The sequence below is a fragment of the Lagenorhynchus albirostris genome, chromosome 7 (assembly GCF_949774975.1).
Source record: "Lagenorhynchus albirostris chromosome 7, mLagAlb1.1, whole genome shotgun sequence".
NCBI lineage: Eukaryota > Metazoa > Chordata > Mammalia > Artiodactyla > Delphinidae > Lagenorhynchus > Lagenorhynchus albirostris.
The window spans coordinates 15,244,132-15,532,489 of NC_083101.1; the positions used below are offsets into that span (position 1 = coordinate 15,244,132).

The 288,358-nt window shown below is 42.1% G+C and overlaps 1 protein-coding gene across 1 annotated transcript; it reads left to right on the top strand.

The window, feature by feature from the left end:
- The first annotated feature begins 36,493 nt into the window (after positions 1–36,493).
- On the top strand, positions 36,494–161,767 carry BRINP1 (BMP/retinoic acid inducible neural specific 1). The gene is made up of 7 exons (XM_060153313.1): positions 36,494–36,711; positions 97,067–97,257; positions 105,762–105,931; positions 109,242–109,347; positions 132,401–132,637; positions 136,924–137,146; positions 160,627–161,767. Exons 1-7 carry the CDS (start codon positions 36,494–36,496, stop codon positions 161,765–161,767), a joined length of 2,286 nt encoding a protein of 761 aa, XP_060009296.1.
- Positions 161,768–288,358: the final 126,591 nt, after the last annotated feature.

The window sequence follows — 288,358 nt, forward strand, 5'->3', positions numbered from 1 at the left end:
AGGGGGTCGTGGGGACCTCTGATCTACAGCCAGTGGATCAGAAGTATAGGTAATAACCTAGGCTTGCTATTGACACCCTGAGTTAGAGGGGGTCATTGGAACCTTCAGTCGCAGCCAGTTGCTCAGAAGCACAGGTAACAACCTGGGCTTTAGCTAGACATCTGAAGTCCAAGGTCATTGGAACCTCCAGTCTATCGCTGATGGGTCAGAAACACAAGTGATGACCTGGGCTTGTGATTGGCATCTGAAGTGTGTGTGTGTGACGGCGGGGGTGGGGGGGGCACAGTGTCTGGGTAGATAGTGTCAGAACTGAGTTGAACTGTGGGACACCCAGCTGGTGTCTGAGCATTGCTTCTTGTTGTGGGAAACACTCCCTGTCCCCAAGCCCGGTCATGTGGGGTGAGGGCAGGAAGTCTGAGGCTCAATTTTTTCAGTGCTTGGGGGATCTTGGTAAGCCACAGCAGGGGCTGAGTTAAAAAAAAAAAAATCAGGCACGAGCAGAGGATGCTGAATGGATAATCTGTTTGAGGGTCCCTCTTAGTAAAACAAAGGTGTTTGCACAACTGGATGGGAACCATGGCATTTGAGGTTGACTGCATGGCCAGAAACTGGGAGGTTGGAGGGAAAGGCATAACCTCAGCACTGGGTAAGTATTTTAACTAGAGTGTCTTGGCAATCCTCCTATCCACTTACCCATTCATCTTTTGTTCCCAGAACACCAAAAGACCCAATAATAATGAAAGATGGCTTTTTACTGAACACTTCACTTCATTGAATGCTCAGAAAACTAAGATGCTAAGGACGAGGTACAATTCAACTGATATAGAAACAGGTTAAGAGAGTAGACATGACTTTCCCACATACAGAGGGCCCCACAGCTTGAGTCAAAGCCAGATCTGTCTGCCTGTGGTCTCTACTCTTGATCGCCTCACTATCCACATTGGCATTTTAGGAATACCTGGTTAGCTCTGGGAAGGAGCTGGTAAAGAGGAAGAGGCTGAACAAGTAACAAATTGTGGTTACTCCTGCGGGTAAAAAAATCCCTTAGAACTCCAAAAGGAAGTCACTCTGGTGGTGGAATTGCAGGCATAATTCCCAGCTTTTTCAGGGAGGAACTTTGAAGCAAGGAGGAAAGTCTATGTGGGCAACTTCGTGGGGCACCAAGGGGTGGAGATGGGAACAAGAGAGGATGTCGGGCCCTCTGGCTTCTATTAATTAACATCCTTCACATCAACTCTAGTGGGTTCTTAGGAAACACCTAACATTCTGGATAATGTCATGGAAGCTGCCTTCCTTGGCAATCTACCAGAGACAGAGCCCCAAAGTGAAAAGACCATAAAACAACCCATAAACTTTATTTTTTTCTCCTTCTATAATTACATTTTTATAGCATTTTAAAATTCCTTGAAGAAAGAGCCATAGAATCACAAACTCTGTGGTCTGAAATGTCTCTGAGATTTTTAGCCTCTTTCTCCATCTGTGAATGCCAACCCCCACTCCCCTCAATTCGACCTCTTTCTAATTGCTGAAATCTCTGCCTGTCGGGCTTTTCTTTCATGTATATGACTTTCTGTGCCATTCTTCTTTGGTCAAAACTTATAGGTTGATGTCTTTCAAATGCTGATCTAAAATTTGGTGTCTAGATAGGAAGGGCCATCTTTTATTTTGAGATTATGCCCTCCCTATTTTCTGTTAAAATGTACTTTCTCTTATAAAATGCTGGTAGTAGTACTTGTGATATCTGTTTAGCTAAATGTTCTTTCCTTGAACAAGAACATGTTGATAATTTCATGTTGGTCCTCAAAATTGGTTTTACAAATTTGACTCGGCCATGGAATCTGAAAGGTTGATGTTGATGCTATAGGTCACACAGAATAAGTCTGTTTCTCATTCCACATTTGACTACAGAATACTGTTATCATATCTTTGTATATTTCATCATCTCCTGTAATACCTCTGTAATGTCTTGCACTTAGTGGGTCATCTTTAAATGTGGGATAAGTACGTGAATCTTCAGGTAATCAAAAATGTATTGAGTATCTTTTCTATGTTCAGGGCTGCTTAAAGTAGAAGCATACACAATAGTATAAATAAATTTCAGTCTGATACAAAGCTTACAGGAGTTGGGTAAGCTTAGTGGTTAAGGACTCAGGTTCTGCCTGGGTGTGAGTCCACTCACTAGCTGTATAAGCTTAGGCAGTGTACTTGACAGTGTACTGTCTTAATTACCCTATCTGTAAAGTGGGTATAATAAAAGCCTCATAGAGGTGTTGTGAAGATTACATGAGTTTATCCAGGTGAAGATTTTAGAGCAGTGCCTGATACATAAGAATTGCTCAGTAGATGTTAACTCTCATCATTGAGGCTTACATTGTCAGAAATGATGGAGTAGGGAGCCCAGGTTGACCTTGATTCAGCAAACCAGGGTACATGGTCCTGCTCCATAGCTTATTAGTTGAGTAAACTTGGAAGAGTCGCTTAACCTCTTTGTATAAATCCAAATTCAGAATAGTCAGTAAGATTTTAGTTAGCTAATGAGTGTAGGTTGGAGAAGTTGCAAAAGACTCCATGAAGAGGGACCTTAAAGGATGAGCAGGATATTGCTATGAAGAAGGTAGTGAGATGGGTGGCTGAAAAGGTGAAGTAGCCTATGGAAAAGATTTGGAGCCAACTACTTTCCTCTTTCTGGAAAGTTCTTTGAAGCATTTGTAAGATTATTGTTTTTCCTTAGGGTGGGGGATATTGAAACTATTGCAGCTGACGGGACATTGTTTTTCATGGAGCCACCTTGAGGTAGAATTTCCATTCTCCTCCGCAAATTCACTACCTTGATGAAGATGCTGCTTATTACAAGGGAGTTAATGAAATGATGAAAATAAAGTTGAAAATGGAATTAAGGGCACTCAAGTTGTTAGACTGGTGTTCAGGGACTGGAATTGTTATCAAGTATACTTAAGGTGGGATCAATCTGGAAAGGTTTTCTGTGTGACGTGAGTGGAATCAGATGTGTGTTTGTGAATATTCAATGAGGCAGAGGTTGTTGGTGCTTCTGGCTCTCTGGTTTTTTTTTTTTTTTTTTACATCTTTATTGGAGTATAATTGCTTTACAATGGTATGTTAGTTTCTGCTTTATAACAAAGTGAATCAGTTATGCATATACATATGTTCCCATATCTCCTCCCTCTGGCGTCTCCCTCCCTCCCACGCTCCCTATCCCACCCCTCCAGGCGGTCGGCTCTCTGGGTTTTGCTTGTTGCCAGAGATTAGGCTGCCATCTGGGTAATACCTGCATCCAAGATGTTGCATGTGGATTCTTGCTGATTTTCAGAAGTTTGTCAACAATGCCTTTTGTTTATTTTCGTGCAGACAAAAAAAAACAAAACGCTAGAACATTAAGGTTAGGAGAAGAGACTGGTCATGTGGGGTGAGGACAGGAAGTCTGAGGCTCAGTTTTTCAGTGCTTGGGGGATCTTGGTAAGCCACAGCAGGGACTGAGTTAAAAAAAAAAATCAGGCATGAGCAGAGGATGCTGAATGGATAATCTGTTTGAGGGTCCCTCTTAGTAAAACAAAGGTGTTTGCACAACTGGATGGGAGCTGTGGCATTTGAGGTTGACTGTATGGCCAAAAACTGGGAGGTTGGAGGTAAAGGCATAACCTCAGCACTGGGTAAGCATTTTAACTAGAGCATCTTGGCAGTCCTCCTATCCACTTACCCATTCATCTATTCATGCAATGAGCATGTGTGAAAAGGCTCCTCTTTGTACTAAAGGCTGTGGTTAAAATGATAAAGTAGATATGCCTCTGCTCTGGAGGAGTTTAATCAACGGATAAACACGTACTCTGTGCTAAATATGATACAAAAATGAACTAGACAGTATGGACTTTACTTTTAAAGGGATTATAATTTAGGAGAAAGATTACTATTAAGCAAATACAGTATGATATGAGTGTGCTGGAACACGCGCGTGTGTGTGTATTCCAAATAATAATAATAACAACAACAATGTATATTTATTGAGCATTTTCTCTGTGCAAGGCACAGTACTAAAACATTTTATTATATGTACTTCTCAAATGATTTTCCCTGATAACCTCTGAAATAGGTAGAGTACAGCTACTATCCAAATTTTACCAAAAGGAAAATGGATTCAGGGATGTTACGTAAGTTGCCCAAGGAAACAAAAGAATAGCAACAGAATGGGAAACAAACTGATGTCTTTTGACCTCAGTGCCCTTCCTCTTAGCTTCTTTCCATCCGTCCCATCTTCCCTGACACATGACAGGGGCTTTGGAGGAAAAAGTAACTAACACAGTTGGGTTGGAGAGATGGGGTGGAGGCAGGAAAAACGCTTAAGCTGTGGGTCTAGTGAGAGTCCATTAGGAGGACACATTCAGGAAGAGCATCTTAGGGTGTGAGAACAAAGTGGTCTGAACCATCATGGACTGTTGAGGAAGAATAATTAGCTCTGAGTAGATGGGTTGGAGACAGCCAAGGAGTAAAAGCAGGAGAAAGACAGTCCCATCCTTCCACACGGCACAGCCTTGGGCAGGGAACAGTGTCTTGGATTTTGGTACAGCTGGCCCTCTGTATCCAAGGATGTGTAGCCCACGGGTCCAGAGGGTCGACTGTACTGTGCCATTTCACATAAGGGACTCGAGCATCCGCAGAGTTTGTTTTCCGCGGTGGTGGGGGGGGGGTGTCCTAGAACCTATCCCCCGCAGATACCAAGGGACAACGACTGTATCTGCCAAAGATCACTTACTTCTCAGGGACTGAGTGAGAGAGGAAGAATTCACTGACCTGATTAGGACCCACCCTACAGAGATAAAGAAGGAGGAAGCACGTATTAAGTGTAGAAAGATGGGCTTCCGGGTTTAAGAACTTCTCTGAGGGGCATGGGCGGCTTTCAAACCGGTTGCTGTGTAGGCAGAGTAAACATTGCAGAAAAGCCAGATCCATCGAGTTCAATGTGAATGCAGTGAATGTGTAAATGCGAGTAGATAAGTAGGGAGAAAGCCTGCCTGTTGCCAGGCGGGGAGTGGAGCGGTTGTTAAGCTCAGGGTTTATGACTTAAAGAACTGACCCATATAGACAGCTTTCTCTTACTGATGTCATTTTAATCGGATGTTCTTCCAAAATTCACCCTTCACTGACTCCATACCTTTTTCCCCAGAGGCAGTGTGGAGCAGTGTATTTACATCTGCACTTTGTACAGCTGTGGGTCCTTCTCTCGTCACATCTGGTGGGTCACACCTTGGACACAGCACAGCAGCCAAAGTACCATTTCGCTGAATGACCTGGAGGAAGCTCAGCTTGACACCGTGCCCTAATAACTGTCGGAAGCATTTAGTGCACACTTCCTATGTTCCAGACACGCTGGCTGCTAACTTCTTTACATGCATTCATTGCTTTGATCCAGGCAACAGCCCAATATATTATGTTAATCTGCCTTATAGATTTGTAAATTGAGGCAAAAGGAAATCAAGCAAGTTGCCAGAGTTATGTAGGTAATTAATGGAAAATCTAAGATTTGAACTGTCGATGTCGCAGTTCCAGAACCTTGTGCTTAATCTCTCTACTATATTGCATGCTGGCTGCTGTGCATAGATTTTCCAGCACAAGCATGGGGGCATTAGGGGGCAATGCTATAATAATAGTTACGTCTTAGGAATAGGAAGGAAAGTAATATCAGGCCATCACTAATACCATTGAGCTAACTTTGCTCACAAATCACCGGTCACCCATGGGGGATTCTTACTGGACGCATGTCTGGAGCTCTCCCAGGTGCTGAACATATGAACTCTGGGTCTAGTTCCAGGCCATGATGCAAACGCAAGTAAGGTTCCCATTTGGTGGATACATGAGTGGAGGCTTAGACAGTGATGTAATATTCCCAGGGGATTTGTAGTAGTTGGCAGATTTGGGGCTCAAGTTGAGGCTGATCCGGCACCAGAGTCCTTGTTCTTACAGGAGATTTTGTGCGGGCCATTTCCCTTCTCTTTGTTTCTGTTTCTTTGTCCTAAAACAAAGGAATTGAATTAGATCAATGTTTCAGTACCACCTTAACAATTTCTGCTCTATTTTTGTTCTGTTTATGCTACTTAGTATCTTTCCTTAAATTAACCCACTTCTTATATAAATGCATACATTCACAAAGGAAACGCCCTATCACTGTCACGAATTTCTTTTTTAAAAAGCATTACGTCCACTAAATATATGGTAACTGTACAAATAATACAATGAAAACAAAAATGGTGTAAAGATATTCTAGTTTATATTCTAGCTTACATTACATTCAGCTATGTTCTTGCCCGGCCATATCTCTAATCTTTAGGCCTGCTTTCTTTGTGTGAAAAAGAAATATTTAAAAATGTTAAGAGATTTTCTGCTGATGGCCATTCTGACCGGTGGGTGTGAGGTGATACCTCAATGTAGTTTTGATTTGCATTTCTCTAATGATGAGTGATGTTGAGCATTCTTTCATGTGTTTGTTGGCAGTCTGTATAACTTCTTTGGAGAAAAGTCTATTTAGGTCTTCTGCCCATTTTTGGATTTGGTTGTTTGTTTTTTGTTATTGAGCTGCATGAGCTGCTTGTAAATCTTGGAGATTAATCCTTTGTCAGTTGCTTCATTTGCAAATATTTTCTCCCATTCTGAGGGTTGTCTTTTCATCTTGTTTATGGTTTCCTTTGCTGTGTAAAACCTTTTAAGTTTCCTTAGGTCCCATTTGTTTATTTTTGTTTTTATTTCCAGTTCTCTAGGAGGTGGGTCAAAAAGGATCTTGCTGTGACTTATGTCACAGAGTGCTGTGCCTATGTTTTCCTCTAAGAGTCTGATAGTGTCTGGCCTTACATTTAGGTCTTTAGCTGGAGAGGGTGTGGAGAAAAGGGAACCCTCTTGCACTGTTGGTGGGAATGTAAATTGATACAGCCATTATGGAGAACAGTATGGAGGTTCCTTAAAAAAGTACAAAGAGAACGACCATACAACCCAGCAATTCCACTACTGGGCGTATACCCTGAGAAAACCATAATTCAAAAAGAGTCATGTACCAAAATGCTCATAGCAGCTCTATTTACAATAGCCAGGACATGGAAGCAACCTAAGTGTCCATCATTGGATGAATGGATAAAGAAGATGTGGCACATATATACAATGGAATATTACTCAGCCATAAAAAGAAACGAAATTGAGATATTTGTAGTGAGGTGGATGGACCTAGAGTCTGTCCATACAGAGTGAAGTAAGTCAGAAAGAGAAAAACAAATACCATATGCTAACACATATATGTGGAATCTAAAAAAAAAAAAAAAAAAGTCATGTAGAACCTAGGGGTAAGACGGAAATAAAGATGCAGACCTACTAGAGAATGGACTTGAGGATACGGGGAGTGGGAAGGGTAAGCTGTGACAAAGTGAGAGAGTGGCATGGACATATACACACTACCAAACGTAAAATAGATAGCTAGTGGGAAGCAGCCGCATAGCACAGGGAGATCAGCTCGGTGGTTTGTGACCACCTAGAGGGGTGGGATAGGGAGGGTGGGAGGGAGGGAGACGCAAGAGGGAAGAGATTTGGGAACATATGTATATGCATAACTCATTCACTTTGTTATAAAGCAGAAACTAACACACCATTGTAAAGCAATAATACTCCAAAAAGATGTTAAAAAAAAATGTTAGAGAGAAGCTAAAGACATAGTAGCACCAAAATGAGTCTTTCTCCACAACTTAACCAGGATTGAGAGAGAGTTGAAAATGGAAATTTTTTTCACTGTGTGAGTTAAAGTTACTTTATGAAAAATTGGGTCTCTACTTAAAGCCGTGTCTCTTCTGGTCAGCATGAAATGCTTTACCTGGGAATCTGTAGCATCTTTCCAGCTGTTGCATTCTTTAATTCTAAGAATGTTCAAAGGCTCCTCCAATAGTTAGAGATCCAGTTTGAGAGACTTGATTGGATGGTTAAATGGGAGGTATGAATCTAGACTGAGTTGGGGAAGAAGGAAGTAAAAAGAGAGCTGTTGTTATACTATAGTTATCCTGAAACATCTTGAAGGGAGGCAGGGATTAGAGTACATAAAAAGCTCAGTGCTGGAAACTTGTTTCCAGAGCCACATTCTAACCTTTTCCCTCATTTATTGTTTCACCTTGATGCCCATTGCTCCCTACTCTGAGGCCCTTCCCATGAGTCTCACCTACTTGCCTCTCCCTTGTTTGCCCGAGAATGGAAAGGACTGGTTTGAATGTAAAGAGTTATGTCTAATGAGGATTTGCGTTTTTTAAAAAAAATCTCCTTTTTTAATTGAAGTATAGTTGATTTATAATGTTGTTTGTTTCGGGTGTATAGCAGCGTGATTCAGTTGTATATATCTTTTCAGATTCTTTTCGCTAATAGGTTATTACAAAATATTGAGTAGAGTTCCCTGTGCTACACAGTAGGCCCTTGTTGGTTATCTGTTTTATATACAGTAGTGTGTATACGTTAATCCCAAACTCCTAAGTTATCCCTCCCTCGACTCTTAACAGTTGTGTAGGGGCAGTTAACAGGAACCGTGAATTTGCTCTGCCCTCATCAATGGTTGAGCATTTGGCAAATGTGCCTTCACTTCCCTCAAGAGCTCAGTGAAAGCAGCGAGAGTTGGCGTCTCATCTGGCACATCAGAAGGTGAGATATGGAGAATACTGGTGACTCAGTTAAGTCCCTCAGCTTCTGAGGCCTGTAGAGTCCGACTGTCTCACATCCTGTGCTTTCTTTCTGTGGTGGTGAGGTGCTGAAGGTTTTCCTGGCTTGGGGAAGAGGGGGTACTTGGATTGGGGGCCGTTTCTGGACTGTCCCTGCACCCTGGGGGTAGGGCACCCTGTCATACCTCCCCGCTCAGCCTTTCTTTATTCGCTGACAGACTGATGATGCTAATGAGACCCTACTCATGGATGTGAGCCCCTTGGGGGCCAATTAACTTCACTTCACTTCAGCTGCCAGGAACCTCAGAACTAAGTCCAGATCAATTAACTCTTCCCAGGTGCCTGGTAGCATCTCTTCCTTCACTCATTTTAACTATTCTTTGTTCCATTTTTATTTTTAATTATCCTGATTTATATCTTATTTAACTTTGTAATATTACTTTAGCTGTGTCTGGAGGTGGGTGGGGTATGAATTCTAGATAAATCAGTAAAGTCACTTTAGTGTCATCTCTGTAGAGGGAGAATGGCTCTTGGGTCCTCTTCTGGATGGAGAAGCTGAGGTTGTCTCTGAGAATGTGACTTGGAGAGGTGAACATTTTCTGGAGCACAAAGGCACTAGGGAAGGGGCCAAATCTGGCCCACTACTTGTTTTTGCCAATAAAGTTTTATTGGCACAGAGCTATGCCCATTTTTAAAATTTATTGTCTATGACAGCTTTCATACTATAATGGTAGAGTTGAGTAACTGAAGCATGGACAATATGGCCCCTAAAACTGAAATATTTACTACCTGACCCTTTAAAGAGAAAGTTTTGTATTCCCTACCTAGAGGAAAACAAGATTAGTAGAAGCCACTGTCCAGGTATAAAAAAAGAAGCTAAAGTTTTCTTTATCTCCCCCCTTCATTTAGTGCCTCATTTTTCCTTTCCTCCTTAATTTCTTCTTCCTTACCTTTCCTTTCTCTCCCTCCCTCCTTCCCTCCCTCCCTTCCTTGCTGACTGCCTGCCTACCTTCTTTCCTTCCTCTCCTCCTATTTTGAGCCAAAAGATTCCTTCTAGTCCATTCCTCTCTGTTAATGAAGAGGACACTGAACTCTAGAGACTGGAAGTGACAGCCCAGGTAAGGTGGCCAGAGAGTGGCCATGAAGGGACAACCACTTCTCAGCTGGTGTTTTTTTTCCCAGCATCCTTCACTGTGTATACAGAACATGGTTAGGAGCTAAGAGGAGACAAGAGATATAAAAATATAGAAGAAGCATTTAACACAGTGCCTGGCACATAATAAACGATCAGTGAGGCTTAGCTGATTTCAAGAAAAGCCCGGTCTAACTGCAGAGGCAAAAACCATCTGCTCACAATCCAAATGCCAGCAGCTAGTCAGAGCCTTAGAGACTGGTGTGTTTCAAGGCATCAGCAAGATCGGCCTGGAGAGCCTCCTGAACCCCACCATCCCTCCCTGCATCATGGCCACCTCTGAATCCATTTTAAAAACGGCTACCTTAAGCCAGTGTCCTTATTTCAAAAGTGGAGGAAGTTGGGTAACTCAGAGAGAAGTTAACTTGCTCAGAGCCACAGAGTAAGGTTGGGGGACAGCCAGGATTGGAACCCAGGTATCCTAGGTTCCCAGACTCTCTTTCCACTGCAGGATTTTGTTAAGTAACCATGGAATAGTGGCATATGTTTTAAAGGACAAAGAACAGTTATCTCCCCTGCAAGCTTTAGGATTTGCAAAGGGGCTGATGCAGTCAGGAAGGACTTCCTGGAGGAAGCAAGGCTTAGGTGGAACAAAATGGGCAGAGAAAATGTTGTGCACTGATAAAAAGACAGCAGGACATTTCCCAGAGTGTCCAGAAATTGGACTTACTGTGGTTTCTGGATCTATACAGTTGTATAGAAAGGGATAACAAGATTTGGGAATTAGGTTAGATCTAGTTAAGGGAGAGATTAATTAAGATATTTGGACTTGATCCTGTAAACCCAGATGCATCTGTTAGCACAGGGATGCATTGTATTTGACTCTCACAGGTAGAGGGTAGGGGAGAGATCATTTGTCAGTGCTTAAAATGGAGAGATTTCACATAAAAATCTGGATTTCCATCTGACTTCTGAGAAATCAGGTGACATGGCAGCTTAAGAATACCATTGCTACATTGGAAGCAGTCTGCTGTCCTAGACTGGGTAATGTGCTGCCATTTGTCACTATGCTTCCTTCTTAAACTTTGTACCAGACCATTTCATTCCCTCGCGTTTATGGCCTGGACTCTGTAGGCTGTTGAGTTTACATTCCCTGAAGAAGTGGTGATACACTAAAAATTCATCATCACAGATATGATGAGATCAATGTTAGAGGGTGTTTATTTGCTCATCAAACATTTAGTGAGCATCTATTTCCTGCAAGGCTCTGGAAGGGAAAGATTGAGTTCAGGAGATGAATTAGGAGGCTGATCAAGTGGTTCAGATGAGAGAATATTAAAACTACTTAGGAACAGAGCCATCCATCGTGATGGGAAAGAGGTTGGACCTTCTTCCTCAGTCTTCATAGTCCTGCTTCATAGAGAAAGCTGCCGCATCCCATTTCCATAGAGTCAGGTACCTGTCCTCTTAGACTTTTTCACCTGGTTTCTTTTATATTACATTCATCCGAGAAAAGGGATCCACCCTCTTTCCTTCTCATATTCTGTCTCCCTCCCTTTCTCATCTTGTCAAATGCACACATCTCGTCTGGTCCTGACTGCCTGCAATTCACCCCCTGCATACTGAGTAGATAGTTCTGAACCTCTGAGGGTGGGCATGAGCCTTCAGAGATCTGCCTGGCAGAGGGCAGACCAGGAAGAGCCGGGCAGGCAGCGTCAACCTCAGTGAGCTGCCTTTTCAAATCATTACAACTGCTTTGTTTCCACCTCTGCATTTGACTGCGGCATTCTTGTTTCCTCTGCTCCCCAGTACAGCATGCACGCTCTCTCTTGCATTTTGCTCCCACCCTCAGAGCCCACCCTTTCCATCACTTCCCCAGTGTGTTCCCCAAAGGTTCAAATGTCTTTCCATCCCTCACACACATTCTAGGATGATTGCTCTCAGAGTAATGAGGAGCTGAATTTGGGAAGTTGGCTTCACTGGAAATGGTCCTTATGCTGAAACAAAGCAAAACAAAACCTTGGGCTTCCCTGGTGGCGCAGTGGTCGAGAGTCCGCCTGCCGATGCAGGGGACGCGGGTTCGTGCCCCGGTCCGGGAAGATCCCACATGCCGCAGAGCGGCTGGGCCCATGAGCCATGGCCGCTGAGCCTGCGTGTCTGGAGCCTGTGCTCCGCAACGGGAGAGGCCACAACAGTGAGAGGCCCACGTATCGCAAAAACAAACAAACAAACAAAAACAAAACCTTACCAAAAAGATCAATGCCTGTAGGAATAGGAGAGGATGCTTGGAGTGGTAAAAAGTATATGCAGGAGGAGGCAAGAAGACTTGGTCTTTATTCTTGGTTTCTGCCATTAACTGGCTATGGGACCTTGGGCAAGCCTTGGTTTCCTTTTTCATAAAATGAAGCAGCTGGACTTGATTCTCTTTAAAGACCATTCAACCTAAAATAGTTAAGAGGATTAGGAGGACATTAATTTTTTTTTTTTTTTTTTGTGGTACGCGGGCCTCTCACTGTTGTGGCCTCTCCCGTTGCGGAGCACAGGCTCCGGTTGCGCAGGCTCAGCGACCATGGCTCACGGGCCCAGCCGCTCCGCGGCATGTGGGATCTTCCCGGACCGAGGCACGAACCCGCGTCCCCTGCATCGGCAGGCTGACTCTCAACCACTGCGCCACCAGGGAAGCCCTAGGAGGACATTTCTGATGGGTGTTCTTTTCAACATGTACATGACGTATTGATATGCAAACCAGGAGATTTTTACCCATATGTTTCAGCCTTAGTAAGAACTACCTTCCTGGAGGGCAGGCAAGGCACAGGTAAGACTCAGTGGAAGAACTTCCCAATTATGTGAGATCCTAGTGGGTCTTAAGGAAAGCTCTTTCCCTTCCCTGCGGATCATCATGAATAAGATGAACATCAGACCGTAAGATTCTGTACTCCCCGGAGATAGAAGGCCACATCAGATGACACATTTGGGTCCCTCCCTGCCTTAGTAGAGTGTTGATGATCTCACAGAAAGCCAGTTTTAGGTTTATGGATGTCAGTTGCCTCATCCTCAAGCATGACGCCCGGCACATGAGAAGTGTCCAGTAAGGACCTGTTGAATGAGGGAAGGTCACTGATACTTGATCATCATATGCCATAGCATGCCTGAGTCAGAAAGGCCCTTAGGGATCATTTGAAAGCCCCACTTGTTTCCTACACGGACAAACTGAGGTCCATGGTTAGGATGAGCCTTGACCCAGACCACACGATGAATCAGAAGCCAAGCTGCGATTGGAGCCCGGGCACCCTGACTCCCAAACCAGTGCTTTTGTACCGACCAACTCTCATGGCATCCGGACTGGTGACTTGGCTCAAACAATCTTAGGTTAACCATTTCCAGAGAGCTCTGTGGGTTTTGTGTAAATTATCTGAGCCTTCTGAGGGAGGCCCAGCTGGAGCTTTCCCTCCTCCTCCTGAGCTGGCTCTTCCTGTTGGTCTCTGTCCTGAGACCGTTATAATTTTCTCCCTGTTCCCCAGCAGCGCGTGACCACCCCATCAGTCACTCTAACAGACCCTGCTGAGCACCCACAGTATATCTGGAAGCCATTTTCTGTTTGGAAGTCAGTGGCGGTCAGCCAACATTTCAGTAATATTTGCTTTCCTAAGGCTTACGCAAATCAAATCCATTCACTTCGTCAGACTCCATCCCTCTTGTCTGGCATAATTTCCCCTCATCCAAGACAAGCCAGAGTTGAGCATGGTGTGCTCTTGCTCGCTCTCTCTCTCTCTCTCTATCTCTCTCCCCCTCCCCCCTCTTTCCCTCTTTTCCTTCTTCTCTCCCTCATTTCTTCCCTCCTTCCCTCTCTTTCCTCCCCTTCCTTCTCCTCCTTCTTTTTCTTCTTTCTCTCTCTCTCTAAGTTTCTTCTTCAATTCACTAGCATAGAATCATAGCCCAAGACAATATTAAATTGGGAAGAAATCTAAGAAAACACCCAAGCCAAACTTCCTGATTCTATAGGTGCAGAGACCAGATTCCAGAGACATGGGGATACCAGTTACCCTGTGTCGCCTCTGCAGTGGTACTAGGAGTGGGGCTAAAATTCAGGCATCCTGACTCAGCATAGGGTCTCAGCCAGGGTCAGTTAAACCTCATAGCATCCTCTAATTTAGCCTCCATAAATACGCCTGCTTCAGGCTTGATCTGGGCTGATGGTTCCGGGCCTGAGACTGGATCTAGGAAGGAGCGGGACACCATGTTTGGGTAATCTTAGGTTCACCGCTTCAACTCCCTGGAACCCAGTTTCCTCGTCCATGCAGTGAGGACTCAGTTCCACATCCTGCAGGTGACATGGTGGTGTTGTGAGGCTCGGATAAGGTAACGTGCCCCCTCAGTTCGAGCGTGTTAGATATGTGCCCATTCCTGCTGCTTGCTGTTGTTAGCCTCCTCCCTTGAACGGGGGCTTTCAATATGTCAAAGTTGTGCTTATTCTATAGTGAGCATTTGGGGCATCCTGGCAAGGAAGCACGTGTGGTACTTTGGGGCAAAGGATCTCTTTTAGGGGCTTTCCCATTCGACTGTCTGCCTACTGTGTGCTAGGCCCCAGGGCCAGCAGGGCAGCAGCCAGCTGTCTTCTGGGACCGCATTTAGAGCCGCCTCTGTCCGGGAGTGTGCTAGCTAGAAACAGACCGGGCGTTTCCTTTATAGAGTTCCACAAAAATGGATCCTTTGGGTCAAAGGCTCCTTAATCTGCAAAACACAAGCTGTTTGCCTGACTTGAGGCCTCAGCAGACTTCCTGGGCTTGAAGGGGCTTTGGTATGGAAAAATGGTTTGTGTTTTGAAGATTAAGGGTCCTTTCATCCAAAAGATGCAATTTTTTTTCTTCTTTCCTCAAGCTCCCAATGAAACACCTTGTTCCTTTCTGGCTTGAAATCTGCAAGCCTCCTTTCTTATGCATAGATGGATTAAGTTACACTACACATTCACAGCCTCTGAGAAGGAGGGAATCTCAGTGAATATTTAGTGCCCCCCTCTTTCAGGACTAGCGCTCCTGTCTTACTCCCTGTATGGGCCAATCATCCGTAGAAACACATTAAAATCATCTGGGTTTTTTTTAAGACTAAGGCTTTTGGGATTTCACCTTCAGAATTTATGATGAAGTCTGGAAGGGAAAGCGCGTTGTAAAAAGACTGCTTAGGACTCACCGTCTACACTAGCTTAAAGATGACTGACTTGGCCAAATTCCTCAGCCCAGTAGTTGACAGTGCAGTGTGGGGTTAAGAGCCTAGACTTTGGAGACACCTTGAATCCCATCTCAACTCTGACTCCTGCTATCCATGATGTGACTTTGAACAAGTCACTGAACTTCACTGACCTTCAGTTTCCTTCTCTACAAAATAGGAATAGTAATATTACCTAGTGTGCCTGTTAGCTACCCTCCCCTTCACCCCCCTCCCCCTACTCATCACCAATTCAGTGGCTTTAAATAACTGGCATTTATTATTAAGCTCATGCATCTACGGGGAACTGTATTCAGTATCTTGTAATAAACCATAATGGAAAAGCTCATGTATCTGTGGGTCAGCTCGGGGCCCGCTCATCTAACCCAGTCTCACTGATCTAGGCTGACCTCCTTGCTGTTGCTGTTCAGCTGGGGCTCTGCTCTAAGCTTGGCCCGGCTGAGGCATGTTGGCTGGACTGTCTTTCATCCTCCTTCTGAAACACCTGTCACATCTGTTCTGTGGCAGTAACAGAAGTCTAAGAAGTTAAGCAGAAACCCACAGGGTGTCTTGCGATACAGGCTCAGAATTAGCACAGCATCACTTCTGCCTCATTCTAATGACCAAAGGGACTTCCAAAGATGAGCCCAGATTCAAGGAATGGGGAGTAGACTCCACCCCTTTGGCAGAAGAGCTGGAAGACTCCATGAGGAAGTACCTGATTATAGGGAGGGGTGATTTGGGACCATTAAAATAATTTACCACATCTATGCCACTGGTATTGTGGATGTCAACTGAAATAATGTTTGTAAAGTTCTTGACGCAGCTCCCGTCATATACTAGATGTTTATAAATTATTTTCATCATGATCATCAGTATAGGAAGGACTCAGGAATGGTGGCTAAAATGATTAAATACAGATTTCCTAAATATAGCAACACAGATAGGAAGACAGATGCTCAGAATGGTAATGAAGCTTTCTCGAAATCACACGGATGGGACTAGTTGGGCCCTTAAAAGTCAGACAGTGCAATGGTTTTTTTTTTTTTTTTTGCGATACGCGGGCCTCTCACTGTTGTGGCCTCTCCCGTTGCGGAGCACAGGCTCCGGACGCGCAGGCTCAACGGCCATGGCTCACGGGCCCAGCCGCTCCGCGGCATGTGGGATCTTCCCGGACCGGGGCATGAACCCGTGTGCCCTGCATCGGCAGGCGGACTCTCAACCACTGCGCCACCAGGGAAGCCCGCAATGGTTTTTTTTTTTATTTGGGATTTGAAGGACAATAGGAAGAATCCTGATTCTAGCTCATGGTGATACTTGACATTCCAACAACACTAAGGCATTTCCTCGGGTTAAGCGATGGCCTCAGAGGACCCTACCTACCCCCTCCCCTGCCAACACAGTGGGTCTTTAGTATGCATACTATTCACCTGGAACATTTATTAAAAATGCATTTTGTGTTGAGAAATTGCTCTTACCTGGTAGGGCTTTGTGTATTGCTAGCGGTAGAGAACCAAACTCACTCTGGATTAAGGTTAAAAAGATAAGCAAAGAAAGCAAAACAAAATAACACACTAGCTTTGAGACCATGGGAAATTACTGGACCTTTCTGGCCTCGGTTTCCTCTCCCACTAAATGAGAATAATAATCAGGGAATAATAATCATACCTTCTTCAGAGGTTTGTTTTGAGGGCTAAGTGAATTATGTATGTTGTATTAAAATGGTTTACTGATGTTCCCTTGCTGAATGTTAATTTCTCATTCCTGGAATGGGAGGTATAAATCTCTGCCCTACATATGTTCAGAGTGCCTCTGAGATCAAAGGGAAGCTCTATCCCTTTGCAGCATGAGGTCTTGCTGGAATGCAAGGATGGAATGAGGGGTACCTTAAGAGAGAAGGTACTTACAGACTCCAAACTGACCATGCTTTTTAAAATCCGTGATCGCCAACCCAGCACCTGCTTAAACCCTCAGATGTGTGTCCCCTGCTTTCTTCTTTGGGTTCCATGATTGTCACGGACAAGCAGGAGTTGTAACAGTCCTTTTAGTTCATTCTTTTAAAAGCACCATGTACAGGAATGAAGCCATTGCACAAGAACGAGCGGAGTCCCAGGAGCTTCTATCCAAATGGATCCACCAGGAACCTTTCATCTGCTTTTATTAGTGACCTGTTGGAAACATGAAGCCAAGGGTCAGAGCTTTTGAAGAGTAAGTGCTGAAATTTAGGTTCAGATGGAAATGTGTTTTATTTATTTGCTCCACTGAGTATTCAGAATAGATTAGCCACAGGGAAGAATTCAGCCATCAACTCAGCAGAACACTATTTATTGAACAATTATATTTTGAGAACCTGTGTGGTGCCGGTTCCCATCTTTGTCATCCCTTTCTGACTCCAGGATCTTCAGTACTCCTCTGTAGGGAGAGCAACATTTTCTTACTCATCTCTGTATCCCACGCAGCATCTAGTTTAGTGATTTGCACCCAGTAGGTGGGTTTGGATGATTCCATGCCTTTTGCTCATACTAGGCCCACTACCTGAAATACCTTCTATTAAGTCCTTTTTTCTCCCTTCAGCTGGAAAATCTTGAACCATCAGACCCCAAGAAAAATCTCAGCACCCTGGGAAGTCTTCTTGAACTGGTTGTGTTTGAGTTAACTTTTCCCCTCCCTTTGTTCCAACAACCCTTTATTCAGGTGTCTGATAAAACTCGGTACACTGTTTTGCAATTTGAGGTCTGTCACCAGCATATGGCCCCCTAAAGCCATAGACACTTTTTTATTTTTATTTTTGATTCCCAATGGCCAGTGCAGAGTTTGGCATTCCACCCCAGTTCCAGCCGTCATGCTGTTCTTTCAATCAGTACTAATTTCCTTTCCCTCCCATATTTTTCTTTTCTTCTTTAATTCTGTATCTGTCCTCTGAGTTTCTAAATATAGAATGGATAAACAGCAAGGTCCTAGTGTATAGCACAGGGAACTATAGTCAATATCCTGTGATAAACCATAGTGGAAAAGAATATGAAAAAAAGAGTGTGTGTGTGTGTGTATATATATATATATATATATATATATATATATCTACACACACACATATATGTATAACTGAATCACTTTGCTGTACAGTAGAAACACAATATTGCAAATCAACTATACTTCAACAAAATAAATTTTTGAAATCCTCATCCTTTCGTTGACTGTTTGCTTCCCTCCTTGGTGGAGTGAAGGGAGAAGCATCGACTACTGCTTTTTTGATCTTTCCTCCTCTGCCAAGCACCCTACACGTCATGGCTCCATTCATGTCCCTGCATGCTTTCATCTCTTTCAAGGAATCTTCCGTTCCCATCAGGGCGATGAAAACTGCCAACCACCTCTGTATTCTGAAGTCCAAGAGGCATTTTCATTCCTTATGTTGGACCACTCTGTAGCTTTTCAAAACTTGAGACTCTTCTTAAATATTTCTGCTCCCCTGACTTTGTTGACATTATCCTCTCATGATTCTTCCCCTCCCCCCTTACCATCCCTTCTCACTGTACTTCATAGGGGCCTTCCGTCTTCAGTCCGCCTAACTGTGAGCACGGCTCCATATTTGTTTCCATATGTTGTCTCACACGTGTTCACTGGGTATTCTCAGCCAGTTCCAGAGCTCTAACTACCACTAGTTCATGTTGATTTACAAACCTCTACCTCTAGTCCTGGCCTCTCTTCTGATCTGTACTGAAGGATTCTATAGCCTACTGAAAATTCTGATTTGAATGTTCAACAGACACCTCAAACTCAACAGGTCCAACAGGAAACTTGTCATTATTCACTCAATCCATTGATTTTTCACTATCATTTATTATCATGAATGACACTGTTATCAGCCTAATCATCAAACCAGATGTAGAAGTCATCAGAGACATTGTTCCTTCTTCACCCCACTCTCCCAGATAGTCACCAAATCTTGCTAGTTTTGCCTTTCAGTTTTTTTTTTAACTTTCTGTCTCTCAAATATATCTTCTTTAGACCACATCTGGCCTAGACTATTGTAACAGCCTCCTCAATTTTATCCTTGTCCCTTCTTAAATGTATCTACTACCCCACTGAAAATGAAACTCTAACATAGAACTGTTCTGTTTAAAAGCTTTCATTGGTTCACTGTGATCCTATAGGGCTAGCCCTAGCTCTTCATTTGTTCAGTTCATTCATTCAGTAAATACTGAATTTAGTGCCTGCAATATGATTGGTTCCAGTTCCTGGGCATACATGGCGGGAGGGGAGAAGAATGTATGTCTTCAAGAAACTGGTTGTGCATAAAGATATGATTATAAAAAAAGAACATCATTTAGCTCTTCTGCTTCATCTCCTGTTATTCTGTGCTTCAAAATTGCCACTGCGTAACTTTGAAATGTTTGTAGATTTTATACTCACAACAGAATCCTTCATTCCTTTTATATGCTTCTCTCTTGGCCTGAAATGGAGGCCCCGCATTTACTCACCTCACAGATGCCCCTCTATCTTCTAAGTCCTCTCCTGGATGTCATCTCCAGGAAGCATTCTTCGAGACCCTAGCTTGGGGCTCCATGTTCCACAGAACATTGGGTATACCCTATTTTTGCCCAGTTACATTATATTTATTTATTTATTTTTAACATCTTTATTGGAGTATAATTGCTTTACAATGGTGTGTTAGTTTGTGCTGTATAACAAAGTGAATCAGCTATACATATACATATATCCCCATATCTCCTCCTTCTTGCGTCTCTCTCCCAGTCTCCCTATCCCACCCCTCTAGATGGCCACAAAGCACCGATCTCATCTCCCTGTGTTATGCGGCTGCTTTCCACTAGCTATCTATTTTACATTTGGTAGTGTATATGTGTCCATGCCACTCTCTCACTTCGTCCCAGCTTACCCTTCCCACTCCCCGTGTCCTCAAGTCCATTCTCTACGTCTGTGTCTTTATTCCTGTCCTGACCCTAGCTTCTTCAGAACCTTTTTTTTTTTTTTTTTGGATTCCATATATATGTGTTAGCATACGGTATTTGTTTTTCTCTTTCTGACTTACTTCACTCTGTATGGCAGACTCTAGGTCCATCCACCTCACTACAGATAACTCAATTTTGTTCCTATTTATGGCTGAGTAATATTCCATTGTATATATGTGTCACATCTTCTTTATCCATTCATCTGTCGATGGACACTTAGGTTGCTTCCATGTCCTGGCTATTGTAAATAGAGCTGCAATGAACATTGTGGTACATGACTGTTTTTGAATTATGGTTTTCTCAGGGTATATGCCCAGTAATGGGATTGCTGGGTTGTATGGTAGTTCTATTTATAGTTTTTTTAAGTAACCTCCATACTGTTCTCCATAGTGGCTGTATCAATTTATATTCACATCAACAGTGCAGGCGGGTTCCCTTTTCTCCATACCCTCTCCAATATTTATTGTTTGTAGATTTTTTGATGATGGCCATGCTGACTGGTGTGAGATGATACCTCATTTTAGTTTTGATTTGCATTCCTCCAGTGATTAGTGATGCTGAGCATCCTTTCATGTGTTTGTTGGCAATCTGGATATCTTCTTTGGAGAAATGTCTACTTAGGCCTTCTGCCCGTTTTTGGATTGGGTTGTTTATTTTTTCGATATTGAGCTGCATGAGCTGCTAGTAAATTTTCGAGATTAATCCTTTGTCAGTTGATTCATTTGCAAGTATTTTCTCCCATTCTGAGGGTTGTCTTTTAGTCTTGTTTATGGTTTCCTGTGCTGTGCAAAAGCTTTTAAGTTTCATTAGGTCCCATTTGTTTATTTTTGTTTTTATTTCCATTTCTGTAGGAGGTGGGTCAAAAAGGATCTTGCTGTGATTTATGTCATAGAGTGTTCTGCCTATGTTTTCCTCTAAGTTTTATAGTATCTGGCCTTACATTTAGGTCTTTAATCCATTTTGAGTTTGTTTTTTTGTATGGTGTTAGGGAGTGTTCTAATTTCATTCTTTCACACGTAGCTGTCCAGTTTTCCCAGCACCACTTATTGAAGAGGCCGTCTTTTCTCCATTGTATATTCTTGCCTCCTTTATCAAAAATAAGGTGACCATATGTGCGTGGGTTTATCTCTGGGCTTTCTATCCTGTTCCATTGATCTATATTTCTGATTTTGTGCCAGTACCACACTGTCTTAATTACTGTAGCTTTGTAGTATAGTCTGAAGTCAGGGAGCCTGATTCCTCCAGCTCCGTTTTTCTTTCTCAAGATTGCTTTGACTATTCGGGGTCTTTTATGTTTCCATACAAATTGTGAAATTTTTTGTTCTAGTTCTGTGAAAAATGCCAGTGGTAGTTTGGTAGGGATTGCATTGAATCTGTAGATTGCTTTGGGTAGTATAGTCATTTTCACAATGTTGATTCTTCCAATCCAAGAACATGGTATATCTCTCCATCTGTTTGTATCATCTTTAATTTCTTTCATCAGTGTCTTATAGTTTTCTGCATGCAGGTCTTTTGTCTCCTTAGGTAGGTTTATTCCTAGGTATTTTATTCTTTTTGTTGCAATGGTAAATGGGTGTGTTTCCTTAATTTTACTTTCAGATTTTTCATCATTAGTGGATAGGAATTCAAGAGATCTCTGTGCATTAATTTTGTATCCTGCTACTTTACCAAAATCATTGATTAGCTCTAGTAGTTTTCTGGTAGCATCTTTAGGATTCTCTATGTATAGTATCATGTCATCTGCAAACAGTGACAGCTTTACTTCTTCTTTTCCAATTTGGATTCCTTTTATTTCTTTTTCTTCTTTAATTGCTGTGGCTAAAACTTTCAAAACTGCATTGAATAAGGGTGGTGAGAGTGGGCAACCTTGTCTTGTTCCTGATCTTAGAGGAAATGGTTTCAGTTTTTCACCATTGCGAATGATGTTGGCTGTGTGTTTGTCATATATAGCCTTTATTATATTGAGGTAAGTTCCCTCTATGCGTACTGTCTGGAGAGTTTTTATCATAAATGGGTGTTGAATTTTGTCAAAAGCTTTTTCTGCATCTATTGAGATGACCATATGGATTTTCTCCTTCAGTTTGTTAATATAGTTTATCACATTGATTGATTTGCGTATATTGAAGAATCCTTGCATTCCTGGGATAAACCTCACTTGATCATGGTGTATGATCTTTTAATGTGCTGTTAGAGTCTGTTTGCTAGTGTTTTCTTGAGGATTTTTGCATCTATGTTCATCAGTGATATTGACCTGTAGTTTTCTTTCTTTGTGACATCTTTGTCTGATTTTGGTGGCCTCATAGAATGAGTTTGGGAGTGTTCCTCCCTCTGCTATATTTTGGAAGAGTTTGAGAAGGATAGGTCTGTGAAACCATCTGGTCCTGGGCTTTCGTTTGTTGGAAGATTTTTAATCACAGTCTCAATTTCAGTGCTTATGATTGGTCTGTTTATATTTTCTATTTGTTCCTGGTTCAGTCTCAGTAGTTTGTGCTTTTCTAAGAATTTGTCCATTTCTTCCAGGTTGTCCATTTTATCAGCATATAGTTGCTTGTAGTAGTCTCTCGTGATCCTTTGTATTTCTGCAGTGTCAGTTGTTACTTCTCTTTTTTCATTTCTAATTCTATTGATTTGAGTCTTCTCCCTTCGTTTCTTGATGAGTCTGGCTAATGGTTTATCAATTTTGTTTATCTTCTCAAAGAACCAGCTTTTAGTTTTATTGATCTTTGCTATCATTTCCTTCATTTCTTTTTCTTTTATTTCTGATCTGGTCTTTATGATTTCTTTCCTTCTGCTAACTTTGGGGTTTCTTTGTTCTTCTTTCTCTAATTGTTTTAGGTATAAGTTTAGGTTGTTTATTTGAGATGTTTCTTGTTTCTTGAGGTAGGATTGTATTGCTGTAAACTTCCCTCTTAGAACTGCTTTTGCTGCATCCCGTAGATTTTGGGTCGTCGTGTTTTCATTGTCATTTGTTTCTAGGTACTTTTTGATTTCCTCTTTGATTTCTTCAGTGATCACTTGGTTACTTAGTAGTGTATTGTTTAGCCCCCATGTGTTTGTATTTTTTACAGATATTTTGCTGTAATTGATATTTCGTCTCATAACGTTGTGGTCTGAAAAGATACTTGATACAATTTCACTTTTCTTAAATTTACCAAGGCTTGATTTGTGACTCAAGATATGATCTATCCTGGAGAATGTTCTATGAGTACTTGAGAAGAAAATGTATTCTGTTGTTTTTGTATGGAATGTTCTATAAGTATCAGTTCCATCTTGTTTAATGTATCATTTAAAGCTTGGGTTTCCTTATTTATTTTCATTTTGGATGATCTGTCCATTAGTGAAAGTGGAGTGTTAAAGTCCCCTACTATGATTGTGTTACTCTCGATTTCCCCTTTTATGGCTGTTAGCGTTTGCCTTATGTACTGAGGTGCTCCTGTGTTGGGTGCATAAGTATTTACAATTGTTATATCTTCTTCTTGGATTGATCCTTATGTAGTGTCCTTCTGTGTCTCTTGTAATAGTCTTTATTTTAAAGTCTATTTTGTCTGATATGAGAATTGCTACTCCAGCTTTCTTTTGATTTCCATTTGCATGGAATATTTTTTTCCATCCCCTCACTTTCAGTCTGGTTATGTCTTAGGTCTGAAATGGGTCTCTTGTAGACAGCTATAAGGGTCTTGTTTTTGTATCCATTCAGCCAGTCTGTGTCTTTTGGTTGGAGCATTTAATCCATTTCCATTTAAGATAGTTATTGATATGTGTATTCCTATCACCATTTTATTAATTGTTTTGGGTTTGTTATTATAGGTCTTTTCCTTCTCTTGTGTTTCCTGCCTAGAGAAGTTCCTTTAGCATTTGTTGTAGAGCTGGTTTGGTGGTGCTAAATTCTCTTAGCTATTGCTTGTCTGTAAAGGTTTTAATTTCTCCATCGAATCTGAATGAGATCCTTGCTGGGTAGAGTCATCTTGGTTGTAGTTTTTTACTTTCATCACTTTAAATATGTACTGCCACTCCCCTCTGGCTTGCACAGTTTCTGCTGAAAGATCAGCTGTTAACTTTACGGGGATTCCCTTGTATGTTAATGTTGCTTTTCCCTTGCTGCTTTTAATATTATTTCGTTGTATTTAATTTTTGATAGTTTGATCTAGTGTCTTGGTGTGTTTCCTCTTGGATTTATCCTGTATGGAACTCTCTGCACTTCCTCGACTTGATTGAGTCTTTCCTTTCCCATATTAGGGAAGTTTTCAACTATAACCTCTTCAAATATTTTCTCAGTCCCTTTCTTTTTCTCTTCTTCTTCTGGGACCCCTATAATTCGAATGTGGGTGTGTTTAATGTTGTCCCAGAGGTCTCTGAGACTGTCCTCAATTCTTTTCATTCTGTTTTCTTTATTCTGCTCTGTGGTAGTTATTTCCACTATTTTATCTTCCAGGTCACTCATCCGTTCTTCTGCCTCAGTTATTCTGCTATTGATTCCTTCTAGAGGAGTTTTAATTTCATTTGTTGTGTTGTTCATGATTGTTTGTTTGCTCTTTAGTTCTTCTAGGTCCTTGTGAAACGTTTCTTGTATTTTCTCCATTCTATTTCCAAGATTTTGGATCATCTTTACTATCTTTCCTCTGAATTCTTTTTCAGGTAGACTGCCTATTTCCTCTTCATTTGTTTGGTCTGATGGGTTTTTACCTTGACTCTTCATCTGCTGTGTGTTTTCTGTCTTCTGATTTTGCTTCACTTACTGTGTTTTGGGTCTCCTTTTCGCAGGCTGCAGGTTCATAGTTCCTGTTGTTTTGGTGTCTGCTCCCAGTGGCTAAGGTTGGTTCCGTGGGTTGTGTATGCTTCCTGGTGGAGGGGACTGGTGCGTGTGTTCTGGTGCATGAGGCTGGGTCTTGTCTCTCTTGGGGGCAGGACCGCATCTGGTGGTATATTTTGGGGTGCCTGTGATCTTACTATGATTTTAGGCAGCCTCTCTGCTAATGGGTGGGGTTTTGTTCCTGTCTTTCTAATTGTTTGGCATAGAGTGTCCAGCAGTGTAGCTTGCTGCTCGTTGAGTAGAGCTGGGTCTTAGTGTTGAGATGGAGATCTCTGGGAGAGCTTTCACCGTTTGATATTACGTGGAGCCGGGAGGTCTCTGGTGGACCAATGTCCTGAACTTGGCTCTCCCACCTCAGAGGCACAGGCCTAACACCCGGCTGGAGCACCAAGACCCTGTCAGCCACATGGCCAGGTTCGTGGGGAGTTTCTTGTCTTTCAGGAAGTCTGAGGTCTTCTGCCAGCGTTCAGTAGGTGTTCTGTAGGAGTTGTTCCACATTTAGATGTATTTCTGTTATATTTGTGGGGAGGAAGGTGATCTTCACATCTTACTCCTTAGCCATCTTGAAGGTCTCCCCCCAGAGGTGTTTCATGTGCTGCCAACTCTCTGGTTCCACCCATTATGTTTAATTTGTCCATTTTTGTGCCCACCTCCTACTCTGGGCTGTGAGGGCTAATTAAAATAGTAAGGACTCAACAAATATTTCTTGGATTTTTCCAAACTGGCAAAGAAAAGACATTCTAAAATGTTAATTTCACTTTCCTTTTTGAAATATCTCCTGCAGAGACTGTTGACGATTTTGAAGGAACACTTAAAAGGCAGCTTCACTGAATTTAGATCTTCACATTTCCAAATATTTCATTTGCCTCCAAATGAAATATTTATGAAGAAAAAGATGCTATATGTAACTTATATTATTAATTATGAAAAAATGGTATTAAGGATCCCCCCAAATCACAAAACTAAGTATTCCACATATTTCCATTTTCTTTCAGATTGTCATGGCCTTCCTTAGATTCAACATTTCCAGAAGTTTTATGCCTCAGTTTGACTTGTCAGCCACTCTCTTTATTAATATACTTACAGTTAATTTGTGGTTGTTCATGATTGTCAGAACAGGAAAACTACAACTAAGGAGATGAGGGTCTTTAGCTTTGTATATTAAAGCACTGAGTCATAGAACTTAGAACTGGCTAAGTTTGAAGTTCAGTTCTGCCATTTTAAATAATTTGACATTGCAAGAATAACTATATATTTTAAGAAGAGTCTCCATTTTATCATCTGCAAAATAGAAATAATGTTATCTGTCTCAAAGGATAGTTCTGTGGATTTAATGCCATGGAGCATATGAAACAGTCTGGCACATTATCTATCATATAGCAGGTGCAGGGTAGTCATCCACTCACTCTTACTCAGGCATTTAAATATAATGTAAATTATGAATAACCCATTGGAAAGGTGGGCACTGGGAATGGGCATTGTAAGAACAGAATGCGCAGAGGTAGTAAAGTATGATGATTTGTAGTGTATTCAGTCAGTGCACTTGGGGAGAGAATCTAGAGAACAGGGTGACTTGAGGGTGGGAGGTGGAAAAGTTAAGTAGAAAAGCTTAGTATACAGAGGATCCAGCTCATGAACATTGAATGCAAGACTAAGAGGCAAGGTGATCAGTAAGGAATTGTTAGATCTGTCTAACTAGGGGAGTGTCATAGTCATATCTGTATCTAGAAAGATCACTCTGGCAACTAGAGTGGTGTTTAGGATGGAGGTGGCAGAGATATTGATACATGAAACAGGAAGACCAGCAGGAAGATGACTGTGATAGTCCAAGTCAGAGCGCTATTTTTGAATGGCAGATAGCAAGAGAGAATGGATTTCTGAAGCAAAGGATATAAGGGGAGGGAGGAGAAGTAAAGGACCACACTGAGGTTTACAGGGAAGACAGGAGAAGGATAAAGTTGTCAAGAGAAGTGGATGAATATGAAAACAAAGGGAATTGACAGGATGTGGAGATGGTGGTGATGGTGGTCTTGGTGGTGGAGATGGTTGAATAGGGTAGAGGAGGAATTTGGGAAAAGTCTCAGGCTTATCACAGGCATGATTTGGGAGACTGTGTGATTCACCTGAATGTGGACCATGAGAAGAGGAAATTTGAGAGAGTGATGATGGCTTTCATTTGGGATACTTTGATTTTGAAAAGCCTATGGGATTTCCTAGAGAAATTGATTATGTGGTTGAAAATAATAATATAAACTATGCACGTTATAATGAACACTCAGTCCAGTGGTTCTAGGCTTGTTTTTAACCACACACATATACCCAGTAAAAATTTTTGACTACATACCTCCCTATTAATGTATGTACCTGGATTATTTATGCATGTTACCTTCACTAGCTAATATCACAGCTCCTCAGTGCTCAATGTTCCCTTAGAGCAAGGATCAGCATTAATAATTGTATATGTAAATCCATATTTTAATTAGTCCTCTTGATCATCTCAGATTGTTTTGGCCAAATCTTTTGGGGTTTTTTCAGTGATAATTTTAATTTGTCAATGACTTTTTAAAAATTGAAGTATAGGTAATTTACAGTGTTGTATTAGTTCCAAGTGTACAGTAAAGTGATTCAGTTATACATATATATATTCACATATATATATATTCTTTTTCAGATTTTTTTCCATTATAGGTTATTACAAGATATTGAGTGTAGTTTCCTGTGCTATACAGTAGGTCCTTGCTGTTTACCTCTTTTATGTATAATAGTGTGTATATGTTAATCCCATACTCCTAATTTATCCCTCCACCATGCTGCTATCCCCTTTGGTAACCATAAGTTTGTTTTCTGTGTCTGTGAGGTTATTTCTGTTTTGTAAGTAAGTTCATTTGTGTCATTTTTTTAGATTCCACGTATAAGTGATATCATATGATATGTATCTTTCTTCTTCTGATTTACTTAATACGATAATCTCTGTGTCCATCCATGTTACTGCAAATGGCATTATTTCATTCTTTTTTCTGGCTGAGTAATATTCCATTATATATATATGTGTGTGTGTGTCAATATATACATATATACACATATATGTGTGTGTATATACAGTGTGTGTATGTATGTATATATATACACACACATACCACATCTTCTTTATCCATTCATCTGTCAATGGACATTTGGGTTGTGTCCATGCCTTAGCTATCGTAAATAGTGCTACTGTGAACATTGGGATGCATGTATCTTTTCAAATGAGAGTTTTCTGGACAATTCTTGAAAAATATGATTTGATCCTTATTGTTTGGGTTTGGCATTGTGATGTGGCTGGTCCTCTACCGTTTTCTTGCTCACGTTGGGTTGAATTATTATCATTAACGTCATCCACAGATTCTTTTTAAGCCACTTACTTATTTTGTGAGAGTTGGTTTAGTTTTTAAGCCACTTACTTATTTTGTGAGAGTTGGTTTAGTTAAAATCAGATAACATAATTGTAAACTGCATATCACTAGGCATAGATAAATGCCAGGGCATCACAAAACACTGAAAGTGAAGGGAAGATGGAGCCCAGCTTCTTCATGCTGTAGGGCTCGCATTCTTCATTCTAGTATCATTGGTGACTTGTGACTGTCTGATATTTGGGCTGACACTGAATGTAGATAATAAACACGTGACTAGAAGTTCTGGTATTTTTTCCTGCTCCTGTGCCCTGATTAGTAAATACTAGTTGGAGTTCATTGAACTTTTACATTGAGCTGGACACTGAGTTAAGCATTTTAATACGTGAAATCTTTTCTTTGACCAAATAGGATTCAGAGTAAGATCAGGAAATAAACAAAAACAAAGACAAATAAAAAAACTTAATTCTTCTCTCACTCTGTTTAAACTTACTTTTATCGCGTTTCCTCTGGCATTTGGATGAAAGTTAAGGCAAGTCCATGATTTTTCCAAATTATGTTCAACAATTTTCTGTTCACCTCTGCTTATCACATATAATCTCAGTTCAGTAGTTAAAGTTTCCAGTTCAGTGTGTTACAAAGTAAATCAAATTTCATTTAAAGTGGAAACTTAACTTTCCTCCAGTTTCTCCTGTCTTTTCCCAATGATTTTGTCCTATCTCCTCCTTCTTGCTAACCTTCATCTTGATTTCTTCAAGGTGCGGGATTTGGTGAAGGGTGGAGAGATAGGAGGTAGCAAGAATCTTCCTTGACTAGTACTTTTTTGACAACTGTGCATCAGTTCTCTGTGGGCTTAGCAGGCGTTTAATTCCAACCTTTTTAACTTACAACATTTGGTGGGTATCTTTGGAGCTTTTGTTCTTCCCTGAGATCTCTCACTTGTGATTCTTTTGATGAAGGAAAATACACGTCTTTTCCACTGCTTTCTGACCACTCATTCCTTGGACCCTTGATCAATGTCAGGCCAATCCCACTTTCCCCTTACTGGTGTCACCTGAAAAAAAAAAAATGCACAACCTAAAAGTTGAGCATCATGTTTCATTTGGTGGACAAAACTGAGGACTTGAGCATGGGACACAGCCCCTCAGAGAGCTCTGAGAGATTGCTCCAAAGAGGTAAGGGAGGAACCAGGTTGTATAAGAATTTTTGCCACAAAGAACAGGTGGTTGGAACTTCGAAAGAGTACTGATTACCAAAGAAAACCAGATACCTCAAGTTATTGAATTTGACTTGAGGTATCTCAAGGTGCAAGAGCCTGGGCTCATTGGAATCATTCCTTTGATATGCACCTTAGCTGTCTAAGGCCAGTATCCTGTGCTCTCCCATCCTGAGTCCGTCAGGGCGCACCTTCGATTGAGGGGGCCGTAGTGGCTTGATGGCCACAACATCCTTTGTTTACTAACGTGGCAGGCAGCATTTTTCATTCACACTGGCGTGCCCTTTCCCTCCACTTTAGCTTTCTCTTGCATGTGGCCTACCTCCGATCCATGAGGGAAACATTCCTTTTACACAGGAGCTCAGCACTTACTTCCCAATTTGCAGCCTCTACTCCGCCGCCAGGTTTCAGCCCTCTGTAGAATTCCCTCTTTAGAATTCTTTTTTTAGATTTCTGCCGTGTGAGTCAGACACCAATCTGCCATATTCCTCCAAGCTTCTGGGACATTTATCATGTTCTTTGTGGGGTCTTGTTGAAGCTTGAGGTGCAGGGCTACTCCCCTGACTCTCCCCTGGAGCTGTGTGGGAGTGGGCAGGGGGATTCACAGCAGGCAGGCCGTTCTCCCTCAGACTCCACTGGAGATCCCGACATCTCACTCTGTTATCCTGTGGGTGAGAGGTTAAGAATCTCAAAAAGTGCCTTTTGGCTCCCTTTTTTATACGTCCTGTATAGTGGTCAGGCACCCCTCTTTAGAATATAATAACTATTATCTTGGTCTTGGCTCAAAACTAGACTAAAATAATTGTATTTGAAGTCCTATTTTAATTCTTATCTGAACCCTAGGAGGTACTCATCCTCCTATTACTGCCTGAATTTTACAGATGAGGAAACTGAGGCAAAGGGGGTTATTAATGTGCTCAAGGTCACCCAGCTTTGTAGCTTTGTATCTCCTGGGAGGTGTCTTATCTGGAAGCCTGGATGAGCTCCTCAGGTTGACCCAGGCTTAGGATGCAGGCACTGTGGGTGATCTCAGATTGGGTCATCAGCCTCAGGGCCCCAGGGATGGGGACAGAGCAAGCGTCCCCTTCCACTCTCTGGCCTGAATGTGAGCTACGGCCCAGCAGTCCCTGTAGGAAACTCCAGAGGGGGAGCTGGTGATACTGCTACTGGAAGGCCCTTCTCTCCTCTGTCTCCGGTGTGTGCTCCTCGGATGTAAGTAATTTACAGTGGCAAGAATTAGAGAATGTGCTCTGTGTGGGATGAACCCGTTCCCTTAATGACACTGCTGGCGTGTATATATAGCACGGTTCAGCTGACGTGCTCTCCGTGCTTCAGCCCACGTCCGCAGCTCCACGCCAACCAGAGCCCCTCACAGCAGCCGGCCTGTGACTCACGGAAGGTCACAGTCAGGTCAAGGACGGTGCTCGGAAATAGAACCAGCCTCTCTTTCACAGGCTCTAAAACTCAGTGGCAGGATGTTCCCTTTATGAATGTTGGAAAAACAACAGTTCTAAAATGCATGGTGGTGGATATCCAGAGCTGTCCCTGCGATTTGGGGATGGAGAGACGTGGCCGTGAGCATGGGAGTTTTTATTTGAAATGTATTTACTGTTTGTTTGTTGATTTTGAAGGGAGGGGGCAAGTGCTCAATCAGTCATAGTGGGGAGTGAATTGGGTTCTCCAAATGTTAATAAAAGCAAGGAGAAGGAATCTAAAAAAATGATACAAAAGAACTTATATACAAAACAGAAATAGATCCACAGACATAGAAAACAAACTTATGCTTACCAAAGAGGAAGGGGGGGGTGGGATAATTAGGAGTTTTTGATTAACATATAACACTACTATATTTAAAATAGATAACCAGCAAGGACCTCCTGTATAGCACAGGGAACGGAACTACACTCAATATTTTGTAATAACCTATAAGGGAAAAGAATCTGAAAAAAATAGATATACATGTATGTGTAACTGGATCACTTTGCTGTACACCTGAAACTAACACAACATTGTAAATCAACTATACCTGAAAAACAAGATAAAAAACAAACAAAACAAAAGGAGATGGATGAGTGACCTTTCCAGGTGGTGTCACAGAGCGGAAAAGGTTCGTTTGAGCTCTGTCTTACCCAGTGAAAATAGAATACCATCCATATGCGTAATTTTAAAGTTTTAGCAGCCACATTAAAACAATTAAAAGGAAACAGGTGAAACGAATTTTAATAACATATTGTATTTACTCCAGTACATCCAAAATAGTACTATTTCGACATGTAGCCAACATAAAATATCCGTGAGATATTTTACAGCCGGTTCCTCTAAGTGTCTGAGATCCGGTGGGTGTGTATTTCATACTCACAGCACATCTCGATTTGGATGAGCCGTATTTCAAGTGCTCAGTAGCCACACGTGGTCAGTGGCTCCCAGCGTGGACAGCACAGCCTCCAGTTCTAACTCTGCCATTTGCCAGCTCTGTGATGGTGGGCCAGTTACTTATCCTTTCCGGACCTTAGTGTCCCCTCCCCCCACATGTAAATGGGGACCATAACCTCTCCGTATTGCAACAAGGTCACATGTGTAAAGCAGCACATAGTAAGTGCTCAGTTAATGGATTGGTGATTTCCTCCTCCAACTGACCTGCATCGCAACTAAACTGTAAGGTCCCTGCAGGAGACTGAAATACAACTTGGCCTCTGACTGTATCGAAATGCAAACCGTTGCTGACCCTCTCTTTCCTCTCCTTCCACTGACATTTCTTTTTCCCCGAAGCTCTGCATCGCTCACTCCTTCACTTTCTTCAGGTCGCCTCTCAAAGGTGACTTCATCAGAGCAGCTTTTCCTCAACACCTTGTATGTAAAGCAGCAGCCTCACTCTCAATCCTGTCTTATCTGCTTTGGTTTTCTTTAGAGCACTGCTCACCGTCACACGTACATTTACTGCTCATTTGTTTACTTCTCCCAGCCCAACAGAAAAGAAGCCCTGCTCACTGTTTAATTTCCAGCTAAACCTGTTAATGGATGAATGAATGAATTTATTGAACATCTACAGTGCTTTGCCCTTGGTGGATAGCATGGAAATGAAATATACAGTCCTTGCTTGAGGGATTCAGAGGGAGATACAGGTGCTTGAAGGCCCTACCTGGGTCCTAAAATCTCACTCAAGCCTCTGCCACCTGGGTGCTACTCTGGGCACACACGCCATCACTCTGCCCTCTCCCACCCCCAAGGCTTGCTGTATGGCACTTGCTCTGCTCAAATTCCCTTTTGCTCATCTCTGCTCACCAAAAGCTTGCATGCTATGAAGGCCCCGCTCAAACACCACCTCTTGTAAGGATCCTTTCCAGGTCTCTTGGCCGGAAACATTATCTCTGGCCTCTGTTCTTCCACGGGACATTTTTCTTTGCTTATAGTATTTATGACAGCCTATTTCATACTAGAATTCCTCAGGCCTCGGTGTGACTCCTCCACAATATTTTGAATCTCTGGAGGGCAGGATCTAATTTCAGCTGGGTGGGGTGAGGGTGGGGATGTAGTGGAAACTATACCCGTAATGAGATATACACAGGTTAGATTCTTGAATACTTAGGACCTGCAAGCTTGGGAAAGTTATTTAATGTCTTCAAGTTCCAACGTGCTCATCTGTTAAATGGGAGAGCTGTACCCACCTCGGGGAAGAAACCTTTGTTAACATCTAGTCTGAATTGGATGCTTTGGCTACTGCCAAGAGAACAGACATTTTTCGATCCAAGTACGCAATAGGTGCTCCATACATGTCAGTCATGGGACCCTTATATTAACCCAAGTCTCCAGTACAGTTGGTGCTAATTTGGGCCTTTTTACAGAATGGGAATCACTGTGTCTGTCGTGATATGACAATATTTAGGTAAGATACATACTAATCCTTGCTCTTGCCCAACAAAATGTCCAGTTCTATTCAAATGCACCTCATAGAAACTTGCATGTTCATTTTTAGTGTTCTGTGGATTATTGTGATTTTCTGAGCCAAGAGAGATGTATTCAGACTTCTTCTGTGAAGCAGTCATGTGTACTTGCTGAGATGTAGATTGTATCGTAGACCCCAACTACAAAAGAGGTTCAGACACAGCTACTGACCTGTCTTGGCCCACTGCCCAGCCAAGACAATGTGGCAGCATGAAAACCAGGAGCTGGAAGACAGGAGTCTAGCCCAGTCAGCCACTTGGGTCCTGATCTTGTAAGAAGGAGTTGGATTAGAGCAGGATTTAACTTTTGCTCCACTGACATTTTAGGTCCAATAGTCTTTGTCATGGGGGGAGGGGCCATCCCGTGTGCTGTAGGATGTGCAGCAGCATCCCTGGCCTCTACCCACTAGATGCCAGTAGCATCCCCTCCGTTGGGACAAGCAAAGATGTCCCTTAGGTGGCAAAATGGCTGCCAGAATGAAAGCACTGGGTTCCATCTTTCAAATTTCAGCAAATTCTAGGGCTCGGGGCTGAGGTCTTACCCTCCGACGCGCAGACACACACACACATACGCTGATGTTCCATGTCTAGCCTTGTTTCACTTTTGAAAGCTGCAGTGTTCCGAATCCTGTTTCCTTGTGAACAGTCTAACAGCCAGGCATTCTCTCCCAGGCTCCCACCCCGCACCCACTTACAGCAGAAGCCACGCAGAAGGGCTGGATGGGTAACACGCTGTGATTTCAGTGTGCTGTAGCTCCCCGCCGGGATCTCTGAACAATCGCCTCCACCCCCTGCTTGCCGCTCAGGTGGGCTCTGGCAGACGGTTTTGGCAGCTGGAGCTGTTACAGTTCTGCACTCCACATGTACGTCTTTGTTGTAGGCTCTGAACAAAACCTGAGGCCACAGCTTCTGCCAGCCCACTCCTCTGCTCACATGCCTTTTTCCTTTGCCCCTGACAGCTGGGGTCTGCAGTGCCAAGTAGATTTTTGTAGCTACTCATAATAAAATGGTGCAGTCGGACCACGGAGAGAAATCGCCAATTGGGTCGGAAATTCACATCTCTCTCTCTTTTTTTTTTTTTTTTTTTTTTGCGGTACGCGGGCCTCTCTCACTGTTGTGGCCTCTCCCACTGTTGTGGCCTCTCCCGTTGCGGAGCACAGGCTCCGGACGCGCAGGCTCAGCGGCCATGGCTCATGGGCCCAGCCGCTCCGCGGCATGTGGGATCTTCCCAGACCGGGGCACGAACCCGTGTCCCCTGCATCGGCAGGCGGACTCTCAACCACTGCACCACCAGGGAAGCCCTCTCTTTTTTTGATTTTCTCTCTTTCTTAGCTTGACTTTCTTCCCATTTTCAGCTGGAAGAGTAGACAAGTAAGGGATCATATTTCTTCATGTTTCTATGTGGTTTTCCACTCGACAAATTGGTTTTGTCCTCGCCATGTTTTTAAATGTTAGACATAAAAATCTGAGATCTAGACAGAGGCCATGACTGTCCAGCGTCACACAGCCAGCAGTATATAGAAACAGTCTTTTAAAGATTCTTGCCAGTTAAAGACTCACGGTCCCGTGAGCAAAATGGACACAAACAAATAAGTACAATAAAAGATAGTAAGTACTAACATACAGTTATATAAAGGAGCAATGAGAGCTGAAAGAAAGGAACAACTAACAATTTTTGAGAGGAATAGAAAAAGGAAATGACCTTTGAGGACCTGACCTCAACTGGCTACTGAAAGATAAACGGGATTTGGTGGGGCAGCGGGGACTGTAGGAGCAAACACGCTCCCAGCAGGGACTGTGTGGACATCATCACCATCAAGATTTATCATTACCTGTATCCTCATCATCATTGATGCCATTTATTGAGCACTTCCTAAAAATGTCAGGTGCTTCATGGGACACTTGACATAAATGGTGTCATTTCATTCTCATGCTAGTTCTGGGTGTAGGTGCTATTGTTAACTCCATTTTACAGACAAGGAAACTGAGGCCCAGAAAGTGAAATCACTTGCCTGAAATAATACAGTTTATAATTGATGGAGCCTGCATTCCCAGCTACCTTTCAATGTAGAGTAAGATAACCTCTTCTAGACTAAGTGAGGTGGTGGACACAGCACAGTGTTAAACTAGCAAGTAGAATGATGTTGTGATGATGAAAACAAAACTTGTAAATTTTCCAAGGAGCCCCTACTTAAGCTCTCCCTTAGTCTTAAGCATTTCTCCAACATGGCACCGCTGTGCTGTGCTACCACCGAAAGAAGAGGCGGGCAAGACCCCACTAGTTCCTTGGCTTTTAGTTCCCCTTCTGAGTACGAGAGGACCTCGAGGCTCAGAGTCACTGATGGGTGGATCCTCTAGTTACATTTCCTTGGGGTGAAGGAGACAGTCCACTAAGTGTTGTAGAAGTGCGTTCAAATGAACTCCATAAACTCTCCATCTGTAAGGTATTCAACCCGGATAGTCGTGATCATGATGCATCCCAAGACTTTTTGTACTCACCTGATGATGCAAAAGCAAAGCCTGTGTTCAGTTGGTGCATGTCTGTGGAAGAGGAGGAGAGAAAGGGATTCTCCTTCACCGAGTCCCTGCTGTGAGATTCAGGTTGTTTGTGAAGATAGCGGGTGGGATGGATACTGGAGTTCTATCTCCAAGTTCCTTCCTGGCTGTAGGAGACTCTGTTTCTGCATTCATTCATTTCACTCTTTCAACACTTATGCCTTGAATACCTATGATGTGCCAGGTGCCAAGATACAGGCGCTTAAGCCCGTCCTCTGTTTTACGGATGAGGAAACTGCATCCCTAAGAGATTCAGCAGTTTGTACGTGTTCTTGCGTGTTCACAGAACATGTGAACAACAAAGCAGGAATGCAAGCCCAGATGTCCATAGATGCCACGCTCTTAACCAGAAACTGCACTGATTTTTGTAAACCCTGACACACTCTACTGATGTAAAGGATTATGATGATGTGTTAAGAGCATTTAAAAAATTTTTCCTTTGTCTCTCTCTCTCTTCCTTTTATTTTGCTTCACCCTCCCCCCTTTCCTCTCTCCCTCTTTTGTTTCCTCTTTCTTTCTCTCTCTTTTTTATTCTTTTCTTCATAGGACTCCACAGAATGGAGCAAGAATGAGAGGAAAAAGGCCGGCAGAAAAGCATGAACTGGAGGTTTGTTGAGCTCCTCTACTTCCTGTTTGTATGGGGCCGTATCTCAGTGCAGCCCTCCCACCAGGAACCAGCTGGGACAGACCAACATGTCTCCAAGGAATTTGATTGGCTTATTTCAGACAGGGGGCCTTTCCACCACTCCAGGAGCTACCTATCCTTTGTGGAAAGACACCGTCAAGGATTTACAACCAGATATAAAATATACAGGTAAGAGCTGGGCTAAGCTTGCCTTTGCTTTTCATTCACTGAGTGCTTTTGGGGGGCCACACATTGGCATGGGCCTTGCTGTATGGAGGAGTGTCTGAGCCAAGTCTGTTTTGCACTTTTTCATTATTAATTTATCTATTTATTTATTCATTTATCCATCTATTTAATTTATTACATTGTGCAAGAGATTAGCAATGGTGAGTAAGAATAGCTAGTATTTTTTGAGTACTTACTACTGTGTCTGGGCATGGTGCTTAGTACTTTGTACACTATCTCATTAAACCTTACAGTAACATCAGAGATAGCATCTATTTGTTTTCTCCACTTTATAGAAGGGGTAACTGGGCTTCTGCTAGGTGAAATAACTTGTCCAAAGTCACACAGTCTGTGAGTGGTGGGACTGGGATTCAAGCCCTGGTTTATCTGCATGCATAGTCACAGACAGTGTTTTTAGTCAGTTCCATCAGGTGTAGGCTGTGTTGTTTTGAAGATGCTATTAATAGAGCAAATATCCTACCCAGACATAGTCACATATTTGGAAACAAGTAGGGACTATCAGTGAATACCTCTTTCTTGAGCAAGTCTGAACTGGTCTTTGGCCGTTGGGAATCCTACTCATCCCAAAAGGACTTAGCCCCAGATTCTTCCTCTTTGAGAGTCTAAGAAACCATCTTGGACTCTCCCCACTCTACTTGATCACCTCTCTTTGATATTTCCACAGGTCTCTACACTTACACCTGTTTAGTTGTCAACCATTTGGAGAAATACCATTCTTGTATTTCTCTTTCACCTTACTAGAAACTCTGTGAGGCCAGGACTTATATATAATTCATTTCTGGATCCCCAGAGTGATTTTTTGTTCTGCCTTGTATCATAAGGACACGAAAAATGTGGACTTAAGTAAATTGGAGAATGCAAAAAACTCTCTAGAGCTCTCTCTAAGACAGCTTAAGCTTCGTCTTAAGGTCAAGGAACACTTCTGGGCCAACTGAAATAGGAGACGAGGAAGCATGGTGGAGGAAACAATCCTAACCTGCAGCTGGGAAGCCGTGAATTCAGGTCTTACGTCTTCTGTGTCTTTGACATGAAAATGGGCCTATCTCCTTTGCACACTGTGTGACATTGTGGACCTAGGGATGGATGATTCATGAATTTGCTACCAGCTGCAGATGCCTGTGATTCTGTGCTGAATAGTCAAATCCAAGTTTGAAAGTTGGCCCTTATACAAAAGAAAGTTTGCATCTGCTTCTGTGTTCATATTTCACCCATGCTCTTCCTGGGATTCCACTGCTAAAACAAAAGTTTGCAGTCATCCAACAAGCTGATTTGTAAGATCCTTTCTAGCTCTAAAATTAAATAGAAGATTTAACCAAGGTCACATGGTTAATTAAATGATGGAGTTTAATCCAGAAGTCAGGCCCCTGGTCATCTAGTTACTCCTTCCTTCCTTTATTTAATCCTCAAATAATTATTAAGCGCCAGCTAGAGGCCCAGCACCGTGTTTAAGGCAGATGACACGATGGCGAGTAAAACAAACATGGTCCTTGCTCTCATAGCAGTACATTAATTAAACACACACACACACACACACACACGGTATAAGTGCTACAAAGGAGAAAGTGCAGGATAGGCATAATTGGAAGATCATAAACATTGATTTGGGACCTATTGTGTGAAAGATCAGGTGTGGCTCCTGTTGTAATCTTCACCTGGACACACATGCAAATAGGTAGCCAGAGATGGGTGTGCTCATCTAGGCCAGGTTCAGACCAGAGCAAAAGCCAACAAGGATGTGCTCTCCAGGGCTGTTGTCCATTGACGTTTTCTCTTCACTACTTTGTTGAAACGCTAAAGCATGTCCACAGGTGATTCGAAGTGTGTCTTCCTGTGTGCTAACATGGACATAGCACATTAGAAACTTGACATTTGCATCATGAAAGAAAGGCTTTACTACCAGCATGCGCCATATTATCTGAGGCTACAGAGCCAGCCTTTCTGAAATGTCCTAGACCTCAAGCTTCGGCCAGTGCCCCCAACCCTAGAATCCAGGCTAGAGCCCAGGGTGATCTGGGAGCTTCAGAAACTGGGAAGAAGTCTGCTCTCCTCACTTAAGTGGGTTAAGGCCATCTCTGTCCTCATTCATATGCAGGCAGAGGCTGGCTTCAGCTCATAGAGTCGTGGTGGGGAGTTTGTGCCACTGGCAATGATGAGAACCTTTCAAATTAAATCCCAGCAGAAGTCCTCTCTCCTGTTGCTTCACATGCTGAGCAATAAACTGTGCACAAACAGTAGTCTGGGTGCACGAGGTTCGTGCTCTGTCACTCCTAAGTCTGAGCTGATGTGTGGAGGCTGGGGGAGTTTTCTCAACTTGAATCTGCCTGGGTACAGGGACAGCATCCTTGATCCTGGAGGCAGAGAACCAGGGTCCTGGCTCAGTCCGCTCACCTCCCCGCTGTGTGATTTAGGCCAAGTAGTGGGACTTCTCTGAGCTCCTGTTTTCTCATCTGCGGAAGGGGAATGTTCGCTAAGATGGTCTCCAAGGTCCTTCCCTTCTCTGAAAGTCTGTGATTCCATGAAATATTGTCATTTGGAAATACAGCATGGGATATCGGAGAGGACTCTGGACTTCGAGTCTGCAGACTCAGGTGGTGTTTATTTTGGGCTGCTTACTAGCTTCCTCATCCTGGGCAAATATATTCATGCATCATTCACTCAAGCGTACATCCAGTGCTTTAGAATTTAACACTAATCATGTACTGTAAGCCGTGCTATGATTCGGTAATATAGAGATGACCAAAAGAAAACAACAAAGCTCGCGCACACACACACACACACACACACACACACACACACCCACAACCTGCAAGGTCCATCCCCTCTTTCACCAAGCTCAGAGGTGGGGTGGAAGATGGAGGGAAAAAAGAGTGAATAAGCAAACAATTATCATTCCACAGAGAGGTATGAATAAGTAACCGCTCAGATACTCAATATTCTCTTCTCTAGAAAGGGACAGTGATGTCTGTCCCACCTACAAGGTCAAATGAGATTAACTTGGTGTGAGATGCTTTGCAAATTTAAATTTTCTTATCTCTGGAAAATTTTTTTCATTAAGGTTCGAAATCATCATTCTAATAGAATCATTTAGTTTCAATTTCTGGTAAGCCCATACACATATTAGTCGTTAGTCTGTGAGGGAGATACTAGTATTGTCCATATTACGAATGAGAAAACTCAGGCATCAAGAGGTGAAGGAGATTGTCCACATCACACATCTGGGATGTGGCAGAGCTAGGAATAAAAGCAGGCCTCTGAGATTCCACAACGTGAGCCCTTAACTCTATGTTGTCATAACCCTCTCTTAGTTCTTAGTTACCTAGTGTATGACCAAATACCCAGAGACTTCCGCTGACCACGGACAAGTTGCAACCTCTCTGTGACTTAGTTTCCTCATCTGTAAAATGGACATAATATTAAATGCCTTGTGTAGCTGTGGCAAGAAATAGTTTAGCTGTCAATCATGGAGAGCTTGGAATTTTGCAGGAGCCATTCCCTCCTTGACCTCAGACAGCTGATGGTATTGCTAGAAATGATTTCTTTTCTTCTCGTGGTATTTTAAAAGTCAGTTTGGTCCAAAGGGTGTTTCTTGTGTTCCCGCTGCCTTTTTGTGTTTTATTTTTCTGTTTCTCTTTTCCTGACTTTGAGATCATCAGTAGTTGCCGTAAATTTGGCAGTTATTTCAGAGGTAGATTTAAAAGGAGGATTGTGGTACCCTTTGTTAAGCTTTGGTTTTGGAGAGTCAGGGTGGGGGGGCGGGGCGGGCACTGATAATGGTGGTCACTGTGCCACAAGACGTGGTTTCATATTGAGTGGTTTTCCCTACAGGTTTCAGAGCAAGTGGTTTGTGGCTTATGGTGCACCTTCCTTTGAGCCTTAAATAAGTACCTAAAAGTTGAATGTAAATCAAATCTTGGTAAACCATGTCTGATTGCCTAACCATCTTGCACATTTATCAGAGTTGCATAAATCTTTGTTCTAATCCACCATCTTGATGGTTCCTTCGTGTGTTTCACAAAAATATCTTTTGTAGGTTTTGTGGCAAAGATACTTCACTAAATGAATGGGGCTGGGGCTGGGTGGATGATTCTGCTGAGATGAATGAGATGTGACCCTTGTCCAAAAATCATTCAGGAGTATATATTGGAAATGCTGGAGAGGGTGTGGAGAAAAGGGACCCCTCTTGCACTGTTGGGGCGAATGTAAATTGATACAGCCACTATGGAGAACAGTATCGAGTTTCCTTAAAAAACTAAAAACAGAACTAACATATGACTCAGCAATCCCACTACTGGGCATATACCCTGAGAAAACCGTAATTCAAAAAGAGTCATGTACCAAAATGTTCATTGCAGCACTATTTATAATAGCCAGGACATGGAAGCAACCTAAGTGTCCATCGACTGATGAATGGATAAACAAGATGTGGCACATATGTACAATGGAATATTACTCAGCCATAAAAAGAAACGAAATTGAGTTATTTGTAGTGAGGTGGATGGACCTAGAGTCTGTCATACAGAGTGAAGTAAGTCAGAAAGAGAAAAACAAATACCGTATGCTAACACGTATATATGGAATCCAAAAAAAAAAAGGGTCTGAAGAACCTAGGGGCAGGACAGGAATAAAGACACAGACGTAGAGAATGGACTTGAGGACACGGGGAGGGGGAAAGGTAAGCTGTGACGAAGTGAGAGAGTGGCATGGTCATATATACACTACCAAATGTAAAATAGATAGCTAATGGGAAGCAGCCGCATAGCACAGGGAGATCAGCTCAGTGCTTTGTGACCACCTACAGGGGTGGGATAGGGAGGGTGAGAGGGAGACGCAAGAGGGAGGGGATATGGGGACATATGTATATGTATAACTGATTCACTTTGTTATACAGCAGCAACGAACACAACAATGTAAAGCAGTTATACTCCAATAAAGATGTTAAACATAAATTAATTGATTTTTTTAAAAAAGTGTATATTGGGTGCTTAGGTTTGTTAGATGCTGTGCACTGGGGAATTGATGATATATAAGGTAGACAGGTCCCTGCTTCGAGGAGCTTACAGACTTGGGTGGTGAGGGTGAAGTCCACCATTCAGGATGCTGTGGTTGAACTTGAAAGGAGACCCCCCCCCACCTCTGGCTTCCAGATAGAATCTTGATATCACATGGTGCAAGGGTTGTATTTCTATTAGTGTGGCTCAAATCAGTCTAAATCAGCATTTCTTAAAGTATCTCACATGCAGCTGGAGTTCAGTGCGATGTTAAAAGGCATTTCTAGAAAAAAAAATCCCATAGTCAAATAAATAATAATAAAAACAGTAATAAGGATAAGTCAGTTGCTAACGTTGAAAGATTACCAAGCGTCTTGCATGGACACACAGTGTCTAAATTACTGCAGCAGATTTTGGTCCTTATAATAATCCTGTGCTTAGGTATTGTTATCATCCCCATTTACATAGCTTGCCCAAGGAAAGAGAGCTACTTCATGGTAGAGTAGAATGTATCACAAGTGAGCAGATTCCAGAGTCTGCATGTGTAACCATGCTATATTGCCTCCCAAATGACATAGATATATTTGTTTGGAAAACCAAGTAACGTTATACAGGCTTCCTTACTGCAGGGCTTTTCAGGGTCTTTCCTAGACTGTTTAACAATGTTTAAGCCAACCTCTTTGACCCTACCACCTCTTTTTCTCAGAGAGATCAGAATTCGGATGAGCAGGCTTCAGGAGGCACTGGCTCTACCTGGCTTTGGCAGCTTGAGTGTTGCTTCTTTGGATGCCAGCCTGTGTCAAAGTGATCTGAAAAGACACCGCTTCCACTTGGGGAGCTGGCCCCTGGCTGAGGAAGCCACCCTACCTGTTGGGATTTTGCTTGGAACACTTTGATCTAAATCTACTTCCTGGTTTATAATTCAAAGAAATGGAATTAACAGCTTCAGTTTTCTGTCACCAGTAATAACCTTATCTTTTTTTCCTCCTCCTTCTCATTTCTTAAATTTCTGCACTACTATTTCTTATTCCTAAATTTGGCATTTCACCCTGTGGGTGTGGGGATGAAAACTTCAACAGAGGCCAGAGCCATAGTTACAGAGGAAGGTGAAACCTTGGTTTAATATGCAAAGAAGTGGCTGCACGTCAGAATCACCTGCAAAGCTTTTAAACAATTCCGATGCCTGGGTCCTTCCTCAGATATTTGGATTTGTAGTTGGTCTAGGATAGACATGAGAACCACCAACCTAGGGGTGATTTTGCTTCCTAATGGGACATTTAGAAATGTCAGGGGGGCATTTTTGGTTGTCACAGTCGGTTGTGGGGAGGCGGTTTGCTCCTGGCATCTGGTGGATAGAAGCCAGGGATCAGGGATACAGCTGAACACCCTACAATGCAGAGACAGCCCTCTGCAGCAAGGAACTATCTGGCTCACAATGCCAGTAGCATAGAGGTTGAGCACCTTTGCTCTAAAGCAAGGATTTTAGGAAAAAAGGAAAAGGGATGGTTGGGAAGGATATTAGAAAAAATGGTTTTAGAGTTTGGTTCTCATGAGTTTGAGCTGGAATGAAGTATAGGTGCCAGTGCAGTGTCTGGGTTCCCAAAACAATCTGGCTGCAGGACCAAAGGGGAAGGGATTTTCCATCTTTTCAGACATGCCCTCAGATCAGGGTGGCAGCTGATGCGTTAAGGAAGGTGAATTGATTTTTGCTTCCTGCTGCAGAGAAGTAGCACTTAAGGGAAACTAGTTTTCTACCCCAGAAATAACCAGCCTCCGTTCCTCCAGGAGTTCTGGGAGATTTGGTGAGTTTCTCATCTGACTATAGTATTCTATAGGAGGTAAGATGTTTAGGCACCCACTGTTAGGTTCAGATACACATGGCCTGAGTCATAAAAAACCAGCTTGGGCAAAGTGCATTAAGGGATACTTTTTTTTTTTCTTTAAGTGGGCTCAAAAGAAGATGAGACTGGGACGGTGTCCCACGTTTGTCATTGTCAATTTCAGCCACATAGAGGTTGGCATCACTGGTGAGAATCAATACCCTGTGCCCTTGCCCCTACCTTATCCCTCATTCAATCCAAGTTTTGGATCAAGCTGTCCGTGAATAGAGAGGGATGGGGAGGGATAGTCAGCAAACATCTCCCGGGCCACTTGATGTCAATTCAGAGATAATCTTCTGTGTTGATTATTTAAAATTGATCTTCCACTTCTAAGCCCAATAGCTTTATTGCTGCCAAATTGGTACCTTTGCAGTACTTTACCTCTTTGCTCCCATTCCATTACCAAACTGGCTTCTGTGAGCTGCTAAGCTTAGTTTGCTGCAATCTCTGCAGAGCAATTGTTCAGCTTTAGTCAGGAGCCATGTCTGAAAATGCACTGGCTTTTGCACACCTCCCTCCAAAGGGCAGACTGACACGGGCTCTTAAAACGGACATAATAAGATATGGTGATTGTTATGACTGGGGAAATCAGGAGGAGAATGAAGACAAGCCCTTGGAGCTTCAGACTCTATGCCCCAAATCTTGGCTGAGGAAGAAAGAAAGGGACCCGATCTGTGATCTGGAGCACCTGCCACTCATTCATTCATTTGAAAAATGTTTACTGATCTCCGAATTCCTACTGACCAGTCACTACGACAGTTCCTTGGAGTTACGAGAGGAAAGACTGGATCCCTGACCTCAAGGAATTCAAAGTGTCTTGGGGAAAACCAACTGATGGGCAGATAACCACAGTGCCATAGGCTCAGTTCCCTGATTGATCAATACGCTGGGTGCTGTGTTTGTGGTGGGGATGGGAACTACCCTTGGCATTGGGATCATGAATGTGGGGAACGATGGGGGGAAAAGACAAATCTAGGGAGGCATCCTAGAGGGAGGGGTATTTGACTCAGTCTTCAAGGAGGATTAGGATTTTATGAGAAGGCAGTGGGGGAAAAAGCAGCCCAGATAAAGGGAGGTAGTGCCTGCAAAGGCAAAGAGGCAGAAGAAATCCTGGAACTCTGTGTGTGTGTGTGTGTGTGTGTGTGTGTGTGTGTGTGTGTGTATTTTGAGTAGTATAGTAGTCCCCTCTTAGCCAAGGTTTCATGTTCTGCGGTTTCAGTTACAATCAACTGCTGTCCAAAAATATTAAATGGAAAATTCCAGAAATAAACCACTCAAAAGTTTTAAATTGCACATCATTCTGAGTAGTGTGATGAAATCTTGTACTGTCCAGCTCCGCCCCTCCCAGGTCCCGAATCATCCCTTTGTCCAGTGTATCCCCTCCTGTTAATCAGTAGCCATCTCGGTTTTGGTTTTCAGATCAACTGTCGTGGGATCTCAATGCTTATGTTCAAGTAGCTCTTGTTTTACTTAGTAATAGCCCCGAAGTGCCAGAGTAGTGGTGCTGACAATTCAAATGGACCATAGAGAAACGGTGAAGCGCTTCCTTTAAGTGAAAAGGTGAAAGCTCTCAACTTAATAAGGAAGGAAAAACACTTATATGCTGAGGTTGCTAAGCTCTATGGTAAGAATGAATCTTCTGTGAGATTGTGAAGAAGGAAACAAATTCATGCTAGCTTTGCTGTCACACCTCAGACTGCAAAAGTTATGGCCAAAGTGCATGATAAGGGCTTAGTTAAGGTGGAAAAGGCATTACATTTTTATCATAAGGTATTTATAGAGAAAGAAAGGTGAGGGGGAGAGACCACATTCACATAACTTTTACAGTATATTGTTGTAATTGTTCTATTTTATTATTAGTTACTGTTGTTAAATTCTTACTATGCCTAATTTATGTATCAAACTTTATCAAAAGTATGTATATATAGGAAAAACATATGGTATACATAGTGTTCAGTACTATCCATGGTTTCAGGCATCCACTGGGCATCTTGGAATGTTTCCTCCACCAATGGGGTGGTCCTACTGCAGTGATGATAGGAAATAAGGCTGGATGGCAGCTTGGAGCCAACAGTGAAAGGAATTTAGGAAGGCAAATTGATTTCAAACAACCTTCAAACTCCAGTTAATTGTCAGGGTACTAGTACATTTCTCTTTAGAACAGTGGGGTTTTTTGTTTGTTTCATTTTTACATTTCTTGACCTCACTTATGCTAAGAAATACATTTCAGGACACTCAATAAGCCTAGAGATAAGAAGATATGTAATTGAAATGAAAACTCATGCAAAAAATACTTAACCTTACTCCATGTGATGCATCTTGATATTTTCTACTCTATACTGTTCTAATATAACCTATTCCTTTCTGATTCATTTATTTTTTAAAATACTGGTGTCTACCAACTTCATTGATTTCAGCCTCCACTAACGGGGTAGACCTTGCAGTTTGAAAAACACTGACTTTGAGGCTATGTTGTGGTTACGTTTTTGCTCAGAGGAAAATTGCGCCATGTTTGAGAAGCAGAGTTTGCTGTGGGTTCAGGTTAGAACCTGTTCCTTGTCTGATAGAGGTGACAGGAAAACAGTGAAGGGTTTGAAACGTGAGACTGGCATGGGCCGATATACATTTAGAAGTATTGCTCTGGCTGCAGCGTGAGGAATGCGTGGAAGGGAATGAGAGAGAAGGGTTAGAAAGCTGTGGCAGTAATTCAAGGGAGAGGAAGGAGACACTGGAGCCAAGACAAAGGCTATAAAGATGGAATTCATTAACTCCCGAGTACCACTCAGGTCCACCAACAAAGCTGCTTGGGACCTACCTGTCAGGCAGCTCCCTTCCTGGGCTGCATCCGGGCTTACCTGCCCTAGTTCCATTCTAGGCACCCTGTGGCAGGATGCATTCTTTTATGGAGAGTTCTACAGCCACCGGATACTTTGTGTCTCTTAAGAAAGGAACCAGAATGCCCAGGCTTCTGCCTCCAGGCTATTTCCTTATCTCTCAAGGCCTTCCTTCTGGGCATGAGAATTACTAGGTCTCATTAGCAGTGGATTCCCAGACTAGCTTGGAGGAAGGCTTTGCATCCCACCCTTTATCTGCACCTGACTTGTCTCTGCAAACCTTGATGGAAACTTCCAGCCACAAGTCAGTAGCTAAGCTGATGTGAACCCTAATAACACAGCCGCTAAAGTTTAGTGATGAAGAGCAAGTCTTTAGGCTCAGGCAGACCTTGGTTTGAATCCTGGCTCTGCCAGGTATAATCCCACTTAGCAGAGAGCAAGTGCTTGAGGACCAGTAACTAAAACAAGTTACCCATTTGTATTTGAAACACCCCTACCTGCAAATTCATCCCTAAGAACTCTGCGAAAACTTGCGGGAGACCTCCAACCACAAGAGGGGTGCTTGACCTGTGTGCACTGTAGCCCAGGTGCTCTAGGAAGGCAGTATAACTCCAGTCTCATATTAAGAGGACACTTATCTGGAGGAAAACACAGAAAGAGGACAAGAGAGAGGAAGATTGCTGATGCCCTGTGACCCATGTGGCAGGAATCCAGAGGTCTGCGCACTGGCAAAGCATCCTTAAGCAATCAGCACGCATTGATTCCTGTAAACAGTGCACGTCCCATGATTTGCAAGCGTCTAATTTATTAATCAGCCCAGGTGGCAGGAGCAGTCTGCGACCTCTCATCTCGGTGCCTGCCAGGTTGTCTTTGATGTGTGTTGCTCGGGAGACGCTGGGCCCCCAGAGATGGCTTCCCACCTCAGCCCCTTCACAGTAGTCAGCAGCATTTCAGGATGGGGTGTGTACAGTGGTGAGGGTCACTCTGCTTTTTCTCAAATTGCAGCCTTGTTGTTGACAGAAGGCCAGCAGCCTCCATCCCTGAGTGCTTGTGACAAGCTCTCTGTGACTCTAGTATGACACCCGGCTTTATACCACGTTGATGGGGGAGGGTGGTTTGTGCGAGAAAAAAGGAGGTGAATATAAATGATATGGAAGTCTCTGCACTGCTAAATGGTTTGGGATTGTCTCATTTGGTAAGGAACTGCTCACCTGTGCATGAGTTCGGCAAGGATTTGTTGAATCCCTACCATGGGCAGGGACTATGTTAGCCTCCGCTGACACCAAAGTGTTACTGATCTGTGGTCTCAAGAGCACCGAATGTAGCTGGGGAGAAACAGACAATATATAAGCAACCACATTGCTACCTCGTATGAGGAGTGCAGGGAAAGAAGTATAAAATGCAGTATTAGTGTGAAGGAAGGGTGCTGAAGCTGACCTTGCAAGATTAAGAAAGCCTTTAAAGAAGAAAAAATTTTTCTCAGATCTGGATGGTGGGAGTTAGGCAAAGGAAGTTAGCGCTGTGTGTGTGTGTGTGTGTGTGTGTGTGTGTGTGTGTGTGTGCGTGTGTTTTGAGGGGGTATCTGTAAAGGGGTAGACTTGTTCTGGGACCTGCAGATAACTCATTGTGAGTGATAGGCAGAGAAAATGTTAGCATGCAGGCCAGAGAAATCAGAAGGGGTTCAGGTCACGACGCCCTGTGAATGTTATATAAAAGCCTTTGAACTTTACTCTGAGGTGATGGCTCCCACACTTTCTCATTTCAAGATGCTCTTAAAGTCTCAGTGATTTTATTTCCCAAGGTCAGAGAAATACTAATAATTCTGTTTATTAAGTACGTAAGTACAAACAACTTAATGAAGTATTTATGTCCCCAAAAGTTTAGTAGCCATTTGGAAAATAATACATGTGAATCTAAGGAAAAACAATATCTTTATTTTATCCTTAAATAACCACAGTTACTACTGCTCAACCCTTGCAATTCGATACAGCCACCTTCCTTTCCGGTTCCTTGTTAATTTTTCTGCAGTTTTATAATTGTACCAACTGCCAAAAACCCACCTTAGCAAAGATATGCTGTTATTGAAAGAAATGTAGTGTGTTTTCACGTTGAAACTGTGAACTACCTCAGGGTAGTAGTTTTCGTGATACCCAATGAATATCAAGTATCCCTCATTTTGCTTAAACATTAAAAATATCCCACTGTGCTCCTGTGGCTTGCTATGGTACTTTGCAGCATCTCAGCACACAATTTAGGAACCAGGTTCTAAGGACAATAGGGATTTAGAGGATTTTGCCCAGTGGCAAAGCATGTTCAGGTTGTCATCTTAGAAAGATCACTTCTGCTAAAATGGAGAGAATGCACTGATGGGGGAAAGTTGGGAGAGAGTGCAAAAATGTGTGGCAAGAAAATAGAATGCTATAGCAGTGACCCACATGAGAAAGGAGAGTATCTTGGAGTAAAGTAGCATTGATGGGGATTTGAGATATGTTTTTTTTAATTTTTTAAAATTTAAAATTATTATAGATTGGCAAGAAGTTGCAGAGACAGAATAGAGAGATCCCATGTACCCTTCACCCGGTTTCCCCCAAGAGTTACATCTTATATAACTGTAGTACAATATCAAAACCAGGACACTGAGATTGGTACACTGTGTGTGTATAGTCTATGCTATGTTATCGCATGTGTAGATTCATGTAACCACCACCACAATCAAGATACAGAACAGTTTCATCACCTCAAAGATTTCCCTAGTGCTATCTGCTTAGGGTCACAAGTCTCCTTTTTCCCTATCATCCCTAAGCCCTAGCAGCCACTAATTTGTTTCCCATCTCTGTAATTGCATCATTTCAAGAATGTCATATAAACAAAATCATAACTTGAGATACTTTAAGGAGACCAAAGACTCAGTATTTGCATGTGAATGTTGAAAGAGAGGGAAGACTCAAGTTGCAAAGGACTTAGCAAGGTCATAATTTAAGTGATGAATCACTTGATCTAGGTTAAATAGGAAAAAGAATGGGGGAACATTTTTAACTTGGTCAACTGGTGGGTGGTTTTACTTTTTATTAAGACAGGGAGCCTTGGAAGGCCAGGAGGGTTTTTGGGGCATTGTTTGTGTCTGAAGATGTTGAGGCAGCTTTGGAAATGTTGAATTTAAACTACCTGGAACATCCAGTTAGAGACTTGGTAGGTAGTTGTTTTATAAATGGTTCTAACCCTCAAAAGAGAGTGCTTGAAAAAAAAAAATACAGTCATCAGTTTACCACTGGTAATTGAAAACATCCCTTGGGAGTCTTCACTTATGGAAGAGCCTGTTTAACATGTGCAGAGAAAAACATTGAGAAGTTGAGGAATGGCCAGTAGAAAGGAGCAAAATCAGGGACAGTTGGTGCCATGGAAGCTAAAATAAATGAATATTTAAGAGAGAAGGTAATCTGATATCTTACTTAAGGTAAGAACTGAAAGTAGTCTTTTATACTTAAAATCTTGACCTTGGCAAGAACTATTTAAATGGAATGTTGGGGACAGAAGCCAGATTGCAGTGGGTTGAAAAATAAGGGAGAAGCAAGAGAGTAGATATATTTTTTTAAGAAGCGTGGCTCTGAAAGGCAGCAGGGATGTGAAATAAAAAGAAGGCTTTTTTGTTGTTTTTGTTTGGTTTCTAAGAGGGAAGGTGAGGTGAAGAGAGGGAGAGACTGGTGCTGAGGGGCAGAGGGGGGTTATTTTTGATGAGGCGATTCCTGAAGGGGAAGGGAGGGAAAGGGTAAGAGCTTAGATTGAGGTAAAAGAAGGGATGCCTTTAAGCTGAAATAGGAAGAAGGAAGGGAAAGAGGTGTGGGTGCAGATAGATCTGTTGATTTCACTCCTGGTGATTTGAAGGGACTTCCAATGGCTTCTGTTCTCTTTGTGAAGTAGGATGTGCAACAAGTTGCTGAGGAAGGGGGTACTTGGGAGTGCAAAAAAAGAAAAAAAAAATGCAATGTTATGAAATAGTTAATCTGAAGAATGGTAGAAAGATCTGATTAAGGAAATATAAAAGGATCACCAGGAAGAAGTTAGGGTTCTGACCATGTTTGTGATCACATTTTATAACAGTTGTAGTCTGTGCAGCTGGGATATTATTCTCCCAAAGAACTGAAAATTTGAGGTAAGACCATGGATAGTGGATGTGGGTTCAGACAGGGTGGGCTTTGCCCAGTGGATGAGATGGAAGGACAATTGGGTAAAGGAGTTACAGGTATGGGTCAAAGGTAAATATAGGGATGGATCATTGGATCTCAGTCAATCCAAAAGGAAGTGAAGAGAGTCGATAGCGGATAAAGGGAAAGAAGATGGTCATGGGCCAAGCAGTCTTAAAGAGGTAGGGAGCAGGTGTTGTGATAGACAAGTCGGAGACTAGAAGGTTTTAACATAATGCGTCAGAGTTAGAGGAACTTTGGGAGCTGACACATTTGAGTAGTCATCATGGGGGGAAGTAGGATGCTGGAAGAGAGCAGGGGTGAAGATCATTGAGATAAAGTAGGTCAAGAGACTGAGAGGCTGAGGGTATTGGATGTTAGGGATAAAGACAGGACTTGGGGTGAAGACATAGTTTGAAAATCAGATGCTGTTCAATTAACATGAGAGAATACCTCGGAATTTAGTTATTGAACACAAGGAAGAAATGAACGCAGAGGATGGGGTGGAGGAGAAACCTGTAACAGAAGATTTGCATTCAATTCTTTGTCCCTTCTCCATTAGATCTTTGAATAATGTCTAGCCTCTCTGAGCCTCGATTTCCTCCTTCTTAAAGAGGAACTTACAATCTTTATGTCCCTGACAGAGATGTAGAGTGTGATGCCCAAAAGGGGAAGAGGAAGTAAATGTGCTTAGTAAACCCTGCACCTTCGTGTAAATGTGGGCCCTATTGTGTCTGTTTACTGGCACCGGCAGATTGGCTTTGGGTTCCTTTCACTGCTCTGATGCAAGATTGTGCTTTGGTACCTAATCAGTGCATTGGAATAGCCTGATTTCAGAATATCATTCTAGGATAACAGAGTGAATGGCAGCTGTAGTATTGGAGACGGACTGTTACGTGTACTATCTTTTAGGCGTCTCGAATAAATGCGCGAGTACAGTTGACCCAGACAAATTGACCGATGAAAGGATAACTTGTGCTTCAGCATAATGAGTTCAATATTCTTTTGATTTACAAAAAAAGCGCTGAGGCACTCAGGCCTGGGATGCTTGTCAGCAAAAGGGAAATGTAGATTGTATTGCATTTCCTTTAGACAGCACTGAGTTCTCACTAACAGCTTCGGCTCAACCTGCTTTTAGTTTCTTTTTAATTTTGATATTTAAATTTTTGGCCATGCTGCGCAGCCTGCAGGATTTTAGTCCCCCAACCAGGGATCGAACCCATGCCCGCTGCAGTGGCAGCTTGGAGTCTTAACCACTGGACCACCAGGGAAGTCCCTCAACCTGCTTTTAAATTTAATAGTAGTAGTAGTAGCAGCAGTAGTCAGGGCAAGGGAAGGGACTACTAGGGAGCAGGGGCTTCTAAAGACAGAATGTTCAGGAAGGGGCACCTCCTTACCATGTAACTCTCCCACCCTTGCTGTTTCAAGTTGAGCTGAAGTGAATAAGATAGTGGGAAGAATTCCAAAACAGAATCCAGTTGGAGTTCATTGCAGAACCAAGACAATGTTGAAAAACAAAGCACACACAAAATGGAACTAGTGAGCTAGTGTGACATGATACTGAATATATTAATAGCTGAATAACCTAACAACCTTAATAAGTAATTTGATCCTCACAACAATCCCACGTGACAGCTACTACCTTTCATCCCACGTTACAGATGAGGAAATGGAGGCTCACAGAAGTATTTTGCCCAAGGTCACACAGTTGGGAAGTCGCATAACTGTGATTCAAACCCAGACAATCTGATTCCAGACTCTGTGCTTGTAACCCCTGGCTCTACAGAGTGCTAGGCGGGGGTGAAGTGACAGCAGCTCTGGGACTCAAGGAGCCTGTGTCCTACTCCATTGTTGACATTGAATCACCTTGTGACTGGAGCAAATTTTCCTTTTCTAATACTCCACAATTTCATTTCTCCTCCTTCTTCATGTCCTTTTTTTCTTTCCTTTTCCCATTCTTCTTTTTCCTGTTGAAATATACCTTCCCTACGTAATGCTTTAGAAGTCATAAGACACTTTCCCATAACAAGTGAGTAGTAATATCCCATTTTAAAGATGAGGTAGGCAAAACTTTGAGCAGCTAACTAGTTTGTCTAGTGTGAAATACCTGGTAAATGATGGGACACTGACTTGCTTCTGAGCCTCCGACACATCTTTCAATGCTCATTTTAACTGTCCCACAGCTCCCTTTTTTAAAAAAATTAATTTATTTTTGGCTGCGTTGAGTCTTCGTTGCTGTGCGCGGGCTTTCTCTAGTTGCGGCGAGCGGGAGCTTCTCATTGCGGTGGCTTCTCTTGTTGCAAAGCATGGGCTCTAGGCCCGCGGGCTTCAGTAGTTGTTGCACGCCGGCTCAGTAGTTGTGGCGCACAGACTTAGTTGCCCCGCGGCATGTGGGATCTTCCCACACCGGGGCTCGAACCTGTGTCCCCTGAATTGGCAGGCGGATTCTTAACCACTGCACCACCAGGGAAGTCCGCCCACAGCTCCTTTTTGTTTGATAAGCCCCTTCTTATCACTGGGACTCAGTTTAGGAACATCATTCCTGTTGATGGCAATACTTTTTAAGAGAGAATGGAGAAGATTTTTGCAAACATGCAGTACTCCATCTTATACATGCATAAGGATTCCAGAGGTGATATTTGAAAGGAGAAATGGAGTATATGCAGTTCTTACATGGTGTGGTTCCGTGGGCCCCTCGGCTTCTTAAAGATTCCAGAAAATTAACTCTCATGGAGTATTATTTCCTGACTCTGGGAACAAAGTACTTTTTAAAGATTGTTTTCTTAAAATGAGCAGATTGATGCGGTATCATTAAAAAACAACCAACTCACCACACTTCAGTGTAGAGATCCTTTTGTCTTCTGCTGATGGAGGATGGTAGAGAGAAGAGACATAGCTGTACCTATTATGCTGTTCTATTTCAGTCTACTCTATAATTCACTTCCTTTTTTTGGATCTTATTCTTTTGCTAAGTACCACCCACCTACTTATGGGAGACAAGACCAGGTGAAAGACATCTTCAGATGTCTCAGCTTCCTCATCTGCTTGTCACTCACTGGGTGCTGGATTTTCAGTACTAACTTGGAAGCCTGTCTCTCAAAGAAAACTAGAGAAAGTGGCCCCTGACACTGGACAAATATCTGTTATGTGCAGGAAGCTTGTGAACTTATGCCTACAGAGGCTGCACTGGGGATCAGAAGTTCCTCATGGGTTAGCACCAGAGAGAGAATTAGTAGTGGTTACTAGAGGACAATCTTGCAGTTGAGAAGTTTCTAATGGTCAGAGTTGCTAGAAGATGGGAGGGACTACCTTGATAGAACTGAGGGGGCAGTCACTCTCCATCACCAAAGCGATCCTACTTAGCATAGTCTGACCTAAAGAGAATGTAAACACAGGTGGGACATTGGCTTCAGCGACCTTTGATACCCTTGGCAACCCAAGGTTGCATAATTACACCTACAAGGAATGCTTTCCTGACATTGGCCTGTCTGGAGAGAGCACTTTTTCTGATTTTCATGTGGAGTCTGTTGCATGAATGGAGGGGCTGAGTGTCTGATCAACAGGCTAGGGGACACCCCTACTGTGTTATGGCTCTTTCCCCTAAGCCGCTCCTCTTCCAGATGTCAATCAACTGCTGCTTTTCCTTCCACTCCTCCTGGGTAATCACACTCACTCCCCTGTCTTCCATTATCCTCCATTCCGGCAACTCCAAAATATCTGTTTTCAGCTTTCATCTCTGTTCCAGACTCAAAAATCCTTTCACGCAGCTGCCAAATGGACATTTCCTTTGGATTTTTTCATGAAATCTCAGAATCCTTACTTTTCTCCTTCTTTACCAATCTACTTCTCTTCCTGTGTTCTCTGTCTCAGATAATGGCACCAGCATCAGTCAGAGGTCCCAGTGAGAAGGAAGGTTGGACAGTATTCTCGAGTCATTTCTCTTTCTTATCCAGTAATAGTAATAGTAAAAATAAGAAAACAATAATAATATTATAGTAACTGCTAATATTTGAGTGCTTACCATGTTTCAGATTCTGTGTTATCATGGATGATATCATGTAATCCTTCTACTACCCTATGACTATTGCCTCATATCATAAATGGGGGAAATTAGTAACTTGCCCAAGGTTACAGTTAGTAGGTAGACGGGCTAGGATTCAGGACTCCAGAATCTGTGTTCTTAATCTCCTTGATATACTACTTTCATATCTAATTACTCACCATTCTCCCTCTCTCTCAACTTGTATATGTCTTCCAGTTCGTGTACTTTTTCCCTATTTGAGCTTCCTTTTTTCTATCTTATTTTCTATGTTCATTTACATATTATAAACAAGAACTATTATGTAATGTTCACTGTTATACTATTATAGACATTTAAAAAGATATGAAGGAATAAATAAGAACAGTTAAATTTTTTAAAAATTTATTTTCATTGTTACTTAACAGTGTATTATTAGCAACTGTGGATAGGTGGAAGCTTTAGTGTCAAATAGTCTTTTTAATTATTTTAAATTTGGGGAAGGAACTTGACAGACATGATAGCTTCATTATGATTTTTTTACTTTGTGCCATGATTGTTGAAGTACTTTCCCCAACGATAGGAGAAATATCAGCTCTGCCATTTTCTTTTGCTTGTGCTATTGGTCTTATCTTCAGTTGGTAATTCCTTTGCAGGAAACTTTCAAAGCTAACTGTCCATTTTAGGAGTGTTGGCTTAGTTAATACTGAGTAAAGAATTCACAGATCCCACTTGACCATGCACAGGTAAACTGCAATAGCTTGCAATGAGCTGAAAACAGAAAGATGAGCCAAGGTGTCACTGCCCACCCCTCTTGGTCAGATATGTAAGAAGAGCCTCTGAGATCTGTCTTTTCCAATATCAGATACTTATGTGTAGACCCATGGTATCTGGGATGATTCATTTCAAGTTAAATTTTGTGTATGGTGTGAGGTAAGGGGTTAATGTTTATTTTTTCCCAATATAAATATCCATTTTTTTCCATTTCTATTTGTTGAAAATACATTTCTTTTCCCATTAAATGGCACTGACATCTTTCTTAAAAATCAGTTGACCAGAAACTAACAAAACATTGTAAATCAACTATACTCCAATAAAAAATTAATTTAAAAATTTTTTAAAAATCAATTGACCATTTCTGTGTGAACACTGTATTATATTCCTTACACTAATATTACACTTTACCAATTACTGGTTGGAATTTTGATTGGGACTTTGTTGAATCTATATATAAATTTGGAGAGTACTGGCATCTTAACAACATCAAGTCTTCTAACTTATGAACATGGTTTATTGCTCCATTTATTTAGATATTTAACTTTATTCAGTAATAAATTGCAGTTACCAGTGTGCAAGTATTGTGCATAATACTTCATTAAGTGTGTCTCTTAGTATTTCATGTTTTTGAAAGATATTGCAAGTTAAAATCTAATTTTTATTTTACTTTTAAATATTTTTGTTGCTGTGTTAGAAATATAATTGAACTTTGCATATTGTTTTCTCCTTTCCACCTTCGCTGATTACTTATGGTAGCTTTTTTGTAGACTCCTCAGGTTTTTCTACATACGCTATCACATCATCTGTGAAGAGTGTTACTTCTCCTTTTCCAATCTGTGTGCCCTTTATTTCTTTGTCTTGCCTTATTGCACTGGCAAGAACCTCTGGTAAAATGTTGAGTAGGAGCGTTGAAAATGTAAATCCTTGCCTTGTTACTGATTTAGAGAAGGAAAATATTTAATCTGTGGGTTTTTGTTTTGTTTTTTTGCGGTACGCAGTCCTCTCACTGTTGTGGCCTCTCCCGTTGCGGAGCACAGGCTCCGGACACGCAGGCTCAGCGGCCATGGCTCACGGGCCCAGCCGCTCCGCGGCATGTGGGATCCTCCCAGACCGGGGCACGAACCCGTGTCCCCTGCATCGGCAGGCGGACTCTCAACCAGTGCGCCACCAGGGAAGCCCCCAGCTGTGGGGTTTTTAATTGAGGCCTTTGTTTTTATCCTGCTTGAGCTTTACCTGCTTCATGTAATTTAATGTTTTTAACCAAATTAGGGGAGTTTTCAGCTATTACTTCACTAGATATTTGTCTTCCCTATTCTTTCTCTTATTTTCTTTTGGGACTCTTGTTACATATGTGTTGGACTGCTTGTTATCAGTCATGTCTCTAAGGTGCAGTTCATTTTCTTCAGTCTTTTTTCTCTCTATTCATTTGGTTGTATAATTTCTTATGCTCTATCTTCAAATTTACTGGGGTTTTTTACTCTCTCAATTATGCTGTTGATCCTGTGTTATGAACTTTAAAATGTTAATTGTTATGTTTTTCTCCTCCAGAATTTTTCATTTTTATATATAGTTTCCACTCATCTGTTGTGTTTTCCTGTTTATTCATGTTTTCTTATTTCCTTTAATATATATACTTTATATATATATATATATATATATATATATATATAGTATTTTGAACATATTTATAGCAGCTGTTTTGTAGTTTTTGTCTGGTAAATCCTCAGAATTTATTTGAAGTCAGTTTCTATTGTCTGCCTTTTTTTCCTTTTTATGGATTTCCTTTTTTCTTTGCAAGTATAGTAATTTTTGGTTGAAAACTGGACATTGTAAATGATATGACACAGTGTCTTTGGAGTATGCTGTATTTTTTTGAATATTTATTGTTGCCGCTGTCTTAGTATGCACTTAACTTGTCTGAACTTATTGCTGCTGAATTTGTCTCAGCCATAGGATGCAGGCACTGATATCTCTACTTTGTTTTCATGACTTCCAGCTGCTGCTTTTTCAGCTTGGCCCATGCAGGTCTTTTCTGTGCCTATGCAATTTTGTGGTCAGCCAAACATTTGGGGAGAGAGTATAATTCAATTTCGAGTATCTCTTTCTTTGGTTTTCTTATGTCTAAAGATTCCCCCTACCCCTTTAACTTTCAGCTAACCTTCCTACCTTGAGTTTTGTCTTCTAAAACTTCAATCCCATAAGGATTCAACCTTTGGCACCCAAAGTATGCACGTTTAGGGTATGCAGTCAGGTTTTTTGTTGTAGTTGTTTTTATTTTGTTTTGTTTTTATTTTTGTTTTTGTTTTCTGGCTGTGCCGTGGGGCTTGCAGGATCTTAGTTCCCTGACCAGGGATCGAACCCAGGGCCTCGTCAGTGAAAGCACAGAGTCCTAATCACTGCACCGCCAGGGAATTCCCTGCACTCAGTTTTTTTAAAGTAGCAAACACAGAGCTTTTTTTCCTATGTGGTTCTATAGCTGATGGGTAGATTTTTTTCTTTCCTCTGCCTTCTCTTTGGGTAGGAAGCTTCTCCTACCCATATGTAGTTTAGCCACCAGCAAGTGATTGGGGCAGAGTTTTTTTTTTTTTTTTTTCTTTTGCTGTACACGAGTGTCTTACTGTTGTGGCCTCTCCTGTTGCGGAGCACAGGCTCCGGACGCACAGGCTCAGCGGCCATGGCTCATGGGCCCAGCCGCTCTGCGGCATGTGGGATCTTCCCGGACCGGGGCACAAACCCGTGTCCTCTGCATCGGCAGGCGGACTCTCAACCACTGCGCCACCAGGGAAGCCCTGGGCAGAGTTTTTAACTCAGGAATTTAGTTTTCACTCTTTTTGCAGTTCTCCTGCTACCAAGACTCTCCCTTATGATTTTCTTCTGTTCTTCTATTCCTGACCTCTGTTGTATGCTGCTCCAAGCCTGTGAGGTTGTAGATTTCCACCACTGTTTATTGCCTTGGGGTTGGGAAGCACCCTCAGGCTGGAAAGCTATAGACTTGTCATTCTTACATTTTTCAGCTGTAGTTTTTCATGGTTAAAGTCTCCTTTGGTCTCTTTCTGCTTTGGGGTGCTTTTCATTATTTTTAAATTGTTGTTGTTGTTGTTTTTCTTTTAAAACTTATCTGGATTTTATAATTGTTCTGATACCTTTACCAGAAGTTCGCGTTTTACTTGTTAAAGATCACTGTAGGATTGACCAGTAGGGGACACTAGAATGCAAAGCTTGGACCCATAAAGAGGCTATCAGAATTCCCCAGGCAAGAGATAGTAACAGATTGTAATGGAGTTTGTGAGAAATCATCCAGTTCAGGAGGTTGAAGATGGAAGGATTGTGCCAAGCCACGTGGTCAGTCAAGGATGGAAAACACCGTAGTCTTCTGAGTCATGTCAGTGAGTTATTGGCCAATGCATGGGTTCTCCTAGGTGTCTAAGCTGATGAGAACTTAGAATGAGTAACTGTTGGGCTCCTCAGCCCTCTTCAGACATTATCTGTAGTGGTTGGGGCTCTGGATGAGGTTAAATCCCTAAGGAGGTTTCTCAGCCAGCTTAATGGAGGATCTGAGATGTGTCTCTTCTCACTCTCCACATATCAAATGGGTCATCAAACACTACTGTTTCTGATTTATCCTTTCTGCCCTCTTATTTCCATTCCCTAATACACACCATCAGCTTCTCTCAATCCCGTAATTGAGGTTGTCTCCTAATTAGATCTCTCCCTTACAGAGAACAGCCAGACATAACTGATTTCGTAAAATAAAAATCAGACCATACTTTTTCCTCTTCTCTATCTTCAATGGCTTCCAGTACTCACAGATTTAAAATCCAGATATGTTAGCTTCTTTTTCCAGTTTTTTCCTTACTATGTATTTCTTCACAAGGGCAAAGCCACACCCAATTATTTATCAGTCCCTGCATTTCATCCACAGGGCCCTGCCTCTGTGCTTCTTCTCATCCTGGTCTTTTGCTCTCTCTCCTTCCTCTCCGTCGTCTGCCTTTTGAAACTATGTTCAGACTTCAGGATTTTGTTTCAATGACACCTCCTCTTTGATGCATTCACCTCTTTTCATTGATTCAAATATTTTTTATTGAGCACTTACTGGGTGCCAGGCACTGTCTTATATCCTGAGGCTATGAGATTGAGTAAGAAGCCTTTCCCACCCCTTACTGAAGATATCACCAACAAATGGTGTGATCCTGTTAAGATTTACCAGTTTTCTCCTCCAAACCTATTACTCCCAGCCTTTGTTTCACCCTTGACGCATAACACATAGTAGGCATTCATTGGATGTTGCTTAATTCAATGACTGCTGAAAGACATCCTTTTGCTTTCTATATTGTGTTTCTGCCACTCTTCCCCACTTTTTCTCATTACAAGGAGTCTATGGCTTGTTGAAGTCAAGGCCCAAGTTCTAGTCATGCATTCTGTCTCCAAAGCATTCAGCGCTGTATTTTGCATGCATCAGGTCACCAGTTTATGTCTGAGATACAGCAAAGTTACTCCCAAAAAAGGGAAGAAAAAGGACTGAGTGGTGACTGTTGCCTCATATATCTGGGCTCCAAGAGTCACGTACTGACAGCATCATTCACAGTGAATTATTTACAGAAAGTGACTATGAGGTTGAAGTCATTTGTCCTCCTGAAATGAGTCTCTTCAGGGGAGATGAGAAGAAAAAAGGATGGTAGGAAGAAGTCCTTGCATGCAAATAGAACAGACATTTAACAACTACCCCTACCATCTGTTCTGTGTATGGATATGTGATATATAAATCTTGGTCCAAAGACAAGACGTGCTTTTACTTGGCCTATAGTGAGTTTTTAAACAGAAGTTTGGGCCTTTGTCTTTAAAAATAAATAAACAAACAAATAAGGAAGATTTCAGAGAAAAATCCAAATATCTGTTTTTTTCTTGAAACATAGATAAGTCTGGTAAACTTTTGTCACCATTTGTATAGATCAACAGTGGGCTGGAACTGTGTCACAGCTGCTGTCGTCAGATGTGGATGCTGTTCAAACATCACCACTAAGACATTACTTCCATGACCCTGGAAACCTTTGAGATTTTGATTCCCTAGGTCATTTATATTGCCTTATTTATATGCCTGTTTCTCTGATCTGCAGGGAAAAAATTCAGTGTAGAAGGCTCAGTGTTCTGATGTATGTCACCAGTCAGATTATCGTACCTACTCCACCATAAAGATGTGACTATTCCGTTTCTACTGTGAGGTGTATGTGGTTCAGAGAAGTTAATGAATTTGCCCCAGGTAACACAGACAATGATGAGAAGAGCTGGGGTTCAAATTGAGAGTCATCTACTCCCAGAAGACTATGTGGAACAAAAGTAAAAAATGTGAGCTGTCTCTGAGTAGGGATAATGAGGAAACTCCATCTTGCAATGATGTATTAAGGATGCTATTCAAGAACTGTTCCTTGGAACCGGGTCTCTCTTATGATGGAATACTCTCAAAAGGGAGTGCTTAAAGCACCTTGTGAATTATTTAAAACTAAAGTGCTCTGTACCCCTGTAAATGAGCATTTAGAATAATCCAAGATGGGGTCCTCAGAGAGGAGAGAGAAATCAGATGAGATTTGCAAGGTAGGTTTTTTTCCCCCCATCTCAGTGTTCTCACTGCCTTCAATTTCCTCAAGGTGAAATCAACCAGACTATTTAGCTATTTGGAAAAAAAAAAAATACAGGCAACCACATGGTAGTACAGTTCAAGTGTTCAAAGAATCTTTAGGCCTAGAAAAGGGTTTGAAAATCTATCTAGCACTTGCTTCTCATTTTCTATTGAATAAACTGACGTAAGAATGATTAGTTGACTTGGTCAAAATTATGCATGTATTAATGATGGACAGAAGGCTAGAATTCCCTGCCCAGTGAGTTTCCCTTGTCCTCTTGTATGTGGCTTCTTGTAGCATGTATGACTGTCTCTGATCCTTCAAAATACCAAATGGCACTCTTTTGGCATTTAAAATCAGAGCCTTGTATTGTCAATTATCTTGTCTACCCAGCTACATCAAAAGTTCATATATGCAAAGGCTGTACCCTTTATTCTTTGTATTTCCAGTACATAGTAGGTGCACATTAAATTTGTTGCTCTTTGTTAAAAATGATGATGGTGATGACACTCTTGGTGTCTTCAGCTCTGCAGAGGGTATATAATTTATGGTGAAAAAAGTTGCTGATGTTGGCGGTGACAAAGATCAATGAGAACAATTCTGTTGGTGATAACAGTCTCTCCAGTTGGTGCCAATGCTGATGTTTTAATGATAACAAAGATATAGGGATGATGATTTTGAAGGTGCTGCTAATTGGAGGAGGAGGAGGAGAAGTATTACTCTGTTTCTAGTTTGCTCACCTTTTGCCGAAAGATGATGGATAGGAGAGGAGGAAAAGTAAAGAGAGAGAGGATGGATAAATAGAAAGAAACTAAGAAGGGCGAGGTATAAAAAGAGTCTAGGAGCCAAAAGTCTGAACTTGAAGTTTCCTGGGAGGTATTAATCCCCAAGTACAAAACTTTGGCAGGCAGATGAGTAATTAGACACAGAAAGCTCTAAATTTAGAGTCAGAAAGCTCTAAATTGAAATTGTACCTCTTCCACTTAGCTGTGTGGACCTTGGGTAAACCATTCAACTTCTGTGAGCTTCAGTGCTCCCCTGTCTATAAAATGGGGACATTCTGATTTACCTTTTCCAGCTGGTGAGGGTTAAATGCAGGTAAGTGCTTAAAGCCAAATTCCTCAGTTCCTGACACGTGCATGCACTTCCCTCATTTGCTGGATTCCCTTTGTGGTCCCTGATCTATTTTGAACATGCAGATCCGTTCAGCACCAGTCCCATGAAGACCAAGACAGCCTTTCTCACTGGTTTGTACCGTGTCCTGATTTCACTCACTCTCTAGAACTTTTTTCCCCCATGCCTGCGAGAACTTGATTAGTATGCGAAGGAGTGGCCGGTACACTCCACACTGCAGCTGGAGCCCAGCGCAGAGCAGAAGGCCTTGGGCAATGGGCGATGCATTTCTCAATGGCAGGTGAAATGAACCTGGAACAAGCTAAGCTTTGCTTGTTTCAAACACTCTGTCATAAATTAACGTAAAGATGCTCTTTTCCTCACCAGCCAGAGGACGGGAGCGTTTCAGTAGGCAATTAATCTTGGCTGATCTATATTAAATATTTATCTGCTGAAATGAGCCCAGTATTGTAGTGGTATTTTTCATTATAGGACTTTATCATTTCCAAAGAGATTTCCATGTGCCGGCTCCCTTGTACATATTAAACCCAAATTTCCTGTGGAATGACACATCTTTCTTGGCGGGGACTTTTCTCTCTGTAACAAGCTACGGATATGTTGGAATTTACAGGGTGATAAACACTTTTATTGAGAAGGAGGGGGAGGAACAATCCAGTATTTGCTTTCCTAATAAAAACCCAGGGACAGAGGATGTGGAAATTGGTGCCTGTTTTTCAGCAGCATCTGGTGAGGGGGCAAGAGTTTGAGATCTGCTCTGGGGAAAGGGGGAGGGAAAGTGTGGCTTTGGTAATCAGCATTACAGTTCCTTGCATTTGAATTGTGTCTTTTACGTTCATTTCCATGATCTCATTTGATCCTCACAAACAAACCCAAGAAAAAAGGATGAGTATCTCCATTTTAGAAACGAGGCTCCAAAGGTTAAATGTTTTTGTCAGACAGAGGTGAGCTGGGACTGGAACTCTGATCAGATGACGGCTGAGTTCAAGACCCTTGCCTGTCCCACACTGCCTCCCACAGGGAGAGAAGGAAAGTGCAGCTTCTTTAGCCATTGGCTCTGAATATGAAATTTGATGTTCAAGTGTCTGGGTAGCTGGCGATTCGTTAAACCTGATGGTCAGCCTAGGTCTAAGCCGTGCCTCTAGAAAGCAAGGGCATTTCCAAGGGTAATTAAAAGACAAAGAAGATAGATGCAAAATGAGCGAGTGGAAGCATCAAGAAAGGGAAGGGAAGGAGCGAAAGACAAGAGATCTGGTGGCAGACTTTGAAAATGTTAAGGCGCATTCAGAGCAGCTCAAGATCCTATGTAACGTACCCTCTGGATTCAGCAGGTGTGGAGTGGGACCTGGGACTGTGAATTTCTAGCAAGCTCCCAGATGTCACTGATGCTGTTGATCCAGGGACTACAGTTTAAGCAGCAAGGTGGTAAGGAACAGCCTAAGGGGGGACCAGGAAGGCTGATAGCATCACGTGTCTGTGTAGCCCTTGACCTGGGGGATCTGAAAACTAGGAAAGGGATTTTTAATTTCACCCCCCCCCTTTTTTTTTTTTTTGTGGTACGCGGGCCTCTCACTGTTGTGGCCTCTCCCGTTGCGGAGCACAGGCTCCGGACGCGCAGGCTCAGCGGCCATGGCTCACGGGCCCAGCCGCTCCGCGGCATGTGGGATCTTCCCGGACCGGGGCACGAACCCGTGTCCCCTGCATCGGCAGGCGGACTCTCAACCACTGCGCCACCAGGGAAGCCCTCACCCCCCTTTTTTTAATCCTTAGAGCTAAGCTTGTGTCCCTGAAAGTAGCAGGTACCTTTGTAATTTTTTGATTCAGTGATTCTCAAACTTAAACCTACATCATAATCACCTGGTGGGCTTGCTGAGATTGCTGGACCCCACTCAGAGTTTGTGAGTCAGTAGGTGTGAGATAGGGTCAAGAATTTTGCGTTTCTAGCAGATTCTCAGGTGATGCTGCCGGTCCGTCCAGGGACTTTGAGGACGATTGTTTCAACCTCTTCATTTTAGGAAACGTCACAGGAGGCCTAGAGAGACGAAATGACTTCATTTTCAGGTATAGAACCGTTGAGGGGCAGATTTAGGCCCAAATCTCTGTTAACCTCTAGTTCAGTTCCTTTTCTACTTCTCCATAGCTCTGCATCATGGGTCAGGTCCTAGCATCAGTTTCTGTCCTGACAAAGGTTTAAGAGGAATCTAAGAAGTGGTGGTGAGTGAGGATGATGCCTTGGGCAGTTGTGATTAATATACTATTAAAGAGAAAAGACCGTGCCTTCTTGCCAGGGGCAGAGAGCTTTTGTGTCTGTGGTGCACACGGAAACACACAACCTGAGAGTTGACATCTGTCACGTCGTTCTCTCCCCTGTGCTCTCCCTCTCACTCAACATTAAAAAAAAAAATTTCTGGACAAATTTAAATTTGGGGGTCTTGAAAATAAAAAAGCAGCATTCTTGTTCCTCACTTCCCTTTTGTAATCCCATCCTCTTTCTTCCTGGTGTTGCTAAATATTGAATTTTTAAAAGGCTTTTCTGTAACAGTGAGTGGAGATGGGCTTATTCTTCATTGCATCCTTTCTTTGGTTTCTTCCTTTTTCTTTTGTTCCCCACTTTTCTTCTTCTTCCTCATTACTTTTCTGTTCTTCCCCCTCTCCCTGTATCCTTCCTTCCCTCCATTCCTTCTTTCCTGGAATCACTGGATGTCAAAAGAGACCCTCAATCATCAAGATCAAGTTGCTTGTCTCTCAGGTGGAAAACCAAGGTCCAGAGCGCCTCAACCCTGTGTTGCTGGGTCTTATAGGAGGGGCTGTGGCCAGCGTCTGGGCACTGCTAACTGCAGGGCCACGCTGGACCCAAGTGTCATGGTGCCTCCTCTCGGGAGTGAATTTCAACCACTTTCCATCTCAACACTGCCCTCGAGTTCAGCACTCTATTCAGCAGCAGTGTCTCTGCTATGCATAATAATTCTCAGGCAAGGGATGGGGCGGGAAGGAGGCAAGGGAGCAAAAGGCTTTGACCAAACTCTTCAAACCCTTAGAGGATGTGGAGAAGCCAACACTTCCAGACCTGACTGATAGAAGCTTAAATCTGTACTCTTGAGAATTCAGTATGTCTATGCCCTATGGCTCTGTAATTCCACTTTAGCAATCATCTTCAAGAAATACAGTGTGTACAGAGGTGCATTTCAATGGCGTTTTCTGCAGCACTGTTTGTACTAGCCAAAAAAGAACCAAAAAATGGAAACAACCTTAATATCTATCAATAAGGATTGGTCAAATAAATTAGGGAACATCCTTGTAATACCACAAAGCCACTAAAAGGAATGGAGGCAATCTTTGTGTACTCATCTGGAAAAAAAATATATCATCACGTGAAAAATAAAGCAAGTTGCAGATACTCAACATGACCCAATTTTTGCCTTAAAAATTTTTTATGTGTCTATAGGCAGTGATGCTAGATTTTTATTAGCATAAGTAAAAGAAACAAAAGTACAAAGGTATATAGTAAACTAGTAGAACAATGAGTGATTTTAATATTTTTCAAAAAGGAATGCCCCTCCCCCAGTCTTCATACTCCCTGTTAATGGTGATTTATTCCCACATGGTCATAGAAAATCCCATTCATCCTTAATCTCCCTTTCTCTCTCTGTATCTCTCTGTTTCTCCCTGCCTCTTCCTTCCTTCCTTTTCTCCTCATACACACTGCTTAAGTGAGTTCTGAATGCTTACATCAACACTAAAAGACCTGCAGAGGAAGAATGCTCCTTTCCTGGTAGTTCTTCCACAAAGGCAGGCTGATTGATTGCAGATTGCAACCAGCTCCAACTTTCTGTCCCAAATGACAAATGAAGAGCTCTTAAAGACAGAATAAAACATCCCATATGAGGAGAAGTATCTCTGCCAGGCCAGGCATGAAAGGCAGTGAGCAATGAGAATTGTATGTAATTCCTGACCTATCGGTAGCCTGTCTCATTTCTACACTCAGGGAACCAGTGTAAGCAGTGCTGGCTGGGTTCCTTGGCTTGGCACTCAAGGTCTCTCCATCATCCATCCCCAAACCACAGTTTATCCCCATCACCTCCCTTTTCTGTACCTTTGTGCTGGTGGCTCTGAGTGTGTCCCCATTTCTTAGACACACATTCTGTGGCTTTACTTATGTTTCTGCCATCAGTTAAACTCCTAAGCAGTCTTCAAGACCTGGCTGAACGCTTCCCCCTCTGAAAAATCTTCTTTCATACATCGCTGCTCTTTCAGAATTAATCAACCTTCACTTACTCTGTTATTGGAAGAGTTATTAGATGTTGCATTGTACTACACTCAGTTGGGACCAATACTTTACGCCAGATTGTCCTTGAAGACAGGAATCATGTCTCCTTGGTCTCCTAAGTTTCTTCTCATACATAGTAGATGTTCAATAAATGACATAAAGAAGGACTGGGGTGAGGGAGTGATTAGGCAATAAATTGAGTAGTGAGATTCCTGATTCAGTTAGGCTTCCTAAATGATTACTGTTAAATCTCAATTGGGCGTAATTCCACTGCATCTCAAAGATGAGATATTTTACTCATGTTCTCACGATCTAAAACACTGCATCCTTCCCCTCTCTTGCTCTGTTCAACACTTGCCTGGGTCCCAAGAAGTCTCTCCCGAGATCATCTACCATTTTCCTTATGTTGGACATTTTATTTTACTGCCATCTTTTCAAAGTTATATCCAGAGCTGCTAGGATCCTCTTTGTGCACATAAAACGTTTCTTCTTTTGAATTATTTCCTTAGGATAGATTCCCAGTAGAAGGATTATTAGGTCAAAGCATATGAACATTCTTATAAGCCTCATTTATTTTGACCCCAGTAATTCAGAATTTGTGCTGATTTGAGCAGGTAGCGAGCTTTCTTTTTTTTTTTTTGGTTTATTTATTCCTCCCTTCCCACTCATGTTTTTGATTTTTTGTTTTTTTTAAGAAGATGTTGGGGGTAGGAGTTTATTAATGAATTTATTTTTTTATTTTTGCTGTGTTGGGTCTTCGTTTCTGTGCAAGGGCTTTCTCTAGTTGTGGCGAGCGGGGGCCACTCTTCATTGCGGTGCACAGGCCTCTCACTATCGCAGCCTCTCTTGTTACGGAGCACAGGCTGCAGACGCGCAGGCTCAGTAGTTGTGGCTAACGGGCCTAGTTGCTCTGTGGCATGTGGGATCCTGTAGGACCAGGGCTCGAACCTGTGTCCCCTGCATTAGCAGGCAGATTCTCAACCACTGCACCACCAGGGAAGCCCCTGTTTTTTTTTTTAACATCTTTATTGGAGTATAATTGCTTTACAATGGTGTGTTAGTTTCTGCTTTACAACAAAGTGAATGAGTTATACATACACATATGTTCCCATATCTCTTCCCTCTTGCGTCTCCCTCCCTCCCACCCTTCCTATCCCACCCCTCTAGGTGGTCACAAACCACCAAGCTGATCTCCCTGTGCCATGCAGCTGCTTCCCACTAGCTATCCACCCTACATTTGGTAGTGTATATATGTCCATGCCACTCTCTCACTTTGTCACAGCTTACCCTTCCCCCTCCCCATATCCTCAAGTCCATGCTCTAGTAGGTCTGTGTCTTTATTCCCGTCCTACCCCTAGGCTCTTCATGACATTTTTTTTTTCTTAGATTCCATATATATGTGTTAGCATACGGTATTTGTTTTTCTCTTTCTGACTTACTTCACTCTGTATGACAGACTCTAGGTCCATCCACCTCCCTACAAATAACTCAATTTCGTTTCTTTTTATGGCTGAGTAATATTCCATTGTATATATATGTGCCACATCTTCTTTATCCATTCATCTGTCGATGGACACTTAGGTTGCTTCCATGTCCTAGCTATTGTAAATAGAGCTGCAGTGAACATTTTGGTACATGACTCTTTTTGAATTATGGTTTTCTCAGGGTATATGCCCAGTAGTGGGATTGCTGGGTCATATGGTAGTTCTATTTTTAGTTTTTTAAGGAACCTCCATACTGTTCTCCATAGTGGCTGTATCAATTTACATTCCTACCAACAGTACAAGAGGGTTCCCTTTTCTCCACACCCTCTCCAGCTAAAGACCTAAATATAAGGCCAGACACTATCAAACTCTTAGAGGAAAACACAGGCAGAACACTCCATGACAAAAATCACAGGAAGAACCTTTTTGACCCACCTCCTAGAGAAATGGAAATAAAAACAAAAATCAACAAATGGGACCTAATGAAACTTAAAAGCTTTTGCACAGCAAAGGAAACCATAAACAAGACCAAAAGACAACCCTCAGAATGGGAGAAAATATTTGCAAATGAAGCAACTGACAAAGGATTAATCTCCAAAATTTACAAGCAGCTCAATAACAAAAAAACAAACAACCGAATCCAAAAATGGGGGGAAGACCTAAGCAGACATTTCTCCAAAGAAGATACACAGATTGCCAGCTTTCTTTCATTGACTTGTTGAAAGGAAATTCGCTAACTAATAAATTGGCACGAACACCATTTCCAGAGTGCTGTTGACAGTCTTCCATGCAAACATTTTAAGCATTTTTAGAGGCATCATTTTCTTGTATACAGAATTGCTATGTTAATTATAATTTATTCTCATCAGTTCATTAGCACAGGTTTCAATGATCAACACTTGTTTAACTAATTTCCACCTTTTTCTGCACAATTGATGTGAATGCGGCATTGGTTACCTGTGAAAAGTCCCCCACTAGTTTCATGTGATACATATGTGTTAATCACCTATTACTTGCTGCGTACTATTTTAGGTGCTGAAGACAATGTATACGACACAAGACCCTTCTCTCTAGGCTTTCAAGTCTCATAAGACGCAGGCAGCCCCTTGGGGGGCACCCTGCACAGCCAGGGGCCAGGGCAGAATTGCAGTGGTTTAATCATAGAGCTGAGTTCAGTTTCAAAGGAGTGGGAGTTTACCAACCCAAGACTTTAAATAAGGACAGGTGTTCTAGTTACTATATGTACTAAATGCTATTGGGTTGTTGTCAAATATAAAATTACTCAGCCTTTTCATTAAGGCAGACTGAACTTTCCCCAAGTAGCCTGAAGTTGTTGCTTTATTTGTCTTCTCTACAAAGAACATTGGAGAGTACCTAAGAAGATCAGAGATAAGCTTGGCTCTGTTATTGATTCACTTTGAGCCCTAGCAAATCAGTGTATGTATCTGAACCTCAGTTGTCTCATCAATGAAATGGAAATAAAGAGTTATATCTGTTTCCTTATTTGGGGTGTTATGAGTATATAAAAGTCAACTGACAGAAAAATGCTTTCAATTAAAAAAAAAGGGAGGTGGATGAATTTGTCTTATTTACTCAGTTCATACAGGGCCTCCCTTAGCTCTTCAGGGGTCCCTCATCCATCTCTTAGTTTGAAGCTCCCCACTGGAGCAGAGTCACGAATATAATCTGTGGAATGTGAAATGGTTCCCTAGTAAGCTTTATATGAGGCCAGGAAAAAAAAAAAATGCCAAACAAAATCACCGAACAGTCAGTCAGGGAGGCAACGCTGCCTCTAACAGTGTGGGAATAGTTCAGGAAAGTTAGGCTCTAAATACAGCCAGTGCCCTCGGTGCAGCAGGACTGCAGAAGGGGATGCAGGGAGGTCGAGAGGGGTCTGTGAAAGGAGAGGTGTGGGGATCAGAGGAGTCAGGGGTGCTGGAAGAGACGTGAGGCATCATCCAGTACAAACTCTGAATTGTGAATACAGAAGTACATCCCAGAGAAGGTGAGGAACAAGGGACAAGGTTTGTCTACCTTGCCCAAGCACTGGGGAGAGGAGCAGTAGGCAAAGGCCATGGGGTGCAGCTAGATTCCTTACAGACAAGGATCAGTCCTGAGGAGGTGGTGAGTTGCCAGCTACTGGAAGGTTCTTCCCCCGCAGCTTTATTAAGATAAAATTAACAGCAAAAATTGTATATATTTAAGGTCTACAACGTGATGTTTTGATATATGTGTACGTTATGAAATGATTACACAGTCAAGGTAATTAACATATCTGTCACCCCATATAGTTCCCATGTTTTGTTTGTTTGGCAATTAAGACTTACTGTCCTAGCAGATTTCAAGTATACAACACAGTATTATTAAATGTAGTCATCAGGCTGTAGATTAGATCTACAGAATTTATTCATCATAAATAACTGAAATTGTATACCTTTTGGCCAACATCTCCCCATTTCCCCCATCTCTCAGCCTCGGGCAACCACCATTTTACTCTCTGCTTCCATGAAAGGTCTTTAAGCAGAGGTTGGTGACCTCTTTTGAAAATACACCCAACAAGGGGATTGGGGAGTAAGGGAAGTAGGGTGAGCTGTCTTCACAATGATCTTCAAGGCCTTTATCATAGATGCCATACTTCCTGCCTTGCGAGATTCCCATGACACTTAAACTTCTAAGAACATTTCTCTTTTCCTGAAAAGTTATAACCTTTTTGTCCTAGCTCAATATGAAAGGCACCTAATTCTGACCATCAAGCACTCATCATTCATCTGTATTAAGCTGTACCATTCAGTTGGGACCTTTTATAACTGGTTTTGGGTTTTTTCTCTAGTTCTGTCATGGCGGGCTTTTCTCTTGGAATCAGTGGTACGCTGGTAGATGTTTAACAGCTGTTCCCAGTGTTTAACAACCATTAACAATGTGTACCCTTCCTGCACTACAAAAGCTCTGATGATTAGTATTTGCCATTTTCCATGGTGGAAATACTCTCCCCGTCAAGCTACCAGCTCGATGTCACTAAATGTGGCATTAAGAAGAGGACCACAGAATCAGCTTTCAGTCACTAGGAGCTGACTTTTGCAAATCAGTGTCTGGAAATGCTTTCTCGGTTTCATTTATGGAGGTTTCATTGCTTCTAGTTTGTTGCAGAAGTTAATGTATTGGGAGAAGGAAGAAGGAAGGAAAAGAGGAAGTGATACAGAAAGAAGGGAAACGTAAAGACAGGGAACAACTCAAATGTCCTTCAACAGGTGAATGGATAAGCAAACTGTGGGGCCTCCGCAGATAATTTTAAAGGAAATTAAGAAGGAAAAAATATATGTTTATACAGCTGCTTTGGAAAGCAATTGGGCTGTATCTATATCATATAAAATGTGCAAATCCTCTGATCCAGCAAAACTTCTCTTAATAGCTTCCCTAGAGAAAACATGCTCCCCCTATACTGGGAGGTATGGAGCAAGGTGTTCATTGCCAGATGATTTGTAAAATAATAGTGAAAATATTAGAAGTGGCCTAGATATCCACTAGGAGGTTAATGCATAAATACATTGCAGTTTATTGATAGTGTAGAATGCTCTGAAGCCATTAAAAAGAATAAAGCATATTTTTCATTGACATAAAAAAAGTTCTATAGGGGACTTGTGGGGACAAAAATGCAAGTTAGAGAGCTATCCACAGGGTAGCGTTCCCACATACATTAAACGCACGCACACGCACGCACACACACACAAAGCAATACTTATATTTTCCAAGAGTATATTTATACAGTTGTAAATGTAAAAAGAAAAATCAGGACGGTTTTACCCTGATAATGGTGATTATCTTTAATTAAAAAAACAAAGAAACTGCATTCACATGTTGCTTGGATAGTTAAACATAAGTGAACTGTCATTAGGAAATATTATGACGGAAACTTATGGACCTTGTTTTAGATGTGTTTAGGAAAGTACCCAATTAAGATTATTGCTGTACATATTTCAGGAAAATGAGTCCTCAAGTAAAGATGTTTTGTCTGGCTGCCAGGAGGGAGAAAACGTAGAAGAGAAGGGAAGAAGAAGAGAGTGAGGAAGAAAAGATAACCGATAAGGAAATAAAGGAGATAAGCAATAAAAGAAAAGAGAGAAGAGACAGAGAAACCAGAGGGGAGTAGGAGGGGTGAAGAGGAAAAGAGAAAAGGGTGGAAGTTTGTGAGAGGACGTCCGCATTTCCTGTGATGTGCTCTCTGTTCCTCTGAGCTGGGAAACACTTGCCACTTAGAGAACACAGCTGGTGGGTGGGAGGAGAGAGGGCAGAGGTTTCCTTGGCTGGGTGATCTGGGGGATGACTCGGGAGAAATAGAATATGATTGACTCAGTAGGGTAAGATTGCCAATGGCATTCGCTCTCCACTTGTAGCTTCCTGGCCCACTACCATCTGTATCTAGGCCAAGGCATTCGAGTTTGCATTTTGATAGTCAGCTTCAGCTCCGTGTCGGGACCTGAGAATACAGAGGTAGAGAGGTGACTTGTCCTTGTCTTCATCCAGAGGGAATATAAGCAATGGACAAATAGAATGAAATAGTGGCAAAGAGATTTGGTCTAGCTGGGCGCCCTTGGGCAAGTAACATAACCTCTCTGTGCCTGATATTTTTGCATCTTCACCTTGGCCTTTGGCTGAAACAGTTGAGTGAGACAGTATTTGAAACACGTAGTTCAGCGTAAGTGGTCAGTAATTGGTATCTATTAATGAGTACTAAGGAGGTCATTATAAAGGACCAATCCATTCAGGCAGGAGAGGCAGGGTGGATATTGGAGATCTGGAAGGTTCCTGGAGGAAGTAGTGCTGGCACTGGGTCTTGCAGGATAAGTTGGACTCAGTGGGCCAATGCTTGTGTGACCTTCCCCCCCTCCACCCTCCTTCATGCTGTTTTCAGTCCAGCCTCCCTGCCCTGCTCACAGGGCTTCTCACCCCTGGAATTCCTTTAGCCCTTTTCCTTCTCACTCAAATCCTCACCACCCCACAACCCCAGCAAAGTCCTGCCCTTCCATTTGCCCAGCTTCTCTGGCCTCATTTTGGATTCAGACTAAGAATCAGCCAGGGTTCCTATAGAAAACAGTATGGAGGTTCCTCAAAAAAGTAAAAATAGACTTGCCATATGACCCAGCAATCCCACTCCTGGGCATATATCTGGAGAAAACTCTAATTTGAAAAGATACATGCACCCCAGTGTTCATAGCAGAACTATCTACAATAACCAAGATATGAAAGCAACCTAAATGGCCATTGACAGATGAATGGATAAAGAAGATGTGGTGTATATACACGGTGGAATGCTACTCAGCCATTTAAAAAACATGAAATAATGCCATTTGCAGCAATATGGTTGGACCTAGAGATTACCATACTAAGTGAGGTAAGTTAGACAGAGAAAGACAAATATCATATGATACCACTTATATGTGGAATCTTAAAAAAATGATATAAACGAACTTATTTACAAAACAGAAATAGACTCACAGACAGAAAACAAACTTTTGGTTACCAAAGGGGAAAGCAGGTTGCGGGGGGATAAATTAGGAGTTTAGGATTAACAGATTCACACTAATATAAATAAAATAGATAACCAACAAGGACCTCCTGTATAGCACAGGGAACAACATTCAATATCTGTAATAAACTATAATGGAAAAGAATCTGAAAAAGAATATGTATATATAAGTAATCGAATCACTTTGCTGTATAGCAGAAACTAACATGACATTGTAAATCACTTTAAACACTTCAGTAAAAAAAAAAAAAAAGAAAATTAGCCAGGGTTTACACTCATTTGCCCTCTAATTGTTGCAAAGAATTATAGTATGTAATGACAAGGACCATCCAAACCTTCTGTTTTATGGATGGGGAAACTGAGGTCCAGGGAAGAGAAACAGCTTGCCCAAGTTCACAGAACTCTTTGATGATAGAGCCAGAAATAGGATCGTACATTCATTCTGTTTTCCAGAGTTCTCTGAGTTTTATCTCCTGTGTAGATTATCAATGTCTAGAGTGACCGTTATTTTCTACTCCCCAGGCAGTGGGTGCTGACAACTGCTAGAACTGTGCTCAGGAAGCCGCCCTGAAGCCCCACGCTGCTGGTGTGCTTCCAGCACCTGCATGTACGAGGGGCCCAGGGGTTCTGTACGCACTTCTCTCCCAGGTCCGCATTCTCTGACCTGACAACCACCTCTATGGACAGAGAGCTTACACAACAAGGCTTAGTTCAAACTGCTCTCACTTTTACTTATAAACATGAGTAAATACAACATAAATGCAGATTACCCTGAGTTATTCAATGAAAAAGAGAGGGCACTGGTACAGAAACAGCTGTCACAGAGAAGCGTCTGCTTGCACAGTGTGGCCGCTGAGACCCTTTTGGCCCCGAGGAAAGCTGGTCTTTGATGTTTGTTGCTAGAGCAGGAAAAGGTGTGGAAAGAAAATGCCTGGGAGTAGCAAGTTCAGCACACAAAGGGCCTGTGTCCCCTCCGGGCTGCCCCTACAACCTAGGTTGTGTCTGGGTAGCTGGCTTTCCTTATCCTGGGAGCTGGCTCGTTGGGACTTGCAGGTGGGACCCTTGAGGCATGTTCCACAGTATTCTGGGAGAGAATGCTTTCATCTGCTTCTAAGAATTCAGCATTGACACAACTCAGTTCAACATGGATGCCCCAGATCAGCACACCCAACAAGATGCCACTTTGAAGTACTCTCCCTATCTATCTACACACACACGTGCATACACATATACACATGTATACATGTATATTTAATATGTAGCAAAGTGTAATATTCTATTTGTCTTCAAAAATAACTGCCCCCCAATTTTAATATATATTTTTGAAATATTTCCAAAAAAAGTAAATTTTGAAAAATTTTTAAAATGGAAAGGAAAATCAACAGCTATATATACACTTTTTAAAATTATTTACTTTAAAATTTTTTTATTGGACAAGAGATGATTTACAATGTTGTGTCAGTTTCAGGTGTATAGCAAAGTGATTCAGTTTTATATATGTGTGTATATATATATATATATATTCTCTGTCAGACTCTTTTCCGTTATAGTTTATTACAACATATTGACTATAGTTCCCTGTGCTCTACAGTAAATCCTTGTTGTTTACCTATTTTGCATATAGTGATGTGTATCTGTTAATCCCATACTCCTAATTTATCCTTCTCTCCCTTCCCCTCTGGTAACCAGAAGTTTGTTTTCTGTGTGTGTGAATCTGTTTCTGTTTTGTATCTACTCTACCTAGATTTAAAAATCATTCATGTTGGCTGCATCTGCTTTCTCTCTCTTTGTTCTCTCTCTCCTTCTCTGAAATGACAGAAATGCACCCATCACATCCCCCCACCGCAGTATTTTGGCATCTTCTTCTAAGAATAAGCATGTGCATAAATAATAAATAAATAAATCTATTCATATAAATAATACATCCTCCTATAAATAATAAATAGATACATTTCATAGCAAATAAAGAACTATACTATTAAAACCCCGTAGAAAATTAACAATAGTTCCATAATACAATCTAATAAATAGTATATATTTATTCAAATAGTCTCAATATTCTCCAAGACTCTTTCATTGCTATTTTTTTCTTTCCTTTCTAGGATCCAATCAAAGTTCATACATTGCTTTTTTTTTTTTAATCCAAAACCATCCATCCCAGCCTTTATTTATTATTTTTTAATGACACTGACTTTGTGAAGACTCCAGAGCAATACTTATATAGAGTGTTTCCATTCTGGATTTGTCTGATTGTTTTTATGTGGTGTTCTTTAACCTACCCCCTGTCCCCTATATTTCCTGTAAACTGGAGGTTGGGTCTAGACTCTTGATTAGATACAGGATACATCCTTTTGGCCATAATACTTCATGGGTGATGCTGTGAGTGTCCAGCATGCATGGTAGGGGCTCTTCCGTTTCATCTCATGACATCACCTCTCCTACAGTGTGTGGACTTCTGGGCACAAATGCTTCAGGCATTTGGGTATCCCTCAGGCAGCTCTCAAAGAGTGAACTGAGTGATTTCAATCCCAGAACGCAAGGCACTTGAGTTCCCAGATTGTAAATAATTTTGGGCATCTCTGTGACCCTATCCACCCATCCATCCCTTTGCTCACCCACCAGTGCTACACATTCATATCTGCTGAAGGTACCATCTCCACTGCCGCCACCTCCAGAAGACACCATATGATTTTCCAATATGAATTCCCATTCACCCTTCTCCCCAGTTTAGAGTGCGCCATATTCTGTAAGTACTGATACTGAGGGTCTGCACAGGCTAAGCTCTGGGGATGATGCAGTAAATAGAGAACTCCTGGTTTTCCCTGACGTTACAGAGCTTAGAGTTTAAGTTTTCTCCACTGGATCGAATTCCTTGAAAGGGAGGGTTCATCTTGTTACGTTAGGTCCCCAGCACCCAGCAGAGAACTTGCTGGGCGAGTCACATTGGGCACCAGCTGGACCAGCCTGAGAAGAAGTTCCCACCTGTCCCCTTCCCTTCACCTAGGATGGTCAAAGTCATGGACTTTGATTGGTGTGTTCCAGGGTGGAGCCTCAGAGGAGAGATCAGCCTGTTCTGGGAAATGGCCTCTTGTGCTCCCTTCTGCTTTGCCGTGGCACGTACATCCTGTTATTGAAATGGAATGGGAAGCTCTAGACTGCGTTCAGCTGTGGAGTAGAGGTGGGGAAAGGAGGTCCTCAGATCAGCTTTGGTTCAAGGCTGTTGACGTTGATCTGGCTCAGAAACAACTTTCAACATGGGGGACCAGCTGAATTCAGTTGCGTTGAGAATAGAAGCGCCGCTGGTGACAGAGGCTGTGTCTCTGGGAAGAGATTCTGATCTAAGGCAGGGTTTGTAGACCCTTGTGTTCCTGGCAAATACTATCTTAATATCACCCACTTCATGTCACCCTCAGCAGCTGGTGTCCACAGGTTGAATGAATGGGTGAAAATCCATAAGTCTCACCTCATGATTTCTCCTGGAATCTGTCTCATTGGTGAGCAGTCCCTCTTCTCTCCCTTGCAGGTTTTCAGTGATGTGGTTCATATGGAGGTTGTCCCAGCACCCGTCCCCTCCTGCCAGACGTGAGGCTTCTGCTGGTGGCAGTCCCCAGTTCCCATTGTGCCCAATCTGCCTGCTCACGTTCTGCTCAAACCCAGGAGGCTTGGGTTTAGCTTCAGTTAATGCATAAGAAAGACTGGTCCAGAGCTTCCCACAGTAACTCCAAATCCTGGCCTTCCAGCGGGATCTCTTGTTCTCCCTCCCTCCCTCCCTCCGTTCCTCCCTTCCCTAGGTAAATGGAGTCTTGAGTAGCCATCAGAGAGCTTCTGCCAACAACTGGCATGAACAAAATCCTTTTGCTAAACATCTCACAGACTTTCCCTTTGAAGGGGAATCTGTAGCCAGAGAAAGCTCTTTCTAAATCTGCCCTCTTATTATGTGATTCTCTTCATTGTCCTTTAGATGAATCCCTTTTTAATCTGCCCATCATCCATTTTTCTAGCATCCTTTTTCACCATGTCCACCAACCCCTCCACCCTACACCTACCTGATCCCCTCTAAAGTTTTCTTATTCCTTCATATACTCCATGTTCTCTCTCACCTCTGGGCTCTTCCCTCTGCCTGAAATACTCCTCTTGTTCGTGTGCTTCGGCCTAAATATTTCTGCAGGTGTCCTCTTACTTTTCACTTCCTCCAACAAGCTTTCAGGAAAACCCCTCGATTAGGTCAGATGCCACAGCTACGTAATACCATTACTTCCTGTACTTGGCTCCGCCAAAGACCTTATCATATCGTAATGTAATTAATTATCATAATTATTTATTTCTTATACTGACTCTTCCTGATTGACTGTAAACACTGTGAGGCAGGAACTATGTCCATTTTCTCCCAGACATATGAACACCCATCTCTAGTGTGGTTCCTAGTGAATAGTGGGCACACATTGGTTAGTTGAATAAATCTTCACTCAGATTATTTCTGAAAGTGAGTGGGGCGAATCACTAATATTTCCTGCTCAACTCCCTCTCAAATGCAGATTTGTATACACAGCTGCACACTGGACCTCTCACCTGTATTTTGGGTAGATATCTCAAATATATCAGGTCCAAACCTGTACTTCTGACTGCCCCTCACCATCACTAGCCAGATCTATCCCATAGCTTTTCCCATATCAGTTCATGAAAGCTCCATAGTTCCAGCTGCCCAAGCCAAAAGCCGTTGCTCTTCCTTGATTCCCCTTGTTCTCCAACACCTCTCATCTAATTTCTCAGGAAACCCTATGTTTACTAACTTGAAAATATAAACCCAGAGCCTGACCATTGCTTGTCCCCTTTCCTGTTCCTCCCCGGTTCAAGCTACTGTTCTCTGTCTTCTGGATGATGGCAGAAGCCTCCTGTATGATCCCCCTGCTTCTCCTCTTGCTCTACCATGTTCCTATTAGCACTGAGTGAAATGTAAGTTAGATGATGCCAATTATTTAGCTCTGACCTGCAATAGCTCCCCACTTATTTCAGGATAAAACCCAACATGATCACATCACAGTACTCACCAAGGTCTTCCATGGTCAGACCCTCTGTCCCTGACATTACCTGCTGTTACGCCCTGCCCCTCACTCATTCCTCTGCAGTCACCAGCTCTCCTGGTGTCTCCTCTGCTTGGAAATCTACATAGTTCACTCCCCACCTCCTGCAGGTCTTTTATCAGTGACCTTGACCTTGACCATCCTATTTGAAACCGCCCCCCCTTCTGCCAGCACTTCCCCTCTCCCTTACCCTGTTCCACCTTACTTTTTTTTTTCCCATAGTATTTATCATTTTTTATTTTACTTGCTTAAACCATTTACATTTTTCGGTCTGTCTCCTCCTACTAGAAAAGAAGTTTCAAAGGGGAAAGATCTGTGAATGTTTTGTCCATTGATAGATCTCAAGTGCTTAGAACAGTGTCTGGGACTTAATAAATATTTGCTGAGTGAATGTATGCATGCATGAGTAAATGAAAAATTGGATGGATGAGTGGATAGTGTGGCAAAGTGTAGAGAGCAGAGCGTTCAAAGTCACGTACCTATGGAGCTTCAGGTTCAGCATTTAAAAAATGGAGCAAATAAAAATCGCAACACATAGGGTGGCCTTGAGGATTAAACTCAGGTATTTGAAAGGTACTTTGCAAACTGGAAGGCACTGTATAAATGTTAGCTTAAAAAGGGGGAGGGGAGAAAGAATTTAAAAAATTGGAAAGAAACCATGAAGTAAGAGTGTCCAGCAGGGGATTATATGGGCAAACTCCCACAATCCCAATGCAAGTACTGGACGGGATAAGACGCTAGTAAATATGAAGTGGAAGAAACTCAGGCTAAAAATGCTTCGTGCCCCTAAGGAAGGGGAGGGTGAAACATTCCGCAAGCATTTACAAGGAATCTAGAAAATGGCAAGTCACTGCATTCAGACAGAGTTGCACTGGTATTGATCATCACACGGTATTTTATGGGGACAAACCCCAAATGCAAAAGACTTGTAATTCAGGGTCATGAGAGGTTTAGGTACCTGCACTGGGAAAGCAGGGGAGGGAAGGACAATGATTATAAGATAATACTCACCATTTATGAGCCCTCTATATGGCCAACTCTTTACATCTATTATCTCCAACAGGAAACTTGGGGAAGAAGGGCCCTTATCATCCCCACTGTGCAGGAAATTAGCCCAGAGAATTTACATGATGGGTGAAAAGCCACCCAGCTGATTAGAAGCAGAGCTGGAACTTGAACCCCATTCTGACTTGATTTCCAGGCCTGTCCTCTTTCTGCTGTATGTTACCGTCTCTCACATTCTGCTTTGAGATGGAGGTGTTAGGGAAGTTTCCATAAGTGAAGTAGGATTTTATTTTGATCTTAATGGATGGCATTTGGACAGGTGAATTCTTTGGGTTTAACAAATATTTATTGAGCACCTTATAAGTGCTGGGCAGGGTTAATAGGCTCATGCAGTGAACCATCCGATGAATAAAACAATGTCTTTGTCCTCCTGGAGTTTATGTTGTAGTGGGGAAAAGGGCTGGACCTGGACAGTGTATAGAGGAAGATAACAAAGTGTAAACAAATGGATAAAATAATTGCAGATAGGGCTTCCCTGGTGGCGCAGTGGTTGAGGATCTGCCTGCTAATGCAGGGGACACGGGTTCGAGCCCTGGTCTGGGAAGATCCCACATGCCGCAGAGCAACTAGGCCTGTGAGCCACAACTACTGAGCCTGCGCGTCTGGAGCCTGTGCTCCGCAACAAGAGAGGCCACGATAGTGAGAGGCCCGCGCACCGCGGTGAAGAGTGGCCCCCGCTCGCCACAACTAGAGAAAGCCCTCGCACAGAAACGAAGACCCAACACAGCAAAAATAAACACATAAGTTAATAAACTCCTACCCCCAACATCTTCTTTAAAAAAAACCAAAATTACACTTGTCCTAAATAAATGAAAATCAGGTAATGGGATGGGGGCTAGCTTAGCTTTGGTGGTCAGAGATTGCCTCTCTGAGCTGGTGGCTAGGGCGGCACCGTGGACATCTGAGGGAAGTGTGCCCCGTGCAGGCTACAGAGGCACTGAGGGCCAAGCATCCAGGCCGATCTGAGGAAGGCCACAGAGGCCAGCGGTGCAGTTAATGGGAGAAGAACGGTAGAAGGTGAAGTTAGAGAGGTGAGCAGATCATGTGAGCAGGTCATGTGAGCTATGGTAGAGAGATTCAATTTTACGTTAATTAAATCACGGTGTTTACTCAACTTCTCTCCCATTGCTTCTCCTTATTCACTTGGATCACCTTCTCAGTGCCTTTGCGGGATCCTTCTCTTTCCGGTCTCTAGGTATTAGGGCACTTTGAGGTCTCAGCCTTTGGACCCCTTTCCTGTGTCCATGTTCTGATGATCTCATCTGTTCTTTTCTGTTCTCGAGGCTTTATAGAGTCTCTCCCGATGATTCACATTTATATTCCCAGCCTAGACCTCTCCCTGAACTCAGACTCATACGCCCAACCGTTTAATAGCCTTCTTAGATGTGTCCCATCAAAGTCAGAATTCTTGGTTTCTGTTTTCAAATGTGCTCCTCTACCAATGTTTCCATTTTTGTCTAATGACATCACTATCAACCCCATTATTTCTACTCCAAACCCAGAGCCTCCATGGTTCTTTTCTTCACACCCCTATATCAGCAAATCCTATAGACTTTACTTACAAAATACATCTCCAGTTTTATTGTATCTTGACCACTGCTACCTTCATCCAGGCCACTGTCAGCTTCCACTGGACCACTGCAGTGGCCACCTGGTGGCACCCCTGCTTCCAGCTGTGTCATTTTCCATCTTCAGCTCTCATCCACAAAGCAGCCAGAGTGATCTTTCGGAAACTTAACTCGAATCCTGTCACCCTTCTCAGACTTGTCCAGTGGCTTTTCATTACTCCTAGTGGAAAATCCATAACCCTCATCTTGGTCCACTAGGACTGACTCTATGTAGGCCCTGCCACCTGTCCCTCCCTCTCCAAACTGGCCGTCTTGTCATTTTTCAAATACTCTAAGTTCACTCTCAGCGCTGGATATTCTGCCATTGCTTTTCGCTTTGCCTGAAACAAATCTAAGTCTTCTTTACCTCATTTGGGTCTCTGGTCCTATTTCTCTTCATTAGAGGAGTTTCCAGTGCCCCCATACAAAAGTGAGCCCCCTTTACCTGTGTCATTTTCTGTCCTCTTACCTTGCTTCATTTTTCTATGAGACTTACCGTGGTCTGGCATTTTATTGCATAAGCATTGCTTCATTTATTGATTGACTCTCCTACTAGAACGTGAGCTTAATAGTTTGCCTGTTCTTTTCACTGCTTTATCTCCTGCATTTAGAAATTACATCGAACATATAGGTGCTCAAAAAATACTGGTTGAGTGAATGAATAGATGGGAATTCATGGAATCACCTCAATTATTTCAGAACTTACCATATGCCAGGTCTTAAGATAAGTGCTAAGAATAGCCTGAACAAGCTAGCTTCTTCCTGTTCTCAGGCAGAAAGCATCATGGAGCAGGGACAGAAAGAAGTAAACAGGTAATTGTAGTACAGGGTAATATATACTTTGATTGAGAAGTGCAAAGTGCTCTCTGTTGGTGAGTAAGAAGGAACCAGGTAAAGTAGGGGAATCATTTTTCCAGCAGAAAATAGTACATGAAGGTAGGAAAGCCTGGATGTAAGAGTGGGTTTGTATACTTGATGGAGCTTAATAAAAAATAAAGCTGTGTAGGGCTTCCCTGGTGGCACAGTGGTTCAGAGTCCACCTGCCGATGCAGGGGACACGGGTTCGTGCCCCGGTCCAGGAAGATCCTGCATGCTATGGAGCGGCCGGGCCCATGAGCCATGGCCGCTGAGCCTGCGCGTCCGGAGCCTGTGCTCCGCAGCGGGAGAGGCCACAGCAGTGAGAGGCCCGCGTACCGCAAAAATAAATAAATAAATAAAGCTGTGTACTGGCCAGGGCCAAGGGGAGATTAGGAATCAAGAAGAAGCTGGTGAATTAAGTAGGCATGGAAGGCATTCCACTCAGAAATAAGAGGTCTGGGCTATGTTTAGGTGGTGGCTTGTGTCTGGAATGTTCATAAAAATGTAAGGGGTGGGGAGGGATAAATTGGGAATGTGGGATTAACAGATACACGCTACTATATATAAAATAGATAGACAACAAGGATCTACTGCATAGCACAGGGAACTATACTCAGTATCTTTTAATAACCTATAATGGAAAAGAATGTGAAAAAGAGTGTATATATATGTGTGTATATATATGTATATGTATATATATATATGTGTGTATGTATAACTGAATCACTTTATCGTGCACCTAAATTGTTGTAAATGAACTATATTTCAATAAAAAATGAAAAATATTTAAAAGAAAAGAAAAATGTAAGGAAATGATATTAGGAATGGGTCCACAGAGCAGTTCAGTTTGACTGGAGTAAGGATAGGGTAATAGAAGGAGCTGAGACTTTCAGGTTTAACTCTGGTCAGGAGGACTCTTGAATAGGAATTCAGAGAGTTTCCTATTTATTTTGTAGACAGTGAGGGCTCATTGATGGCTTCCCAACAAGGTGGAGGCGGCATCATGAACCAGTCCACACTTTGAGAAGAGTTGTCGAGGTGGAAGCAGGGGAGTCAGGTGGGCGGTGTTTGCACCTCCATGTGTTTTGGCTAAGAACCTCATTTTATTTAATCCCATAAGAGTCCTTTCCTGCAGATCTCTGGACTTAGTAGATGTGCTACTGATTGGAAAAGGGAAAAATGAAACCACTAAGGTGTTGAAGATTAATTCCAAAATTCCTCACTTCTGAGGTTTAAATTGCCACCTCTGCCTACGCGTGGAACAGGGTGCAGTAAGAAATAGAAACAGGAAGTCACAGAAGACTTGGGTAATTTGGAAACAGAGTCCTAAGGTAACGTGCCAGACTCCAGGGGCTAAGCATCGGCAGTGAAACAACCTGATTGCCGAGGGTACTTCAAAAACGTGAGTTTCTTAATGCTGGAAAGGAGAGAAAATATATTCACAAACTTGTACTGCCTTGACTTATTTAAGAATTATTTATTTGGGCACTTTAAGGTTCCAGTAGAATATAGAATATAGTCCCCGCCCCATGTAGGTTACTGTCGAGAGGAGGGGATGACAATAAATCGTCACACATGTCCACGATTGCCACTTGAGTTCAGGGGTTTGGGGGACCAGAGCTGGCTGGGGAGATGGGGAACGTTTCCTGTAGAAATGACCTTCAGCTGAGACCTAGTAGGTAGGGAAAGAGTTTACTAGGAGGGAATGATGGGAAGATTGTCCAGAGAAGGGGATACATCCGAGCCCTTCAGTCCCGAGGTTCTCAATTTTGCTCTCTAGAGGGGTCCCCTGGGAGCTTGTTAGAAAGGCAGAGGCTGAGACTCTGCTAAGTTTGAGTGAGCTGTTGTTTCTGTATTTAACATGGCTTCCCACCGAATTCTGGTGCAGGTGGCTTATGGATCCCGTCTCACAAAGCACAGATAGAATCTGAGTCTGAGTTTTCAAATTGGGCTCTGAGCTTAGCCTGAAGGCGGGTGGTGGTGAGGGGAGAGGTAGGATTCTGCAATCATCCCCATTCCTGGAGAAGCTCTACTTATATCAAATTTACCTATTTTGCAGAACATTTATTGGAAAATTATTATTTGTGTTTTCCCCAGAAAAATGCAAGTTCTTTGTATTGTTCACTTCTGGAGCCCTAGCACCTAAAATAGGGACAGAATCATGGTAGATCCTCTAAAACAAACAAACAAAAACTTATTTGAAAGAATGAATTTGTGAATCAAATGTTTCATGTCTCAACAAAAGTCTGAAAGCCAGTCGTCCGACCCAACTGTCCATTTTACAGATGGGAAAAGTGAAATCCAAAGAGGAATCATGGCTTGTCTAAGGTAGCCCAGCTTATTATTGTAGAGTAGATGGTAGGTTTATGATGCCTTTGCTCGAAGGCCAGTCCTCATTCTTCTAGACCCAATGTTAGCCTTTAAGGAGGCCAAAATGTTGGCAGTCCCTCACTGAAAATGCAAGAGGTAAGTAAGAAGTACAAGCTAGTTTAAGAATAGTTCATATAAAGTCACAACAAGCAATTAGCTTGCTAGACAGAATATTGGGTTGCAAGTAATCATAAGTCACATCTGGTGTGCACATAGTGTGACAGAGTTACACCTGGTTGGGTTTTTGAATCTGAGCTTCCTCATCTGTAAAATGGGGATGATTATAACCACCTCCCAGGGTGCTTGTGCTTTAATGCAAAGCACCTGGTCCATATTCGGTGCCGAATATATATTTACGCTTAGGCATATGGATCTGAAAAATCAAGCCTGTCCAGTGTTAGAAGAGAGATATTGTTTGTGGCTGAGTCCATGGATTTAGGTGGATAAGCATCTGTGTAGGAGAGAGAGGGAGCTAGGCTCTTCTGGAAAGTAAAGTGAACTTGCAGAAGAGTGGTTGATTGGCAGTGACTTTCGTAGCCTATGGCCATTAAAATACCTTTATGCCCAAGAAAAATAACACTTGCTAGTCATTTATGGGCACACAAAAAAGAGGAACTGAAGGATCATGTGATGGAGCGGAACCCTATTTAGGTGCTTTAGGAGAAAAAATAAAATGAAAATTCAGAGTCTGGGGGTAGCCATGGGATAGAGCACGGGGCTGACGTCTCTCAGTGTGTTTTGGAGTGTCATCCAACTAACTCAGAGGTTAAAAAAAAAAAAAAAATTAAATAGGTAATCTCTTCCATAACTGTAGTTCATCTTGGTGTCTGTGTGAGACCAGTATAGCTGTCAGGGATTGCAAGGAAACATTTTCAGTTCACCTGGGCACTCAGAAGACAGCTCATGTTCTTTCCTGAAACACGTAGGGTCTCCGAGTGGGTAAAGACAGCAATAGCAACACTCTGCAGTGACCGTGTGGGTTCTGAATCCCTTCTGTAAGCATCTCTGTCAATCAGTTACTCAGACTCTGCTTTGATATCTTTAGACAAGGGCTCCCTTCTTCCCTGTTCTATCCTGATTCATTCTGACAATAAGAAAAAGCTTGCTATATTGAGTGGGACTTTATCTTGCTGTCAGTTCTTCCTGGTCATTGCAGTTCTAGCCATTGGAGCCAGGTTTTCATGGCGTTACAACTCATCACATTCCACCAACTAGGAAAATTGGCGGTATCTTCCTTCTTCGTTCAGTGCTTGGGCAATCAAATACCTCTGAGAATGCCTTAGACCCCCCCAGAAGGTATTTTTTTCATCATTGTGTTATTAAGTCAATTACCTTGTTTAATCATCAAATCATAAATTCCACTTGAAGCGTGTTTATTTTCTTAACTCAGGTGTGATCCAGGCATTTTTAAGAAAATCAGTTCCTTCTAATTTGTATGTAAATAATGACTTTGTTATTTAGGCTTTAAAGGAGATTCAAGCAGGCTGTGTGGGAAACATCCTCATTTTCTAATTTTCTTTTGCCCAATGTTTTTAAAATATTTTTAGGGCAAAGGAATTTTTAAAAACACACAGAATTTAATGATCTATCTATCTCTGTTGAGTAGCTCAATCTATAAATCTTTGATCTGGCATTTTTTATTATTTCTTAAAATACATTATTTGACTGGCCAGCTCAATGGGTTAAATCAGGATCAACCAACTTTTTCTGTATAGGACCAGATAGTACATATTTTATACTTCATGGGCCCTATGGTCTCTGTTGCAACTATTAAACCCTGAGATTATAGTGCAGAAGCAGCCATAGATAATATGTAAACAAATGAGTGAGACTGTGTTCCAATAAAAATTTATTTCCACAACAGTCAGAGGGACAAAATTGGTCTGTGGGCCATAGTTTGTCGACCCCTGAGTTAAATCATTCTTAAGAACTTTGATACATTTAAGTAAAGGATGGCTTTAGACCCCAAATTCCTGGTATAAGACCAGAAATTCAGTGAATGTGTGTTGATTGGATTGAAGAAAAAGGTATTTCTTAATGAGTTTAAAGCAGGGACAGGAAAGCTTTCTCTATAGGGAAACAAAAGAAGGACCTAGCTGGGAATGCAGATTTGGGGGAGGCTCTCAGATGACAGCATACTTGCTAATCCTAAAATATTTTAACGAGAAAAAAATTGGCAATTAAATGCAGTATTACTTTCTAGGGAAGAAGTTTGCTCGTTTTTCTCCTAGAAAGATGTGCTGTGGCAGAGGGAAATGAGCATGTGCAAGACTTGGATTTTAAAACCAGCTACTGATAGCTGTGTGTCCCTGGGAAAATGATCTCCCCTCTCAGAGTTTCCATATTTCCATCTAAAGATCGAAGGCAATACCAAGATGTTCTCTGTGGTCCCTTGGAGCTCTCAAATTTTGTGATCTGAAAAAGAAAATTCATCTAGCTGCAATGTTTAATGGGATTTATGACAATTGGAAAATAATTGCTGCTCCAAACTTTTATTAATCTATATTTAGTTATGACTCATGCTTTCACAATAGATGTTTTGGAAATAAGCAGAGAGACAAATCGAGTAAACAGAATTTTAAATATTTTATTTATATGCAGTTTGTATAATCCCTAGAGCCCATGGGCATATTAAGATCATTTAAAATATCCATTAAAAGTTATGTGTTATGAGACAAACTCCCCTTTTAGAATGCCTTGCCAAAGGATAAATAGCTCACACTTATTGAGTAGCTACTACTGCCAGATTAATTGCATTCATTATGCTTAATCCTTCCAGTAACCCTGCAAGGTGAGTACTAGGCTTCCTATTGTACTGATAAAGAAAGCTCAGAGAGGCTGAGCGATCTGCAAAGGATCACTCAGCTAATGAGTGGCTTTATGCTGGGATTCAAAGCCAGGCCTTTCTGGCTGTAAACTCTGAGCTCCTCCCGCACTGCCACAATGTCAGGAAAGGACCTGTTTTGTGCCGCTTTATCAGGTGCTCAGTGGGTCATTTGGTTTTTCTCGAAATGCCGTATTTCGTTCTTCTGCAGAGCGTCGCGGGTGCTCCCGACAAGGCAGTTTGGGACAGTTAACACCTGTCCTCCACTGGCCTGGTGACGCCAGAGTAGGCAGAGGATGAGGGGGCAGGAAGAAGCAAGGAAGAGCCCAGGCAGAGAATCATGGAAGCTGAGTTTCTGTCCCAGCTCTGACATGGATTTGTCGTGTGGTCTTCACTGCCCTGGACCTCAGTTTCCCCCACTTGTGATGGGGATGGAAATGCCCCCCACTTCCAGGTTATTGAGAGGATAATGTATATGATGACAGAGCTTTGTAAAGGAACAAGTGAAGTACAGACCCCACAGTGTTGAGATAATGGGATGGGACAGCGGATCAGGATAGAGGACACTGAACCTGAGATCAGGAACCCAGATTTTAGTCCCTCTTGCCGTCAAAGGTTCTGCGGCCTTGGGCAAGTGCATTTCTCTCTCTGAGTCTCAATTTCCTCATTTGTGAAATGACAGCAACGTCCTTGGATGGTTGTTCCAAAACCCCTTTCATCCTCATTCTGATGTTTTGGATTCTGTATGGCAGCGAGGTAGCTCAGGTGACTGAGGGTATCTAAGGAAACTCTGTCTGCTCCGAGTAAAATAAAGCAAGAACATTCTAAGCTGCTTTCCCCGTGATGAATTCCCATAACCCCCGTGGAGGTCCCTGTCCTCAGTAACAGTGCTCCACGAAGAATCCCACTTGCTTTTCTAGAGATGGTCCATTTCTATCAAACCTGGGCCATTCAAGTGTACTTGCTGTGTTGCTGTTTTTTCCTTTCCAGTTTCCACTCAACGAGAAGCATGTAGCCCAATTCCAGGATGCTTACCCTGGATTAGTTGCCCCCATTTCTCTGAACTTTATTCCCATAGGAGCCTTTAGAACTGCTACTAGGGTTAGTAGAAAAATAAAAAGGCCATTACTTAAATGAACACACTTTGGAAAATAGAAAGACTTATATACAGATTGTAAGCAAAGATTATTTTCTCTATAGTTAAGTCAGTGTCTTTACTTGTAATTAAAACAACACTATTCATAATCACATTTTCAGAGACAGCTCTTTTTGGTTGTTTGTTCGTTTATTTGTTTTCTGCTTTTCCTCTCCTTACCCTTCTAGAGCTAAATTACCCTGGAGAACCACTTGGATGCTGGGATTCCTCAGCTGCTTTCTCACTTATGTTCTGAGGCATGGAGACAGGCAGGGGATTTGTTGAGGACACCATACTTGTTAAGATGCATCATTTCCACTTCACATGTGCCCTTGCGTTCACCTTTCCCTGAGCTGGCTGGGGAACATGTGGGGAGAGGCTGGGAACAGCAGGCAAGAGAAATGCTCTCTCTCTCCTTCTCTCTCTCTCTCTCTCTCTCTCTCTCTCTCTCTCTCTCTCTCTCTCGGCTCAATGACTTCACCTCCTCAGTCCCCTCCTCTATGATTTCCCTTGTTCATCTCTGGGGATAATTTTCTGCTAACAGTAATGGAAGTGGTCCCAGATCCTCCTCAGCCCCCAGCCCCAGACATTCAGCGGCTTATTTTTATTTCACTTCCAAATAAATGCAACCAACGGAATAAGCCACCCAGGAATAAACAAATGCAAACATCCTGTAACCTTAATCAGTTATGCTTTCGGCAAACATTTATTGAGGATACAATGTCTATAAAATATTCTAAAATGTATCCTTGGATTAAGTCAGATCACTGTAGTGCTTCCTGTTTAAACAGTAATGTTTGTCTCTTATGGAGTTGCATTACCAAGTGGTGCTTCATCATATGCATTAGGCTACATTGAGCCAATCAAACATTGACAGTGAGGACATTCCCCACCGGCATCAACTACATCCATCTCTTTATGAGAAACCATAGGAGATGTTTGTATCTTATCACAGCATCCAGGAACTCTCTGTATCTCCAACAGCTTTGAACAACAGCTGCTCTGTTTTCTTCTTGATTGTGTGGTTCTTTGGTCTGTGATTCCCTTTTTCCTTTGGCTGCAAGGAAGCTCAGAGACGTTTGTTGTCCACTTCTATCAAGTGTTCAGGACTTTATAGGATTGCTTTTGCATGCTAATTTTAACTCCAAATTCATTTTGTTTTCCTCCCTTTATTTTTCCATTGTTCTATTTTTTGAAGTCTATACAATAGGTGTGTTTTTGAAAACCACCTCCAGTTGGTTCTGCTATGCAATCAGATTCAATTTTTTTAAAAAAGCTGCAAAACATGTTTCATAAAGAAGAGTAAAGCAACCCTTCACTTCCTTAGAGGTAATTAGTAACTTTGATTATCTAGGAAACAATGGAGGAAACTCACATTTATCTAGCACTTACTAAGGACCCAACACTACTGGAGATGTTCTCCTCATAACCCTGAGAAGTAGAAATTGTGATCCCCCATTTTACACATGATGAAACAAAAGCAAACATTTTAAGGAATAATAATATCGTTATAACTGTGCCCTATGCAAATAATATTAAATATCATCATAATAATATTAAATAATATATATTATTTATATATTAATATATAGATATAATAATATTAAATATAGATATAATTATAATACTAAATAATAATAATAAATAACAACTTACAATTGTCCATACCCTGTTGCAGTTTACAAAGGGGTTTTCTAGCCATTATTTCATTTAACTCTCAGAACAATCTGGGAGATGCATGTTTTTAGTCTTCATCCCATATATGAGGAGATAGAGTAGGAGGAAGTTTATAAACTGTCAGTCCATTTCTTAAGTGCAGTCAGTACTTTTATCATACTTCACGGGAATCAGGAATCAAATCCCTCCACAAAAGTTCTACCTACTGATAGCTTTAAAAAGAGCAGGATTGTTTCCTCTTGTCTTCTACCCACCATCCATCATCCACTATTCCCCACCTTCCCATTGGAGCCCCTCCTATGACCATGACAACAATGGTAATATAGATAATAAATTTAACACTACCTTTATTCAGGGTTTTTATGTTCTAAATACTGTGCTCCGTGATTTAATATAAACCTAAACCCACCCCTCTAAGGTAGATATGCTTCCCCTAGATTACATCTACATTTTTTTGGAGTATAAGCAAGCTCGTCGCGATTTCACAGCTAATTGACGGCAGCGTCAGGTTTTAACCCAAGATTTCTATCTGCCGGGGCCCTGGCTGAGCGATACAAAGCTGAAGATCATCTAATACTGTCAACTTTTTTCCCAGGAGAGTTAAACACACACCTTCACAAGGGCAGAGAGCCAGTTCTCCTGCCTGTCTCACAATCTTTTCTTCAGTGCAGCCTCATTCTCAATGTGTCATTGAGTGTGTGTGTGTGTGTGTGTGTGTGTGTGTCTCTAGGAAACAGAGGGTTAGCCAAGGGGACAAGGGAGTATTACTATAAAAGCAGTGCTCTGAAATGAGAGCGTTGGGCTTGTGGTTTTCTCTGTACCCTCATCCTAAGTCCTGTGACCCTGGATCCAGTCTCCATCCATCCTCTGCCTCTGTCTTCACCCGCCCTCCCACCCTCCGCTCCCCTAGTGGGATGAGCCTTGCTGCAGCTACCCCATGCCTTCCATCCAGGATCCTTTTTGAATCTCAGTCTAATTGGTTTGCCCGCCCTGCTGGGATGCTTAATTGGGCATAAACATATCCTATGCCATTGTGAGTTCTGCCTTCTCCTCCAAGGGGAATTTGCTTGTCCTGTGGGCTCAGAAGGAAAGATATATTTTATGGTGTGCTCAATTCACTGAGAACTTACATAAAATTGTTCCTGGGTCAGCAGAGCAGTTAGACAACATGAAAAGCAGGCTTTTTCTCTCTTTTATTTTCTTTTACTATTTTTTTAAGGTGGCATGTTGCAGTGGAAAGGGCACTGCACTTGGAGTCACAAGCCCTGGGCTCTGATTTCAGCCCTGCCAAGCATTTTGCTGTGCCATCTTGGGAAAATAAGTCAATGTCTTTGAAATTCAGTTTTGCCATCTATGAACTGAGTGGGTTGGATTGGATGACTTCTATGAAAGGAGTCATAGTGATGCTTTTAGAACAGGAGTCATACTCACCATGGGCCAAATCAGGCCTGAAACCTGCTTTTATAAACAAAGTTTTATTGGAACACAGCCACACTCATTCATTTATTGTCTGTGGCTACTCACACTACAAGGACAGAGTTGAGTAGCTGTAACAGGTACCTTATGGCTGCAAAGCCTAAAATATTATCTTTCCCTTTACAGAAAAAGATTGCCTACTCCTCTTTTAGAACATAAATCAGATGGTGTCATTACTCAAAACCTTCTTTTGACTTTCCATATTACTTAGAATTTAAAAATAAAAAGTCTTTACCAAATGTAGAATGGCCTTTTGAGATTGGTGCCAACTCCATCCCATGTTTTGATGTTATTTTTTTTCTTTTTGCCCTTCCTTTCATAACATCTCTTCTACTTATCTACTTATCTCATCCTGCATCCTCCCTCCTTGATCCTCCCCAAACCTGGCAAACATATTCTTACCTCAGGACATTTGCACCTGCTGTTCCTTCTTCCTAGATTACTCTTCCACCAGGTGGCTGCATGGTCTCTTCCTTATTTCCTTCAAGTCTCCTTAAATGTCATCAAATTAGGAGGGCATTTTCTGACCACCTATATAGAACTACGCCCTCACCCCACCCCAGGGCATCCCTACCTCCTTCCTCTGCTTTATTTATCTTCATAGCACTTCTCTCCTTCTGACATGTTACACATTTGTCCTTTTATTGTCTGTCCACTCTCATGAGAATGTAAGCCCCTTGACAGCAGGACTTTTATCTAGTTTGCTGTATACTCAGATCTGGAAAAATATAAGCATTCAAATTTTGAAAGCATAAATGAACTGTTTTAGTTCTAATGTTGTTTAAATCTACTTCTGAATAGATCTAGGTACCGTGAAGACTTTTTACTGAAGTGTATTTTGGTAAAGAGAATAAAATAGTAGAATCTTGTGGCTATTACAGTATTAACTCCAACATTCTCATGATCGTCACAGAGTCACATAGACTCATTTTTAGAACATTTTTAGTCTGGACTGTTGGCCATTAAGAACAGAGTTTATAGGGCTTCCCTGGTGGCGCAGTGGTTGAGAGTCTGCCTGCTAATGCAGGGGACACGGGTTCGAGCCCTGGTCTGGGAGGATCCCACGTGCCGCGGAGCAACTGGGCCCGTGAGCCACAGCTACTGAGCCTGCCCATCTGGAGCCTGTGCTCCGCAGCGGGAGAGGCCGCGATAGTGAGGGTCCCGCGCACCGCGATGAAGAGTGGCCCCCGCTTGCCACAACTAGAGAAAGCCCGCTCACAGAAACGAAGACCCAACACAGCAAAAATAAATAAATTAATTAATAAACTCCTACCCCCAACATCTTAAAAAAAAAAAAAAGAACAGAGTTTATAGATAGAAATCTAATAACACAGTTCAACACACAAGACCCTTCATCGTGTGGTCCCTGACAACCTCTCTGTCTTTACCTCTTATCATTTATATATCACATGCACTCAATACACATGAATACTGCACACACACACATCCCTCTCTCTCCAACTGTCTTGTTCTCTCTTATTTTTCTCCATGTTTGTACGTGGAGCTTATTCTTCCTGAAATATCCTTCCCCTATCTTTGTCTGGCCAAATGCTATGCTCTCGTCAAGATTCAACTTATATAGAAGAATTTTTTGACATCCCCGCTCCCACCCCAGCTGCTCCTCCAGACTAGGTCAGGGATCCTCCTGTCTGATTCCTCTGTGACTAAGATGACGGTTGCAAATAGCACATCATTCAGTAAGATGGAAATTCCTTAGGATCGGGAGCTGTCTGTGGTGCTGAACGGGCAGTGCCTGGCAGAGTCAGCACTTCATAATAACACCCCTCAGTTATTGAGCTTTTCCCAAGTGCCCAGCACTGTGCTCAGTGGGTCACATGCATCCCCTTACTTAGGCCTTGCATCCATCCTGTGAGGCAGGAACCAGGAACCCAGCACTGGCTTCCTCCTTAGTTTTTTCAAGGAAGCAACACAGATGGCAGGCCCTGGGTGTATAGCTAGTGAACATCAGAAAGAATGTGGAGGCTGTTTAAAAAAAACAAAAAGAAAGAAAGAAAGAAAAAGGAATTAAGTCATAGGCTTATAATTTGATGGTGGGGGTGGTATTGTTTCTTTGTGTCAGTACTGGTTTTACTATGGTTTTTATAGTCTACTTTTCAATATCTCCATTAAAAGTGTGATTTAAGAGTCAGGATACAAGTTTTCTACCCCCAGTTCTACCACTGATGAGCTGTGTGACTTTTGACATGTTACTTAACCTCTCTGAGTGTAATGCATGTCAGTTTTGAGGACTGTAGACATATTCACATGAAAAAAATAGTAACCCAAGGTTGTAAGCTATAAATAAATGTCATATATTTCTATATCTATATATCTATCTCTCTCTATATATATCCCCGTATATAACATAACTATAATTTATAACATAATAGTATAGAACGATATGTCTATTATACTGAAATATGTGTATGTTTCTATGCATATATACATATATATATTTTTCATAACTACACGTACATAGCTTTATAAATTTCAGGGATAAGCAGAAGAGAAGTATCTAATGATTCTCATTGCCTTTTATTGGTCATCTAATGCTGAGTAACAAATTACCCCACAAGTTAGTAGCTTAATATAACACTATGTATTATCTCAAAGTTTCTGTGGGTAGGGAATCTGGCTGTGGCTCAATGGGGTGCCCTTGCTCTTGCCAAGCTATTGTCATTTGAAGATTCCACTGGGAAGGGTCTGCTTCCCAGCTCATGCACATAGTTACTGTTAGAACTCAGTCCCTTGTGTGGTCTCAGTTCCTCAGAAGCTATTGGCCAGAGGCTTCCCTCAGCTCCTCCCGGTATAGATCTCTCAACAGTGCATCTCACAACATGGCAGCAAGAACAAGACAAAGACAAAGAGAGACAGAGAGAGAGACAGAGGGGAGGGGCAAAACGGAAGTTGCCATATTTGGGGGTTATGGGGTTTTTTGTTTTTCTTTTATTGAAGTATAGTTGATTTACAATGTTATGTTAATTTCTGCTGTACATCAAAGTGACTCAGTTATAGATATAGATATTCTTTTTCATATTCTTCTCCATTATGGTTTATCACAGGATATTGAATATATCAGTAGTTCCCTGTGCTATACAGTAGGACCTTGTTGTTTATCGATCCTATACATACTAGTTTGCATCTGCTCATCCCAAACTCCCAGTCCATCCCTCCCCAACACCCCCTTCTTGGCAACCACAAGTCTGTTCTCTATGTCTGTGAATCTGTTTCTGTTTCATAGACCTATTCTTTTGTGCCGTATTTTAGATTCCATATATAAGTGATATCATCTGGTATTTGTCTTTCTCTTTCTGACTTACTTTGCTTAATATGATCATCTCTAGGTCCATCCATGTTGCTGCAAATGGCATTATTTCATTCTTTTTTATGGCTGAGTGAGAAGTAAACTAATCACAAAACTATTTTGTAACCTATTCACAAAACTAACATGCTATCACCTCCAAATTCTGTCCATTAGAAGCAAATCACTGGGTCCTGTCCAGCCCATACTAAAGGGGAGGAGATTACACAGGGTGTGAACATCAGGGAGCAGTAATCTTGGGGAGTTGTGTCACCAGCTACCTCACCTATAGGATTCCCCTCAGCTGGCTCTCGCATTCCCCACTCTCATGTCTGGTCAACCCCCTTGCTTCATTTTGTCCCCTTTCACACCCTCTTCATACATTTTCCTTCCTGTTCAGCTCTTACCATAATGTGTTATGTATCCCCCTCTCACTCACTCTGCTCCTGCCCTTTCATCCATGTGGATTGTTGGGTTTTGTTTAAATGTTAAACAACATTTTTGTTTATTTAAATCACATGTGAACTTCAACACTATAGTTAAGATAAGACCTCACTGAAGCTTCCCCTAGAGACCTCAGAAGTCTGTGTTCCTTCTTCTGCATCCTGTAGTCTTTGGTTTACAATAAGCTGGACATGTCTTGCCTTTCCTGCCAGACTGTGAGCTTCTGAGACTGGGATGTGTCTACTCCCCTCCTGTACACGTGATATTCTGCATTTAGTAGGTGCCCTGCAAGGTTCACTGAGTGCAGTTGATTGACTTAATACATATCTAAGATGTGCAGAGTACTGAGATTTTATTTGGAATTCAAACTATGTTATGAATTATGGACAGAGATTTGTTAAGCAGCCACAGACTATAAGCTCTGAGGCTTGGAAGTGCATTCCAATTGGAAAGCTTTTCCTCAGACACAGTTTTCTGTGCATCAGGGGTCAGACTCCACAACTGAATTACCGAGACATATTCCAGCCCGATTCCCACCCTGTTCTGCTTCTTCTTGCTCTGTGCCCCTTCCTTTATTCATCTCTCTCATCTGTGGCAGGAGTGAGAGACCTTTTCATTAAACTCTCATTCCCATCATTTATCTGGGCTGACCTTACAGTCCTCTTGGCTAGTCTGTTTTTCTCAAGGGACCTGGAGCTTGTAACTCAGGTTGGAGAACTGGTTGTTTCAGGGGGAGCTCCATCTTTGGTAGGAGCAGAGGTCATTATTAAAGCAAAAACAACCTGAACCAAGGCCCTTTAAATGTCTACTTGTATTTGGTTTGCATTCTCCTCATTCATTACACGTGAACCTTTAATGATTTATGTATCTGTGAATGTGTGAGGAAATAAAAGTTATAAAACTCTCACATTGGATTAGTGCCTGGCATTTCCAATGGTGTTTTCACACCCTATGTTTCATGTAATCCGGGCACCAGCAATAGGAAATAGATAATATTAATTGGATTTTATAAATAAGGAATTGTAGATCCAGAGAAATGACATCCTCTGCCCAAGATCACACCACATAGTTTACAAGAGGCAGAGCGAGACCCTGGGCTTAGACTCCCAAGTTCAATGTTCTTCTGTCTTGATTTTCTCTGTCATTAGTGAAGGGAAGAGTGGAAATTCCCTTACATGGTCAGAACAAAGCTTAATTTCTTCCAAACAGTATTTGCTCAGTGAATGCATGTGAAAATTTCGAATGAAACTGAACTCTGGACTAATTATTGGGTTGTGGAATTGTCTTAGAACAGGTTTCAAGTTGTATTGTGCCTTAACGTCTTGTCCATTGGTACACAGCCTTCCTTCCTTTTATTCTTTTGCTTATTTATTTATCCAGCTAGCATACTTGTGACTCGCACCATGTAACATGTACGATGTACCTAAGAAGATCCCATCTCTCTGGTTTCATTCACAGTCTAGTGAGGGAGATGAATAAGCAACTAGATGACAATGATTTTTGTATCTCTGATGATCTGTAAGCATCGTGAGAACATGACTGCATCTGTCTGGTTCACTGCAGTATCCCAGTGATGAGAATAGCACCCAATACTTAGATCTAGACTGAGGGCTCCAGATCTAAGTATCAGTTCACAAATATTAAAAATAGTTGTGGGCACTCTCTCACCTAAGGACAGACGCCTGGATGGGATGGTTGGGTGGGCTTTGGCTTGGGGGTAGAGGTGGTAAGTGGAAAGTCTCACTCATGTCTCCTGCCCAGGGAGTTTGCCCGTTGGAAGGTGAGGAACACAGCCATTGAGAGGAGAGACCTGGTCCGTCATCCAGTGCCCCTCATGCCGGAGTTTCAAAGGAGCATCCGCCTGCTTGGCAGGAGACCCACCACTCAGCAGTTCATCGATACCATCATCAAAAAGTACGGCACCCACCTCCTCATCTCCGCTACCTTGGGAGGTAGGTCAGCAGCCACTGGGCCATAGCCTTGTCATGACTTTGAGTCTGAGATGGAGAGGACGGTGGGATGGCCTAGGATCAAAGCCGTCTTGACATCTCTGCCATCGTATGTCACTCAGAAGTATATGTTGCCAGATAAACCACGTTGTCTTGGTTGATTCCGTTCTCTGGGACAGTCTAACTTGAGAGTTTACTAACTTTTGTGGAAATATGGCTTCACCTTGGAATTCGCTCAATTCGTTGGGAATGTTTAATCGTATTATTATATTAGTTCCTTTGGAATGCAGTGTAATCTGGGGAAATAACTTCAGATGATATTTAGAGAAGTGCCTTTGTTTGTTGAAGTCTGCTTTAGGGGTTGATAACTTGAGGTTATCTTTTTACAAATGGGGTATCGTTTGTATCTTATATGGGTTTGGAGTAGAGTAGTAGGAAAGCAGCCTAATTGCTCCACCCTGCTCAGCTTTACCCATCCCTCCCCATCATGTCCAGTTCATCTTCAAGGGAGTGAAGATAAGAGGGGAGGATAAAAGGAAGGAAAGAAATGCAAAGAAAACGGGAAATGGTAGAGGCTAGTGCACTTAGATGCTATGGGTCTTGCCTGCGTGCATCATTTTATATAATGAGCTACAATCCTTTGGCCATCAGTTTTCTGCCACAAGGACTAAGTCCACTGAATTTTGAGAAAGCCCGTTCGGCAGTGGAGCACCATGCCACCTGCTCAGAGAGCTGCAAAGTTATGCATTTAGATAAGGCCCCTGTCAGCTGAACAAGATTGGTGTACTGACAGAGGCAGGTGGGTAGACTGAGGCATGCTTATAACAAGTGATCTTTTTTAGAGGAGGGTGAGTGCTACAAGCTGGTGCAGTCAGTATAAAGTTCCTGGAGGAAGTGGCAGTTCAGCTCAGTAGGAGTTGGCTGGGTAGAGGAGGGTGGTGAAGCTTTCTAGGTATGCATTTCAAGGAAGACCAATGATGTGGAGAATTTGGGTGGAGAAATTGGTTGGGCAAATTCATTCATTCATTCGTATCCACTACTTAGCTACTCCTATTACACTTTCTTGAGTATTTGCTCATAGCAGGTGTTGTACATAGTCTTTAGTCCTCAAAAATGGCAAGTTAAGTTATATTATCTCCATTTTATAGAAAAGGAAGCTGAGACTTACAAGAGGTATAGCTAAGAAGTGACAAAAATAAGTGTTGAACTTAGGGTTTTCTGTCCACAAAGCCTGTGTTATTTTTTTGACCCAACATCTGTCATCTCTTTAACCAAGTCACTCACCTGCCAACCCACCCAATCCAACAACCAACCAGCCAGCATGTATTCTTTAACATTTGAGTGTTAAATCATGTAGTATAAATTCTACTCTATTGTAAAGTGAAAATGAAATCACTTCTACACTGAGTGTGGCATTAACCTGTACCCTTTTCTTTAAATTTCCCCCATCTCCCATTTCACTTGAAAAAAACAATTATTGAGATCAATGCAGTGCTTCCATTAGGAACTGTGTTCTGTCCAAGTCCCCGGAAGTCCCAAATAACAGACTTTTCTTTTGCAGTGAAATATATTTTTAATTTCTCTGAGGCGAGGTGTTGAATTATTCACAGAGCCTTGGTCCTCTCCTGTTTTCACAGCACAATATTTTAAAATATGCAAAGCTTTGGATTGAGTTCCGGGGTTGGACAGCAAGCCCTAAATGTTCCCTGAATCCTCAGCATAGGTGACGGTGGGGGATTTACTGTTGATGGACACAGTGTGGCAGCAACCCAGCAACTGTGTGAGGTCCTTCTTACATCATCACTTCATTCACTCATTTGTGGAAAAGTATTTCTTAAGAGCCTTCCCATGCAATGGGAGAGAATGGAGGCGGTAGGTTGTAGGGCATGCAAGGGCAGGCTCTGGAGTTTGATCGCCTGTTTCTCACCAGTTTTGGGTCACCTTGGCAGGTTACTCAATACTTTCAGCCTTGGTTTCCTCTTTTATGAATAGAAATAATACTAGTACTTCATGTATATTGTGAAGATTAAATAAAATGATGCATTGAAAGTGTTTGGCACCTAACAAATCATTGCTATTGTTGTTCTAGCTATTATTATTATTATTGTTTTTATTATAACTATTGTTATCATTATCATTTAGTGAGACTAAAAAATTGGGGGACTTGGGATTAAAACCCATTCCTACCACTCACTAGATGAATGGAAGACATTGAGAAATTCACTTTCCTGTCTGGCTATCAGTTTTTCCATCTAAATATAAGGAGGTGCAGAGAATTGTATTCACTGTAATTTTCCCTAAGGAGAACACCGTATTCACTTAGAGGAAATCCTTTGATAAGCTGTTTGAGGTGTCAGGTGAGTTCCTGAGGGCACGCTCAAACAACAAAAGATGATTCTTAAACTGTCACATAGAGGACAAGTAAATGCGTTTAAGGAAGAGGAAGGAAGCGGAGTGAGAAGGAGGAAGTGGAGCTGGCAGGAGGGCTGACATCTAAGACATTTCCATGGGATCCTCACTCTTGGGGTGAAATCCGTTAAACTCAACATAATTGGTATGAGTGATTTTTTTATGGATGGTGGTAAAGGGAAAAAATTGGGGTCTGGAATGACCCACATAAATACAGGGATAGCAAGTTCCCTTAGTCCCTCTGAAGATCATATTTTGGATTAAAGGAAACACCTTGGAGGTGGGTGTCTGTGTAATATATACAGCTAAGCTTGCACACGTGCATGGGAGCGTATGTCTCCCTGCACAGATGGATGTGCACAGACGCCTGCCTGTGCTTGCGTGAAAGTTAATCTATATGCAGACATACATACATACATATGCAGTGCACACACGCATACATCTTACACCCATGTATATGAGTACAATGTACACATATATGTGTATATGTAAGCTTGCACATGTATGTGAATGTATGTATATTGCATGAATGTCTGTTGATGGGTGAACACTCACGTTTTTGTGCTTGTGTATGTTTGTGTGTATACTCGTTCCCCACCCTGTATTTTGGGAGAGCTCCCCTTGGCTAAGAGGAAGGCTAAGAATAAAGTCACAGGGTCTCAGAAGGAAAGGATGAGGGATGCCCCAGAGGCCTGAAATCCAGACATCCCCTTCCTTCTTCTGGGAACAGTGCCCCCAGGTGACTCAAAGGATAAGATGATTGACTTGCCCCCACATCCCCCATTTCCTACGTGTCCCACTTTGTTCCCTTCTGAAAGAAGTGCTACAGAGAGTGAGACAAAGCCCCCAGAGACAGAAAGATTGAGGAAAGGGCTGAAGAGGCAATTTGCAGGAATGCCCAAATGGGAAAGCGACTCTAAACAGAATGTTCTCTTAATAAACAAGAAATTAAGTCTTAATAACGCAGCAAGAAGTCTATTAACCCCTCTTGATCTAAGGTTTGCTTCTGCCCGTTCTCAGTCCGGAGGGAACTGAGCTGTTTCACCTTCTCTTTCACAGGCCCCTTGGCGAGCCTGAGCTGACACTTGTAATATTTATATCCTCTGCTTCCTGGCTCTAACTTCTAGCGTATATTCACTTATTTAATCATTTACCTCTCCACCCACCTATCTATTCACCTATTCATTTAATCATCTATCTCCCCATCCATCCATCTATCCATCAAATGATAACTGAACATTTGCTCTTTGTTTGACCTGGGAAAAGCATTGGGAGCGTTAGAAAGAAGAATCAGAGTCCTTCCTGCCCCAGGCCACCACTCACCACACCTGGAACTCAATGTTTAATTGTATATAAAGTCGTTTTTAAGCCAAGTCTATTCAGGTTACTGCAGAGTCCAAAGGGTGGACAATTGTGTCCTCCTGCATAACTGGCGAAGACTTCATGGGAAGGTGCATATATGAGTTTTTTATTCTGAACTCAACTTGAGTCTAGGCATGTGGAACCCAGAGATTAATTTTGAAAATGATGAATCTTCTTACTGGAAGATTGCAGTCAATCAACAAACACCGTAGAGTTGGACCACTTCCACATTTATCCATTTACCCACACATACCCTGATCATTTGTTAAGCACATAATATATGCCCATATTGTGCTAGGCAAAGACAGTGAAATGACGAAAGACTCCTACATACTCATTGACTTCACAGTGCTTCTCCTCTAGTAAAAGAGAGAGGCTATTAAACAAGAAATCACCAGGAAATGTGACAGGTAACATATTGGAGAAATAAAAGAGATCGTGGGAGCCCGTGGTTAGAGTTCTTACTTTAGTTTAAGTAAACAGTGGGGGATTCAGGGAAGGCTACCTAGAGGAGGTGTCTTAAGTGACACCTGAGGGATGAGTAGAAGTTAGCCAGGAGAAAAACAGAAAAGCAGAGTCCCAACCATAAGAGAAAATAGGGCACATTTGTACAGAATAGAGCACAGCTAGAGAGCAGCACGGGATGCAGCTAGAGAGACCAGATCATCAGTGTCTTGGGTCCCACATTATCTACAGGGATGCAGGCACCCTGCATCGTTTCAACATGAAACTAATAAACTATTAATGATATTTTTATTTCTTTTTTCCATTACAGTTCTGTTTTTATTTTTTTAATAGAAGTATAGTTGATTTACAATATTGTGTTAGTTTTAGGTGTACAGCAAAGTGATTCAGTTATATATACTTTTTTTCAGATTCTGAAAAATTCTGAAAAAACAGTAAATCCTTATTGCTTATCTGTTTTATGTATCTGTTAATCCCATACTCCTAATTTATCCCTCCCCTGCCTTCGCTTTGGTAACCATCAGTTTGTTTTCTGTCTGTGAGTCTGTTTTGTATATAGATTCATTTGTATTATTTTTTAGAATCCACATATAAGTGATATCATATACTATTTGTCTTTCTCTGTCTGACTTACTTCACTTAGTATGATAATCTCTAGGTCCATCAATGTTGCTGCAAATGGCACTATTTCATTCTTTTTTATGGCTTGGTTTTATGTTTGGTTTAAGAAGATCTTATACCACATCTTCTTAAACCAAACATCTGTTGATGGGTGTTGGAGTTGTTTCCGTGTCTTGGCTGTTGTGAATAATGCTGCTGTGAACATTGGGGTGTATGGGTCTTTTCGAATTAGAGATTTCTCTGGATATATGCCCAGGTGTGGGATTGCTGGATCATATGGCAACTCTATTTTTAGTTTTTTAAGGACCCTCCATTCTGTTTTCCATAGTGGCTACATCAGTTTACATTCCCAGCAACAATGTAGGAGGGTTCCATTTTCTCCAGACCCTCTCCAGCATTTGTTAATGAATTAGATATTTTACTTTGTTTTTTTACATTTTCCAGATCTTGGAACTCTGCTGTGTGTAATTTACAGGTACAGTGCATCTCAGTTTGGACCAGCTGCATTTCACATGCTCAGTAGCACACTTGGCCAGTGGTTCCTGTACTGGCCAGCATGCATGTAGTCACTGGGTGACTCTAAGAACGGGGACACTGTCTTATTCATTTGTCACCCAGTGCCTGCCAAAGTGCTCAGAACACACAGAATACCCAGTGCATGCATGCTGAGCTAAACGTAATGGACACACTAGAGCGTGATGGAGGGAGGTGATGACAGCTCTCTCGGGGGGGGGCGGGGGGGGAGGGTGTGGCTGGGGAAACCTCGCCAGTAAGGTGATGGCCAGCCCAGCAGTCTCTGAAGAGTGTATAGGAGATGCCAGGTCAAGGACACAGGGCAGTAAGAGGAAGTGATGTTTGAATTGGTCCCAAAATGCTGCATAGGATTTCAATAGTCAGCCATTTAGGGGAGGGACAGAATGGTATTCCAAACAGAATAAAAAAGAGTCTGAGGAAAGCCTGAGAGGAATTGGCAAGAATAAACCATGGAGGCAGAAGGAATGGTTTGGCTGGAACACAGGGAGGGAGACAGGGCTGAAAAGACAGGCTGGAGGCTGCACGTGGAGAACTCTGAATGACAATGAAACCACTTTCTAGAAGCAGTCATGGAGGGGTCCGAGGCAGAAGAATTAACCTAGGGATCAGGACTGTGCCCACGTCCTAGGATAACCACTGTTCTTTTGAAAGTAAATTGTGTTTTCCATTCAACTCAGAAATCATCAGCGTTCTAAAGAAATTTCAGTTATCTTAGATATCAGGCTTTTGTCCTCAGAAAGTATCGGTAATGTTTGTTCTCTGACTATCCTGTTGTAGTGGGTTGACTAGAAGTAAGGATAAGTCTCATACGATTGGTATTTTGTGGTAATCGAATAACGGTGGTTAACCCTTCCTCAGGGCTTACTATGTGCCAGGCAGGGCTCAGGTGCTTTATGTCATTAACGGATTCAATCCTATGACAACCCTAGGAGGAAAGTACAGTTAGTACTCTCAATTTTACACATGCAGAAACTGCAGTATAGAGCAGCATTCCCCAGCCTTTTGGGCACCAGGGACTGGTTTCGTTGAAGACAATTTTTCCACGGATGGGGGTGGGGGACGGTTCAGGCGGTAATGTGAGTGATGGGGAGCGATGGGGAGCGACGGGAGTGGTGGGGAGCGATGGGAGTGGTGGGGAGCGACGGGAGTGGTGGGGAGCGACGGGAGCAATGGGAGCAGTGGGGAGCGGTGGGGAGCGGTGGGGAGGGGTGGGGAACGGTGGGGAGTGATGTGAGTGGTGGGGAGCGATGTGAGCGGTGGGGAGCGATGGGAGCAATGGGGAGCGATGGGAGCAATGGGGAGTGATGGGAGCGGTGGGGAGCGGCAGGGAGCAGTGGGGAGTGGTGGGGAGCGGTGGGGAGCAGTGGGGAGTGATGGAAGCAGTGGGGAGCGGTGGGGAGCAGTGGGGAGCGGTGGGGAGTGACGGGAGCAGTGAGGAGTGGTGGGGAGCAGTGGGGAGCGGTGGGGAGTGATGGGAGCAGTGGGGAGCGGTGGGGAGTGGTGGGAGCGGTGGGGAGTGATGGGAGCGGTGGGGAGTGATGGGAGCGGTGGGGAGCGGTGGGGAACGGTGGGGAGCGGTGGGGAGTGGTGGGGAGTGATGGGAGCGGTGGGGAGCGATGGGAGCGGTGGGGAGGGGTGGGGAGTGATGGGAGTGGTGGGGAGCGATGGGGAGTGATGGGAGCGGTGGGGAGCGATGGGAGCAGTGGGGAGCACTGGGAGCGGTGGGGAGCGGTGGGGAGTGATGGGAGCGGTGGGGAGCGGTGGGGAGCGATGGAGAGCTCGTGGCCACTCACCTCCTGCTGTGTGACCTGGTTCCTAACAGGCCGCAGACCGGGGTTGGCGACCCCTGGTATAAAGAGTGCAGGTAACTTGTTCCCATAGCTAGTTCAAGTCCAGGCAGTCTAGTTCTAGAGACTGCCTTCTACTACTACTCCAAATGATTTTTGATTGCTACAACGAACAGACAATGATATAAGGACTTTACGTGTGTTAATTAATTTATTCTTCTTAATTATTCTATGCAGTAGGTGCTATTCTTCTCCTGATTTTGTTCATGAATAAACTGAGAATCAGAGAGGTTAAGAAATGTCCCCAAGTTCACAGTTAGTTGAGAGTGAAACCAGCGGTACAATGATCAGATCTATTTAGGTGGCATATCTGGAGCTTCCTTTATGAAGTTCTGGTGAAACATCTTGTTGTCCAAAATAAAATGCACCATTAGTTAGTACTGTTAGTAATCTACGCATGTATTTCTAAGGAAAACTTCATGGTAAATTATATAAGATTTTCTATTGCTCTCTCTCTCTCTCTCTCTCTGTCTGTTTCTTCCACCCTATGCCTAACTTTCATGTCATCTCCTCTCTCCCCAAGATGTAACTTAAGAAATATTTATTGAATGAATGAAAAAAATTGATGGATTAACTATTTACTATCTACCATATGCCAAGCACTGGGCTTTGTACAAGGGGTACAGCAGTGGCTAATATAGACAGTGTCTGACTTCACAGGGCTGACAGTTTCGTTTTTCCTATCTGTCTGTATCTGTGTTTGAACTATGTCTTATCTCTCTATCTCTCTCCCTCTCTCTCTGTCTATATCTCTATTTATCTATCCATCCATCCGTACATCCATCTGTCTGGGAAGGGGTAGCAGGAGAAAGAGAGAAAGGAAAGGAGGAAAGAACAAGGGAAGAAGAGAGGGGAGAAATGAGAGGAGGAATAGGTGGAATTGGATGATGAGGAGGAAACAGAGGAGAAGAAAGGAATGGGAAGGGACCATCTATGGCGAATCCATCATTTTACAGAAAAGCCTGAGCCTTGAAGAGAGGCAGTGAGTTGTGTTACGAGATGATGCTGGTGAGAACTATGACGTGGATTAGTAAGAGCTGGACTTGACGACTAAGAGGCTTTCCATGATCTTCGTCCTGATGGAGCCTGGTGCTTACAGACACCTCTGGACTGTCTTGCTTTCATTGTGCTCTTGATTTTCAGAGGCAGAAGGAAATTTGGGCAAAATTAATGAGAGGTCTGAAGCTATTTTCGGCATCCAAGCCATGAAGGCTTTCTACGCATCCCAAAGCTCAACGGGCTGCCTGGCTTCTTTCCTTTTCTGTGCAGGGGAGGAGGCCTTGACCATGTACATGGACAAAAGTCGCCTGGACAGGAAGTCAGGGAATGCCACTCAAAGTGTTGAAGCTCTGCACCAGCTGGCATCGTCCTACTTTGTCGACCGTGATGGTACCATGAGGAGGCTCCATGAGATCCAGATATCAACTGGAGCAATCAAGGTATGGCTTGAGGGTGGCTTCGGGTGGCAGGCTCTCAGACAACAGCACTGCACAAAGGTAGTCTGCGAGTCAACGGGCAGATGAAATCCCTGGCTTCTTACCCAGGGAGCTAACAGTGCCCCCCTCCAACCACTCTGCCTGAGCTTGTCAAGTGCCCCTAATATCCCGAGCATTGTCATTAAGGCGACCACATGTACTGATTTCCTGGGGCAACCCTGGCTGTAATCATGGCAGAATTAAACATAGTACTTTCTTTCACTCTTTTTTTTTTTTAACAGCTTTATTGGAGTATAATTGCTTTACAATGGTGTAAAGCATTAGCATTAGTTAGTTTCTGCTTTATAACAAAGTGAATCAGCTATACATATACATATATCCCCATATCCCCTCCCTCTTGCGTCTCCCTCCCACCCTCCCTATCCCACCCCTCTAGGTGGTCACAAAGCACCGAGCTGATCTCCCTGTGCGATGCGGCTGCTTCCCACTAGCTATCTGTTTTACATTTGGTAGTGTATATATGCCCATGCCACTCTCTCCCTTTGTCCCAGCTTACTCTCCTTCACTCTTAAAGCTCTGTGTGGATGATTTCCAGACTCCCTTTCTAGGTGAAGGAACAGGCTACAGTGGGTAAATCATTTTCGAAAGGTCACAGAGCTCTCAAGAGTCAGATTATGCCTAGGTCAGTAATTGGTCAACACCTGTGTTTTTCATCCTCCCTCCCCATTTTACAGATGGGAACACTCAGGTCCAAGGGTTAAAGACTTCTGCTCAGGGTTACACACCTAGCCAGTGCATTAACAGGGACTAGAACTCTACTCTCTAGACCAGGGATCCATGAGGATTTTTTGTAAAGGGTCAATAGTAAATATTTTAAGATTTGCAGGTCATATGATCGGTATTACTACAACTCAGCTGTGCTGCTATAGCACAAAATTAGCCATACAATCAGTGTGTAAAAAATGGGCATGGCTGTGTTCCAATAAAACTTTATAAATCAGGCAGTCTGTCATGTGCCGACCCATGCTCATCTACCCCAGCGCTGTCCAATAGACCCTTCCAAGATAATGGAGAGACTGTATCTGTGCTGGCCAAGACAGGAGCCACTAGTCATATGGGGTTATGGAGCATGTGATATGTGGCTACTTAGACACTAAATTTGTAAGGTTTTTTTTTTTTAATTTATTTAAGTTTAAATAGCCACATTGGTAAGAACAGCTGTGGAGACTTTCAGCTCAATGCCTTAGAGCATAGGTACTTAAAAAAATTCCACTTTAAATGCAGTAAATTCAAGGATTATCTTTATAAAGAGAATAAAGGAGGACATTTTTGATAAAAAAGGATTAGTTCTTTGGAGGGTTTCAATGAAGATTTTTTTGCATCTCAAAGTTTCTTAAACCAGATTATACCTGCATTTTACCTCATTCTTCAGTCTATTTTCTCTTCCTGAGCATCTTCCTTCTGAATAAAATGCAGACCTAGTCTTATATCAAGACTTTAAAAGGGATCTCTAGGGAAAAAGTGTGTGTGAAGGGGTGAGGGGTTGCCGGGGAGTGTTGGTGGAAGTCAGGCAGATGAGTCAGAAACTGACCAAGGGAAGAGAAAAAATGTGGGAGGGGAGAGACTTGCTGAGGAGGGAGGGAGGAAGGGGAGAAATAAATCAGATCAACAAAGAGCCAGTTTATCCGAGAAGAATCGCCTATATTGGGGGGATTATGGTGTTAGGGAACTCAGCACAGAGACATGGAGCTCGATGAAGCCATCGGAGTCTGAGTGAAGCAAAGGCCTGGTTTTCATTATCACCAAATGGTTCCCTCCCCGCGGGATGGGATGCGGAATTGAGATATTGAAGCTCTGTCAGAAGGTAATCCTCTTTTGTGCATCCCGGAAGTGCACTGTGCCTCCTTACGAGGAATTTCTTAGAGAAATTGCACACAGGCCACTCAAGGAGCCATTCTTGCAGTAGCACCATCCTCGACACTCAGTCTGGCACTTGGGTTTTTCTAGCCATTTCTTGACGCTACCTCAAGACCCAGCTGGCTAGAATTGGTCTCCCTGCCAGCTTTGTCCAAGATGAGCAGCTGACCCAGGTGGGGAGGTTTTGCCCGTGGTTTCTCTTCCCGAGCATCTTTAGCAAGATGGATTGGTAGTTTTGAATCTCATTGAACAGTAACGAGGTCATTATTCTGTACACAAAAAAAGAATAAATTATTTTTTAAAAGCAAAGCCTAATAACCTTCCATTTTTGTACTGTTTCCTAAGTGCTAGATACTTCAAAAATGTGGTCCCTTTACCGTTAGGGTGGGTAACAGTATTACTGACATTGTGTAGATGCAGAAATTGAGGCTTAGAAAGAGGAGTTAGTGATCCAAGGCTCTGCTGCTGGACGGGGCAGAGCTGGCATTGGGAGATCTGTGACTATATCCCAAGTCATCATTCCTGACAGCAGTCAGTGCTATGTCCTTACAGCTGGATGCAAACCTCAAAACAAGCCTACAAGTGATTGTGTTAAATAATGGAAAGTAAAGGCTAAAGACATGAAGAAACCACTTTACATACTAAACCATTCATATTTCAAGGTTATCTTTTAGAATAGCTGTTTCCCTCTTGTCCACCACCTCAATTATTCTAAGACAGTGTTTGAGAAACATACCACCAGGGGATTGGGGTGATCATTCTGCAGTGGAGCTGACTGTGCTGTTTGCTAATTTTTTTTTTTGAAAATGGGAATAATTTTATTGTTCTTGCCTAATGATAACGCATATGTACTCATCAATAATGCACGTTACAATTTATAGAGACTCTTGGTAATAAGATGTCAGTTACTGAACATATGCCATGTGTCAGGCACTCACACCCATCAGGTTTAGTCTCACCACCTTCCTGGAAGGATTTACTAGCTTCAGATTGCAGGAGCTTACAGAAGTGACTGCCTGAGGGCACACAGCAAATAAAGGGCGCAGCCAGGATCTAACACTGACTCTCCTAACTCCAAAGCCCATGCTTTTGAAATACACTATAGTGTTTCCACTTATTTTTAGTTCATATAATACTTGAAATGGCTTTGTGCAGTGAGAACCAAGGATAGAACGTGGGCGTCCTGGCTCCAGTCTGCTAGATTGCCCTGCTATCCCGTTGTCTGCTTGGCAACAGTCAGGCATGGTCCTTGACACCGGCAAGGGGCTCAAGAAGTGGCCGCTGGCTCAGGTCAGGCTTTCTCTGCTGCCTGAGCTCTGCTGGGGGCTGACTCTGCAGGATCTGTCCCAGACAAGGGCATCTGTCTCACATCTGTCGCCCTTGATGTCCACTCCAGGTCACAGAGACACGCACTGGGCCTCTGGGCTGTAACAGCTATGACAATCTGGACTCTGTGAGTTCCGTCCTTCTGCAAAGCACGGAGAGCAAACTGCACCTTCAAGGTAGGATGTCAGTGGAAATGATGGGAACAGAGAGGGGGAGGGGAGAGCAGCCTGGGGGAGGAGGGATGGGGGGTATCAGGAGGCATGATGTGGAGGGAGAATGAAAACTAAGATGAAAGGCAGAGAAACCAACAAAAAATTAAAATATGCAAATTAAGACCGTTGTGATATGATGTCTTTTTAAAAATTTTAACATATATGGGACATTAAATTCATGGTTATTAATTAGTTTTCAGATATAAAGTATGGAAATGTGAGCTTTATCTGATTATTTTGATGAAAATGTCTAAACAGTGTTATTTATAGATGTTCCAGATCTAATATATATTAAAGTTTCATATCATAGCCTCTGAATTTCCTACATTATTGTGTTTGATTCTCAATATATTTTGGCAGATATTATTTGAATTCCAAGAACTATAGGGCATTTTATAGAATTTTTGGTTCTATGTCAACTTCTTTCTCCTTATTTGTTAATCATTAGTGGTCTTCAGTATATTCATACACCCATACGTATTTGTGTATGTGTGTGTGTGCTTTTAGCAGAGTTTACAAATGAGAACATTCAGTGCTGGCTGGAATATAGAAAGACGGATCCTCTTAGGCATGGCTAGTAAAATTGCAACAATTCTAAGGATTAATTTGTTGAAATACATACATATTTGTATTTGTTTATTATCTATTATATGTCAGGTACATGTTATGTGCTCCATATATACTCAAGACCTTGAAGAAAATACACTCTTTAAAATAGTCATTTTATCCTGATTAATTCATCATAAAGAGGAGGGGAGATTGTAGGGGGAAAAATGATAAAACTTTAAGTATAGATAGTGCTGTTTTAAAAAGCATAATTTATAATAGCAAAGAAAAAAACAATGTAAAGATTTCAATTTTCCACATGAGGAGACTAAATGAATTGTGTAGCATCCATACAACATAATATTAGGCAGGTGCTGAAACGTTGTTTATAAAGAATTTTCAGGATACGTGAAAATGATTTACTGTAATGTTAATTAAAAAGTGGATGGTTTCTGACTGAATGTATGGCATGATCTTCATGTAAAAGGATAAGGAAAAATAACATTGCAAGGAATTATGCGAGATGTTAAAAGAGGTTACTTCTGGATGATTAGGTTAGAGATGATTTATTTTAGTCTTCCAACTCCTTTTCTAACTTTTCTACAATGATCGTGTATTAACTTTATAGTCATAAAAACTGTCATATGCTTTAACTTTGAGCGAACTAAGAATGTGACCTTTTAGAAAGGTATCTGATAAAGGTGATTCTGAATGTCAGTGGGAGGAAATTTGGGTTGAGATTGGCAGGTCGAGCTAAACAGAGCCTAATGTGACTTTTATATTCTGGTTCCTTGGCAACTCTTTGATTCATGCTCCTGTTATAGAAGATGGTTGGAAAGTGGTACAGAGCAAGCTTGGTAGTGTCACTTGGGAGCAATGAATGAAAATCCATCAGGAAAATTCAGGCCAAGAGAGTGGTCTAGCATTAAAACAAAAGCCAACAAAACAAAACGTCAAGTACATGAAGAATAATCCTGCACCCCTTTAGTAGACAAAAGAGTAGACAGATGAGTTTGGTAATGCCTGATAAGAAATGAATAAGGAAGACAGACCTACCTTGGGTGCACCAGGATTTTCAATATTAGCTCCTGTGATGCCTACAGTGAGCTTGTGGGATGAGAGCAGGGTTTGAATCCAGGAAGTACGGCTCCGGTCTGTGTCTGGTCACCCTGCTGTGCACGTAGGAGGTGAGTTATAATCAGAGTAAATTAGTTGGGATTAACAGGATCTCACTAGGAATTTATTAAGATCTTAGGGCCATTTAGAAGCTGATTTACAGTGAAGCTAAGGAAGCTTAAGATCCAGGGCTCCCTCACCTTCTAAGTCCCTAAATTTTCTTATTCTGCATATTCATGTTCACATGTAATTTTGAATTCCGTTTCTCAATAAGCACCTGTAGCCTAAGCCTCAGTCCTAAAACCCAGTCTGCCATTGGTTACATTATTAGCAGCATGTTATTCACACAAAAAAAGGAAATGACAGCTTTGTTCTGTTCTAGATTGGTCAGAGCACACCTGGTGGATTGGGTCCAAGTGTGGGCAGCACATTTCAAGAGGGACATCAAGAAACTGAAGGAGAGTGTCTTATAATACATAACTGATGAAGGTGGACTTAGAGCAGAAGGATGTGTCTGTGGATACCTAAAGGGCTGTCTTGCAGAAAAGTTAGTCAAATTCGATAATATGGATAAAATGGGGCAAACCTGATCTACATGTGGGAAACTACAAGGATCCCACGTTTAAACTAGATCTCAGTTTAAACTCAGTATAAAATAGATCTTCTAATGCACATTCATGTCCAAACCTGGAATGTCCTGCTGAAGCGTACAGTGACTCTCTTGTTATTAGGGTTATATGTTGGTGACGTTTGGTAGGGATGTTATAGAAACTATTTAATCATCATTCCACCGTGTTGGTGATTGAATCGATACTGATGCTTAGGAAGATGCTGAATCACAAACCTTTATCGAGACTGACTATGTGCCAAATTCAGTGCTAGATCCTGGGCCTGTGAGCACAAATCAGTTCAACTCAATTCAGCAAATATTTTTCAGGAACTCATGTTGTCATTGAGCTAGGCACAGAAAACAGTGGTGAACAAGACAGACATACTTTTTGCCCCAAGGAAATATACACTCTATCAAAAAACATGGGTTTAGACGAATAATAATGTGCAATGAGTTTGGATGGAAAAAAATCGTGACGGTTCTTTGATACCCAGTAGTATGGAGATTTCACCTACTAGAGAATCAGGGAAGTTTTCTTGATAAAAAGATGCACAGAATGAGACCTGAAGAGTGGAGAAGGGGGCAGGGACATAGCTATGGAGCAGAGTCCTCGTGAATGGCATTCAAGGAAATTGAAAAGATCTTAAGAGATTAAAGCAGAGATATCAGTGGTGAGAAAGGCAAAATAATATGTCATATTCTAGAAGGCCTCTGTAGCACATTAATGAGTTGAATATTAATTTGAGAGTAATGGGAACCATAAAAGGGTTTTAAAAAACAAAGTAGCAGGAAGAGATTATTAATGTTTTGGAAGATCAATCTGGCTACTGTGTGGTCAATTAATTAGAGAGGAGTAGTTTGGAGGTTGGTGACGGGTTAGTTAAGGGCTACTGCAGTATTGAAGATGAGATGTCACAGACTGAAACCATGGAAGCAACAGTTGGGATGGAGAGAAATAGACCAATTTTGGAGTTACTTAGGAGGTGTCACTACCAGGATTCAGTGAAAAGACCATGAAAGATTTAGGTATTTGAGTGAATGGAGAGTGGGAATAAGATAGAGCCGACAGACAGGAAAATACATATGATTCAAGGTAGTGTGTAATATAGTAGAGCTAGTAAAAGTAATGCGTACTATTACAGAGATGTGGAAAAGGAGGTAATCCATTCTGTCTGTCTAGGTAGAGGAATCATAGAAAGGAGGAAAAAATATTCTCCTGGTGGAAGGTAAAACAAAAAAACTTCTTAAATATAAGACAGAAGAATATCTCATGACTTTTGGGTAGGCTGATACTTATTCAGTAGCATCCATAAAGCACCAAGTAGAAGAAAAAGGTTGATAAATTGGACTACTTTAAAATTAAGAATTCCTGTTTATCAGAAGATGCTATTCATGGAATGAAAATGCAGGTTACAGAGTGGAAGGCAATATTGGTGATAAATGTATCTGACAAAGAACTCATGTGTAAAATATGTAAATAACCTCTAAAACCAATAAGAGAAAGGCAGGCAATCCGGAAAGACAAGAAAATGGGTAAAAGGCATGAACAGGCGCTTCGCAAACAAGAATATCAAAATGGCTAATAAATATTTGAAACGGTGATTAACTTTACTAGTCCTCAGAAGATGTAAATTAAAACAGTGTCATAACACACCGATCAGTCTGGCTCAACTGAAAAATCTGACAGTATCAAGGAGTGACAATGTTGAACACTGAGAACTTACATGCATTGCTCCTGGGAGAATAAATTAGTACAATCACTTTGGAAAACTCTTTTTGGCAGCTTCTACTGAAAACTCAGTATGTCCTCACCCTACGACCTAACAATTACAGCTCCTAGGAATATGCCCAACAGAAATGTGACCTTTGTTCACCAAAAACCATGAATATTCATAGGAGTTTTGTTCAAAATAGTCCCCCAAAGGGAAATAGCCCCAAATGCCCATCAACAAAAAAATGGGTAAATAACTTGTCATACATTCACATGATGGGCTACAATACAGAAATGAGAAAGAATCAACTACCCTTTCATGCAAAAATATAGAAGAATCTCACGAATGCAACATTAAGTAACAGAAGCCAGACACGAAAGAGGAAATGCTGTATGATTCCATTCTTACACAGCTCAGAAACAGTAAAACAAATACATTGCTTTAGAATTCCAAAGAGCATTAACCTTTGTGGAGGAGGAATGGGGAAGTGACTGAAGAGAGATGAGAGAGGTTTCTGGAAGTCTTAGTAATGTTCTTTTTGTGTGTGTGTGGTACGTGCGCCTCTCACTGTCGTGGCCTCTCCCGTTGCGGAGCACAGGCTCCGGACGCGCAGGCCCAGTGGCCATGGCTCACGGGCCCAACCGCTCCGCGGCATGTGGGATCCTCCTGGACCGGGGCACGAACCCGCGTCCCCTGCATCTTCAGGTGGACTCTCAACCACTGCGCCACCAGGGAAGCCCAATGTTCTGTTTCTTGATCACAGTAGCCACACATGGACGTGTTTACTTTGTGAAAATTCATGCAGCTGTACACACATGATTTATATGTGTACATTTCTGTGTATACAATATGCAGCTATTAAAAATTTATTTAATAATGTGCTCTATCTTGACATCCTCTGCAAAGAGAAGACCTGAATAAAGCACAGACAAATGATCAGGAGGTGATCCAGCCCAGCTAGAAGGGAAACTGCATGGACTAAGGGGTGGAGGAACCAGAAATAATAGATACTATTTATAGAACACTTCCTTGAGTGCCAGGGACTGTGTTAATTTATTTTTATTATATTTACATTTATGTATTTGTTTTTATTTTAACTCTTATTTATTTGTTTTGTATAACTGGATTTATTACATTTTTAATCTTCATAGCATTCCTATAAGGAAGGCATAAATAACATCCCCATTTTGTAGGTGAGAAAACTGAGGCCGAGAGAGGTTTCTTAATAAGTGATCAAGCCAGAATTTTAACCTGACCTGACTTCAGGGTTTCTCCTTCTCAAAACGGGTTGCTCTGTATTCCTCTATTCCCCTCCTGAAGCCTCTGAATGAGGCTGGCGTGAGATCCTGCAGAGGCTTATTTGGGTAGATTGAGGATGATATGAATGACAGCCTAATGACATTCACTTTGTGGTGTTTCATAAAAGGTTCACAAAACAGGGCAAAGATGGAGGGAAATAGGAAACAGAAAGAGGAGGATTGGAGAAGGAGACTCAAAATGAGGAAGAAAGGATCGTGGAAATGAGCAGAGGCTATTAGTAGTCAAAGCAGCAACCACCGAACTAAACTAGTTGTAATAATGCTCGTGGCATAATGATAACTTCTTATTTTTATCCTTCTTTCTCCAAGAAGCCCATTGAGTGTTCTACCCACATCGTCATGTAATTTAATCTAGTATCCATCTGGTGAGATGCATGTACAGAGAGCAGACCTCTGCCTTTGTAGCTCACTGAAGTGGAAACAGATGCAGGGAAAATCTTTTGCTGAAATCTAGGGATAATCCAGAAATGTATTCATTCACACATTCACTTATTCATTTAGCAATATTTATTGAACATCACCTATATGTCATACATTGTTTTAAGAGCGGGATGTAGAGACGTGAATAAGCTAAGTCTCAGTCATTTTGGAGTTTATATTTAGTGTGTGGGTGTTGGGGGAGCAGAAAGAAAGAAACAAGTAAAGAAAGAAATATATTTTCTTTACAATCAGAGAGATAGTGTGGGAATAGGTCATCTAGAAATTTGTAGACCATGGAACAGACTGCAGATTTTACTCTGAATGAAATGAGAAGCCACTGGAAATTCAGGCGGTGGAGTACCTGGAGCTGACTTACATTTTACGTGAATTACTATGACTGTTATGTAGAAAAGAACTGTAGAGGGCAAGACCACGTACACAGAAACCAGCTTGGAGGCTATAGTGTTTATCAAGGTGAGAGAAAATGGTGGCCTGGACCATGACAGTGGCAATGAGGGTTGTAAGAAGTGATTGGATTGTGGGTATATTTTTAAGTAGTGCTGACATTAGTTGGCAGTGGACTGAGAAAATGCTTGTGAGAAAAAGAGAGAAGCCGAGGATGTTCCCAAAGTTTTGCCTGAGTGACAGCAATGATGGCATTGCCTTACTGCTGTGGTGAATACTGTGGGAGGGATCCGTTCAGATGGGATATGAGGAATTGGGTTCGAACCTAATTGGGTTTGAACCTAGGTTTGAGAAGTCTCTTATATACACGGTTGTCAATGATGAGTGGACATTTGGAAAGTCAGGGGAGAGAACAGAGATATAAATTAGTATAGCGATGATATTTAATGATATGAGATTAGACAAGATTACCTTGGGAGAGAGTGTAGATAGAGAAAAGAAGGAATCCAGTTATTGAGCCATGGGGAATTTAATATCGAAGAGTTGGGGTAAAGGCATACTAATGAGGAACAAGGAAAGGAATCTAAGAAGTGGCCAGGGGTGCGGGTGGCAGTGTCGTGGGATGAGAGCCAAGAGAGTGTGGTATCCTGGAAACCAAGGGAAGAATGTTTTCCAAAGCAGAGGTCGTTGTCAACTGTGTCAAACGCCACTTATAGGATGAGTAAGATGAAGATGAGAACAGAGTAGTGGGCTTAGCATCATGGAGGTCATGGGTGACCCTAACAATGATGCTTCAATGGAATTATGGGAGTGGAAGCCTGAGTAGAGTGAGTTCAAGAGAAAATAAGAAGAGAGGAAGTGAAGGTAGGGGTTTAGCAAACTCTACAGAGGAATCTCGCAGTGAATGGCACAATAGCAGAAGGTGACGTGGAGCGCATGAGTTTTTCTTCTCTTTTAATATAGAAGCAACACAGAAGGTGACGTGGAGTGCGTGAATTTTTCTTCTCTTTTAATATAGAAGCAACAAAACTTCTATATGCTGATGGGAGTTATTCTTCAGAGAGGGAAACATTGATTCTATGAGTAAGAGGGATTATTTTAGGGTCATAGTTGAGCAGGGAAGAGTGAATAGTATCTTGTATATGACTGGAATTATTTGCCTTAGATAAGAGCTCCTGCAAGTTCATACAGAGTGAAGGGAAGGAGAACCTATGGACCCATAGGTGGGGTGGGTACAATTCACAGCTGTGGTAATGGGACCATTTTCTTAAACTTTACTTCTGATCACTTTTCATAGATGTGTTACAAGATTTTTCAGATTGTAGTATCTCTGAAATTAGAATGTTTCTTATAACTGATGGTATGTCATAGTTTAATTGGCAGGTTATTTATTTTCTTAGTGTATGCAAAAGAATGATACGTTTTACAAAAAATGGCATCTTAGATTCAATGACACGTAGTGTCTTCCTCAGTGAAAAAGGAGTGAAGTCACTAACCCACTCTCAGTTTCCAAAAGAGAAAATTGGACAAGAGTACAGTCAAGATCTTGAAAAGATGGGATGCTAGGCAGTGAGGGGATATGGGGTGCAAGACTCCAGGCATCATCTACACTCTGCACCTCCAGAGAGGCCACCCAAGACTCTGCTGTGTTTTGAGAGCCTCCTCCTAATATTCACGTTCAAATGGCCCATTTCACTCGTTGATCTTAAATTATTTCTCCTCCTCTTTCTCCTTCTTCTTTCATCCCTCCTTCTTCCTCCTCCTCCTTACCCCTTCTTTACTTTCCTTGTGTCTCTTCTTGAAACCTCAGCTTCTTCCAGACCAGTCTCTATCTCCTATCACTCATGAACTCAGAATCTTTTCACACCCTAAATGACTTCCCCTCTCTCTTTTATTGAGTTCAGTCCGTCTTTCCATACCCAGCACTAATATCCATCCCCTTATTAGAAGTCCTTCTTTCTTTACCCCTGTCATGGCTCACCTCCTCCCATCATCATTTCTCTCTTCCCTGGAGTGACTGTCAAACCAGCCTTCTTGATTCTGATCCCTTCTGCTGATCCATCCCCATCGAAGCAGCCAGTGTGCTCTTCTTAAAATCAAATCAAATACTGTCGCTTCCCTGCTTAAAACCCTTCACAGTCTCTGATATGGGTATAAGGAATAGACCTGGGCACCAGGCTATTCATAATCAAACTCTTGCCAATTTTCTTGGCTTTGTCGTATTCCGTCATCAATACGTACTATATCCTTACTCCAGGCCTGTGGAATTTCTTACATTTTACTACAGTCATCTTTTTTTGTTTTTTATTGCTTCAAACTTTTGTACATCATCTCTCTAGTTCCTGGACTTTCACCTCTCCCAGGAAAACTTCTGCTTAATGCTTCTGCCCTGGTTGTTAGACACCCTGCCCACCTTCTTCCCTAGGATTTGTCATGCAATAGTATAATCATCCTATTATTAATCTGACTCCCCAGTTGGAGTATAAATTCCTCACGGGTAAGAGCCGTCTCTATCTCTAGCATGATGTATAGAAGCTGGCGCATAAAGAATGATCAGAAGATATTTGTTAAATGAATTTATAAGTGAATGGATAAATAATTAAATGAATGAATCGCCCAGCCCATAGTGAGCTCCTTTCTCTGAACTCTTACGATTCTCATTCTCCAACATGCTGGATCCAGTTCAACCTAAGGACAGTGTCCTGAGGGCTTACTCTATAGCAGGAGCCTTCTTGCATGGATAGCATTCTTCAAAGTGCATGTGCCTTTTCTGTTGCGTTGGATGTGTCCATATTTCAGGCAAGAGTCATGCCCCTTTACTCCTGCAAGTGCCACCTCTTCTGAGAAGCCTCTTTAAGACCTCTTGTACAGCATTTTTTAAAACTTCATCTTGCAACAAGTTCTTTTGCATTTGGGTTTTACCTCTTCTATTAGATTTGATGATTGGCCTCGTTAAGGATGGGATTCTGCCAACTTTGTGTTTCATTGTATTCAACAGAATGCTGTGGACATTGGGACTCAGTATGTATTTGCTGAATTGAAATTTTGCATAGTATTGGCGTTACAGGGACAGGAGAAAGGGGAGAACTAGAAGGATGGGGGAAGGAGAGAAAGAGGAAGGGGAGAGGGAGAGGAAGGGAGGGAGGGGATAGAGGAGGAAATAGAGGAAAGGCAAAGGGAGGATGAGGAAGAGAAGTAGCATCAATAATCCCTTTCCTCCGTAGGCATTATAAATGGAGTGAAGATAGTGATTTTTTTTTTTTTTTTTTTTTTTTTTTTTTGCGGTAAGCGGGCCTGTCACTGCGGGGGCCTCTCCCGTTGCAGAGCACAGGCTTCGGACACGCAGGCTCAGCGGCCATGGCTCACGGGCCCAGCCGCTCCGTGGCATGTGGGATCTTCCCGGACCGGGGCACGAACCCGTGTCCCCTGCATCGGCAGGTGGACTCTCAACCACTGCGCCACCAGGGAAGCCCGAAGATAATGATTTTTAAAATCATCTTGCAACAAGTAATAGAGAAAGGGGAACAGAGTATTTGAACTGTTTAAAATGTACGTTATTTTGAGCTGTTACTCCTTTTTAGGCATATTGTGTTTATATCCATGAGCCAGTTTATCCCTCCCACCAACTAAGAGATAGGGATCATGCTCCCCATTACATAGATGAAGAAACTGAGGCCCCAAGGGGTGAAGTCACTTTCCCAAGATCCCCCGGGTTTTGGGTCCTAGCCGCCTGGGATCCATGATTACTTTTCTCAGGGAGCCTTGAGTCAGCACAACACATTCTAGATGTGGGTAGAATGGGAATAAATCCCTGCCCAACTGCAGTAGTCGAGGAAGAGGGGAAGGAACGTCATCAGGCCTTCTTTTCATGAAGCCCCGTCACCCAACGTGGCCTTGTGACCCCAGTGGAAGGCGGAGTGATTGTTGCCAGAGCCTGCTCTAGTCAGCAGCTTCGGGCTGAATCCTCATTAAGAATTAGCCCGGGGTCACCGGCAACGGCTTGCGACTAAAGGCCCTTCTTGCCGAATAGCCGGGGCCTAGGAGGCACTGATGGGAATCCGTGTTTCCGTCTTCCTGTGGCACTGTCTGTAAAGCCTGTTGAATAAAAGAGCAGCGCCTTCATGACAAATGGGATTGCTGACTTCCACCCAACTGCTTGACTCCAAGTATTGGTTTTACTTTATGAGCCAAGGGGCACCATGTTCTCTGCCTTGTGAGAAGTGAAGTTCCTCTTAAGAAGTGGATTGAAGATATCAATTAAAACTCAATCAGAGGGCTTCCCAGGTGGTGCAGTGGTTGAGAGTCCGCCTGCCGATGCAGGGGACACGGGTTGGTGCCCCGGTCCGGGAAGATCCCACATGCCGCGGAGCGGCTGGGCCTGTGAGCCATGGCTGCTGAGCCTGCGCGTCCGGAGCCTGTGCTCCGCAACGGGAGAGGCCACAACAGTGAGAGGCCCGCGTACCGCAAAAAAAAAAAAAAAAAAAAAAAAAAAAAAAAAGGCGGAAAAAAACTCAGAGGACAAATAGGGAGTGTACGAGAGCACATGTGATAGTGATAAGTCCTTGGACTAATTAATTAAGTTTCTGAGCTTCTCTAGGTTTTCTAATAAATGGGAATAAAAACACCACTGCCTCGGAGTCATGGTTCTGCATTTATTTGAAAAATGTGTTGAAAGCACCTGACCTAAAACCCAAGAGGGCGGATACAAAATCATAGCTGTGATTTCCTGGATAGTTCTCTCGTGCCAGGTATAGAGCTCATTCCTTTATATTCATCTCTCAGAAACCTCAACACAGACCCATTTTCCAGATTTGCAAATTGAGGCTCACAGAAGTTAGTAACGCTCTTGTAGCCAGCAGAGCAAGAATTTGAACACAGGTCCACTCAATGCCAGTGCTCTTAAAGTGTGTAGCATATTGTGTCTCAACCTGGAACATATAATCATGGTTTTTATTGGAGCAAGTAGTTGTATAGCGCTTTCTATGTGCTGATAGGTTCTGCTATTTACTTTAGAAAGTCTGCGATTTTCCTAAAATTACTTGCCAACTTGTGGATGTGCGTAGGTGTGCCATTTCCATAGCTATTCTCATACTCTCAAAAGAATCCAGAACCAGAAAAGATCAAATACCTTTATAACAGACGATTATGAAAGCCTCGCAACATTCCAGGTATAGATGACTATAAAAAGGGCTGCCTCTGACCGGGGGAAATCTGGAATAATTTGGTGACTCAAGACTCAGACTTGTACAGAAAGAGGTGGAAATGCTAATGGAGCATAAGCTGGTGTTGGGGGGGGAATATCAGAAGATTTATCATTTGGTATGTGGTCACGTGGGGCTATACCTTTCAATAAACTTGTGGCCGAGTGTGCAGCATGGAACTCCTGACTGATCAGTGATCAATGTGACAGTTTGACCTACTTTAACCACCACATCCCACTTGATTCCTTGTTGGTCTCTGATTGTACACAAATCAGGCGTCAGGATGGCCAAAACCTAAATAAATCACCCGTGGAAATTTTTATACATTGACTCTCTTCAAACACAGTACCTGTTTATTTTTTAAGATTATTAAGTCAATCTTTGTTTTTTTCCCTCACAATACATCTTAGGCACAATTAAGCTCTTCTTTGGCACTGCAAATATAGCACTTTCGATGCACTTCTACTGTGTTCTAGATACATTCTACCTTGTTTCATGTGCACAATTGTTCATATTTCTACTAAATTGCAATTAAATTCCCTGAAAATAGAATCATATCCTTTTTAACGTATTCATTATTCACTTCTTATTTCAGTGTTTAGTTTGTAGTATATGCTCAATAAATATTTACTGATTTAAATTTATTTGAACTGTCAAATCAGTTTGCTTTGAATCTTAATTTTTTACTGTGATAAAATATATATCATACAAAGTTTAATGTTTTAAACATTTTAAAATCCACAATTCAGGGGCATTGAGTATATTCACAGTGTTGTGCAACTGTCATCACTATCTAGTTCCAGAACTTTCTCACCATCCCAAATGGAAATTCCATATTCATTAAGCAGTAATTTCCCATTCCCCACTCCCTCCAGCCCCAGACAACTACTAATCTTCTTTCTGTCTCTATTGACTTGCCTATTCTGGACATTTCACATAATTGGAATCATACAATATGTTTTTTTGTGTGTGTTTCTGGCATCTTTGATGTAACAAAATGTTTTCAGGGTTCATCTGTGTTGTAGCACGTAACAGTACTTCATTCTTTTATGGCTGAGTTAAGATTCCATTGTGTGGATAGACCACATTTTGTTTATCCATTCATAAGTTGATGGACATTTAGTTTGTCTTCACCTTTTTGTTAATATTGCTTCTATGAACAGTGTGTTCAAGTTTTTATTTGAATACTTCTGGGCAATTCTTTTGAGTATATACCTTAAGAGTGGAGTTGCTGGATCATATGACAATTCAATTTTAAAAAATAAGCTTTGGTGGAAAAATAAGTTTATTTTGTGGTACATTGCATGATTGCATCTCTCTCTTCCCTGAGAGAATTATACATAACAGTGCATTGCGTGTGACAGGCAATGCTGTCCTGTGGGAGATGTATACACCCCACTTAGTTGACATTGCACTTGGACATATGATTTGCTTTGGCCAATGGAATGTAAGAGAATATAATGCATGCCTCATCTTAGAAGACACTTGAGGAGACATTGCCTGGCTTGGCTTTTGTTTCCCTCTGTTATGAGAATGGCATATACCAGAGAGATGCCACTCCTTCAGTATAGATCCGAAAGAAGAAGACATCTGATGCAGAGCCAAAGCCCAGCCAGCATGAAACATGAGCAAGAAATAAACCTTTGTGGTTGTAAACCACTGGGATTTGGAGGCTGTTTGTTAGGAAACAGAAATGTAGCAAAAGCCCAATAATACTGAAACACTGGATTAAATAACATAAACCACACTTATTTACTGCAGGACTTCTCAGTGCCTCACCTGGGCTAATGTGTATTAGGAGTCTCAAGAGCTGGATTAAATACACAGAGTTTCCTGAATGTATTTGATCTTGGTTACATCTGCAGATCTATGATTCTGTGTTATACAACTTGGCAAATACTGGACTGTAATTTCACTTGGGTTCAATCCTGTCCACAATAACTATTCCAAACTCCTCTACTCTTACAGAAGTAGAGGTCTTTTCTTTATTCCTTTTTGCTGAAATGTGTGTATATTTTATTTTAGTTGTACATTTATGAATTTTGTTCTCCTACCCAACTGGAGCCCCCTGAGGTCAGAAACCGTCTTATTCATTTCTGTATCTCTAACATCTAGTATGGTGCCTGCCTCAATAACATGGTGAGTGAAAGGACTTTCCTAAGAGTGACTGAATTGAACAGTTTTATTTTTACACACCTACTGTGACCTAGTATTGTGCTTGATAGCATGGAAAGAATGAAAAGGCAGTTATAGCTCTCAAGAATCATAATTTGTAGCAATGGATCACAAACAAAATATGTGCTGAAATGAGTGGTCAAGGCCTTTTAGCATCATTGTTCTCTTAGGATGTTTTTTCAATTTGTGCATTTTTTCACTCAGATGTTTCTGAGCACCTGTCCCCTTCACTACTGAGCTGAAGTTCAAGTAGCTTCAGGTTTCAAGCTATGACGTTGGGAAAGATGAAACAGGTCCTTCCTGCTCATGAGGAATGGCTCTAGGGAGGTAGGCTGTGCTACGCCCAGAACAGAGAAACACAGTCCTCTCTGAAGCACATCCTCTCTAAATTCACCTTCATTCAAACTCATTACTGGGTACACACTGCTGTGCTAGATAACAAGGAAGTGGGAGGTGAATGAGGTACTGCCTCTTGCATTCAAGGAGCTCACAGACCAGGAGGAACATGAATATAGACACACGTAGTATGATGCAATATGTGTTCTACTAGAATTTGAGTTATGTGCAAGGTGCTTTGGTTGCCCACAGAGAGAATGCCTCAGATTGTCAAAGGCTTCCAGAGAAAGCAATAAAAAACAGGGTGAGGACCGGAAATGACATTAGTTGGATAACTATCATGTACTAAGAGCTGCACATGGGTTACATAATTGATTTTGTTTTCCCATTCATGGAGATATAATTTACATCCAGAAAAATTCACCCTTTTGAGGTGAACAGTTCTATGAATATGACAGACATATCCAATCATGTAATCAAGATACCACCACAATCAAGATATAAAATTGTTCATTTAACTTTTACAAAAACCCTACACAGGAAGCTTTAATGAGGAAACTGAAAATCAGAGAAGTTAAGCCTCTTAGTTTTAACTTCCCAAGGTCATGCCGTTAATCAGAGCTGGAGCCAAAATTTGAACAAAGAGAATTTGGAGCACTTGGGGGACAGCGGTCGTAGTGGTACAGGATGTAGCAAAAAAGGGGAGTTAGGTGAGAAAAGAATCTGCAGACATCAGCTGACCTAGGGATCAGGTGACACAGAATCTTGAGGTGTCATTTGGTTTTTATCATGAATTCTATGAAGAAGCTTAGGTTTAAATTGACTCAACCTCTTCTTAAAGCTTCAAGGGCATCTTCATGTTGCAATTTTATGAAATTGAATTTTTAAATTATGTTGGAGAAAAAAAGTATTTTGGCCTCCTTATCGTTAGCGATTTCGTAGTTTAGACCATATTCTCTTTTTCAAAGTTAAAACTGTCATTTAGAAGTCTCCCTGCCCCCAATCCCTTTTGCCAGTTTAAATCCTCCTCTGATTGTCTGCCTCACTGAAAGTAAGTTCCATGAGAGCAAGGATTTTGTTTCTAGTTCCTTGCCTTTTCGCCAGTGCCTGAAAGAGTACCTGGCACCTAATAGATCCCTATTTGCTTAATAATTGAAATAAGACCAGCACAGAATAGACTCAGAAAATCAAGGTTGAAAGAATCTTCATGATCAACTAGTACACTGGCTGGCCAACTTTTTCTGTAAAGAGCCAGATGGTAAATATTTTAGGCTTTGTGGGTCACACACAGTCTCTGTTGCAACTGTCCATCTCTTCCATTGTAATGTGAAAGCAGCTGTAAACAATACTTCAATCTGTGTGGTTGCATTCCAATAGAATTAATTTGTGAAAATAGGCCCGCGGGCCCCAGTTTGCCACTTCCTGTATCCATCAGTACAGGCTAGGTTATGTTGTGCTAACAAGCAATCCCTGAATCTCAGTGGCTGGCAAATGTAAATACTCATTTCTTACTGATGCTGCATCATGGTCACAAGTCACTTGTGATTCTGCTTCACAGAATGAAGAAGGCATCTATCTGGAGAACAGCGGTGGCCTCTAGATGGAACATGGTTGTTCTTGTGGTGATGGGAAAAGAGAATCTGATGGATCCATATGTGGGTCCTCGTAGCTCCGTTTTGGAAGTTGCAAACATCACTTGCACATTTCATTAACCCAAACATGTCACGGGAACCTATCTGAGTTCAGGGGGTGGGAGTGTGTAATTTTTTCAAAGGCAGGACACTGCCGGGAGGGGCACTGAATACGCATTAATGGATGTTCTTTGGAGCATCCCTGCAGGGTCACCTTTCTATCCTGCCAGTCACCCCTCAAAACTTCTGCTGGTTTAAAAAGGTTTTCATTTTATTGTGCAGAATATCGTTTACCTGTACTTTTCCTCCAAGAGTTCCATGTCTACTCCTCAAGATCCCGCAGGGTTATTCTATCCAGAAGGGGGAGCCAGAACCCACCCACTTTTCCCCCCAGGTAGCTGCCCTTCTTCATTTCCTGGAGTGCAAATGACCCGTCATGGAGACAGGGCTGAGCTTCTGAGTGAGATCATAGCCTTTTTGCCCTTTCTGCACAGTTTCACCCTGTGAATTATCATCTTATTTCCATTCCACTCCAATGAGCTGTCAGCGATAGATACTGTAATTCACGGCAATAGAAACACAAACAGATGGGTAATTGACCTGCACGCCTTCATTACACTGAGGTTCAGAATGACTGCTGCAACCATGAAGTCCTTTATCTGCCAGTCTGAAATCCCTGGGCTTTCACAGGAAGGGGGTCAGGCTGACTTTTTGCAAAAGGTACAGTCCTTGCTGTCCTTCTCCTCGCCTCGTGCTTTTCAGAAATGGACAGAATTTGACAAGCAGAACTTAGCAGGTACAAGACAACAGGTGGGACTCCTATAGGGCTCTGAGAGATCTACAGGGGGCCACATTCTGATGCAAGAACAGGATAGAAAAATATTTATACTCAACCAAAACAGAACCTGTATTTTTCCCTCTTCCTCTTAGCACTGTAACAGATCGTACATTTAATGTTTAATGAAATAGGTCAGAAAAGAGCAAATCCATCAAAAATATTACTATATTAGGTAATTAGGATATAGAATAAAATAAAACAAAGCTGAGGGAAACCAAAGGAAGATGTAGAACTCTTGCCTTGAACAAGACTTAGATTGATACAAGGTATGCACACACTGACCCAACTTTGTGCAGCGTATGCCTTCTCCATGGAACGCTGGGGATGCCCTTCTTTATCTACTGAGACCAGGCTCGTGTCTCAAGACTCTACCCACATCCTACTCACATCACGAAGTCTTCCATAATTATCATGCCCAGGCTTATTTTCTTTCATCTTCATAATAGATCACTGGCTTATTCAATATTTGAAATATATTTATTGAACACCTACAATTTACCAGACATCATACAACTTTATGTTTTAATCATCAGTTAAGGCTTTTGTCTCTTGGATTCTGAACTTTAGTTTTGAATCTCCAGTAGCACTTCTGTGTCCTTAGAAGGTAGGAAACATCTAGTCCAGCAGTTCCTCAGGTACTGCTTGTTGGAGGAAGGAGAAAGTGGCTAAGAGGTCCTATCAGCAGAGGAGCAGGGTCAGGGTCAGGGATGAAGGTTGGATTGGCTTTTGTTGATAGTGTCCTCTTTTCCAAACATTAAGTGTTCCCTAGCTCACTGAGCACAGTCACCTGAACCAGGTGCCTGCTTTACACAGCAATATTGACAACAGCAATATTGACGATGTCCTCAAAGGTCTCCAGGGATCCAATGTAAGATTACCCTGAAAGTTCTGTTACTTTAGCGCCCCCCAGTGGTTGAAACTCAGAAGCACAGTGAGCCGCTTTCTTTTTCTGAATCTCAGGTTCACTCCCTGCCTGTAAGAGACCAGGATCCTTGACCTTTGTTGTTGTAAGAAGCACTGTTCCTCTAATGAGCTGACAGATCTCTGCTCTGTGTCATTCTTCCCTTCAGAGTTGTGATCTTCTCTGAGGTGCCGGAAGTTGTTCTTCTCTAGGGAACTTGGAAGTAAATGAACAAACAAAAAAAGATGAACCTTAATCAGAAAGAAAGGTGATGGCTAAGTTAGTTCTTAGTTGGAAAGAATAATATTTCCTGAGGCCTTTGCACATGCTGTTTCCACTTTCTAGAACACTCTTCCTGTGGATCTCCCATCCCCTAACTCCTGTTAATCCGTTGGGTCTCAGCCTAAATGCTGCTTCCTCTAGAAGAGAGTCTTTGACCACCCCTACTCCATGCTGGGCTGGGTATTCTTCCCGTGTGTTCCCCGAGCAATCTTGTGCTTCTGCTAAAGCACTGGTCTCACTGCATCCAAGCAGCTTGTTTACAGGTCTGTCTCCTTCCTTAACTGTGAGGTCAGCGAGGGCAGGGAGTTGCCTGCGTTATTCACCCTGGTATCTGTGGCACAGTGCCTGCCACCCAGTAGAGCTTAAGCAATATGTGTGGAAAGAAGGGAAGAGAGATGGAGAGAAGAAAAAGATAGATGGAAGAGAGAAGGGAAGGAAGGAAAGGAAGGAGGAGGGAGGGAAGGAAGGAAGGAAGGAAGGAAGGAAAATTCATTGAAGTACAAACAATGGAACAATAATAATGAGCACCTACAATAATTACTGTAATGCTATTAAGACAAATTGCACTCTTGGCATGTTTCCTACTAGCCCAAATGGGGCTACTCAAGAGGGATTTTTCCAAGAAGGGCTCAAGTTTGGTCCAGGTAATGGATTATGTTCTAATAGGGTGTAAATGGAGGAACCTAACATTTATTGAACACTTAATTATAACAAAATACCATAGATTGGCTGGTTTGAACAAGAGACATTATTTCTTACCATTCTGGAGGCTGGGAAGTCTAAGGTCAAGGTGCCGACAGATTCAGTGTCCGATTAAGGCACATTCCTGGCTTGTAGACAGCTGCTTTCTCACTGTGTGCTCACGTGGCCTTTTCTTAGTGTGTGCTCAGGGAGGCAAGGAGGGAAGGAGGGGGAGAGGGAGAGGGAGAGAGAGAGGGAGGAAGAGCGAGAGAGCGCAAGGGTGCATGCCTTCCTGTCTCTTCCTCTTACTATAAGGGCACTAATCCCATCGTGCAGACCCCACCTTCATGACCTCATCTAAACCTAATCATCTTCCAAAGGCCCCACCTCTTAATGCCATCACAAGGTGGGACAGGGTTAGGGTTTCAACATATGAAATTGGGGTGGGAGGGGCACAAACATTCAGCCCATAAGAGTCAGGTGTTTGCTAAAGTGCTGTTTATGCCTTTTCTCCCCTCATTTACCCTTTTCAACGGCCCTGGAAGGTGGTTATTGGAATTTTTAACTTCACAGGCAAGAAAACTGAGTTTCAGAGGGGCTAAGACATTCCCAGAGGCCACTCTGTGCCATAGGTACCACAGAGGCCCCAAGCCAGGCATTCGTCTCAGTTTCCACACTTACCCACTGGAGATGCGGAAGGACCTGCGAGTGTTTCAGAATCAGTCCGAATTCCGAGATTCAAGTCCTGAGTCTTTTACTATAGTTGTGGAGCTATGGACATGTCCTCAATTCTAATGGCCTCAAAGGTTTTAGGGACAACTTTCTCTTCAGTTGGGATGAGAAAGGGGATGCTTCTTTCATTCAACAAATGAGAGTCTGAAACCTCCACCGGGCTTGGTCTTAAGTTACACTCTGGGGGCTTGTCGTGGACAGATAAGCCTCTGTCCCCCTAAAGCCCATCTCCCCCATTAGACAGTGGGCTGTCCCCTTTAAGCCCACTGTCTAATGGGGGAGATGGAACAAAAATGAAGACAAATGAATAAGGTAATTTCATTCAGAAACTAATTCTGTGAAGCAAATAGAAGAGACATTTTAACTCGGGTGGTCTGGACAAGTCTGGATGGCAGGACAAGGGGGCCAGGCAGAGATCTGGAAAAGGAATATTCTAGGCACAGGGGAGGACAAGTGCAGAGACTGTAGAAGGAATAAGACTGGCACCAAAGAGGGACTGAAAAAGGGCAGGATGCCCGTGTGTCCTGGAAAAAAAGAAGAGGATAAGGAGAGAAGAGAAAGGACGCGGTCAGTGAAATAGAGATACCCTCTCGTGTGACAGCACAGAGACTGTATGTAAAATACAAAAGGTATTGTGCAACGTGCGTGTTGAAGTGAGGCAGGAGGGGGGACTGAGGAAGATGGGGCAGAAATCAGGAAAAGAGAAGGCAGATGACATGGGGGTTCCCACATCGACATCGTGCCCACTGTGGAACAGCAGAACATTCCATTTTAAAGTACCAGATTTTTTTTTTAAGTATAACAAGACTGGGCTGGGGGTGCAGAGTCCATATGTTTAGCTTGGGATAGTCGCTGTGCAAATGGCGCTTTCAACTCTTGCCTTCCTGGGTTTTGTGAGGCCAAATTTATATGCTTGGCACCAAGGGTGGCCTTTTTCTCTCTCTCATTTTCTCAGTTTTCCTTTCCATGTGTGTGTGTGTATATCTTTGGGAACTCTGGGGACAGAAGATTCCACCCCAGCCGGCAGCTGTATATCTTTCAAACTGTGGTTCCCCAGGCCAAATCCCCCTCCAGATTATTTATGGTTCCCATTGAAGCCGGCAGGACTCAGGCGCCCATGTAGGAGGTGCTCAGCAATGGGCCTCTTTGTTGGACACAGGTCATTGGGAGACGACACTGCCGGTGACTGCTATGTGAACCTCCGCTGCTGGAGAAATGGTTATGTAACTTTAAACAGTAATGACATTTTGCAGAAAAGTGCTTTTTAATTGCTATGTCTTCATTATTCTCTTTCAAATTTGCCCAGGAGATTCCGCCTCAGAGACAGCTTGGCAGGTTCTGGGTTTCCATTTTTAAAGAGCAACCAGTTTTGTGTTTCAGCTGTTCCCAGAAACCCCCCAATCCCAAACTTCATCTGTTTTCAGTTGCGTTACATGGGGTAGGTAATACTGCCTTTTGTATCCTTGCCAGATGGAGAAATGATTTAATGCAATTTTTGAAAAATGCTCTCCCCAGATTCCTTTTGGGCTGGGACTAAGAATAGAATATTTTATCCCCTACAAAGGGGGAGAAAGAAAATGATGAGCAAGCTAGAAAAGTAGGACTGAGAGTATAGTCTGTAGAATGTCTTTAAGCAACAGAAACTTAACCCCAATCCATAGACTTAGATGCCTGTAGGGGATTGGGATCAGCTAAAAATAAATTTTGCTTTGGAAGTGAACATGGTGATACAGATAAAGTGACTCAATAATGCATACTCCGAAAGAATTAGAGACTTGGTTTAGAAGGACTTTACTGCTTGATTTGGTTTGCTCTACCTTTTGGTATTTGCATCATACCCCTCCGTACAGGAGCCCTTCTGAGCAGTGACTCACTCATTTGGACCCTCTGCTCATTGGGGTGGCACTCACCCACCCAGCCTTGTGATGGAGCATCGCCCCGGGGCTGTTCAGCTCTGTCTGTTAGAACGTCTTCTGTGCATGTTGACAAAGGATCCACCTTTCCGAATAGCTCTCCCACCAGTGCTGGTTCAACAAACACATAATTCTAGACCCCACTTTTTTGTGGAAGCTCTCCAAATACCCAAACACTGCCTTCTAGATATTTTCTTCTTCTGATTAGATACTCACAGCTATTGTTCCTTTGTTTATCCTGAAGTTTCTGTTGAAACTTTTAAAAAAACTTTAATCAGAGAAATGGCATCCCTGTCATCATCATCATCAAAACTAGGAATAAATCACATGTGTTCGTTTGCTATGCGTCAGGGACTTGTTCTAGACAATTCTAAAGAATTATTTCACTTAGCTCTCTCAGTAACCCTCTGATGTAGGTACTAAAGTTATCTCCATTTTAGAGAAGAGAAAGTGGAGCCTTTGAGAGGTTGACTAACTAACTTGAGATGACTTAGGTAGTCAGTAGAGAAGCCTGACTCTAGTAATGCCCAGCTCTTAACTACTGTGTTATGATTTCCTACCAGAAGGCATACTAGAAGCACAGTCTTCTTTTTCACAAGGCCCCTCTGAAAATAGTCTTTTTTTAGCTGCCATATGAAGACAGGTTGAAATGATGGGCTTCGTTTTTTTTTTTAATAATCTGAAAGCAAGAGAAACAAAGATAAAAATCTAGAAACACAACTTTGAAGTCGAGAGTGAAAGAAATGCTGAGTTTATTCAGAAGATCCCTGATGAGTAGGATTAGGGATGTCCCTGAAGCACGAATGAGAAAAAAATTTAATCCAAATAGCACAGTTCTCTTTTACACAGTGGGTAGTAAAACCATTACCCCAGTATGCACTGGTGGCAAAAACTGTTGGCAGCTCCAAATGAGGTGGAGAGAAATGTCCCAGGCAAAAGTGCTTGAATTAATTAATTTAGCCCAGAGTTGTCCTTTTTTCTGGGCACCATAGGCGCTGGCCTGCTGTGCTGACATTTCATAGGTACAAGAGTAGTTAGTACTCGTGCCCAGATAAATCCTTCTCCATCATTGGCCCTCTGGCTTAGGACTTTGATTAGTCAAGTGTAGAGAAAAAATCATGAGGTGTGGTCAACAGCACTCATCTTATAACCATGAACTACTCATTTCCTCTTGGTGGGCTTTGCCTTCTTCATTTTTAAGCAAAGAAGAGATAATTAATTTAATTTGATGCCATTCTCCACTGATATTTATGTGTACGTGTGAGTGATACTGTGGTCCTGTTCAATTATATAACTCTATTTCTATCATCCTTACCCAGGAAACTACCAAAGTATTCCCATTATTCACAGGATGGAGTCCAGGTTCCTTAGCATAATAATAACGACCTTTGCACTCTGGCATCTGCCCTTTTCTAAAACCTGTTCTCCTCCAGCACTGCAACCCCACCCATCAAATTCATTTCATTCACCAGCAACTCCCAGACATGTTAAGTCTTAGTTCTTGCTACCCCTCTCTTTAGACTATGCTTCCTGTTCTTTTTTACATAATGATCTCTTATTCACTTTTCAACCAGCCCAAATATCTCCTCTGCAAACGTTTCCCTGCTATCCCAGCAATGCTATTTGCAGCCTTCTGCTGTCCAGTTACCTCATATGGCTGACTGTGCTCTGGGTCTATAAAGCTATGTTATGATGATGTGTGTCCATGTCTACCCCTGCTGATTATATTATAAACTCCCCAAGGGCAAAGGTCGTGTCTTTTTTATCTCTATAGACCTAGTGCCTAGCTCAGGGCTTGTGCTTCATAAATAGGGTTCATAAATATTAGATGAAAGGAAAAGGAAAGAAAAGAAGGAAATAAGGAAAAATAAACGGCAATCTTGTGCTTTCAGTAAGGGTTTTCTCCCAAAATGGAAAAGGTATATTAACAGATCTGGCTCTAGCTTCAGTCCTAATATCACAGAATAGAGTATGCAGTGCAGAGATGGCCAAGGTCATGACCTGAGAAGTTTAACTAGAAGCAAGGCAACTGGAGGCCTTGCCAGTTATGCCCTGTGTGGATCTAGGCAGGCCCAGAGATAGTTTGGTTACACAAAGAGAAAGCTAGCAGCTTCGGAGTCCTACGCATCACCTCTCGAAACTGTTAATGAAACACCTTTTCTAACCTTTCCTTTTCCCCTCCTTGCTATTCTCAAACAGGTCTTCAGATCATCTTCCCTCAGTATCTGCAAGAGAAATTTGTCCAGTCAGCCTTGAGCTACATCATGTGCAACGGTGAGGGGGAATACGTATGCCAGAACAGCCAGTGTAGATGCCAGTGTGCCGAGGAGTTCCCGCAGTGCAACTGCCCCATCACCGACATCCAGATCATGGAGTACACGCTGGCCAACATGGCCAAGTCTTGGGCCGAAGCTTACAAGGACCTGGAGAATTCAGGTAGAGAGCCTGATGCTACTACTGCATGAATGGTGCCCTGCCGAGTCGGGAAAACGATCTCGCTGGAATTAGTATAGCTGAGGGGAGCACTCAGTAACCCCCCAAGCCTTTCACGTTGGAGGGTCCAGAGCTGTCCTAGCAGCCATCAGAGAGTAGGCACTCAGTAAGTCTCCAGCGAGTGGAATACTGAATAACATAATCAAGTTCGTGGTCCTATGATGTATTGCTTCTGTGGTACCCAGACGACAGAGAGAATAACGCGTCATAGCACATAGGAAGCCTCTGGAGAGGGGAGTCAAAGCTAGTTGTATTGATTCCTGAGTCTGTGTGTGTGTGTGTGTGTGCACGTGTGTGTACCTGTCTCCCTAAATAAATGAACACACATATATGTGTAAGTATGGATATGTATATATCTATATATATGTACATACATAGGTAGATATTGCTATAGATATCCAACGAATTCACAGACTTTCATAGCTGGAAGTCACTTTTCAGGTAACTTAGCTATTTCCTGTTTTTGTGGTTGAGAAAAATGAATTTCAGGGGAGGAACATCAGTCACCCGAGGCCATAAAGTAGGTGAGGTGCAAAGTTGGGTTTTTGCCTCGTGGAGCTTCTAGTTAATGGGCAATCCCGGCACCGATCATGTAACTCTGCAGAGAATAGTGACATGCTAATCATATGTATGTAAGGAGCGAGGGGCTCCTGTGAGCAAATCTCGTGGCGTTGGAGGGCAGTATGGCCAGGGAGTCAGGAGAGGCCACCTCGAGGGAGAGTCTCAGAGACCAGAGGGTGAGTGCAGGTGGACCAGTGGGAGGCGCCTGGGAGAGAGGTGGTTGCCATGTGAGTTACAGGGGTTGTATAGGTAGTAAAAATGGGAAACGTGCAGAGATGCTGAGGTATTTAGAAGGAACAATTAGCAGGGCTTGATGGTAGATTGACTCTGAGAGTTCAAGGGAAGGGCATTGAGGTGAGCTCCAAGGATGTGTTTTAGGTATGCTTGCTAGACAATCTGATGGGTGCTGGTACCATTCACAGAGCTAGAACACCCTGGAAGGTTTGGAAAGAAGACTGTGTACTCAGTTTTGGACATGAAAAGCTTGGGAACCCTTGAGACTTCCAAAAAGAGATGCCAAGTAGATATTTGGCATTTAATATGTGCTCAGAGATCTGTTAAATAAATGGATGTATGTAGGGAGCGTTTCTGTTTTTAACACAACTATATATCCCTTAAATCTATGACAACGTTAATAGATTGAGTTAAAGTGAGTAGTGATATTGCTGTGTTCTAGAGGAGGGAGGGTGTCAAGACCCAGTGTCTTCCCCTGGGTTACGTAGTTAGTAAATGACAGCGCTGGTAATGGAATGCCTGATTCCAAATCCACTGCTCATAGCAGCTTTTGTAACTTATTAATTCTACTTTACCCACCCCCAGGCCTCAGTTCCCTCATCTGATAAATGAGAGGGCATGTTTGTGTTTTTAATATTTGAATTTATTTAAATCTTTAGCCAAGAAGCCCTTTGATCAAACAAAATCTCACCTTGGGGCCACTGTGTACCGCAGATAAAAGCGGAGCTGTAGAGCGCTGTGTTTGAAAACCACTGGTTTCCGTGATCTCTAGGCCTCCCACCAGTTCTGGGAGTGCAGAATGCATCCATGATTCTGCTCTCACGGGGTCATCGAGTGGAGCTGTGATGCCTTAGGAACCTGCACCCATTAGTCCATTTAAAATCCTGGGAATCCATGAAAGAGGAGAGGTTCATGATGGAAATGTATTATGATGATTATTTGGCCTCAAACAAAAGAAGCATTTGATAAAATGCTTTTGAAAAGAGATTCTACTGATTGCTAAAAAGCAGAGGGGGGTGTAGGCTGTGTGCACAAGTAGTAGGAATCCCTAGCACAGAATCCTTATTCCCAAGGAAGAGAAGCCACTTTGATTGGGTGGGTGTGGGAGGAAATTCAGAAAGCTGAGATGCTGCAGGGTAAGCTGAAAAGGCCACAGAAATGATTTCTGTGTCACGATTGTCTCTCCACAAAAGCACACCTTTCCTCTAGATATCCTGCACTCATCCATTTGAAATGTTTGTACCCATGAAAACAAAGCCATCCATCCACGCGTGTATGTGGCTCGTACATGTACACTTTCCTCCTTTTCCTTTGCAACCCATGACCTTAAGGACTCAGCCCCAAGTAATTTGGAGGAATTAACGACTGGCCAAAGGTCAAAGCCATTGATTCCTTCAAGGCTCGAGAGTTAGTGGTCACATAGGACCTAGTTTACACACATAAATGGGGGTCTATGCCTCCTTTATTGGGAGGGAACCCTTCTACTTTTAGTCAAGAAAATGAAATCATTTTCACTTTTTAATTAGGTGTTCGTATCTGACCCAAATTCTGGTTCTTTGAAAGGACTGTTCTCTCCTCCGAGGTCAACAGAGCCCTCTGCAGGATGAGCTGTGTGGCGGGGAGAGCTGGACTGGCCAGAGCAGCAGCGTCATTAGGGCCAGTCCCCTGCCCCCAGCCAGCCCACTGAGTAAATCCACCAGCACCGTCGTGTGTATCCGCCCAATCTTACACAGCCGTCCACTCAGCACCTTCTGGATATCGAAAACTATTTAGGCAGACAGCGTCTCTCAAGATTTGAATTAGATGCTCTTACTGACAGATGGGGAAACTGAGGCATTGAGAAAATAATGCTTATACAGCCATCCAAGGGTCAGGAATCAGTCTGAACTCGTGCATGTCTAACGGTCTATAACAAGGTTCCTGAGGAGTCAGAGACTCCTGTTTCAGCACCTTAACAGAAAAGATATTAATATATTAAAAAATATATAGTTTTTTTCCTCTCAATTCACTGATCCTCTTTATGTGTTGAGAGTAAGTGTAATATGCTACATAAGAGCATAAGATTCGGAGCCAGTCTAGAGTTCTAATTCTACCATTTGCTGGCTGTGTGACCTTGGCAAGTTAATTAACTTCTCTGTGTCTTACTTTCTATAAAAGGGGGCACTAAAAGCACCCACCTCGTATGTTTGCTATAAAATCACTTATATATTGTAGATGTTTAAGACTGACCCTGGTGCTTATCGAGAGCTTAGAAGGCATTTTTTAGAAAAAAAAGAATGCCTAATATACCTGAAATTCCCTTGTAGGTTTTATGGAAAGTATCAAGCTTCAGATATCTATAGATAGATGATAGCTAGATAGCTAGATAGATAGATAGATGACAGATAGATGATAGATAGATATCCCAACCATTTAGCCTGTTTTTCCTGCAAAATGATCAACCCCTTAATTTTTTAACTTTCCCAATAGTTGAGTGGGGGATTGAGTAGGAGGTATTAGATCAGAAAACAACAGCTCAGGTTTTAGTCCTGTCTCTTGTTACTCATGGACTGTTCTACCTTCAGAAAATGATATTCCCACTCGAGGCTTTAGTTTCTCCAAATGTAGAACAAGAAAGCTGACCTAGATAATTTCTTCTAAGGCTGTGTCACCTTGTAGCACATGCTGACACACTGAAACTCAGCATCACAAACTGAGGCAGAAATCTTCACCCAGGAGACCCAAGAGTTCGTCCCCATCTGGAGTTTCCCAAAATGTGACTTGATGTAAGGTGGTCCACACATGCAGCTTCTAGTGAGAGTGGGGCACACAGTGGGGAGGGTGATCGATGTCAGTTCTCTGTCGATCCTGAAGATTACATCAAAGAGAATGTCTCAGTTGCTGCTAATATCCTTTCACATCTATCACCTGCTCCTTCCCTAAATTTCAAAGTGAGAGCAGGCACAGGGGTTCAGTCATTTAGCAGGCCACAGCATTTGGCTAGAATTTATTAATATCATTTTCATTATATTTATTTTTACAGCTTTATTTTTATAGCTCCCGTTCTACCGAGGGCATCTGATAGTGATTCTCTACTTGGATTGGATAAAAATCTGTTTTAATTGATTGAAAGATAAGTACAAGTAAATATAAGTACAAGTGAATGTCATAAAGTTGGCATTCAAATGACAGAAGTTGGGGCGGCCCTGTCTGAAGCAAGGTTGTGGGATGCAGGTTCACTCCTGCGGTAGCAAAGTAAAAGACCCGTCAGTGAAAACACAGTGGCCTCTTCACTGCGTGCTGGGAGTGGAGCAGGCTAGTTCCGTGTTTGCAGGCCTCCAACAAGTTGGCTTTATCGTGCGCCTGCTTTGCTTGTGGACGGGGCTAAGCACTTGCGCCTCAGGTGGGGGCTGTGTCATGCTCAGCCCGCCTTCTTGGCCTTTGTCTCTTGCTAGATGAGTTTAAATCGTTCATGAAGCGTCTCCCTAGCAACCACTTCCTGACCATTGGGAGCATCCATCAGCACTGGGGCAACGACTGGGACCTGCAGAACCGCTACAAGCTCCTGCAGAGCGCCACGGAGGCCCAGAGGCAGAAGATCCAGCGCACTGCCCGCAAGCTCTTCGGCCTCAGCGTCCGCTGCCGCCACAATCCCAACCACCAGCTGCCTAGAGAGAGGTAAGTGCTGGCCCCCCTGCCACCTCCACAGGCTCAGACCTGGTGCGGGGGCACATGTACTACGGAAGATGTATCTGCAGCTCGTGGCCTTGCATGGTCCTGACCCACAGTTTTCTCGATTGTCTCTGGCTTCTCCCCTACTGGCTCTGGCTGCACTGGATTTCTGTTTCCTGAAAATACCCTGAACTTCCAGCCTCTATAGTCTGTCTGAGCCATCTGACAGGTGAAGGAAGTTAGCAGTAGCCCTGACTGCTACGTGACATTTTTCTGGTTGCTTAAATGTATTACCTAACTTGAAAATTACTTGGCAAAGCAGATTTTAGCATCCGCATCTTAACGGTGAAGAAACTGGGTTAACTGATGAATCAAACAATTTATTGACTGAGGGCCTTTGCTCAGGGGCTGGAGTAGAGTGAAGCAAAGGAGGCACCTACCGTGAAGGAAGCACTCCCTCCCCCGGTCATGCGAGGACAGGGTCCTCACCTGAGAGGCAGCGCCTCCTCAAATGCCTGCCTGCCTCGCTGGCCTCACCCTAGTCCCAGCCCTGCTCGCGATGTACCAGGTATTCTGAAGAATGATGGAGGGCACAGGGGTGAACAAGCCAGACAGGGCTCATGCCCTCATAGCACCTAGGGTTTATCAACTTTCTCAGGGACCCACAGAGAAGGAGCGAGAATTCAAATGCAAGTCTCTCAGACTCCACTCTCCCAGGGCATTCATGAGCTACATCTGGGGGTTTTCTGTATTTGTGTCTCCAGGGTTTCCATGAAGGCATCATGGAAGAGCAGGAAAGCAGGCTTGGGTCTGTCCACCCTGCGTCTGCCAGAGTGCTGATGCGTTCATCTGTTTCACGTTTGGGGATTCCACACTCAACTTTATTCAATGAAAATAGATCCACTCTTAAAAAGACTGAGGCTAAGTCACCTTCACTTAACAGATTCTGTGTCAGCCACATATTTTATCCACAATTGCTACCCGCATTGTACAGATTAGAAAACTGAAGCTCAGAGAGGGCAAGGAATTGGTCCAAAACAGCAGTGTAAGTCAGTAGTTCTCAGTGGAGGTGGCTTTGTCTCCAGGGAACATTTAGAAAGGTCTGAAGACATTTCTGAGTGTCATAACACATGTGAGTGCTACTGCAGTCCCCACAACAAACAGTGATCTGGCCCCAAAAGTCAACGATGCTGATATAAGAACGACAGACAAGATACCCCGACGCTTTGACTCTAAGTACTGTGTTCTTAATCACCCTGCTCCACATGCACTCAAAATTTAAAAAGCGCCAAACTCTTTAAAAAAAATCCTCCTCTGTACCAACCACCCTCACCCAAGCACTCATTTTCCTCTCGATATTCTAGACTCAGATCAAATGCTGCCTCCTTCAGGAAGTCTTTGCTGATTACACCAGCCAATATGGAGGGCCCCTTATTTTAAGTTCCCATTAACCTAAAACCCACACATTAGTCAGCAGATTTTCTTCTATTTCCCATAATAAAACCTTCTCCTTTTGCGCTCGTCCATGCTCATCTCTGTTCTCCCCATTCCCCCCAACTTGGAGCCCCTTTCTTTTCATCTAGCTTGTGATCATTGTGAAACAAATGGAATTTCGGCCGGCAGTGGCTTACTTGTTGAAATGCTGCAGAACCAGGGACTAGGAAAGGGGCCCAGTCACAAAATAGCTCCCTTGTCATCTGTGACAATTGCCCAAACTGCCACCATGAGTGAGGGTCTGAAGTGGATTCCATTTAGACCCACTGAGCATCAGTCAAGTGACCTGCATCAGGACTGGGGGAGATACGGAAGTGAACGCGGTGACAGTGCCGTGAAAGATGTCTCTTAAAGGGGGAGTGAGGAGGAATCTGTTGGCAGTCGGGAGGAACTCCCCACATATATTCGCTTGCTAGGGCTGCCACAGCTAACTACCACTGACTGAGTGGTTTAAACAACAGAAATGCATTTCTTCCCAGTTCTGGTGCCTGGAAGTCTGAGACTGGGGTATTGGTTATTCCTGAGGCCTCTCTCCTTGGCTTGTAGCTAGACATCTTCTCCCTGTGTCTTCACAGGGCCTTTTCTTTCTGTGTATCTGTGTTCTAATCCTCCTTTCTTATAAGGACACCAGTCCTATTGGGATAGGGCTCACCTCAATGACCTCATTTTAACTTAATTGCCTCTTTAAAGACCTTATCTCCAAATAGAGTCACATTCGGAGATACTGTGGGTGACGACTTGACTGTATGGATTTTGGGGGGATATAATTGAGCCTAGACACCACAAGAGGTGGCTTTTGATCAGATCCCTAAGTGGAGAAATGGTGCATCCCCAGGCTGACCACACTGGCTGTGCACCTGGGCAAAAGAGTTCACACTTAACCATTACCAGACTTTAAACAAAAGCACCTGTCAGTGTTGCTGGTTGTCACTCCAGAAAATGAAGTGGAAAGTCCAGAAGCCCAAAGACACGGGGAAAACACATTGATTAAAGGTGAGCAGAGTGCCCAGGGCACAGAGTATAGAGCACCATTGAGCACACTGCGTCTAGGGAAGGCTCAGGAGGGCTCCAGAGGAGAGAGGAGCTGGACAGGCCTTAGAAGGGAGGAAGGAGGGACAAAATTGGGTAACGGGAAGAACACGGAACAGAATCGGGGGTTGGATGAGATTGCACCCTAACCTTAGCAAGCTGTGGACCTTGAGCAGGTCGCCTCACTATTCTGCGTGCAAAACCTGTCCACATCTGTAACTTGCTCTTCCTCTGCAAGGCACAGACAGCTAGAAATACCCTGCCACCGCTGGGACCTGCAAAGAAAGAACTCGCAGTGTTGTCATCTCTCCTCCTGAGATAAGAAAACTTGCCCTAATCATTACATCCCTCCTTCACTCACCTGGAGAGGGTGCCTGGAATTCCACTTTGGCATGTCACTCAATTATATTCATTTAGTATGTATTGGATACTGGGGTGGGCAGGGGACATAGAAATGCAGCTGTGCTGATTCGTCTGAAGCCTTCCCAGGAGAACTGAACCTCCTTGCTGGCTGTGGGCTGCTTCCTGCCATCTGAACCAGAGGCTTTAATGAGCGTCTCTCACACCAGCAGGCAGGGCACCTCCCTGCCACGAAGCTGTGTCAGACAGAGGTGCTAACACTGGGGACCTTGGGCCACCTGAGCTGAGCAAGCTGGAATTTGCAAATGAACCACTTGCTCTGCTGTGGTTTGTCTGTGTCCTGGGCTCCATGGGGGCTGAGTCCACCAAGCAGATGCCATCACTTGTGTCAAGAAGGGTGGCATTGTTGGGCGGGGGTGGGAGAGGGAAAGAGCCCGGGTCTTTAGCAGCACACGGACTGGATCCAAATCCTGGCTCCGTTTGCTAGCCACGGGGCTTTATGTAGCTCATTTGCAACGTGGGATAATTGCGCTAGCCTTCAGATTAAGTATGAGGATTAAGATTTTAAAATTCAAAAAGCCTGACTCAGTTCATAGAGAGTTGTCACTTAGTGCGGGTTTCCCCCACTATCCGAAAGTAGAGCTTTTCTGTGAAACCCTTCATAAGCTGAAATGCCATAAAGCAAAGAAGCAATTACCTTTTTTTCATAAAAGCTAAAATCTTTGGATTTCTTTAGGTTAGTGAAAACATGTCTCTTGTAAGGTCTTTTGTAAAAGCGAAGTGGCATAAAGCAGACTTTTGAAAAGCAGGGGACACCTGTATATGGATTCTAAAGATCAGGCACTGTTCTAAGCATCTCATATGAACTAACTCACTTCCCCCTCACTGCAGCGTTACAGACTAGGTACTCTTACTGTCTTACTATTTCTACTCTGCAGATAAGGGAACTGAGGCACAGACAGTTTAATAATGTACCCAAGGGCAATAAATATTATTTTACTGTTACTTCAAAGACGTGTTTACCTATAAAATCTAGTGAGAAGTCAAATATAGATAATTGGTTTGAAGGCATACTGGAACTTTAATATTGAGCTGGACGGCACAAGGGGGGTTCTGCTTATCAGTTGTTGCCAAACAATTCACCCAAGATTTCTGGGCTCAAAACAACACTTATTATCAACTCTCAGGATTCTGTAGACTGACTGGGCACAGCTGGGGCTCCCTCAGGTTGGCTGGGGCTGGGGTCACAGGGGGCCTTGACTGGACATCCAAGATGGCTCACTCCCAGGGCTGGCAGGATGCTGGCTCTACACGTACCCTCTCCAGGTGGCCTGGGCTTCTTGAAACACGACAGCCTCCTGAGACTAAGAGGAAACGGTAAGGCTTCTTACAGCTTAGCTTTGGAGGTCAGAGAGTATCACTTCCACCATATTCTGTTGGCCAAAAGCCCAGCCCAGATTCAAGCAGGTGAATGCTGGGGGTTGTGGGTCACTGGGGGCAGAGGGAATCTTTTTGGAGTTTAAGCACCACAGGATAAATTGAGTATAATTGGAGGTAGAGGTGACTATCCTATATGTAGGGCAAATAAGATGAATGATAATAATAATCACAATCACAGAGCAATAACAAACACTTAACTGAGCAGCTATTATAATAGGCAATAGAGCTGGCTATGTATAAAGATTCTGGAGTCAGACTGCCTGGGTTCAAATCCCAGATTTATTGCCTGCTCACCTTATAACCCTGGGGAAGTTACTACCACCTTTGAGCCTCAATTTTCTCATCTATAAAATGAGGCTAATAACAGTGCCAATCTCATGAGGTTGTTCTGAGGATTAAATGCTTGAACCCACATAAACTGTTTAGAACAGGGCCTGGCACATAGAAAACACTCAATACGTGTTAAGCTATTTTTCTTATTTTTACGAGGCACTGATTTTGCATACAAATTGCTTAGCCCACAGTAATATTCAGTGAGTCTGAGTGTTGATGACAATGATGACGTATATTTTTTTCATCTAATCTTCACATTATCTCTATGAAGTGGATGCGATTGGATTTGTTTTATAGGTAAGGAAACTGACGAGGCAGAGATGGAATTAAATTAACTTGTCCAAGGTCACAGGGCAGATAAGCAGCAGGATTGGAAGGGTCTTGCTGACTCCATGGGTGGGTGTGGCGGTCAGGAGCCCTGTGCAGGCTCTAGGAGGCGAGCAGAAGCAGGAGAGGCGGCTGCGCTGGGTTGGGGCACCTTGGCTTGAGTGTAGGATGATGTCACAGGCAGGGTGAGCCCCTCAAGGTCATGTGGGTGATGACAGACCAGGAGTAGTGTTTTATAGACCCTAACGTAGTGTGCTGAGATTCACGAAACGGCACCAGTTGTAGAACCCGGAATCAGCTCTGGAGCCCAGGCAGACACACCAGACACAGCCCCTGTAAGTACAGAGAAGAGGTCAGGTTCAGTGCAGGTCAACTTAGCAAGGAGTTCCTGAGAACTTACTCTGTGTGGGGCTCTGGAAGCATTAAGATAAATAAGACCCATCCCACCCCCAAGGGTCAGTGCTTGTTGGGATGATGGTAGCAGGATTAATTCCAGACCACACCTGCCAATGGGGAATACAACACCCAACCAGATTGGGTTTCCATCACGTATTAGGTAATTTGGGGGTCCCAGGGATACTGTGGTGGATTGCTTTTAGCTTGTGCAGGAGCTGGCCCTAGAGTCAGACCACAGTACTTCAGTTAGACAGGTCGAGGAAAGGCGGGACCCACAGGGAAGTTTCCTGTGGATTGTTTCGCTACCAGGATGTCCTTATGTTTTGCAGTTAAAAAGGCGGAAAGACTGGGAGGTGGGCTTTGAGTTTGGTCACTATTACTAGACTTTCTGAACCTTGGTTTTCTCATCTGTGAAATAGGCAGCATAATTTCTTCTTCCTGTCTCAGAGGGTCTCTGCCTGGCTCACCTGAGATGGTATGTCTGCCAGCACTGTGTAAACTCTGAGTGCTCTGTGAAAGGGGGCTCTGCAAGCAGGGTGAACTTGGAATTAAATTCATCAGGAAGAGAATGGGGCTGAGTTTAGGTTCAAGGTAACACTCTAAGGCATTTCTCTTGCCCCGGGCACTGTCCTACACACTTTCACCTCATTTAATCATCATGACAACTCACCTGGCAGCATCAACTCATCCCATGTTATGAATGGGGAAGTTTAAGATCCAGAGATGTTAATTGACTCGCTGAAGATTATACATCAAATAAGAGGCAGGATTCAAACCCTGGCAGAGTCCTTTCCCTTAACATCTATGCTATTCTACCTGCCCCTGAGGCAGGATGATCCAAGGTGTTCAGATTACCTGCCTAAACTACAAACTGCAATGTGATGGAAATCACCTCTCATTGCAAAGGAGGGAAGGAAGCAGGGAGGGAGGGAGGAAAGAAAAGAAGAAGGGAGAGAGGGAGAGAAAAAAGAAAAGCAACACAAAATCAGCTTGAGCAAGTGAACTCTGCTGGCTTCTGTGCAATTCCATAAATGTTTACTGACTACCTGGTCTCCCGTCCTATGCCAGACACTGTAAGACACTTAAAGATACAAGCAAAGGGGTCTTTGTCTTCAAAGCATCATTATCTAGCCTCAGGATGTGCTTTTGAGAAGGACACTTGTTTGAACCAGAGTTCAAGTCCCCCTGGCTGGGCCCTGTTGTGAGCCCGACTAAGTCCACACTGGATCTGTTAGCATATATTTCAGAATGAGAACGCTGGGTGCAAAAAAGGAGCCTTGCGGGGCAGGTACAGGCTGAGCAGAGAACAGGTGCACCTCACCTTTAACCACGGCAGCTCTTTAGCCGTTTTCTTTATGAGAATTCTGCCTTAAAACTCATTTGGGAAAATAAGGTGATTTTTAAATTTTTGCTAAAACAATTTGAAAACAACTGGGCTCAGTTATCTCTGAGGTCCTTCCCAACTCCTAGGAGAAATATCACTCACAGAGAGTGACAGAGTAACTGTTCAACTCCAAAATATTGATACAAGAATGGAAATTGAATCTTTGAACCATATTGCTTTCTGATGATGCTAGTCAATTTTCATGAGTAGCCTACAGTTCAAACTCAGATCTTTTGCCCCAAATGACAGTAGCCTTTTAGCTAAGCCTCCCAAAATCTACTCAAATCACTTTCTAATCTATGTTCCAGGAGGCCGTCAGAATTATTACTTAAGAAGCAAATTTGATCTCGACAGCCTTTGGTGACTAATCCCTGCTCTTAGGAGAATGGGCGCACTCCTAAGATGACCTACAGGTCTGTCGTGATCTGGCCTCTGCCTGCCTCTTACTCTGTGTTTCACACCTCTTCTTGGCTCGCTCAGCCAACTCACTAATCTTTCAATTCACTAGGTGTGCACACTCCTCCCACCCCATAGGCTTCACACAGGCTCTTCCCTGAAGCTTTCTTCCTTCTTCCTTATCTGCAATAGTATCTATGCATCTTTCAGATCTCAGCTCAAAAGCCTGTGCTCCTTGCATTGAAAGGCTGTATCAGGACTTGTTTAATATGTTTTCCTAGTGATCTGATTTCCCAAATGAAGCCCACATCTCAGTTTACCACTGTACCTTTGTTTACCCAGTTATTAACACCTGTCTCTCCCGTGAGACCGTCAGCCCCATGTACGCATCTGGACCCATGTTTTTTATCACTTTAACAGTATAACTTCCTAGCATGGTAATTGGCACACATTTTTTAAAATGTGCTCAAAGAATGGGCAAATAAATTATTTTCTACTTGGGGTCCCCAAAACATGTTGACACAATATTTTAAAATTGTATGCATTGCCGTACAAATAATCTGCAGATTTTTCGCATACTACATTGTATGTGGTTTAAATTGTCTTTTTCATTTACAAAGGAAGGAACTAAGGCCAAAGGGAGTTGTGACGTGTTCAAGGTCACTCTGGGAATGTGTGAACAGAGCGTGATTAAAATTCAGGCCCTCTGACTGTGACAGTCCAGGCAGTAAAATGGAAACTGCAAATTGAGATTGTCTTTAATTGACCTGCATCCAAATTCTGCAAGGATCTGTTGTTAAGTCCACTACTTTGGGAAATGCGCCCTAGTGAAAAAAAAAAAGGACAAAAATAGACACTTCCAAGAGTTTACTAAATTCAGTGAGATGAAAAGAGATTCCTAGCACCAACTAGGTGCTTAAGGACAGTGTGATTTGATATTTTTCCCCACACCCTGTCCCGATTTTTGTAGAGGTTATAGTATTGTAAGACAAAGGAGATTCATGGAACTTTAACTTGAGGGCAGGCAGTATAACTATTGGCATTTTTCCAGTGACTCCTGGTCTTCGGTTTCTTTTTACTTCTCATGTTCACGTGGACTTGACCCAGCCCCCGGGCTTTAGCCAGGCACAATGTAATTATGCATTGTTCGGATGAAGATCTCTTGGGGGCATCTACCTCAGGCTTCAATCGTGGGGCCATAGCTTCTGAGCCCAGGTCAGCTTTCTACAAACTTCCTGCTCCAGACAGCGTTTAATTGGTGTCTATGGAAAGAGTCCAGCTACCAGGATAATCGTTCTATTATGAGAACCTTCAGTATCCACACTGATTTTGATTCTTCTCTCTGAACCCTATACTTACTTGCCTCTGGATTTAATCTCCACAGACTCCTGCTGGGGGGCAGAGGGGTGTGACTTCTTATCTTTTATTGAGCTGAAGTCAGTGTCAGTTTATTAGGCTGACAGTCCCTGCTCTCCCACTTATTAGATGTGTGACCTCAAAAAATCGCGAAACCTACCTGAGCCCTGTGTTTCCTCACCTGTATGATCAGGATAATAAGAAAAGCTACCCTATGGAGTTGATGTCTCCGTCAATTTGGATACTATATGTGAAAACTCTTCATAACCTGTAAAGAAATGCACAGATGCAATGTTAATATAATCAAGAGCACAGTTGTAGTAGATGCTAGATTTTTGATGAAGACACTGTTTCTGCTTCTAAGACACAGATCTTTCCATTGGAGAGAATAATTCATGAGCCCAACAAAATGTAATAACGTAGTAGAGAGGCAATGAAATTTCAGATACTTAAGGCTTTAGACTCTGGAATCTGACAGACCAAGGTGTAGACTGCCATTTACTAACAATGGAACGTTGGTACAGTATTAAGTTATCTGAACTTCATTTTTCCAATTGACATGGTGGAGATAAAAATGATACCCACCATCGGAAAAATCAATAAAAGAACATATATGCCACTTTTAGCACATAGTAAGAAGTCAAGCACAGGCTCCTTATCAGACAGATTTCGAAACCAATAATTTCTCAATTAACAGAAAAAGTTAAAATAAGGAACGCTAAAATGTATGCCATGCTGCACATATATAAACACAATTTATTTTAACTTAAAATATATAAATATATATTTCTTGGCCAGCCTTTTGAAGTAGGGCCAAAATCTTTTTTGAGGGTGTTTGTATAATATATTCCATTTGATGTTTTCCTGGCTTTCTTGCATAAACCACACCGGTAATTATAGTATAGTATACTATAGTATAGTATAGTATAGTATAGTATATATACTATATATAGTATAGTATAGTATAGTAATTATAGTATAGTATTTCCAACTTTGGTTTATTCAGAGTGGAGCAGTAGTTTACAGACTCTTAAGAAGCAACACCTAAACGTCTGTAGGTTTTTATGAACCCTCCCAGTCTTCTCCAGGTACTTCTCCTTTATTTAAGTGGGTGGCAATTCTTTCATCAACTGGTCTATATAGAATTTTCCCACAGAATTCAAATGAGTTCCCACAGAAAAAAGCTCGCATTTCATTGATTTATTTGACTTTTATTTCAAAAAGTTTAATTTTTTAATTGCTTTGGAAGAAAGGAGAGCGATAGTAAAATGGCATACTTAAAGCTAATTTGCTTACATCTTTAGTGTTTAAGCCAATACAATTTATAAGCTAATATTATTTCTCATCCTAGACATTTTTATGCTTTTGTGTAGCGTTTTACAATTATTGTCCAAACACAAAAATAGAGATCTAAACATACTTTTCATAAAGTAGAAGACACATTCCTAGAATACTTTGGTCTCAGGAACATAATAGCAAATACAACTGGCATAAGCAGGTTTGGGAACAAACAAAACGACTCTTGGTAAATGTGCTTGTTACTTGGAGGGACCAGAAGCACGTGGGCTTTGTAGGAGGGTAACCGACCCGCCATGACTATTCAGTGTGCCAAGAGCATCACACATCACTCTGATCAGATGGAAGGGAGAGTGTCAGTTGTGTGCCAAGTCACTACAGGCAGGTCAATTTCAGGAGCTTGTCCTGAGACAGCAGCTCTTATGCCTACTAACTCGCCATGACAATAATAAATAATGATAATAATAGTTAATGTATAATGACTATTTATTATGTACCAGGCACAGCTTTAAATGCCTTACATAATTTACTCACTGAATCCTTACAACCACCCTGTAAAATAGATGCTGTTACGCTTCCCATTGTATAAACATGGAATTTGAATAGCAGTAAAGGTAAGAAAGGAGAGAAACGTATTCCTGTCGGGAAGACTCTAGGAATGCCGTTTTCTCTTTGCCTGGGTTATTCTGTTCGTCCTCCCAGTTCTTAGTGATGCTTGTCCTGGCACCCTGGGCCAGGTTGCACTGTCAACAGTGTGTCTTTACTGCATCCTGCGTGGAAGTTTTTTCTACCCCCTGGCACGTTTGCAATTGTGTGTTTAATCCTAGATTTTCCCTACTTGACAACAGATTCTGTGAGGGCAGGGACTCTGTTTTTCTTGTTCACCAGTGTATCCGCCCCCCCTCCCCGCAGTAACAGGTAAAGTGCCTGGCATAGAATGACACAGCATTTGCTGAACTGAAGTGAGGGACCATTTGAGACGGAAGTTGAGGGATGATGATGCTTTGAACTTGGGGTAGAGAGAATGTCCTGTGTTGACATGAGCTTTACCACAGGTCTGTGGGTTAAGGCAGTGGTTCTCAAACTGGCGCGGGCATCACAGTCACCAGGAGGGCCTTTTGAACACAGATGGCTGGACCCCACCCCAAGGTTTCTGATTCCTTATGTAGATCTGGGTTGGGTCCCAGGTCCCAGGTGATACTGATATGGCTGGTCTGGGGACCAAACTAACCTTGGATTAGAAGCCTCTCTTCACTGCCATAAATATGTCCTCATCTCACAATATGTGCACTTGGTCAAAACCAGGCAAAAGTTAGTTCCCTTGAGGGAACTGATAGGATATTGGGAAGGGGTGAAGGGATGGGGGGGAGGGGAGGAAGTGGTGTCTTTGATTGAATAAGTTTAGGAAATGTTGAATTAAAAAAATAATTAAATAGAGAAGGGGTCATATGCATTTTTTTAAAAAACTTGTTTGGCCATAGAACCATTCTTTTTGAATTCTTTTTAAGGGATTGGGTTCCTCAGCACACAGCCTTGGAAAAGAATGATTTACTCCAGGTTAAGAGGCAATGACCCAGGTTATTTGGTGTGCTACCACAGCTTGTGATTTCCTGACAATAGAGATCCTCATCCTTCAGCCAGACTTCTTCGAGTTGAGTTTCCAACACCTCTGCTTAAACAGATGCTAATGGCTCTGTATCCCAGCATGTAGAACTGCTGCTGAGAGGTGGCAAGACTGCTAACCAGCAGCGGCCAAAATAACAGCAGGAAGGTACTCAGTCTCTGGTATAATTAGGGAATAAATTTACCTCATTTGGCTTAGATATATTCCCAATTCTAAAAAGTAAACTATTACTTAAGACAAATACCTTATGTATAAGACAGATACCTTACATATAGATTATTTTATTTTGCAAAGGGCTGATTGTTATAATAACCTGGGGGTTGGGTGGAGCTAGAACAAGGATTAGACTCCTCATGTACAGGTGAGAAAACTAAGGCTTACAGAAATTAATGACTGGTCCAACATTATGAAATAATACCCCTTCTTCTGTTGCCATCCTATATAAGCATAGCCCTTTGTTCTTGTCAAAGAATATATACCTTAATATTTATACTGAATCTTCATTTATCCATGCATTCCTTCATCCAGCAGATATTTAGTGATCACCTACTAAGTGCCAGGCATTATGCATGAGGTCTTGGTAGATGATGAGTAAGACAGGGGTGCCTCCGTTTACAGAGATCTTGAGCTCTAGCAGGTAAAAGAAAACCGGCACAGGACTGGGCCTCTGCACCTGTGCTTTACCTTAGGAATCTGAAGCTCAGGAAGGTTATATGGCCTAAAATTACAAAATCATAAAATGTCGTGGCTGTCAGGGAACCTAAAAGATCATCTAATCGATTCCTGTCATTTTATTAAAGAATAAAATAGAACAGAGTGTGTCTTGGCCAGAGTAACTATATTGGTTTTGTATTGTTCTGTAACACATTACCACACATTTAGAGGCTGAAAGCAACATGCATTTATTATCGTTCAGTTTCCATGGGTCGGGAGGCTGGGCCTGGTATAGCTGGATCTTCTGCTGATGTCTCACAAGCAGAAACGAAGATGTCGAGAACCCACTTCAAAGCTCAGTCTGGTTGTTGGCAGAATTCACTTCTTTATGGTTATAGGACTGAGGTCACTTTTTCCTTGCTGGTCATTGGCCAGAGTTCACTCTTAGCTCCTAGAGGCTATTCTCCAGTCCTGGTACATGTACCACTCCATCTTCAAACGAACAGAGGTGGAGCAAGTCTTTCTCAGGCTTTGGATCTCTCTGAATTCTCTTTCTGCCAACGGCCAGAGAAAACTCTCTGCTTTCAAAGGGACACCTCTAATTAAATTAGGTTCACCTAGATAATCTCAGTATCTTTATATCAACTGTGCCAAATAACAGGACACAGTCTTGGGAGTGATATCTCACCACATCCACAGGTCCTGGGGGTTAGAGCCTGGAATCTTGGGGAGGGAGGACATTTTTCAAGTTCTGCCTGGTACAGTTACATAGCTTGGTAGTAATGGAAGAAGGAAGAGAGATCCTGAGTTCTCTCTGGGGGCTCATGGTATATAATAGTTTGAATATCTATTGCTGTTTAACAAACTGACCCAAATTTAGGGCCTTAAAGCACCAGTCATTATATTATGCTCATGATCTATGAGTCGGGAATTTGTGCCCGAATTGGCTGGGCGATTCTTCTGTCCACATGAGGTGACGCGAAGTCACTCATTGCTATTTAGGTGGCAGCTGGGCTGAGTTGGAGGTTCTAAGAGAGCTTCACTCGCATATCTGGTTCCTTAGCAGAGGTGAGCAAAAGGCTGGGCTCAGCTGGGCAGCTCTGTCTCTTCAGGGTCACTTCATGTGGTCTCTTCAGCAGGGTGGTCAGCCTGCTTGTAAGTGGCCTCAGAGCTCTAAGGGGGGAGTTTTCCAAGAGACAAGAAGTAGAGGCTGCTGCTGAGTCCATAAACTAAGTGAATCACTTCTGCCTTAACTGTATTGGTCAAAGGAGTGGTGGAATCTGCCCAGATTCAAGGGAGGGGAACAGAGATCTCCTGTCTATGGGAGGAGTGTCAAAGGATCCGTGGCCACCCGCCGTACATTGTGGGTTTGTCATTTGTTTATTTTTCCATTGTGATACATTTTAGTACAGAGGTTCGTGCACTCTTCAGAGACCTTATGAAGAAATATCTTGTAATACAAAATTGCCCTTTTGAACCTTTGTCAATCAAGACAAAGTTTGTTTTAGCGGATTTATCGTATGGTTTATGCCCCTTGCAACATGCTTCGGCCTAGGTACGTGTTTTGTTGTTGTTCTTATTGTCTTGTTTTGTTTTCTTGGAAGCTGGTTAAAGGGAGAGAATATTCCATAATATAAGTTTTATTATTTGGTGGGGATGCCAGAAGTGGGAAGGAAGGAGTTTCCAATTATGGATTAATCTCAAGCATGCACTCTGGAATGCGGAAATAACCATCAGACCCACTGTGAGAAGAACCTGAACCAAAGTCCCATTGATCACCTGACCCCCCCATAAACACCTATGCTGATTAGTAGACTGCAGTGACGTTTTGTGTCTCCTAGAAATACTATCAGTTCAAAGCCAGTGTCCAGTAATCCTTGAAAAGTATGAATATTTCCTTTCCCCCAATGCACAGTCACCCAGGTAAAAGGCTGTCGGTCCCCTTGGGAGAGGTTGGGGAAAGATGAACGGTCTACATTTGTGGCCGTGTGCAGGGTCCTTCCTTCCTCAAGGGAAAGATTCTGCCTCTGGCTTTCCAGGTACTATTTGTGTGACCTCAGGCAAGTCACATAAGCTCTGTTTCCCGTGGACTAAGCCTTGTCTAGGCATCATTCCACTCCGGAATTCTGAAAATCTGCCACGCTAAACACACAGACAGCTCCACCTACCAGAGTTAATTGCTACTTTGACAGTCCCTGACCTACTGATGTGTGTGTGTGTGTGTGCACGTGCACACACCCTGGGAGGAGGTGGCAAATTCGTGGCAAGGACCTATTCTGAGTGTGTACTAAATTGTCCTATTGAGGAAGAGGTACAAGCCAACAGATAACCCTGGGCTAGCTCGGGGTAGCCTGCTGTCAGTCACAGAATCCTAGAAGTACCCTCCCAACCATGGGGCAATGAAGCTTTTCACTAAGAATATCTTGTGCATTTCTTTTCTATTTACGGAGGTTAAGAAAGCAGTAAGGCCTAACCCCATGGCAACCCAAGGATGCACAATCAGGGGGAGGGGCAGGGAGCTGCGTGTCGGCAGCTGAGCTTCACCATGAGTGATGTGCAGGGTTTGTTCAGCTCAGCGCTACCAGGGATGCCTCCATGCCCATCCCTGTTTGTCATTGTACATCTGTAGCAAGTAGGGAATTGACTCCCTTGGTTGACGTAAGGCAAGAAAATAAGTATCTCCAGACCCTTTTTGTTGCTTTTAGATTTTCAGGGGTTTTTTTCCTTCCCTGGGGCTCAGAAGTGGCTTCTTGTTCAGAAAAGAATCTAGAGGCTTAGAGGATTGAGTCAGAAATAGAACTAATTTCTTACAATTTCTGTAGCTCTTTATCCTCTTTAGCACCATTTCCCTATGCTCCTGCCCACCTCCACCCTCCAAATCGACCAACAAACTCACATCCGGGTGAGTTGTAATCTTAGTGACGTGACAGCTCACTGGTGACCTTCAGGAAGTCACGTCACCTCTCTGAGCCCAGTTTTTCATATCCTTAAAAATCCTTGATACCCCTCAACCCAACCTATGACACAGAAAAGTCGTGAAGATCTAAATCAGAGAACCAAACAGAAGAGCTTTAGAAAGTTTAAAAGTGATATAAAAATGTAACATATTGCTGCCTTAATAGTGTTTCTCTGGTTGTTTTAAAGGACGTTTTTTTGGGGTAAATGTTTTATGGAAGTGTTAGAGATATATAGCAAGTGAAAATATCGTTAAGTGTACAGCAAGATGAATTTTCACAGAATGAATTCCCACATGTAACCAGCGCTTAGATCAAAGAACAGGGCGTTATTAGCAGTGCAGAAACCCACTGTGTCCTCTTCTGATACCATCAGCCTTCTCTTCCAGGGAATTATGCCTCTCATGGCTCCACACACGGTAGCTCAGTTTTTCCTCTCTTTGTGCAGTGTGGCCCCTTTGGTATCTGGCTGTTTTCACCTTTCATTCTTCCGTGAGATTCCTTCATATTGTTTTGTGTGGTTTTGGCACATTCATTCTCAAGAGTATTCCGCTGTGTTTCTAGACGTCCATTGTGCTGCGGTGGTCACTTGCACAGTCTTCAGGCTGGGGCTGTGGCAGAGTGCTGCTGTCTTCCACACGCCTTTGAGTGAACGTCTATGTGCATTTTTGTTGGGTATCTACTAGGGAGGGGATCGCTCAGCTTTACAGATACTTCAGTAGTTAACTCCACTTCCCAAACTTGCTGAACGAATGATCTCTCTTGCAGGTAGCATAGAAGAGTTTTGATTGTTCCACATCCTTGCCCATACTTAGTGTTTCTCATCCTTTTTATTTTTATTTCAGCCATCCTGCTGCAGAAGTATCCCATCGCAATTTTAATTGGCGCAGTCCTGATGACTAATGACGGGGAGTTTCATGTGCTTGTTAGCCTATTGAATATCCTCTTTTATGACATGCCCGTTCATATCATCGTTATCAGTTGCCTACTTTCCTGTTTGGTCCTTTTTTTTTTTTTCTGGGACAAATCACATTTATTAAACAGTTTAGTGAGAACCTTCTGAAGAAAAATATAAATTGTGATAATTGCATCTACTCTGGTTTAAAGAGACCCAGGAAGGAGTGGCAAACTCAGGCAGCATGAAATGCCTTTGACTAGCCCAGCATCCAGCCAGTGTAAGAGTTATTTATGTACTATAAATATAGTCTTTGGGTAAAGATATTGCAAATATATTTTCTAACTAACCCTTCTAACTAAGGGTTGTCTTTTCACTCTTTGAATGGTATCTTTTGATTCATGTGTTTTAATCCTAATATATCCCTCTTAATCAACATGTTTTTTCCCTTTATGGTGAGCTGTGTTAAGAAATCTTTGACTACTCCAATGTCATAAGGATGCTCCTCTGTGTTTTCTTCTAAAAGGTGTTTTGTTGATGTTATTATTTTACTTTTCACATTTAGATCTGCAATCCATCTGTTAATGATTCTGGGGTATAGAAGAGATTAAGTATCAATGAGAGTTTTGTTGTTGTTGCTGTTTTAATATCAATATTCAATGGACCCAACAATATTTATTGAATTCTTTCCCTGGATTTTTAAATCTATACTTATTTCAAAGAGACCATTTTCTTTGGGAGCTCAAGAGGAGCACAATAGTTTGTTTTCATGAGAGACAATGTGTACCTACCTATGTTAGAAGCTCTACATACATTATCTTATCTGATCTTCAAAACAGTCCTGCAAGTAATGTATTATTATTCCATTCTGTAGTTGAGGAAACTGAAGCTTAGAAAGGACAAGCAATTAGCTCAAGGTTAAGTAATGAGCGGAGCTCTGATTCAATACCCAATCTTTTCTGACTCCAAAGCCCACATCTAGCTCTTTCTTCAAGCATCATGGTGACAGCGTTCATTAGAACTGTGGAGGGTGAGTGACAGGGAGACTAGGACATTAAGCTATAATCAACTGGGCTGTTGTAGTAACTGAGAGGAATATTTTTACCTGAGAGGAATATAAAACACAGTTTTCCTTTGCCCTCAGTGATAATTATAGTTAATGGTCAATCACAGATAGCTTCCTTTCACTGCGAACCTCCCAGGAGCTTCACGTATCTGATTCTTGTTCTGAAGATAAAGTGTAAGGTAGGTGTTACCTTTCCCATTTGACAGATAAAGAAACTGAGGATCAAAGAGGTGAAGTGATTTATCCAAGGTCAAATATCCACAACAAAATAGTGGTAGAGCAGATCCAGCATTTCCTTAACTGACTCCCATGTCTGTTAACTGGCTCACCCCCCGTCACTGCCCAGATCACTGATCTAGATGACCACCACTGTGCTTCAGGGTGAGGTCCATTACACCTGGTTAGCCCCTTCTCACTCTCTCACCTTTGGTCTGTATGTCATTCTCCTGCCTGACTTCCGCCCAGGAAGAATAAAACTCTCTGGCAGCTCTCCACCTGGGAGCTTCCTGCCGCTTTTAGCATTTCTGTCAGCCCTAAAGAAGCTTCTGGATCCTTCCTCCTTACCCTCAGCACATCCATGCCCCAAAGCAAAATGCTGAATTTGAACATGTAGCTGATGTTGCCTGTCACCTCCTTCCAGACACAGAGCTATGTAATTTGCAAAAATTGTTTCATAATCCTCCCCAGTTAAACTCCTGACAACCTAATTTTAAAGATTCCATCGGGTTTTCTCTTTGCTGCTCTTCCCCTCCCCCCTTCTACCCTCTGCCTCTGCCCTCCACCAATAAGACCTATTGCCTTCATTCCACAGTTCCAAACCAGAAAGCATCTTCATCGTGGCAAGGGACCACAAAATTCTTCTTTGGGCTTTTTCTTCCATCGCTATGAGCTGTTCCATTATGTGAAGAACTAACAGAAGGAAGGAAAACAAACTATTAAGTCAATGATAGAAACTCAAGGAGGGGAATGATTAAAGCTAAATATGAATCTGGGGAAAATGATGAACACAGACTGGGTCTGATGGCCAGTTATAATTTACCCTAGCACATCCATAAATCGAGGCTTCTTTCAGTAGAGCCCCAAGCATTCTGACACCATTGATATATTCATCTTGTATCAGCACTATTCCTGTAACACACACACAACAGAGTCATACACAGCACACCCCCTAAACAGTGCATCGTCAGAAACCTAAAAACAATTGTCTTCCCAGTCTAGCACTAGTCTCTGGTCTATAGAGTACACAATTTGTAGAGTCTTACGGAATTAATAGAAGAATGATTGATTCAGAACTCTGATTTCATTTTTTAAACTTTCCTCTCCCTTTTAAATAAACACTCCTGGTAGGCAAATGGGACTTATGGATTATAGTTTTCTATTTTAGCCTAAATCTGTTCCCCCCTTCTCCTTGGCACTCGATTCCTATGATCTTCCCTAAAATGCCACTGGCCTGGCACTGCATTCCTGTCTTGGGCAAAACCTCCAATTAAAATCAGCAGGAAGTTTGCTTGAATTAGGAATCCCAGCCTGGGCTTCCCACCAGGTGGTTCCGAAAGGGAGGCGTGCCCTGTTGAAAGCACTGATGGGAAGCCCTGGGTGGCATAGCCTCTGTCCTCCAAATGATGAGCGACTCCAGCTGTGTCACCAGGAGGCCTGTCAGGTCGCCAGAAAATCCTGGCTGAGGCAAAGACAGAGCCTGCAGGGGAGCAGCAGAGGTGTCCCCATGGCCCGGAGCCTGGCTTCTCCTCCAGCCTGGGTTTGAGAGTGTAGGAAAAGTACAGCGGGGAATGGAGGGAACACAGGGTTTGGATCCAGAAATCCTGAGCTCTGCTCTACGTCCATGCTGTGTGACCATGGGAAAGTCACAGTCCCTCTCTGGTCTTTCATGCCCTCTCCTCCTCTCAAAGGAGTCCTATCTCATGGGGCTGATGTAAGGATAAAGGCTGACTGCCATGATATAGAAAGCACTCAAGAAACATTGATCCCCCACCTAAGCAACTAAATCTCAATGTTCAGGTCTAAACATGAGGGAGATGGGCTGGATATTTCCAAGGCTTCTTCTTGAAGGTTTTCTGCTTCTGTGGTCCAAGTAGCTTCATGTATAACCTCTGTGGGAGCCTACTTACCAGGCCCCAGGGTTTTCCAGCTTTAGGAATAAAAATGCAGCTTCCTGCCCTCTCCTCACCCCTGCTCCCCCCACCCCTCCCATCATAATGAACTGAAATCCCATCCAGCAGAAAGATGCTGATTTGGATGTATTGGAGTTCAGCTTTGGCTGCAAAGAGAAGATGCTTTGGATCCCCAGGGACAGAGGAAAGCATCTGAAATCGCGGTCCTCACTGCCACACACTGAATGCCTTGCAGTGGGTCTGCGTCAGCCCTCTGTGAAAACTGCCCCCGCCCCATCTCTCTGGAGCTGGCCTATTAAGCCGCTCCTCCGTTGCCAGAGTTGAGGTGGGCTGTCACCAGCCAGCCTGGGAAATGGTATTTATAGATCGCGTTCCCTCTTACCCCTGGTCCCCAGCCTCTCCCTGAGCACTTGTCGGTGAGCTCCAATTATCTGTGAATGGAGGAAAGGGATCCTGGCAGGTCCAGGGGAAGCAAGGAATGTGATAATAGGCCCTTCACACATTCAAAGTTTCAGTATTTTTCCATTATTTCAATATATTTCTCTTCTTGTGGACTGCTTCCTCCTTCTTGCTGGCTTTGTCGTTATAATTTTACGTTGTGGTACGTCGGAAAGTGCACCGGTGCTGCAGTTAGAGAACTTGGTATTTGAATGTGGACTGACTCTGTGATGTCAGACAATTTAGCCCACTTGTCAAGGCCTCACTCTCTTCACCTGTGCTGTGGACGGTTCTCCATGCTGCTCTGGGAGAGCTCCGGCACACGCCTGGTACACAGTGAGCGCTCGGTGGTTGTGAGCCATTGATTCCTTGGCTGACTGAAGGTGCTGCATGCCTTCCAGCGTGGCAGGGTTTCTGAATAGCAGCAGTTACTCCCCAGAGCACTGGCTGGAGATGGAGAAGGTGTAGGAGATTGCCCTGATTGAGGTGGACTCCTCGTTATCAGAAGTTGCTTGTGCTAAGGACAAGCATGCAAAAAACTGGGACGAGCTTGTTTTTTCTGGTTTTGCTCTTCTCTTCAAAATGAAGGACTGAAATCTAAGGAACGTTCACTGACCTTGGGAATCGGGGCTCACCAATAACATTGCTCTCCGTCTGACCCCCACCCCCCTTTCAGAAAAGGATGGTTTGCCCTCCCGTGGCCCCGGGAGTTATGACGCATGAAGGCTTGCCTGAGTGTCTTCGTTTCCATCCTGCCCACACTAATTTCATCCCGTCACCGTTCCCCTCTCCCGCCCTCCTCGTCCACAGCCCCCGTCTGCTCACCTGGGTCGGGCTCCCTGTTTCCCCCTCCACCTCCATCACTGAGGCCGTTCCTTCTCTCCTCATGCTTCCCCAGTCCCCATCTCCCTCCTCCATTCTTTCTCCTCTCCCTGGGCCTTGCGCTCCCAGCCCCCCTCCCCGTGCCCCGCCTCTTAGTCCTCTCGCAGTATCATTAATGCCTTCTTTGATACAGCCCACAACCTCACGATTATTCTGGGGTCAGGAGATGCAGGTGCCAGGCAGTTCTCTGCTGCGCCTCAGAGGGCCTCTGTCCCCAGTCCCTCCTGCTCGACGGGGCTGGAATCCTAATTGGCCACTCGGCCCTTTGCTTGTGGCAGCCTCACCGGGAACTTGCATCTTCCTCTTTCCCTCACTGAGAATGCTGAGAGCTCAGCCACAATGAGGCATTGATTCAAGGAGTGGGGGGATGCGGTCCTGACAAAGGGTCCCAATGATGAGACACGAGAAAGGGGGCGCTCTACGGGGTTATAGAATGCCTTGCAGATGGGAACAGAGGAGCTCTAAATGGGGTACTGTCCTGTCACTTGGAGAGGGAGTGACGGGGCAAGTGTGGGCCATTTGAAAGAGGCATTTTGAAATGACGCTCTTGTCAGATGGAACCACACGCAATCAGAGACGTGTGGCGTGCCCCTGCGGCTCACAAAAATATCAGATGACTCATAGCCGATATTCAGTCAATGTTCTGGTTGGGGAGCCGGGAGCCGCACGGCTCATTATCATTCCAGCTTCGTCTCCTGAAGGCTGGGCCCGCTGCTGTTCTCCAGGCTGTAATGGGATTGGTCCCACGAAGCAGAGAGCGGGGAGGCCTGGAGCTGTGCGGGCGCAAGGTATTGAAAACTAATTCTGCAGTTCGGGAGAGAGAAGAGGAGTTTGTTTGTTTGTTTTTTAAGTGATAAATAAGAAAAATATTAATTTTTGTCTGTTCATTCATTCAGGAAACATTTATTTAGAGCCAGGCTCTGAGCTAGATGCTCAGGGAAGGAGGGGGTCCCCTCTCTCCAGCCTTAGAGCCTGGAGGGGAAACTGACCAAAAAACCAGGGGTTTCAATACAGTGTTTTGAATGTTATGAGGGAGGTTTCATTGCCAAAGCCAGGATCGTTCTGTGAAGTTAAAAGGCAGAGCTGTTTCAAAGAGCGCTCTAATTATTCCTCCGCTTTCTCTCAGCCGATAAGCACCTCCTTTAAAGCACAGCACCCTGGGAAGCCGTTTCAACAGTATCCATTTCCAAATGTCCCAAGTAACCACACGGTTTCCCTCCAACCCCAGAGGGACAGTGAAATCCCTGAGAGTGTCTCAGTGCCTTCAAAGGAAGCGCTTATTCTCTGGGATGAGAGTACTTCTTATTACCTTTTTAATAATTGGTCTATGCCAGGCTCTGTGCTCAATGCTTTAAATACACCGTCTCATTCAATCGTCTCCCTCACTGCCTAAGACGGGCTTTATTATTCTCTTTTTAGATATGGATACTGAGGTTCAAACACACGAAGTATCTTGTTCCTGGTTACAGAACTGAGCCTCGAACTCAGTTCTGCTTGGGCCAGCGCACATGCTTTTCAATATCAGGCGGTACTGCCTATCTCATGGTTCTTGGGCTTGGTGACTGTGGCTTGGCAGTGGAAATGATAGAATAGGTAGATCGCTAGCACTTCCTGCCAGATGCAGTACAATGCAAAAGGGCTTCCATTTCCAGTTTTCAAAAATGCGGATCAGGAACCACTGCCGCCACGGTCATCATCATCGTCAACATCACCACAGCACGTGAGAGCCTTAAGAAAGGCTTCCTTGACTCTTGTTTGAAGAGCTACGAGCCAGGAGATTCCTCTACTCACTCATTGTATGATTTCACCTCTGAGCTTCTCTTGCCATGTCTAGAAAGTGGAGCTGAGAGTCCCTTGGCAGGAATAACAAGAACTCACTTTTATGGAGTCCCTAATACCTACCAAGTTAGGGACAAAGACGTCACAAAACAATTCATGCCATCCTCACCACAGCCCGGTGTGGGGGGAATTCCCTGGGCTCAGGAGTGGACGTGCCAGGATTTGAAGCGATCTCGGACTGACCTCAAGTCCCAAGCTATTTTGGGGATGTGGTTGTGAAGCTTAAGTGAGGAAATGGGAGTGAATGTAGCCTGTGCAGGGTAAAAAGTGCTAGACACATGTAAGGGATTATTTGTAGCGTGGAAGAGGGGACTTGCACAGAAATGAGGAAAGATGAGAGGCCACTAAGCTGACTGTCTTACATCTTTTTACCTATTCTTCTGTTGCTTCTTGTCTGATCTAGTATGTACCTTCACTGGAATGTTTCAGAGGCTGGAATCTGCGGACAGGCTTGGGTTTGTTTATAAACGTGTTGAGGGGCTGTGGAGAGGGGGGCCTAGAGGTACATGTTGTGATGGAAATTTCATTGACCTGAGAGTTTGGAGCTCTGGAAAACATGGGGGAAATAACATCTTTCTTACCTGTTCTGAAAAGCCACTAGGAGGATCACATAAGACCATAAATATGGAAGCACTTCCTGATCTCCAGAGTAATATAAAATATAATTTGTTGTTGTTGAAGTTTTTGGATGTTATATAACCTCATGGGAGGAATCTGTGAAGAGGGTTGACACACCTGGCGCAGGTTAAAAGAATTAACCCCTAAATTCTTCTTATTGCCGCTCTTTTACAATCTGTTGTCATCCGGCAGGGGTTTTTGAGTTCATACGCTTTAATTTTCTGAATCAAACTTCTGCGGGACGAATGAGTAACACAATTATAGAGCTGCAAGGGCTTCAAAGAACATTCACTCCAACCCCTTCCCTTTACAGATGAGGACATTGAACATTAGAAGGGTAGAGTACAAGGTCGAGTAGCTGCTCTGTGGCATTACCAGGAACTGCAGTGTAGTTCTTGTGGTACTATCATAGGTGCCCTTCCTATGATAACTGTTCTACCCAGTCCTTTCATTCTTTGGGCAGCTCCACTTTGCATTAGCAGTTGGATAAGCATAGCCCCACTTTGCATTACTAGCTGGACAACCACAAGCCCACCCATGATGGTTAACATTCTCCATCTCACCTCTACCCCTCAGGACAATTCAGCAGTGGCTTGCAAGGGTCCAGTCGCTTCTCTACTGCAATGAGAACGGGTTTTGGGGAACCTTCCTGGAGAGCCAGAGGAGCTGCGTGTGCCACGGCAGCACCACGCTGTGCCAGCGCCCCATCCCCTGCATCATCGGAGGGAACAGCAGCTGTGCCATGTGCAGCCTGGCCAACATCTCGCTCTGCGGCTCCTGCAACAAGGGCTACAAGCTGTATCGAGGCCGCTGCGAACCACAGAACGTGGACTCGGAGCGGAGCGAGCAGTTCATCAGCTTCGAGACCGACCTGGACTTCCAGGACCTGGAGCTCAAGTACCTGTTGCAGAAGATGGACTCGCGCCTCTACGTCCACACCACCTTCATCAGCAACGAGATCCGTCTCGACACCTTCTTTGACCCCCGGTGGCGCAAGCGCATGTCCCTCACTCTCAAGAGCAACAAGAACCGCATGGACTTCATCCACATGGTGATCGGCATGTCCATGCGCATCTGCCAGATGCGCAACAGCAGCCTGGACCCCATGTTCTTCGTCTACATCAACCCCTTCAGCGGGAGCCACTCGGAGGGCTGGAACATGCCCTTCGGGGAGTTCGGCTACCCGCGCTGGGAGAAGATCCGTCTCCAGAACAGCCAGTGCTACAACTGGACCCTCCTGCTGGGCAATCGGTGGAAAACGTTTTTTGAGACGGTCCACATCTACCTACGTAGTCGGACTCGGCTACCTACCCTCCTACGGAATGAGACTGGCCAGGGCCCTGTGGACCTGTCCGATCCCTCCAAGAGGCAGTTCTACATCAAGATCTCGGATGTGCAGGTGTTCGGGTACAGCCTGAGGTTCAACGCCGACCTCCTCCGCAGCGCCGTGCAGCAGGTCAACCAGTCCTACACGCAGGGCGGCCAGTTCTACTCCTCTTCGTCTGTGATGCTCCTCTTGTTAGATATTCGGGACCGAATCAATCGCCTGGCCCCCCCTGTGGCCCCGGGGAAGCCCCAGCTGGACTTGTTCTCCTGTATGCTGAAACACCGCCTGAAACTGACCAACAGCGAGATCATCAGGGTGAACCACGCGCTGGACCTCTACAACACCGAGATCCTCAAACAGTCGGACCAGATGACAGCCAAGCTCTGTTAACCTGGACTCTTTGCCACGGACGTTCCCTTTTGTTGTACAAACAGAACAGAACCAAGCAAAGCAAAACAAACACAAATTTGTAAAATGTAATTAATATTCAAAGGAAAGGAGGAAAAATCTTCATTCGTTGGAAACGAAAACATTCTAGCAACTGTATAAAACCGTTGGGCATGTTTGTTATTTCTATACTCTGTTGTGAAGAAGGGTCTCAGCCTTGGGAGGGGCTTGGAGGGAGTTGCTTCTTAGGCCTCAGGTGCTGTATTGAGGGGGGAGATGAGAGAGAGCATATGCAATGAATTGTAAAGATCTCTGCTGTGCAGGTGCTAAGATTAAACACTAAAAAGAAAGATATATGTAATGTACAACCGACACTGCCATTTTTCCTTGTGGGAGGAAATGGACATAGATAAAGAAGATATTTCTTCGGTTATGATTTCTTTCCTCTTTATCCTTAATTCCTTGTGGTTCTTTTGATTCATTTGCACAGAAGGGTGGGGATGCAATGACAGTTCTGTCTCACCCAGATAGCTTCTTTCACGCTGAATAAACTGAAGCTAATCGAAGCTGGGCAATAGGTGGGACTGGGGGGGAGAGGCATTCACATAATCACAGGGTGTTCAGAACAGTAAGGAACCTTGGATATCAGCTTAGTGACCTCCTTGATTCAGTTTGGGAAATAGCCTCAGAGAGAAATGGCATGCCCTTGGCTACACATGGTTACTGCCTGAATAGCGATTTGAGCGCTGCCTTCTGACTCCGTCTAAATCATGCTGGCCACTTGTGTGTTTACTCCAACTAAACTGCCAAGGGATGAGGGTTTCCCTCATCTCAGGTTGTTTTGATAGTTCTTTTTCTTTTAATCAAGAAACCCCTTTTACCTACCATCTCCAAAAAGAAATGATGTCAGATTTCCTAGAAATGCTTTGCATATTAAACTTTACTTTGACGAAAAATCAATAACCAAAATAAAATAGGGTAGGTTTTAATATTGCATTGGTCTGCCAGGCTGACTTCGCCAGGTAGGTATCTAAAAAAGGTCCTTTAACTCAATACACACACAGACACACAGACACACAAATACACTAACACTGCCATTTCTTGGGCATCGCTGAAAACTGAGAAGCCTTGTCTGGGACTTGGGGTTTAAACTGAAAGGAGAGATGCAAGAAAGAAAACTCAAAGCACTTCTGTAGAGGATTTGGGCAAATACCATTTCTTACCAGTTCTCCAGGAACTCTGCATTTATCGTTTTGCTAGGGTGGTACTAGCTAGAGGTGCTTCGAATCTTCATTTCCAAATTGGCAGAGAAACAGGACCATACACTTCAGGGTTGGGAGAGAAAATAGGACTCTTCTGGTCTCAATGTCTGCCTAGTGCAAATCTCTTTACTGTCTTTGGGAGATACCCTTGTTTGCTAACTGGACCATTCCAGGAACAGGAAGCTCATTAGATCTATCTTCCACGTTCCTTGGATTCCCCTTTCACTGGGGGAGAGCAATAGTGCTCATTCCAGCTTGTGTTATAAAATAGAGCTAATTATTAGATGGTTCTCTGTACCTTTACCAGCTTCTGTGTACCTTCCATTCACTGGTTCCAGTCCTAGAATGTGCATTTCTTCCTCATGTCAATGCTTTTGTAGATAAAATACAAAAACTATCTCAGGGGTCACCAGAGTCTGTAATAATATGACTCAAAGAGAATACCCGCCCCCTTATAGTTTATTTTAAGATGAAAGGAGAGGGCTTCAGTGCAGAAGAAGTAAAGAATTATCTAGCTTATTTCAGTGTGTGTGCGCAGGGGGGAGTGGAGGGGAAGATATATCCTGTTTTTTGCATAGTGAAATTCCAAACGTAATGTTCCAGTTTTTAGTATGAGTTAGCATATATTTTGATACGAACTTTAACACTTAATGTGCACTTCACACCAACATAGTTGTTTGACCTCAGATTTTGAGAGGATTCTGTGTTCATTTAGGTTGGAAATTCTTCATGCCAGAGGTCACATAGCAGCTATTTATCAAGCACAAGATTTTGCAGAAAGTCAGTAAATTATTAAACATGTCTTCAACACCTAGTAGATGAATGAGGCATGCCAGAAAAAAGAGATTTGGAAGGAAATGGTCCATGCTTTTGTGCCATTCACACATTAATGAAAGAAACATATGAACCAATTAAAAAGTAAACAGTAATTACAGTGCACTACGATGAGTGCTATTGTGGGGTCACACACAGGGAGGGAGGAGACGTGAAGAAGTTATGAATTCTGTGCATGCAGTTGGTACAGGCTTTATATGGACATGTTCATCCTGAGTGTTGAAAATGAATAGGACTTGGGCGAATAACAAGGAGCAGAAGGGCCAAAGGAACAGAGAATGCAAAAGCACAAAGGAATAAATATGTATGGGTACTTGAGGGTCAGTTAAAATAGTAAAAATAATAGTGTCAAAGGGTATCCTTTTAAATGATAATCCTTCCAAGGAAAGTGAGGATTTCGACTCTAATGAGAAGTTGAAATAACCATCCATAAGCCTTATAACCTAAAGAATGAATTCAATTGTCTGTCTTCCTTTCTCTTTCATCTCTACCTTCCAAGAAGTTCCAAATACTCATAACGTAATAACCCCTTATATTTACACAGCCCTTTACAGGTAACAGGGCGATCTTCATATGCACTGTGCTACCTAATCCTCATCTGAATTCAATCATAGCATTCAACCCGAGTTCTTCCCCAGACTTCACCAACTGTGTGTGTGTGTGTGTGTGTGTGTGTGCTTGTGTGTGTGTAAGAAAGGTTTCTTCCCATTACCCTAACAATAGTAATTACATCACTTTATATTACAAAGAGAATACAGCAATATCAAATGATTGGAAAGATCAGGGAAATATACAAATTTTCAAGGACACAGAGATTCAAACACTGAAATATCTGTTCAAAGGTGAAGTGAAAATACTTTTCTATAAAAGGACACAAAGTTATGTGGATTTCCAAGTATCTCTTGCTTGGGTCCTGCTCTTTGAGCGAACAAGGTTCCCCTCCAGCTGGGAGGAAGAGAAGCCTGAAGCCCTCAAGTGGGATTTTAATTCAGTTAGTGTCTACCAGTTTGATGCAGCAACCAAGGACCTATGGTGTCTGATTAACAGGCTGATGCTAAGGTAAAAGAGTGAACAGAGTACCCATTTGGATAAGCCTGGCAGCAAAGCATGGCATTGCCATGGAAACCACAGAAGGCCATTAATTAGCTATCAAATAAAATCACTGAAAAATTCTGGACCCTGGCATATCTGCCCCCTTCAAAGAGGAGGACAAGAAGACTTCACACTAACAGCAAAGTCTCCCTTCATTGATTAAAATCATAGCTGCACAGGCACTACATGTCACAAAGTGGAAGAAAGATTAGGAAGTAAAACAAATTGACACAAAAGAGGGAAAGAGGCTTTGGGATTATCCGATTCCAAGGATATATTTTAAATGTAGAGTATCTTATTGGGTTGTCTATGTTGATAAACTTCTCTCAATGACAAACATTTTCTCCTATTCTCTGTTTGTGGAAAGAAAGTGAGAAGAATAATATGTATCCACTAGATGGTGATAAATGATTGGGGGAAGCTATCAGAGAGTCAAAGCATGAGAAGCAATTAACCCCTAAAATAATAGATGGAGAATGTGTAACTTTGAAATTAATAGGGGGAAAGTTTTTTAATTAAAAAGAAGGCAGAAAAGGAGAAACAAAAGAATCATTAAAATAGCTGAATACATAAACAGACATAATAACAAAACTTGCCACACAAATAATCACAATAAATGTACTTGGACAAAACTTGCCAGTAAAGAGACAGAGGTGGTCAGACTACAAGTTATAACTTTTAAAAGTAATGGGAAAAGGGCTTCCCTGGTGGTGCAGTGGTTGAGAGTCTACCTGCCGATGCAGGGGACGCGGGTTCGTGCCCCGGTCCGGGAAGATCCCACGTGCCGCGGAGCGGCTGGGCCCGTGAGCCATGACCGCTGAGCCTGTGCGTCCGGAGCCTGTGCTCCTCAACGGGAGAGGCCACAACAGTGAGAGGCCCGCGTACCGCAAAAAAAAAAAAAAAAAGAAAAAGAAAAAGTAATGGGAAAAATGTTTGAAAATAAAAGGATGTGTAAAGGTATCCTAGACAAATATTAGCTAAAAGGAAGCTGATGTAGTACTGTTAATAGCAAAGTGGACTTTAAGGCAAAACACATTATTAGGATTAAAGATGGTCAATTCAGTAGGGAAAGTGGAGAGAAGAGTGGACACATAGAACCATAGACTCTTTAGGCTAAAGGGGTCATTAAGAATCTGTAAAACTTCAACTTTCAGAGATGAAGAGTTATACTCGAAGTTATTCTACAAGTTTTGAACACTGATCATGATTACAGTTGTCTTTTCACTACCTCCAAGTAAAAGACTGTCCAGTCCAACCTCCTAACCAAGAATCAGTTCCATGACATTTAAACTAATAAGCTAATAATGTACAGAAACTCATATGCAAATATCCTCTCTCTCTCCTCTATCTTTTCTATGTCACCAAAATCTTCTATACAGGCATTTTTCCAATTGCAGATCAATGCAAATCTTTGGTTGGTTAGAATGAGCTCAGGCTGAGCGGAGAGTACTCTCTTCCTAAGAACAGAGTAATACCAGTGGCTCCAGCTCTGCCAACCTGAGAACCTACAGACGGAAGAGGTTACCTGAATGAACTCTCCTTTCTCAATACCCCGGTGTTTCCAAATCATTATCAGGGCCTGAAGTTACAAGTGGAAGGTCCTCCCTCACTTTTCAGTATTGGATCTAATGGTAAGCATTCGGCATTAAGGCATATGGTACATTCTCTGACTGGCTTGGAACCCCCTTTCCTCCCAATAACTCACAGATCAAGACAGATGCAGGGAATGGGATGGGACAGTTTGGAACCAATGGGGAGGAAATCAACTCAAAAGTCATAGTTACTTTTGGGGGAATTGCGGATCTTTTTGAGAAATGTGAAGGCTCTGGACTCTTTCCCGATAAAAATGTGGTCAGAAGCTTTTATTTAAAACTTTTGTCAAAGCCATTTTCTTCTTGGCATAAATGGCTCCATGTAGAAGTTTTACAGAGACTGTTTTATGGAGACTTCACATACACTTTTGAATAGTATTTCACAGATCCCTTAATGATCTTTCTTGAACATTCTAGAATACTACAAACCTTCAGTAAGTGCCTCTCATCTCGCCTAGACCCTTTATTTTACGAAATTTAACACTTCAGCTTTCAAAGATGAGGAGTTGCACCCAAAGTTGTCCTAAAAGTCTTGAACACTGAGCGTGGGTTCAGTTCCCTTTACCCTATCTCAAGCATATTTTGGCCTAGAATCTCATATCAAGGTAATGTAGTTCAGATAGCTGAATCCTGCCCTTAGGGAAGGCAGTTTTAAACATACAGGTAGGGCTTCCCTGGTGACGCAGTGGTTGAGAGTCCGCCTGCCGATGCAGGGGACACGGGTTCGTGCCCCGGTCTGGGAAGATCCCACGTGCCGCGGAGCGGCTGGGCCCGTGAGCCATGGCCACTGGGCCTGCGCGTCCGGAGCCCGTGCTCCGCAATGGGAGAGGCCTCAACAGTGAGAAGCCCGCGTACCGCAAAAAAAAAAAAAAAAAAAAAATACAGTAACATACAGGTAAACACCTTAATGGAAATGACAGTTATGGTCACGTTAATAAAACCCAAAATATACAAAATCCCAAATGTATGAAGTAGATACATTCTGTATAAGCACTAACTGAAAGGAAGAGGTCTCTAAACCAGAAAGTAATGAGCTTGGTTACAGGATGAGAAGACATGCATTGGTTAGTACTGCATCATCAGTGGAGAGAGAGTCTGGTTCACTGAGCCTGGTACAATAGTACATGAAGTTTGAAAGAGAGAGGTTTGTCCTACTCAATTCAGTCTATTCCAACAATACCATAGATGGAGTGGCTCAGATAGCAAACATTTATTTCTTACATTCTGGAGGCTGGCGATTCCAAGATCAATGCACCTGCACGTTTACTGTCTGGTGAGGATCCACTTCCTGGTCATAAAGGGCTGTGTCCCCACTGTGTCCTCACATGGCAGTAGGGGCAAGAGAGCTCTCCGGGGGTCTCTTTTATAAAGGCACAAATCCCACTAATGAGGGTTTCACCCTCATGACCTAATCACCTCCCTACCTCCTAATACCAGCACCTTGAGGGTTTAGGATTTCAATGTATCAATATTAGGACACAGATATTTACTCTATAACAGTGTGAAATCAGTTTAAGTGAAAACCTCCATTAAATAGCTTGGAATAAACAAATGAGCTTCATGAGTCACAAGTTGACTTTCATTTGAGTATCTGACCTCCACTCCCAAACTTCCTTGCTTGGTAAGTGTCCACAACCAGAACTGCACTGGCTCCACCCCAGGGCCAATATTTCCCTAAGAATCCTAAGAATGAACAAGGAGCCTGTCCACAGTCAAGATTTCACAGTCTCCATAAAACTTCTACATGGAGCCATTTATGCCAAGAAGAAAACGGCTTTGACAAAAGTTTTAAATAAAAGCTTCCGAGCTGATTGATAAGGGAAAGAAGGGATTCCCAGGCTACTGGTATAAATTTTCCTATTGATGTCCCCGGGGATGGCTGTGCTCTCCCTGTCAAGTGATCCCTGCAAACCTTAACCAGGGACCCAAGATTGGTGTGACTCTGCCACAGGCTTGCATCAGTGAGGAAACCGTAACGTTCTTACAAATTAGAGGGTGATTACAAACCTGCCAAGGGATCGTTAATTATATGGTGGTAATTGCATAATGTATAATTATAAATTAATAATAACATCACCTAGCATTTTGTTAGTGCGCAAAAGGATGCTGTGCTTAAAGCCTGGACCCAGGAGCTGGGTTTTCCTGAATTATTAGATACCTTGGATTAGAACTCAGATTAAAACTCAGATCCCCCAACTTCCAGGTGAGTGATTTAACCATTATAGTCAACATTATTCCTGACATGAGAAAATAACTAGCAGCATAGGGCTGTAGCTAAGAGTACAGCCTGGAGACAAGAGAAAGTAGAGCTCATCCACTTAACTACCTGTGCTGTTTGACTGAGATGTTTAACCTCTCTGTGCTTCAATTTCTTCTCCTGTGAAAATGAGGTTCTTAACAGGTTCTCTCTAACATGGCTGGTTATGAGAATTACATATGTTTGAGAGCCTAAAACTGTGGCTGGCATATAGGAAGCCTATCTGTTAAACAGGTGACATAAATAAAAATATACTTTAGATAGACAGATACGCAAAATAATATGCTTCATAATACTAGCTAACATCAGTTGGGCTCATTTTACAAGCCAAACACTACAGTAACAATTTGATGCGAGTTACTCATTTAACTTCACTGCAACCCAATGAGGGGGGGTCGAATTATCAGTTCAGCTTACACATGAAGAAACTGAGTCTTAGAAAGATGAAATAACTTGTCTGTGGTCACACAGCTAGTGATGGAATTATGATTTGCCAGTCTCCAAAAATAGGTCTCTTACGTATGCTGCACGATTTCCCCAATTAGTGAAAATAAGTGGCCTAACAAAGTTATTTATAAGCATAATCCAGACCTTAAGAGGCATCTGGCACCACTGTTTTATTACAGAACCATTCAATTCCTCTGTGAGCCAGAGCCAAGGGTACCCAGATAGCTTTAAATGGACTGACTCCTGGAGTCAGAGCTTCAGCAGGGACCCAGAAGGAACGGGCTGTCTAGGACAGATTTTCCATCCGGAGGAGCAGGACCTGGCACAGAGCCCAGATACATTTCACAGTCCTGCTCAGACACCTCAGGGAAGCCTGCTGGCTCCAGGTAGGTCCACCATCTCTTTGGGCAAAGTGCTATTGATTTGTGCATTGCTCTTCTCTGGGAAAGCAGTGCTGAGGGAGTGAAATATGCAGGTGGTGAGCGGGAGATGAACGCCATAGTCTGTTCTCCATGCCTAGCATACAGAGAGGAGGCCTTTGCTCTCCAGCTGGGCCTATTCCTACATTTCAACATGGGCTGGAACCAGTCTGATCCAAGGCTCCTGAAATCTATCCCTGGCCCATCCCCCCACAGAGCTGGATGGGATCTTTGGGATAACTGGGGAGGATGGAGAATGACTTCTGTAGACAGTGGGTGGGGTTGTGTAAAGATATCTTCCTTGTTCCTCATTCAGCTTCCTGCTGTCACCCCACTTTCTCAAGCTATTTGTATCTCGCCTATCCTAGAAGTCCCAGAATTGTTGTTCTTGACCCTAACATGCAAACCAATTTTTCTTTCTCTTACAGTGACACAAAGACAGAAAGGCAGAATGAATAAACTATATTGTGATTAAAGGATTTTAGATGTTGGGCTTCCCTGGTGGCGCAGTGGTTGAGAGTCCGCCTGCCGATGCAGGGGACACGGGTTCGTGCCCCTGTCCGGGAAGATCCCACGTGCTGCGGAACGGCTGGGCCCGTGAGCCATGGCCGCTGAGCCTGCGTGTCCGGAGCCTGTGCTCCGCAAAGGGAGAGGCCGCAACAGTGAGAGGCCCACGTACCGCAAAAAAAAAAAAAAAAGAATTTTAGATGTTTACCAAAACATTACTTCTACATGTGCTTTTTCAAGCAATGTCTATGGAAAGGGGAATATAAATGCCTATTTCACCTTCTAACCTTGTAAGGTCAATCAGGTCTTAGGAAATGGGATTCATCATACATTCACAGAAGAGGGAAAGAAGGCATGTAATGTTTACTGCTCCTCTGTGATGCCCTGGGTACTTAGCATGTATCTAATCCAATCCTCGTAAATGCCGAGGAGAGAGTTATTATCGACATCATGCAGGTGAGGAACTTAGGCACCAAAAAGGTTGGTAACTTAAGTTCAGTTTCACCATTTACTTTTTTAGCACAAAATTAAACAGTGAGATGGAGTGGTTAGCAGCGTGGGATCTGGGGCCTGAAGAGGCTCAATTCTTATAAACTCTGTGACCTTGGAAAGTTACTTAACCTCTGTGGAGTTTCTTCATCTGTCGCTTGGGGAGAATAAAAACTCCCAGTTGATCCGTTGCCATGAGGATGCTTCTCTTGGCAGATTTCCACCCTTTACATTACACCCATTACACCCTTTACAGATTTACACCCTTTAGTGCAGGTAAGGGCCTGCCTAGAACTCCCTTGGTACATGGGAAGCACTCAGTAAAAGTTAGCTTTCATAATTCCTTTGGGCAAGGCATGCATCCAGACTGGAGCTTGAAGTCATGACCCCATTATGCCCTTTGGCTTCCCCTGTTGAGTATGTGGCTCCCTGGCTACCAGCTTTAGCACAGAAACTAAGCGGAAGAGGTAGACAGATTCCTAGCTTCCAACAGTTCACACAGGGGGAGGGCAGAATGGAAGAAGACATCATTTTTCAATGATAAAAATGGAATCGGGGAAAAAGAGAATGAAAGACTGAGTTTGTAAGAGAAGTAATGAAGAAGAGTGGTGACTGTTCCCAGAGTCCTCTCTGACAAAGCTTGGTACAGCCTCACCCCATTGCCAAGCAAGCAGGGATGTTGCTTAGCAACCCAGCCAGGAACAGCAGAGAGAGCTCTGTGCTGGTACATTAAGGGCTGCTACTGCCGTCCTGAAAAGGACCAAACTTTCTCTTTTTTTTTTTTGCGGTACGCGGGCCTCTCAATGTTGTGGCCTCTCCCGTTGCGGAGCACAGGCTCCGGACGCGCAGGCTCAGCGGCCATGGCTCACGGGCCCAGCCGCTCCGCCGCATGTGGGATCTTCCCAGACCGGGGCACGAACCCGCGTCCCCTGCATCGGCAGGCGGACTCTCAACCACTGCGCCACCAGAGAAGCCCAGGACCAAACTTTTGCTTAAAATCCCGCCTATAGCACAAGGGACACGTGCGAATTGGAAGCACCCGGGAGGAGAGTTTTCTGGGAGGTTCGGTTGAACAGAAGGCTGGCAAAGGGGAAAAGAGTCTAAATTAGTGGAAAAAATACAGAGCGAATATTTTTAAAAATTTCTTTCAAATACTGCAGAAACAATGTGCTAAGAAAGATTTGCCAAGCCAAGGACTTGGTGAGTCAGCTTCACTGCATGTCGATGTGGCAACTGTGGCCAGCAGGACATGCGAGGTTCCCGGCTCATGTGGGCCACCTCTCCCTACAGCTGCAGCCGCTTATTCCCACCTACAAGTTCAGTCTCGAAGTCAGATCTGGAGAGAATACTGTTCTTAGTCAGTCGAGATTGAAGGTGTCAGAGTTCAACTCTATATTCATTCATTCAACAAATATTTCCTGAAGTTTGCAGTTCAGAGTGAAAGACAGACATTCATTTTGAAGTGTGATACGTGTTAAGGAGTGGGAAGTATAAGATGCTGTGGGGGTCTACAACATGAACCCCTAGCCTAGATCGGACAGGGAAGGGGGGGAAAGTCGTGGAAAGCACCAGAAGATCTGATGTTTAATGAGAGACTTGAATGATAAGGAAGAGTTGAACAAAAAGGGAAATTTGTTCCATGTGGAGTGGCAGTACATGCAATGGTCCAGTTCAGCTGGAGATGAGAGAGAGAAAAGGGGAGAGGGAGGGAAAGAAGAGAGAGCAGAGAGGAATGAATTGGGGATGGGGGTGCGAAGGAGTAGCAGAAGGTAAAAGTATTATATAGTCATGTGATGAAGGGTCTTGCAACCCGTAGGAGGATTCTGGACCTTATCCTAAGAGCAACTAGCAGCCCTTGCAGAATTTCAAGCATGATATGTGATCAAGTGCACTAGCAGCCCGTCAGCCCTCCGGCTATCCCACTTTATGCTTGTAACCCAGTACCTGGGCCCCTGGTCTAGTCTCTTGAACTCCTGGTTTGATCCTCTGCGTAGTTTCCCCCGTCCCTGAAGAAAGGAGAGGCTGCATTCTCTGGGGGTGGGGAGGTGGGGAGGCAGGGGATACATCACCACCCCTTCCTTAATGCACAGAGTCTTGCTCTTGAACCTGAATTCACGTATCATCTGTTTCCCTGTCCCCCCTTTTGATTTGCCTGTCTTGACTCTCAGCCACAGGCCTTGCCCTCCTGCCACTCCTCATGTCATTATGGCCGACCTGATGCTGTTTGGTTGGACTCTCTATCACTCACTTTTGTTTTCTTCATCCCACTGCTACCAGGTAAAGTTCAACTAAATAGTCATCATCCCATAGCCTGCAGCAGCTGTGTCTGAACCAACTACTTGCCCAGGAACTGATCCACTCCGAGAACTTGTCTCATATAAAGTTCTGGTCAGCCTTAGTGATGACGCAAGAAGTTCATCTGACTCACCTGCCTCTTTAGAATAGTGCTTAAGGGCACAAACTCTGGAGTCAACTTCCCTTGACAGTGAACCCTGGTCCAGGCCAAGACTTAGCGGTGTGGCAAGTTAGTTCATCTCTCTCAGGCTGGTTTCATCATCCGTACATGAAGATATTGACACCCACCTATGGGGCTACTATGAGGATTAAAAAAGACTATGGAGATAAAATACCCAAAATAGCACCTTGCACATAGTAGGAGCAAAATAAATATGTATTCCTCTCTATTCTTCCTCTGAAAGTGCATTATCTGCTGACATTTCTGTTTTTGATCCTTACGATGATTCTTAAGATTGGAGGATTAAAGGAGCTTATGTGTATAAAGCACCAGGTATATAGCAAACACAAGATAAGTATTAGCTATTATCATTAATGAAGCAGAATGTCCTGATTAAGAGATGAACTGTGTCTTGTTTTCTTGAATATGGGACCATCCGAAAGAACAGAAGTCACCATCCATCTGTCCTTTTGAGAATTCACACGTACCACCCACAAAATGCAGCTTTTGTCCTTCAAGACGGTTCTGAAGCCTTGGGAAAGGCCAGCAGCTCCTTTGGTTTCAGAGACAATCCTGCAGAAGACGCCCTCTGGGGAGGTCAGTAGACCGGTTGCTTTGCACAGCTGCGTGGGGACCACTCTCATCGTAGTCTAAGAATGGCATCTTGTGGAGCAGTTGATAGTGTTGATGGCTGTTACATGCTGAATTATGTCCCCCCAAATTCATATGTTGACAATCTAAACCTCAGCACCTCAGGATGTGAATGTATTTGGAAATAAAGAGGTGATACAGTTAAAATGAGGCTGTTAGGGTGGGCCTCATCCAATCTGACTGGTGTCTCTATAAAAAGGAAACATCTGGGCACACAAAAAGGCACCAGTGATGTGTGTATGCAAAGAAAGACCTTGTGAGAACACAGGGAGAAGTGGCCTTCCGTACGCCACGGAGAGAGGCCTCAGGGGAAACCAAATCTGCCGACCCCTTGATCTTGGATTTCTAGCCTCCAGAACTGTGAGAAAATAAATGTCTGTGGTTTAAGCTACCTGGTCTGTGATATTTAGTTCTGGTGGCCTGAGCAGACTAATACGGGGGTCCATCAAAGAATTAGGCTGTAGTCACTGTGGAGTAGGTGGAGAGAGACAGGTACTTGAATCAGAAGACAGAACAGGTTCTTTGGGAGATGGCGTGGTAGCTTGGACTTTCTGAGAATGAGACTATACCTTTCTTCCCCATGGGGAGGAGGACCTTTAATGCAACCACTGGCCTGAATGCCTTGGAGAATGAACACCTGGTGTGTGGCCTTGAGGGAAGTATCCAGGTTGCCTTGTGAAGACCCCGAGGCATGAGACTGTACCATGAGTGACCCCAGCATGCTCTCTGTAGAAGCAGCGTGCAGGATTCCTGCACACATCTCCAGGTAATAGCTGCGAGCTAGTGGTCAGTAGAGATCAAGGACCAGGCCTCTGCCTCATTTTCTTTCCGGCCATACGTGTGCAGGATTAAAGCAGCATCCAAGAGAGGGCTGGAGGGAATTTCAGGAATGAGTGTGATGGTCATTCTGCTAATCGGGTAGATGATAACTCAGAAACATATAATTTATAAAGAAAAATAATAGGTAACATTTCTCACATCTGTACGTAATGAAATAAACTAATATCCATTATATATAAGTTGGCAGAACAGCTATGAAGACACTTTTTATCTTGGTCTCTGTTGTATCCCTAGTCCTAGTACAGCACCTGGCATCAGGTATGTGCTCAGTACTTGTGGACTACCCATGTGCTGCTTTCTTTATTTCAGACATGCACAGACAGAGGCCAAGAGAGGTTAAAGAGGCCTAGGCAAGGTCACACAGTCATTAGCAGACACAAGGTGTCTTAGTCGGTTTGGGCTTCTATAACAGCATATCTTAAACTGGGCAGCTTAAAAAGCAAACATTTATTTCTTACAGTTCTGGAGGCTGAGAAGTCCAAGATCAAGGTGCCAGAGACTCAGTGCCTGGTGGGAACTTGCTCTTGGTTTGCAGATGGCTGTCTTCTTGTTGGGTCTTTTCACACGAAGGAGAGTGAGAGCTCCAGACTTCTCTTTCTATAAGGACACTAATCCCATCTGGGGGCTCCATCTCATGACCTTATCTAAACTTGATTACCTCCCAAAAGCCTCGGCTCTCAATACCATCACACTGGAGTTTCACGTAGGGTTTCAAGATGTGTATTGAGGTCAGAGGGGTTGGGTGGGGGTGGAGATGTAAACATTTAGTCCATAATCCAGGGCAGGAATGAAAACATTTGACTTTCACTCCCGTGTTCTGCTCAAAGACTATGTAGATATTTAACATCCTTCTTCCAGAGCATCTGGTTCAGGATCCTCCCTGGGACAGGCCGATGGATGGGCAGAATGATCCAGTATGACGAATCCTCTTTCCCTCTGTCCTCTCGCGAGGGGAATTTGACATCTGTGATCCTCAAGCTGGCAACATCGGTCTGGATGTTTGTTAATGACACTGACCTAAATCTGTCACGTTGCAAGGAACCCTTCACGGCAGCTGGGATTTGCTGCCATATAACGGCTTTATTGTACATGGAACTCTCTAATAAGCTGATTAAAAAATAAATATTTTTTGAAGTCGTAATATGTACTTTTCAGACATCTGATAAGAAGCAACGTAAACAGAAACATCACGCTGGGTGTAGAAAGTGGAAATCCTGCTGTATTAGAAGATGCTCATGCTTTGATCGTGGCACATTTCTCATGGCTGCCAGAGCAAAGGTCTGGAGTGATGATCTTCTCACTTAAACCTTTCCTTGCTTTGTTTTTATGCCAGTTCAGCACACGAGGGATAAAGTTATGGGTAAGCAGTGGGTCTCCCTAGGATGGCTTGACTTCTCACTGTGCCTCAATGAAGCAGGACCATTTTATTACTTATGTGCCTGGCATCGAGCTGTTCAAATCTCTAATTCTCCAAAAGACTCTGAAAGAAAGATAGGCATAGCCCTCCTCATTTGACAGAGAAGGAAATTGAGTCTCAGAAAATGTCTTTGGCTTTGGGACTTTGGAAGAGCTGGATTCACATCACCTCTCATAGCCAAGCTCGTGTTATTGAAATCATTCATTCCTTCTTTCATCTAGCAAACCTTGAGCACCTGCTGTCATACTTGGTACTGTACTTAGCTGCCTCAAAAGGAAAAGGTGGACCCTCCCCAATCAGAAAGCTTTCACAGTATTCTTTAGTGTAGCGATCTTCTAGTTGAAATATAGACCTCGTTCTTATCAGTACGTTTCCTTTACACTAAGAAACCTAATGTTATAGATGAATATAGTACCTTATGATTGACCTTTATGCAAGAAAGGCTTAACTTAGCTACTTGGGTTGCTCAAACCTTGCAAATTTCTAAGACTTGTCTTCAGGACCGGCTCTTGGCCAACTGCTGAGAGATGAGCTCTAAGTCCTTGGAATATTCTGCCTGAGAAGAGTGTTTTTATATGCCTGGGGCCTTGGGCCATGCTGCCAGTTTGATCAGACAGATCGTGCTAACAAATGTGATGTAGGGCTTTTATCTGTTTTTGCTCTGCGGACCCGGAGTCAGAGTACCTGAGGTCAGTCACGTGGACGCTGCATTATGCCTACATAACTGGTCCCAGGAAAATCTGGGTCCCAGCGCTTAGGTGAGCTTCCCTGGGTGGCAACAGTTCACCTCTACTGTCACACATCATTGCTGGGAGAATTAAGTGTCCCTGCAGCTCCACAGGAAGCAGATACCTGGAAGCTTGCATTTGATTCTCTTGGGCTTCATTCTACGTGCATTTACCTTCGCTGATTTTAATGTGCATCCTTTTGCCGTAATAAACTATAACGTGAGTGTAACAGCTTCTGAGTCCTGTGAGTTCTTCTAGTGAATCATTGAGGCTTGGGGTCATCTTGGGCAACCCTGAAACAACCATTCACTTTTCTACTGATCATCTTTTTTATTCCTTATCACACTTGGGAGGCCCCCTGCACTGGCATATCCATTGTGTGCATGAGAAATCTCAGATTCCCTGAGGTCAAGTGCCTTCCTGGATGATGTTTCGAGGACCCTATGTCACCTGCATTCTAAACCAGTGGAGAGTGAGAGTGGTTAGGGCGTTAAAAATCTAAATATCACCTGTCACACTGATACAGGAGAGACTGGAGGATGTGGTTTAGGTGTGCATGACGATATAAACCCCCGAATTACAGATATGCCCACGCAATCATAGACGGCACTAGACAACTACAGGTCTCTCCCCTTGAAGATAAAACTTCCCTCCTGGCATATCAGTGTTGGGGAGAAAAAAGCTTTCCTTTGCCCTTCTAGGTTCTTCCTACTGGTCTAAGAATTAAATCAACATGGGACAGGTTCATGAGAGAAAAACAGATTTAATTATATACGTTCAAGGACCCCATAAGAATACGAAACCATAAATAACCAGGCAATTGAGGCTTATATGCCATCCTGAGCTAGGGAGAATGAGATAGGGGTCTGGGGCTTCAAAAGAGAGACAGACAGTTCACAGGGTGAGAGAAAGAACAACTGTTTAGAAAACAGATGTTTGCCCTGCCATTCAGAGAAATCTTTCTGATATAAAAAGAAGTTATCTTTGGTAATAGCTCTCTTTCTGGTACAGGCTCTCTATCTAAATTCTTTTTTTTTTTTTTTTTTGCGGTACGTAGGCCTCTCACTGTTGTGGCCTCTCCCGTTGTGGAGCACAGGCTCCAGACGCGCAGGTTCAGCGGCCATGGCTCACGGGCCCAGCCGCTCCGCGGCACGTGAGATCTTCCCAGACCGGGACACGAACCCGCGTCCCCTGCATCGGCAGGCGGACTCTCAACCACTGCGCCACCAGGGAAGCCCTCTAAATTCTTTTAGGCAGTTAAGGGGGAGGTGAAAAGAAAAACTTCCTGAGTCATCTGTTTCTCAAAAATAACCATCTGCAAACAATCCTCATGCCAAGGACATATTTTGGGGGGGCAAATTTTGCTCCCCTACATCGGGGAGGAGACCAGTGCACTACTTTGCAAGTAGGCAGATCCTAGAGAAGAAAGGTCACTCACTCTTCCAAACACAACTGTTGGAGCCCTCACTCTACTTCCCGGTGAGGAGTGAGGCGGTGGCCTGTGGTCTGCAGCATGCTTCTAGTTAACGAATGTCTGTCTGTCTGTCTGTCTAGAATCAGAGTCAGGGAAAGAAAGTGTCCTGCAGGTTGCAGGAAGTAAATGATGCTACCAGAGCTGGAATTCCCAGTGGTCTTGGAGCGCAGGACACATCCTCCTGACACCATCTTACATTGACTTCACTGCAAACACTGTGCTTTTGATTGTTGACTTCCAGCTCTCAGGGTCTCAGTGGTGTAAGGTACTGCAGATGTTTAAAATGCAAAACGCCCTGAGTAACCTTGTTGGACTTAGTTAACAGCACCTATTTGAGGAAAGCAACTCCCCTCCCTTCAGACCCAGGACTATTTCCCAAAGCTCGATGCTTAAGATAAGCATAAGCTCAAATCGCTCCATGTCACAACAGAACGCAGCCAGATATTCAGAACGCAGCCAGATATTCAGGCCTGGCTACATCAAACACTTCCGAAACCTGTTTCATCTCTCTCCCCTTTTATGGATCAAAAAAAGCTGTTCTGAGACATACGGGTCTGTGCCTCAGTTTTATTCCTTCATTTGTTCATTAAATGAACATTCATTAAGCCTTAGCTATGTGTCAGATGCTATCATATTTACTGGGGATACCACGACTAAGTATTTGCTTCAAAGGGTTTAGTCTCAGTTTAGGAAGTGGGGCATGTTCAAAAGTCATGCAAATATGGATCCGAGAGAAGCATGTTCAGGATAAAGTCAGGTAGAAATGAGGGCGTGGTCTATTTCTGGGTCAATCGTCCTTATTTGCATGCAAAAACATCTACTCCTGTTCTGCCTTCCCATCCAGTCCCCTTTTTCTCCCTAACCTTCATTTGCTTCTTTTTTGCTCTTCTCCCCAACTATTCCTAACATCCTCTCACGATTTCGCCACTATGGTCAGTATCTAGATCCCTCACCAACCATGATGGCTTGAACCAGATGCTCCACTAAAGACCAGTCTGGTGCTCAATCTGTACCAAGTCCAAGTGCCATTCAGATTTGAGCTGGGCCTGCTTTGCAGCTTGCTTTAGCATCTTTTGCTGCAAAGTTCTTGCTAAAAAAACGCAAATTGTACCTCCACAGACCCCGAGCCTGTGGAGTACTTTCTATGGCAAGCCTGTGCCCTGGAATAGCTTAACCAAACTGCAACACAATCCACTCACCTCCTGGACAAGATTTATTTATTTATTTTTTTAACACCTTTGTTGGAATATAATTGCTTTACAATGGTGTGTTAGTTTCTGCTGTATAACAAAGTGAATCAGCTATACGTATACATACATCCCCATATCTCTTCCCTCTTGCCTCTCCCTCCCTCCCACCCTCCCTATCCCACCCCTCTAGGTGGTCACCAAGCACCAAGCTGATCTCCCTGTGCTATGCGGCTGCTTCCCACTAGCTATCTATTTTACGTTTGGTAGTGTATATATGTCCCTGCCACTCTCTCACTTCGTCCCAGCTAACCCTTCACCGTCGCAGGGCAAGATTTAAAGCCCCAGTGGTGTCTCATTGATTTCTGAAGGTACACTCAGAGTTGGCGTTCTGCCATTGCATATTTTAACTGTTACTGTTTTGTTCTTGCATCCTGAGGTGATTTTATCAGGAGGAACGCACGTTTGAAGAAGCTGAATTAAATACAGGCAAATCTCATTAATTCAGACTCCACTAATTCAGGCTGGACTGAAACATAACTTTGTGTTTATGTTTTTACTAGAGGTAAAAAGATTTTCTAAATAAATTAACGGTGGGAATAAGACTGCAGGGAGAGGAGGTTTCACCTGTTTAGGCAGCGTTTCCAAACCCCTTCGGGGATTCTAGAAGGGCCATCAACATATAAACAACTGCCTTTGTGTCTGTTCATTAAAGCTAAAGACTTTTTCTTCGAGAAATAATTTACTGTTAGGCAAATGCTTCTTTTAGTTATTTTCTTCTGTCGAGTTGGGAAATAATACAGCTAAACATCTTTTAAAATATTCCCCAATTCACTCCCCTCCATAACGCTAAATATATTATAGACATATTGTACCTAGACATAAATATATGTGTGTATGCATTAAAAATACAATGGAAACGTCTTAAAATAAAGTGGCGTATTATGGTTGGTAGGATGAAAGGTGATTTTTATTTTCTGCTTCATATTTATAAGTTTTTTCTTTAATGAACTCATTTTTATCATGAACATCAAAATGTTAAAAATATCATTAACATTTTATAATAGTTAACGGGTCTTTTTCCCCAAATGGTTTATACAGAATAAAGTGGAATCATATCCATACGGATAAAAACACTTGGTGGGTGGAGTGAGAAGCTCACTTACCACAAGGCCGAAGTTTATCTTTTGCCCCCTTTGTTGGAGGCCACGGGGTCCTGAAATCTGGTTAGAATATGTATCAGCAGCCACCTATCATTTTGTGGGCAGGACTGTGCTGGGTGAGAAGGAGAAGTGGATGCGGTCTTTGTGTTCTCCAGGAGCTCATAGGTGTCATGTTCAAACAGAGGCAGCTCACACTTAGCACAGCAGACGTTGTGACCAATGCCTTATAAGCCAAAACAAGTGCTAACTACCTCCAATAAAACTCCACCATCGGGCTTCCCTGGTAGCGCACTGGTTGAGAGTCCGCCTGCCGATGCAGGGGACACGGGTTCGTGCCCCGGTCCGCGAAGATCCCACATGCCGCGGAGCGGCGGGGCCCGTGAGCCATGGCCGCTGAGCCTGCGTGTCCGGAGCCTGTGCTCCGCAACGGGAGAGGCCACAACAGTGAGAGGCCCGCGTACCGCAAAAAACTCCACCATCTACTTCTGGTTACATTACAATCATTGCAGCTGTACTGAATATTTCGTTTGTGCCAGGTAATTTTCCATGGATTTTCCAGACATAATTTACTTTTTTTGCTACAGATAATCACAGATGGATGTTCAGGGATATCAAATAAGTTGCCCAGGTTCCCACAGCTGATATGTGATACAGGTAATATTCAAGCCCAGTCAACCAACACAAATCCCCTGCCCTGAATACCATGCAGCACTGTCTGCCACAAGCCTGAAAGCCAGACTGCATTCTGATTATCTCGAATATCTTTCCAGGCAGTGCAGTGGGCACTCTGAAGAGCCTTTAGTGTTTGTTGGTTATTCTTGAATTTCAGTGTTTAATTCCTGACATAAGCATGGGTTTGGATTGACCAGATAACTCCCTTTGAGACTGATACATATCTTTAAACTCAGAGAGTGCACAGAGTTAGGCTATAAAGTCCTCACTCTTTAGAGTCTGAGAGATCACCTGGTGAAAACTCCAACCTGATCCGTCTCTTAAGCACCTGCAACCCTGCCCTTTGCAGTGGTCTTTTCTGAATTCATCTCCTGCATACCTCTTTAGAACATAGGTTTGCTGCTGGATCATGTCTGTATCTTCACATGGCATAATTACCTGAAGAAAGCTAAGCAGGTCTAAATCATCACCTAGAAAACCATGACCATATAAGGCTTCCAGGGAAGCACAAGAGACCTATTCTCGCAGAAACAGAGAAATCGATCACTAAGGAGGGGAATGACCCCAGGGAAGAGGACTTAGCAAATAATTAGACAAGAATAAACAAACCATGATAGAAATTAAATCGTGAGAAGTATTAAAAAAAAAAAGTAGAGTTAAGACTTCATTGAACATCAAAACAAAGTTAGGGAGGACAGGTTTAGAGGAATAATATAAGATAACATGAAAAAGGATAAATAGTAAAAGAGATTGAAGAAAATATAGCTATGAAATACAGAAGAGAGCAAACATATGGATGACTAATGTTCCTGAAAAAAAGAGAACAAATTAGACAAGAGAATAATATTTCTTATAATGTAACAAAAAATGCTGAATTAAAGAAATACTTACACATGCAAAGTGAAAGGGTGCGACAAATCCTGGGAAAGTTGATTTAACAGATAGACAGACAAAATCATATCAAGTGTGAGACGTAACTGTGTAGGTTATTCAATTTCAGAGGCAAAGAATGACTCCTGACACACACATGATTCCCTCCAAAGAGGGGTATAAGGAGCAGATAGGCTTCTGTTTCTGCCTAGGCCAGGTTCAGGGCTAGCAGACAGGGAAGCAATGTGTATAAGCAATGATCTAAAGGAAAGGAAGTGTGACTCAAGGATTTTCCACCATGCCAAATCAGTGTTCAAGCATAAGAAACCGAAAGCCTTTTTTTTTTAACATCTTTACTGGAGTATAATTGCTTTACAATGGTGTGTTAGTTTCTGTTTTATAACAAAGTGAATCAGTTATAGATATACACATGTCCCAGAAAGCCATTTTTATACATGGTAGAACTCAGATGAAATGTCACCCATGAGCCCTTCTTGAAAAAAAAAAAAAAAAAAGCCTGGTCATAAAATCCATTCAACCAAGAAATGAAGCAAAATAAAATGCATAGAAAGAGGAACTATGAAAACAAAGTTCTTATGCACTGACTTTATTTTAATGTAGAACTAAGGTTAAGGAATGGTGAGAATGTTGGTTACTATGCAAAATGTAACTGCTATAAACTATGAAAGTATATATATATATGAAAATGAAACTAACAGAAACTGGAAGTAGGGACATAGGAAGGAAGTGAGTGTGTGTCCACGTGCCCATGTGCATGCAATCTTCTTATCTTTCACTGTGGTGGGAGGATTCTATAAATATTACTTATATTGTTAGATTGAGAAAAATATATTTGGACATATTATTACTAACTATAAATGTAACAAATAGGTTTCTTTTGGTTTGTTTGGGTTTTTTGGGGGTTTTTTTTTTGGTTTTTTTTTTGCGGTACGCGGGCCTCTCACTGCTGTGGCCTCTCCCGTTGCGGAGCACAGGCTCCAGACGCGCAGGCTCAGCGGCCATGGCTCACGGGCCCAGACGCTCCGCGGCATGTGGGATCTTCCCGGACCGGGGCACGAACCCGTGTACCCTGCATCGGCAGGCGGACTCTCAACCACTGCGCCACCAGGGAAGCCCCATGTATCTCTTTTATAATAAAAGTTTTAAAAGAGACAAAATGATCATTTTTTCCTATGAGTAAGTGAGAGCTAGACAACAATATAATTTGGGAAGAATGTTTTATAGCCTATGTGAATCAATTTATAAATATATTAAATATATTTTATCTTTAATAAAAGGAACTAATAGATGAAATATAAAATATTTCATGGTGTTTAAAATATTAATCCATGGAAACATGCAAGTATTAGTTGGGGCTCTTACCCTGTTACTAAAATATGCACGATCTGTATTTATTCGTCCAATCAACAAAGCAACTACGCTCTAGGCAGGCTGCTTACTTTTTACCATGAGTCTCAATTTCATTTTAGGATGGGGATAATAATAATAGTAGCAGTAGTAATAGTGATAATTACATTAATACCTATCTCATAAAACTATCATAAGGATTAAATAAGCAAATGACCATAAAGCTCTTAGCACAATTTCTGACACAAGTCATTACTTAAAAGTATATTAGCTATAATAGAAAAGGGCCGAAAAATGCCAGCTATCCTCTCACTCTGAGATTACCCATGAAGACATTGCAGAGAGAGAGGGAGACAGAGTGGGGTACGGGAAGATGAAAGAGAGAATGAGAGAGAGAGAGAGAGGATGAGAGAGAGAGTGGGAGAGAAAGCTATAGACCCAGGTAAAAATACAGACATCTATTTATCTTCTAAACACAACGTGAGATTCATATTACTTGGAAACCTGCTTTTACTCCTTGGCAGTACATTGCTAATACTGTCTATATCAATAAGTAGACTTCCATCCCCATGGCCATGCCTTAGTTCAAGCTACTATATTCTCTTGCCTGAATCTTTGCAACACCCCTAACCTATCTCCCTGCCACCATTCTTTCCCATATTCATGTTTCTTAATTTCACACAGTTCTTCAAGCATTCCCCTTTGCCCCCAGGATCTGACTCCATCTGGCTCACTAGGCTTTGTGTAATCTAATCGTTGTTTCTTTGTGTGGCTTTATCTCCCATCACACTCCTCCATGAACTTTATGCTCTCTTCACACCTTACCCAGCAGAGCAAAGTACCCAAGCACATGCCTTCAGAAGGCAGTATGGTAGAACACAGGCATGGAAAGCATGTAAACTTTGGACCCAGACTGACCTACATTCTAATCTGGGTTCCAACGCCCACTGTGGTGTGGCCATGGCAAATACACTTGACCTTATTTGCTAATGAAATTTGCTTTTGATGAGACAATATTTTCTGCTCAAACATCAGAATAACCATTGGGTTTACAAGCCAGAACACAGCAATAATTAACAAAAAATACAATGTCCCCCACATGGTAATAATTAACTAAATTTTTTTCTCCTTAAAACAGCCGCAGTCTTTCTCACGTCTGGACGTTTTATTTCTATTATAAGCACCTTAGTTCCCTTGTTACAGCAGCCTCCTCACTGGTCTCCAAATCTCCATTTGATCATCTTTCTAAGCATTTTTCTAACCAGGTCACTTTGCCATTCAAAAAAATCTTGCATTGAATGGGGGTCATCTCCCGTTACCCCCAAGCTAAGCTCCTATCTCCTGCCAGCATTCCTCCAGTCCCGTGGCATCCTCCGAGTTCCCTACATTTCCCTAATGTGCTCCAGCATTCTCCAGACCTTTCCCATCCCCGTGTCTATGCTCAAAGTGTTTCTTGCTTCCAGAATGTCCTTCCTCTAAACACTGCCTTTTGAGATATCACTTCCTCCGTCATGCTCAAATTGTCAGTACTTCCCTAAAACTTTCTTTGATGCAATTGGTTTTCACTTTTTTGCAGAACACTGTTTGGATATTTCTCACATGTATATATTGCATCGTGCCTTTTGAAAAATCTTCTTTCCTCCAGTAGATTGGGAGCTCCTTGTGAACAAGAGCTATAACATTCATCTTTGTACTTCTGTCACCTGGAACCATAGTTGGAACAAGATGGTAATTTAAAAGAATGTTCATTAAATAAAGTGAGTGGATAAATGGACTGCAAGCATGAATTCACCTCTAACTCACTACTAACATTGTGTGGTTGGAATGCAGTTTAATAATGCTTTCAGTGCTATTTTATTGTATAGAGGGCATAATAGTAATCATATATACCATCTTTTGAAACACTGACTTTGTGCTGGGCAATGTACTTGGCATTTTATATCTATTGTCATATTTCATCTTAATAACCCAGCTAGCCCCATTTCCTGATCTCTGTTTTACAGATGATAAAACTGAGATTCAGCGAAACTAAAACCTGATCTGCTTGCCTCTGACACCTCTATATTTTCCCATTATATTATATAACCTATGGAAATATAGTTCCTTTTCTTTTGGCATAACAATGATAGGATAGCAACTGTGCCTGGCCCCTTAACATCTGTTTCTTCTTATCATCATGCCCATTTTACAATACAAGATTCCAGGGGTTAAATGATTTTCTCACAGACATTTATTAACTGAAGAAAAGAAAATTAAAGCTCATATCTGTCTGGCTCTAAAACTTCTCTGCCAATTTCCCAGTTCAACTCACCTCCCCACTTCCCCCCTTGGTGTCCATAAGTTTGTTCTCTACATCTGTGTCTCTATTTCTGCTTTGCAAAGAAGCTCTTCTGTACCATTTTTCTAGATTCCACATATATGTGATATTACACAATATTTGTTTTTCTCCTTCTGACTTACTTCACTCTGTATGACAATCTCTAGGTCCATGAGATTGGGATTGACATACATACACTACTATGTATAAAATAGATAACTAATGAGAACCTGCTGTATAGCACAGGGAACTCTACTCAATGCTCTGTGGTGACTTAAATGGGAAGGAAACCCCCCAAAAAGGGGATATATGTATACATATAACTGACTCACTTTGCTGTACAGCAGAAACTAATGCAACATTGTGAAGCAACTATACTCCAAGAAAAATTAATAAAAAAAAAAGTAAAACTTCTCCACCATAGATTAGACTATACAGCTGCCTTGAAAGACATGCCATAATTCTCCATTCCACCAAATGAGATACGATATGATCACTGATTTGTTAGGCTGCTTCATGAGGTTCGTGTGAGAGCAAGTGAAGAGACAAAGTATGTTAAGAACCAGGTCCCCAGGGGCTTAGCACGCCTATAGTACAGTTCGGACTTACTCCTACAGTCAAGGGAGAGGCATTCAATAATTACAGCAGGAGGACACGCAAGTCAGGGTGATAGCCATTGGGAAGTGTCCAGTAGTGAAAGGAGTTGATGGCTAAGGCAAAGAGGATGGAGAGGGGTGACTGAGTCAAGAGATATTTGGGAAGGTTGTCTCTTTAACAAGGTTAGCAACTGCCTCTTGAGCAAACTTCACGAAACAAGGTGAAGTTCATTACAGCCTCCAATATAACTGTTAAAACAAAAGTGAAATTTGCGGTTATTATTGCCCATAGCCCTAAAGTTGATTGTGTTCCCATTAGTGGGAATGAGAGGTCCTCCAACAAGAAAAATGATTGTTTTGCTTTACCACATTATTGTATGAGTTTAAAAGATGCCAAGGTACAGCACTCATGTGGGTGTACGAGAGCTGGTCTTCCCTTTATGAAAGGATCAATAGCTGTTCTACTAGCAATGGCTATAAGAGCACCTTTTAAAACTAATAATTGTGGAAGGGCTGAATTCTTCATAATAAAATCTTTGAAACATTTATAAAATTTCTCTGTAAAGCCATTTTCCTGGGGAGACCTATAATTATCAAAAGGCAAGATGAGAGCATAAGGCCCATTTCACAGAAACATGGACAGTGTGAGCCTCAGTCGGGAAAGCTGAGGGTAGAGAAAGAAAACCCAGATGAGAAAATGAAGCCAGGATCGATTTTTCTTCCCAGTGTGTTTGATTGTATACAAACAATAAAGCATAAACGGCTTCTGATTTCCCACCAGACTCTGATAATTTTTTTTCTAAAAAAGGCTGGCTAAGACTGAATGTCAAATTCTATCATTCAAATATACATGCCACATTCACCATGAATTCTGCTGCAGTTAACCTAATTTTTTATGTGATGCTTTTTATTTTTTCTTGAATTTTAAATGCAGGCATTTAGGTACCATTCAGAATCTTCTTTTTTTCTTTGATCTCTTAAAAATCACAGTGGTGAGGGTTATTACAGCCCTCCGATCTCTGTGCAATAAACTGGAGTATTCTTTGTTGCTCAAAAAGCAAAGAAAAGAGAATCTGGTTAAACTCAAGTTCACCCAACCACTGTTCCAAGAAATACGCTTGTTTAGCACCTTTTCCAAGGCTCTGCTTTCAAGCAAGTCCCACCAGGCTTGGGCAAGCCTCCTTAAGTCATACCACAGGTGCAGAAGAAGAAACTGCATGAGGCCAGAAGACCAAAACTCTGTGTGGCCTGAGCACTTCACTTCGTCACCTGGTTCTCAGTTTCTATGGCTTTAAAAATGACCAGATCTTGTAGACCAAATAATATTAATCTCTTGTTACAATCCTGTTCAATCGATAGTAACTGCCTTAAGTGCTTTCTGGATTCTGAGGTGGACCTCAGGCTCAGGAGGAAAGATTAGCATGATTGACTAGTGATGTCTACCAAGAGTGCAGGATGTAGTAACTACAGCATGAGTGCCATATTTTTTTTGATATTTCTGGGATATGATACTTTTAGTTCTTGTATGATTCTTGTTCCCTGTTACAAAAGAGAAGAAAGACTGAATCTTGGAATAAGCCTGTAGATTCAAGAGTTGTGAGAAGCTGAATTCAGTATTACAGAATAAGATGACTGAACAGAGATTAAAAATAGAAGATAATCTAGAGACAAATTTTTGATCATAAGACTAGAGAGCCAGGGAGATGAACATAGAGGTAAATATTATATGCAGGCATATAAATGGGCTGAAAATTTAGATAAGATCTGTCGTCTCTGATTCGTATCTCCCTGATGTGATGCTTGAGGGACTTCTGTGAATAAAGGATCAGGAAAAAATAAATAAACTCCTGATGTCTTTGAATCAAGAATTCTATAATTTTACCATGTTAGCAAATAGGAGATATTTCATGGCATACAGAAAATAATAAAGGAAGGAATAGTAAATCAAACTAGGGGCAATCTCCTTCCCCTCAGAATATATGGAAATATTTGGAGACATTTTTGACTGACATGACTGGGGGTTGTTACTGACACCTAGAAGGTAGAAACCAGAAATGCTGGTAAACATCCTACAAGGCACAGGATATCCCTGTATAACAGAGACTTGTCCAGCCCAAGATGTCAATAGTGCCAAAGTTGAGAAATCCTGTATTAAAGGAATGAATGGAAGAACAAATGATCAAAAGCCCCATCCTACATGTACTCTCTGGGGCTGGAGACTCCAGTGTTCACCAACATATTTGCTCTCCCCTTTTTCTCTAACCCACACCTAGACCATGATTCCTCCCCTTCCTTTAAATTCAGGTGTGGTCAAGTGACCAAGTTTGGCTCAATGGGATGTGAATGGAAGTTACATCTGACACTTCTGGGACTAATGCATGAATAAACGTCCCTATCTTTATTTTTCCTCTTGTATTAGCTGAATGGAGAGCTCTCTTATGAACTAGAGGGGGAAGAAGACACAAAATGAGGGGAGTCTGGGTCCCTAAATGACTGTTCAGAGTACAGCATATCCTAGAATCCTGATTCTCCACATCGGATCCTACTGTGAAGGAAAACTAACTTTAACCTTTTATTTCATTAAGCCATTCAAAGTTGAGGCTTGCATTTTACAGGAATTAGCCTCCTTTGGATTATATATCTGAAATCTGACCACTTGGACTATGTGCTATTCCCTAGCCAGAAAAGCAGATCAAGATTTTCCAATCTCTGTCTGTTTATCTGTCTTTGTCTCTCCATCTCCTTCTCTCTCAACTGTCTTGTACGATTAGATGTTTTATCAACCTCTCTCTTATGGCCTCTATTTCATGTTTCAGCTTCCCTATACTTAGAAACTCATTTTTACCTATTTTCTCCCTGTCCAAAGCTGCTGACCATCTACATTAGTAGCCACAGTATCACAAAAGCAGGAGCAAGGGGATGTGTCTCCCTTTCATATATATAAGAGTTTATGGGATCCCTGAAGCATCATGACTCCATAACAGATTACAGGATCCTTGAATTATTTTAAATTCAGAAGAAAAAAATATATAAAGCATTATGCTAGGATCTATGGGTCATAAAATGTGTTATATAAAATGCTTGTCTTCAAAAAAATTCATATTCTGGAAAAAATAAATAAAAAAATACAGATGAAGATAAGATAAATACATTATATGAATACAGGTATACCTTGGAGATATTGCAGGTTTGGTTCCTGACCACTGAACAAAGTGAATATTGCAATAAAGCGAGTCACACAATTTTTCTGGTTTCCCAGAGCATGTAAGTTATGCTTACACTATATGCACTGTAGTCCATTAAATATGCAATATCATTGTCTATAAAACAATGTACAAACCTTAATTAAAATATTTGATCACTTAAAAATGCTAACAATCATCTGAGCCTTCAGTAAATTGTAATCCTTTTGCTGGTGGAGCGTCCTGCCTCCGTGTTGATGCTGCTGACTGATCTGGGTGGTGGTTGCTGAAGGTTGGGGTAGTTGTGGCAATTTCTTAAGATAAGACCACTGTGCAGTTTGCCTCATCAATTGACTCTTCCTTTCAAGAACAATCTCTCTGTAGCGTGCAATGTTGTTTGATGGCATTTTACCCACAGTAGACATTCTTTCAAAATTGGAGGGACTTCCCTGGTGGTCCCGTGGGTGAGACTCCATGCTCCCAATGCAGGGGGCCCAGGTTCAATCCCTGGTCGGGGAACTAGATCCCGCATACATGCCGCAACTAAAAAGTCTGTATGCCACAACTAAAGATCCTGCATGCAGCAACCAAGATCCCGCGTGTTGCAACTAAGACCTGGCGCAGCCAAAATAAATAAATAAATAGTTTTAAAAAATAAATAAAAAACAAAATGAAGTCAACCCTGTCCAATCTTGCCATTGCTTTATCAACCAAGTTTATGTAATATTCTAAGTTTGTTGTTGTCATTTCAACAAGCTTCACAGCGTCTTCACCAGATTTAGATTCCATCTCAAGAAACCACTTTCTGTGCTCATCCATAAGAAGCAATTCCTCATGCATCGAAGTTTTATATTTACAATAAATATAATAATAATGAAAATGTTTGAAATATTGTGAGAATTACCACAATGTGACACAGAGACACTAAGAGAGCCAATACTGTTGGAAAAAGGGCACTGATAGACTTGCTCCATGCAGGGTTACCACAGACCTTCAGTTTGTTAAAAAATAATAATAATAAATGCAATACCTGTAAAGCAGATATCAATAAAGTGCAATATCAATAAAATGAGGCATGCCTGTAAATAAATTCCTTAGAAGTTCAAGAGAGAATTCAGAAATTCAGAATTCTGAAGAGACTTCAGAAAAAGATGAATTGAAGCAATGTCCTTTCAGATGGGTTTCAGGAGTGGGCAAGATTTCGAAAGCTGACTGTAGGCTGAGGAATGAGGCCATTAAATGCCAGCTATTCTAGGGGGCAACCGGAAGTCTAATCGGTCAGGGTCTAGTGCAGCACCATGCAGTAGAAATACAGTGAGCTACAAATGAAAGCCAATTGCAAATTTTAGTTTTTCAAGTAGCCCCATTAGAAAAGTAAAAAGAAACAGGTGAAACTAATTTTAACAATATATTTTAACTCAATATATCCAAAATACTATTATTTCAACATATAATAAATAAATATAAAATATTAATGACATTTTACATTTTTCACTCTAAGTCTTTGAATTCCGGAGTGTATTTTGCATTTATAGCACTTCTCAATTTGGACTAGTCACATTTCGAGTTCTCACTAGCCCCGTGTAACCAACGGTTATCATATTGGACAATGCAGGAGTAGACCATGCAGGTTAAAAGGCCTGGACCTTGTTCTCCTTGAAATCACCCACACTGCCCAGAGTACAATCATTTGCACAATAGTGCTCAATGCACTTTGTTGGGAAGAATTGTTTCAATAAATGCTTCCATGGAAGACACAGGTTTGTAAAGCTTCGAAGACAGACTTTTCTGTTGTGATGTAGAAGAAGCTGATTACTATGGAAGAAAGTCTTAATTGGTTACTCCATCATCTTTCCTGAATGTCGATCTCTAACACTCAACTTTGACGTTCTAATGCCTGATTGTCTGTCTCCTTAACTTCATGACATGAATTACAGCAAAATCACTCACATCACCCTGGAACAGGAGGTCTTCTCATTCTCAGACTCTTCTCATCAACGTCACCAACTTTGGGCCCTGAACAACATCTGGATCTTCTGGAGCAAATCCAGTTGCCCTGACAGTTGCTTTGGATGACTTTAAAGTAATTCTGATTCTTTTTTTATTCTTATTAAAACCAATGTCTGCATTTTCTTTCTTTTTTTTTTTTTTTTTGCGGTACGCGGGCCTCTTACTGTTGTGGCCTCTCCCATTGCGGAGCACAGGCTCCGGACGCGCAGGCTCAGCGGCCACGGCTCACGGGCCCAGCTGCTCCGCGGCACATGGGATCTTCCCGGACCGGGGCACGAACCCGCGTCCCCTGCATCGGCAGGCGGACTCTCAACCACTGCGCCACCAGGGAAGTCCTGCATTTTCTTTTTCTAATTTTCAGTTTTGGTTCTGCCATCACTTTTTCTTTTTGAGCACAGTGTTTGTCCAATCACCGTCGTCTTCTAAAATCCTCTGTAACTCCTCTTGTTCAGTTGCTCACTGCTCACTTGATTTCAATAACCTTCAAAATGACCTTCCAACATAAATCTCAGCCACCCCCATCCAGTCTCTCACTGTTGCAGGAGTGATATTTCCAAAAATAAAGTGGGGTGTGCTTTTCTTCAGAAGATCACCACTGCTTCTACAGAAGTCTCACATTAGTTGCCAGAGGGCTGCTTTTGACTTTTAATGAGGTTTTGTCTTATTTAGTCCTGAACTGTGCTTATTAATAATCATAAAAATGAAGATACTTTAAGATGCCCTGTTGAGTTCACCTCAAAACCACAACTCCTAGAATCTCCTGCCTAGAGCACTCAGACCCCTTTATGTGAGTCCGAAGCCTCGGATGGATCAACTTGCAAACTTCTCACATTCCTAGCTATCAGTGAACTGATCTCAGAATACTTTTTACAGACGTATCACACCAGATTTCTTTGGTGATATGCTGCCTATACTTACTGTTTCTAAACTGGAATGAGTAAGAGCTGATAAAGTTTCTGATCACCGCTATGCATCAGGTAGTGTGCTTCAAACGCAAGCCTTACTTTAGTTCTCACTATAACCCAATGAGACAGGTGGCATTTTACAGAATAAGAAATTAGAACTATGATCTTGATCATGGGGTCATAGAGCTGGTACCTAGCAGAATGGGATTCCAACTCTGAGCACTGTCGGATTCTGGAGTTGAGTTAAGCACTCAACTGTATTTTGACATCTCTATAGTGTTACTCATGGCCTTTGGTCAAGCTGGAGAACCATCACCCTAGTCTCCAGGTAAGAAGCCTTTCCAATACCACCAGGCACAGGCCGAACGCTGCCTGCTTCATCTATGAAGCCTTCTCTCACATGTCCTGATAGATCATTCCTAGTCCTACAATAGAGGGATGTGGCAAAAATTCAATACTGCCATAATACTGTCTTTTACATTGGTAGCTGTTTATTTCACCTACTGGCTCTTAGTGAGTCACTCTATTTCTCTGCATCTCAATATCCTTTTCGTAAAATGCAGATTCTAATAGTACTTATCCCAGAGTGTTGTTGTGAGAAAGAAATGCCCATGGGATAATACATCCACAAACCTTAGAATAGGGCCTGGAATACAGGAGATGATCCACCCTGGTTAGCAGGTGAACTATTATTATCCTCACCAGGAATCCCATTTGACTGAGTATAAAGGAATTTACATTAGACATTTCTATATTCCCAGTTCCTAGGACCACATCTTTTACCCAGTAAGTTTCCCATAGGTGTCTGGTGAGCCGCATCATGTGAACTGCTGTTTCTTCCACCTCTCTTGGACTTCTGCTCTGCAGAGCTTCCTGTGTTTACCAGCATTCTGTTTCTTTGACCTCACATGAATCTCTATGTTTTAGAATTTTTTGTTTTATAGTATCTCTGTCTACTCACTATGAGCCTACTCGTTTTTCAGCGTATTCTTTTTTTTTTCCCCCTTTTCTTTAACTCTCTGCTCTGCTTCTACTCTAAGGGGTAAAAACAAAGTAATAAATAAGAGGTTAGTTTCCATTTATGTGTAGTTTATTTTCTAGTACATGAGTAAACAATATACAAAGCTACAATAAATATATATACTCTGAAAAATTCAAACACTATAAGGTAACAGGGGATATAGATTAATTGGGGGAGATGCCATTTTAATAAGGTACAAGTTTTCTCTGATGAGACCTGTATGATGGAAGAAATCAATCAAAGAGCCCGGCAAGAGTGTTTCCAGGTAAAATAAATAGCCTATAAAAAGGCCTGAATTTGAAGTAAGTTTGGAGTTTACCAAGAATATGAAGAGGAGGCTGTTGCAGACAGTGTTAGTAAATGAAGCCCATGAGGTTGGGGGGTACCAGTTCATTTGTGGCCATGCTATAGACTGAAACGTGCAACTGTTTCAGACTTTGATGTTTCCACTAGAGACTTTAATACACTCAGTGAAATGATTCAATTTACATCTTAAATGGATCACTTTGGTTTAAGTATAGTGAAAAGAGGGTGGGAGGACAGGAGAGGATGCTGGAGGAACAGTTAGAAGCTACTGAATAATTCTAGGTGATGGTGATGACTTGACTCATGGTGGGACATGTCCACATTTAAGATATATTTTTAAATATTATAGAACTCTTCAAATATTAATAAAAGTAGAGAGGCTAGAAAAATAAATTTGTATATAGCCATCACACAGTTGAGCAGCATTCTAGGGGTTTTTTTTTCCTTCCCTTCCCTCCCTTCCTCTCCCCCTCCATCCCTTCTTTCTTTCTTTCTTTCTTTCTTTCTTTCTTTCTTTCTTTCCCTTCCTTCCTTCCTTCCTTCCTTCCTTCCTTCCTTCCTTTCTTTCTTTCTTTCTTTCTCTTTCTCTTTCTCCCTTCCTTCCTTCCTCTCTCTCTCTTTCTTTCCTTCTTTCCTTCCTTCTTTCTTTCTCCTCTCTCACTCCCTTCAGGGGTTGCTTAACTTTTCCTGTAAAAGCCACATAGTAAATATTTTCAGCTTTGAAGGCAGGGATTACTGTTACAATTATTCAATTCTGCCATTGTGATACAAAAGCATCCCTAGACAATATGTAAATGAATGGGAATGAGTTCTAATAAAACTTTATTTACAAAAACAGGTGGTAGTTGGATTTAACTTGTGGGCCACAGTTTGTTGACTCCTGCCTAGAGTCTTATGAGGCTGATATCAAACATCTTATCATGTTTACCAGCAATTAATTCAGTATCTCTACCACATCAGGACCATCTCTTCCTCTTCTCCCTCCCTCTCCTCATTGTTATTTTTGTAACCATTACTATTATCACACGTAACAGAATTATGAACTTCTTATTGTTATTTAATGTCTAATCTGTGTTCAATATTTCCCCCATTGTATCTAAAATGTTCCTGTTTAACATAGAGAACAGACTTGTGGCTGCCAAGTGGCAGGGGGTTGGGGGAGAGGTGGAGTGGGAGTTTGGGTTTAGTGGATGTAAACTATTATACATAGAATGGATAACAAGGTCCTACTGTATAGCACAGGGAACTATATTCACTATCTGTGCTAAACCATAATGGAAAAGAATATTCTTTAAAAAAAATATTCTTTAAAAAAAAGAATGTATATATATGTATAACCGAATCACTTTGCTGTACAGCAGAAATTAACACAGAATTGGAAATCAACTGTACTTCAATTAAAAAAAAAAGTTCCTGTTTACATGTTTTCTTTTCCCAAATCAGAATCCAAATAAGATTTTCACATTGAATGAGGTTAATATGTTTCTTAAGTCTACTTTATAACATTTTTCTCTCTCTTTATGTAAATTAGTTAATAAAATATTTTTGTTTGAGGTATCATTTACACAAATCCTAAGTGTACAGCTCAATAAATCTTACCTACTCATAGAAAAACCTCACAGATTATAAACCACATAATTTTAAGCCACATGTCCCTTCCTGGTCAGTATCCTTCACAAGTAACCACAATTCTACCCTTTGTAGTATAGATTGGTTTTGCCTGACTTGGAATTACTTACAAAAGGAAACTCTTCCATCGCTAATGAAATTAACATTATTTTTTTAAACTGGGTCTTTTGTCATGTAGACTTCCACATTCTGTATTTGCCTGATTGTATATTCAGAACGTCATCATGCATGTTCCTCTATCCCCTGTATTTCCTAAGATCTGAAAGTTATACTAGAGGGTTGATTACATTCAGTTTCATAGATGGTGACTGGGACTTCCTATTGCATCCCAGAGGACACATGGTTTGGCTGTCACTCTTTAAGTGATAGTAAGATTGATCCTTGCACTCTGGTGCTATTTTTCTGACTCATTCTTTTTTTTTTTTTTTTTTTGCGGTACGCGGGTCTCTCACTGCTGTGGCCTCTCCCGTTGCGGAGCACAGGCTCCGGACGCGCAGGCTCAGCGGCCATGGCTCACGGGCGCAGCCGCTCCGCGGCATGTGGGATCTTCCCGGACCGGGGCACGAACCCGTGTCCCCTGCATCGGCAGGTGGACTGTCAACCACTGCGCCACCAGGGAAGCCCCTGACTCATTCTTTATGAAGTTTCCTACCAACGTCTTAGCACAGTTGTGTTCTGCCTTGATCCATATTGTTTCGTTAGAGTAGAGGACATTCTGGAGAACACATGGACTGGGTGTTAGATGGGAGAGGAGGGCAGGAGCAGAGACTTCTAAGTGGAGCCACTAGGTGAATGTTGGCACCATTCACTGATAAGGGGATGACAGGGCTTTGAGGGAAAAAGAATAAGGATTTTGTTTTTGGAGGTGTTACATATGAGATGTCTGTTAAATATTCAGGTTGATTTATTGAGTCTAACAGATGAGTTTCAAACTCAAGAAGCTTTATGACTGAGTACCTAATTGAGGAGTCTTCAGTAATCTTTGAAACCTTGGGATAAAAATGCAATCCCCAAGGAAGCGATACAAATAGTGAAGAGACCCCCCCCCCCAAATGGAGACCTCTACGTGACTGCTACAGTCGATAAAAATTTTGATATTCACAGTAAAACATACCTTAGAAAACTCTAGACTAATCCTGTGATTTTACAGCTAGAGAAACTGAGGTCTAAACTGGCAAAGGAACGTACCACTTGGATTAGACAGAGAGGATGCAGAGTCAGAGCCATCCTGCCTGGTCATCTAGTCGCTGCAGGACCCCGAACGGCATGAAGCTGCTCTGAGCCTCACCCTCCTAGTGAGGTAGCAACGCTCCAACCTAGTGAAACAGCAAATGCTCATGTGGTTGGCCAACTCCCAGTTGCATTGTAGGATTCAGTACAGTTCTCCTACCCCCGGAGAAGCTTTCTATAACTTTTTTCTAACCTCTCTGCCACTGATTTGTACTCCCCTGGCATCTTGGTGTACTCCATCCCAGGGTTTCCCACCCTTCATTGTAACTATCTATTGTGAGTTATTTCCCCCTCTAGACAGAGACCTACTTCAGGGCTTGGTCAGCACCCAACACGTTCTTGAAAATCAAGGACCTAGTGCTTTTGTCTGGCACAGAAGAGGCACTCAGTAAATAATGATAGAAGGGGGAAAAGAAGAAATGACAAATGAAAAAGAAATGGAAGGAAGGGAGGGAGGGATGGAGGGAGGGAGGGATATGGAAATCTTTCTCACTAGAAGGAGTTTCTTAAGACTAGGGACATTTTCTTATTCATTTCTGTATCTCCAGTCCTTACCACAGAGTACTAATAATAAAAGTAACTATACTAATTACAAAAACCCCAAAATTATTGTAAGGTCATTATTATTGCCCAATATTTTATTTTACAATCTATTTATAGAAATATTAAAATTGGGTACTTTTTTTAAACAGATTTTTTTTTTTTCAGATTAAAATGAGGCCCAAAGAGGTGAAGTCACATCCTCCTGGTCCTCCTATAGTTAAAAGTATCAGGACTAGACTTTCTTTCCTGCAAAGAAAAAAGTCTAGTCTCCAAAGCACCTTCTTTGGGTCAAAACTGGAAAATGTTCTTAGAATGAGTAAAGGAAGCTACCACTCAAGTGACTGGAACATAGGAGATGTTCCATAAACGTTAGCTAATAACATCATTAGTTTTCTGTTCATTCCCGAATGAGGCCTTCCCCATTACCAGCCTCTACTGATCCTGCAGTTGTTCATACTCACATTTTACTCACTAAATAGTTCTGACATTTCTTTCTTGTCTTTTAGACTCAATAGTAAGCACCTTGTGTGCTGGGACAGCACCTGAAAACACTGTTATGTCTGTCACTGATTCAACTCTAGTACCAGCTAAACAATAGGTGCTCCATAAATGCTTCTGCATAGATGGGTTGATTTTTAATCTAGAGGCATCTTTGTGCAGAAGAGGGAACATCACATGGACTGGCAAAGGTTCTAGTCCTGGTTTGACTGCCAGCTGCATGTGGGGAGGGGGCCACAGGAAAACCACTTAAACCCTTCACGCTTTGACTTCCAAAAAATAAAATTAGAGCAATAGTCTCTGTCCCCATAACTCTCAGGGGGTACAGTGAGGTTCAAATAGGATAATGCAAACCATAAACTGCAGTGCAGAGCAAGGTTTTTATTATCCCAGTTAGATTATATCCCTTTCTGTCTACTTGCTGCATATTACCATCTTCTCATTTAGGTGAACTCTCGATATTCACCAAATGATTTTCCCTAAATCAATAATATAAACAAGGAAAACAAGATGATCTATTAAAAAACGGCTCAGAAGATTGACTCTCAGTACTGCGTGTACAGTATTATCTTGGAAAGGTAGGCTGATGTAATATACCACTAACTCTCTAAGTCAGAGAAGAATTTACCAGAAAGCTTGCAAATAAATACATTTTCTACAATTCACTCTAGCACAGCAATTCTCAGTAGATAACACCATTAATACTCCATTTCAAACTAAGAAACATATGCTTTTTCTTCTCTTAAAAAAAAGCAAGGGAACATGGCCCATTTTCTTTCCTTTACAAAAACAAAAGCTTTTAAAATGATAAAAATTGCCTCTGCTTGATAAAACAGCCATCTGCATCTGATTTAGTTAAGTGTTATTCTTGTATATTTTTATATTATTATTATTGCTGGTTGGAGAAAAATGCATAAATACAAAGAGAGCTCTGTGGAAAGGTCACACAATTTCTAGTTCAATTATCCCTGAAACTTTGCCTCACCTTCAAGTTGACCCTAACATTGAATCTTAACCCTAAATGGACATATTGGAAGTAAAGCTTGAGGAAATATTTCTCATGATTTATGTATAATATCTTGCCTTCTCCCTCCCCTATTTTTATGAGGTTGGTGGAGAAGAGATATTAAGGAACTTTATAATGAAGAATAGCTATTGCATTTGGCATTTATATGACCCTCTATTATTGTAATCACTTTTATTAGTTATTTCTCATGTCAGTTCTGGGAGAGAGATTGGATCAGCTTAGTATTCAGAGTGGGTGAGCTCCCCATATGCTGTTAACTCCAGTATGATGGTCATAAACACCAAATGGCATGCCATATGAAACAGGCACAGGGCGGGTTTCCCAAATATGCAATTAAGATAACTGAAGATGGCATTACCTATACAACTGTTACAGCAGCTTCAGAATTAATCTCATGGAGATGGTTCCTTTGAGTTTAGGACAAAGGAAACAGGAGAGTAGTTTCCTTGATAATGTTCTTAAATGGGCTGTGCTGATATTACCAGCTGAAATTTGAAGATAAAGTAGCTGTGAGAAAGGGGGCTGGGTGCGGTTTTTGGCTATACAAATTCGCTCTTGGATTGTGTGTGAAAAATAGTGAATATGATCACATTAGGCAAAGAATTAGAAGATCAGAAGACAAAGATTTCAGTCCCTGCTCTACAGTCTACAAACTTCATGACTTGGACTTTTGTCTCATACATCTTTGGTTCTCCTTTTGGTCACCTATAAAATGGGTACAATGGCTGTAGCCTCTCTGAGTAACACTGCGAATATAGTGGGATTGCCAAACCAGGGCAAGCAGGACACAGAGTTACCAGAGAGCATTCTAAGCAGGAAGAAGAGCATGAGCAAAGACACAGCAGGGGACAGTCCCGATGGGAATGATGCAGCCGCTCAGTAGGGTAGAATCTGGTAGGTACAAAGACCAGCAGTGAGATCTCGGCTGGGACCAGATCACAGAAGGACTGGGATGCCGTGCCAGGGCAACAATGAGCAAGAAGCTTCAGCGTAGTTTCTTTTTATTGTAGTTCTTTAGTAGTTGGTTTGTTCATTTTTAGGAGCAGAGAAGTGACGTGTTAAGTGGCTTAAGAAAATAAAAGTAATCCAATTAAGTAAGAATAGATTGGAAGGGGGAGAGAAAAAGCAGGGAGACCAGTGGGGAGACTTTTGAAAAATGTGGTTCAAATCAGTGCAATTGCAAAAGAAAAGGAAGGCAGTGGAGAGCTACAGGGGATGGAGTAGAATTCTGCATGCAGCCCTTGTCTGCGTGATGGATACATACAGGCGGTGTTTGTTATCTGTTATAATTTCCTGTGCTGGGCTGTCTTTTGCAATTTGGAGATGACCCCTCTGATGGTGATTACTGTGTTGTGTGCAGCTGTGGCTGAAGAAAGTGACTTGAGGGAGTAGGACTTATCATGTGAGTCAGAAGGCAGCCTTGTGGAATGAGTCTGTAAGGCAGATTCAAGCTTTCCTTCAATAACCTCCTTTTCCTCTCACACCCCCTACACCCCACCTCCTCCTGCTTCCTGTGTCCAGTATGCTTGTCCTCATGAAGGAAAAAATCCTGAAAGCTTGGCGATCCAAGGGATGGGCTCATAAAAGAAGAGTGACATGGATATTGGCAGACATTGGGTTGGAAAATAGTGAGTTCAGAGTGGCAAGGGGTTGGGTTCAAATTGTGTTTTTATGTCCCAGCTGCTGCATGAAAGCCATAGTATGCAACCTTAGGCAAGAATAAAATGTCTCTTGGTTTCAGTTTCCCCACTTGTAAAATACATAGACAAATGCATACATTTCATGTATTATTGTAGATTAAATAGGATAATGCACATAACAGATTCGGCACAATGCCTGTTCACAGAATGAAAGACAAGCCAATGTAGCTATTCTGAGTGTGGAGAACTTTGCTTGCTACCGCGCTTCACATTTCTTCCCTCTCCTTTCTCTCTCTTACAATGATATCAACTACCTTAAATCAGGTTTCCCTCCTTAAATCTTACCTATCCAATTTGGATACTGACAGGAATAAAGACACAGATGTAGAGAGTGGGCTTAAGGACACGGGGAGGGAGAAGGATAAGCTGGGACGAAGTGAGAGAGTGGCATGGACATATATACACTACCAAGCGTAAAATAGATAGCTAGTGGGAAGCAGCCGCATAGCACAGGGAGATCAGCTCGGTGCTTGGTGACCACCTAGAGGGGTGGGATAGGGAGGGTGGGAGGGAGACGTAAGAGGGAAGAGATATGGGGATATATGTATATGTATAGCTGATTCACTTTGTTATACAGCAGAAACTAACACAGCATTGTAAAGCAATTATACTCCAACAAAGATGTTAAAAAATAAATAGATAGATAGATAAATAAAGAGGTACCATACTAGAGAAGTAGCATAGTTATAGTGGGAAGCAGCCGCATAGCACAGGGAGTTCAGCTCGGTGCTTTGTGACCACCTGGCAGGGTGGGAGGGAGACGTAAGAGGGAGGAGATATGGGGATGTATGTATATGTATAGCTGATTCACCTTGTTATACAGCAGAAACCAACACATCAGTGTAAACAATTATACTCCAATAAAGATGTTAAAAAAAAGAAAAGAAAAGAAATGGCATGGTTAGTATGAAGGGAGACAGTCAGCTAGCACATAGCCAGTGCAGATTCTACTTTCTGACTCTTTTTTTTTCCTGGCCATGTGGCCTGTGAGATCTTAGTTTCCTCATCCTTGGCACTGAAAGAGCAGCGTCCTAACTACTGGACTGCCAGGGAATTCCCATACTTTCTGACTCTTAAGAAGCAAATACGAGAGAGACTTGTTAGAATGTGTAATAGTCTGGGCATAGTATGATGAAGATCTTGTAAGTAAAGCATGTATTTAAAAATAAAACAACTTCAAGGGTTTATTTCTCAAAGGAAAAATCTGCGAAGGGAGGGGGAATTGATTAAGGCAGACATGGTGGTTGATTCTTAAATATTCAAATCTATTGTTCTAAGCCACTGGTTTTCAACCTGGGGGTGACTTTACCCCCAAGGAAACAAATGGCAATGTGTCCAGATATTATTGGTTGCCACAACTGGGGAGAGATGCTACTGACATATAGTGAGCCAGGGATGCTGCTCCTTCAATGCACAAGATAACATTCTCAGGACATGGAACTATCTGGCCTCAAAAATGTCAATAATGCAAATGTTAGGAAACCTTTGTCTAAGCCAACCACGGTAACTCTTCCCTTTTAGCCACTGATGGGTCCAGGAATCTAGGCACAAGCCAATGAGTGTATCACATTCTGTTGGTGTCTATTAGTCATCCTATTATTCATACATTCTAAATTGGCTAAAAGGAAGAACATATTTCAGGATTAGGAATCTCATTTTGCCGCTCAATGTGAATAAGGAAACACAATGTCCCATTTGCTGCCGCCACGATGTTGTGAACTTCAGAAGAATGAATCTGAGGACAATGTATGTATTTCAAAGATAACAGAGAAGAGTGATGAAGATAACTTAGGTTCCTGAAGACACTGAATCTATTCACCCTCAAATCTACCCCAGTTCTGGAAATTTCATGATGTGAAGTAATAAATACCATCTTTGTGTATGTCAGTTTACATCAGATTGTTTTCTTTTTCACTTGCCAACATAATTCATACCAACTAAAACCCTGAACAAGTGATCTCACAGTTATCCAGAAGTTTGACCTTCTTTTATGGGTTCTCTTGCTTGGAATGCGATAGTTACCAAGCAATATTCTCCTCCAATTGAATTCCCTGGCCTACCAGGGGACAAACAGTGCTCCTTCCTTCAGCTTTTTATTAACAGAGATTAGACTGGTTAGGATTAAAAACAACAATGACAATCCAAAAGCAAACAAACGAAACTTAAAAATACCAAGCAAGAATGAAAGGAAAATCAACACGGAAGAGAAAAAGTTACATTTTCAAATGAAAGTTTTTCTAAAGTCTCTAGCCCCAAAGGTTGTCATAATTCAACTCAAACGTATTAAGCATCTATTAAGAAACACTGAGAACTCTGCTGGGGGCTGAAGGCGCCTTCAGAGTAAAGGCAGAATTCTTTCTTCATAAGGCAATTACAGTCTTGTGTAGGTGACAGATGAGTAAGGAGGTCATGAGAGCACAGAGGGATGGGTCCAGGAATAGTACAGGTGGTAAGGAAGAGAAACAGCTAGGGGGAAGGAGAGCTTCAGCAGGTCACTTTCCTGGTTTCTCTCCCTGTGTCTCCTGATCTGTTTCTAAGTGAACAGTTCCATCTTACAATTCACCTTGTAGAATTACCTCCCAGCCACCTGGACCCCCTCCGTGATCAGGAGATAATTTCTTCTCATTCCATCCATCACTCATTCATGTGTCGCTTTCTGTTTTGAGAGACATAGTAGATAGACAATGACCCCGAGAGCCAGGGAATGCTCAGGGGAGAACATCAATACAACACCCACATGGGTGAATCAACCATGCTTTACATTCATTACAATTCAATGCAGAACAATAGATGATGATGCAGTGTAAGAAAATGCGGTGGAAGTAACAAAAATTACACAAACGCAGATGTAGGAAAGTCACCCTCTCAGAGACCCATACAAGGGACACACGATAGAAATGCAAAGAGAGGTGAACAAACTAAAAATTTTTAAGGGAGATTTGATAAGATCTAATGACATGAACAATGAAAAAGAGGGTAGGGTAAAAACAAATCCAGCATTTGACTACCAGAGAAGTTGGAGAGTGTGTCTCTAAGAAGGATGGGCAGGGGAGAGAGGTTAGGGAGAGCTGTTTCAAGAAAATCATGACAGATTTGTTCATGGTCATAGTGCCTTCAAAAATCTACTCAAATTGCAACCTACTTTGGAAATGTTGTCACATTCCAGGACTAACTGAAGGGAGAATATATGAGAACAGACATAAGGAGAGGAACAAGAAGAAAAAAAAAAAAAAGAAGAAACAAGTTTTTCCAAACTCTATCTACAAGTGGTCAAAGATACAGTGAGTTCATATGTCTCTCCTGTTTCCTACCTCTACCACTTCTGTCAAGCATACAAAATAGACCAATTTGTCACTGTGTCTGCATAATATCAGGATAAGAGTGTACTGTTCTCTTCCTTTAGCAGAGGTCACTGGAAACAGTGTCTCCAAGATAGTCTGAAGGAAAACAAATGAGCAAGTCCCCAAATTGGAGGTGGGGTGCTCCACAGTGGCAGGCGAAATGCCAAGATGATGACTTTTGGAAAATTGCGTCGGCTTTATCCAACACAGGACTGTTTTAATCAATGCATCAAGGGACCTGCTTCAAGGACGGATGGATAATGCATGTTTTGGAGAGGCTGATAGGAAGATAGTGCGGATCCTCAAACGTCCTGAGCGGGCCATTAAGTAAGTGAGCAAACGTCCTTGACCATCTGCTTGGGGGTCTGGGGCTTGGAGTGTCAAAGGAAACTTCAAGGTTTCCCACTGGGCTCAGAGGAGCACTTGGGGAGGCAGACTCTAGCAGGACTCTGGAGAGAAAGAGCAGGCAATGTCTGCAAAGTCAAGTCCAATGAGGGCTTAACATCCCCTCTCCCTCCTCCCCCGCCATCCACTGGGAGTAACCGGAAGACAGATGATTGATAAGCAGTTGAACAGACACTTTGACAGATACACTGACCTTGGTATATTCTCATCTCCAAACTTGCAGAATTTTTCTTATGTTACTGACTCAAGTGCCGAGAATTTAGGGATGCACAGGGGCTAGGGGCTTAACCTGATTACCAGCCTCCTGAATTTAATGCAACGGGAAGAAGCTTTGGCGTTGAATTACCCAGGTTCGTATCCCAGTTTTGCTATGAATTACCCCTGTAACCAAATCACTTAACCTCTCTGCGTCTGGTTCTTCTCTTGCAGAGTGAGGATAAGTGTTCCTATCTGATGCCCCTTGCAAACCTAAAATGTTATATACAAATATCAGTTGCTGTGATAGTGATCCCTCCTTTATATTTGGTATTAGCTTCTTCTTACTGAAGGAGTTGCTCTGTGACCATAGAAATGTCACATCACCTCCCTGGGTCCTAGTTTTCTTCTATGTAAAATGAAGTAGCACTTTGATTAATGATATGAACAATAATAATAATATTTAAGGAGCTCTCACTATATGCCCAAACCATTCTAAACATCATACATGGGTTTACTAAAAAACTAGCTGATGCAATAAGTACAACGTCGTCCCCATTTTGAGGTTTTCCTCCCAGATCACACCACTGGCAGAGCTGAGATGTGATATCAGACGTTGCAACTTCAGGGCTGCCTCTCTACCTTCTCTAGGACCTTACCTAGTAACACAAGGCATCAGAATAATACGGGGCCCAGAAACAGGCTGTTTGCTGGTCTGTTTCTTAGTTCTAGGGATATATCTTAACCTCCAAAGAACCCTTACGATTAGCTTGAGGAGAGAAGCCCTAATGCCACTGGCAGTTTCTCTTGATATTTATACCTTCAAGACTAGAAGGGGGAACTCCTTCAACTGGAGGTAAAGAAAACGGCATTTTTAGAGAAACTTCTGAGGAGGGAGCCATAAAGCCACAGATTGCATCAAAGATGGAAGAGACAAAAGAGCCCAACCAGATCACTTCTCTCAATTTCAAGATGGTGAAACTGAGACACAGAGAGGGGGCATCTGGCCTGAGCTCACACAGCAGGGCCCGAGCCCTGATGACTCCTAGCCAGTGCTCGCTCTTTCCACTATGTGCTCAGCGTTGAGTCCCTGGTGAGATCTTTTATGCACATGGAACTTAAACACAATGATCAAAATACGAATATATTTTCATTTACAGATTAGAAAAATTGACTTGGAATAAGGTAGAGCACCTCTATTGAAGCAAACACTTGGTAAATTGCTCAGTACAGGGTTGGGTATGCAGCAGGTATCTAATCAATGCTTTTTGAGTCCGACTGAACATCCTGGATAGCAGACGTATGACTCTTTTATTCATCACCTAATTGTCTCTTCCATCTCAGGTCCTTAGCTGAGACTGTGCTTTAAGGACGTAATTTCTTCACCCCATTATTTGTGAATCAGCAAATGGATCAAACTCTATCTGATGAGGAACTTGGAATCCAAAAGACTGTATTGAGCCCCTACTACCCTGCTGTTGAAAGGATGACTTAGCACAATTCCTGGCTCATAGCAACCTTCTATAAACATTAGCTAGTATTGCTGCTTGGAGAGTTCATAATGGCCTTTGAGGACAAATGATGACTAATGAAGAACCCCATTTTCTCCAGGAAGCACCCAAATAATAGGGAGATTGTCACATTAATAGGTAATTATAATATATTACAATTATTAACGGCAAAATCACAGAGATCTGTAGAAGATATGTAGATGCTAAAAGAGAGTAGTTAGGTAATTATTCAGTGCTGTTGAAGGCAAGCTTTAAGCAGACCTCATAGAGAGGAAATGCTGAATAGGGTTTTGATGGGTGAGTAGGAGCAAGGAAAACTACTCCAGTAAGAGCAAGCTGGAAAGGGAAAACATGGGGCTTGGATTATTTGGAACATCCATGGAACTGAAAATAAGGCCATCAGTCATTGAACAGAAGTGTAAAAATGTGCTTGTGATGGACAGGTGTTGAGCAGAGATGAGGCTCCAAGTTAGGAAGGGGCTGATTCCAAGAGGTTATTTTTCACCAAATTCAAGAACTTGGGTTGTACAAGAGATCGAAACCAATAGGGAACCCTCACTGGGTTTTAAATGGTAAAGTAAAATGGTCAAACTGGTATTTTAGAAAGATAACTTTTTAGCAGCACAGATAATAGAAAGGAGAAGAAAGTATTAGGAGGCTATTGAAATAACATAGATCTGATCCAGCAATCCCACTTCTGGGTATACATCCAAAGGAAATAAAAGCAGGGTATCAAAGAGACAGCTGCACTCCCATGTTCATTGCAACATTATTTACAATATAGCCAAGATATGAAAACAACCTAAGTGTTCATCATCAGATGAATGGATAAACAGGATGTGGGGTATTTTTTACAATGGAATATTATTCAGCCATGAGAAAGAAGGAAATCCTTCCATTTGTGACAACATGGATGGACCTTGAGGGCATTATGCTAAGTGAGATAAGTCAGAGAGGAAAGACAAATACTGCCTGGTATCACTTACATGTGGAATCTAAAGAGAAAAGTCAAACACATACAAACAGTAGACAATAGTAGAAAGTGGTTGCCAGGGGTTGGAGGTGGGGGAAATAGGGAGAAGCTGGTAAAAGTATACAAATTTGCAGTTACAAGATGAATAAGGTCTGAGGTTCTGATGTATAACATGGTGACTGCACTTGATAACACTGTATTGTTTTTTTTGTTTTTGTTTTTTTGTGTGTGGTACGCGGGCCTCGCACTGTTGTGGCCTCTCCCGTTGCGGAGCACAGGCTCTGGACGCGCAGGCTCAGCGGTCATGGCTCATGGGCCCAGCCGCTCCGCGGCATGTGGAATCTTCCCAGACCGGGGCACGAACCCATGTCCCCTGAGTCGGCAGGCGGACTCTCAACCACTGCGCCACCAGGGAAGCCTGATAACACTGTATTGTATAATTGAAGTTTGCTAAGAGAGTGGAACTTAAATGTTTTCACAAAAAAAGAGATAAATATGTGAAGAGATGGATGTGTTAATTAACTAGATGGGGGGGGATCCTTTCACAACGTACAGATCTATCAAATCATCATGATGCACACTTTAAATATCTTACAATTTTATTTGTCAATTATACCTCAATAAAGCTGAAACTTAAAGGAATTGTCTTTAGAACAGACTTAGGAAAAGAAGTAATTTAGGTTTAACAGTTTATCTGTGCTCACTTGAATGTGTTGGATATTGTCTTGAACTTTTAACTACTGAAATCAAAAGATAATAAACAGAGAGATTGGTTCAAGATAGTGGAGTAGAAGGATGTGCACTCGCTCCCTCTTGCGAGAGCACTGGAATCACAACTAACTGCTGAACAATCATCGACAGGAAGACACTGGAACACACCAAAAAAGATACCCCACATCCAAAGACAAAGGAGAAGCAGCAATGAGATGGTAGGAGGGGCACAATCACAATAAAATAAAATCCCATAACCACTGGATGGGTGACTCACAAACTGGAGAACACTTATACCACAGAAGTCCACCCACTGGAGTGAAGGTTCTGCACCCCACGTCAAGCTTCCCAACCTGGGGCTCCAGAAACAGGAGGAGGAATTCTCAGAGAATCAGACTTTGAAGGAGAGTGGGATTTGATTGCAGGACTTTGACAGGAATGGGGGAAACAGAGACTCCACTCTTGGAGGGCACACATAAAGTAGTGTGCGCAGCAGGACCCGGGGGAAGGAGCAGTGACCCCATAGGAGACTGAACCAGACCTACCTGCTAGTGGTGGAGGGTCTCCTGCAGAGGCAGGGGATGGCTGTGGCTCACCGTGGGGACAAGGACACTGGCAGCAGAAGTTCTGGGAAGTATCCCTTGGCATGAGCCCTCCTGGAGTCTGCCATTAACCTTACAAAAGAGCCTGCAGCCTCCAGTGCTGGGTCACCTCAGGTCAAACAACCAGAAGGGAGGGAACTCAGCCCCACCCATCAGCAGACAAGTGGAGTAAAGTTTTACTGAGCTCTGCCCACCAGAGCAACACTCAGCTCTACACACCACCAGTCCCTCCCCTCAGGAAGCTTGCACAAACCTTTTAGATAGCCTCATCCACGAGAGGGCAGACAGCAGAAGCAAGAAGAACTACAATCCTGCAGCCTGTGGAACAAAAACCACATTCACAGACAGACAGACAAAATGTAAAGGCAGAGGACTATGTACCAGATGAAGGAACAAGATAAAACCCTAGAAAAACAACTAAATTAAGTGGAGATAAGCAACCTTCCAGAAAAAGAATTCAGAATAATGATAGTGAAGATGATCCAGGACCTCGGAAAAAGAATGGAGGCAAAGATCGAGAAGATGCAAGAAATGTTTAACAAAGACCTAGAAGAATTAAACAACAAACACCTAGAAGAATTAAAGAACAAACAAACAGAGATGAACAATACAATAACTGAAATGAAAAATACACTAGAAGGAATCAATAGCAGAATAACTGAGGGAGAAGAACGGATAAGTGACCTGGAAGACAGAATGGTGGGATTCACTGTTATGGAACAGAATAAAGAAAAAAGAATGAAAAGAAATGAAGACAGCCTAAGAGACCTCTGGGACAGCATGAAATGCACGAACATTAGCATTATAGGGGTCCCAGAAGGAGAAGAGAGAGAGAAAGGACCTGAGAAAATATTTGAAGAGATTATAGTCAAAAACTTCCCTAACATGGGAAAGGAAATAGCCACCCAAGTCCAGGAAGCGCAGAGAGTCCCAGGCAGGATAAACCCAAGGAGAAACATGTGGAGACACATAGTAATCAAAGTGACAAAAGTGAAAGACAAAGAAAAATTATTAAAAGCAACAATGGAAAAATGCCAAATAACATACAAGGGAACTCCCATATGGTTAAGAGCTGATTTCTCAGCAGAAACTCTACAAGCCAGAAGGGAGTGGCAGGATATGTTTAAAGTGATGAAAGGGAAGAGCCTATAACCAAGATTACTCTACCTGGCAAGGATCTCATTCAGATTCGCTGCAAAAATCAAAAGCTTTACAGAAAAGCAAAAGCTAAGAGAATTCAGCACCACCAAACCAGCTCTACAACAAATGCTAAAGGAACTTCTCTAAGTGGAATACAAGAGAAGAAAAGGACCAACAAAAACAAACCCAAAATAATTAAGAAAATGGTAGTAGAAACATACATATCGATAATTACCTTAAATGTGAACGGATTAAATGCTCCAACCAAAAAACACAGGCTTGCTGAATGGATACAAAAACAAGATCCATATATATGATGTCTACAAGAGACCCACTTCAGACTGAGGGACACATACAGACTGAAAGTGAGGGGATGGAAAAAGATATTCCATGCAAATGGAAATCAAAAGAAAGCTGGAGTAGCAATACTCATATCAGATAAAATAGACTTTAAAAAAGGAATGTTACAAGAGACAAGGAAGGACACTACATAATGATCATGGGATCAATCCAAGAAGAAGATATAACAATTATAAATATATATGCACCAAACATAGGAGCACCTCAATACATAAGGCAAATGCTAACAGCCATAAAAGGGGAAATTGACAGGAACACAATAATAGTGGGGGACTTTAACACCTCACTTACACCAATGGACAGATCATCCAGACAGAAAGTTAATAAGGAAACACAAGCTTTATATGACACAACAGACCAGATAGATTTAATTGATATTTATAGGACATTCCATCTGGAAAAAGCAGATTACACTTTCTTCTCAAGTGCACATGGAACGTTCTTCAGGATAGATCACATCTTGGGTCATAAATCAATCCTTGGTAAATTTAAGAAAATTGAAATCATATCAAGCATCTTTTCTGACCATAACGCTATGAGATTAGAAATCAATTATGGGAAAAAAACGTAAAAAGCACAAACACATGGAGGCCAAACAATACGTTACTAAATATCCAAGAGATCACTGAAGAAAGCAAAGAGGAAATCAAAAAATACCTAGAGAGAAATGACAATGAAAACACGACAATCCAAAACCTATGGAATGCAGCAAAAGTAGTTCTATGAGGGAAGCTTACAGCAATATAATCCTACCTCAGAAACAAGAAAAATCTCAAATAAACAATCTAAACTTACACCTAAAGGAACTGGAGAAAAAGAACAAACAAAACCCAAAGTTAGTAGAAGGAAAGAAATCATAAAAATCAGAGCATAAACAAATGAAATAGTAACAAAGAAAACAATAGCAAAGATCAATTAAACTAAAAGCTGGTTCTTTGAAAAGATAAACAAAACTGATAAACCTTTAGCCAGACTCATCAAGAAAAACAGGGAAAGGACTCAAATCAATAAAATTAGAAATGAAAAAGGAGAAGTTACAACGGACACTGAAGAAATACAAAGCATCATAAGAGACTACTACAAGCAACTCTATGCCAATAAAATGGACAACCTGGAAGAAATGGACAAATTCTTAGAAAGGTATAGTCTTCCAAGACTGAACCAGAAAGAAATAGAAAATATGAACAGACCAATCAAAAGTAATGAAATTGACACTGTGATTAAAAATCTTCCAACAAAGTCCAGGACCAGATGGCTTCACAGGTGAATTCTATCAAACATTTAGAGAAGAGCTAACACCGACCTTCTCAAACTCTTCCAAAAACTTGCAGAGGAAGGAACACTCCCAAACTCATTCTATGAGGCCACCATCACCCTGATACCAAAACCAGACCAAGATACTATAAAAAAAGACAATTACAGACCACTATCACTCATGAATATAGATGCAAAAATCCTCAACAAAATACTAGCAAACAGAATCCAACACTACATTAAAAGGAGCATACACCATGGCCAAGTGGGATTTACCCTAGGAATGCAAGGTTTCTTCAATATATGCAAATCAAACAATGTGATACACCATTTAACAAACTGAAGAATAAAACCCATATGATCATCTCAATAGATGTAGAAAAAGCTTTTGACAAAATTCCACACCCGTTTATGATAAAAACTCTCCAGAAAATGGGCATAGAGGGAACCTACCTCAACATACTAAAGGCCATATACAACAAACCCACAGCAATCATTCTCAATGGTGAAAAACTGAAAGCATTTCCTCTAAGATCAGGAACAAGACAAGGATGTCCACTCTTGCCACTCTTATTCAATTTATTTCTTATTCAAAAGAAATAAAAGGAATAAAAATCAGAAAAGAAGAAATAAAACTGTCACTGTTTGCAGATGACATGATACTATATATAGGAAATCCTAAAGATGCCACCAGAAAACTACTAGAGCTCATCAATGAATTTGGTAAAGTTGCAGGATAGAAAAGTAATGCACAGAAATCTCTTGCATTCCTATACACTAACAACGAAAGATCAGAAAGAGAAATTAAGGAAAAAATCCTATTCACCATTGCAACATAAAGAATAAAATATCTAGGAATAAACCTACCTAAGGAGGTAAAACACCTGTACTCAGAAAACTATAAGGCACTGATGAAAGAAATAAAAGGACAGCTACATGTAAAAGAATGAAATTAGAACACTCCCTAACACCATACACAAAAATAAACTCAAAATGGATTAAAGACCTACATGTAAGACCAGACACTATAAAACTCTTAGAGGAAATCATATGAAGAACAGTCTTTCACATAAATCACAGCAACACCTTTTTTGACCCACCTACTAGAGTAATGGAAATAAAAACAAAAATAAACAAATGGGACCTAATGAAACTTAAAAGCTTTTGCACAGCAAAGGAAATGATAAACAAGATGAAAAGACAACCCTCAGACTGGGAGAAAATATTTGCAAATGAATCAATGGACAAAGGATTAATCTCCAAAGTATATAAACAGCTCATGCAGCTCAATATTAAAGAAACAAACAACCCAATCAAAAAATGGTCAGAAGACCTAAATAGACATTTCTCCAAAGAAGACATACAGATGGCCAGGAAGCACATGAAAAGCTGCTCAACACCACTAATTATTAGAGAAATGCAAATCAAAACTACAGTGAGGTATCACCTCACACCAGTTAGAATGGGCATCATCAGAAAATCTACAAACAACAAATGCTGGAGAGGGTGTGCAGAAAAGGGAACCCTCTTGCACTGTTGGTGGGAATGTAAATTGATACAACCACTATGGAGAACAGTGTGGATGTTCCTTAAAAAACTAAAAATAGAACTACCATACGACCCAGCAATCCCAATACTGGGCATATACCCAGGGAAAACCATAATTCAAAAAACACATGCACCCCAGTGTTCATTGCAGCACTATTTACAATAGCCAGGTCATGGAAGCAACCTAAGTGTCCATCGACAGATGAATGGATAAAGAAGATGTGGCACATATATACAATGGAATATTACTCAGCCATAAAAAGAAATGAAATTGGGTCATTTGCAGAGATGTGGATTGACCTAGAGACTGTCATACAGAGTGAAGTAAGTCAGAAAGAGAAAATCAAGTACCATATATTAACACATGTATGTGGAATCTAGAAAAATGGTACAGATGAACTGGTTTGCAAGGCAAAAATAGAGACACAGACGTAGAGAACAAATGTATGGACACCAAGGGGGGAAAGCGAAGGGGGTGGGGGTGGGATGAATTGGGAGATTGGGATTGACATATATACACTAATATGTATAAAATAGATAACTAATAAGAACCTGCTGTATCGATAAATACATTTTTTTAAAAAAGATAATAAACAATAGAGAGATTCAAAATTAAAAGAAATAGCACAGACAAGAGATAATAGAGACCTGAATAAATTGGTAGAAGATGGGAGAAACAGACAGCAATTTAAGAAACAAACTTGACAGGACTTGGTGAGAGTTTGGTGTAGAAGCTGAGGGGGTGTGAGTGGGTGCTGCCCCCCATGGTGCAATGACTCCTGTATCCTAGCCCGCTTCTCAGCCCTCTATTTCTTCCAGTGCAGGTATTTAAGTGTTTCTTCTTTGCGGGGGCTAAAAAGCTGTCAAAGCACATTGTTCTCTTTCCAGAGTCAGCTGTGAATGGGGATCCTGGCAAAAATCTTCCTCCTGCACCTCTCAACCCTGTTGTGATTATCACTTGAGCTATTTGTCTTTGCAGAGTGAACATGACCATCTGTTACTATAACCCAACTATGAAAAAGAGATGCTTTTATTTTTCCCCGCGTCATTATGTACAGTTTGGGTGACACCTCAAGGAAGAAAACAGGCAGAAAGCAACAACAAACGGCATCGGTGATGAAAAGGGAGAGGCTCGGCTTCCATTCCTCACACATTTTTGCAACTAGCCACATAAAAGGGCCCGCAAGATGTGTGGTAATATCAGTGCAGGCACTCATCCCGTTGTCTACACACATGGTGTCCCTCACAGACCCCCTTTCTTAGAGTGAGTTTTTTCTCTTTCCTTTTTTTTTTTTTTTTTTTTTTTTTGCAGTACGCGGGCCTCTCACTGTTGTGGCCTCTCCCGCTGTGGAGCACAGGCTCTGGACGCGCAGGCCCAGCGGCCATGGCCCACAGGCCCAGCCGCCCCGCAGCATGTGGGATCCTCCCGGACCGGGACATGAACCCACGTCCCCTGCATCGGCAGGCGGACTCTCAACCAGTGTGCCACCAGGGAAGCCCTCTTTCCTTTTTTTTTAAAATCTCCTCACCTAGCAAAAAATATACATTTGTAAAAGCATGCTCCAAGGACAATAACTTTTCTGACTTTCTTTAACACATTGTACCTAAGCAGGGATTATTTAACCTGTCAACTAAACCTCTCTATAGTACAAACGCAACCTACTTTTCCCTCAAAAACTTCCACTTCCTTTCCTCAGGTATGGAAAGCTCGTACCAAATGCAATTACCTATAATTCTCAGGACAGGCTGTGCTTTTTTCCGTATCTGCTCTTAGCCAAGAATATCCTTTCCCTACGTCCCCTCCTGACTCTCAGCAGCAGCCTCACCGACCTCGTTTCCATTCTATAAGGACACCAATCTCCCTCCCTCTTCAGAACCTTTCCTCTACCCCTCCCACACCTCCCCTTAACCCAGTTACAATGCAGATATCAGCCCAAGGGTCACTGCATCCAAGAAGCAGGCCTTTTCTGGACATCCTTCACTGCCCTCACTGAATTATATCAAGTCACACTGTACTTTCTTATTGCGTAATAGCTACAGTAAGTTGTAATGATACATTCATGCGATTATCATCGGGTTAATGTCTACCTCCTCCCTAGACAATAACCCCCCTAATGCTCACCACTGTCTCCTCAATGACTAGCACAGTGCCTGGTCCACAGTAGGATCCCAAGAATTACACGCTGAATAAACAGAGTACTAGAGGAATAAAAGGATTAACGAATGAACGTGAAAATCTTATTCATTCCTCGAGGAACATCTCTAAAGCCACCTCCCCTATAAAGTCTTTGTCTTCTGCTTCCTTTAACCCACAACTTTAAAACAAAAGTGCTGAAAGTGATTTCTCAGTCTTTTGACTATTGAGAACATAGTTTCTGTATCTCCCTTGTGAAAGTTTTGGAGGCTGGCTTCCATCGCAATAAGGGTGCAATTTTTTGAATTCTTGATTAATGGCAGAAAAGAAAGGAAATACTTCTCTAAAAAAACTGGGCTTCCTTTTTATATTCAGGGGTTAGACAAAGCTTTGGCTTCTGAAAGCTTTTCTGTCCTTATGCATTAAATAGAGATCTCTAAGGCATCTCTGAGGTATGCTCAGACTCTGAGTACACATTTAAGTGCTTCAATTTAAAGATAAGGGATCTGTGATCCCTAGAAAGGAAGTAAGTCATCAGAAAGTTAATGGTAGAGTTTGGTTAAGAACCCAGGTCTCGGGCTTCCCTGGTGGTGCAGTGGTTGAGAGTCTGCCTGCCAATGCAGGGGACACGGGTTCATGCCTCGGTTCGGGAAGATCCCACATGCAGCGGAGCGGCTGGGCCCATAAGCCATGGCCGCTGAGCCTGTGCTCCGCAACGGGAGAGGCCACAGCAGTGAGAGGCCTGCGAACCGCAAAAAAAAAAAAAAAAAAAAAAAGAACCCAGGTCTCCTGACTGCCAGCTTAATCCTTCCTTCGATATTCTATGTTTATCGTCATAGAATATTGACGTCAAAATGAATAGATATAGCTGAGAGAAAAGAGAAAGCTTATTTATTTTCCTCAGTTGGGACACATTCCTAAAGTGCGACAGACCTAGACATTATTTATCCTGGATGGTGCATTCCAAGTTTAATAAACCAAATCTTCTTGCCAAAAACTGGCAGGGTGATTCTCTACAAAGTTGCAAAGAATCACTAAATTAGCAACATCCATCACACACTGACATGATCCTGGGATGACACAACACCAAGAACAAGAAGCCCTGAATTTAGGTGTCATTAATAACCAAAAATGATTTTACGAAGCAGAATATTAATGGAAAGACTTTCACAATTTTAGAGCTTAAATTGCTTTGGAATAAGTACATAATTTACTTGAATATATGTGTGTGGAAGAGGTGGTAATTGAAGCTGTCTTCCGTTTAATCCATTTTAGCAAGACAGCATGGTTTGTTGGGAAGAAGAAATTTCTGCTCTACCACAAACTTGCTATGTAACCTTGGGCAAGTCCACTTTCCTCTTAGCTTCACCATTGGTGAAAATGAAATTCTTAGATCGGTTTAATCAGTAGTTTCTTCATAGATAACGCAGAGTCTTTGCAGTTCGTTTAAGTACACAATCAGAAAAGACCTACAAGGTGTACTAGGTGTTTTAAACACAAAGGTGAGCAAAGCAGGATTCTTGACTTCAAGGTGGTCAGCGGCTAAAGAGCAGGGTTGATACATAAATATCCAACGTAAGTGAGTGTAATAGAAAACTAAGGAAAACCCAAATAAGTCACATTAGAAAAGAAAAAGAACTTACGACTATGGACAGAGAGGAGTCATTTATTTTTTAATTTATTTATTTTAATTAATTAATTTTTTACTGATGTATAGTTGATTTACAATATATTAGTTTCAGGTGTACAACATAGTGATTTATATTTTACAGATTATAATCCATTTAAATTTATTATAAAATAGGTGAAATTCCCTCTGCTGTACAGTATATCCTTGCAGCTTATCTATTTTATACATAGTATCAATAGTTTGTACCTCTTAATCCCATACCCATATTTTGCCCCTCTCCTCTTCCTTCTTCCCACTGGTAACCAATTGTTTGCTCTCTGTATCTGTGAGTCTGTTTCTATTTCATTATATTCATTCATTTGTTTTATTTTTCAGATTCCACATAAAAGTGAAAACATGCAGTATTTTTCTTTCTCTGTCTGACTTATTTCACTAAGAATAATAACCTCCAGTTCCATCCATATTGTTGCAAATGGCAAAATTTCATTCTTTTTTTATGGTTAAGTAATGTGTGTGTGTGTGTGTATGTATGGGTATATATATATATATATATATATATATATATATATATATATATATATATATATAATGTCTTCTTCATTCATCTGTCCTTGGGCACTTGGGTTGCTTCCATATCTTGGCAATTGTAAATAATGCTGCTGTGAACATTGGGGTGCATGTATCTTTTCAAATTAGTGATTTTGTTTTCTTTGGAAATATATCCAAGGGTGGAATTGCTGGTTCATATGGTAGTTCTATTTTTAGTTTTCTGCGGAACCTCCATACTGCTTCCCATAGTGGCTGCACCCATTTACATTCATTCACCCATTTACGTTCATTCAACAGTGCATGAGAGTTTCATTTCCTGAGAGGAGTCTTTTAAACAGATGAAAGAATATGATGTACACTTTTGCCAATAAACTTTAAAATATGTAGAAAATTACTTTCTAAATAAATATAAATTATCAAGATTGATATAAGCATATGTTGAAAGTCTAAAATATACAGTGATCATGAATGTGACGTGAAAATCACCCAAGTATTATACAATAAACAGAAACAATACAGAGCCCAGAGTGTTTAATGGAAAGATTTTTTTAAATAGAAAAAAGGAATGTATTTTTAAAAGTAACTGTAAGCTCACAAACTCTGTTGAGGAGGAAAGAGTAAAACCTGGAGGCTATGAAGTGAGGTACAACCTCCAAACACAAAAGGGGACCCTCTTGCACTGTTGGTGGGCATGTACATTGATACAGCCACTGTGGAGAACAGTATGGAGGTTCCTTAAAAAACGAAAAATAGAACTACCATATGATCCAGCAATCCCACTACTGGGCATATACCCTGAGAAAACCATAATTCAAAAAGACACATGTACCCCAATATTCATTGCAGCACTATTTACAATAGCCAGGACATAGAGAGATTTTTAAATCTTAAAGAAACACAGCTTCTAGGAAACTTTAATAGTTCTTAAGCACATAAAAAGAAGTATGCTTTTTAATTTATTTGTCTAATTTGTAATGAACACTATATTCCAAAATGTGACAAATATAGCATATAATTTTACCTACACATAAATGGAAACTGGCATGAGGAAAATACTATTAAATCAGGACCATGACTTCTGGTAATGGCCACATGATGAGAATAGGTGATTTCTTACACAGATAACAATGATAAAAACTGGATAAAATTATTTAAAAAACATTCGAAGACACTGCAAAATAACGAAGAGCAGGCAGGTCAAAACTGGAGAAGAGGTTATATTTCAAAGACTGCTACTGCACCAAAAAGAACTGTGATGTTGGGACTTTCTTACCTAAGAGAGCTGCCCACCCAACACAGATCTCTGATGGCAGAGAAGTGGAAGCCTCTCAAGGTATTAGAGGGCAGGCATGAGAGCTATTACAAGAACCAGAAGATTAAGAAAGAAAGCTTAATCCATGGGAATCACAGAGAGTGACCCTCAAATAAAATCTAAGTATAAAGTCTGCACCAAACTTTGGCTGACCACTAAATTATGTAGATATGGGAGATATCCAGAGCACACGTGTCAAAAAGCAACAGCTTGAAGCCAAAAGACTGAACAAAGATATATCAGCTGCTGCACACCACAGCGAGAGGGAGTTCAGTGTGAGTATAGCCAAGTTAACCGCCTAACTGACACAACAGAGTCCAGAAGCCTATATAACATATTATCTGCAATGTTCAGTTTTTAACCCCAAATTACCAAACATACAAAGAACAAGAAAGTATGACCATTATGCAAGAAAACAAACTAGGAAAAGCCAGTCAATAGAAGCTGACTCTGAGTATGTCTAGCTATTGGATTTAGTAGGCAAAGATATCAAAGCAGCTAACACAAATGTTTCCAAAGATTTAAAGGAAAATAAATTTGAAAAATTAAAAGATGGTGTTCATGAGTGAATAGAAATGAAATGTTAACAGAGAAACAGAAGCTTTGAAAAGGAATTTTTAAAATTCTAGATTTGAAAAGCGTAACAACAGAGATGAAAAAAAATTACTAGATGGGTTCAACAATAGATTTGAGATGGCAGAAGAAATAATTGGAGAATTTGAAGAAAGATTTCTAGAAATTTTCTACTCAAATAACAGAAAGGAGAGATGTTGAAAAAATACATAAAGGGCCACAGAGACCCATGGTCAAGGTCAAGTAGTCCAACAGTTGGACTCCCAGAATGAGAAGATAGAATGGAGCAAAAAATATTTAAAGATATAATTGTCAAATTTCCCCTAAATTTGTTGATTTACAGATTCAAGAAGCTCAACAACCCCCCAAGGAGGATATGGATGAAAACCAAAAAAATCTCAATAAAACTGTACAAAATTTAAAAAACAAAAACAAACAAAAAAAACACATAAGTTTGTAAACCTGCTGAGAGCCAAAAATAATACAAACAAATTAAAAGCATCAACATAAAAACAACACACTACAAGGAGGAGCACAATAATATAATTAACATCTGAATGAAAGCCAGATATTGGATTTAGATATTTAAAGTACTGAAAGAATTAAAAAAGAAAAAACTAAAGGTGTCATGAAGACATTTTCAGAGAAACAAAACTGACAGAATCCATTGCTACTAGACACAATTTAAAGAAATGCTAAAGGAAATCTTTTAGGCTGAAAAGAAGTAAAATCAGATAGTGACTTGTATATACAGGAAGGGATAAAGAACACTGTAAATCATATACACAGTCATCTGGTCCCTTGGTATCAGCAAGGTATTTGTTCCAGGAACCCCCATATATACCAAAATCTGCAGATACTCAAGTCCTACGGTTGGCCCTCTGTATCTGTTGTTCCACAGACACAGATTCAACCAACCCTGGATTCAGACATGGACCGTATAGTACTGTACATATTTATTTTAAAATATTTTAATAAAAATTCCACATACAGGGCTTCCCTGGTGGCGCAGTGGTTGAGAGTCCGCCTGCCGATGCAGGGGACACGGGTTCGTGACCCGATCCTGGAAGATCCCACATGCCGCGGAGTGACTGGGCCCATGAGCCATGGCCCGTGAGGCTGCGCGTCCGGAGCCTGTGCTCCGCAACAGGAGAGGCCACAACAGCGAGAGGCCCGCATACCGCAAAAAAAAAAAAAAAAAATTCCACATACAAATTGACCCACTCAGTTCAAACCCATGTTGTTAAAGGGTCAACTATATGTATATAATTTTTCTTAAGTCAGTTTAAATCATCCAAGAATGAGACACTTAGTTGGGTTTAAATGTGATAGATTACTTTAAGGAAATGTATGTGAAGAATTATTGGGGAGAGAATGTGAGCAGGCAGAGAGCATTCAGACTAAAGTGCAGGTCCAACGTTGGTGAACACAGAGAACAAAAGATGGATTGGGTAGGAAAGTCTTCAGCCCACAGGACATTTCTAAGAAAATCTCAGCCAGAGGGCCTGTCAGATAATTCCACATTGAGCAGGAATGTAGTATCTCCAGCTTGCTCAGTCATTGGCTATGAGCAGCCTGGGGGAAGCATGACCTCATTGTTTATGGGAACAGCACCTGGAAGTGTCAGTTAACTACGCTACCCTCAGCATGTACGCTAAAGGAGATCCAGTCAGTGCATATCCACAGTCATCGTGCTTGATTCCTTTAAAGATATATGGCTATTTAAAGCAAAAATTATGCAACAAGTGTTGTGTATAACATATCTGTGTAATATACAGATATAGATGTAGATATAGGTATAGACAGATATACTTATGTAGATATCTATGGATACATAGTACCTATCTATATCTATAGTACCTATCTCTATCTATGTATCAAGTGATCTATTTATCTATCTATGTATAAGATAATATATATGGCAAAATATTACAAAGGATGGAAGTGGAGTAATTGGAAATTTACTGCAGCCAGAATCATCTATTTTTGTTTTAACTAGAAGAAATTCAGGATTGATTTTAAATAGAAGGTAATAATTTAAATATGCATATTGTAATTCCCAGATCAAACAAAAATAACAATGCAAGAAAATGTAGCCAAAAATTCAGTTGTGGAATTCAAATGACATACTAAAAAATATTTGCTTAACACAAAAGGAATAAAACAATACAAATAATAAATAAATAATAAAACAAAAAAAAAGGGAAATTGGAAAACAATTAGATTGTTAGATCTAAATCTAACTATTTAATAATTATCTTAAATGTAAATGAATTAAATACTCCAATCAAAAGGCAGAGATTCTGAAACTCAATAAAAAGTGAGATTCAACTATACGCTGCCTACAGGAGACATACTTTAAATGCAAAGAAACAAATAGGTGGAAATTAAGTTTCTGGAAACAGGAATCATGCATACAGTAAGTATAAGAAACCTACAGTGGTTGTATTAATATCAGACAAAACAGACATTAAAACAAGTGTATTTCTAGAGAAAAGAGGGAAATTTCATAATAATAAAAGGGTGACTATAATAGGAAAATATAAAATCATCATTTACATATGTTTAACAACAAAGCAAAGCACAAAACTTACAAAGCAAAAACTGACAGAATTGAAAGGAGAAATAGATAAAAAATATACTTGAGATACCAATACCTGTTTCTCATTAACTGACAGAACAATCAGAAAGAAATCTGCCCAGGATATAGAAAAATTGAAAATTACTAATCAGTTGAACTTACTTGATGTTTCTATTCAGTCCCAAAACAAGAGATTACAATCTATTCAAGCACACATGGAACATTCACCAAGATAGATCATTTTCTAGACCATAAAAGGTCTCAATAAGTTTAAAATAAATCAATTTATACAAAGCATGTTTTTTGATCATAATAAAACTTGAGATCAATAACAGAGAAAAATCTGAAAGCTCTCCAAGCACTTGAAATTTAAATAACACAATTCTAAAAAACAATGGATGACAGAGGAAATTACACAGAAAATTTGAAAATATTTTGAATTCAAATATACATGAAAATATCAAAAGTTGTGAAGATATGACATATGAGATATCAGTGCTTATATGGGAAATCTATAGTTTTAAATTATTTATTAGATCAGAGAAAAAGGTCTAAAAATATTTTCTAATCTTCTGCGTTAGGAAACTAGAGGAAGAGAGGCAAAGTAAACCCAAGGAAAGTAAAAATACAGAATAATAAAGAGTGGTAATATTTTTTAAATGAACAAAATATAGGAAATCACTGAAATCAAAAGTTGGTTTTTTGGAAAGACTACTAAAACTGACAAACTTCTATCTTGACTGATCAAGAAAAAAAGAGAGAACGTTCTAACTACCAATATCAGGAAAGAAAGAAGGGCATCATTTAGATGCTACAAAAAAAAATAAGTGAATAATATGAACTACTTAAAGCCAATACATTTGATGATATAAATGAAATGGGCAAATGTCCTGAAAGATAAATCACATACAAAAAGGACAATTCTCAGGCCATGATGTAGTAGCTTGTGTAAGACCAGTCTCCCACTGGGAACAAAGAGATTAAAAAAAAGACAAAAAAGTTTTCAATAATTGTTTAAAAGACATAACTATTGAGAGAAATGTGTCTTGAGATTCCAGGAATCCAGAGTGAAGAGAATCATAGAAAGTTTAGGTACCATACAGCATCTACCCACATCATTCCTCAGGGCATTTGCCTATTATTATTACTGGAAGAAGGAGGCAGATGGCCATTGCTAAGTGGTAAAGAAAACAGTAGAATTTTTGGTGAACTCACAAATCTCAGGAGAAAAAAATATTTTATGACTGTCAAGGTAACCAAGACCTAGGAAGCCAAGATTCTCATAAAAAGGAGAGTTCACAGAAGTGAGCACTATTGTTGGTTTTTCTTGAAATATGTGCTGAATTCTTGAACCGTAGAGGTCAGGAGAATAGCCAGCAAGGCGGCAGCCTTTTTAAGTGTAGAACAGAGTGTTCCAAGTCTCTCAGAGCTGACCAGACAAAAATTGGTGATCAGAAACCACAACAGGGAGGGGACCTAACAAACACCCAGGGATCTCAGCTGGGAATCCTTGGAAGAGCTGTACTCAAGGAGTGTGCAAACCAGGGAGATGAAACCTTATAAGAACTGCAACTCTACTTTATATCAGCCCAGTTTCTGGTCATATTAAAGTGCTTTACCACTAGTCTACGTTCTACCAAAGGATATGCTGAAAGTCTGAAAGAAAAGGACATGGTAGCATTCAGCTAAAAGTTGCCTGCTATGCTAAGAGAGGGAAGCGAAAGAAAACATACAAAAGGAAGAAACCTATTACTGACTCATATTTAGAGGTATCAGAAATAAAATTAAAAAGAGCCACTTTTTGGGCTTCCCTGGTGGGGCAGTGGTTGAGAGTCCCCCTGCCGATGCAGGGGACACGGGTTCGTGCCCCGGTCCAGGAAGATCCCACATGCCGCGGAGCGGCTGGGCCTGTGAGCCATGGCCACTGAGCCTGCGCGTCCAGAGCCTGTGCTCCACAACGGGAGAGGCCACAACAGTGAGAGGCCCGTGTACCACAAAAAAAAAAAAAAAAAAAAAAGAGCTGCTTTTTGAGAAGTCTTTTGGTTTTATTCAGATATAAAAGTTTAGTAAACTAGATACTTAAGGTTTCTGTACTACTGAGAGAAGTTGAATGAAACCTAAATAAATAGAGACATATACCATATTCACGAACAATAGGATTCATTATTCTTCTCATATTGATCTACAGGTTCATTGCAATCCCAATCAAAATCCCAGCAGTCATTTTTAAATAGAAATTGGCAAATTAATTCTAAATGTATGTGGCAATCCGAAAGACCTAGAGTAGTTACAACAATCTTGAAAGCAAAGAAAAAGTTACAAACGTATCCTTTACCTGATTTCAAGCCTTACTATGTAGCTTCAAATAATTAAGGCAGTGTGCTATTAGCAAAAGAATAGATTTATAGATCAGACAATAGGAGAAAGGGTTAAGAAACAGACCCACACTTATATATGTTCAATTGAATTTAGAGAAAGTTTTCAAAGTAATTTACTGGAGACAGTATTTTCAATAAATGATGCTCTGAACAACTGTGTATCTCTAGAAAACATAAACCTTGACCATAATGGTCACAAAATTATGTAATTGAAATGGATCATATATACCTAAACACAAAAGCTAAAAAATAAAAGTTTGAGAAGAAACATTTAAAAGATTACGATTGTGGAGTAAGTATTTACCATAATGGGAAAAGTGGATTAATCATATGTTCTTCTTTTCAGGAAAAAGGGTTGAAAAATAGGAAGCACAGGAAAAATGCACACACACATACACACACACACACACACACACACACACACACACATATATGTATTCTGAGAAAGGACGAATGTCAAGAATATATAAAATACTCTTTACTTCAATAATAACACAAATAAAGAATTTAAAAACAAAGTAAAAAATGGACATTTCATAATAGAAGATATACAAAGAGCCAAAAAGCACATGAAAAGACAATCAATAACATACATGTATGTGTTTCTTTAAGACTCAAAACCAAGTAAAACTAATTTATGGTGGAGAAGTCAGGATAGTGTTTAACTGGGGAATAGTAATGAGTGGAAGAGGGAAAATTTCTTGGTCTGTGTATAGGTTACACACAGGCTCACTTACGGTTTAAGTACATATGTGTAGTACACCATAATCAAAAGTTTATTAAAAAATGCAAAGGCTGGTTTTATAAAGTTAATAAAGTTATTTTAAAGTTTATCTCCAAGAGTAAACCATCTGAGAATAGACACAAAAAATATTTTGAAGATTAATAAAGAGAAATTATTTGTACAGATATGAGTTTGTAGGTTTGGTGTTAGGCCAACTTGAGTTTTAATCTCAGTTTTGCTAGACAGTAAATAACACATGTCTCAGTTTTCTTAACTGAAAAATATATAATAATTGTACCTATTTCATAAAGTTGTTTGAAAGAATAAATCAGATATATTTTCTGAAGCATTTTATGTTGAAATATTATGTTGGTCATGATCAGTAGGTGGTGTCTATCACAATAATAATAGTTTTTTGTTTAATTGTATTCTTTTTTTAATCATCTTTATTGGAGTATAATTGCTTTACAATGGTGTGTTAGTTTCTGCTTTATAACAAAGTGAATCAACTATACATATACATATATCCCCGTATCTCCTCTCTCTTGCATCTCCCTCTCACCCCCCCATCCCACCCCTCTAGGTGGTCACAAAGCATGGAGCTGATCTCCCTGTGCTATGTGGCTGCTTCCCACTAGCTATCTATTTTACAATTGGTAGTATATATAAGTCCATGCCACTCTTTCACTTCATCCCAGCTTACCCTTCCCCCTCCCCGTGTCCTCAAGTCCATTCTCTACGCCTGTGTCTTTATTCCTGCCCTGCCCCTAGGTTCTTCAGAACCATTTTTTTTTTTTTTAGATTCCATATATATGTGTTAGCATACAGCATATTTTTTTCTCTTTCTGACTTACTTCACTTTGTATGACAGACTCTAGGTCCATCCACCTCACTACAAATAACTCAATTTCGTTTCTTTTTTTGGCTGAGTAATATTCCATTCCAATTGGAATGTAAATATTCCAATTTACATTCCTACCAACAGCACAAGAGGGTTCCCTTTTCTCCACACCCTCTCCAGCAAATTTTTTTTTTTTTTTTTTTTTGCGGTACGCGGGCCTCTCACTGCTGTGGCCTCTCCCGTTGCGGAGCACAGGCTCTGGACGCGCAGGCTCAGTGGCCATGGCTCACAGACCCAGCCGCTCCGCGGCATGTGGGATCTTCCTGGACTGGGGCACGAACCCGTGTCCCCTGCATCGGCAGGCGGACTCTCAACCACTGCGCCACCAGGGAAGCCCTCCAGCATTTATTGTTTGTAGATTTTTTGATGATGGCCATTCTGACTGGTGAGAGGTGATACCTCATTGTAGTTTTGATTTGCGATTCTCGAATGATTAGTGATGTTGAGCATCCTTTCATGTGTTTGTTGGCAATCTGTATATCTTTGGAGAAATGTCAATTTAGGTCTTCTGCCCATTTTTGGATTGGTTTGTTTGTTTGTTTGATATTGAGCTACATGAACTGCTTGTAAATTTTGGAGATTAATCCTTTGTCAGTTGCTTCATTTGCAGATATTTTCTCCCATTCTGGGGGTTGTCTTTTCATCTTGTTTGTGTTTTCCTTTGCTGTGCAAAAGCTTTTAAATTTCATTAGGTCACATTTGTTTATTTTTGTTTTTATTTCCATTTCTGTAGGAGGTGGGTCAAAAAGGATCTTGCTGTGATATATGTCATAGAGTGTTCTGCCTATGTTTTCCTCTAAGAGTTTTATAGTATCTGGACTTACATTTAGGTCTTTAATCCATTTGAGTTTATTTTTGTGTATGCTGTTAGGAAGTGTTCTAATTGCATTCTTTGACATGTAGCTGTCCAGTTTTCCCAGCACCACTTTACAATAATATAGTTTTAATTTTAATAATAACAATAAGAATAATATTGAGGGACTTCCCTGGTGGCACATTGATTAAGAATCCACCTGCCAATGAGGGGACACAGGTTTGTTCCTTAGTCCGGGAAGATCCCACATGCCGCGGAGCAACTAAGCCCGTGCATCACAACTACTGAAGCCCTCACGCCGCAATGAGAAGCCTGTGCACCACAACCAAGAGTAGCCCCTGCTCACCACAACTAGAGAACTTTGGTGCACAGCAACAAAGACCCAATGCAGCCAAAAAACAAAACAAAACCAAAAAACAAAAAGAAAGAGTAATATTGATATGAACCAAAATAATTTAAAAATAGAGCAGTGGTAGAGTAGCAGACTGACGAATTATTTTTAAATGTTCTTAAACTGATCTGAGTGTATATATGAATCAATATATAATACTGGTAGCATTTCAAATCAATTGGCATTGTATCATAAATCATTTTCCATTTCAAAGGCAGACAGCAAAAAGAAATGAAACTTTTATGAGGCATACATGACAGACAAAGGGCAATATAAAAAACCTTTTATAAACCAATGAGAAACAAAAGATAAATACTGAACTGGAAAGTGAATCAAGAACCCAATTAATAAAATTAATATACATATATAAGTTTAATATGTAAAGGAAAATATACGTCAGAAAGGATTATGCTAAATCAACAAGATACTTTTTGCTTATTTAATTGCATATCAAATATCCTATATATTTATAGGGAGTGCAAACCCCTATAAGCTTTTTGGGAGTGCAAATAAATAGGACCTTTTTGGAAAGCCATTTGGAAATGTGTATCAAAAGGCTTAAACTTGAGTGTCCTCATTGATCCAGAAATTCCTCCCATTGAAATTTATCAAACAGAAGTAATGGTGATCATACTCAAAGATTTAGTTATAAAGAGAGTAATTGCCTTCTTGTTTGTAATGTGAAACTTTGGGACATAACTGTAGTTCGAATAATAGGAAATTATCTCATTCATCCAAGGAAATACATTTCAGCATTGGCAGTGATATTAGGAAATAATTTTAAAGGCAGGAGATAATTTTTGCAATATACTCTTCCATTTCAAAAAGCCAATTTCAAAACAATATGGAGAGCATGAATATATTTTTGCAAAATAAACACTTATATACGTTTAGAGAAAAGACTATAGGTAGAGTCTGCCAAAGTGTCAATGATAGCTGCGTTGGAGTGCCAAAATTATGGATAATTTAAATTTTTTTTCCATTCTGCTTATTCAGATGTTTTCTTAAGGTTTACAAGGTGTTATATTACTTTACAAGAAAAAATGGAAGTTAAAATATTTCAATGCAATCTATCGATATATAAAGATAACAGTACCCATAAGGTGCCCTAGTAGTAAAAAGGGAGTCATAAAGGCTCTTTGCAAGGATAAAAGTTATCTTTGAGTTTTGGCAGTTAAGAAAAAAAACAAGAGGCATACAAAAATCGTGAAGACTCTAAACAGCAGACAAGGGAAACAGTATATTAAAAGGAGAAGGAGTTTTAAGCCATTTTGCAGACAATGGACAAAAATTAAATATGGAGAGTTGTTAGATCCCTACCTATTAGCTGGTCTGGGTGGCAGGTGAAGTTGGAGCCATAAGCAGAAGTCAGATCTTGCTAGGTCAGTCCATCACATCATACGGAGGAGCTCAGACTTAAACCTGTAACAACAGATGGAGAACCACTGAATTAGTAGAGAGCATGATCAGATCTGGGTGTTAGAATCGCCCCTCTGGCAACATTGTAGGGGATGCATGGCATTGCTGGACAGCAAATGGAGATCAGATACTTAAGATGCCATTGCAATGGTTCAGGCACCCGTGAGGACTGGAAATACTGCAGCGACTAAGGGTAGTCAAAGGGAGGTGAGTTTGGGAGAAATTTAGGGCATAAAATTAACAGGCCTTGGTGACTATCAAGATGTGGAAAGTGAAAGTAAGAAAAACATCAAGGAACCCCTAATATGTTATTTTGAACGTATGACACATAGATGATAGATGAAGCCATTTTGCCTTCTTTTGCCTATATGCTTTCTACTTAGTAAATAGATATGAAAAAATATGTATGTATTTAATTAACACACAGTTAATTAAAAACGTTGACGTGTCTTTAACGAAACCAAACCAAAACAAATAACAAAAAAAACTTAAGGCAAATAGAGTGAGAAATGAGAAGAATTAAGAAAGCAAAATTAACAAAGAAAAATTTTTAAAAATAGTTCAAGCTCGTTTAGGTAACAAGGCCTTTTGGTCAAGAGAAAAAGATTGGTGAATCTATGATTCAGAGTATTAAGAAAGGGCAGTGTTTGCTTGTGTGATATAGATTATGTTCTTCATGTAGAACCACCTTTCCCCACCGCCCCAAATATATATATATATATATATATATATAGCTTTTTCTTATTGGAGAATGCAACCTGATTTCTTCCATTCTTTGTTCCATTTGTATTAAAGTTCTTTTCATGATTGTTGCTGCTTGCTAATAGCATAACTATAGCACTATATAAGCTTTCACTGAAATCGTGACTTTTTTGTGCTAGTATGGAAAATATAGGTGTGGGCAGGATGGCACCTTGAGTGGCACAGAGTGAACAATTTTGCGAGTCATGAGAACTTTCCTTGATGCCTACAGCACCCCCTTCTATCACAGCTCTTGACACACCATACAGTAAGTAGTTGCTTTCATCAATTTCTCCCCCATTTGAGGGAGCATTATGAAGATGAGGCAGGGGCCTTGTTAGTTAGGTGGATGGATGGATGGATGGATGGATGGGAGAGAGAGGGAGAGGGAGAGAGACGAGTAGATAGGTGTGTTAATTGTGAATTCATTCATTCAGCAAATATTTAGTGAGTACCTATCATGTGCCAGAGAGAACCATGATCCAATTCCTAAAATAATCGAACACACACATTTTCCAGTCTCCCTCACCAGTGCCTAACAGGATATGGTAAGCAGCAGGAACCCAAAAAATCAGCAGTCATCTCAATGTGAGCCGGATTTTGGTCTTGATCATTTGATCCTGCACATGGTACTTTACCAGTGATCCTTCTGTTTCCATATGCAAAATGCATCTGTGTTGAGGGTAGAGGGAGGAAGTGGGTGGTATCCAGGCAGATTTCTTTATAAGTGGAATGGAAGTCGGAGGCAGATCTTCCTATCTCTAGTCTGATAGTCTGACTGTTGCCTGGCCTGCAGAGTTGTCAAGTATGTGCATCAGATAACGACAGTGAGGAAAGACTTGGAGGTGGAAGTGTTTCTTATTTATGCGGGAAGCCAAATGCCTGGTGATTAAGAGCACAGTCATCTAACACAAAATTCTGATGCTGAAATTTGTTGTCCCACTAGTCATTCAACGTCGGTCAAATTACATAACCTCTTTCTTCCTCTATGAAGTGGAGATAACAAGAACCACCATTTACTGAGTAGGTACTATATTCCAGGCACTATAGTGTAAACTCATTTAATCTTCAAATTGTCTCTGTGAATGAGATAATGCTCTGTTCTCCATCTTATACGTAAAAAAGCTGAGACACAGAGAGACTTGCCCAAGGTCACACAGTTAATAAATGGTAAGCAGACTGACTGCAGGACTGAGCTCCTAAACACCACATGGCATTGCTTCTCTCTGTAAGTAATAGGGTGCAGTTATATAACGCTCAGGTGTAAACGTGAACAAGTGCTGTGGGAATTGTTTAGGCTAAGAAGCAGTAGAAGCAAGTTGCTGGCACAAGGAAGACCTCATTATTATAATGATAACTACCATTTCCTGCGTATATATAATAGAGTAGGTGGGAAGTTAGGTACTTTATTTACTTCATTTCATTACATCTTCCCCTATCCCTTGCCAGGTAGTTATTACTATTCTTATTTTATGGGCCAACAAAGTGAGAGGTTGAATAACTTGCCAAATGTCCCACTAGTTAGTAAGTAGCAGAGCCAGAATTTGGACCTGCATGACTGAGGCCCCTGCATCTTCCTTTCTGCCACTGTTCCTGTCCACAAGTGAAGGACCAGAGCCAGAAATGAAAGGCACTTTAGGGACTGGCTCTTAGTCCATCATTACACAGTGGGTGTGGGGGGTGGATGATAGGGCTGAAGCATCAGCTAGTTGATGCAAAGGGCAACCTACGAAACTTGGATTTACTTTGCAGGCAATAGTGAACCATTAAGAGATAAGCAAGAGTATGACCAGAAATTGTCCCCCAAACACCTCTTGAGAACCTCTGTCTCTGTCATTGCTGGCATTCTAGCCACCCCTACCCCCAGTGCAATCCTTACGCCCTGGCAAAATGTCTTCCCTGAATACATAGTCTATAGTTGTTTTGTCCTCCTCTGATGATTTTTTACATGATTTATTGACAGTACTTCCCATTGAACATCAAGTGGCATTTTTATTTTACTCCCTATTACTTGCCTTTTCTTCTGGGTTGCAATTTCCTAAAACATCTGGCATTGTGTCCTTGCTTTCTACCTGTTAAGTGCCTTTCCTCATGTTTGCACATAGTGGGTACTGTAAAAAATATTAACATTTGGTGATGTAATGGATACGGCATTATTTTAAAAGGGTTGCCTCATTTCCAAAGGAGCAAACTAAAGGAGGGAGAAAGTTTCTTCTTAGTCAAGAGTAAGAAGATCTGAACGCACCCCAACGTGACCAACAGTGACCAAACTGGAAGAAATTCCTCCCTACCATGAGTCCCTAATTTTCTCATCTACCCAAAGGGGCCAACATTTCCTCTGAGAACTATATGTAAAAAAAATGAAGGGAAAACACCAAGCACTGTGCCAAGCATACAGGAGGGATTTACTAATGGCTTGAAGGTGGAAGCATCATGTGGACTTGGAATCAGAACAGTCTATGGTTAAATCCTGGCTCCATCTGGGTGCAGGCTGCTTGTTACAGGCTGAATTGTGTTCCCCCCAATCCACATTTTGAAGTTTTAACCCCACTACCCCAGTATGTGACTGTATTTGGAGACACGGCTTTTAAAGAAGTAAGTAAGGTAAAATGAGATCGCATCGCTGGACCTTAATCCAATATGACTAGTGTCCTTATAAAAAGAGGAGATTAGGACACAGACACACAGAGGGAAGATGACGTGAAGACACAGGGAGAAGATGGCCATCTACAAGCCAAGGAGAGAGGGCTCAGAAGAAACCAGCCCTGCCAAGACCTTGATCTTGGACTTCTAGCCTCCAGAGCTGTGAGAAGATACATTTATGTTGTTTAAACCATGCAGTCTGTGTTCTGCAGTCTTTGTTATTGCAGCCCTGGCAGACTAATGCACTATTTAACTTCTTTGAGGGAATTATATTCAGTATCTTGTAATAACCTGTAACAGATTATAATCTGAAAAAAATACATAATTGAATCACTTTGCCATATGCCTGAAACTAACACAATATTGTAAATCAACTATACTTCAATTAAAAAAAAGAGAGGTGACAATACTTAACCTCAGGGTACTGTTAGGAGGCTTAGCTACAATTTATGTAAAGCAGACACAGGTATTTTATGAGTGATACCTGGAAGTTTTAGTGATGGCAGTAATGACCAAAATGTTGTTGACTCTAGCCCACAGGGCTACTGAAGGGATCAACTGGAATGATGATTTCGATGTGAAATGTAAACTTCAGTCTCTGGAATCAAAGTCCCTAAAAGTGAGTGAACCTTGGCTCCACTAGTGACCACATACATGATATTGATTATTCTTAGCCTCCCAGGTCTCACTTCCCAGCCCGTTCAACATGACTCATAGCCTACCTCACCGAGTTGTTAAGAAGAAGGATGCTAAATACCATGGAACACTTATTAGTGTGTGTCAGGAACTGTCCTAAGCCCTTTACCTGTATTAACTCAATAAATATCCACAAAAGTCTAATATTTGTAATGTTGTTATGCTCATTTTTATAAAGTGAGGAATCTGAGTCACAGAGTGGGAACTTCCTCCAAGTCACAGAGTTCATAAAAGATGGAGCCAGAATTCAAACTTGCACAGAAAAGCAGAAATGGAAAGAAAAAGTAGAATATTATCTCATTAAACACGGTCTTATCTGACTTTATTGTTCCTTCCTATGCTTTGTTATCAGTTTCCTTTTCAACTCTCAGGAAGAGTAGTCACACTCCTACTAGGACCAGGATCTTCATCAGAGAGAGTTTGGAGACCTGACCACTTCTGCAAACAATATACTGGCCAGAGCACCTCTGAGGAATCTCCTTCGATTCCCAGGCCCCTCGGGGTAGACACCAGTGCTCTCTGATTCCTGAGTGCATAGCTCTGGTACCTCCTGGGGGAGTGGGGCCATGTGACTTGGTCATCCAATACAGTACAGGCAAAAATTATGTGTGTTACTATTGGGTTCAGAGCATTTAATTGCTAGAGATACTTCTGAACTCAGTTTCCCTTTGATGTGGTGACCAGAAACAGATGAGAGGCTGCCTGTTCCACTACCTGAATTCTGGAGTGACTGCAATGATCACAATAATCCTTCTGACTCACAATAGACATGCAGCTTAAATGAGAAATAAACTCTTGTTGATTTAAGTTGCTGAAATTTTAGAGTTATTTGTTACTACAGCATAACTTAGTCCATCCTGACTGATGCATCCATCCTATTAGTTAATTTTAATCTTTTACTTGTTCTCTCTGGAAATCTTCCCTGTTTGATCATGCTCTCAATCCCTTATGCCTGTTTTCTCCTCCTCTTTTACTTTCTCTCTCTTTCTACCTTCAATTCTTTCTTTCTGTCCTATACAATTGCTTTCTGCAGTCCTCCTTGAGGTGGGGGGCATGTGGCAGTGGTGTCTCCCTGGGGAAGCCTAAGTATAATTTAAGTTAGGGGCAAAGTCACTCTGTCTGCCCTCCTTCTGTTTCAAATTAGGATAAGAATGTGGAACCAATCCTAAGTCCTGCATGAAATGCTGCCACTAGAGCCTGATTTCTAAAGACTTAGGTGCAGTCTGGGTCACTGCAGCCAAATTATGCACTTCAGACCTTATCTTCCCAGTGATAAGGTTGTGTCCATCCATGACTACATGGAGTATGTCCATTTAACAAGGACAAGAGGAGCTGATTTGTCCCTAAAGGGCCTTGAAAATTCACTCCACTAGCGTGAAATGGGTCAATAAAGGAAACTGAGGTCAGAGACTTTCTCTAGAGAGATAGTAAATAGCATCTGAGACATCCTCTATCCTCCTGTCCCCACAGTGCTGCTGTACTGGTAAAGGTGCTGATTAATAGCCAGAGGAAATGTCACTGCTGCATGGGGCCCCTGGAACCATGGTTCCCTTTCCCAGGAGAAAACACAGAGCCATGAGGAAATCTTGCAAGCCAGGCTGTGCCCGTAACAGGCAAGATTATTTGCTTCCATTCTATATTTGTGGCCCAAATCCCAGGGCTATGATTATGATTATAACTGGGGATTTGGCTAGGGTGTAAGTATTTTAATGGCAAGGATTAGATCTTGTTCGAGGTTATATTTCAGTACTTAGCACAGCCCATGGCATATAATATATGCTTATGATTTTTTTTTTTTTTTTTTTGCGGTACGCGGGCCTCTCACTGTTGTGGCCTCTCCCGTTGCGGAGCACAGGCTCCGGATGTGCAGGCTCAGCGGCCATGGCTCACGGGTCCAGCCGCTCCGCAGCATGTGGGATCTTCCCGGACCAGGGCACGAACCCGTGTCCCCTGCATCGGCAGGCGGACTCTCAACCACTGCGCCACCAGGGAAGCCCTATGCTTATGATTTTTGATGAATGATTGGATGGGTATATGTATGTCTTAGTCTACGTGAGCTGCTGTAACAAAAATGCCATAAACTGGAGGACTGATAAACAACACACATTTATGTCTCATAGTTCTGGCAACTGGGAAGTCCAAGATTATGGCTCTGGCAGATTTCGTGTCCAACAAGAGCCCACTTAAAAGATAGCCATCTTGGGGGCTTCCCTGGTGGCGCAGTGGTTGAGAGTCCGCCTGCTGATGCAGGAGACACGGCTTCGTGCCCCGGTCCGGGAGGATTCCACATGCCGCGGAGCGGCTGGGCCTGTGAGCCATGGCCGCTGAGCCTGCACGTCCGGAGCCTGTGCTCCGCAACGGGGGAGGCCACAGCAGTGAGAGGCCCGCGTACCGCAAAAAAAAAAAAAAAAAAAGATAGCCATCTTTTCACTGTACGTTCACATGGTGGAAGGGGCAAGGGAGTTCTCTTGGGTCAATTCTATAAAGGCACTAATCTCACTCATGAGGGCTCTGCCCTCACATCCTAATTACCACCCAAAGGATCTGTCTCCTAACACCATCACACTGAGGGTTAGGACCTCAATATACGAATTTTAGGGAGACACAAGTGGATAAACTACCTAAGTTGCTTTCTTCATCCCTCTGCCTTTCTCTCTCTCTCTTCCATACTCTCGTATGTTCCTATCCATTGGCTGCATCCTCTGTTAAGTAATATATATTCCATCATATTTACAACTGTATCACCTGCATTTACAACAGTGCCCTGCTCAGAGTTCCCTAATAATTATTTGTGCAATTAATGATCTAGCCTTCTTTTACACAGGGAGAGGAAAACGCTGTAGAATTGAGAAAAGACCACTCAGATAACTAATTAAACACTTCCTGAGTCTTGTCCACGTGACTGGAATGAGGACACCAATAAGGCAAGACTCTGCTATTCTTCTTCCCACAGAGGATCTCAAGTGCCGTGTGAGTGAAGATATCATGAGGGCAAATAAAAAAGAGAGGAAATCTTCCCCAGAAAAGAGAGGGAGAGGAAAAGATGACTGCTTGGAGTGGTGAACCTTGATATGAGGGTTGGACGGATGAATAGGAGTTTGCCATGTGGATCCATCACATGGCATTCCAGGCAGAGTTTATATCCATTTTAACATTTGACCTTTCCAATCACTCTGGGCATATAAACAGGGCAGAGGTTGTGGGCCATGATGGAAATCTTTAGGGAAGGCATGGTGGGAACCTGGTCTTCCTGAATCTTAACGAGATGCACTCCTCAATATGGTTTGTTCTATACCGCAAAGCTTGATCAAGTCTCATCACCTCCAGAAAGGCTTCAGATTAATCTAGCAAAGATTTCTACCCTGTGGGCTCAGAGTCTATAGCTCTTTCTCAAGCAAGCTGTGGAATCTCAGGGAAGTCACCTTCAATTTTTTTCATCTGCTAAATTAAGGTTTTAAGAAAACCCTTCCCTCGAAATCATAGTGTAATTAATGACATAGCACCTTGTAGTTCATCAACCTCTCAGTTCCTTGTTGTTTTTTTTTCTCTCATCTATAAAATGTTATGATAATAAAATGAGTCAACAAAGATAAACACAGAACAGTGAGTAGCACATGGTAAGCATATTGGAGCTTTAACTATTATAATTCCTACTGCCTATTACATCCATTCCTTAATAGATACTGCTTGGTATCCATAACAATAATAATGCATGAGAGCTTTTTTTAAATTGCTCTAAACCTTCTTCCCACCTTGATCTCAATAGTTAAAGGAACTGGTGGCCTGAGATCAGGGACCTTTTCTGAAAATTCTAACTCTTGCTCCATGGTCCTTTAGTCCCTGGCACCACCCAGCAAGCTCCTTGGTTAACAATGGAGGCTGGTGAATTACCCAAGCTGCAGGTACTCTGCTCCTCTGAACCCTCTGCCCTCCTCCTTGGCTGGAGGACACTGGGGGGTTATCTGCCTCTTTCCCAGGGATGCTGGCTACATAGGCTTTTCTGCTGCTAAAAATATGCAGCTCAAGATTCAAGGTGAACCAGATACATTGATTTTCAACCTGGACAAAGATGAGGGGGAAAATAGTATTCAGGGACTTCTGCTTGGAGCTGTGGGGGGTGGGAGATGTAAGGTTTTATTTAAAATAATAAAACATATGTTTAATTCATTTAAGTTTCTAACTAGTTTGACGGATAGTTATTAATATAAATCACTAGCGATGCCTTCTTGATAGGATAGGGTAGGAAACTTCTCAATTTGAGACACAGTCCCTCTGGCATCAAGGGGTTAACCACTCTTCAACTTGATCTTTACCTCTCTGGGGTTCTTCCCTGGTAATTCCTGGTCCTTGAAGGTTATAGAAGCCTTAAGTCCAAAAACACTCAGAATTCTTTCTTCGGGGGAATTCCGTGAATCTGACCTCTGAACTAAAACTATACACGTAGTATTTTCCAACAATAATGATGTGTAGTGTGGGTGAGGCCCTTGCTCTAATCTGGGTGTTCTACAGTATATACAGCATGTTTTTATAATGGAAACTGCAAAGACCTAAGAAATAAAAAAACTGCCAAGAAAATGTTACAGTGTTTGGTAGATTCAGTGAATAAAAAAAATAAATGAATATGAAGCCAGGCATCATGAAAATAATCTTGATAACTTTCCAATGTTGAGAAGCAACATCTATTAAGTATTTGAGCCAGAAAATAGGCTAGATACCATCCATAAGAGACTTCTTATAATCCTCCCCAACAGGGTGGTGACAAAGAAAGCAAGAGCCCTATTTTACAGATGAAGGTATTGAGGCTCAAAAGGATTGATCAACTTGTTTAAGACCACATAGCTAGCAAACAAAGAGGGAAGAATCAGACCAAGTCCCCAAAGCTAACGCTCTGGAGAGAGCAAAGTCTTTCAGTCCAGGGAAAATCAGAGTTTGGATTCAGAGTATGGATAATAGAGTTTGTCCAGGTGACGTCCTATATCTGTGGCATCAGCATCACCTGAGAGAAATGCAAATCCTCAGACCCACTCCAGACAAACTGAGTCAATAACCCTGGGGGTAGGACCCAGCAATTCTGGATTTTAGCAAGCCCTCTGGGTGATTCTTTTTTTTTTTTAATTTTTATTTTAATTTTATTATTATTATTATTGTTATTTTTGCGGTACGTGGGCCTCTCACCGCTGTGGCCTCTCCCACCGCGGAGCACAGGCTCTGGACACGCAAGCCCAGCAGCCATGGCTCACAGGCCCAGCCACTCCACGACACGTGGGATCCTCCCAGACTGGGGCACGAACCCGTGTCCCCTGCATCGGCAGGCGGACTCCCAACAACTGCGCCACAAGGGAAGCCCTAATTTTATTATTTTTTAACATCTTTATTGGAGTATAATTGCTTTACAATGGTGTGTTAGTTTCTGCTTTATAACAAAGTGAATCAGCTATACATATACATATATCCCCATATCTCCTCCCTCTTGCGTCACCCTCCTACCCTCCCTATCCCACCCCTCTAGGTGGTCACAAAGCACCTCTGAGTGATTCTAATGTCTACTCTGGTTTCAGTAACATTGGTGAAGAGATAGAGCCTCAGAAACGCAAAGTAAATTGCCCACATTCCCAAAACAGAGCTAGGCTCTGAAATCAGGCTTGTCTTCCTTTAAACATGTAATGTTATACAAGGTTTTTATCCACATACAATAAATTCTTTAGTATCCGAGCATTAGTTTTTTAAGCTACTGATTAAAAAACAGTGGCCAAGATGAAGATTCTAGAAATCAAGCCACCTCTCCTATTTACTCGCTCTATGGCTTAGGCAATTTATTAATCTCTTTGTGCTTATAGTTCCTCATCTCTGCTAAATGCCTATTCAGGCAGTTACGGCAATCAGTGAGAAACTGCATGCTAAGTACTTTTGCACAGCGCCTGGTACAGCATAGACGCTTAGTAAACTGTGAGTTTGTCTTTGATATTAATGAAGCATTCTCTTTCTCTCTAAATAAAAGAAAGAATATCTTTATCCAATGCCCGAAGCATAGTAGGTGCACAATCAAAGCTCAGTCCTTTTTGTGCTTTTTTTTTTTTTAACATCTTTATTGGAGTATAATTGCTTTACAATGGTGTGTTAGTTTCTGCTTTACAACAAAATGAATCAGTTATATATATATATATATATATATGTTCCCATATCTCTGCCCTCTTGCGTCTCCCTCCCTCCCACCCTCCCTATACCACCCCTCCAGGCGGTCACAAAGCATCGAGCTGATCTCCCTGTGCTATGCGGCTGCTTCCTTACGTTTGGTAGTGTATACATGTCCATGCCTCTCTCTCGCTTTATCACACCTACCCTTCCCCCTCCCCATATCCTCAAGTCCATTCTCTAGTAGGTCTGTGTCTTTATTCCTGTCTTACCCCTAGGTTCTTCAAGACATTTTTTTTTCTTAAATTCCATATATATGTGTTAGCATACGGTATTTGTCTCTCTCTTTCTGACTTACTTCACTCTGTATGACAGACTCTAGGTCTATCCACCTCATTACTAATACCTCAATTTCGTTTCTTTTTATGGCTGAGTAATATTCCATTGTATATATGTGCCACATCTTCTTTATCCATTCATCCGATGATGGACACTTAGGTTGTTTCCATCTCTGGGCTATTGTAAATAGAGCTGCAATGAATATTTTGGTACATGACTCTTTTTGAATTATGGTTTTCTCAGGGTATATGCCCAGTAGTGGGATTGCTGGGTCATATGGTAGTTCTATCTGTAGCTTTTAAAGGAACCTCCATACTGTTCTCCACAGTGGCTGTACCAATTTACATTCCCACCAACAGTGCAAGAGGGTTCCCTTTGTTCCACACCCTCTCCAGCATTTATTGTTTCTAGATTGTTTGATGATGGCCATTCTGACTGGTGTGAGATGATATCTCATTGTAGTTTTGATTTGCATTTCTCTAATGATTACTGATGTTGAGCATTCTTTCATGTGTTTGTTGGCAGTCTGTATATCTTATATGGAGAAATGCCTATTTTGGTCTTCTGCCCATTTTTGGATTGGGTTGTTTGTTTTTTTGTTATTAAGCTGCATGAGCTGCTTATAAATTTTGGAGATTAATCCTTTGTCAGTTGTTTCATTTGCAAATATTTTCTTCCATTCTGAGGGCTGTCTTTTGGTCTTCTTTATGGTTTCCTTTGCTGTGCAAAAGCTTTGAAGTTTCATTAGATCCCATTTATTTTTGTTTTTATTTCCATTTCTCTAGGAGGTGGGTCAAAAAGGATCTTGCTGTGATTTATGTCATAGAGTGTCCTGCCTATGTTTTCCTCTAAGAGTTTGAGAGTTTCTGGCCTTACACTTAGGTCTTTAATCCATTTTGAGCTTATTTTTGCGTAAGGTGTTGGGGAGTGATCTAATCTCATACTTTTACATGTACCTGTCCAGTCTTCCCAGCACCACTTATTGAAGAGGCTGTCCTTTCTCCACTGGACATTCCTGCCTCCTTTATCAAAGATAAGGTGACCATATGTGCGTGGGTTTATCTCTGGGCTTTCTATCCTATTCCATTGATCTTTCTTTCTGTTTTTCTGCCAGTACCATACTGTCTTGATTACTGTAGCTTTGTAGTATAGTCTGAAGTCAGGGAGCCTGATTCCTCCAGCTCCGTTTTTTGTTCTCAAGATTGCTTTGGCTATTTGGGGTCTTTTGTGTTTCCATACAAATTGTGAAATTTTTTGTTCTAGTTCTGTGAAAAATGCCAGTGGTAGTTTCATAGGGATTGCATTGAATCTGTAGATTGCTTTGTGTAGTAGAGTCATTTTCACAATGTTGATTGTTCCAATCCAAGAACATGGTATATCTCTCCATCTATTTGTATCATCTTTAATTTCTTTCATCAGTGTCTTATAATTTTCTGCAGACAGGTCTTTTGTCTCCTTAGGTAGGTTTATTCCTAGATATTTTATTCTTTTTGTTGCAGTGGTAAATGGGAGTGTTTTCTTGATTTCACTTTCAGATTTTTCATCATTAGTGTATAGGAATGCCAGAGATTTCTGTGCATTAATTTTGTATCCTGCTACTTTACCAAATTCATTGATTAGCTCTAGTAGTTTTCTGGTAACATCTTTAGGATTCTCTATGTATAGGATCATGTCATCTGCAAACAGTGACAGCTTTACTTCCTCTTTTCCGATTTGGATTCCTTTTATTTCCTTTTCTTCTCTGACTGCTGTGGCTAAAACTTCCAAAACTATGTTGAATAAGAGTGGTGAGAGTGGGCAACCTTGTCTTGTTCCTGATCTTAGTGGAAATGGTTTCAGTTTTTCACCATTGAGGACGATGTTGGCTGTGGGTTTGTCATATATGGCCTTTATTATGTTGAGGAAAGTTTCCTCTATGCCTACTTTCTGCAGGGCTTTTATCATAAATGGGTGTTAAATTTTGTCGAAAGCTTTCTCTACATCTATTGAGATGATCATATGGTTTTTCTCCTTCAATTTGTTAATATGGTGTATCACATTAATTGATTTGCGTATATTGAAGAATCCTTGCATTCCTGGAATAAACCCCACTTGATCATGGTGTATGATCATGGTGTATGATCTGTGCTGTTGTATTTTGTTTGCTAGTATTTTGTTGAGGATTTTTGCGTCTATGTTCATCAGTGATACTGGCCTGTAGTTTTCTTTCTTTGTGACATCCTTGTCTGGTTTTGGTATCAGGGTTATGGTGGCCTCATAGAATGAGTTTGGGAGTGTTACTCCCTCTGCTATATTTTGGAAGAGTTTGAGAAGGACAGGTGTTAGCTCTTCTCTAAATGTTTGATAGAATTCACCTGTGAAGCCATCTGGTCCTGGGCTTTTGTTTGTTGGAAGATTTTTAATCACAGTTTCAATTTCACTGCTTGTGATTGGTCTGTTCATATTTTCTATTTCTTCCTGATTCAGTCTAGGCAGGTTGTGCATTTCTAAGAATTTGTCCATTTCTTCCAGGTTGTCCATTGTATTGGCATAGAGTTGCTTGTAGTAATCTCTCATGATCTTTTGTATTTCTGCAGTGTCAGCTGTTACTTCTCCTTTTTCATTTCTAATTCTATTGATTTGAGTCTTCTTCCTTTTTTTCTTGATGAGTCTGGCTAATGGTTTATCAATTTTGTTTATCTTCTCAAAGAACCAGCTTTTAGTTTTATTGATCGTTGCTATTGTTTCCTTCATTTCTTTTTCATTTGTTTATGCTCTGATTTTTATGATTTCTTTCCTTCTGCTAACTTTGGGTTTTTTTTTGTTCTTCTCTAATTGCTTTAGGTGCAAGGTTAGGTTGTTTACTCGAGATGTTTCTTGTTTCTTAAGGTAGGATTGTATTGCTATAAATTTCCCTCTTAGAACTGCTTTTGCTGCATCCCATAGATTTTGGGTCGTCGTCTCTCCATTGTCATTTGTTTCTAGGTATTTTTTGATTTCCTCTTTGATTTCTTCAGTGATCACTTCGTTATTAAGTAGTGTATTGTTTAGCCTCCATGTGTTTGTATTTTTTACAGATCTTTTCCTGGAATTGATATCTAGTCTCATAGCATTGTGGTCGGAAAAGATACTTGATACAATTTCAATTTTCTTAAATTTACCAAGGCTTGATTTGTGACCCAAGATATGATCTATCCTGGAGAATGTTCCATGAGCACTTGAGAAAAATGTGTATTCTGTTGTTTTTGGATGGAATGTCCTATAAATATCAATTGAGTCCATCTTGTTTAATGTATCATTTAAAGCTTGTGTTTCCTTATTTATTTTCATTTTGGATGATCTGTACATTAGTGAAAGTGGGGTGTTAAAGTCCCCTACTATGATTGTGTTAATGTCGATTTCCCCTTTTATGGCTGTTAGTATTTGCCTTATGTATTGCGGTGCTCCTATGCTGGGCGCATAAATATTTACAATTGTTATATCTTCTTCTTGGATCGATCCCTTGATCATTAGGTAGTGTTCTTCTTTGTCTCTTCTAATAGTCTTTATTTTAAAGTCTATTTTGTCTGATATGAGAATTGCTACTCCAGCTTTCTTTTGGTTTCCATTTGCATGAAATATCTTTTTTCATCCCCTTACTTTCAGTCTGTATGTGTCTCTAGGTCTGAAGTGGGTCTCTTGTAGACAGCAAATATATGGGTCTTGTTTTTTGTATCCGTTCAGCCAATCTGTGTCTTTTGGTGGGAGCATTTAGTCCATTTACATTTAAGGTAATTATGTATATGTATGTTCCTATTCCCATTTTCTTAATTGTTTTGGGTTCGTTATTGTAGGTCTTTTCCTTCTCTTGTGTTTCTTGCCTAAAGAAGTTCCTTTAGCAGTTGTTGTAGAGCTGGTTTGGTGGTGCTGAACTCTCTTAGCTTTTGCTTGTCTGTAAAGGTTTTAATTTCTCCATCAAATCTGAATGAGATCCTTGCTGGGTAGAGTAATCTTGGTTGCAGGTTTTTCTCCTTCATCACTTTAATATGTCCTGCCACACCCTTCTGGCTTGCAGAGTTTCTGCTGAAAGATCAGCTGTTAACCTTATGGGGATTCCCTTGTGTGTTATTTTTCCCTTGCTGCTTTTAATATGTTTTCTTTGTATTTCATTTTTGATAGTTTGATTAATATGTGTCTTGGTGTGTTTCTCCTTGGATTTATCCTGTATGGGACTCTCTGTGCTTCCTGGACTTGATTAACTATTTCCTTTCCCATATTAGGGAAGTTTTCAACTATAATCTCTTCAAATATTTTCTCAGTCCCTTTCTTTTTCTCTTCTTCTTCTGGAACCCCTATAATTCGAATGTTGGTGCATTTAATGTTGTCCCAGAGGTCTCTGAGACTGTCCTCAGTTTTTTCCATTCTTTTTTCTTTATTCTGCTCTGCAGTAGTTATTTCCACTATTTTATCTTCCAGGTCACTTATCCGTTCTTCTGCCTCAGTTATTCTGCTATTGATCCCATCTAGAGTATTTTTAATTTCATTTATTGTGTTGTTCATCATTGTTTGTTTCATCTTTAGTTCTTCTAGGTCCTTGTTAAATGTTTCTGGCATTGTGTCTATTCTATTTCCAAGATTTTGGATCATCTTTACTATCATTATTCTGAATTCTTTTCCAGGTAGACTGCCTATTTCCTCTTCATTTGTTAGGTCTGGTGGGTTTTTATCTTGCTCCTTCATCTGCTGTGTGTTTTTCTGTCTTCTCATTCTGCTTATCTTAATGTGTGTGGGGTCTCCTTTTTGCAGGCTGCAGGTTCGTAGTTCCCATTGTTTTTGGTGTCTGTCCCCAGTGGCTAAGGTTGGTTCAGTGGGTTCTGTAGGCTTCCTGGTGGAAGGGACTAGTTCCTGTGTTCTGGTGGATGAAGCTGGATCTTGTCTTTCTGGTGGGCAGGTCCACGTCTGGTGGTGTGTTTTGGGGTGTCTGTGGCCTTATTATGATTTTAGGCAGCCTCTCTGCTAATGGGTGGGGTTGTGTTCCTGTCTTGCTAGTTGTTTGGCATAGGATGTCCAGCACTGTAACTTGCTGGTCGTTGAGTGAAGCTGGGTGCTGGTGTTGAGATGGAGATCTCTGGGAGATTTTCGCCGTTTGATATTATGTGGAGCTGGGAGGTCTCTTGTGGACCAGTGTCCTGAAGTTGGCTCTCCCACCTCAGAGGCACAGCACTGACTCCTGGCTGCAGCACCAAGAGCCTTTAATCCACACGGCTCAGAATAAAAGGGAGAAAAAGTAGAAAGAAAGAATTAGTAGAAGTAGAAAGAAAGAAAGAAAGAAAGAAAGGAGGGAGGGAGGGAGAAAGGAATGAAGGAGGGAAGGAAGGAAAAAAAGAAAGAAAGAAGATAAAGTAAAATAAAGATAAAATATAATAAAGTTATTAAAATAAAAAAATAATTATTAAGAGAAAAAAAACGGACCGATAGAACCCTAGGACAAATGGTGGAAGCAAAGCTATACAGACAAAATCTCACACAGAAGCATATACATACACACTCACAAAAAGAAGAAAAGGGGAAAAAATTATAAATCTTGCTCTCAAAGTCCACCTCCTTAATTTGGGATGATTCTTTGTCTATTCATGTATTCCACAGATGCAGGTACATCGAATTGATCGTGGAGCTTTAATCCGCTGCTTCTGAGGCTGCTGGGAGAGATTTCCCTTTCTCTTCTTTGTTCGCACAGCTCCCAGGGGCTCAGCTTTGGATTTGGCCCCACCTCTGCGTGTAGGTCGCTGGAGGGCGTCTGTTCTTCGCTCAGACAGGACGGGGTTAAAGGAGCCGCTGATTCGGAGGCTCTGGCTCACTCAGGCCGGGGGGAGGGAGGGGCACGGAGTGCGGGGGCGGGCCTGCGGCGGCAGAGGCAGCGTGACGTCGCACGAGCCTGAGGCCCGCCGTGCGTTCTCCCGGGAAAGTTGTCCTTGGATCCCGGGACCCTGGCAGTGGCGCGCTGCACAGGCTCCCCGGAAGGGGGGTGTGGATAGTGACCTGTGCTCGCACACAGGCTTCTTGGTGGCGGCAGCAGCAGCCTTAGCGTCTCATGCCCGTCTCTGGGGTCCAAGCTTTTAGCCGCGGCTCGCGCCTGTCTCTGGGGTCCGCGCTGTTAGCCGCGGCTCGCGCCCGTCTCTGGAGCTCCTTTAAGCGGCGCTCTTAATCCCCTCTCCTCGCGCACCAGGAGACAAAGAGGGAAGAAAAAGTCTGTTGCCTCTTCGGCAGGCCCAGACTTTTCCCCGGACTCCCTCCCGGCCAGCCGCGGTGCAATAACCCTCTGCAGGCTGTTTTCACGCCGCCAACCCCAGTCCTCTCCCTGGGATCCGACCGAAGCCCGAACCTCGGCTCCCATCCCCCGCCCGCCCCGGCGGGTGAGCAGACAAGCCTCTCGGGCTGGTGAGTGCGGGTCCGCCCTGATCCTCTGTGCGGGAATCTCTCCGCTTTCCCCCCCGCACCCCTGTTGCTGTGCTCTCCTCCGCGGCCCCGAAGTTCCCCCCCTCTGCTCCCAAGCTCCCCCCCTCTGCTCCGAAGCTCCCCCCCTCCGCCACCCGCAGTCTCCACCCGCGAAGGGGCTTCCTAGTGTGTCGAAACTTTTCCTCCTTCACAGCTCCCTCCCACTGGTGCGGGTCCCGTCCCTATCCTTTTGTCTCTGTTTTTTCTTTTTTCTTTTGCCCAACCCAGGTATGTGGGGGGTTTCTTGCCTTTTGGGAGGTCTGAGGTCTTCTGCCAGCATTCAGTAGGTGCTCTGCAGGAGTTGTTCCACGTGTAGTTGTATTTCTGGTGTATCTGTGGGGAGGAAGGCGATCTCCGCGTCCTACTCCTCCGCCATCTTCCCGGAAGCTCCCTGTGCGTTCTAATAAAGGCGTCTTTTATCCTTTTTGACAGACCAAGTACTTTCCGAACTGGTGTTTCACCTGCTAGGATTTCTCCCCGCAGCCAACTCCCTTAAGGTCAAGCAGTGAAAATGGATCCTGGAGAAATAAATTCCAAAGCTACTGCAATGGAAAGAGCTTCAGTCAACCTTAGTATTAAACTCCTAATAAGAGAGTCTGCCCTATAAAGGAGTCGCCTTGCCACCCTTTCTCCTAAGAACTCAGGTTATTAACTAACTGGAGATGCATTCCCCCGACAGACACATACACACCCTTTCTGAAAAGCCCTTGCTTTTCCCTGACGAAGCCCTATAGAGCCATTGCATCCCACTTGGTAAAATAGCAATTTAATAAGATGCTTAATTATTTTTGAAGCAACAACAATATTTTGCTGAAAACTGTAATTGCATTTTCCATTTTGCTAGAAAATTGAATGCGGAGAAGCATGTGAAGTTGTCAAGTTAGTGCACAGCCTGGAAAATCAACAGACTCAACACTAAAGCCTCCTTTTGCAATCAGCCTTAATACCCTGAATTCTGAGCAACAGGTTTTGCGGATTCTCTGAACCAGCCCAAGAGGAAGAATTCACATACATATAATTTGATCGGCAATGTAGAAAGGGATGGTAAGAAAAGCTAGCCAGGCACGGATTCCATACAAGGATTCTACAGTTACTGATTTGTGGTTTTGTAACAAAATCGCACCACCTCTTTTAAGTCTTAATTTACCGCTCTCTGAAATGAGAATAATAGTAATGCCTACACTGTTGGTCATGGAGAGGTTTAAAAGATACCACAGCTGGTAATGATTGACACCTAGCAGGTATTCAGTAAAACAGAGCCTTCCCTCTGGTCCAAGGAGATATCCTAGAGAAACTGATTTCAGCATTTGAAAAACAAACCAGAGTAAAACAAACAAAAAAAGGGAGAACAATGCCCCCGGACATTGCCTAGGTGAAAGCAGAGCTCAAAATAAAGTGAAGTGATTCTGGTGCTTCGCCCATCTGTGCTCATCGCTCAGTTCATTGCCACATTTCTCCTGTGTTGTCTCTATACTTTTGTCCCCTACGCTCGGCAGATAGCACCGATGACAAATTGCTGTCTCCATGAATCACAGGGCTGTTAATCCCCACCGCGTCTTCTTAAAACACATACCCGCATTTCTCGTGAAGCTGTGCTTTCTTTACAGATCTTTTAGTTGCCTAGTTACTGGGCTGGTATTGATAATACCTGCTGCACTGCTTCCCCCGCTCTACTCTGCAGCATGGAGGATCCCCAGAGCTCTCCACGGGCATGCTTCTGCCCCAAAACGCTCGCTGTGGTTTGCCTTCCTCTAGTTCCTTCTGCCCAGGCTTCTATTTCTCCGCTCCCCTTCAAAATTCCATGGGAGTTTTTCCAAAAGATAGGCTCTAGCTTTCTCTTGGTACTCACTTTACACATGTCCCCTTGTAAGCGCCAAAGCAGTTTGAACTCCATGGAGGTGTCACAAATTGGGGACTAGGAACTTTATAATCTTGCAGTCTCACAGAGTCTTTATTTTTTAAAAGATTCTGTTTTTCCACTCGTAAACCTGATCATTATTTAAAAATTGAAAAATATTAAAATTAAGAAAGAATAAAACATTATATATACATATATAAATGGACATCTATCTAGATATAAATACAGATATAGATATAATAACATGTATAGGTCATCATTATGAGTGCCATGGCGTATTTTCTTCTAACATTTTTTCTCTTTATTTTTAAATTTTTTGTTTTCATAATATACTTATTTGTAATCTTATATTCAGATTCTTTTAAATTATCCTTTCCACACACATGCTTTCCTTATTAGACTCTCTCCATAAACATAATTTAAATGGCTGCATACTATTCCCCTGAGGAGAGGAGTTGACTTTCTTAGCTATTCCTCTAATGTTGTACACTTAGGTTTTTTCTTTAAAATCTCTTCTTATCGTAAGTAATTTTGTGATGAGCTACTTTGCCCATAAATCTGCCATTCTAGCAGAGGCAACAGATCATCAATAAGAAACATAATAAACAAATGATGTAGTACATTAGGGATAAAGGGGATAAGAAGAAACAGAGTGACATTTGCCACTTTCTATATGGTGGTGAGGGTAGCCCCACTGAAACCAAAGACTAGGAGGAGATGGGGAAGTCAGCCAAGCAGATATCTGAGAGAAGATCCTTCCAGGAAGAAGGAATAGAAAATGAAAAGGCTTTGAGGTAGAAGAATTAGGAAGTAGAGACTAAGATAATTTAATATTATTGCCCAGGGTCAAGCAGATAGTCTGTGGCAGAATAGACCCAGGTTGCTAGGATTCCATCAAGTGTGACTAAATTTTCAAACGTGGAAGCATCAGATGATAGAGTGACCAGAATGGTCTTAGCATTCCCTCAGTTTGACTAAACTTTGGACAGGTTTCTTCCTGACTATAGGCCCCTGATCTCCCTTACCTTAGAGCATTTATTTCAGAAAATGTACAGTCTTACATTTTTCCTCTGCCTCTTTGAGATGTATTATAAATCTTCTCCCAGACTCTTGCAACTTCAACAACTCAGGAATGCCTTTCTCAAGGACCTGGGAGCCATCCCTTTAAAATGTAATCATCTAGGTAAGTACCCCTACCTCCTAGATTCTGTGGGAGGGTAGGAGCCTAACTTCAATGGAGGCCGATTAGCAAATGCAGATGACTTAATCCCACTGTGCAACGCCCTACTCTCCAAATCATCCTCCAGCCCCTTTCCAGAAGCCCACACAGCTCTTAACCTCCTGTCTTTTGTTTCAGCAGCGTTTAATGAAGTCTCTCTCCCCTATGGCAGTAGTCCTCAATAAAGCCTTCCTTGCCCGTTTAACTCTGTCTTGTGCAATTTTTCCTTGACAAGAGGAGTTGCTTGGCATTCCCCTAAATGTGTCCCTTAGAATTTTGGTCCTCAGACTTTGTCTGCAAGTGTTCACCTTGATAGTCATAACATGCACTAACTTATTTAAGACTCCTTCCCCACAGTTTACATAGATCCAAACTCTCAAAGGCATTTCTCACTCTTTCTTCACATCCCATATTCCATCCATCAGCAAAATCTGTCATCTCTACTACCATATCTCCCAATTCTAGACTCCTTTCTCCACTTTCACCTCTGCAGGGGTAATGTCGTCATCATCTTCACTCACTTGGAGTATTGCAGTAGCTTCCTAACTGGTTCCCCACTTACTTGCCTCTTATTGTTTATTAGAGCAGGCAGAGAGAGAGATCTTTTAAAAGTGAGATTCCATCCCATCTTTGTTCATGAGTGGCTTTCCATTACACTCTCAACAAATGCCAAACTCTGCTATGGTTCCCAAGGCCCTGCCTGATTCTCTGATCTCAACTCTGCCATTTAGGTGGTTCCTCACTCCATCCCAGCCACTTTGGCCAAAAATGCTCCTCCCCTGGGGGCCTTGTACCCTGTTCATGCTACTGTGTAAACCCTCCACAAGCTTCCATTCTCACTATTGAGCTGCCTGTGACACATGCTTCTTCAATCCATCTAATCATCCCATTTGAAAGAGTAAATCTTGTCATTCTCTATCACTGCAACTTGTTTTCATAATGCATATTGGCATCTGACTTTATGCATTTATTTTATTATTGTTTAAATCCCTCCCTCATTAGAATGTAAGTTCCATTTTGTACACTGTTTCATTTTTGTAGCCTGGCAGGATTCTGGTATAAAGTAAACATTTAAGTATAAAGAGAATGAAGGAATAAGTCAAAGACTCTAGGAGTGTTGTTGTTTAAAAAAAACATTGGTCAACTTTCTGGCCCACTAGTTCTCAAACTTACTCACCCACCAAATCCTTTTCCATGCAACACTTTTTAATATGCAACAAAATCAGAACACATGGGTAGGGGCAGATTAAAAACGGCTGAAAAATCTTTGATCTTGCGCTCATGTCAAGAGGCAAGATCTGTGTTGCCTCATTTTAATTCAGATGGTCCCTGTGACTACTTTGGACAATAAAGTGTGGTGGAAATGGTGTTTTGCCAGTTTCTGGGCCCAGGCCTTAAGAAAGCGGTGGCATCTACCTCCTGTCCCTTGAAAAACTCTCTCTGGAGCCCTTAGCTGCCATGTCCAAGTCCAGTTATCCTGACAACGGCATGCTGGAGAGGCCACACACAGCAGATCCAGTCTCAGCAGAGCCCAGCCTTCCAGCCACCCCCCAAAGCACCAGCTATGTGGGAGAGGGTGCCTTGCGCTCTGTAGACCAGCTATCCACCAGCCAAATGCCACTGAATGATGACCAACGACACCACATAGAACAGAAGATCCGCCCAAGCCCTGCCCAATTTCCTGACCCACTTATGCTATGTAATAAAATGATTGAATTTTTGAGACACCTTGAACCAGTCTATGTCTTGGATATTTTGTTATTCAGCAATAGGTAACTGGAATACTAATGTAATACATGCTCTTCATTTTTTCCAATGAGAAAACTAAGGCCTGGAGAGAAGAGTGTCACTTGCCTCAGTTCTCTTACTAGTTCACAGCAGACCTGAGACTCGAACCCACATCATCTGACGCTAGTCCAGTGTTCTTTCCATGAGCAAAGAGATTCAGGAGTTGCTCTGGATCCCTGTGTCCCCTTCTCTCACATGGGCTACCCACATGAGTTTAAACGGACATTTATTGAACACATTCTGGGTATCAAACTGTAGACCTGGGAACATTTACATATTCATTTCATTCAGTCCCTCCAGCCAGAGAAGTTCTTTGGGAACCAGACTGTGCAGACCAGAAAAGAAGGATGTCATGAAGGCTATAAAATGAAAGGCAAGTCCAGCCAGAGTGTAAATTGACCAGAATATATTTCATTCTCCTGGCTGCAAGGTCTCCAGCTTTTGAATGAATATGTGCTTAACTATTTATAATTGACCTTTGCACAAAGGAACATGAAATTTTTATAGCTCAAAGCTTCATTTATTAACTTTACTGGAGTGTAAAATATTGCTGTTTGCCATAAATTTATACCAGGACAAACAATATATATGCTAATTAGTAGTCATGTCGTTGTCTGCACGCTGTGGTGTTGGCTGGTCATTTCCAACAGGCAAAATAGCAGAATTCAATCGACAAATGACAATTGCATCACTTGATACTTGCTGTTCAAACAGTGAAGTCTGGAGTGGTGAATTAATGGTGTTCATTATAACGAGTCCATTTCCTTTTCATTTCCTTTACAAATTAGTCCAGGTAACATGCTGAGTCCCTTCAAGAACGGCTTCTGGGAACCTGCTGAGATACACCTGCAAACGCACAACTCAGCAGAATCCCTCTGGCTCCCATCCTGTGGTTTTCATGCTCCTTCTGGAGTTTCAAAAACTCACTGATGCTTCAGGCTTGGAAGGAGCCTTAGAGATCATCTCTACTTGTTTTTATTGAGAAGGAGACTGAGGCTGAGGGCAGTTAAGCGTATTGCTCAGGGGCACACAGAAAGACAGAGATGGAGTCAGGGCTTAAGAGTAGATCTTAGCAAAAAATAAGACTGGAAAAACCCCCAGCAATCATTGTCCTGTATCCCATTTAAAAGATGGGAAAACTGAGCATCAAAGAGGGCAAGTTCAAATGCTAAATCCTTTGTGGAGGCTGGAACCCCTAAGTAGAACCTGTGGCTTCATTCTACCCATTCATGTACTACTATCTATTTAATAGATGTTTATTTAGTACCTACTATGCACTAGGTGCTGAAGAAAAGAATGGTTATCCAAGTACACACAGCCCCTTCCCTCCTGGTGTCTAAAGTATAGAGTGAGAGACATATATGAATCAAATTGTGCCACAATTATCTCCCAGCAGGATATGATAGGCACTATGAGTGTTATGAGGGTGGCAACAACGGATATGATCTCATCAGGGGGGCTAGATATCATTTGTGAGCTGAAATCCAAATGATGAATAGGGATTGATGGATGAAGTATGTTGAAAAGGTAGGTAAAACATATTCTTGACAGAGGGAAGAGCGTGTGCAAAGGCCCTGAGGTAGGAATAAGCTCAGCCAGTTATAGGAAGGAAAGAAGGTTATCATGGATGTGTGCACAGAATGAGGGAGAAAGTAATACAAGATGAGTCTAGTAAGGTGGTTTTGTTCATATTGAACTTTGTGGGTCTTGGTTCTTTATTGGAAGACCCACAGAGAGCAAATAAACACTTTAAGAAGCGTGGAAACGACAGGCAAAAATAGAACACTGTGTCTCCACTGTAACTCACATTACATTGAATTGCACTATCGCTTTCCTGGCTGTAACCTTAACTGTAAAACCGAGGACTTGAACCATTACTATTTGTACTTTATGTTTACAGCATGTAGTCCAGTTCTTGGTATATAAGCTTGAATACTGTTTGCTACATGAAAAGATGACCTTCCCACCATCACCTACAAAATATTAGCAAAGAAGCACCTATTCTTTTATCTTTATACTACATGGATTATTCCTTCCCTTCTCCATTATGACACAAGTGTGAAGGTGCAAAATTTTCCAAAGCCCTCCCCTCTTCGTCTTTGCTGACATAATCCATTTTACTTCTGAGAGCAGATTTCCAGCTAAATACTTCCCCAATGATACATAAGCCAAAGCCTGCTGAAATTTTCTAAGAAAGCTTTTGTTCCTTAATAAAAGGAACAGATGAAGCTCTTATGTATCGCCAACTTTCTTCTCACCTTCAATTCAAATGCAATGCCTGGAGCTGTAGCAACTGTCTTTTGATGGTGTGTTGACAGACATGAGGGAATGACAAAAAGAACTATTAATATACAGACCTCAGTCTCAATATTGTTAAGCAGTCAAAACAATCCCTCATCTGGATCCTTATTTAACCAAAAATAAACAAATAATAGACTTTTATTAGTTTTAGCCACTCTAGTCAGTTGTTCTGGTTTTTTTTTTTTTTTTTTTTTTTTTTTTTGCAGCCAATCACAGCTCTAATTGGTACAAAACTCCAAGACACTACCTAGCACAAAATAGGAACACAAGACGTATTTACACTCTTCCCAATTCAGTCATTCCCCTTTCCACCAAGATATTTTTCTTGTACATTTATCCACTTTTGACCCTCTTTATTTAGCTGATTATGCATATTCAAATACTGGACACAGAAAGAGAAGAGAGAAAGAAAGGGGGCAAAATTGGAGAGAGAGAGAGAGAGAGAGAGAGAGAGAGAGATACAGAGCCAGAGACAGAGACAGAGAGACAGAGAGAGAGGGAGAAGAGTGACTCTGGGAAGCTTAAAAATTCTGTTGGAAGTTGAGAGACCTACACAGGCAAAATAATAACTCCATATTCCACCTTGTTAATAAACAGGGACAAGCTCTGTGCTTCAAATCCTATCCTGCTATTAGCAGCATTGGAACTTTGGAAAGTCACTTCACCATTTGGGACCTCTACTTATTCTGTTGCAAAATAAGGAGGCTTAGATAGTCTCTAATTTAGTGCTTCTCAAAAGGTATTCCATGAACTACCAGCATCTATATCACTGACGGGGCTTGTTAAATGCAGGTTCCCAGGCCTCACACCAGCCTAAGAATCTCTGGGGCTGAGGATGAATGACTGGCATCTGAAGCATGCTCTGGGAGCTGCTATGGTCCTGAAGTTTGAGAACCATTGTCAAGTTCTGCTCTCGATTTAGCATCCTCTGATTCACTTGGAAGGAAGTACACACTCTATATTTCAGATTGTACAGATGAGGCAGAAAACTGATGTTTGAAAGCATTGTTTTAATTGACTTACAATGATTAAGAGCTGAAGCCCAGTGCAGCTGGAGATCCCAGCTCCTCCCAAACCAGAACTGAAGTTTCGTGACAACTGCTGAATTAAATTATAGGAACCACCACAGTGTTTGCTGCTGGAGCTGTTCACAGTGTTGTCAAAATACCCTCTGTGCATATGTATCTGTGCGGATGTGTGTTTGAACACATGCATGCCTGTGGATAAATATATGCATGGCCACATATGGATGTGCACGTGGTGATGTGCATGCCCATGTGCTTAAGCATACACTAATGCGTGTGCATACGGACCAAGTGTGTATCCCTCTATGTGGCCACATGTGCTTATAGATGCACACATTTCTGCATATCCATGCTTAAACATTCACATGAATATATGCATAAATAAATGTATTTTTTTTTGCACCATTTGTTATAGATTCCAAATTGAGTTATGACAAGAAAACAGTAATCCTCATCATGGATTACTTCATTGAATTTTCACCACAAACCTTAGGTAACTACTACCCTTCTCCCCATTTTAGGGAGATATGGCTTAGAGAAATCAATTAACCCATCCAGTGCTATCAGCCTAGGAGTAAGCATCACTTGAGTTATCCAAGTCTTCCTGATTCCCAGTGATCATAAGGGATCACAGTGCAATACTGCTCAATAAAGAGTTATTGAATGATCATTAATAAATAGAATGATATTTAGTAGAATGAAGTGTTCATTTGGATTCCCGAAAGAGCCTCATCTGCAGGAAATAGAACCTGGTTTAGGATCACAGAGGAGAGGCATATTTTAAAGTTGGAAGGGATCAAAAAGGTCTTCAGACCCAAATGGCCTTATGATATATTAAGGAAGTTAAGGCCTAGGGAGGTAAAGTGACTTGCTCAAGGTGACAGGATTATTGTTACCATAGCAACAACAGAAGTAGCATCCCCTTCTCCTCATTCCCAGTCCAAGTCTCTCTCCTACAGTCCCAAGGGCTTCGTATCTTTTTTCTTTTATACAAAAAGACAAAATGACTTCAAGGTTACCTTATGGTATCTGCAACAATGAAGAAAATGAGTGCAAATTTCCTTGACACAAACACGAGCTGCAGTGATCATTGTTATTATTATAATTACGCTGTTTGGGCCTCTGCTCCCTGTCAGTTCTCAGAGTCAGTGGACAGACATCGGGACAGGATAATTAAATATGCTCAAGCGCCTGTCATGACTCCACACGGATCCAGGAGACAGAGCTTCGTGGACCAATCACCTCATTCCCTCAAAGTGCCCCATCTCATAATTAAAAATTAAACCGTTTTCCAGTGAAATTATTTTGTTCATTCTTCTTGCTCCCGCTCCAGCGCCTGTGGCACCAGCTAAATTTCAAATTAAATAATTCAACTGCAATACATTTAAAACAGATCACGTTTAGTGCCACACTTTCAGTTGGCTGTGAAACCAGGCCAACTGAACAGGATCCTCCTGGGTGCCGGCCGCCATGGGTGTGCAGGGCGCGGGGCTCCACTAAGGAAGGCTGGCTCCCTCTTCCTTTTCTCACCGTCTCAGGCTCTAGCACAGTGAAATGGTTTTCTTTCCCCCCCTTAACTATTTTGTCTCATCTTTATCCCTTCGTTCTCATTTTTCTCCCCTTTGATCAACCGCTTCCTTTAGAAAACAGAATCCTCCATTCTGTGTTTCTGGTGGGCTGCTCTCAGCGTGCTTTCAACAGCTGCTTACTCGCTAAGGCGATAGGGAGGCATGCCGACGCTCCCTGTGCCCTGCAAGAAGGCAGGATGGATTAAGGGACTGTGCTGAGTCAAACGCGCTCTCTCCTCCTGGGGCTGCCAGTTTTCATCTGGGTCAGGCCGCCAGGATCTCAGAACCGTCATTTCATTTGACAGATACTACTGTAACAATAGCCTGTACAGCTAACGGTCCCCGCCTGGGGAGCCAGCATGGCAGCCCAGGGCGATGTAGCAAAGACAGATGGGGAGGAAGCCTGGGTTTGATGTCCGGGTATGACCTCGAAGGAGCCACTTAACCATTCTGGACCTCAGTTTTCTCCTCTCTGCCTAGACATCATAGTTTTTAATCTATGCTCAGGCTCACAAGTAAGAGGGTACTTTGAACCACAAATGACTTTCAGGGAAGGTCACCCAAGATTATGAGTTAACGAGGACGGCTGAACAAGCGATAGCAATTGCCGGGGAGGGGGCAAGGGTGATCCTCTTCCCCCCAACTCAAGTATCCACGAAGGGAGGGAAATTCCTGTTCTAATGCCCAAGAGGAGAGACTTTCTGTTTCTTTCTGGTTTCACTTTCTCTTCCCCAGAGGATGACTATTCACTTACACAGTGGGTGAGTTTGAGAGAAGGATCTCAGCCCTCCTGAGCTACCATTTTTAGAGGCAGCCTGTCCCCAGAACCCACACATCTCCATGTTTTTCAATCGTGTGCTTACAGAGGCAGTCTCAGCCCAGATGGTGGCAGGGTGGGCTGTGCAGTGGCTCAGTGCTGCCTGTGATGGGTGGGTACATTTACTTCAAGTGTGAAGTGAAAGGAAGCCCTTGATAGTGGCTGACCTGATTTATCCTCCAAATAAGCTTTTGTTGGTAACAGATCTGGCATGTTTGATTTTCACTGGTGTGTTTCTTGAATCTTATTTCTCAGTAAGTTCTGAATATTGTAAAGGAAAGGGAATGTTGTTTATTAATCTTGTAAAACTCATTTTCTTTTTCCTACAGAGACCTGAGGAAAGATACTAAACACCACTAGGTGGAAGAAGGGACAGGTAAGTTCCTTGACACTCTACAGAGCCACTTAAGACCAGCAGAATATGTTACAAGGGAACATTTCAACCCTGAAATGGCAGAGGGCAGTCCCCCTGAGGCAGTAAGCTCTTCATCACAAGAGGTGTCCAAGCCATGGTGCATTAACCACTACTCTGTACCTCTAGCACTGGGTGGCTTGCTTTGATGTAAAAATGAAAGATGCGATTGTGGAGGGAGTTTGGGAATATCCCTGGGTCCTGCTTCACCTGTGCAGATCCTGTCACTTCCTTCTGCAAGAGCTCCCACAGTGCTGAATGCCGGCATAGCTGTGGTCTTGCACAACTCAAGATGGTGTTTGTCATTTGCAGAGGTGTGTTTATATAGAGAACACACACTTCCGAGGTGGCTCTAAGGAACTAATGAATGCCTTTCCTTCCTGTAAATGCACTCAGTGGGGCACACAGGCATGCATGCACACTCACACGTGTGCAATGCTCACACAAATGCTCAAGGAGGCCATTCTTACGTCTTATTTCTTAAAATGTGCCTGAGACTCATAGCCCTCTTGGAGTAAATACAGGAATAACGGTAAGTGGAGACTATTAAAAGGAAAAACAGACTCTAGTTTCAGAGAGACTGCCAAGTTACACTCCTCACAACACTCAGGCCCACCATCCAGGGGCATGCAGAGGGGATAGACTATTGGGAACCCCACTGTGTGATACGGTGGCCAGAAATGCGGAGGCCAGCTGGGTTAGAGACTAGGGGAGGTGACCATCCACCACCACATATTATCCCAAAGGAGCTGGTGTCTGTCAATCTGCTTTCAGAAACTCATGCTTGATTCTGGGTGCTACTAAATTGGTAAGCTCCAAGAAGGACTTTCTTTCCTGGTCATATCCAGCTCTCATGGAACTGGATTTGGAGATGAGGGGAGCCTGCCGGCCTCACAGGAATGGAAAGGCCTGGGGCTCATGTGGGTCACAGAGAAGGGCCCTTTCATTCCTGATTTTACTCTGTTCTTGGATTCCACAATGGTTACTGGCACGTGGACATTAAAATCCAGCATGCATTTTCCACGTTCTTCGTTTTTTTTTTAGTTAAATAATAATTAGCAATAGAGAGAGCACAGGATCCAGAGTCAGTGGTGAAGGGTTAGAGATTTGCAGGTGGCAAATCAGTTTATTCACAGATGCTCCATCTGAGGTGCTAATACTGTCATGCCTTTGTCTGCAGGCTTCAAGTTGGGTCTGGGGGAAAAAATGTGCAAAGTCATTTGAGGAAAGGTACAAAATGGAAACTGCCCCGTTCCTGAATGAGACTCCTTTGTTAACTTCCCAGTAATTCAACCCACAGAATAGTGGGAAAGAGCCTCAGATTTGGGGGCTGAAGACTTGGGTTTGAGAAAGGACTTTATCACTTACTAGTTCTGTGCTTTCGGATAATTCATTTAAACCACCTGCCCCTTAGTGGCTTCATCCAATAACCTGGGAAGGTTATAACAGCCCTTCCCTCAGACATAGTGGTTGTAATTGCAGGAAATAATGGATAGTAAAATACTGTAATATTTAATACACTGGAGTCCCTGTTGTTTTCCGATCTAGAGTTTTGTGAGATTTCTGGGGTCAAATGAATTGTATGACATGAACATATTAAAGGCCCTCATGAGCCCGGTTGTAAATAAACACAAAGTAAATATAAAGAGACAAAACCCTCATTTAGCCTTGAAACCTAGTAGTTTCAACATCTAATTTTACCCTTGAACTCAGTCTCCGGGAAGCATCACTTATCGTTTCATTTCGTGTGTTTTGAGGGATGCAAGGCCACAGAAAGAACTCCTACTCTGGCAGACAACTGAGCATAGACCAGTGCAACTGGCACCCAGGTGAGGGAACGCATTAAAGATCATAAGGCAACCCCAACTTCCACTGTCGCCAAATATTCTGCTTGACAGTTTTGCCCAAGTCTGGTCCTGGTTTGGCTCAGTGAGCCATTGAACACATCATGGCTGCAACTCCAGAAATCAGGATTCAGTGGACATTCGGCCAACTTTCTTTCCTTATGAAGACTTCAGTTTCCTCATCTGTCCTTTGAGGCAAATGTCCCGGATCTGCCACACAGACCATCAGCGTCAGCATCACTTGGGTTTGAAGACACAGATTCCTGAGCCCCAGACCTCAGACAGAAGCAGAATAGCTGCATTGTCAGATGTTTCCTCTGTGGGGAATTTCATACCCCCTAAAATCGAGAAAAATTTCAGAGCCACACCAACACTAACATCCTTGGCTTTCTTTACATTCACACACCTGAAGCAAGGTATCCAAAGAAAAAATTAGAGGTCAGGAGGCTCAGACAAAAAGTGGACCCTCCTCACTGGGCAAACCTCCTAAGACGAAGCTCCCCACCTGTGTAAGTCTCCAAGCCCCACATCTAAGGCAAAGCAGAACCAGAACTGTTATCCCAGCCTTCCACTGTAATTCCAGAGAAGCTTCAGGACGCATACACAGGTGCCTCTCTGAATTGCCCATCTGAAGCCAGGACTGTTGGAGTGAAACATAAAATATCACAGCATTGATTTAATGGCCTTTAAAAGTCCCTCCTGAGCTGCTGGGGAGCTCCTTGTCTGTATCCCTGCGCACCACTGTGCTCGTAAAGCTGTCACCATTAGTTGCTGCCCACCATCCTGATAGCATTTGGGTCACACATCAAAGGAAGGGATGCGGTTTCTGAGAGAGTCTAGTATGAGGTTGTGGCAGCCTTAATCCTTGTCCATGTTTTCCCAGATTCTCAGTGTGGGTGTGGCATCTAGCTTCTGTCAGACAACTCCCTGAAATACTGGCTTCACTGCTTTTAGGTTGGAATGTTCACTTTCCAAGCTGCCTAGGGCCAGAATCTGAATTTATTCCAAGTGTTTCCTGCTTCTGCCCGGGCCCTCGTATTAATTAACCCTATCCACATCTGTGTATTTCTTGCAGTTTTTCATGGCTATCATTGTAGACCAGCACCATCCAATGGAAACATAATGTGAGCCACAGAGGTGAACTGCATATAAAACTCTAAATTTTCTAGTAGCCACATTTAAAAAGTAAAAAAAACAAATAAGTGAAATTACCTTTTAAAATATTTAATAATATATTTGATTTAACCCAATATATTCAAAATATTATTATTTCAACATAAAATTGATGTAAAAATTTATTAATGTGATATTGTACCTTTTTCGGGGACCTGGTCATTGAAATCCAAAGTGTACGTTATACTTACAGCATCTTTTACTCTGGACTGGCCACATTTCAAGTAGTTAATAACCATGTGTGGCCACCACATTGGACAGTGCAGTCCCAGACCAGTATGAGTGAAACTAACGATTCCCTTATCCATTCATTCAAGTGTGTTTTGACCACTGGCTGTGTCACATGTAGTTCTGGGCACCAGGCTACAGAGATAAAAGCCATTTGACATCTATGTTCTCCTGGAATTTATAATCAAATAGGAGTGACAGACAATAAGCAAGTAGAGGAATAAATAGGCAAAATAATTTCATAATAAAGAGTATGAAGAAGGAAAAAAAACACAACAGGTTGATATGATAGCGAGTAACCCAGAGAGAGGAGAGGAATGGATTAGATCAAATTATAAAGGAAGGATCACAGAACAGAAATCTGAATGAGAAGAACGCATTCATCTACTTTTCATTATCATAACAACCAAATATAAACCTTGTTAGGACCTAAGTGGTGGAAAGTGCTATATGAAATATTTCTGGTGTGTGAATTTCTGGTGTGTGATAAGCTCGAGACTGTAGTGAACGTTAGACTCTAATCCCTATACAAACAAGAGACATATTCCTAGGGCTAGGACCCTGTCTTGATTCTAGTACCTGCTCAATATATATTTAATTGTTGGTCACATAAATAAAGGAAGAGCAACCATTTATGAACCTTGGTTTTTAGATTAAAAGACGTAGTTTGAAGGCTAAAAATGTTAATTCTGGTTTTTGTTAGTTTTTTTGGGGGGGAGGGGTTGTGAGGTTCAGTCTGGTCTCTAAACAATAACATGCTCTCAGTAGGTACCCCACCCCTGCCTATGATGGCAGTTGATCTAGCCAGTGGTTCAAAGAAAGGAGATCTTTTTAATGCCCATCCTTCCTAAGACATATGAATAGAAGCCCAGGCTCAGAAAAATGTGCTTGTGAGCACCAAGATAATTTGTGAAAACGCCAGGCCTTTCTTGCACAAGCAATGTGCTGAAATATGCAGAAATAAAATAAAATTAAAAACGTTAAGTACAGCCTTTGTATTTCAAATCAGTGAGAGCTAGCGTGAGTTTTGCTGTTGTTGTTGTTTGAGAATTATAGTACTTTATAAAACTTTGGGAAGAATCTACCTCAAAAGATCAATATTTTCAGAACAATAAAAAGTGATTCAGGAGAATGGGCACCCAACGGAGTGTAATCTTACTCCAGTCACATCTGGTTCATTAAAGAGAAAGATACCTTTAGGACTTTTATTCACAGTGTTTATTCATTTTTAGCACTTTTCTTTACCATCCTCTTTCCTCTGTGATTTTGATCTAACCAACTCTAGTTCTGCCAGTAATAATAGCTAACACGTATTAGCACTAACCAATTCTACTTTAAATGAATTACCTCATTTGATACTCAAAACAGCCCTATTATTTTGGGAAAATTGTTATCCTTATTTTACAGACATAGAAACTGAGGCTCGTGAAGGTTGAAATATTGGCCTAAATTCTTAGTAAAGTGGTCCTCAAGTTTTTGGTCTCAGGACTCATTCATATTCTGACTAGTGAAGACCCTGTATTAGTTTTCAATTTTGGCCATAACAAATTACCAAATACTTACTGGCCTAAAGCAAAAACTTTGCCAAAAATCAGCTGGGCACATCTGTGTAATTCTATTTCTGAGTTCTCTATTCTGTTCCATTGATCAATGCATCTATCTCTATGGCAACACCACACCATCTTAACTGATGGGGCTTATTATAATCAGTCTGGAGGTGAAGCAGACTCATTCTACCACTTTATTCTTCTTTTTCCGAAGTTTAGAGTAATCTTGTCTATATCTACAGAATAATCTTGGTGGGATTTTGATAGAAATGGAGTTAAAAGTTGATACAAATTCGGAAGAACTGACATTTTTACTATGTTGAGTCTTCCAGTTTGTGAGAACAATATGTCTTTCCATTTAGTTAGATCTTCTTTTCTTTCTTTCTTCTGTATCACATACTGTTCATCAAACAAGTCCTACACTTGTTTCACTAGATTTACAATTTTTTTCAGTGTTTTTTTTTTTTTTTTTAGTGACTGGAAACGGTATTATATTATTAATTTTGGTGTCCACAATGTTCATTGTTAGTATAAAGAAATAAATTTATTTTCTTACATTTATCTTACATCCTGTGACTGTGCTGAATTCATTTATTAGTTCTACGGTTTTTTCTTTCTTTTTTTCTCTCCTTAATTTCCCTGGATTTTCTATGTAGACAGTCATGCCATCTTCAAATAAGGAAAATGTTATTTATTCTTTTCTAATTTGCATGCCTTTTATTTCATTTTCTTACCTTACTGCACTGGCTTGAACTTCCAGTACTATGTTGAATAAGAGTGGTGAGATATCCTTACCTTGTTACCAACCTTAGGGCAAACACACTCAGTCTTACACTATTAAGTGTAATGTTGGCTATAGTGTCTTTGTTTTGGTTTGGTTTGGTTTGGTTTAATAAATACTCCTTATAGAGCTGAGAATGTTCTCTGTTCCCATTTTCTGAGAGTTTTTATCATGAATGTTGAATGTTGTGACTCTTCTTTTATGCACCGGTTGATATGATCCTGCAATTTTCTCTCTATCTTGTTAACTGGTGGATTGCTATTTGGAGATCCACTGCTCGGTTTCAAGCCTAACTATTCTAGCACTAACTGGTGTACTATAATTTAATTTTGGCACAAGCCCCCAGGAGTTATCACAACCCCCCACAAGGATTCACAAGGCTGACTTCACTTTGAATGCCAGCCACATGTTCATGGGGCCCCCAAGCTACTCCTGCTTCCGACTGACTGGCTACCAATTCCAGGCTTCCCATGACCTCTTCAAGTTCAATAATTTGATAGCATGACTCACAGAACTTAGGAAAGATCTATACCTATGATTACAGTTTTATTATAAATAATACAACTCAGGAACATCCAAGTGAAAAGGCACATAGGATGAGGTCAAGTCCTGAACAGAGCTCCTGTGCCCAGTCTTGGGAATCAGAGCACATCACGCTTTTAAGCATGTCAATGTGCTCACCCATGAGAAAGCCCCCTGTACTTTGTGTCCAGAGTTTTTATTGGTATTTCATTTTATTGTCTTAATATGAGATACTACTGTCAAAGCTAAGATTTTATTAACCACCATTACCAATTCACAATCGTTAACTTTCAACAACTGTTAATTATTAACAATAAGCATCGATTATATGTGTACATACACATATATACACTCATACTATATGACATATAGTGTAATTCATTAGATATTATTCAATAAATGTCCATTTGCTTCTCGCTTCCTTACCAGAACAAAACAGCTGTGTCTTCCTCATTTTATCACCCACGACAGTAATGATAGCTACCATTTACTGATTCCCTTCTATGTGCCAGATGATTATATATATTTCATCTTCATAAAAGCCCCATGAGATAAACTTTATGATCTTTAACTACCAGGGAGGGAAACAAGTCTCAGAGGGCTGAAGTTACATACTCCAAAATCACAGAGCCACTATGTTAATAATTTTTAATGGTGTAATTGCTTTACCACCTCTTTGAAAATACGTTCCTCGTGGCTCCTACATTCAGAGGCTCAGCCTAAGTAGCTCGACTGCTTGCCATTCATCTGGATAAGCTGGCAGAACAGACTTGGCTTCGATTCTGCGAAGACCTCTGCAGATAGAGAATCCTCTTTTCTTGCTTAGCCTGTTAAACCCGGGGAAGTGGGACATCTTTATGTTGTCAAAGTGATCACTTATCTTGCCTTTTAATCAGCCTTCCCTTTCGGTATCTCGCCCCTCTGAGGCCCGTCTTGTCTTCCTGAGCCTCATATCCATTGATTCTTCAGCTTAAGCCCTGAGAGATAGCTGCCATATTGATAAAATCCCTACTGTTATTTTTTGCCCCCAGTTATCAAAGAGAAGGCTATCACCATGGGAGATACAATGAAGGCCAGAATCCACAGGACTTGGTACAAGATTAGAGGGTGAGGGAGACACTGAGGAAAAAGGAAGAGCCTACGGGGACTGGGTGTGGTTTTGTCTATGCACAACTGGGACAAAAAACAGTGTAATTAATACCAACAATGATAATGATGATGATGACAGATAACATTGACCGAGAGCTTACTGCACATCAGGCCCTATTTGGAGAGCTTTACTGTATTAACTAATTTAATGCTTCACTAACCCTTTGGAGAAAGTTATTACCCTCTTCATTTTACAGTTGTAAAAACTGAATCAGAGGAAGTGAAGCTACTGGCAGGGGGTAGAGAATTAAAAAGGGAAACTTATCAAGAAACTAGTTCTGTGTTGGAATTCCAGGGGATGGTATAACTTCCGGCTGGAGTTCCCTAAGCCACCCGTTTCTGTGCAGTTTCATGCAGTTGAAGGAAGTGTGAACTGGTGAACTTGGGTCAGGTCTAATACAGCCCTGGATATTAGAATTCTGATCTGAGAGGTTTCTTAACTGCAAAGCAGCATTAACAGTGAGTGCATGGCTCCCTGAGGTGTCCTGGGGACTGAATAGGGTACAGTAGGTACGCCTGTCCCACAGCAGATTCCTGCCCAGTGACACATGTCCCTCCTGCCTTCCCCCTTTCCCCCCATCTCTCCCTCTGCATCAACAGCTGTGAGAAGCAGATACATAGTGACTGTGAAAGTGTTGTCCAAATACAAGGTGACTTACTTTCAAACTTTTCAAAATTACAAAAAACAAAGATATTTCTCAATTCCCAGGAGAAAAGAAGAAAGAAGATACAAAATCATGTTTAATACTATTATTCAAATATAACAGCTCTTACCTAGGCCAGACCATAAGCTCCCTGAAGGCAAGGTCCGGGCCTGTATTTATTAAGCAATGTATTGCCAGCATTGGCACACAGTAGGCATTCAATACAGATTTGCCAAACTAATATACTTGTAGGCATTTTATTAGACTTTTAAAAACTATTTCTTTGGTAAATGCCATGTTCCTGACCTGACATTTCTTGCTGTTTATCAATTTAGTCTTTCTTTTTCTTAGTGTGTGTGTGTGTGTTTCTGTTGCAGAGATAAGATGCCTTATAATTAGCATAATCTATTCCCTACAGTTGACAATTTGGTTTCTCCAATTTTTTTTGGTTTTGTTTCTTTTCTTTTTTTAAAATTTTACATATGATGTTACTACTGGCCTTCTAGTAATCTCTGTACACTTCTGTGATCATTTCTTCAGTAGAAATTCTCAGAAGTGGAAATGCTGGATGGAAGGTCTGTGGTTCAACACCTAACAAACATTCCTTCAGTGCACATCATGACCCCTAAAGGTCACACTCAGTGACTCTTAGACACTCAGGACTCAAGATTTCCAGTCCAGAGTAGTTTTCCCTTTGCAATCCCCCCAAATCCCCAAACCAAATTCTGACCAGGAAGCCCCAGGAAAGCAAATTATTTTTAAACTCCTTAAAGGGATTATTGATACTTCGCTGGCTGACAGGTCCTCTCAAGGATGGGACAAGAGGCTCTCTTTAGCCCTCTGGGGCTACAGGAAGAGAAAAAGGAGCAAAAAAGACTAGCTTTTGCTAAGGGAGGGCTGGCGCACATGCACACACACACGTACACTCACACACACACGTGCACACATGGGCCATCTGTAAGCGATTTTTTTCTTTTTTAAGCATTGGCAGGAAGATAGTGAAAGAAAGGGATGTGTGCATTCTTTGGGGGATCTGTGGAGCCATGAACAGAGTGTCCCCCAACCCCAACAGAAGATTGTAAACAAGCAAAGATCCTCGTGATTGTAAGAGCTGCTGCACTTGCGTCTTTAGGTGAGGTGCTGCCATAGCTCATTCCACGTGCAGGATGGGTTAGCTGCACTGTGACTGTTCCACTTCAACCTGAACTCCTTGGGGGTTTATTCTAAGGATGCTGGCGAGGCAGCATAATAATACCTCTGCAACGTTACTGCTCCTTCCTCTGCTTGGCAGGATGCAAGCACAGATCTGTCTCCACTCGTCCCTAACTCTCTATTAGTTCACTTTTCAAATGGAGGAGGGCAGTTGGAAAGTAGGGGAGTTCAGCTATTAGCTTTTTTCCGCCTCTTTCCCCTCCTCACCCTTCTTGCATCTTTGAAGGCAGTCGGGTTGGGAAGCAGCACAGGATGTGAGGCGCTGCTGGGTGCCCTGGGGCTTCCGTGCATTGGATTCAGGCCTCTGGCAAATCTCCTTCAAGCAGCTAAACTTAGTCATAACTTCTGCAAATGTTGTGCCTCCCTCCCCTGCTCTACTTCTCTTCTCTCCCCAGGCCCTTCCCCCGACAAAGGATACTTTTTTTTTTTTTTTTTTTTTTTGCAGTATGCGGGCCTCTGTTGTGGCCTCTCCCGTTGTGGAGCACAGGCTCCAGACGCGCAGGCTCAGCGGCCATGGCTGACGGGCCCAGCCACTCCGTGGCATGTGGGATCTTCCCGGACCGGGGCACGAACCTGTGTCCCCTGCATCGGCAGGCGGACTCTCAACCACTGTGCCACCAGGGAAGCCCCATATTTGTCTTTTACAATGTTGTCTGTCAAGTATAGTTCCTAAGGCAGAGATTACTAATTGTTCACCAATGTCTGTTCTCCCCTATTTGATTAGAGAAATCCTAAATTTTCACACAGCGTATGACCAATGAACTATAGACTACATATCATAGCTCACCTTACAGCCTGTTATGATCAAGGGATTAAATGCTAGTCATTAGGATGTGAGTAAAAATAATGTATGCTACACAAAAGAAGTGGCTGTATACAATCCTGCCCCTTTCACCTTTCCCAATGCCTGGAAGGGGATGAGAGCTGAAGAATTACATTAGACGTGAGTGGTGTGGAGAGAAGGGCCAAAGAATTGCTTCTTCTAAATTATGGTTCACCAGACCTCACCATCTATGTTAGGTCCAAGTAGTTTGTAAACACTCAAGAATGTTTACTGAATAAATAAAGACTTGTGCTAGAGATAATGGAGACCAGCAAAAACCAAGTAGTTAACCACAAACTGGAAGAATTGACAGTCTACCAGGAGGGATCAGAAAGGCACAGAAATCAGCTGATCAACACGTAGTTATTGTGATCTGTGTGCTAGGACTTGGGGATACAAAGGCAAATGAGTCAGAATATCTGCCCACCATGAACTCATGGTCTGAGAAGTGACACAGTCAACTACATGAATAACTCTGGCAAAATCCAGGCTAGAGCAGAGAGAGGACTTTACGGGTTCACAGAGGTGGGTTAACCTCAGATCAGACAAGCGAGGGCTTCGTAGGAGGTGTAATCTAAGCTGAGTTTGGAGAGTGAGCTGAGGGGAGAAAGGAAGACAGGTAGGCAGACGGCAGAGCAAGACCAACCATGAAGGCTTGTAAAATCCTGGCCTACTGGAGAATGAAGGTAAAGTTCTGTATGGTTAGAATGTAGGTTGTATATGTGCATGTCAGGTGCAGGTCTGGAGGGGACATGATAAAGTTGGACAGTCAGAAAGTGACAAATGACATTTAGCTAAATTTTGGTGGAAGGTCAAACAAGTAGAAGGTCAGCATGGAGATGTAGAGTAAGAAAGAAATCCTTCATGTAGTAATAAAAATAATTACAACAAAAAGTAACAACAGTTCCTACTCTTGAACCTTCAAGATGTGGTCAATATATTACATATGCCGTCTAATTGTATCCTCAGACCATCTCTTTGAAGTAGCTGTATTGATTTTCTACTTTTTATATGTAAAAATGAAGCTCAGAGAGGCTAAGTGGCTTACCCAAATGACACAGCTGGTAAGGGACAGACAGCAACTCCAGCCCATGTCTGTGTGCTCCCCAAACAGATGCTGTTAACTTTCAACTCATGTAATTGTAAAATGCACTTTAATGATTGGCAAAACGTGGTGGTGCAGAAATGGGGGTTATACATTTTATATAAAGAACAAAGCATTGGCCACCCCCAGAGTTCTGAGGTTCTGGGCCCCATTAGGGAGCTTGTGAAGCTACGAAGATGATAAAATGGATCCCCAGGTGTCTGCACTTACCTCCCTAATGCATTCTTCCAGAAGAACCTGCTGTCATCTATTCCAGGAGAGAGATATTCACCCTGAAATTGTAAAGAGCAGTTTATAAAAAGTGCCCCCAAAAAAGGAAAACCTAGTACTTGAAGCTGATGGTTGGACAAAGTGGGGCAGGGAATAGTCTATTATTATTACTTAATTTTCAAAAAAAAGGGTGCACAGTTTTATCCTACTTATAATAAAAGTCATGATATAATAAAAGCATCTCATCAGAGCAGTCATTTCTACAAATAGAGCACTGACGCTTTAGATATTAACATGTGTTATAAATGTCATTGATATATTAAGACTTTTCAGACTGTCTATCTAAAAATAGAGGAAAAGCCGGAGGGAGGGAGGAGAAAGACACAGAATTGACTAATTCAATCAGAAAAGTGGGAACCTATTCTTGCACAATTAAGTCTTCTATTTGTAAGCAATGCAAGTAAACACCTGAATCTGATTTATGGTTTAAATTCTATTCACCAGCAGAGTGTGACACAGAAAGGGGGAGAAATGCACAAAGAGGGGGAGGAGGGAAGAGAGACAGAAATGAAAATATGTAGAATTAAGGAGGTTTAATATTAAAACGAGACTCGAGTTATCCTCTCCAATCATCTTACTTTGGATGTGGGGAAACTGAGCATTGGGGAGACTCTACAATTGAATCTAGGTCAGTGTTGCTTGGTGTTAGACAAAAGAAAGCTTTTATCTGAGCTTTTTTATCTGAGCTCCAAATCAGATATTAAAGGGGAGAGCTAGTATTTTTTCCTAAAGAAAAGTGGAAAGCTCTGTGGGTGGGGGAAACAGCGTTGGCAAGGCTTTGGGAACAGGAGTTAGAAACAAACAGGAGAAAGGGAGTATCAAAAATATTTAGGACTGGGCTTCCCTGGTGGCGCAGTGGTTGAGAGTCCACCTGCCGATGTAGGGGACACGGGTTCGTGCCCCGGTCCAGGAAGATCCCACATGCCGCAGAGCGGCTGGGCCCGTGAGCCATGGCCACTGAGCCTGCGCGTCCGGAGCCTGTGCTCCGCAATGGGAGAGGCCACAACAGTGAGAGGCCCGCGTACCGCAAAAAAAAAAAAAAAAAAAAAAAATATATATATATATATATATATATATATATATTTAGGACTTATCATTTGAAAGGAGCATTATATATAATCCAATTTAATATTCATGATAACCCTGGAAAGGAGGGCAATTAGACCCATTTTTAGACCCATTTTATTCATGAAAACTCAGAAAAGTTGTCATGTCCCCCTAGGAGATTAACAAAGCTGGCTTCGCTGACCCATGTCACCCAAGGTGCCAGACCCATCTCAGCGGCCAGGATAGAGTCCCACTCTACACTTGAACTCACCTTGGTGTCTCAGTGCTGTGTGGTGATCGTGCAATCACAAGGCCAACCGACTCATGCACAGAAGGGCTCCCCTGAGGTCACAGGGACCTTGGGTATGAGTTCCCTTGACTCTGCCTGGCCTAAACATTAGCACTGCTTCCTTTCCTTCTTTCCCTTGGGCAAAACTATAGGGCAAGTCAATTCTGTGTTCCACACAATGTTGCCTAATTCAATGAAAAATAACAGAGGGCTTCCCTGGTGGCGCAGTGGTTGAGAGTCCGCCTGCCGATGCAGGGGACGCGGGTTCGTGCCCCGGTCTGGGAGGATCCCACATGCCGCGAAGCGGCTGGGCCTGTGAGCTATGGCCGCTGGGCCTGTGTGTCCGGAGCCTGTGCTCTGCAACGGGAGAGGCCACAACAGAGAGAGGCCCGCGTACCGCAAAAAAAAAAAAAAAAAAAAAAAAAACCAAAAAACAGAAACCGGTTATTGTTCGATTGTCTTGTATAGGAAAACTATACAAATAACTAAAAGTCTAATTTATGTCTTGAGTTCAACTTGCCATCACAGATGTTGCAGAACAGACCACAGGGGCATGCCATGTAGGGTGGCAAAGAACACACAGGAAGAGGGAAGGAAAGAGAAGAGATTTTGTGGGATTTAAAAATAAACACTATGAAAATGCTAGTTGTGGTTTGGTTGTGCAAACTAGCGCTGTTGATGTTATTATTATTTGGGGGACCTTCTTAAGCTTCCCTGGAGCTCTATAGCCATAGAGAAAGAAAAGGAGTCTCCTTCTTCTTCTCCTTCTACCATCTCCTCCCTTACCTTAGCCTTTCCCTTCTTTTTCTCACTTCTCTGGTCATTGATAGCATAAATATTTTCCTCTTTTTCACACTGCCTTAGCTCATCATGGCTTATAAAAACCCCTAGGGCATTTGGAATCTGCTTTTTAATTTTTCAAAATTCGAATTATTTTTATGATGAAGACAATACTTGCTTAAAACTAAACAAAATGGAAGTCCAAAAAATGCAAAGTGAAAGCTCTTCTCACCCCCAGGGAACCACTGTTTCAAGTGTGGCTGGGAAGTAGCATTTGGTGGTTAGCAGCACTGCTCTGGCTTCCTTCTACTTGGGTTCAGGTCCCAATTCTACCACTTCCTACCTGTGTGACTTTGAGCAAGTGACTCAGCTTCTCTGGGTCTCCATTTCTTCAAGTGAAGAATTGGGACTCAATATCATGACCCATCTCTCTGGGTTGCTTGTGAGGATTAAGTGAGATGATGTACATTAGCCCAATGACTGAGCCGAAAAGGCAACTCCCACACGTTAGCTACTCTGCTACATCCTACAGATACACAAATGCATATGAGCAACTAGTTAATTCCATGTATTGTATATGCAGAATTATTTATTCCCCTTAAAATATGACATGGGCCTCTCCTGATGTCTGCAGACATGAACTCATCTCTTTCAACACTTAGTCCATTTAATGGATGAAACTACTCAGTTTTTCACTGATAGTATTGAGAAGGTATCCCCTTATTTGATTTTCTTTTGTAAGCAATACTGCAGTAGGTGTCATAACTCAGACATCTGAAAGGCTCCTCACTTGTATCACATAAGCGATCTGTTTGTTATATGAAGGCATGCTGGGTTGCACGATATTCTTTGAAAAGATGAGGGAAAGATTCCCAGTAGTCATTTTGCTTGGACTTTCTTTCCATGACTGCATCTCCCATGGCAGTTCATTCAGCAAAGGTTTATCCAGACCTCCTGTGTGTTTGAAGATGGACCCAGCACAGTTCTGTGTCTGGAGACCTCAGGTTGTGATGGAGGAATGAGATGTAGATGTAGATACTATGGAGATACTGAGGCACTAAACACAGCAAAAACAAACAAATTTGAAGTTATCTCCCAACGTTCGTAGGAAGCCATTGCAATTTACGTTATTACGCTCTATAAATGTCTTTGGGTTTTGGCTACTCTCAATATTTTTTTTCTTTTCTGTTCTTTTTTCTGAAAAAGATAATTTGGGCTCAGGATCCCCTGGAGCCTGAAGATGACCTGGATCTTAGAAGAACCTACCTGGGTTTATCTATTTCTCGTCTGTGTCCTGTCTCATTAGCACCCCATTAACAACCACAGCCAAAGGGCGCTATTAGAGACCTCTGATTTTTTATTTTTCAGTTGCTCAACTCCCAGGTGCTTAGGGAAATATTTCCTTGCAATTTTTCTATTTCAAAATATCACAGACCAAAACCACTGAGACTTGGGTCTGCAGCAGCAGCCAGGAGGAAAACCAGAGAAAACAATAAATGGGGAGAGGAAAGAAAGAGCTGACATTTTCTTCTGGAGTGAATAATGTATTTGAATGTTCCATTTTGCTGTAGATTGAAAGGGGCTTAAGGGGGAAAGAGGTGAGAAGGAGAAGGAATGAGAGAGATAGAGGGACGTGTAAGCCCCAAGAGGTGGGCACTGCAATCTAGAAAGCTATTCTCAGCCAGGCTTAGTTCTAAAGTTCACCACTGAATTATGTGCTGGATGTTTGGAGACTCTCTCTGGTGCTCTTGTAACATCTGTAATAGAATGTGCTGGGTGTGGGATGATTCTTCCACTTCAGCACATATTGCAACCTGTTCAATTTCCTTGTGTTTTGTTTCTTTTTTTAACTTATTTAATCCCCCGTCTCTTTTTTCTCATAGTTATTTTTAAGTTACAGAATAGAGGCTCAGTAACTGTTTGCTTACAACCATCTGAACATTTCTTTCCTGTAATAGATATTACATTAAAAACAATAGGAGTAGATAAACCCTACACTAAAAATGCTTTGGACAATATATGAACACTGTGGAACAAAATATGGTTCACTTTATCCCAAATGGTTGTCTTAAAAAGTGTGTGAAGAAAGTCTGCACACACCTAGACTGATTCTCTTGCATATTGTGGAAATATATATGACATACATTATGAACATGTTCTTTTGAAAAAAAATTGTTCTGAGATGGATGCAAATTACAGATCAGGCTTCTGTAAACTTCTTAAATAGCTTAGAGTATTTAAAGAAAAATATGAAGTCACCAATTAAATTTTAACGGCACTCAAAATAAGTTGCAAAATACCAATGTAAAGTAGATGAAATTTTTAATTAACGTTTGGCACAATTGCTTAAAGACCTGAAAGGGGAAAATGTGACGGCAACCAAGGAAACAAAAAAAGGATAAAGACTCCATATCAGCTTCTAGTAAAACTTAGCACATAAAAGATCCTCCAAATATGTGGGAAGGAGGGAGAGAAAAGAAAGAAGAGAAGGCGTAAAAGAGAGAAAGGGAGAAAATGGCAGGTGAGGGAAGGAAAAGAAAAACAAGAACAGAGTAGACGAAGGTAAACAATTGTCATTACTTTCTGATGTTACATAGGATGAGAAAGCATCCAAAGAACAAACAGTCACTGTGTGGAGGTGGATGGGGGATCTCTACGGGGACTCCAAAGGGAACATATTTGAAAATGTATAGGGTCCTCACTACACGGAGATCAGGAAACAAAGGGGAGGGTTTAAGTGCCTGGTGTAATTAACAGGCTTCAGTATCAGACTAGACTAGCTCCTTTCCCAGCTTTTCCACGTACTAAATATATGGGCTTGCACCAGTTATTTAACTTCCCTGTGCCTCAGTCCCCTCATACATAAAAGGGGAATTACAGAAAGAATACCTGGGGCCATAGAAAGAATGGAATGATATAATACCTGCTGAGAGTTTAGCACTGTCTGTGCAGAGTATGCCCCTTGTTGCTGCTATTGTTATTATTATTACAATTATCCTTTTGGAAAGCAATGGCTCAACTTGTAGAAAGAAGCCTACATATATTTATTCCCTTTGTCCCAGTAATCCCCCTCCTGGAAATGGATCTCAAGAAAATAACTCAACAAAAGGATAAAGCTAAGTGCTCATCACCATAGCATGAGCCATAATTGCCCCCCAAATGGGATAACTTAAATGTCCATCAATAGGGGAATAAGTTATAGTGAATTATGATGTATCAGCATAATAGGGTATTATGCAACCATTGCAATGATGATTATGATAATGTAGCGTCACAAACAAATGCTTACAATTTAATATTAAGTGAAAAATATATAAAAGGTATATACAATACAGTTTCAGCTTTGTAAAAATATGCACGCATGTTGGCAAGTGCTTGTATCTTATATGCAAAAATTGAAACGATTATGTATGTATGTTCACTCAAAGTTTTTTTTCCCTTTTTACAAATTGTTTTTTAATATTGTCTTGAAACAATCTAGTCAATAATAAAAACATGCAGCAGGAGATGGCTAAATAGAGAAGCATACACGTTATAACTCACATCGGTGAATTAGTAGTGCAAATGGCTTTGCTTAGAGACGTGCATACAAGGGCTTTGGGACATTTATGTGGGAAATATTAATAAATAATGAGGAAATAGCTAACACGTAAGTTTTACTATGTGCCAAGTACTACAGCCTGAGAGCTTAATTCATTTTATACGTTGAATTTTCACGGTAACACTATTTTACAGATAAGAAAACTAAGGCACAACATGGTTAAGTAACTGGCCAGAAGACACATGGCTACTAAGCAGTGGAATGGGATTTGCATCTAAGCAGTCTCACCCCCAAACCCATGCACCTAACCATCACATGCACTGCTTTCAGCCAGGGACAGCTTTGTAGGTGAGGTCACACCACACACAGCCCCCGACTCGGGAGGATCCCCTGCATGGGTTTGAAGCTCTGTTGCTGCGGTCTTGAAATTCTTAATCATCTTGTCTTTGAACCTGTGTTTTGTGAGAGAAGTCAGATGGGAAGATGGTGCATGTGCTGAGGGCTCAGCGGCACTGCTCGCACGGGGTTCCACCTTCTCGAGATGTGCCCTCAGACTCTACTCTCCAACCCTGGTGCCCTGAGCCCTGCCCAGACTCTACCTTCCCACCCTCACCTCATGGCCACTGCCACCCTCCATCCTGGGTGGTGACCAGATCTCAGTGGCAGAGAAAAGACTGGATTACACCATCATCCTCTGTCTACAGCGGGGGCCAGCATGCGGGCACAAGTCAGAGTAGGGTTGGGCCAGTGCCTTGTGGCCTCTTGGGGTGGGGCGGGGTGGTGGGTGTCTTGCCCTGGTTTGGTATCACCATCATGCATTCAGCAGGCAACCTGGCAGCAGCCTCTTGCCCACCCCTGACCCAGGTACTTAACATGCTCCTGTTGTAATTAAAGGTTGCAATCCCTTGGGGTGTTGCCCCCTCTGTGATCCTTGGGGTGTTGTCCATGGGTTAGAGCAATGGACCTATAGGAAGTAGAGACTGACCTTCCCACCCTGACCAAGGTCCAACCATCTATTTTGCACGGGTTCCCACCGGTTATGTAGCTGAATTTCATTCTGCTATCATTTTATTAAAAACAAAAACAAGGGCTTACCTGGTGGCGCAGTGGTTGAGAGTCCGCCTGCCGACGTAGGGCACACGGGTTCGTGCCCCGGTCCGGGAAGATCGCACATGCCGTGGAGTGGCTGGGCCCGTGAGCCGTGGCCGCTGAGCCTGCACGTCCGGAGCCTGTGCTCCGCAACGGGAGAGGCCACAACAGTGAGAGGCCCGCGTACCACTAAAAAAAAAAAAAAAATGTCCCAAAACATAAATGCAGTTAAAATTGGAGACCCCCAGCCTTGACCTACCAGAGGACACAAGAGAGGAGAGAATCACAGAAATGACATTTCTGCCAGTGGCCTGAGATCATATGTTCTGTACAACTTTATTCAGCCGATATGACTTCATTTACGGGCAGAAGTCGTATGATCTTAGCTGTCTCCAATTCCAGAGCTTATAAGCCAGCTTTTGGCAGAGACTGTCATCAAGGAGGTGATGTTTCCCCATGGTTAGCGCACATGCATGTCACCATCTCCTTTGGATTGGAATCCAGGCAATGGATTCCATTGGGTAACTGTGTCACTTGCATGGCCCTTCACTAGTCACTTTACCCAAAAGGAATTAAGATAATCTCTTCTCAGGTCCTTCTGAGAAATAAACCAGGTAATGTCCATAAAGTGGTTATTATAGTGCCTCTCACAGAGTAAGCACTCAGAAAATGTAACTTGTTATCCAGAGCTGGGGTCAACACAGCATCCTAGACATTGAAGGGAGAACGTTATGTTTCAGGTACCAAATGGGAGAGGAGATGATGAAGCATGATATTCTGCTGGGAAAGTTTAGGAGTCAGATCTTTTCATCTTCCCGTGAATTAAGCACACCTGAACAGCAGGTACTAACAGCTAGAACCAATATATTCTTTTCCTCAGAAGCATACTTCGAGTGTGCTCACATACTCCTGTAAAGGCTTGTTGAGTTCCCAAAGTTCTGTGAAATGCCACATGGTAGAGACTACTTGGTTTTGACAAATCAGAGCAGGTGCTGCCAGCTTACCCTTTGTTCATAAAAAAAGAACCTGAGCATTCCCACGTGGAGTCTGATATTTTCAGAATTTCACATGGATTGTTAGACATATAGAAACTCCCAATTGAAGGGGGCCCTTTATTTTTATCTCGTCTAATGAATAAGTTAGCCAGATTGTGAGGGAAGAAACCAATATTTTGGACAACTATTAATGTGATAAAATCTTTGTATTCATGTATAAAACTAACTTTACTGAAGTGTAATTTACAACAATAAGACCAACGTACCCATTTTAAGTATACAAATCAATGAGTTTTTACAAATATATACAAACCTGTGACGACTACCTCAATCAAACTATAGAACATTTTCATCGGCTCCAAAAGTTCCATTGTTTCCTTCCCCATCAATTCCCACCCCCTACTTCAGACGACCATGATTCTGATTTCTCTTATAATAGGTTAATTTATCTATTCTAAAACTTCATGGAAGTGGAATTGTACCGAATATACTCTTGTGTCTGGTTTCCTTTCCTCGGGGTTCTCTAGAGAAATAGAACCAATTTTATGTTTATGGAGAGACAATCATGGAGGCTGACAAGTCCCATCACTCAGTGTGTACAAGCTGGAGACCCAGCAGAGAACAGAGGAAGTAGGATCTCTTTTATAAGAGCACTAATCCCATTCACGAAGCCTCCACCCTTATGACCAAATCACCCCGCAAAGTCTCCACCTAATAATACCATCACCTTTGGAGCTTAGGATTTCAACATATGAATTTGGAGGGGACAAAAACATTCAGACCATAGCAATCCCACATTGTGGTTGTGTTCACACTATCTATGAAAAGCAAAACAGAAGAAAAGAAAGAAAAAAAAATAGGGAATGATGACAGCATTGCAACCAGTGCTGACTGAAATTCCAAAATCTGTCTCCATAGTATCTTGGCATAGACCCAATGAGGCAAGCAATCCTCAGAAGGAAAATAAATTGTATCTATCTTTGTACCTTCCATCTCCAGAATCATTGCAGGGATTTCTAGGTGCTCAATAAGTGCATGGTAAACAAAACTAAACGGAGCTTTCTGTCCTGCAGGTCATCGTGAACTCAGATCATAGTGGCTGCAAATATTAATATTTGTATAACACTTCACAGGCCCCCAAAGTCTTTGTGATTTATGGTCTGACCTGATTGAACAACTAACTCTTCTGTGAAGTCTGTAAAATAGGAACTCTCATTATCTCTACTTCCATATGAAGAATTAAGGCTTAGGGGATTTAATCTGCTGTCCAAGATAGACTGATGACATCACCTCTGTGAACTCGGTATCAATGGCAGATTGAAGACCTTTATCTTCTATCCTCCAACTCCAGTGTTCCATGAGTGGCCATCATGCTACCAATGAATTTTATATGTTCAAAAATATCTCAATGTTTGCTCAACAGTAGGAGTTTTTCGTGATGTGAATTACAGTATCGCCGTTTTTCATCTCTTCATTCCTTTGCCTTTGTGAAGGTAGTCTGAGGTCCGTGGAGGTGTGAATTGAACTTACAACTCCTGATGACAAAATTTGCTGGGCCGTGCACGAGACTGTGTTTATACATAATACTCTCATCAGGGGGTTATGAGACCTCATTAATTACTGTTTGAAAAGCAGCCTGAGATATGAAGATGAAAGGTTTTACCAGAGTGCACAGTATCAGTGGCAGTATAAGCATGGCATGCAGGGAACTAACAAAAATGACATACAGCCAGCAAGGCAGAGAGTCAGTGGGAGGGCTTAATTAGTGGAGCATCTGCCCACTCATGAGATTTCTGGGAGCCGCAGGTTCAAATCCCAGCACATAAACCTCCGTCTCTATATCCTTGAGCGGTAGTCAGATAAATGGACCACAACCGTGATTGGCCTTAGGGGAAGTTAGGATTTGACCTTGGAGGCAGATTGGATACGTCTTTCACTTTAAGGGACTGTGTTTATAGCAGGAAGATCAATGGGGTTAGAGTTCCCTGGTCACCTTCATGTGTAAGACCATCCCTGGAGCTGTTTTTCATATTTTAAGAGGAATGTGCACTCTCCTGGAAAGAGTATTTAAACTGTTATTTGGAATTTTTGTTGAGACCACGATCTTGAGGCCAGATCTCTGTTCCGATCGCTTCTACTTGCTAGGTGGATTAATTTAACGTTTTGAACTCTCATTTTCCTCATCTAAAGAATGATTTGTTGCCCATGGGACATTTAAATGAGAGCTTCCTAGGGTATCTGGTACACGGCACATTAGGATCACTCCACAAATGAGGGCTTTGGTCATTCAGAACAGACCCCACATAGCACCTCCTAATGCCTTTATTTAGGAGATGAGGGGCTCCAGAGGGGGAAACTTGCTTAACAGAGGCAGAGACGAGTCTAAAAACTAGATGAGCATAATCCTCAATCCATGCTTTACTTCCCACATCATGAAAACAGCAGGATGCCGTGAGAGGAAGTGCGCTCCCCCATCACTGCAAGATTTCACAGACTTTGAATTATTTCTCCCTCTCTTTCTCCTATATTCTTATGGACTGAATGCATATTTACTCCCCTGGCCCCAATTTCATATGTTGTAGCCCTCAGTGTCACGTTATTAAGAAGTGGGGCCTTTGGGAGGTGAGTGGGATTAGCTGAGGCCATAAGGGTGGGGTCCTCATGATGGGATGAAGAGAGTAGAGTCCCATGGAGGACACAGCAAGAAAGCAGCCATCTGCAAGTCAGGAAGAGTGCTCTCACCAGAACCTGACCATCCTGGCACCCTGATCTTGGATTTCCAGCCTCCAAAACTGTGAAAATTAATTTCTGTTGTTTAAGCCACCCAGTATATGGTATTTTTGTTAATGCAGTCTAAGCTAAGATTATACCTATATTTATATGTGTGTGTGTGTGTGTGTGTAATATATATATATATATATATATACACACACACACACATATAGATATACAGTAATATCATTTTGAGGCTCAAATAAGGCTAAACGTCTAACCCTGTGCTGAAATGTAGCTGTTCCATAAAAACTAGTCTTCATCTCCTCTTTTGTTTTACTGTACAAGTCAGTAATTTAGCTTCAGTTCTTTATTGGCTGAATGACATGGCTGGTTCTTGAAAAACAGAGTTGGATGCTCGATGATCATTCCAGAAGCTACAGTGCTTTGGGACAAGGAGGAAAACCTCCAGATGAAAAATATATTTTTATGTACAATTCCATTATTATTATTGCTATTATTATTTACCTGCACTCAGAGGTGCTGCTGGGGAGACAAAAGCCCCAGCAGGTTAACAGGGGTTAATATTTGTATAACAGGGTTAACAGGGCTTAACAGGGGTGTGATTTACTGGTATCTTCCCTCCGGCAGGAGCTGGAGTACATTCTCATTTGCCAAACATTGTCTTTATTCCTTGGAATAAAATTGCAAGAGACTGTAGCTTCCTCTGCTAGGCAAGCTGAAACAGCAGGATGGGTTAGTGTATTTCACAGTGCATTCTGATTTATAAAATATGCTTAGCCACCTATGAATATGGATACGATTTCTGCAAACAGAAGGTCATATGGCTCCCAATTGCGGAAGACAATATTTAAGCATGTAACGCCATGGCAGGCCCTAAAGTGAGGAAAGAGGTTTAAGGGTGAGGGGTTTAAAAGGTCCAAGAGGAGGCACACGTTGGCAAAAATAGATAAAGATCAAAAAGAAGTCAGGAAATGAGGCTGCCCTGAAGCCAGAGAGAGACCGGCCAAGGGGAGTGCAGGCGGTAAACCAAGAGGGATCAGAGGAAGTAAGAAAGGTAAAGTGGGAGCCCAGAGCAGTCAGGGAAGAGAGGAAAGAAGGAGCAGGTCAAGGCCACCTTGAAGTATTAATGTCTTCAGAGAGAATGGGAAAAAAATAATCTTAGTAACGGATGGAGAAAAAAGTTGTGAAAGTCTTTCCTGTGGCATTTAAACTAATAAATATGTATGACTCTTATGGGCTGTATGCTATATGGAAACATAGCTATTTTTGGTGTCTTCAATTAAAGAATGCCCAGTAGACTATAGTCAGGCATCCTATAGGATTGGTCTCATGAACAAGGTTAAAGAACTTCTCAAGTGCTTGGAAGTTTGAGTTAGGTTCTAAGACTTGGTACTTGGACTGATCTTCAGGTACTCACAGATTTTTTCACGTGGTTTGATTGACTCATTTGAGAGGCTCATTGAGTGTCATCAGACACTAAAATAGCATAAGGAGAGTGGAAAAGGAAAGGGGACTGACATCTCATGAGGGCCTCCCATGGCCAGGCCCTATTCATAACCACCTAACTCATATTTCCCAAAGAATGTTGTATCTTTGTTTCATCTGATTTTCCACACCTCAAAAAAGAGGGCATGATTCTGTAGCACATACCATGTTGTTTCTAACTTATTTGTACCCATTCTGAGAATGTGACCCTAAATCACTCCTATCATACTCTTAATCCAGGTGGGTAATATGGAAATGATTTCATCTGAAGCTCCAGGGATGAAGCACATTTAATCAGAGCATCATATCCATCTGACTGTCATCATCAGACTATTGGTTAGTACAGAGATGGATAAAGGACCCAATTCACTACTCATAGAATAAAAACATGAAGCAATACTAAGAATCCAGGAATAAACATTGACCTAGTTTTTTTTTTTTTAATTTTATTTGTTTATTTTTGGCTGCATTGGGTCTTTGTTGCTGCATGTGGGCTTTCTCTAGTTGTGTCGATGGGCTTCTCATTGCGGTGGCTTCTCCTGTTGTGGAGCATGGGCTCTAGGCACGCAGGCTTCAGTTGTGGCACGTGGGCTCCATAGCTGTGGCTTGTGGGCTCTAGAGCGCAGGCTCAGTAGTTGTGGCGCATGGGCTTAGTTGCTCTGCGGCATGTGGGATCTTCCCGGACCAGGGCTCGAACCCGTGTCCCCTGCATTGGCAGGCGGATTCTTAACCACTGCACAACCAGGGAAGCCCTTGGACCCAGTTTTGATGACTACTTTTGATCTTCTGAATATAGCCTTTCCCAGAGACGTAATAGTTAAAAAAAAGCACTTCTCTCTCTCTCTCTCTCTCCTTTTTTGAGTTGGGCTCCATCACTTGTCAAGATGTCAAGAGCTCTGGCTACCATAGGTTCTATGCAGATACTTTCACAGACATCGAACCTTACACATATTTTCTGAAGATTCATAATGCACATTGACATATAAAGATCTTATAAAGTTCTACCTTAAATAAATCTCTTCAACTTTGTTTAATCCAGCAATTCCTAAACACATTTGACCATGCCAGTTTTTTGTTTTGTTTTGTTTTCCAGAATATCTATTTATATGCTCTTTGATTAATATTTTACAGAACATTATTAAGAGTCTGCTGGTATAAGTAAATCTTCATAAGGATCTTACGGGGAAAGCATTCTTATTCTTTTTACATAAGCAAGCCAGAGTTTAAAGGGGTGTGACTTATATGATCTATGTCTCAGAATAAATGACGAAGTTGAGAGATAGGATAGGAACCCAGGTCTACCACCTCTAAAGACCTTGTATCAGATCCTCGAGGCTGAAGGGAACCCAAGAAAATAATTAAGAAATCAGAGCCCATGCCTCCCCTATTTATAATTTCCTGAAATTAATCAGTGTTTGCCAAGTGTCCAAGGAGCCACCACCAAATAGTTAATTCCTGCTGAACTTAAACCCTGTGGACTCATAAAAAGTCCCCTCATTTAATATTCGTCAGATGCATTGTGGCGACCTCTGTCCACGTTCTGGCACCTGCCTTCCAGAAGCTTAAACTCTAACTTTTTCAACATCACTCAGCAAACAGGTAAAGAAGTTGGGATTTAAATTCAGACGTCTGAAAAAAAACACATGTACTTTTAACAACTTTGGTCTGTTTCCTCCTTGAAAGTGTGACAAGAAATGTAGAGCTGTAACTTTTGTCCAGTGAAGCATGTGAGAGGAGTTCATGGAAGATGGTCAGAAGGTGGGCAGAGGAAGGGCTCACAGGAGGAAGTGCTCAGTTTAGGCTGAACATGGTCAGGGATAATTTCACATGAAGATGGCTTTTGAGTTGGGTTTTAAGAGATGGGTGGAATTTTGACAGATGAGGGGATCAGGAAGGAACATTTCAGAGCCTCTGAGATCATTTCCATACACTGCTGTATTTCTCTTGGGCAATGAACACACACTGACATCGACTTTGGAATCTGTTCGGTTCTCAGTTAACTGGTTAAATACCTTTTCCTAAAAGAATGGCTGGCAGAGACCAAGGTTCAAAGATGCCCTTAACAAAGCTTCTCAGTCCCAAGGACTCGTACAACTCTAGAGGAGAGAAGATTTTTCAGGCGTGTAAAAAGCATAGAAAAATACCCATCCTGAGTGTTTCTTGTGAGAAACAAGAACTTGTCCTGGAAGAGGGCCTTATCTGAAGATAACAGTTTCCCGGGACGTCCCTGGTGGTGCAGTGGTTAAGAATCCACCTGCCAATGCAGGGGACATAGGTTTGAGCTCTGGTCCAGGGAGATCCCACATGCCACGAAGCAACTAAGCCTGTGTGCCCCAAGTACTGAGCCTGCGCTCTAGAGCCCGTGAGCCACAACTACTGAGCCCATGTGCCTAGAGCCCGTGCCCCTCAACGAGAAGCCACTGCAATGAGAAGCCTCGAGAAGCCCGCACACCGCAACAAAGATGAGCCCCCGCTCGCTACAACTAGAGAAAGCCCGTGCGCTGCAACGAAGATCCAGTGCAGCCAAAATAAATTAATTAATTAAAAAAAAAAGTTTCCCAAACTATCGACAGAATGATTCCCAACTCTAAGTTTTATTTAGCTCAACAAACCATACCTAAATGAATAGAAGAGGATTGGGATTTTCATATTAGGATGTAGGTGGAGATATTTTCATAATAATAGTTAGTATTTATGAGTCAGCTATATTATGCAGATAATATCCATTCATTATCTCAATAAATCTCATGAAACACATGCCACCATCACCTCCCCCTTTTTTCCCGATAAGTAAATTAATTTTCAGAGCTTAATTACCTTATCCAAAGCCACAGTTAGATGCAGATCTTGGATTGGAGCTAAGGGTCTCCAAATCTAGAGGTCTGGTTTTGAACTTTTATGCTTTATTTCCTTAAATATGCCTGTTCCTCTCCGAACACTGCTGCACGACTGACACGGACCCTTCCAGCCACCCAGGGAGTCACAATTTTCCCACTAGAGTTTATGCTGAATAACATGGAACTAATACTCCCTGTTATTTCAAGTGACACTGGAGGTGGACAGGAAGTAGGAATTCATGAAAAGTCAGGTTCACAGGACTTTCAAAAAATAAATGGAATTGTACTAAATACAGGTACATCCCACGTCCATTTAAAGAGTATCTAGACACAATCAAAGGCCGTTACTTGAATCGGGTCGACAAACTGATATCTTAGCTAACCCCACAAAGGACCTCCTTTAATAATGATCTAAAATGATTTATAATTATCTTATAGATTCAGTGAAGCTGTACCTTTCTTGGGGGTTAGGTTCCATCGTCAGTGCTTAAGGCAAAAACTATGTAAGGTCTAAATTACCCTTGGAAAATCCCTCAAATAACAACAATTACAACCATAAATATATAATACTTAGTATGTGCCAAATACTTTATATAAAGTGCATTCAATTGTCAGAACAATCCTATGAGGAAGTCCAATCATCATCCCCATTTTATAGATGAGAAAACTGTCACATGGACTGAGTCATTTGCTTAGTGTCCTATCGTTAAGTGGCAGTTCTGGGAGTTGAAATTAATCAGCCTGTCTCCAGAAATTGTGTTCTTACCCACTATGCTCTACTGGCTATTACCCGTAAAATGCAGTGCCATTCCTTATCTTCCACGGCTGACTTGGTTTAGGGGCCACAGTGTAAAACTGTTTCTTTAAACACCAGAGGCACGTTCATCATGGCAAAGTGCTCAGACCAGGATGCAAGAACAGCTGATTCAGACACCTCTCCACGATAGGAGAACAGCTGGTGCACTCTGGAGCACGCACACATCCAGTGGAGCATCGAGAAAATTCCCCAAATTAAATTCATTTTTATATTCTCTGTCTCTGCCTCGCTGTCTTGCTTTCTCATAAAGCTGGCATTGAAGTACGTTTGATGTGTCTATTTTTATACCTATTTTTGCAGAGAGGACTCATCAACTTCTTCCTGCCACCGTCACTGTCCCTCCAAGTAGAACTTGTTTAGGATGCAACCCAGCTCTATTTTGTGAATTATTCTCCTCTTACTGGAAACAAATAATAAATTGATTCCAAAACTCTTCATAAAACATTCTACATTCCCCCTTGGTTTAAACACCCTGACTTTATCTATGAATAGGCTTAGCTACCCCATAGATGCACTGGAACTTCTGACTCACTCACTCTAAAATGCAAATTAGTGACATCTGAATTAATGAGTTAACTTTACCCATATCTCCTGAATCAATTCTCTAAATACCTGCAGCACACTTTCCACTGAGGTGGGTGCAGCTGGTGATAAAATGGATCCATACAACAGTCCTTGACCTTAAGGAGAGGCAAGATGTACAAACATGGGTTAATTTGTGAATAACAAAATACATATATTTCATGATACTGAATTTGATTTGCAAAATGTAGATAATTTGTCAGAAAAGGAGGGCGTCGTCAGTTAAATTTTGCAGGAAGTTCTCTTTAAAGGAAGCAAGACATGGAATGAAGTATCAATAGAAACTAACTTTTCCTGAATATCTGCAATAATAGTAATAACAGCAGTAGTAATAACACATTTTACTGAGCACCTGTAGGCTCTATACCCTCTGCCAGCTGCTTTATGTACATAATCCCTGATAGTCATAATGATTCTGCAATTTTGGTGTTATTTTCCAATTTTGCAGATGAGTAAACTGAGTCTAAGTGTGCTTAAGAAACTTAACCAAGTGCCACAGCTGGGATGCAAACCCTAACACTGCCTCCCGCCTCGGCCTTCTATCGGCCCTGCTGTTCAGTCAGCCTTGTGCTGGTTTAAAAGGTGACGCTTTATTTGCATTGCCCTCATCAGATGCACCATCTCATTCGTCTCTTCTGTATATCTTTTGAAGTAGGTGGAAAAAGTCATATTAGCTCCGTTTTGTAGATGTGGAAGGAGAACAAGGAGAAAGGATACATGAATTGCCCAGACTCATGTCCATTCATTGTATCTTGTGCCATGTACTGTGGCACAAAATCTAGGACGATGTAGTCAGCAAATGTATGATTCCTGCACTCTCAGAGCTCAGAATTTTATGCAACATTAACTATATCATCACAGAAGTATATATACCTATAATGGCAAGCTGGGATAACCGCCATACGGGAAGAGCTGAAGCGCCATGAACATGCACAGCCCAGGGACTACGCCACTGAGAAACTAAGAAAGATGCTCCTGGTGGGAGGATGGTGAACTGGTACCTGCAGGAGGAGTACAGAGCTAATTAGCTGGAAGTGGGGCAAAGTAAGCAGGGGAGGAGGGGCTTGCTTGAGATGTTCCACAAATAGACTGACGCAGAGAGAGCAGGTTCCCTAAACAGACAGCAGGTCAGTATTTTGGGCGCTCAGAGGGCAAAGGGGAGTATTGCAGAGGCTAAGCAGACAGAGCCAGCTCACGCAGGGTCCTGTGAGCTCTGTTAAGGCATTTGTTTTTTCTTTTTACTGTAGAGAAGTGGAAAGACCTTGACAAGTGTTAAGCAGAGTAGTGATGTTTGCGTTTTTCAAAAGGCCCCTCTGGGGCTTCCCTGGTGGCGTAGTGGTTGAGAATCCGCCTGCCGATGCAGGGGACACGGGTTCGTGCCCCGGTCCGGGAAGATCCCACAATGCCGTGGAGCGGCTGGGCCTGTGAGCCATGGCCGCTGAGCCTGCGCGTCCGGAGCCTGTGCTCCGCAACGGGAGAGGCCACGGCAGTGAGAGGCCCGCGTACCGCAACAACAAAAAAAGGCCCCTCTGGGTGCAGAGAGGAAAACCCATGAAATGGAAGCTGAAGTGGAGACAGGGAGGCTGGGAAGGAGGACCTTGTAGGAGCCAGAGGAGGGGAACAGGAGGGTGCGGTGGGTGGAATGAGGTGGTGTCCAAGGGACTGCAGAGAAGGTGGATTTCAGACATAAAAAATTAACATAAGTTAAAGATTGATTGACTTGGGGGTGAAGCAGAGGCTAAAGCAATGGAAGAGTCAGTGGCCTGGGAGCCAAGTCTCAGGCTCCACACCATGCAACGAGGCCTGCTGGAGCTAGGGACCCGTTCTTAATTTAGATCTTAACTATATCCGGGCAACTAGCGGGAGCATCGGGGCTGGGATACAGAGACGGCTTAGGAAATGAGGCCGCTTCCCAAGTGCTGCCGTGGTTTTTTTTTTTTTTTTTAAAGAAGATGTTGGGGGTAGGAGTTAATTAATTAATTAATTAATTTTGGCTGTGTTGGGTCTTCGTTTCTGTGCGAGGGCTTTCTCTAGTTGTGGCGAGCGGGGGCCACCCTTCATCGCGGTGCGCTGGCCTCTCACTGTCACAGCCTCTGCCGTTTCAGAGCACAGGCTCCGGACGCGCAGGCTCAGCGGCCACGGCTCATGGGCCCAGCCACTCCGCGGCACGTGGGATCTTCCCGGACCGGGGCTCGAACCCGTGTCCCCTGCACTGGCAGGCAGATTCTCAACCACTGCGCCACCAGGGAAGCCCTGGCGTGGTATTGTGAATGCTGGACTTGTGGGAATCAATGGGGAAGTTGTGTGTAGGTGAGTGTGTGTGTGTGTGTGTGTGTGTGTGTGTGTGTGTGTGTGTGAGAGAGAGAGAGAGAGAGAGAGAGAGAGAGAGAGAGAGAGAGAGAGAGAGAGAAGGAGAGTCATCTTTTTTCTCTTGCCCCAGTTTCTATGAGCTGCTCTGTCTTTTGTGCTCTTTGCCAGGAGGAAAGAAAACAGATTGTTCTTGCTCAGAGCATTCAGCTGACTCAACTGGTGCCAAACCCAAAAAAGCCTGAGAACATAATAATAATTGCTCATGTGTACACAGCGCTTTACAGTTTACAAAGGGCTCCACATTACACTCATAAAACTGTAAACCCTGTGAGGCAAGCATCTTACTACTAATTTTACTTCAATTTGAAAGACAAAAAGAATGTTCTAGAGCTTAAATAAATGGCTTAAGCCTTACAACACATTTGCATCAGTCATCTCTGACTCTATCCTGAGTGCTCCTAGCACTGGTGGTATCAGGCTTGAGTTCACTGTTGAAGGGGCTTCCAATGATATGAAGGACTATGTACGGTTGGCCCCTAGAATCCTCTGGGCATTGGTTCCAAGACCCAGGTGGATACCAAAAGCCACGGATGCCCAAGTCCCTTATGTAGAGTGGCGTAGGACGGTCAGCACTTTGTTTCTGAGAGTTCTACATGTGCAGGTATGGAGACTGTATAGTCCTTCCCGATTTACAAAGCCTTTTCACACTGGGCATCTCACTTTCATCATCAGAACAGGACTCAAGTTATCATCGTCATTTCAGATGAGAAAACAGAGGATCACAGGTGACCAAGGTCAAACAGCCAGCAAGTGACAGAGTTCAGAATTGAACCCGATTGTTCTTCTATTGCCCTTTGCCTACTCCCAGGACTATTGTTAAGCTAAGGAGGACCTTGGGTTCAGAGAGAGGGAAATTTAAATAATTCAAACATGATTATGTGTACAGGATGCTCTCACTTACAAATCTCGAGTCCAGGTTATAGCTCTCAACAAAATGAAGCCAGGTCGGCTGCAGTGAGGAGTGGGTGGGTTAAAAGCCCCTGTGGTTGCAATCTCCTAATTTGAAGTAATTGGGATTCTGTCTCAAACCACAGGGCCCTGATTTAGCCAGGAAGCATCTGTTACCATCTCCAATGGCAACAGTTCAATCCCCACTCTGGCATGCCACTCCTCCCTGCCAACTGGCAGGCAGCTACCACTCAGAGCCTGCTGGCTGCTAGATCTGCCGGGGCCCCAGGAAGAATCAAGTTAGGTCAACTTCCCAAGTTAGGATAAGGTGAAGAGGTGGAGCAGGGGAAAGCCATAGCAAGGTTCTAAGGACTCTTTTTGGGGTAAAGGGAACTAGAGCTTCTAAGGATGTGCCAGACACTGAGCTGGGAGATTCAGATGCAAACTTAATTCATAACCCAATGAAGCATGGGATTATGCCATTTGAAAGAAGAAGAAATAGGCTCAGAGAGGTTATACTGCTGGTCCAAGGTGACACAGCTAGTGAGTGGATCTCCTGTCTCTCTGGTGCTAAGGCTGTGCTCTTCTCACATATCCACTCTTCTTCTTATTTTATCATGTTATTGTTTTGAGACTATCTATTGGGAGTATGCCTTGTCTCATTTCTATCTCTATCTCAAGGCGAAGACCAAGAGCCACTTCCTCTTTAAACTCTCCCTTCCCCCTCAGGTGAGAGTATAGGCAGCAAGAAGAGTCCCCAAATTAGGAAAGCTGGGAGAAGAACTTGGAAAAGAAACCCACAGTTGTTAAGCAGCAAATAATGGTTGTTTTTAGATCACCTTGCTTGTGGGATGCTGGAAACAGACTTCTGTTTATTATGTTAATGAATCCTCTGTGATTCTCCATTGTTTATGCATAATTAAGATGGCCCTTTTAAAAATACCTCCTAGAATTTGGGAAAACTAAAGTGTTTGTTTGGATTATTAGTAATAACTAATAACAGAAACTATGGCAACTGCTTCCAAAAGAACTGCAAGTAATAAGCCGCCTGATGGCACAAGACAGATATTGAAAAAGAATTTAAAGCATTATAGGAGGTACGGGGGGGTTCAAGATAAGGGAGGTGATCCTGCTCTTTCCAGCCAGCCTATTATGGAATATTCCCAGTACCACATTTTGGGAAGAATACTGGCAACTGGATCAGGTCCAAACAGAAGTTCCTAGATGGCAAAAAGGCTGAAATGATCCCATACAGGGCTCGTTAAAAATGAATGAACTCCTCTGGGCCTCATTTTCAAAATACACAGATGCAATGCAACTGGTGTTTCTTGGTTTTACTTCTTTACTTGTTAGTTGTTTGTTATTTGTTCACTTAATGAACATGAGATGGAGTAAGAAATCGTGGGCCACTCTGAGGATCTATGCATGAAATACGTATTGATCACCTCCCTGCCATGTGCCTGATGCCATTCCAGAGGCTTGGAGGACAGCAATAAACATGGGCCTTGGTTTCCTGGAGCTTACATTTGAGTTGTGTGGCATGAAATATGCCAGTAAACGAAGGTAGAGAGAAGATCATTTCAGATTGTGATGGGGATATCAAGAAAACAAAACAGGATACTGAGGGCAATGGGATCAACAATGACTGACGAAGTTAATAATCTGGGTGCAAAGGTGGTGGCATTTAACTTAAGATCTGGATGACCAGAAGGTA

Coding starts and splice junctions, on each gene's coding strand:
- BRINP1 (XM_060153313.1), top strand. CDS start 36,494: ATGAACTGGAGGTTTGTTGAGCTCCTCTACTTCCTGTTTGTATGGGGC. Junction 132,638..136,923: donor CAAGGACCTGGAGAATTCAG/GTAGAGAGCCTG, acceptor GTCTCTTGCTAG/ATGAGTTTAAATCGTTCATG. Junction 137,147..160,626: donor CACCAGCTGCCTAGAGAGAG/GTAAGTGCTGGC, acceptor TCTACCCCTCAG/GACAATTCAGCAGTGGCTTG.